At 43.5% G+C, this 228,589-nt stretch overlaps 1 protein-coding gene across 4 annotated transcripts; it reads left to right on the forward strand.

Moving 5' to 3' along the window:
• Positions 1–59,644: 59,644 nt before the first annotated feature.
• GREB1L (GREB1 like retinoic acid receptor coactivator) lies at positions 59,645–207,713 on the forward strand. Of its 4 annotated transcripts, none has more exons than XM_073679136.1 (34): positions 59,645–59,893; positions 138,055–138,127; positions 150,865–151,024; positions 152,520–152,729; positions 154,096–154,272; positions 154,706–154,882; positions 155,812–155,922; positions 158,011–158,145; positions 158,226–158,354; positions 158,456–158,575; positions 158,838–158,960; positions 159,164–159,349; positions 159,778–160,104; positions 170,669–170,797; positions 177,072–177,206; positions 178,120–178,317; positions 179,984–180,164; positions 181,299–181,491; positions 187,838–187,971; positions 188,094–188,433; positions 189,252–189,367; positions 189,459–189,703; positions 189,911–190,464; positions 190,712–190,814; positions 194,429–194,587; positions 197,794–197,930; positions 199,217–199,378; positions 199,529–199,736; positions 199,826–200,012; positions 202,717–202,944; positions 204,410–204,551; positions 204,844–205,044; positions 205,236–205,374; positions 205,513–207,713. In XM_073679136.1, the coding sequence occupies exons 3-34, from the start codon at positions 150,868–150,870 to the stop codon at positions 205,674–205,676; spliced, it is 5,907 nt and encodes a 1,968-aa protein (XP_073535237.1). In that variant the 5' UTR covers positions 59,645–59,893; positions 138,055–138,127; positions 150,865–150,867; the 3' UTR covers positions 205,677–207,713. The 4 variants fall into 4 exon arrangements, with proteins under 4 accessions (XP_073535237.1, XP_073535239.1, XP_073535238.1 ...); XM_073679138.1 differs by having other exon boundaries at positions 199,826–199,994; XM_073679137.1 differs by having other exon boundaries at positions 158,459–158,575.
• The last annotated feature ends 20,876 nt before the right edge of the window (positions 207,714–228,589 follow it).

Genomic DNA, 228,589 nt, shown 5'->3' on the forward strand with positions numbered 1-228,589 from the left:
GTGAACCTGCTTTCATCTGTGAAGAGCACAAGGCGCCTGTGGCGAATTTGCCAATCCTGGTGTTCTGTGGCAAATGCAAAGTGCCCTGCACAGTGTTGGACTGTGAGTACAACTCCCATCTGTGGACGTCGGGCCCTCATACCACCCTCATGGAGTCGATTTCTAACCGTTTGTGCAGCCACAAGCACATTTGTGGCCTGCTGGAGGTCATTTCGCAGGGCTCTGGCAGTGCTCCTCCTGTTCCTCCTTACACAAAGGCGGAGGTAGCGGTCCTGCTGCTGGGTTGTTGCCCTCCTACGGCCCCCTCCACGTCTCCTAGTGTACTGGCCTGTCTCCTGGTAGCGCCTCCAGCCTCTAGACAGTACGCTGACAGACACAGCAAACCTTCTTGCCACAGTTCGCATTTATGTGATATCCTGGATGAGCTGCACTACCTGAGCAACTTCTGTGGGTTGTAGAGTACGTCTGATGCTACCACGAGTGTGAAAGCACAACCAACATTCAAAAGTGACCAAAACATCAGCCAGAAAGCATTGGTACTGAGATGTGGTCTGTGGTCCCCACCTGCAGAACCACTCCTTTATTGAGGGTGTCTTGATAATTGCCAATAATTTCCATCTACTGTCTATTCCATTTGCACAACAGCATGTGAAATTGATTGTCAATCAGTGTTGCTTCCTAAGTGGACAGTTTAATTTCACAGAAGTTTGATTTACTTGGAGTTATATTCTGTTGTTTAAGTGTTCCCTTTATTTTTTTGAGCAGTGTATAATTGATCAAAAATATACCACCATTGTCGTTAAAATTACAATACTATTAATAAAAATCAAATCTCAGTATTAAAATTAACAAAGTTCCTATGTCCGTATCGTTCAAATGAGATTAGTATTAATGACCAAGTCCTGAACAGATTTTGGTCCAATCAAAGTTCCGAAGTGTAACCTTCAATTGAAACAATGCATGGGCAATCCTTCCAGATGGTATGTTAGTAATAAGATGACTTTATATCCTCTAAGACCATGTGGAACAACAGCGCAACCTTTTCCGGGGCAATTTCTCCCACGCTGTGGCGTTGATATATGGAAAATAAAATCATACAGAGAAGCGCCCTTGTGTGTACCTAGTGGTCTAATGGGTACACATAAGGGCACTTCTATTTTTTTTGGGGGGGGGTAGTGAAAACACTCACCTTTCATTTACGTACAACAAAATGGCCCCCGCCGCACGCGCATGCGTAGTAGCATCTTCCGAGAGATGCTACTGAGCACGCACAGCTGCCATTTTGCTAGAGGAAAAAGAAATTTGCCTGCAGCAATATGGCTCCCGCTGCCCGTGCTTGCGCAGTAGCATTTCTCGGCAACCGAAAGATGCTACTGCCCATGTGCGTGGGACCATCTTGTTCTATGTAAATTTTATGTTTGCCACAGAAATTACAAAGGCAGTATTTAATATAGTAGGAAGGTCACTGAAAGCACAGTGACCTGTCAAAAGCCAGAGATAGGCATACATAATGAGAGCACCAGCTAAAGCCCCTCCTCAAAGTCCTGCCCTGAAGCACAAGCATATCTTTATGGCAGAAATGAAAATAAAAATTATAAAAGCCACTGGACGGATTTCATCAACAAAGGTATCATTTTACTCAGTGTAATGGCGCCCACCTGACAGTGTATGTGGTTTAAAAAGCACAATCCTGCTGACAGGTGCACTTTAAGCCTCCGGCAGCTATGGCGGACCACTGGAGCTCTACAAACGCAGGGTTCGATGGGCTGACCAAGGAAGTGATCTTCCTCTTTAAAATTTCTTACATGTGTAGTCAGTGGAGACTGCTACTTGTAAAAGTTAAATGGTCGGGATTGTACATAGCAGTGATCCTAGCTGGTGCAGAGGAATCAGGCTCTCTTCCTCTACATCAGGGTGTTCTCAGATTACATATTAAACACCTGCTGACAAATTCCCTTGAATAAGATATCTACGTATAATATAAAACCTACATAAAGAAGGAGGATACAGCTGCTTCTAAAGGGTTGAATAACTAAAGGAGGACATATCTGCTTGTAAAATCTCTCACAACTTAACACTAACGTTTTTTCAGTCTATGTGCTATGTGGACAATGGACCAGTGTTAATCAATGTGTTAGTTCACATGAACATTTTTCAGCATGAACTGACATTTTGCTTGGTAATAATCACAGCAGTCACTAGTCTGATACATTTCAAAGGGTTGTGCAAACAATGGATGCTAATTGTATACCCTCCGTATGGCACATGTTTTAATGGATCCAATGCAATTATTAATATAGGAAACTTTATTTGGCCTTGTGTAATTTTGTATTTGTTGATGTATAAAAACCAGTGCCATAAGGATGTAAAAAATATACATACGGATGACAATACACATGATAATCATCTTTTTCTGGATGAAAAGCTGACAACACTTTAGACACTCGTGCTCTTAACCAACTGCTCTCCTATGAGAGGATACTGATGGACAGGTCTGGTCAATGCTTCTCCACCAGCAGCCATTGTATGGACAGTGCAGTCTGTGAGGAAACTGCACTAACAAGAACAGGAGGATAACCTGTCATGCCTATATAATAGTAAGTGCCATAAAATCATGTCCCCAACACGTCTGATAAAATGAAGATAATGTGGTAGCCAGCAATAGCCAGTGTAATGAAGTGACTATAGGCTGTGCTACATTTTTAATGATACCCAATTGCAAGAATAATTTTTAGCCTCAAATGTATGCATTTAAGTAAGAAAATAAATTATCCACAAATGGTGGACAACCCCTTTAACTCCTTCACCCCCGGGCAATTTTCCATTTTTCATTTTAGTTTTTTCCTTCCCCTTTTCCAAGAGCCATAACTTTTTTATTTTTCCATCAATATGGCCATATGAGGACTTGCTTTTTGTGGCATGATTTGTACTTTTGAATGACATCATTGATTTTACCATATTGTGTACTGGAAAACAGAAAAAAAATTCCAAGTGTGGTAAAAATGCAAAATAAGTGCAATTCCACAGTAGTTTTTTTTTTTATTTACCATATTCACTATATGGTAAAACTGACCTGGCAATATGATTCTCCAGGTCAGTATAAGTACGCAGATGCCAAACATGTATAGTTTATTTTTTATTTAAGTGGTGAAAAAAATTTTTGAAATTTGTATGAAAATTTTTTTTAGCGTTTGTAGCCATTTTCTGAGAACCGTAACGTTCTCATTTTGATCTGGGGCTGGGTGATGGCTTATTTTTTGCGTCCCGAGCTGACGTTGTTATTGATACAATTTGGGGTAGATATGATGTTTTGATTGCCTGTTATTCCATTTTATTGCAATGTTGCTGCGACCAAACTAACGTAACTCTATTGTTTTGATTCTTTTTCTTGTTATGCCGTTTACCAATCGGATTAATTTATTTTGTATTTTGCTGGACCGGACATTTCTGAACGCAGTGATACCAAATATGTGTATTTTTTTTCATTGTTTTATTTTTAATGGGGCATAAGGAGAGTGATTTGAAGTTTTGTGCGTTTTTTTTTTATATTTTTGAAACTCTTTTTTAACTTTTTACTTTATTTAATAGTCCCCTTAGAAGACTTAATGCAGGTATCGTCTGATCATCTGTGCCATACATAGCAGGGCTTCATCCCTGCTATGTGTAGCAAAAGTCACGATCTCCTATGAACGCCGGCCACGAGGCGGTGTTCACAGGGGTATTGTAATGTCAGGCACGGGGGTCTTCTGCAGACGCCAAGCAGTCATGACAACCCATCGGTGCCCCACGATCACGTGACAGGAGCGCTGATGGGCGGGACTTGTGACGCGCTTTCAGACGCTAAGTGTTAAATGCCGCTATCAAGCATTTAGCTTGTTAACATCTCAGATCCACCCGTAGCTGTTAGAGGCACGTGATGGCTGATTAAATCAGCCATTAAGTGCGGGGAAAGGTGTGGACTCAGCACCAGAACCCGCATGAAAGGCAGGGACACGGGTGATGATGTAAATATACGTCATCGGTCGTGAAGTGGTTAAGCTCAAAATTGTCGCCGTCACTAAGGGGGTAAGTCTTCATAGTAGCTGTTGTACTACGTTGTTGATCTCTAACCAGAATTGATGTAAAATGTGTATTCATATAGTCATGAAGATATAAGCTGATACAGCATCTTTTAGTAAACAAAATCAAGAAAATTAATCGAAAATGACTTTGAGAGGATGAGCAGGTAATTAATTTTAATGAATATATTATTTTACAATATCCAATATATGGAAACAGTTTTTCTTTCTTTAATCCAATAACTATGGCTACATGCATAATAAAAGAATATGAAGTGTATTATCACAAATACATAGGATTATGAAGAAATGGTCTTGTTAATGGAAACAAGGACATAGCTATTTGCGAGTAAGTGCTTGCCGCTGTCCCATAATTAGCTTTTTGTGACCTTAGACTGTATCTTTCTATATGTACTTAATGATGGAAACCAACATTATCTGTAAACATTATTGCAGGCACATTATCGAGCTATTAGAGGAAATGCATTTTGCTAAAGTGAAGGCTCGCACATAGCTGTAGAATAATGGAAAGATTTATAAAAGTGGTCACAGAGAATAGAGCATTTGCCTCGTAGTAAAGTGGATACAATCAGATGCGTCCATTACTGAGTGAAAAGGTAATAGGGCCACAACGGGGTCCTTGATAGAAAAGAAAAGCTTTCATTTTATGTTTTTATTGGGTCTTTTTCTTTCTAAGTTATACTGCCTTCTTTGTGTGCTGTCTTCGCTATTGTGTTAATTGCCCTTGACCTAACTTTACATCCCTTACTTTTCACCCTTGGTCAGCAATTAGTAATGCGCAGGAGTTGTAAACATTTCTAAAGCCTTTATTTATTTCTTAATAACATCATGTAACATTTCTATATTAATCCTCCCTTACTGATATTTCATATTATTACATTTAAGAGGAAAAAAGTTGTGTCCGTTTTCATTGTTAAACTATATAATGCTATTATCTGATGTGGGCTGAGCTAAATATTAAGGAAAACATACAAATAACAGTTACACAAGTAAAAATCTACAAAATAAATTTCTCTTAATATTCTATCATTAGTTAAAATTTCTAAATGCATAAAAAAAAAAAAGCAACAAATATATTCTTAGATATTGTATTATATGGTGGTTTGAGGGCAACATTTTTGGAGGATACCCTTGTAAACAAATTAATCAAGAAGTACATTAAAAAACGTAAATAAATTGTGAATTGATTATACAAAGACTACACTTTGTACAAAACCAGAAAAGCTACAGCCTTTGTCTATATCCTAATATGATCAATAGACTTATAGAAATTCGTTCTAGATCAAACTCCGTAACTAATAGAAAAAATGTCATAATTTAGAGAAACATTAAATCTAGAAATGAATAATAAAGAAGATAATATTGACCCTACTTTTTGTTAGTTTGTAGGATATTTTGTATGTTACCAAAACAAACTTTTTTGTAGAAACCTTGCAAAGAACACAGGGGTTAAGCCCCTCATACATAATAGATAGCTGTTGAGCAAACGATGGTTCGGCTGATTCTTTATCTGAGAGCTATCTCTCCTGGATCACTCAAGCGTTCCTGTCTCCTTTATAAGTGCGCTGGCCACGCTGGATCCTTCACTCACCAACTGTCGGTCGATGCCACCAATATCAGCAGGTTCAGACAACATTAGTCTAATGTGTATGGGGTCACTAGAGGGTTTGGCCTCTACTTTTCTTCTTGATGGCCTATCCTTAAGATAGGCCTTCAATATCTGATTGGTGAGGGTACGACACTCGGCTGTAAAGGATGCCCACCGGAAGTTCTAAAATGATGGCGTAACACAGCAGCTCCATCATATATATAGTAGTCACAGCGGGGTACTGCAGTACCAATGAATAGAGGGTGGATCTGCAGTAACCCGCTCACTATAGTTTAGAAGTGTTACAGGTCCGGGTGGTGGAACCTCTGTGCTTTGGTGCAAGGAGGGACCAGAGGGGCGTAACTAAGTGCCAACTTGGACCAACCCAGGTCACACAGAGGCTTAGCCGACTCCGTGAACCAGGGAGGGACCGGACAGGTGAACCAGATGCCACTCTGGGACCAACCTTGTGTGAGAGCTGACGGGATACAGCGGATGAGCACGGCAGGAAGGCTGGCGGGTGGTCCGGGTAGATAAGCAGGCGGGTGCGGCGGATAGCCAGACAGGTGCTCCGGGTAAGCTAGTTGGCGGATACGGCAGGTTACTTGGCAGGTGGTCCGGGTTGGCAGGCTGGCGGGCACGGCAGGTAACTGGCAGGTGCTCCAGGTAGGCAGGCTGACGGACACGGCTGGTTGCTTGGCAGGTGCTCCGGGTAGGCATGCTGGCGGGCATGGCAGGTAACTGGCAGGTGTTCCAGGTAGGCAGGCTAACAGGCACGGCAGGTAACTGGCAGGTGCTCCAGGTAAGCAGGCTGGCGGGCACGGCAGGTAACTGGCAGGTGCTCCAGGTAAGCAGGCTGGCGGACACGGCTGTAGACAGACTGGCGGGCTGTACTGACAGACAGACTGGCGGGCAGGACTGACAGGCAGCGGGATCTGAGGGCTGAGGAAAGTGTTAGCACACAAACAACAACCTTGCACAGGCACCTCCATTTTGGAGGAGGTGCCTTATATGCGAGAAGTCCTCCGGCCATCGGCCAGGGACTCTTTAGGACGGTGCGCTCGGCTCCTTTAGGAGGGAGCGCGCGCGTCCTAAGCACAGCAACCGGGAAGCTGCGTGCGGTGCGCGCCACAGCAGCAGCAGGGGCGCGGGAAGACGCAGGACCGGGACCGCGGCGGTGAGGGGAACGGCGTCTCTGCCCAGCAGGAGGCAGAGACGCCAATGCTACAAGAAGCTTCTGTGTTCCAGTATAATTTTAGAATGTCTGGCCGGCGCCTGTGACAGATGATCGGCAGGGTTGCCGAGTGAGATAGCAGAGGAGAAGATGTTATAAAAGAAGAAAAAGCTGGGATTGCTTTTTTTATTTATTGTGCATTTTCTATGTTTAGTGTTTAGGTAGCCTTTCAGATTATTCATGCTGCCTGTGAATCAGGATAAGGCTGTTTAATTGCAGATATACAGGTGCTTCTCACAAAATTAGAATATCATCAAAAAGTTAATTTATTTCAGTTCTTCAATCCAAAAAGTGAAACTCATATATTATATAGTCAGTACAAACAGAGTAATCTATTTCAAGTGTTTATTTATGTTAATGTTGATGATTATGGCTTACAGCCAATGAAAACGCAAAAGCCATTATCTCATTAAATTAGAATAATTAACAAAAAACACCTGCAAAGGCTTCCTACGCATTTAAAAAGGTCCCTTAGTCTGTTTCAATAGGCTCCACAATCATGGGGAAGACTGCTGACTTGACAGATGCCCAGAAGGCTATCATTGACACAAGAAGGGTAAGCCACAAAAGGTCATTGCTAAAGAAGATGGTTGTTCACAGAGTGCTGTATCCAAGCATATTAATAGACAGTTGAGTGGAAGGAAAAAGTGTGGTAGAAAAAGGTGCAAAAAGCAACCGGGATAATCGCAGCCTTCAAAGGATTGTTATGAAAAGGCAATTCAAAAATTTGGGGGAGATTCACAATGAGTGGACTGCTGCTGGAGTCACAGCTTCAAGAACCACCACACACAGATGTATCTGTAGCATCGGCGTCTCTGCCTCCTGCTAGGCAGAGACGCCGTGCATCTCACTTTCCTGTTCAGCGAGGGGCATCCTCCAGCGCTCCTTCCCTCGCTGCTGACGGCGCGCGCTCCTTCCCGGGCACTGTGCTTAGGGCGCGCGCTCGCGCTCCCCCTCTCTTAAAGGGGCCGCGCGCGTCGTCCTAAGGAGTCCGCGGCCAATTGCCGGAGGACTTCCCATATATAAGTCACCTCCTCCAAAATGGAGGTGCCCGAGCAAAGTTGTTTGCATTGTGTCTCACCTGCGCTTCAGCCCTCAGGTTCCGCTGCTAGCCTGACTTCTCGTCCTGCCTGCCAGCCTGTTATCTGTCCGTTACCTGCCGAGCCTGCCAGCCTGCTCACCTGGAGCGCTCACCTGTTACCTGCCTTGGCTATCTGCCCGCTCACCTGGGAGCATCCGCCTGCCTCGTCTGTCAGACCGCTCACCTGGGAGCGTCCACCAGTTACCTGCCTGTTACCTGTCTCGTCTGTCTGCCTGCTCACCTGGGAGCGTCCACCAGTTACCTGCCTGTTACCTGCTGTGTCGGTCAGCCCGCTCACCTGGGAGCGCCCGCCAGTTACCTGTCAGTTACCCGCCTCGTCTGTCTACCCGCTCACCTGGGAGCACCTGCCTGTTTTCTGCCAGCCTGCCTGGAGACCCTGCCGTCACTTGCTGTGACCACCTTCCTGGTAAACTTAAAGACTGCTACTTGCCCTGCTTTCTCGAACTGTGACCACCTGTCAGCTACCAGAGACTTCCGCCTGCTTGCCGTGTCCATCCACCATACCGGTCAGTCCCAGCCATCTGACCCGTGGGAGCCACCTGCTCTCTTACAAGGTCGTCCCCAGAAAACTCAGCAGGAAGTGGTACTGGCCTATCTACGGTCCATTAACTCTTGTCTAGGCGCATTGTGTGACTCATCTATGTCTACCTCTGGCCCAGCCGTGCCTATTCCTGCGGTACCGCAATCCAGTCCCTTCATGGCACCCGGCTATGGACCTCGGCTTCTGGCACCTCCACGCTTTGCCGGTGAACCTGCTTTAGATCGGGGTTTCATAAACCAGTGCACCCTGCACTTTGAGCTATTGGCATACCAGTTCATCTCCGACCGGGCCAAGGTGGCCTTCATCATGTCCCATCTCACTGGGGAGGCACTGGCATGGCTAAATCCCCTGTGGGAGAGAGGGGACCCCCTGGTGTCCGACCTGCCGTCTTTCCTCGCTGCTTTCCGGAAAGTCTTCGATGAACCTGGACGGAAAACCTCTTCTGCCTCCTCTCTGCTACGTCTCCGCCAAGAGAGTCTCACCGTGGGCCAATATGCCATACGGTTCCGCACCCTCGCTTCTGAGCTTGCCTGGGAAAATGAGGCCCTGGTGTCCGTCTTCTGGGAGGGTCTTTCCGGCCGGATTAAGGACGAGTTAGCTGGTCGGGACATTCCTACCACTCTGGATGACCTGGTGTCACTAGCTACCCGGATTGACATCCGGTTCCAAGAACGTGCCAAAGAGACTGCCTGGGAGAGAGACTTTTGTCGCTCTGCCCCTACTTTCCTGAGACCTGCCTCACAACCAGTCACTCCCCGGGCGCATTCGCCTGAACCTATGCTGATCGACCAGACCAAGATGGTCAAATCTCGCCAACAATCTCGCCGAGCCGAGGGAAGCTGTTTCTATTGTGGCAGTATGGAGCACTCCATCCGTTCCTGCCCGGAGAAGCCGGGAAACGCCAGTGTCTAGGACCGCTCGGAGAGGTCATCCTAGACAAAAGTAAGCCCTCTCCGTCTCTGACTTTGTCGGTCTCTATTGCTTGGGGAGAAAACCGTCACTTTGAACTTGCCCACCTGGATTCTGGAGCTGCTGGAAACCTCATCTTCCAGTCTTTGGTAGAGAGATACCGTATTCCCACCATGCCCCTGGCTGAACCATTGTCAGTCGCCTCCGTGGATGGAAGACTTCTCCCGGTGACCATCCTGCTCGTCACTGAACCCATAACCCTGCAGGTGGGAATGCTGCACTCTGAGGAAATCTCATTCCATGTGCTGTCCGGACTCTCTCACTCCCTGTTGCTAGGTCTACCTTGACTCCAGACACACGAACCCGTATTGACCTGGCGATCCGGTGAAGTACTCCGGTGGGGTCCAGACTGCCTTAAGACCTGCCTGGTTCCGGTCCGCCCAGCTCTCCCTCCGCCTACTCCAGCTAATCTAACAGGTCTCCCGGCTCCTTACTGGCCCTATGCGGACGTCTTCGGTAAAAAGGAAGCAGACACGTTGCCACCCCATAGGCCATATGACTGCCCGATCGACCTGGTACCTGGCGCCACTCCTCCCCGTGGGTGTATCTACCCGTTGTCTGCAGCCGAGACCCGGGCCATGTATGAATACATTGAAGAAAATCTGGCTAGGGGATTTATCCGAAAATCTACCTCCCCGGCTGGAGCCGGATTCTTCTTTGTTAAAAAGAAAGACGGCTCGCTACGTCCCTGTATTGACTACAGAGAACTCAATCTAATCACTGTAAAAAACAAATACCCCCTGCCGCTCATCTCCGAATTGTTTGACCGTCTTAAGGGCGCCCGGATTTTCTTCAAGCTGGATCTACGAGGAGCATATAACCTGGTCCGTATCCGTCAAGGAGATGAGTGGAAGACAGCATTCAATACCCGGGACGGTCACTATGAGTACCTTGTGATGCCCTTTGGTCTCTGTAACGCTCCCGCTGTCTTTCAAGAGCTGGTCAACGACATCTTCCGTGACCTCCTGTACTCCTGCGTAGTGGTATACCTGGACGATATCTTGGTCTTCTCTCCGGATCTCCCCACACATCGAAGGGATGTTCATCAGGTCCTGCTTAGGCTTCGGCAGAACCACCTCTATGCCAAATACGAGAAGTGCCTCTTCGACCAGACTTCCCTACCTTTCTTGGGCTATGTTATCTCCCAGACAGGTCTGCAAATGGATCCCGAGAAGCTCTCTACCGTTCTAAAATGGCCCCGTCCAGAAGGTTTGAAGGCGATACAGCGATTCCTGGGCTTTGCCAATTACTGTCGTCTTTTCATCCCACACTTCTCGTCCCAGACTGCTCCCATATCTGCGCTTACCCGTAAGGGGGCAAATCCCAAGGTATGGTCACCTGAAGCCGAGGAGGCCTTCCTTTCTTTAAAGAAAGCCTTCGCCTCTGCTCCCGTCCTGCACCGTCCGGACTGTAATAAACAATTCTACCTGGAGGTTGATGCCTCCTCCTACGGAGCCGGAGCGGTACTCACCCAAAAATCTTCTACCGGGAGAATGGTAACCTGCGGCTTCTTCTCCAAAATCTTCTCCTTGTCTGAGTGCAACAACTCCATAGGAGACCGTGAGCTGCTAGAGTCAAATTGGCACTGGGGGAGTGGCGCTATCTGCTTGAAGGGGCCCTATATCCGGTAATTATCTACACGGATCACAAAAACCTGGCATATCTCCAAAATGCCCAGAGACTCAATCCTCGCCAGGCCCGGTGGTTGTTGTTTTTTGCTCGCTTCGACTTCATTCTTCATTTCCGCCCGGCGGATAAGAACGTCAAAGCTGATGCCTTGTCCCGGTCCTTCCTGTCCTCTGATCAAGAGGAGGAGCCTACACACATCATTGACTCCTCCAAGGTGATGAATGTGGCCCCCTTGGATCTGACTCGTCTTCCACCCGGTAAGACGTTTGTAGCAGTACCAGATCGGGAGAGGGTTCTTCGCTGGGGACATTCTTCTAAACTAGCTGGCCATGCTGGCCAAAAGAAGACCTTCCAGCTCATTGCCCGGAATTACTGGTGGCCTACCCTGCGTAAGGACGTTGTAGACTTCGTCGCGGCCCGTTCATCCTGTGCCCGTAACAAAGTTCCTAGACATCTACCAGCTGGCCATCTCTTGCCCCTGCCCGTACCTGCTGCTCCATGGCAGCACATTGCTATGGACTTTATCACCGATCTTCCTGTTTCTGCCGGTTGTACAGTCATTTGGGTGGTCGTTGACCGCTTTTCTAAAATGGCCCACTTCATTCCCCTGCCTGGTCTCCCATCTGCACCCGAGCTGGCTAAAGACTTTATCCGCCACATCTTCCGTCTCCATGGCCTACCCCTCCACATCGTGTCGGATCGTGGGGTTCAGTTCACCTCACGCTTCTGGAGAGCCACATGTAAGCTGCTAGACGTCACCCTGGATTTCTCCTCCGCTTACCACCCACAGTCCAATGGTCAAGTGGAGCGGATCAATCAGATCCTGACCAGCTACCTCCGGCACTTCGTTAATGCCCACCATTCGGATTGGGTGGATCTCCTACCAGGCAGGGGCCGAGTTCTCTTATAATAACCATGAGAGCGAATCCTCTTCCAAATCCCCGTTCTTTATTGTCTATGGCCAGTACCCCCGGATTCCAGTTCCTGTCTCCGCTTCTGTGGACAACCCTGCCGCAGAGTCTCTTGTCAGCAAATTTTCTACTATTTGGGAGAGTACCAGGTCCGCTCTTCTTCTGTCCTCCGAGCGGATGAAGAGATATGCTGATAAGAGACGTCTGGATCCACCTCAATTAAGTCCGGGAGACAAGGTTTGGCTCTCTTCCATATATGTGCGGCTCAAAGTACACTCCTACAAGTTGGGCCCTCGGTTCATCGGACCCTTCGAAGTCCTCAGGCAAATTAACCCAGTGGCTTACAAATTAAAACTCCCGGCCACCCTACGCATTCCCAACTCCTTCCACGTATCCCTCCTCAAACCCGTTGTCCTTAACACTTTTTCCGACAATCCAGGTACTCCTCCTACTCCGGTTTCTGCTGAGGATGTCTTTGAAGTGGAGAGTATCCTGGCCACCAAGAGGGTAAGAGGGAGAACCTTTTTTCTGGTGGATTGGAAGGGGTTTGGTCCTGAGGAAAGAACTTGGGAACCCAGGGAGAACATCAACGCTCCGCTTCTCCTTGAGAAATTTCTCTCTGGCCTAAAAAAGGGGGGGCCTAAAGGGGGTGTACTGTAGCATCGGCGTCTCTGCCTCCTGCTAGGCGAGACGCCGTCCCTCTCACCTTCCTGTTCAGCGCGCGGCGTCCTCCAGCGCTCCTTCCCTCACTGCTGCCGGCGCGCGCTCCTTCCCGGGCACTGTGCTTAGGGCGCGCGCTCCCCCTCTCTTAAAGGGGCCACGCGCGTCGTCCTAAGGAGTCCCCGGCCAATTGCCGGAGGACTTCCCATATATAAGGCATCTCCTCCAAAATGGAGGTGCCCGAGCAAAGTTGTTTGCACTGTGTTTCACCTGTGCTTCAGCCCTCAGGTTCCGCTGCTAGCCTGACTTCTCGTCCTGCCTGCCAGCCTGTTATCTGTCCGTTACCTGCCGAGCCTGCCAGCCTGCTCACCTGGAGCGCTCACCTGTTACCTGCCTGTTACCTGCCTTGGCAATCTGCCCGCTCACCTGGGAGCATCCGCCTGCCTCGTCTGTCAGACCGCTCACCTGGGAGCGTCCACCAGTTACCTGCCTGTTACCTGTCTCGTCTGTCTGCCTGCTCACCTGGGAGCGTCCACCAGTTACCTGCCTGTTACCTGCTGTGTTCGTCAGCCCACTCACCTGGGAGCGCCCACAAGTTACCTGTCAGTTACCCGCCTCGTCTGTCTGCCCGCTCACCTGGGAGCACCTGCCTGTTTTCTTCCAGCCTGCCTGGAGACCCTGCCGTCACTTGCTGTGACCACCTTCCTGGTAAACCTAAAGACTGCTACTTGCCCTGCTTTCTCGAACTGTGACCACCTGTCAGCTACCAGAGACTTCCGCCTGCTTGCCGTGTCCATCCACCATACCGGTCAGTCCCAGCCATCTGACCCGTGGGAGCCACCTGCTCTCTTACAAGGTCGTCCCCAGAGTAGCACCTGGTCCCTCTGCCCGGATCCACCCTGGTCACGGTGTCGTTAGCTGCCGTACGACCAGGGTCGGTTCGGGTGGATACTTAGTCACGCCCCTCTGGGTCCCTCCTTGCACCTCGGCACAGAGGTTCCACCACCCGGACCCGTAACAGTATCCAGGACATGGGCTACAAGTGTCGCATTCCTTGTGTCAAGCCACTCATGACCAACAGCCAATGCCAGAAGCGTCTTACCTGGGCCAAGGAGAAAAAGACCTGGACTGTTGCTCAGTGGTCCAAGGTGTTGTTTTCAGATGAAAGTACATTTTGCATTTCATTTGGAAATCAAGGTCCCAGAGTCTGGAGGAAGAGTGGAGAGGCCACAATCCAAGCTGCTTGAGGTCTAGTATGAAGTTTCCACAATCAGTGATGGTTTGGGGAGCCATGTCATCTGCTGGTGTAGGTCCACTGTGCTTTATCAAGACCAAGGTCAGCGCAGCTGTCTACCAGGAAATTTTAGAGCACTTCATGCTTCCCTCTGCCAACAAGCTTTTTGGGATGGAAATTTCATTCTCCAGCAGGACTTGGCACCTGTCCACACTGCCAAAAGTACCAATATCTGGTTTTAAAAATAACAGTATCACTGTGCTTGATTGGCCAGCAAACTCGCCTGACCTTAACCCCATAGAGAATCTATTAGGTATTGTCAAGAGGAAAATGAGACACCAGACCCAACAATGCAGACGAGCTGAAGGCTGCTATCAAAGCAACCTGGGCTTCCATAACATCTCAGCAGTGCCACAGACTGATCACCTCCATGCCACGCCGCATTGATGCAGTAATTGATGCAAAAGGAGCCCTGACCAAGTATTGAGTGCATTTACTGAACATACATTTCAGTAGGCCAACATTTTGGATTTTAAAATCATTTTTCAAGCTGTTGTTATAAAGTATTCTAATTTACTGAGATAATGACTTTTGTGTTTTCATTGGCAGTAAGCCATAATCATCAACATTAACAGAAATAAACACTTGAAATAGATCACTCTGTTTGTAATGACTCTATATAATATATGAGTTTCACTTTTTGGATTGAAGAACTGAAATAAATAAACTTTTTGATAATATTCTAATTTAGTGAGAAGCACCTGTATATGTTTTATTGCTAAACACTGTGGTGTTTTAGAGAAAATATAGTTCAAACTGGAGCTGAAAACAAAGATACTAAATATTGTGGTTGTTACTTGCTGGTTTCCTCCTACCTGGCTCTGCTTGACTGACAGGTATTTCCTTATATGTGTATAAAGAGAGACCTGTCAATCTAGCAGAACTGCCCTGATTACTGGTCCCTTTGCATTTTGCAGCATTTTTTGATCCAGCTATGGATGCTGGAATCGTTGTATCGGTTGTGTCCCACCTTGGCAAAAGTGTTTTTTTTATTGTTTAATCTGCTCTAAAATCCAAAAGTGAATGGAACCTAAACTAAAATCAATGCAATTCAGTCATCTTGTAGTGTAAATAAGCTGAAGATCACCCATTGAACAAGTAAAATGCTCATTTATTGGGTGAAATTATTTTTTGGTTTACAGAAAAGATCATCATTCTCGGCAGCACATTGTCCTGTGTAACGGAGTGATCTATTACACATTGCTCAGTGCGCATCTAAAGCGCAGTCTGTCTGTACAACTGCCGACTGATGAATATTTACCGACCAGTCGTCGTTTTATCACCACACGGTCCTCCTATGTAAGAGAATGTTTAGTGAGATAAAGCTATAAGACAGAAATCTTTGTTAAATTTGTGAGTGATTTCAATTCCTTATCTGTTTATCCTTGTAAACAAAGTCTTCACATTTTTTCGAGTTCTGGGAAAACAGAGCTTCTGGTTTCTCTTGTTAGGTGCGGATTGCTGGAGATAAGAAAAACACATTCCAGGGCTGACAAAAGTCGTGATCAAAACATGGCCATAGATGACCCCTTTGTCCTGGTATACGAGCAAAAAGTTCAAGGGTGAAAGTTGTATTGTAACTGTTCTTAGGATTAGGGGTCATACACTCAGCTCACCCGGACTTTACATTTTACAGCATAGGCGTATTTTTCTCCTGTTTTAGCTTTGTTCTCACAATTCAGCCCTGTTGTGGAGGACTATAATAGAGACTAATTGTCCGCTATTAAGTTTCCTCATCTGTCTTTGATTAAAAATAAAGTTTTATTTCACTATTTTATGTGTAAATAAAAATGATTAGATTTTTTTCTACTAGCTTGAGAATATAAATCTTTGAACCAGAGGTGTGCTTGGCATCTGTATCCATTCAGCACTATACCATCTGTGCTACTGTATGTGTCTATATGTCACAGTATTATAGATATCTGCATAATATAACATCCAACATAATATACCAAACAGTTTTGGAAGCCTATGATGGTACCGTATTGCACATGGATAATATGCCATATTACAGTACAACAGAGCAAAACTGAACCCTAGTATTTCACATGCATGAGGCTTAAATGGCCTAACACATTACTTTTCCACAAATGAAGGCACTAAAGACCTATTTTTTTTTTTTATTACACATTACATACACACGTCATTGCAGTAACATTAAAATTTGGAAAAGCATGCTACCTTGTTGAAAAAGTAGAGCATAGAAATTTTATTTCAGATTTTTTTCTACCAACAGAAATAATGGAAAGTTAGAAAGGAAGATCTGCAGTTGCGTGCAGTTTTATTTCCCTAGGCTTTGGGTCTGTTGCCCCATGGCTGTCAGAATGAATTTATTTACCCTAGAGAAGAGAGACTGAGGGTGATATTGAGACGCTGAATCACTTCTCACGGACAAGCTGTGAGTCGGAAAAGTCGAGGAGTCCGAGGTCAATAGCCAGGAGGGTACGTCATAAACAGAGGCAAGACACAAAGTTGTAGTCAGGTAACGATCCAAGGTCAAAACATCAGGAGGATAGCGGATCAGAGCAAAGGGGTTAAACAGACGGATGGTCAGAATGAGGTCCAAGGTCAGGCAACGATACATCAACAAGCAAAATGCAAGGCACAGTGTAAACCAACCACATTAAGCTGAAGCTACGGCTGACATCTATCTGGGACTGTCAGCTCAGTTAAATTGCTGAACAATCAAGGGAATCAGGAGCACCTGACAAGAGCTCAGCACCTCCCAGTCTCAGATTGGACAGCTGAGCTGTCAATAAAAACACAGCTCAGCACGCCCCTACACCAGACTGGACAACTGAGCTGTCAATCACTGCACAGACAGCTCAGCACTGAGGGGCGGAATCATTACAGATATGTGATATAATATCTTTATAGTTATCCTATCACAGGTGGACACTGCTTGCAGTTAAATAATACGGCGAACTTTGAGCTTTTTTTTTACTTAAATGCATGTATTTTAATACTAAAGGCATTTTTATAATAAAGTTTGATAAAATGTGGGACTATCTTGTCTGGTAAAGCTGCCACGTATCTCAGTACATAGCAGACTGAAGAATGTTAAACAGTTAAATCCATCAGTAAGCTACTTCTGACAACAGAGTTTGTAATTCTTATCTCTCTTCAACTCAACCATCTTCTAAGAAGATTTATGACCAAATCATCTGTTAGAAGGACGACAGCCACACTCTGTACACCCCGCTCGGGCGAGCGCTCCTGTGTTCTCTATGAGAAAGCTGCCAACTGACATGTAAGCCAGTGGCTTATTGCAGTACAAAATCGGATATGCACAATCGACATTTCTCCAGACCATCAATTGGCCATCGCCCCCATAAATATTACACTTTTGGCCGAACCCATTGATATCGTGTTTTTAACCCCTTAGTGACAGAGCCAATTATGTCCTTTATGATCAAGCTAAATTTTACAATTCTACCACTTTATGAGATAATAACTCTGGAACACTTCAATGGATCCCCCTGATTCTGAGATTGTTTTTTTCATGAAATATTGTACTTCATTACAGTGGTAAAATTTCTTCGATATCACTTGCGTTTATTTGTGAAAAAAATGGAAATTTGGTGAAAATGTTAAAAATGTTGCAATTTTTAAACTTTGAATTCTTATGCCCTTAAATCAGAGAGATATGTCACACAAAATAGTTAATAAATAACATTTCCCACATGTCTACTTTACATCAGCACAATTTTTGAAACAAAATTTTTTTGCCAGGAAGTTATAAGGGTTAAAAGTTGACCAGCCATTTCTCATTTTTCCAACAAAATATTTGAAGTGACTTTGAGGGGTCTATAGGACAGAAAATACCCAAAAGTGACACCATTCTAAAAAACTGCACCCCTCAAGGTGCTCAAAACTACATTGAAGAAGTTTATTAATCCTTCACAAGTGCTTTACCGGAACTGAAGCAACGTGGAAGGAAAAAATGAACATTTAACTTTTTTTCACAAAAAATTTACTTCAGATCCAATTTTTTTATTTTCACAAAATTTGTTGTGCAATTTCTACTGAGTAAGCCGATACACCATATGTGGGAGAAAACCACTGTTTGGGCGCACGGCAGGGCTTGGAAGGGAAGGAGCACCATTTGAGTTTTTGAACACAAAATTGTCTGGAATCGAGAGTGGACTCCATGTTGCGTTTGGAGTGCTCCTGATGTGCCTAAAAAGTAGAAGCCCCCAACAAGTGACACCATTTTGGAAACTACACCCCTCAAGGATTTTATAATGAGGATTTAGAACCCAAAGGTACTACACATTTGATAACATTAGGTCGTCATATTGAATACATTGTCATTAGTGTTGAGCGCAAGTGCTTGCTGCTCGAGTTTGCATCGGGTGCTCGGGTATGCACCAAGTATCGCGGGTGCCGGGTGCTCGAGTGACATGCTCGCGTCCCCGTCCGCATGTTTTGTGGCTGTTAGATAGCCAGAAAAAACATGTGGGGATTGCATGCCATACACAGGCAATCGCCGCATGTTTTTTTGGGGGTCTAACAGCTGCAAAATATGCGTGGTGGGGACTCGAGCATGTCACTTGAGCATCCGCGATACTTGGTGCATACCCGAGCACCCGATGCAAACTAGCGAGCACTTGCGCTTAACACTAGGTGCCATATTGTCATAATTTTTTTTTTACTTTTGAAAAAAAAAACAACCCTAACCCCAACCCTAAGTGTAACCCTAACACAACCCTAACCCCAACCCTAACACAACCCTCACACAACCCTAACCTTAACACAACCCTAACCCTAACACAAACCTAATACAACCCTAACACTAATACAACCCTAACCCTAACACAACCCTAACCCTAGTACAACCCTAACCTTAATACAACCCTAACACAACCCTAACCCTAATTCAACCTTAACACGACCCTAACCCTAACACAACCCTAACCCCAACCCTAACTGCAAAGAATGAAAACAATTTTTTTTTTATTTTAGAATTTTTATTTGACTAAGGGGGTGACAAAGGGGGATTTGTTTAATTACTGGCTTTTGATCACTGTAATATCACAGTAGTCAGCAGGAACCAATAGAAAAAATGATCTGCTGTTGCCGGGTACCAGCCTGTAGATCTCGGCGAGCGCACTGCTCATACCATTTTTTTCTACAGGAAGATGACTCGAGGGCTGGGGGACGGAGGAGGAGGGACTGGGGTTGGCAGAGGTACTGGAGGGACTTGAGGGGGCATCATTTCTCTCTCCTCTGACATGTATATATTGTCAGAGGAGAGAGAAATGATTGTAACAGCGTCACTTTTTTTTTTACTGGATCGGCGGTCATGTGATTGGGGACGGAAGAGGAGGGTCTGGGGATGGCAAAGGTATCGGGTGGGCTTTGGGGCATCATTTCTCTCTCCTCTGATATGTATATCATGTCAGAAGAGAGAGAAATGATTGTAACAGCGGCACCTTTTTTTTTACTTGATCGCCACTATTCATTGAATAGCGGCGATCACGTGATCGGGGACCAGAGAAACCGGCCCTGATCATATTCTCCAGGGTCTCAGCTACCCCCGGTAGCTGAAACCCTGGGGGTTTTCCGATGCTGTGGGGTGCTACACTGTTATTCCTCAGTGCCATTAAACAGCGTCGCTGAGGAATAAGTACCCTTAAGTGCCGCCGTGAAAATGTGTTACGGCGGTTGTTAAAGGGGTATTCCCATCTACAAGATCCTATCCCAATATGTAGTAGGTGTAATAATAATAATAATAATAGCAACTACCTCCAATTAGAAATGTAGTATAGTTTTTCTGATTCACTATGACTTTTTCCTCATTTGCAGGCATTGCAGGACCTTAGGCCTTCATGGTTATGACCACTGATATAGTTATAGTTAGTCAGCTAATTGCTAGTGGTCATAACCATGGATACCTAAGGTCCTGCAATGCCTACACATGAGGAAAGAGACAAAGCGAATCAGAAAAACTATACTACATTTCAAATTGGAGTTTTTTTTTATAGTATTATTATTATTATTATTACACTTACTACATATTGGGATAGGATCTTGGAGATGGCATTATCCCTTTAAAGAGTTAAAGCTATGATTTTTGCCTCTTTTTTGTATGTCAGGTTTTAATTCTTCCTGGTATTTGACAAAACTTTATTGATATAGTCATCTGTGGCTTATATGCAGTTTTAGTGCATTTCCGCAGCAGAACAACATTAAAAAGCATATGCCCCAGGCTAGTCTTCATAGGAAACTGTTTTTTTACCCCCTAAAATATATAAATCTATTTAACCCTCAGAACGCTGTAGAAAAAATAAAATTAAAAAAAAAGAGAAACACTAAAATATAAATTTTTCATTCCCTGTACCTCCCGCAAAAAATTAAATAAAAAGCAATCAAAATATTGTAGAAATTTGCTCGCCATGCAGAAAACAAGCTCTCACACAGCTACACTGACGGAAGTATAGAAGAGTTCCTGGTCTCAGAATATGGCGACACAAACCAACATTTTTTTTACATACTTCTCAATTTCTTTTGTCATCACTAAAATAAAACAAAACTATACACATTTGTTATTGTCATAATCATACTGATCTGGAGAATCGTGATATCAGGTTAATTTTACCACACAATGAATGCCATGAACACAAAACCCGAAAAATTTCGGAATTGCATTTGTTTTTGTGTTTTTTCACTTTTTTTTTTTACACTTTCCAGTACATTATATGGTAAAGTAAATTGTACTATTCAAAATTACAACTGATCCCACAATAATCAAGCTCACATATAGCTATGTTGATGACAAATTTAAAAAAGTTATGACTTTTGGAAGAAGTAGAGGAAAAAACAAAAGTGCATGGTAGAATGGGATTTATATAATGGGTGGGAATTTGAACAGATTTAAAGGGGTTGTCCATTTCCCCAGAGAATAAAAATGAACACACTTTTGAATAAAGGAATGGAGTTGCCAATAAGATCTCCCTAACATTTTTCACTAACCAAATTATTTTTATTGATCTTTTACACACGACTCCTGTTTACATGCTGAAACTACGATTCCCAGCATGCCATATGCTCCATTGGTATTGGTGTGGCTCTGCTTCCCACATGTAGAGAATAATATATTACCTGATATTTCAACAATAAATAATACAGTAATTGTATCAAAAACGGTAATCAACGTTTTTTTTATGTAGGTCTAATAGGACTGGATCCAATAGTGAAAAATTTGCTACAATGCTAAAGATTATTTCTTTTCTAAACATATCTTAGATGGTCGCTGTCATTTCAACAAACTGCATAAATCAATTGGACATTTAAATGAGAAAAACTTTGTAATATATAAGTACATCTCACTAAATTAGAATATCATCATAAAGTTAATTTATTTCAGTTCTTCAATCCAAAAAGTGAAACTCATATATTATATAGAGTCATTATAAACAGAGTGATCTATTTCAAGTGTTTATTTCTGTTAATGTTGATGATTATGGCTTACAGCCAATGAAAACACAAAAGTCATTATCTCAGTAAATTAGAATACTTTATAGCAACAGCTTGAAAAATGATTTTAAAATCCGAAATGTTGGCCTACTGAAATGTATGTTCAGTAAATGCACTCAATACTTGGTCGGGTTCCTTTTGCATCAATTACTGCATCAATGCGGCGTGGCATGGAGGTGATCAGCCTGTGGCACTGCTGAGGTGTTATGGAAGCCCAGGTTGCTTTGATAGCAGCCTTCAGCTCGTCTGCATTGTTGGGTCTGGTGTCTCATCTTCCTCTTGACAATACCTAATAGATTCTCTATGGGGTTAAGGTCAGGCGAGTTTGCTGGCCAATCAAGCACAGTGATACTGTTTTTTGTAAACCAGGTATTGGTACTTTTGCCAGTGTGGACAGGTGCCAAGTCCTGCTGGAGAATGAAATTTCCATCCCAAAAAGCTTGTCAACAGAGAGAAGCATGAAGTGCTCTAAAATTTCCTGGTAGACAGCTGCGCTGACTTTGGTCTTGATAAAACACAGTGGACCTACACCAGCAGATGACATGGCTCCCCAAACCATCACTGATTGTGGAAACTTCACACTAGACCTCAAGCAGCTTGGATTGTGGCCTCTCCACTCTTCCTTCAGACTCTGGGACCTTGATTTCCAAATGATAATTGGAACTCTGGGACCTTGTGGAGTGTGTCAATGACTGCCTTCTGGACATCTGTCAAGTCAGCAGTCTTCCCCATGATTGTGGAGCTTACTGAAACAGACTAAGGGACCTTTTAATTATTTTAATTTACTGAGATAATGACTTTTGTGTTTTCATTGGCTGTAAGCCATAATCATCAACATTAACAGAAATAAACACTTGAAATAGATCACTCTGTTTGTAATGACTCTATATAATATATGAGTTTCACTTTTTGTATCGAAGAACTGAAATAAATGAACTTTTTGATGATATTCTAATTTAGTGAGATGCACCTGTATGTTATGAGAAAAATATGCGTTTACTACATAAAATCCACTTCTTAACCCCACCTCTCTGCCTCCTAAACTCATCATTCAGCCTGAAAAACTGCTAAACACAAGATGGACTGCCACCTCACTGAGGGATCAGTCTGCAAGTGCCTATTGAAGTCTAAGGAGAGAGGAGATGGTGAGAGAGGCAGACACACACATAGATGGTACTGCATCATTTTAGTAAGTGCACACAGATGATGGTGCTGCATTCTAGCAAGTGTTCATCTCACCACAAGTCTGGCTGGATTCATAGCTACACTGCTCAGTACTCAGTGCTCATGTCCTCAATGCTTCTGAACATATGTAAATAGAGATAACTTAAAAAAGTGAAACAATTCATTAGACTAGTCATATAATAGCCAGGAGTATTATTACTCTTTATGTATACACAAAACATCTTTTTCTACAAATTCACCTGAAGCAATAAGTACACTGTAAGCTCTCAATTCAATAGGATTAGTGATTTGCACGCCAGTGTTAACAAAGTGAGCGCTGAAGCAATATTTGCCAAACCCATTAAGAGGTGAGCACCCCTTAAAGGGGTTGTCCAGGTTAATCACAAAATTATGCAGTCTCTCTGTGTGCCTGCAGACTTGTGAACCCTCACATAAATCACGCAAAGCACGCGCTGTGAGGCTTCTCTGGTGCCGGTGAAGAGACCTATCGGTCATGTGACCGCAAGTATGGGATATGCATACTTCCTGCCACATTCCGATTAGATGTGTCCGGTCTCTCTCAATACAAATGAATTGAGCAAGGCTGTGCATGTGACTCGCCCCCTGGCCCGTGGGGCACTCGGATCCGGGCAATAGGGGAACGATGGGGGTAGTAGTGGCAACCCGGTTCCGTGGTTCAGGGTGGTCAGACCATTGGTAGTCTGCCATGCGCTGTTGGTGTGTCCGACTACGCCACCCGTGGATTGCGGTCAGTGCGGACCGCCGCTGCCAGGTAGACCGCTGGGGCTAATGATGTATGCAGCTGGGATAGTGTGACTCCCCACGGGAAGAGTGCGGCCCCAGGGCAGTATAATGGAAGATTGGGGTGATGGTGAAGGGCGTCCCAGTACCGTTAGTGCTGGAGGAGCAAGGAGCACACAGACAACAGGTTGCAGTCCAGGGTCTTTACTAGAACAGGTGAACTGACCCACAAACAGTCCCGGCTAGGAGGGGACCTGGATGTCTGAGAGCAATTGGGAAATTGGCCCTGGTCAGGGTGAGGGTGTAGGCCTACCGTGCTCTCTGCGCTCCTTCTGGCTATCTCCTCCTGGTAGGGTAACAGCCCACGGTCCCGAGCTCACCGTGTCCTCTCGCTCGTATGGTTTGCAACGTGGGTTCCTTTCTACTCCCGGCCTGGTACGGCTCTGCTGGTCCCTTCTGCTGTGGCGGAGCCTCCGGGCTTCTTAGGCCAAGGAACGTACAGTCCCCTGCGGACTGGTTATCTGCTGTAGGACGTGGAATCCTCACAGCCTCAGACACCAAAGTCTGGTAAATTTGGTTCTTTATCTGCCAGGACAGGCATACTTCACCTCTTGTCCCTGGCTTGTGGCTCTCCTACTGCCACACGTCCTCTTAGGGTGCAATACAACTGTCCCTCACTGCTCTGGGACACCTCTCAATCCAGAGACAGGTCGTCCAGTTCTCCCTAACCCTGCCCCCAGTTCCAGCTTTTATAGGGGCAGCCTGCTCCCCCTACTGGCCTGAGACAGGAGGTATTGCATGCTAATGTTCCCCTGACCAGAGAACCTCCCCCCTGCTCTCAGACACAGCTTTATTATATTTGTGGCATCCAGGCCAGGGTGACACACATGTCTAGTCTGAATGTGACTAGGAGTATGCATATTGCATACTTGCATACATGATCGTTTAGTCTCTTCGCTAACATCGGAGAATCCTCACAGCGCGCATTGCACAAGTTGTGAATGAATATCACATAAACACAGCCGGGAAGCATACACCCAGCTTCAGAAGCGCAATGACATTTAAGCTATGTGCCCACGATGCAGAAATGCTGCATATTTTTTCTGCTTCTCCCTGGCAGGAAAAACGCATGCGGATTTTATATGTGTTTTTCCCGCCAGGTAGAAGCGTTTGTCAAGCGTTTTTGCATGCATTTCTGCATGCGGGTTATCAAGCGCTTTTCCAAGCGATTTTAGCATCACTTGAAAACTTGAAAAGTGCTTGACAACTTGGTTACACTATGCAACAGGCATGGATTTATATAGTGTGACCAAGTAATAAGTAAAAAAAAAGAATAAAAATGGTAAAAAAATATATATATATATTATACTTACCTTCCAATGTCCCCCGGTCTCCTCAGCGATGCGTCCAGGCTGTTGTATGGGTCGCGGTGGTGTAAGAACATGCCATGACGTCATTGAGTCATGTGACAGGTCACGCGACCGCTGACGTCGCGTGACCTGTCATATGACTAAATTACGTCATGGCAGGTCTTCACACCACCGCGACCCATACAACAGCCTGGACGCATCGCTGAGGAGACCGGGGGACATCGGAAGGTAAGTATATTCTTTGTTTTTTATTTTAAATTCTTTTTTTAACAGGTACTATGGTACCCGGGTCCGGAGGAGAGTCTCCTCTTCTCCAAACCCGGGTACCATCCGCACATAGAATCGCTTAACCCCTTAAGCCCCGAGGGTGGTTTGCACGTTAATGACCAGGCCAATTTTTACAATTCTGACCACTGTCACTTTATGAGGTAATTACTCTGGAACGCTTCAACGGATCCCCCTGATTCTGAGATTGTTTTTTCGTGACATATTGTACTTCATGATTGTGGAAACATTTCTTCGATATCACTTGCGTTTATTTGTGAAAAAAACGGAAATTTGGTGAAAATTTTGAAAACTTTGCAATTTTCAAAATTTGAATTTTTAAGCCCTGAAATCAGAGAGATATGTCACACAAAAGAGTTAATAAATAACATTTCCCACATGTCTACTTTACATCAGCACAATTTTGGAACCAAAATTTTTTTTTGTTAGGGAGCTATAAGGGTTAAAAGTTGACCAGCGATTTCTCATTTTTCCAACAAAATTTACAAAACCATTTTTTTAGGGACCACATCACATTTGAAGTCACTTTGAGAGGTCTTTATGACAGAAAATACCCAAAAGTGACACCATTCTAAAAACTGCACCCCTCAAGGTGCTCAAAACCACATTCAAGAACTTTATTAACCCTTCAGGTGCTTCACAGGAATTTTTTGAATGTGGAAGAAAAAAATGAACATTTAACTTTTTTCACAAAAATGTTACTTTAGACCCAATTTTTTTTATTTTCACAGGGGTAACAAGAAAAAATGGACCCCAAAATTTGTTGTGCAATTTCCCCTGGGCACACAGATACCCAATATTTGGGGAAAAAACACTGTTTGGGCGCACGGCAGGGCTCGGAAGGGAAGGAGCGCCATTTGACTTTTTGATTGTAAAATTTGCTTGAATAATTAGCGGACGCCATGTTGTGTTTAGAGAGCCCCTGTGTGCCCAAACTTTGGAGCTCCCCCACAAGTGACCCCATTTTGGAAACTAGACCCCCCAAGGCACCTTTCTAGATGCATAGTGAGCACTTGGAACCCCCAGGTGCTTCACAAATTGATTCGTAAAAATGAAAAAGTGAAAAAAAACACACTTTTTCATTTTTACGAATCAAGTTGTGAAGCACCTGGGGGTTCCAAGTGCTCACTATGCATCTAGATAGGTGCCTTGGGGGGTCTAGTTTCCAAAATGGGGTCACTTGTGGGGGAGCTCCAATGTTTGGGCACACAGGGACTCTCCAAATGCAACATGGTATCGCTAACAAATTGAATGGAAAATCGGCTCAAATTGTTAGCGGACACCACGTTGCGTTTGGAGAGCCCCTCTGTGCCCAAACTTTGGAGCTCCCCCACAAGTGACCCCATTTTGGAAACTAGACCCCCCAAGGCACCTTTTTAGATGCATAGTGAGCACTTGGAACCCCCAGGTGCTTCACAAATTGATTCATAAAAATGAAAAAGTGAAAAAAAAGCACTTTTTCATTTTTACGAATCAATTTGTGAAGCACCTGGGGGTTCCAAGTGCTCACTATGCATATAGATAGGTGCCTTGGGGGGTTTAGTTTCCAAAATGGGGTCACTTGTGGGGGAGCTCCAATGTTTGGGCACACAGGGACTCTCCAAATGCAACATGATATCCGCTAACAAATTGTCGGCTCAAATTGTTAGCGGACACCATGTTGCGTTTGGAGAGCCCCTGTGTGCCCAAACTTTGGAACTCCCCCACAATTGACCCCATTTTGGAAACTAGACCCCCCAAGGCACCTATCTAGATGCATAGTGAGCACTTGGAACCCCCAGGTGCTTCACAAATTGATTCGTAAAAATGAAAAAGTGAAAAAAAAAACACATTTTCATTTTTATGAATCAATTTGTGAAGCACCTGGGGTTCCAAGTGCTCACTATGAATCTAGATAGGTGCCTTGGGGGGTCTAGTTTCCAAAATGGGGTCACTTGTGGGGGAGCTCCAAAGTTTGGGCACACAGGGGCTCTCCAAACGCAACATGGTGTCCGCTAACAATTTGAGGGACAATTTGTTAGCGGATATCATGTTGCATTTGGAGAGTCCCTGTGTGCCCAAACATTGGAGCTCCCCCACAAGTGACCACATTTTGGAAACTAGACCCCCCAAGGCACCTATCTAGATTCATAGTGAGCACTTGGAACCCCAGGTGCTTCACAAATTGATCCATAAAAATGAAAAAGTGTTTTTTTTTTTCACTTTTTCATTTTTACGAATCAATTTGTGAAGCACCTGGGGGATCCAAGTGCTCACTATGCATCTAGATAGGTGCCTTGGGGGGTCTAGTTTCCAAAATGGGGTCACTTGTGGGGGAGCTCCAATGTTTGGGCACACAGGGGCTCTCCAAACACAACATGGCGTCCGCTAACAATTTGAGCCGATTTTCCATTCAATTCGTTAGCGGACACCATGTCGCGTTTGGAGAGCCCGTGATGTGCCTAAACAGTGGAGCTCCCCCACAAGTGTCCCCATTTTGGAAACTATACCCCTCAAGGATTTTATTAAGGTGTATAGTGAACATTTTGAACCCAGAGGTACGGCACAGAATTTGTTTACATTAGGTCATCATATTGAATAAGTTGTCATTATTCTTGAGCGCAAGTGCTCGCTACTTGAGTTTGCATCGGGTACTCAGGTATGCACCATGTACAGCGTGTGCTCGAGTGACATGCTCGAGTCCCTGCTCCGCATGTTTCACGGTTATTAGACACCCAAAAAAAAACATGCGGGGATCGCTCGTGCATGGCAGGCAATCCCCGTAAAGTTTTTTTGGCCGCGAAGCATATGGGGCAGAGACTCGAGCATGTCACTCAAATACCCACGATACTCAATGCATACCAGAGCACCCGATGCAAACTCAAGTAGCGAGCACTTGGGCTCAACACTAGTCGCCATATCGTCATCTTTTTTTCTTACTTTTGAAAAAAATCCCAACCCCAGCCCTAACCCTAGCACAACCCTAACCATAGCACAACCCTAGCACAACCCTAGCCCCAGCACAACCCTAGCCCCAAACCCAGCCCTAACCCTAGCCCAATCCTAACTCAAGAGTTTATTTTTGACGCTGTTCCTTGTGCGGTATAAGTGATTAGACGACTTTATTCTTCAGGTCGGTGTGATTACAGCAATGCCAGAATCATATGGGGTTTTTATGACTGACAGCTGTCACACACTAAAAGACGCATTTTTTGTAAAATCTAGTTTTTGCATCGCCATATTTTGAGAGCTATAATTTTTCCAGATTTTGGCAGACAGTCATGTGACGGCTCGTTTTTTGCGGGATGACTTGACGTTGTTATTGGTGCCATTTTCAGGCACATGACATTTTTTGATCGCTTTCTATTCCGATTTTTGGGAGGCAGAATAAACAAAAACCAACAATTCAGGAATTGTTTTTTTTTTTTTTTTTTATTCTGTTCCGCGTGTGGTAAAATTGATGAGGTAGCTTTATTCTTCGGGTCACTACGTTTACAGCGGTACCACATTTGTATCATTTTTCTATGTTTTGGCGCTTATACACAATAAAAGCTATTTTATAGAAAAAAATATTTTTTAGCATCGCTTTATTCTGAGAGCTATAACTTTTTTATTTTTCGGCTGATGGAGCTGTATGGCAGCTTTTTTTTTGCAGGACGAGATGACGTTTTCAGCGGTACCATTTTTATTTATATGCGTCTTTTTGATCGCGTGTTATTCCACTTTTTGTTTGGCGGTATGGTGATAAAGCATTGTTTTTTGCTTCGTTTTTTTTTTTTTTTTTTACAGTGTTCACTGAAGGGGTTAACTAGTGGGACAGTTTTATAGGTCAGGTTTTTCCGGACGCGGCGATACCAAATATGTGTACTTTTATTGTTTTTTTTTTTTGTTTTTTTTATAACAATATTTATTGATGGGTACATTATATTTTTATTTTTGGTGTATTATTTTTTTTATTTTTTTTATATATTTTTGCAATTTTTTTTTTTCTTTTTTTTCACTTTCAGACAGTTTATATACTTTATTACTTTGTCCCACTATGGGACTTTCACTTTTTTTTCTCTGATCGCCTGCATGGCATAGGAATGGAGCACCATCCCTATGCCATGCAGGCTGTCAGCGGTGCACAGTGTGAAGATTGTTTGGAGATGCACTGCGCATGTCCAAACAATCTTCCTGCTGTCTGTTGACCCGGATGTTGTCATGACGACATCGGGTCGTCATGGCAACACCCGGGAAGCCTTTGCAGACTGCGCTGGAAGCCGGAAGAGGAGGTGAGTATCGTCGATCACCTCCCCTTGCCCCCGCAATGCCGCGATCGACTTCGATCGCAGCATCGCAGGGGTTAATGTGCTGGGAGCGGTGCAGGACCGCTCCCTGCCCATAGTACTGGGTGTCAGCTGTGACAATCAGCTGACACCCGGCGGCGATCGCGCCCACACAGCCTGTGTGCGCGCGCGATCGCGATGACGTACTAATACGGGTCTGGCTCTTAAGTCCCAGGGCACAGACGCGTATTAGTACGTCAGATGTTGTTAAGGGGTTAATATCCGTGTGTGCAAATGTGCTGACACGGATATTAAGCGTTTCAATGCAAGACAATGGCGGCAATTACGCTGCTTGTGTCCGCAAAATTAATGGACATGCGTATTTTTCCGCAATGAATCTCCGCAGCATGTGCACAGCACATACGGATTATCATTGGGGACCATGGGGCACGTATTACCAAGCGTTTTTTAAGCATTTTTTGCTGCGGAAATTCCGCGGCAAAAACGCTTGATAATATAGCATAGTGGGCACACAGCCTTAGCGAGGAAAGCTGCACAAATGCGTGAGATTTGCAGAGAGCTGACGATGACGCCGGCTCTTGCAAATCATAATATCACTCCCACAAGGAATTGATAATATGCTTTGAGGGCTGACTAATCTGAGGAAAACAACGCTCCATCAACTAGTCAAACGGTTAATTAGCATAGGAATAGCAAATTTTATAAAATCTTTTTTTTTAAACGTGTGTATGTGATAATCACTAATAAAGAGCTGGTACGGCAGGGTTTTTAACAATAAATACACAGATGCTGGTGGGTTGGTGGGCATGGGGAACCTTTCAAGTTAAATTACCTATAATTCGACGTCCTTCAAAAACTATTGAAAAGAGAAGAAGGAAATTGGTTCAGGAGATTGCTAAGAAGCCTACAGCAACATCAAATGAACAGCAAGCATTTCTGGCATTTACTGGTTGTATACCTGCATTTGCCAACAATCTCCCCCATTTTTCATATGTCTGGCCTGTGGGAAAGGGTGACAAGAAGGAAGCCTTTTTTTTTACAAAGAAAAATATCTAAGCCTAGTTATATATTTTCAAAACCTACATCAAGTCTACCAAAAACATATCGGAATATGTGCTTATGGTCTGATGAGACAAGGTTGAACTTTTTTGGCCATAATTCCATAAGGTATGTTTGGTGTAAAGCCAACACTGTGTATCACCACAAATACAGCATACCCACAGTGAAGCATGGTGGAGGTAGCATTATGCTGTGGGGCTGTTTTTTGCAGCTAGAACTGGAGCTTTAATCAAGGTGGAAGGGATTATGGACAGTTCCAAATATCAGTCAAATTTGCATCAAAACCATCAGACATCTGCTAAAAAATTGACTATGAAGAGTAATTTCAGCACAACAAGGACCCTAAGTATATCTCTAAATCAACAAAAGAAGGTCTTCCCTAGAAGAAGATGAAAGTTTTTTAATGACCCATTGAGAACTCAGACATGAATCCAATTGAATAATCTGTGAGTTGCCTTAAAGACGGCGAGTTACACAGGAAATGCCATCGCAATCTTGCAGATTTCTAACGCTACTGCAAGGAAGAGTGGGCTAAGATTGAAAATTCTAGATGTGCCATGCTGATGCTACCCTAAAAGACTGAATGCTTTCATGAATTAAAAGGGTACTTAAACATAGTATTATTTTAAGGTTGTGCATATTTATACAACCACATTATTTTAGAGCTTTATCTTACTTTTTCCACTCGAAAAGATGTCAGTTTGTTTTTCAATGAAATTTTACAAATTATAGGGGACATTAAACAGAGGCGAATTTAGGTTTTCCGGCACTGGGGGCAAAAATTCAATTTTGCTCGCACCTCCTATACTGGGCTTAAGTGTTAGAACCCTCCTGTTTGTTTTTTTCCATCTTGTGTTTTGCGGTCACGGGTCCATCTGCCTTTATATTTTAGCTCCGCCCTTTTGGCTGTGCTGGACTTCAGTGTTTGACTGTCTCTCTAGCCAGGTGCTTCGGTGCCTTTCTCTGTCAGTTCGCTTGGTCCTTCTGGGACCTCTAGTATCTTTTTGTCAGTTTGTCTTTTTGTGTTCTGCAACAACTTCTCTATTTAGGAGGTGTCCCATTTTTGTCCCAGTCCTTAGTTCTTTTAGGGACCCCTCCCCTTATGCTATAGGTCTTCGTTCAGACTAGCCGAGGACTAAGGCGGGTCTGTTCGCTAGCAACAGGCAGCCTGCTACATCGTAGGGATTCAGCTTAGTCTTACTGTAGGGACAGCTTTCCCCTATCTTTCCTTAGTACATGTTGCAGATCATAACAGTAAGTCCAGCCCAAAAAACTAAAAGGAAAGAAATTTGGGGATCAGTATGGTTTCCGTCCAGGATTTGGCTCAACGCTTTCAGGGATTGTCTCTGGAGGTGGCCGAGCTACAGCAACACATGAGTAGCTGTTCTGGAGCGCATTTTGTGGAACCCAAGGTAGGACTGCCTGATGTTTTTATGGTAAACAGCAAGAATTTTTTTCCTTTAAAAATGCTTGTTTGTTATATTTTCGTTTGAGACCAAGGTCCTCTGGGAATGCATCACAGTGCATTGGTTTTATTATGTCACTTTTGCGCAATTAACCACAGGGGTGGGCCTTTTCTCTCTAACCTAATGATCCATGCTTAAGGTCTGTAGAAGAATTTTTTTCTGCTATGGGTCTATTATATGACAATCCTGATAGAACCTCACCTGCTGAGGCAGAACTCAGGCGTTTGAATCAGGGGTCAGGTGATGTTGAAAATTATTGCACACACTTCAGAAGATGGGCTTCAGATGTCAAATGGAATGATCCTGCGCTCAAATGTTTATTTCTTGCTGGTCTGAGTGAAAGGGTTAAGAATCTGCTAATTGCATTCCCTGCACCTGAGACTCTGCAGGATGCCATGCAATTAGCTGTGTGGTCAGCAGGCTGAGGTTCAGGCTGAATGAGGTAAAGAGTCCTGTAATGTCAGGTCCTAGTCCCCAGAAAATCTGCTCAGATGGCGGAGAACCGATGGACTCCGCTCTCAGGAAAAAGACGGGAGGTTCGCTGAGGGATTGTGTCTTTATTGTGGTAAAGCTGACAATTTGATTAAGTATTGTGAGCTTCGTTTAAGTAAAGATAAAAAAAAGGTCAGTTACGCCCGTATAGCTTGTTTACCCTCTGCAGGAGTATTTCTTTCTGGGAGTACTACTTTGCAGGGAGATTTGATTGAATTTCAGGTATTTGTGGATTGTGGTTCAACACTTAATGTGATTGATAAAGGGTTTTTGGAAAAATTTAACTTGAAATCCAAACCTTTGTCATCACCTATTTCTGTGATTGCAATTGATAACACTCCTTTGAAATGTATTACTCACAAGACTGCTGCATTTCCTCTCACTATCAATGGAGTTCACCAAGAAATTTTGGACTTGGTTGTATTGGATAATTTACCCTCTCCAGTCGTTCTAGGTTTGCCTTGGTTAAAACTGCACAATCCTTTAAACTGCACAATCCTTTACTGGACTGGTCTACTAATGTGATTAAGTCTTGGAGTCCGAAGTGCTATGATAAATGTTGTAATGGTCGCATTGTGGCTGTGGAAAAAAGGGAATTACCGGTACCTATTCAAGATTTTTGGAGGTTTTTTTCGGCGGAGGAGTCACAAGTTTTACCTCCTCATAGGCAGGGGTGGATTAAGAGTAGCAAGGGCCCCGGGCAGTTTAGAAGGCGCGGGCCCCCCCCCCACACACACACACCTGATGTATCACATGATCCCCTGTGATAGATCATGTGATAGTTCACGTGAAATTTGGCACAATATTAATTATAATAATTTTTTTTAGGCTGTGTGCCCACTATGCGTTTTTTAAGCAATTCCGCAGCAGAAACGCTTAAAAACGCTTGGTAGAAGGTCTGCCATGTTCCCCAATGATAATCCGCATGTGCTGTGCACATGCTACGGAAATTTCCGCTGCAGATCATCATTGCGGAAAAATCCGCAGCATTACCAATTATTTTGCGTAAACGCGGTGTTTTGGCCGCCATTGACTTGCATTGAAACGCATGTAATCCGTATCACTGCATCTGTACATGCAGAATCCATGCGTTTCAATGTGCAGATGGTACCCGGGTTTGGAGAAGAGGAGACTCTCCTCCGGACCCGGGTACCATAGTACCTGTAAAAAAAAGAATAAAATAAAAAATAAATATCATACTTACCTTCTGATGGCCCCCGGTGTCTTTATCCGATGCGTCCTGGCTTGCCGGCAGCTCACAATGGTCTGAAAAGGACCTGCCGTGACATCATTTAGTCATGTGACGGGTCACGCGACCGCTGACGTTGGCAGGCCATCAGAAGGTAAGTATATATTTATTTTTTACCATTCTTTTACGGTCACACTATATATGCCGGTTGCATGGATTTATATAGTGTGACCAAGTTGTCATGCACTTTCCAAGTGATGCTAAAATCGCTTGGAAAAGCGCTTGATAACCCGCATGCGGAAATGCATGTGAAGAACGCTTCACATCCGCATGTCCCTGGCAGGAAAAAGGCATGTAAAATCCGCATGCGTTTTTTCTGCCAGGGAGATGCTGAAACGCTCAAAAAAAATCCGGAGCATTTCTGCATCGTGGGCACATAGCCTTACATTAATTGTATAACTCAATATTGAGCACACGTAGCCATCTAAACACGGCGGGAGGCCGCACGTAGCCATCTAAACACGGCGGGAGGCCGCACGACGCCATCTATACACAGCGGGAGGCCGCACGTAGCCATCTATACACAGCGGGAGGCCGAACGTAGCCATCTATACACAGCGGGAGGCCGCACGTAGCCATCTATACACAGCGGGAGGCCGGACGTAGCCATGTATACACAGCGGGAGGCCGCACGTAGCCATCTATACACAGTGGGAGGCCGCACGGCGCCATCTATACACAGCGGGAGGCCGCACGGCGCCATCTATACACAGCGGGAGGCCGCACGGCGCTATCTATACACAGCGGGAGGCCGCACGGCGCCATCTATACACAGCGGGAGGCCACATGTAGCCATCTATACACAGCAGGAGGCCGCACAGCGCCATCTATACACAGCAGGAGGCCGCACAGCGCCATCTATACACAGCAGGAGGCCGCACAGCGCCATCTATACACAGCAGGAGGCCGCTCGGCGCCCCCCCCAGAGACAGCGGGAGGCCACACAGCGCCATCTATACACAGCGGGAGGCCGCATGTAGCCATCTATACACAGCAGGAGGCCGCACAGCGCCATCTATACACAGCAGGAGGCCGCACAGTGCCATCTATACACAGCAGGAGGCCGCACAGCGCCATCTATACACAGCAGGAGGCCGCACGGCCCCCCCCAGAGACAGCGGGAGGCCACACAGCGCCATCTATACACAGCGGGAGGCCGCATGTAGCCATCTATACACAGCAGGAGGCCGCACAGCACCATCTATACACAGCAGGAGGCCGCACAGCGCCATCTATACACAGCAGGAGGCCGCACAGCGCCATCTATACACAGCAGGAAGCCGCACGGCGCCCCCCCAGAGACAGCGGGAGGCCACACGGCGCCATCTATACACAGCGGGAGGCCGCATGCAGCCATCTATACACAGCAGGAGGCCGCACAGCGCCATCTATACACAGCGGGAGGCTGCATGTCGCCATCCATGCACAGCAGGAGGCCGCACAGCGCCATCTATACACAGCAGGAGGCCGCACGGCGCCCCCCCCAGAGACAGCGGGAGGCCACACAGCGCCATCTATACACAGTGGGAGGCCGCATGTAGCCATCTATACACAGCAGGAGGCCGCACAGCGCCATCTATACACAGCAGGAGGCCGCAAAGCGCCATCTATACACAGCAGGAGGCCGCACAGCGCCATCTATACACAGCAGGAGGCTGCACGGCGCCCCCCCCAGAGACAGCGGGAGGCCACACGGCGCCATCTATACACAGCAGGAGGCCGCATGTAGCCATCTATACACAGCAGGAGGCCGCACAGCGACATCTATACACAGCGGGAGGCTGCATGTCGCCATCTATACACAGCAGGAGGCCGCACAGCGCAATCTATACACAGCAGGAGGCCGCACAGCGCCATCTATACACAGCAGGAGGCCGCACAGCGCCATCTATACACAGCAGGGGGGCGCACAGCGCCATCTATACACAGCGGGAGTCCGCACAGCGCCATCTATACACAGCGGGAGGCCGCACAGCGCCATCTATACACAGCGGGAGGCCGCATGGCGCCCCCCCAGAGACAGCAGGAGGCCGCACGCAGTCACGCACACACAAACATATACAGACATATACATACACGCATAAACACATTTGAAACACAAAAATACATATAAACAGACATCACACAATGATATCTGCCTGCACACACACACACACTCAATCACACATACACACACTCACTCTCACACATACACACTCTCTCTCTCACACACACACTCACACACAGACACACACACACAGACTCACCATCCCCCGGCTCGGCTCCAGTCTTGCTCCTCTCCGGTGGTAAGTAGCAGTGCAGGGCGCGCACTGCGTGACGTCACAGCTAGGAGACACGGCCGCGCACAGGGCCGTGTCTCCTAGCAGTGACGCGGCCGGGCCAGCACAGGGAAGTTAACTGCTGCAGTGCTGGCCCAGCCGGAGAAGAAGCAGCGTCAGTGCGCCGCTGCTGGGGGAGCGGTCCGGGGGCCCCTCCGCCACTGTCTGACAGTATGTGCCGCGGCGCCGCACATATAATGAGCGCAATCTGGCCATAGACACCCTGGAGCCTCGGGCCCCCTGGAGCCCCGAGGCCCCGGGCGGTAGCCCGGATTACCCTCATTATAATCCGCCTATGCTCATAGGGATTATGATTGCGCCATTGAGTTTGTTCCAGGAGTTACTCTTCCCAAGAGTCACTTGTTTAATCTGACTATCCCTGAAAGAAAGGCCTTGGAGGAGTACATACAGACTAGCCGGGCTGCTGGACACATTAGACCTTCTAAGTCGCCTGTGGCAGTTGGATTTTTCTTTGTTAAAAAAAGGACGGGGGTTTACGTACATGTCTGGATTTTCGTGAAATTAATAAGATTACTGTACGCAATTCCTACCCATTGCCATTAATTCCTGACCTGTTTAACCAGTTAGTGGGGGCCAAGTGGTTCTCTAAAATTGATCTCCGGGGGGCATACAATTTGTTACGAGTGAAGGAGGATGATGAATGGAAAACTGCTTTTAACACTCCGGTAGGTCATTTTGAGAATCTGGTGATGCCTTTTGGTCTTACCAATGCACCTGCATTTTTTCAGAACCTTATTAATGACATCCTGAGACCTTTGATTGGTAAGAATGTGGTTGTGTATTTGGATGACATTTTGATTTATTCACCAGATCTAGAGTCCCATTGGCAGTGTACGTGAAGTTTTGCAGTTATTGAGTGATAATTCACTCTTTGCTAAGCTGGAGAAATGTGAGTTCGCTGTGCAGAAAATTAGTTTTTTGGGCTACATTGTCTCCAGCGAGGGCTTTGAGATGGACCCTGTGAAGGTTTAGGCTGTGCAGGAATGGCCTAGGCCTATTGGTTTGAAATCTATACAGAGATATTTGGGTTTTGCCAATTATTACAGGAAATTCATTAAGAATTTTTCTGTAATTGTTAAACCTCTAACCGATCTCACCAGGAAAGGTGCGAATACGGTCCAGTGGACTACTGAGGCCATTGAAGCGTTTAAGTATCTAAAAGAGAGGTTCAGTTCTGCCCCTATCCTTATGCAGCCTGATGAGACCAAGCCTTTTTTGGTCGAGGTCGATGCTTCATCAGTGGGGGTCGGAGCAGTTTTGTCTCAGGAGAACAGGGATGCACGCGGAAAAAAAAATTATTTGGGGGGCAGCATTCTTTGCAGGACAAAGTGACATTTTTAGTGATACCATTTTTTTTTCTATACACCTTTTGAACATTTTTGCTGTTTTATTTTTTATAGCTTGGGTCGTTATGGATGTGGCGATAATAAAACATGCACTTTTTTTTGTTTACTTTAGTTTAGATATAATGCAGCATTTTTAGTGGCAAAATATTTTTTCATGCTTTATTTTGAAGTTTTTCTGCCAAAATCTTGTAGTAATGTGCCCCACCCTGGTCTGCATCTTGTAATGTCCCCCATCTTTGTCCCCATCTTGTCGTAATGTCACATACCGGTACCCATCTTTTAGGACTGTCCCCAGCCTGGTCCCCATTTTTTAGGACTGTTCCCAGCCTGGTCCCCATCTTTTAGGACTGTCCCCAGCCTGGTCCCCATCTTGGAGGACTGTCCCCAGCCTGGTCCCCATCTTGGAGGACTGTCCCCAGCCTGGTCCCCATCTTGGAGGACTGTCCCCAGCCTGGTCCCCATCTTGGAGAACTGTCCCCAGCCTGGTCCCCATCTTGGAGGACTATCTCCAGCCTGGTCCCCATCTTGGAGGACTGTCCCCAGCCTGGTCCCCATCTTGGAGGACTGTCCCTTGTGCCGTTTTACACATACAAGAGAAAAAAAAAGATTCTTCTCACCTGTCCTCCGTTCCCTCTGCATCCTTTCTGCACCTGTGGCCCGCATGGCACCATAGACCCCGATCGCGGCCCGGTCCAAGAACTGCCGGCAGCTGCGCTTCAGTTCAGTGTATTGCTGCGCAGAGACCGGCTCTCTGCACAGCAATACTAGTGGCAGCCGCCGGCCTATCAGAGGCCAGCAGCTGACATCTGCGCGTGTCAGTGACGTCATACGCCGCTGCGCTGGGGCGCAGATGTCAGCTGTTGGCCTCTGATAGGCCGGCGGCTGCCACTGGTATTGCTGTGCAGAGAGCCGGTCTCTGCGCGGCAATACACTGAACTGAAGCGCAGCTGCTGGCAGCTCCTGGACCGGGCCGCGATCGGTGTCTATGATGCCTGCAGGCCGCATGAAGCATCCTGAAGGGCCGCGTGTTTGAGAACCCTGTTTTATAGGGACCAATAAATCTGGGTCTCAGCTTCCAGGAAGGAACCTTCAACTTGATATTCCTGGTAGACAACCACACAAAGTCATTCACACTTAGATCCAGACCTGGCAAGCGTTTTCTTGTCAGCCATACATTTGTACCTGTCTCCCATGATCTTCAAATTACTCAGAACCCCCGCCACATAGAGGAAAGTGACGAAACAAAACGTTCCTCCTCAGGAACTCCCAAAGCCCCTCCCCCACTAAAAGTACCAAACTGTGGATGGAAACCGTATGCACCAAAGAACGGTGACCTGCCGTTAGGTACTTGGCGATGATTATTAATAGCAAATTCTGCCAACTGTAAGTGAGATGCCCAATCCTCCTGGTTTTCGGAGACAAAACACCTCAGGTAAGTCTCTAAATTCTGATTAATGCACTCTGTCTGTCAATTCGACTGAGGATGGAAAGCAGAGGAAAAGGACAGCTGCACCCCCAGTTAAGTACAGAAAGCTTTCCAGAACTTAGAAACAAACTGGGTCCCCCATCTGAAACCACATCGATGGGAACCCCGTGAAGCTTCACAATCTCATTTATAAATATCTGAGCGAGTCTTGGCATTCGGAAGTGCCGGTAATGCGACGTAGTGAACCATTTTACTGAACCTATCTACAGCCACCAAAACCACAGTCTTGCCTGCAGACACCGGTAGGTTAGTAATAATATCCATGGACAAGTGTGTCCATGGCCTGCTAGGAATAGGTAGTGGAAGAAGAGGACCAGATGGACGGGTATGCGATACTTTAGAACTCGCGCAAATACTACAAGCAGACACATGTTCAACCACATCCCAAAGCAACACCGGCCACTAAAACAACAAGAAAGGAGGTCTACAGTTGCCTTACCTCCTGGATGACAAGCAAGCACAGAGTTGTGATGTTCCCTAATTACTTTGGGCTCAAATTAGATGGTACAAATAACCTCCCCGAAGGGCAGAAGGCAGGAGCGTCCCCCTGAGCCTCCATCACCTCATCCTCCAGTTCAGGGTACAATGCCGAAATAACTACCCCCTTCTGCAAAATCGGGGCAGGGTTCTCATGGTCACCACCACCAGGGAAGCTCCAGGACAAAGCATCAGCCTTGACGTTTTTGACCCCTGGATGCAAAGTGACAACAAAATTAAACCTAGTAAAAAACAGGGACCATCTAGCTTGCCTAGGGTTGAGACATTTAGCCGATTGGAGATATAACAGGTTCTTGTGGTCCGTAATAACAGTAATAGGATGGACTGCCCCCTCCAACCAATATCGCCATCCTTCGAATGCCAATTTAATCGCCAAAAGCTTCCTATTACCCACGTCATAATTTCTCTCTGCAGAAGATAATTTCTTGGAAAAGAAAGTGCATGGACGCCATTTACCAGGGGATGGACCCTAAGACAACACAGCCCCAACCCCCACCTCCGACGCATCAACTTCCATGATAAAAGATTGAGAAACATCGGGTTGACTGAGTATAGGTGCAGTGGCAAAACAACTCTTTAGGGAGGAAAAAGCCTGCAGGGCGGCATCAAACCGTTTAGAAAAATCAGACCCCTTCCTTGTCATGTCAGTGAGGAGTTTCAAGATTACTTAATAATTTTGGATAAATTTCCGGTAAAAATTAGCAAAGCCCAGAAAATGCTGTAAAGCCTTCAGGTTCTGGGGACGGTCACAATCAAGAACAGCAGGGATCTTCTCCGGATCTGTAGCACCCCGAGGACTCGGCTGCTGCAGGGGTATTGCACCTCGATCTAGAGGTGTGGTATTCCACTCCCGGGTAAGGATGGAGTGTGGGACTGAGCTCAGCTAGATGCATGCACTACACTCATCCCATTTCCGGGGGACAGAACAACGGTACTCCCACCAGATAGATGTGCAGGTACGACAGCGTCTGTCCCTGGCTGGAGTGGGAGGGGGGGAGGAACATCCCAGTAGTGTAGGGGCAGATAGGGGAGGGACTCTGGGCATAGAGGTAGGAGCCCATTGGGTGCTAGTCACCTGGGCTCACACATAGAGGGAGTATATATGGTGGGCACCATCTAGAGACAGAGAGAGCAGAGCTGAGAGAGTCAGAGGGAGAGTTCAGCCAGGAGGGCTGACAGGGAGCTGTGGCTCCGGCTGGGCCCAGCTCCAGGGCCAGGCCTGCAGTGGAGAGGAGGAGGAAGAGAGGCCCAGAGACGCAGGACAAGAGGGAACCCTGAGATCCCAGAAGTAAACTAAAACGGGTGAAGGGTTGGCAGAAAAGGGTACCGGAACCCAAACTGGTGGAGGCTAATGATCCTCAGCCAGGAACCGGAGGTCGTGGTCAAGTTTTGGCGTGACCCTCACCACATCCACCAGGAAGGCACACCACGAGTAGGGTCAGGAAAGCCAGAGAAGGTTTTGCCACCAAGAGGCCCGAGGGAGCCGGACAAAGGTGGATCCCTGGTGGGAACGGCCAGTAGGAAGGAAGAGAGGGGAGCTCAGGACCACGCTCTGGACTGCCTGGGAGTTGGCCGAGTCCCACACCTGGTGGACGCAGCACGGCTCGGGTGGTCACTCAAGGCCGGAGTGACCGGAACAACACCTGTGAGTAAAAACCCTGAAACTGCATCGCATGTCTCTGAGCTTCCTTGCTGCACCATCACAACCACCATCTTCCACATCTGCTGTCCTGAGGCCATACCCCTCCCGTTGGGGGTTATACCATCCTTGCTGCACAATCCTACCACCGGCCTCAGCGGTCTGCTCTGCAGCGGCGGCCTCCTAGCCGCAATCAACGGGTGGCGTAGTCGACACTTAAACAACATCTACAAAAGACTGCCACACACTTAGTTTGACCACCCTGGGCACGGACCGGGTCACCGCCACACGGACTACTACCCCTATCCAGATCCGGCTCCGGGTGTCCCTTGAACATGGCCCAGGGGGCGCGTCAGATCCATCTGAAAAGCCGAAGATGACAACGAGGACCCCAAAAACTGCACCTCCAGGACTGCAAAAACACATTTTTCTAGTTTGGAATATGGTTTGTTATCCCTTAAAATCTGAAGCACCTGCTTAATATGCCCCCGATGTGTCTCAAAGTCAAGTGAGTAAACCAAAATATCATCCAGATAGGCCTCCACAAACCTGCCCACCAAATGATGGAAAATATCATTTATGAAATGCTGGAACACCGTAGGTGCATTGGTCAGACCGAAAGGCATAACCAGACTCTCGAAATGCCCCTCAGGGGTATTGGACGCTGTTTTCTATTCAGTTCCTTCTCTGATTCTAACCAGATTGTAGGCTCCCCTTAAATCCAACTTGGAGAACATCTTAGCTCCCACAACCTGGCTGAACAAATCAGAGAAAGAGGGTATGGATCTCGGATGGTAATTTGATTCAATTCCCAGAAATCTAAACAGGGACGTAGACCGCCATCTTTCTTCTTTATGAAGAACCCTGCTGCCACGAGCAAAGATGATGATCTGATATGTCCCTTCTCCAGACTTTCCGCAATGAAATCCTTCATGGCTTGTCTCTCAGGTCCAGAAATTTTATACAGTCTGGACTTTGGTTGTTTAGCTCTGGGGGTCACCCCTTCTCAAAAAAAACATCCTCAAAACCAGACAAAAACGCATGTAAGTTCTCTGCAGAGACTGCAGAAAGGGAAATGTTTAAACAGTTCTCATGACAGTAATCGCCACATTCAATGATCTCTCTGGATTGTCAATCCACTATCAGATTATGTTTCACCAACCAGGGTAGACCCAGTACAATTGGAGTGGGAAGGCCGTCCAGGACATTACAAGGAATTATCTCATAATGAACAGACCCCACCCTTAGTATTACATTATGTACAATCTGAGTCAGAGCTTTCTGTGCAATTGGCGCTGAGTCGATGGCAAAAACAGGAATGGGCTTAGCTAAAGTACAGCAGGCAAGCCCATGAGTTCTCACAAACTCAGCATCTACCAAGCTGACTCCAGCTCCACTGTCTACAAACACAGAAATTTTCTCAGTCCTGCTCTCTAGCACCACCTCTGCTGTCAGGACAAACCGAGAACTGCATGTTGATGACAAACACACCCCTAGATTATCCAACTCCAGACCACCAAGGGTTAATCAAGTTTTATTTTGCTTAGGAATTGAGGGACAGGCCCCAATGAAATGTCCCTTTTTTTCCCACAAAAAACACACACTTTTTTGAGGCTCTTAGGGGAAACGTATGATGCAGAGGCACCCCCTAACTGCATGGGTTCTTCCACCTCCACCATTACTGGTTCACCCCCAGACCGCTCCCCCGGCAAAGGGGCATTACCCTGAAAAGAGGGCTCTGGAGAAGGTGGTCTCACTCACCTCGAAGGCGTCTATCAATACTTATAGCCAATGACATGGCAGCCTCCAAGGACTCCGAGGTTTCATTCACTGCCAAGGCATCTTTCAACCTTTCAGTAAGGCCCTGACAAAATTGGCTTCTAAGAGCCGGGTCATTCCATTTGGTATCAGTTGCTCATCTGCGGAATTCGGAGCTATAAGTCTCCACTGACCAATTCCCCTGCTGAAGGAGACGTAGCCTGAGCTTAGCCAAGGAGATTCAGTCAGGATCATCATAGATGAGGGCTTCAGCCCCGAAAAACCCCTCCATTGACTGGAGAAAAACAGAACCCTGTGGCAAAGAGCAAACCCAGGATTGAGGATCTCCTTGCAACAGTGAGATCACAACCCCCACTCACTGCACCTCTTCTCCAGAGGAGTAAGGACGAAGTTTAAAATATAACTAGCAAGCTTCGTTGAACACAAACAATTTGTCCCTACCTCCTGAAAACCTGTCCGGGAGGGCAATTTTAGATTCAGGCTGGACCTCTCTACCCGGAGAGACCCCGACATTAGGAGTCTGTAGCCACTGCCGTTGCTGCTGAACCTTAGAGCGAAGGTCAGTTACCTCCAGAGACAGCTTGTGCAGCTGCTCTGCTAGCATTGCAACGGGATCCATGAACCAAGGGACAAGGAAAAAAAAAAAAAACGCACACACAAAAAAAACATGCACAAAAAAACCACGTGTCAGTTTTTTTTTCTTTTTTATGCACGGCTGGTAATAATGTCATGCAAAGTGAGACTAAGTGCACAACTGCACAACAACGGGAAGAGGGGAAGGGAGCCCAATAACGAGGCAAAGGGGAAGTGGAGACCCCTAGGCAGATATAATATCACCCTGCCGTCCCTATATAGGTTCCACGCCTATCGCCGAGCAGGAACCTAATCTCTGAATGTCCTTAGAGCTAGGCCCTAAATATCGAGGGGACGAGGTGAGCTCTAGTCAGGCCCCTGACGAAGCCATCTTCTATGGCGATACGCGTGGGGTCACCATCCTCCATCCACCCATGAATTCCGCTAAGGACATAGGTTTTAGTATGATTGCTTAAACTCTGTTCATTTTGTGCTTGCGTTACTCTGGCAGCTCTTGCTGTGCATATGAGTATACCATTTGTATGCATGTTTTCAGCATTCTTTCTGGCAGGCATATTATATTAACTTGCAATTGCCATTTATCTTCATAGTGCTTGCAGGGCCTCTGAATTAGTTGGCAACAGCATTGTGCTTGTTACAAAACCTTTGCATGCGCAACTCCCTCATTAGAGGACTTGTCACCTTTCTTCATTGGCAGCTTACCAGTATGTTTACATACACGCATTAGCACTTTAGAGGTCTTCTTGGAACCACATGGGGTACTTATATATATTTATTAATTATCATATACCTAAGTGATTGTTCACTCTCCTATGTCCTTTTTGGCAGGGTGGTTTAGAGGTGTCTTAGCCTGATCTTGGGCTACTTGACATGTTGTTTGTGGGTTTTATTAGTTTTTAATTGTTTGTGTTGTGGCTCGCTTGTATAAATAAAAATAAAATTATATATTTTTTTGTATTGAGATCCTGTTATGTTGCATCCTTTCTCTCTTTTTTGTACTTGCTCTAGTCAGGCCCCACTACAAACTTAAGATAACAAGGTAAACAAACAAAGACAATACACTAGCTTGAGCAGACACCAGAGAGATAACGTCAACTGTCTTCAAAGACACCAAAGAAGAAACTAGCCGACTGCTAGTGCTCAAAGACTGCACAGAGATACATAGAACTATCACTGGCGACTCTCAGGAGAAACTGAGAGTTTATAACTACCAAGCAAGGGTGTGTCAATCAGCAGCAGAAGGTGGAGGTTGCTGCTGGGTCCTGAAGGAAGAAGGATATAACTACACCACAGAGACGAAAGGATCATCAACAATGCCAAGCGCCGTGACCTTCTACAGCCGGATCCAGAGTGACTGTCTGTCACACCTGACACACCCGTGACAGTACCCCTCCTTCTATGAGTGGACTCCGGACACTCAGGACCAGGTTTCTCAGGATAAGAGGTGTGGAACGAACGAACCAGCCTGGGGGCATTCACCTCTGATGCCGAAACCCACATCCTTTCCTCTGGGCCATAACCCATCCAGTGCACAAAGTACTGTAGGGAACGACGCTGGAGGCGAGAATCTACAATCCTCAAAATCTGAAACTAAAAATGACCATCAACCATGATTGGGGGCGGCGGCATGGGAGAGGACTCAAGAGTTTCTACATATTTCTTGAGCAGAGACCTGTGAAACACATTATGGATCTTAAGGTCCTGAGGTAGCTCAAGACAAAATGCTGCTGAGTTAATGATGGCGGTTAATTAATAGGGACCAATAAATCTAGGTCTCAGCTTCCAGGAAGGAACCTTCAACTTGATATTCCTGGTAGACAACCACACAAAGTCATTCACACTTAGGTCCCGACCTGGCGAGCATTTCCTGTCAGCCATACGTTTGTACCTGTCTCCTATGATCTTCAAATTACTCAGAACACAAACAAAGTGACCTTCTACAGCTGGATCCAGAGCGACTATCTGTCACACCTGACACACCCGTGACAGACTGCAGACGTTCATCTCAAACCTGGACAATAGCTTTAATGCTCGTAACATAAAAACAGATGTAGTAATCTTTAACTTGTCAGACAGCAAAATACGTTATCATAGCCATGTATCACGTTATCTGACAAGTTTTGAATTTTTACATGTGTACAGGATCAGAACAGAATAACAGCATAAGAATACATCACCAGAACCACCAACAGTACAGAAATACATAATCAGAGCCACCAACAGCACAGAAATACATTACCAGAACAACCATGAGTACATGAATACATCACCAGAACCACCATCAGTATATGAATACATCACCAAGATTAGTACAGCGATCAACTGTAATGTCAGTCATCATATACAATTGTATTGCATGAATCTATACCTCCCAGTATATCCTTAACAATGGTAAAGAGTTGCTGGGGGTTGTTGTTATCAGACATTATTAGACTGTGGACCATACAGAAACACAGTATTGATGAGATGCAGGCAGTATCACAAATAAACATTTACATCCAGGTAAAGTGACATCTTCTATGATTGGAGTCTATCGCTTTCTTTTCTTCTCCATCTTATCCAAACATGGTAACTTTTCACATCCACAGTTCATCTCTGCAGAGTTCCATCTTCTCCGGTCCTCTGCAGTACATCCCGACATGATACTCTTAAAAATAACAATTTTCACGAATCAGCATACAGCTCAGTCTCTATACTGTGCCCCCTCCTTATACTCCCCCCCACGGTGTATATTGTCCCCTTCATACTATGCCCTCACACTGTCTCCCCATACTGCCCCCACACTGTCCCCTCTCTATACTGCCCCCACACTAGTTTCTATAATGTGCCCCTTAACACTTTTCTCCCCTCATACTGTTGCCCCCTCCCTCCCTATACTCTCTCTATACACATACCCCCTCTCCATACTGTTACTGTCTCCAAACACATTTTCCTCTCCCCATTCTATCTTCTTAAACTCCTTCTCCCAACCGCCCACCCACCATACTCTCCCCTCACAAGAGTCTCCATAGTAATAAAACTTTATTTTTTCTCTCGCTACATTGAAGTGCTTACTTTACAGACATTAAACACCTATGTGGCACAGGAGAATGATGTCAGAAGAAGACGGCGAACCAACCCCTAGCTGCTCTTACATCACTGGGTATTCCTCCCCCCTCCCCACTCCAGCCAGGGACATGGTCTGTCGTACCTGCATTTCTGTCTAATGCGAGTACCGTTGAGCTGTCCCTCGGAAATGGGGTGAGTGTGCTGTATGCAGCTAACTGAGCCCTGGTCCATACTCCATCCTTACCTGGGAGTGGAATACCACACCTCTGGCAGAGGTGCAATACCCCTGTAGCGGCCGAACCCTCGGGGCGCTACACACGTCACTGACAGCGTGGGAGAATTCTCCTGCGCATGCGGTGCCGGAAAATGACGTCACCGCTTGAGCAGGAGAATTCTCCCACGCTGGGATGGCATTGAGATGACAGGCTGGATCGCAGCAGAGCGCTACCATCCAGCTTGTCATCCTTCAGAGACACTGCAGAGCGCAGGCATGCTTGCGCTCTGCAGTGTCTCTGAAGCGCTACCTGCAGTGTCTCTGAAGTGCTGGATCGCAGCAGAGCGCTACCATCCAGCTTGTCATCCTTCAGAGACACTACAGAGCGCAAGCATGGAAGGGTCAGTAATAGCCGTTAAATCAGCAAGCGCTCTGCAGTGTCTCTGAAGGATGACAAGCTGGATGGTAGCGCTCTGCTGCGTCCAGCCTGTCATCTCAATGCCATCCCAGCGTGGGAGAATTCTCCTGCTCAAGCGGTGAGCGCAGGAGAATTCTCCCATGCTGTCAGTGACGTGCATGAGGTGAGCTGAGTTCATTGGACATGAACTGGGCTCATCTGGATGCCGTCACAGCCAGACACTGAGGAGGTTCACTGAGGAGCTTCTCAGTGTCTGTGATATGGCAAGCTGGATGGCTGCGCTCCAGCCTGTCATGTCAATGTAGCAGAGCTGAAGCTGTCCTGGGAACCATGGAAAGGTAAGGATGAGGTTGGTTTATTATTTTATTTTTATTGCAGGAGATCGTTGGTTTCAGCTGGAATGGGCGATACCATGGGCGTACCTAGGATCAAAACTAGGGGGGGCAAGCCATGGTCGTTCAGGTTGTAAAATTTTAAAACGAAAAAGGTGCATCGCTGGAAACAGATAAGACACCGGAGGGTGAGTATAAGATGGAGCAGGAGAATTACATTTAGAGCACCAATCCAGGTAATCACATATAGAGGCCTCCCCGTAGTGTAATTACATATAGCCTAGAATAAAGACGCTGGCACTCGGGGTACAGGATAATGACACTGACATTGGGGGTACAGGATGACACCGACACTGGGGGTACAGGATAATGACACCAACACTCGGGGTACGGATTAATGGCGCTGACACTCGGGGTATGGATTAATGGCGCTGACACTCGGGGTACAGGATAATGGCACTGACACTCGGGGTACAGATTAATGGCGCTGACACTCGGGGTACAGGATAATGACACCGACACTGGGGGAACAGGATGACACCGACACTTGGGGTACAGGATAATGACACCAACACTCGGGGCACTGATTAATGGCGCTGACACTCGGGGTACAGGATAATGGCGCTGACACTTGGGGTATGGATTAATGGTGCTGACACTCGGGGTACAGGATAATGACACCAACACTGGGGGTACAGGATAATGGCGCTGACACTCGGAATACGGGATAATGGTGCTGACACTTGGGGTGCGGGATAATGACGCTGACACTCGGGGTGCAGGATAATGGCGCTGACACTTGGGGTGCGGAATTTTATTTATAGTTTATTTATTTATATATGATAGTGCTATTGCTATAATAATTAACGTCCCCTCAGCTGGCCCAGCATTAACCACCTGTCCTTTCTCCAGGTCCGGTTCCTACTTCCAAGGCCTAGGCCCCAGGCCCTTCCAAATTTCAATAATTACACAGTGAGTGAGTGTATTGTGTAATTTACACTGGCTGGCTGCCACAGTCACTGGCAGCCGGCCGACAGTAACAGGACAAGCACTCCGCTCCGGCGGGATTCTCAGAGACAGGAAACAGGGGAGGCAGGCAGCGTGCTACGTCAGCACGCCTCAGGAGTCAGGACCCTGATCAGGTGACATGCGGCATTGCGGCGTGCTGTGTCACTCAGCGTGTGTTAAAGGTAATCCCGGCCGGACCCCATGCAGTGACACTGCGCAGTTCCGGCCGCCGGGTGCAGAGCAGAGCAGTCACCTGCGGCCGGCCGGTCGCAGAGGGAACTTTCGCTGGCCGCGACCGCCGGTGATCTAAGTGTGTGTGCGGCGTGCAGGAGTGGATTAAGAGTAGCAAGGACCCCGGGCAGTTTAGAAGGCGCGCCCCCCCCCCACACACACACCTGATGTATCACATGTCACATGATCCCCTGTGATAGATCATGTGATAGTTCACGTGAAATTAATTTGGCACAATATTAATTATAATAATTTTTTTTAGGCTGTGTGCCCACTATGCGTTTTTTAAGCGTTTCCGCAGCGGCAATTCCGCTGCAGAAACACTTAAAAAACGCATGGTAGAAGGCCTGCCATGTTCCCCAATGATAATCCGCATGTGCTGTGCACATGCTGCGGAAATTTCCGCTGCGGATTATCATTGCGGACAAAATCCGCAGCATTACCAATTATTTTGCGGAAGCGCTACGTTTTCGCCGCCATTGACTTGCATTGGAACGCATGGAATCCGCATCACTGCATCTGTACATGCGGATTCCATGCGTTTCAATGTGCGGATGGTACCCGGATTTGGAGAAGAGGAGACTCTCCTCTGGACCCGCGTACCATAGAACCTGTAAAAAAAGAATAAAATAAAAAAAGAAATATTATACTTACCTTCTGATGGCCCCCGGCATGGGCGTACCCACCGTGGGGCAGGGGGGGGGCAGCTGCCCCCCCTAGAAGCAGGACTGCAAGCCGCACACCAGGGCCGGCGTCAGCACCCAGCGCACCCGGGCAAATGCCGGGGCCCTGAGCAGGCTGGGGGGGGGGCCTCACCGTCAGTGCCCGCTCCCACCCGCTTGCTCAGGGCCCCGGCACCCGGCGCAATACCCCTCCCCATGCCTCCTCAGCAGCTCCTGCATCCTCCGCGGCTGCTGCACTGTGACGTCTCAGGTCAGAGGGCACAGTGACGTCTTTACACCGCGCTCTTTCCTGAGCAGTCACAGCGCAGAGCGGGATGAGGCCGGCGACGCCTTTTTTTTCATTTTATTATATGGAGGCCTGTGGCAATATAGGGGAGGGGGGTGAGATGGGGGTGTGTGACATCCTGCATGGCGCATTATAAGCGGGGGGGGGGGGGGGGGTGTGACATCCTGCATGGGGCATTATAAGGGGGGGTGTGACATCCTGCATGGCGCATTATATGGGGGGTGTGTGTGACATCCTGCATGGGGCATTATAAGGGGGGGGGTGTGACATCCTGCATGAGGCATTATAAGGGGGGGTGACATCCTGCATGGGGCATTATAAGGGGGGGGGTGACATCCTGCATGGGGCATTATAAGGGGGGGGTGACATCCTGCATGTGGCATTATAAGGGGGGGGGTGACGCCCTGCATGGGGCATTATAAGGGAGGGGGGGTGACATCCTGCATGGGGCATTATAAGGGAGGGGGTGTGTGACATCCTGCATGGGGCATTATAAGGGAGGGGGGTGTGACATCCTGCATGGGGGCATTATAAGGGAGGGGGGGTGACATCCTGCATGGAGCATTATAAGGGAGGGGGGTGTGACATCCTGCATGAGGCATTATAAGGGGGGTGTGTGACATCCTGCATGGGGCATTATAAGGGAGGGGGGGTGACATCCTGCATGGGGCATTATAAGGGAGGGGGGGTGTGACATCTTGCATGGGGCATTATAAGGGAGGGGGGTGTGTGACATCCTGCATGGGTTATTATAAGGGAGGGGGGTGTGACATCCCATCCTGCATGGGGCATTATAAGGGAGGGACATCCTGCATGGGGCATTATATGGGGGGAACAGCCTGCATGGGGCATTATGTGGGGGGAACAGCCTGCGTGGGGCATTATGTGGGGGGGAACAGCCTGCATGAGGCATTATGTGTGGGGAACAGCCTGCATGGAGCGTTATATTTGGGGCCAGTATCCTGCATGGAGCGTTATATGGGGGCCAGTATCCTGCCTGGAGCGTTATATGAGGGCCAGTATTCTGTATGGAGAGTTATATGGGGCCAGTATCCTGTATGGAGCATTATATGGAAGCCAGTATTCTGTATGGAGCGTTATATGGGGGCCAGTATTCTGTATGGAGCGTTATATGGGGGCCAGTATCCTGCCTGGAGCATTATATGGGGGCCAGTATTCTGTATGGAGCGTTATATGGGGGCCAGTATAATGTATGGAGCATTATATGGGAGTCAGTATTCTGTATGGAGCGTTATATGGGGGCCAGTATTCTGTATGGAGCGTTATATGGGGGCCAGTATCCTGTATGGAGCGTTATATGGGGACCAGTATCCTGTATGGGGCATTTTATGGCGGCCAGTATACTGTGTGGAGCGATTCGCTGGTTTCTGAGCTATTGTGGAATTTACAATAGATATCACTCATGTAATGTAAGAAGTGAAATCTTTGCATTGTACTATATATATATTTCTCTTCGGTATCTGTGACCATGGCTTGCCCCCCCTAGTTTTGATCCTGGGTACGCCCATGGCCCCCGGTGTCTTTATCCGATGCGTCCTGGCTTGCCGGCAGCTCGCGATGGTCTGAAAAGGACCTGCCGTGACATCATTTAGTCATGTGACGGGTCACGCGACCGCTGACGTCGGCAGGCCATCAGAAGGTAAGTATATATTTATTTTTTACCATTCTTTTACGGTCACACTATATAAATCCATGCTGGTTGCATGGATTTATATAGTGTGACCAAGTTGTCAAGCACTTTCCAAGTGATGCTAAAATCGCTTGGAAAGCGCTTGTCAACCCGCATGCAGAAATACATGTGAAGAAAACTTCACTTCCGCATGTACCTGGCAGGAAAAACGCATGTAAAATCAGCATGCGTTTTTTCTGCCAGGGAGATGCAGAAACGCTCAGGAAAAATCCTAAGCATTTCCGCATCGTGGACACAGCCTTACATTAATTGTATGACTCAATATTGAGCACACGTAGCCATCTATACACAGCAGGAGGGTGCACGTAGCCATCTATACACAGCAGGAGGCCACACGGTGCCATCTATACACAGCGGGAGGCCACACAGTGCCATCTATACACAGTGGGAGGCCGCACGTAGCCATCCATACACAGCGGGAGGCCGCTCGGTGCCATCAATACACAGCAGGAGACTGCACGTAGCCATCTATAGACAGCTGGAGGCCGCACGTAGCCATCTATACACAGCAGGAGGCCACACGTAGCCATCAGTACACAGCAGGAGGCCGCACGTAGCCATCTATACACAGCGGAAGGCCGCACGTCGCCATCTATACATGGCAGGAGGCAAAACGTAGCCATCAATACACAGCGGCAGGCTGCGCGTAGCCATCTATACACAGCAGGAGGCCGCATGTAGCCATCTATTCACAGCGGGAGGCCGCACGTAGCCATCTATACACAGCAGGAGGCCGCACGAAGCCATCTATACACAGTGGGAGGTCGCGTGTAGCCATCTATACACAGCGGGAGGCCGCATGGCGCCCCCCCCAGAGACAGCGGGAGGCTGCACGCAGTCACGCACAGACAAACATATACAGACATATACAGTACAGACCAAAAGTTTGGACACATCTTCTCATTTAAAGATTTTTCTGTATTTTCGTGACTACTTTGAAGAACCTAGAATATAAGACATATTTTCAGTTGTTTCACACTTTTTTGTTAAGTATATAATTCCACATGTGTTAATTCATAGTTTTGATGCTTTCAGTGTGAATGTACAATTTTCATAGTCATGAAAATACAGAAAAATCTTTAAATGAGAAGGTGTGTCCAAACTTTTGGTCTGTACTGTACATACATACATAAACACATTTGAAACACAAAAATACATATAAACAGACATCACACAATGATATCTGCCTGCACATACACACACACTCAATCACACACACACTCACACTCACACTCACACACACACTCTCACACACTCACACACACTCACACACACTCACCATCCCCCGGCTCCAGTCCTCCTGCTTCTCTCCTCTCCGTGGAATCAGTGCAGGCCGAGCTCACACTGCTTGACGTCACAGCTAGGAGACATGGCCGCGCACAGGGCCGTGTCTCCTAGCTGTGATGCGGCCGGGCTAGCACAGGGAAGTTAACAGTTGCAGTGCTGGCCCAGCCGAAGAAGTAGCGGCCGTGCGCCGCTGCTGGGGGAGCGGTCCGGGGGCCCCCCGCCACTGTCTGCCGGTATGTGCCGCGGAGCCACACATATAATGAAGGCAATCTGGCCATAGACACCCCAGAGCCCCGGGAGGTAGCCCAGATTGCCCTCATTATAATCCGCCTATGGCGGCGTGCGTCCCTGCTTCTGGGGGGGGGGGGGCAGCTGCCCCCCAATGCCCCACGGTGGGTACGCCCATGGGCGATACGGTAAGTAGGGTTTAATTTAGAACATTAAAGGAATGTGTCTTTATTTCAATTAAAGGACTGGGTGTTTGTGTTTTTTTTAACTTTGACTTTGGGGTTAGTAATGGGGGTGTCTTATAGACGCCTCTTCATTACTAACCTGGGCTTGATGTCAGCTGGCATTATAAGCTGACATCAACCCCAACCCTATTACCCCACTGCCACCGCTACAGGGCAGTGGGAAAAGAGAGGCTAAGTTCCAGAATTGGCACATCCTATGGATGCGCCATTTCTGGGGCGGCTGACGACTGGTGTTTCTAACCTGGGAGGGGGCCAATATTCATGGCACCCTTCCTGGGCTATTAATACCAGCCCCCAGCTGTCTGCCTAGCCTTTGCTAGATATTAAAATAGGGGGGACCCCACATTATTTTTTTTTGGGTCCGCCATTTTAATAGCTAGTAAAGGCTAGGTATTCAGCTGGGGGTTGATATTAGTAGCCTGGGAAGCTCCGTGGGTATTACCCCCTTCCCAGGCTTCAAACATCTGCCCCAGCTGTCTGCTTAACCTCCGCTAGAGACTAAAATTACGGGGAACCCCACGCCAATTTTTTTTCTAATAAATCCTTTATTTTAACACTAAATGACAAGTACAGTAATCAACACTGTCACTCTACTTATTATATATGTGACTGACATGTTTCTATCTATCTAATCTATGTGTGATGCTCTATTCTTTCTGTTCTAAATTGTCGGTACTTGTGTATGCCGCTGCTGAATTGCCGGCTTTTCATGTTTCACTGTGAGCACTGTTCCCATCGATTTGGGCAACCACTGTAATGCCACAACCACCATGGCTGTGGCATTATAGTGAGTGGCAGACTATCCCTCCATGATTGGTGCTCTAAATAGCGCCAAACATGCAGGACGGGGACCCGAGCTCCTGCCCGAGCATCTCGAAAGTACTCGGCGAGCTCCGAGCATCTCGAGTACTGAGATGCTCGGGCGAGTACCGAGCAGTGGCGAGCATGCTCGCTCATCACTAATTAACAGTATTACTGTGAAAAAATCCAGTTACGCTTTTGGTGCACGAACAGTTATCGAACATAACCTCGAACAGCCGAATTTTTTGCAAATCGTTCGAGTTCGTCGAACGACTCGAACACTGCCCAAGACAGCTCGAATTTGAGATTGGCGAACAGTTCGAGTCGAACACCGCTCATCTCTACTTAATACCAACATATTTATTCTAATCAGAAGGGTTGGAATAGCGTGAACCCGTAAACAAGCTCATCACCCCGCCACTGGCAGACACAGACAGAAAAGGGCCTCTGTGCAAGAGCAATATATGGGCCCTTTGCAGCCCAAGAGCTCCTAAAAAGGCAACATTGCCCCTGCTTTATATGTATAAACGGGCCCCCTTACCTCTTGGGCCCCTGTGCGGTCCCACAGGTTGCACCAATGAAATGTCCACCTCTGCCCCCACCCTTAGGTCCTCCAGCATTATATTGTTTTTTAATGTTTTGCCGCTCTTACAAAATAAAAACTATTTCATAGAAAAAAATGTTTTTGCATCGCTTTATTCTGACAGCTATAATTTTTTTATTTTTCTGCTGATTGAGCTGTATGGCAGCTTTTTTTTTGCGGGACAAGATTGAGTTTTCAGAGATACCATTTTCATTTAGATTCGTCTTTTTGATCGCGTTTTATTCCACTTTTTGTTTGGCAGATGAAGTTTTCAGAGATACAATTTTCATTTACATTCGTCTTTTTAATCGAGTTTTTTCATTCGGCAGTATGATGGAAAAGCATCGTTTTTTGCCTCATTTTTTATTTTTGCGGTATTCACTGAAGGGGTTAACTAGTGTGACAGTTTTATAGATCAGGTCGTTCCAGACATGGCGATACCAAATATGTGTACTATTTTAGTTTATTTTTGTTTTTACATAAAAAAATACATATTTCTGGGTATAATATATATTTTCTTATTATTTTGTGATTTATTTTTTATTTATTTTTTTTTTTATATTTTTGTAACTTTTTTTTACATTTTTGCTTAGTCCCTTTATGGGCTGATCGCTGGCATAATGCATTGCCTTAGGCTATATGCACACTGTACGTTTTTGATGCGTTTTCACAGTGTTTTTTCCACTCGGAATGCACTGAAAACGCTAGGTAATCCGTCTGCCAGCTAACGCAATGACAATCCTGATGTGCTGTGAACATGATCCGGAATTTTCCGCTCAGGATTGTAATTGCGTTAAAATCTGCAGCATGTCCATTCTTTGCAGCGTTTTTGCAGCACAAAAACGCACAAAGAATGGTACCCGGGCTGGGGAAGAAGACTACTTCTCCCATCATCTGACCACCGCTCCCGCTGATAACAAGAAGTAGTCTCCTCAGCCAAGCCGGCGTCTGTGTGCGTGGTGTAAAATAAAAAATAAAGTAAAAATCTCTATTAAAATAACAAATACCTTTCTCACCAGTCCGGCGTCCTCCCAATGTCCCCTGACGACCCGTTCACTCGGTGGCTGGCGGTACACTGATGGGAGTGCGCTCGCTCCCGGCAGTGTACATTGCTGCGCTGCTGGATGAGGTCACGTGAATGCGGATTTACCGCATTCAATACATTCTAGTGGTCACATTTCTTTTGTGGAGACTAGCGACTCCCAAGAGAAATTGATATGCTGCGGTCCTGAAAGACGCACCGCATGTCAGTGTTCCCGGGTGATCCGCAGCCTCAAATGCACGCATAGTGGACATGGGATTTCTATAAATCCCATCCACTATGCTGTAACATCTGGATGCTGCGGGTTTGACGCTGTATAAATACGCAGCTTCAAACCTACAGTGGCTCCTGATCGTGGGCACGTACCCAAACTCACCCACAGCATGTTAATCTCTGTAGTGGAGACACCAGTCTCCGTTGCAGATTTTGACCGATTGAAGTATCATTACATCTGGTGGATCTGTATGTATTGACAACAAAAGTGCGGCATTAGAACACAGCGTTTTGGACGCAGCTAAAATACGCTGCGTCCAAAGCGCTGCTTGTTGCTGTTCGTGAGGACGTAGCAGCTAAACAAACAGCTGTAAGCTGTTATTAATAGCCAGGGAACATGTTTGCCCATACGGCACCTTTGTAGGCTAAAAATAGCATCTCTCAGCTGCCCCAGAAATTACATGAATGGGAATGCTAATGAGATTAGTTTAGCTGACACCTAGCCCTTTTGTTTAGTGATGACAAGGTGTCAATCAGACCCTCTCATTACAAACCTAATTAAAGTAAAGAGTTAAATAAACACACAAACAAAGAATAAAACACTTTATTTGAATACAACAGACACATTATTTAATAATTTAAATTAACCAATATAGTCACCCCAGGTCTGACTGTAATCCAAGGGTTAAAGCGATGTCACACGTTTCTTTTTTCACATATCTTTATTTAGCTCCAAAAAGCATTCATTGACAAAAACGCATAAAAAAACGCATCAAAAACATGTCGAAAACGCGTCAAAATTGCGGCAAAACGTGCATTTTTTCTGCAGTGTTTTTCCTGCCAAGAGATGAAGAAATGCTGCAGAAATTTCTGCAATCAAATCCTGAACGTGCGCACATAGCCTTAGAGTGTGTGCACACGATCAGTAATCGTTGCGGATTGGACGCAGCGTACTTGCCCTGTGTGCAAACTGCAGCAGCCATGTGTTAAAGCATAGTGGATGGGATTTCAAGAAACCCAATGCCCACTATGCGTCTCCGTGCTCCTGCGGATCACCCGCGGACATGGACATGCGGCGCGTCTTTCCAGACTGCAGCATGTCAATTTCTCTTGCGGAGTCGCTAGTCTCCGCAAGAGAAATTAGATCAGTACAATGTATTGATTGCAGTGAATCCGCATGGTTCAATGAACACATGCGGATTCACCTGCGTGCAGCGCTTTGGACGCAGCATAGAGTATGCTGCATTCAAAGCGCCGACAGTACTGACCGTGTGCACATACCCTTACTGTGGCCTGGCAAGCACTTTGCCCCTAATAAACAATGAACCATTATATTATATGGTCAAATTTGATAGTCCGAAAGTCACTATTTTCACATATCCTAAGCCTAGCGCAGGCTGTCAGTTGTGTACAGAGAGCACTAGGAGGCAGCAGTAAACCTGGGTCTGCTATTAAGACATTCACAAGCCTCTGTGGCTGGAATGGAAGAGCCTGTGCACACAACATCTGTTATTCTGCTGCTTCGCCAGTCATTGAACTTCATGGACAAGGATGTTGTTAAAATAAACTAAACTCATATCACAGCTCCAATAATCACCATGACATTTAAATCCACTTTTATTATATGTTACATAATAAATCAGGTCCAAGGTGATGAAGACGTGTATGCACAAAAGCAATGGGAAATATAGTGGAATCACATAAATACAATAATCTGACCACTAGGTGGCACACTTTCTTTGCTATCTAATCATTACCTAGGCGCTGCAGGCAGAGCTGTGGCACAAGCTTTACAGCAGATCTCACCAATTATTAAATTGGCAATACGATGAAAATCCATTATGTAATAAAAAAGCATTTCCAGACAAAGGGCAAAATAAAATGTATATTATGTATTTTCCAGCCTAGATTCTACAAGTATGGGCTAAAGCAATGGTCTCTACACTGTGAGTTGGCTTCTGATGTGAAACTTCAGTTCCTAGTATGAAGACCATTAGGCCACGTGCACACGTTGAGTATTTAGTGAGTTTTTTTTACCTCAGGTATAAAGCCTGAGGTAAAAACCTGAGGTATAAAACTCACAAAATACGTGGCCTTTTAGGCTAGTCTCGTGATTATAGTCACTGGGGTTCATTTGTTATTTTCATGGTTCTGCGCCTACGACTGAGTACAATAATTAACACTGGTGGTCACACGTCTGCTAGAGAAGCTGAGATAAACCTTAGTCTTACTCAGCTTAACATATTAAATGGAAAAAGGCATAAAAATGCCAAATTAATATGAATAAAAAACAACAATAAAATGAAATATTTGCCAAATAATCCTCTAAGACCGGATTCAAGCTGTTTGGCACAGTGTATGTTGCTAGCACCTAGGGCAGAGCTGCGCCCCCTAACCTGTGGGCCATTACACCTATTTTAAAAACAAATGCATACATTGTTATTTTTTTATTGCTTGGTTTCTTTTTTTTTAGCCCATTGTTTAATGTAATTATTTTAAAGCAGCACTCCAGCATTTTTTTTTCAGCGCTGGAGCGGTGCTACTAATCTAAGATCCCCGACTGTAGTCTTACACTGATCAGCCGCCGACTTCAGCTCTTCCAGGTGCTGCGCCACCATCTTGTGACGGCTACTTCGGACTAGTCAGAAGTCAAAGGTAATGGTCACAAGCTCTTAATGTAAGTCTGTGAGAACCAGAATGAGACTCTCATAGACTTACGAGTTGTGACCTCCAACTTCCTCCAGGAAACACTGGAGCGATCCGGCAGGACACAACATGCTGGAGACCAATGGGAAGAATGGGAAGATGGCAGCTGGAAAGTATAAGACTGGATGCTAGGAACTTAGATAAGAAGCACCACTCCCTACCTAACCCTAACACTATTCCTAAACCTATCCCTATTCCTAACCCTTGTCCTAATCCTCATCCTAGTTAGGGTTAGAAAAAGTATGTAAAACTTTAAATGGAACCTGCAATTTTATTAATGCCCTCCAAACAATGGGCAGCATGAATCAGGTCTGTGCAATTGCAGTAAGGTGCTTTACTATATGGTGTTTCAGAGAAAACATGGTTTGAAAATCCGACTCTAATCTGGGGACTACGGGGGGACACCTGTCTAGTCTGGTAAGGTCCCTGGCCATCTTCTTCCTGTGCTGCTCCAGTTGATGGACAGGTCTCTCCCTATCTGCACACTGCTGACTTTACTAGGAGCAGAGTGGACAGTGGAATATTGATGATCTGCAGTCAATCACTGGTTGTTGATTGGCTGCTTTGGTCATATGACCCATGGGGAATAGTAGTGCCAACATTGCAGGAATGGCACTGCTGCGGGAGGTGAGGAAAGATTGTTTTTATTTTCCATTGGGTCATGATGTGATCAGGAAGGGGTCAACCCCTTTAATGGGTGCCCAGCTAATCTGCATGTGGGTATTTACCTGAGGGTAAATGTTAGGCCATGGTCCCACTTTCAGTATTTGGTCAGTATTCAGTCAGTATTTTTAATCTGGAGTGGGAGCCAAAACCAGGTGAGGAACAATCAGAGAAAAGGTATAATAGAAACAAGTCACCAATTCTGCATTTATCACCCACTCCTGGTTTTGGCTCCCACTCCTGAGAAAAAATACTGACCCAATACTGACCAAATACTGATAGTGGGGCCGTGGCCTTAGAGGAAAGAAGGATCAGGCTGATGAGTTTCAACATGTCTGATCATTGAGCTGGAAGGGGAGACCAATCGCAGCCAGAGCCGTCCCCAGGCCATAATAGCGCCTTTCATCCAGCAGCAGAGACCCCCTGATTGGAGTTAGACTTTGCTGGGGGTCTTCTCCAAGCCACAGATTGTTTATTAGGAAAGTTGTCCCATGTGAAGTTCTGGGACCCCACAATGTGGCCCCGTGCTGCTCTCTGCCATCAATGGCTGGGGCTAAGCCTGCACATCGCTGGTGCTTGTGTTACATTTCACAGGATAGCAGCCATGTTTATGTTGATTGATTACAGTGGCTGTGACAGCCGCGCACCCTGGGACAGATGCTGGAGAAGTAGCCTCCTCCCCAGAGTCCCGCCCCCACCTGGACAGCGCAGGCAGCAGCCGGCAGTGTGTGTGTGCAGTACTGCGGGAGAGCCGGGGACAGCAGCACATCGTGCCCAGCAGCCGGGTCACCCGCTCCGGGGAGCAAGCAGACGGCGCCGGCCACCCGCGCTCCGTGCAACACGGTGTGCCGGACTATCAGGCATATCGGGGCACAGAGGAGCCCCCGCTGTGGTCACCTGCGGCCGCCCGAGGTAAAGATGCTGAGGCGAGTCCGGCTGAGCGCTCGTGTGTGCGGCGGAGTGAGCGGCTGCGGCCATCACTAGTGTGGGGTATAGTACGGGGTGCGGGTGTGGTATAAAGGGGGTATATAGCACGGTGCGGTGCTATTGGGGTATATAGCACGGTGCGGTGCTATTGGGGTATATAGCACGGTGTGGCGCTGTTGGGGTATATAGCACGGTGCGGTGCTATTGGGGTATATAGCACGGTGCGGCGCTGTTGGGGTATATAGCACGGTGTGGCGCTGTTGGGGTATATAGCACGGTGCGGTGCTATTGGGGTATATAGCACGGTGCGGCGCTGTTGGGGTATATAGCACGGTGTGGCGCTGTTGGGGTATATAGCACGGTGTGGCGCTATTGGGGTATATAGCACGGTGTGGCGCTATTGGGGTATATAGCACGGTGTGGCGCTATTGGGGTATATAGCACGGTGCGGCGCTATTGGGGTATATAGCACGGTGCGGCGCTATTGGGGTATATAGCACGGTGCGGCGCTGTTGGGGTATATAGCACGGTGCGGCGCTGTTGGGGTATATAGCAGGGTGTGGCGCTGTTGAGGTATATAGCACGGTGCGGCGCTGTTGAGGTATATAGCACGGTGCGGCGCTGTTGGGATATATAGCAGGGTGTGGCGCTATTGGGGTATATAGCACGGTGTGGCGCTATTGGGGTATATAGCACGGTGTGGCGCTATTGGGGTATATAGCACGGTGTGGCGCTATTGGGGTATATAGCACGGTGTGGCGCTATTGGGGTATATAGCACGGTGTGGCGCTATTGGGGTATATAGCACGGTGTGGCGCTATTGGGGTATATAGCACGGTGTGGCGCTATTGGGGTATATAGCACGGTGTGGCGCTATTGGGGTATATAGCACGGTGCGGCGCTATTGGGGTATATAGCACGGTGCGGCGCTGTTGGGGTATATAGCACGGTGCGGCGCTGTTGGGGTATATAGCACGGTGCGGCGCTGTTGGGGTATATAGCACGGTGCGGCGCTGTTGGGGTATATAGCACGGTGCGGCGCTGTTGGGGTATATAGCACGGTGCGGCGCTGTTGGGGTATATAGCACGGTGCGGCGCTGTTGGGGTATATAGCACGGTGCGGCGCTGTTGGGGTATATAGCACGGTGCGGCGCTGTTGGGGTATATAGCACGGTGCGGCGCTGTTGGGGTATATAGCACGGTGCGGCGCTGTTGGGGTATATAGCACGGTGCGGCGCTGTTGGGGTATATAGCACGGTGCGGCGCTGTTGGGGTATATAGCACGGTGCGGCGCTGTTGGGGTATATAGCACGGTGCGGCGCTGTTGGGGTATATAGCACGGTGCGGCGCTGTTGGGGTATATAGCACGGTGCGGCGCTGTTGGGGTATATAGCACGGTGCGGCGCTGTTGAGGTATATAGCACGGTGCGGCGCTGTTGGGGTATGTAGCACGGTGCGGCGCTGTTGGGGTATGTAGCACGGCGCTGTTGGCGTATATAGCACGGTGCGGCGCTGTTGGCGTATATAGCACGGTGCGGCGCTGTTGGGGTATATAGCACGGTGCGGCGCTGTTGGGGTATATAGCACGGTGCGGCGCTGTTGGGGTATATAGCACGGTGCGGCGCTGTTGGGGTATATAGCACGGTGCGGCGCTGTTGGGGTATATAGCACGGTGCGGCGCTGTTGGGGTATGTAGCACGGTGCGGCGCTGTTGGGGTATGTAGCACGGTGCGGCGCTGTTGGGGTATGTAGCACGGTGCGGCGCTGTTGGGGTATGTAGCACGGTGCGGCGCTGTTGGGGTATGTAGCACGGTGCGGCGCTGTTGGGGTATGTAGCACGGCGCTGTTGGCGTATATAGCACGGTGCGGCGCTGTTGGCGTATATAGCACAGTGCGGCGCTGTTGGCGTATGGAGGGGGGACTATGTATCATTGTATGCTTATAGAGGAGTAGTGTATGGCTGGATGCTATATAATAGTGTATGGTGCCATTGGGGGGATGGAGGAGGGGCAGCCTATAATAGTGTATGGTGCCATTGGTGATCTGTATTTCCCAAAGGTGTATAAAGGTAGGATTTATTGTATTAGTTATACTGGCATATATAATTGTGTGGTAAAATATGGCAGCACGTACAAGCAGATAATTTGTTCTGCCCACAGCACAGTACCATGTGGCGCAATGTGATGTTGCGCTGCCGTAGCCACTGCTTCTGAGATTGCATCCGTGGCACAGTGTGAGGCACAATGTGATAAATGCCGGTAGCCAGATAGACCATAACTGACTGAGCCGTGCTCTTTACGTCTATGGGTGATTTTATTTTTTTTTTGGTTGGTACTTCAGTAATTTGTCCATTTCTGCGGACCTGTTTGTATAAAAGTACCAGAGAAAAATTGCTAAACATTGAGTAATTCCACAATTACAAAGTAAGTTTGATTTTTGCCAATTAGGAGAGTGAAGTTATCCGGGTAGGACTAATATTAGGGAACTGTCAGGGCAGTTACAAATGTCCTGCTGGCAACTAACTTTATAGGATTGCACTTGATGTTCAGTAATGATCCAATTGAGGATCTGATAACCAATTTATTTATTTAAATTCAATGTGAACCGACTAAAGGCCTAAAATTTGACCCATGTCTTGAGTGAAAGGATGGTTCAGACTGTAGCACAAATGAATGTATAGAAAAGACAAGGAATTGTAGTACACAAATGGTCCCGCATGCAGCAAAGTAAATAACTGGTCAGGCTATCACAGACAGCCAGTCCATGAAATAAATGCTCTCAAGTTCATGGACTTAGCAACGGTTTCTACTCCGGAGAGATAGAAATAAATGTTGGAATCTGGCCACACTCCCTACCGAGTGCCAGTACCGTGAGGCAGTTTCACCTCAGAAGAGATTTTGTTATACTCACCAAGTTTTATATTTTTGTAATGTCATATTATAAAATCTCAAAACTTCTGTATCATCCTTCAGACTTGGCCTCACCTAATCTGCTACTTCTGGGACATGACCTCTAGACCTCAATTAGTCGTTGAAGACCTTTCACCAAATTTTTCATGCTGAACTGGACACACGATGTAATAGTGGCTGTAGAGCAGAATAAAACATTTTGTTTTTTATTCCACCACTTCATTGCGGAAATATTGGCAATCAAATTATTTGGCACCCAATGAGTTAACATTTAACTTTTTTTTTTTTTTTTTTTAAGGCCAAGTGGGTGTTTTCAGATAGTTTTCACTGAGGCATATGCTTCTCTCTTTTGTGTTAGTTGACCAATCATACGCAGTCAGCAACAGGCACAGAAAGAACATTCCTCTACAATACCTTGGGTTTCTCAGGGTGTGAGATGTAAGGATACAGCTCTGATCTCCTAGTCTAACCTCCTGCATGATTATAAAGTGCTGGGAGATTAGAGCACAGATAACTCCTTTCAGATAAGATTCCTGTGAGGGAAGGGGCAGCACTGCTGAGTTTAATGGTGTCGCATTACAAACCCTTCTATTAGCTTTTTGCCTCTGTTTTCACTGTTGGCTCTATTATACTGCCTGTCCTGACATGTCAGTACACTTGAGTCTGTGTAACACATCTCTGGATATGCGGTGGGCGGGGAGGGTCAATACAGGAGAGCCGATAGATGGGTTTGTAGCACAGCTAAACTCAGTTGTGCTGCCCCTTCCCTCCCTCGTGAAAGGTGTGAGTCATTTGTGTTCTAATTTCCCAGCACTTTCTAATCATGCAGAAGGTCACATCTGCATCTCACACACTGAGAACCCTGCTGTAAGCTATGGCGGTGGTTGTGGGGGGTTCTTTTCTTTTTTTCTGCTATGTTGCTGCCTGCTTATGATTGGTCATACACTGAGAAGAAGTACATACCCTCAGTGAAAACTCTGATAGCACTATCTTGAACTTAAAGGAGATATCCAGGACTTTGAAAAAAAGGCATGTAGTTGCTAAGAGAGGCAACTACCTGTCTGTACCCGGCGCCGGTCATTGACCGCTCCTGACAGAGATTCTGCTACTCCCTGTCAACTGAGCAGAAGTTTCTCTTCCTGTTGACAGGGCGGGACTACTGGTGTCATGCTGATTGACAGCTGGCTTCCAACCAATTAGGCAGTGAAGAGCCAGCAGTCATTGGTTGGAAGCCAGCTTGTGTTATGATCTATCTGGAGTAGTAGACTTTGGGAAAGCCACAAATTTGCACACATTTGTTTGTGAAAATGATTCACGTTGAAATGGTTAGTGACTTGACATTTTGGACATCAGAGATGTTTCCGAATGGGGATGGCTTCCTTAAATGGTTTGATCAAGTTGGCTTTTTTCACACTGTTGTTTGCTAACAGGAACAGTCAGGCTGAGGTAGAGAAACAGATGATGAGTCTTACCCATTACTGTTGGCAAAGTTTAATTGCACGTCAATGGCAACGTTTCCAAACCAGAGTTTTATGTTCAAAGGTACTCCACCAGAAATGAGTAAGTGTTCCCCAGCTGGGATATGTATTTGCAGGGGTCCTCCTTTGGGGAGCAATCTCCGACTCTCGCTCTGCATTGGGGCCGGCAGTCAGTCCGGGCCGGGGGCATGGTTACAGCCTCGGCTGTGAATTCTGAGTGGTGACTGAACTTGCGCCGCCCCGCATATTCTCCCCGCAGCGTATTGCTAAGTGCGGGCGTCGGGCAGGTTAGTAACTCTATTAACCTGCAGATTAAGCCCATATCTGCAGGGAAATAATGTTTTTGCTGGTGACAGGTTCCCTTTAAGCTGCAACTCAAGATGTGGCAGGTATGGAGACACACTTTAAGGTTGTTCACACTAGGTCTATTAGGAGTGGAAACCAAACAAACTCTCCAAATCACCCCAGTCTTTTTACTAAGTTTTTGGAGCAGAAACTGTGCAGAAACTTCATGTACATGCACTTATGCAAGTTTCACTCACACATTTTTAGGTAAAACCTCTTATTGCAAAAATCGTGCAGTTAGAGTCTAACCTAGTAATTTACCCTAAAAGTTAAAGGTGTGTTTCCATCTCCAATATCCTATCCCAATATGTAGTAGGTGTAGTAATAATATTAGCAAATGCCTCCAATTAGAAATGTAGTATAGTTTTTCAGATTTGTGAAGTTGCGTACCCTATTTGCAGGGCATTGCAGTAGCTTAGGTACTCATGGTTGCGGCCACTAACAGCTGTCAATATATGAGTGGTTGTAACCACAGATACCTTGGCTACTGCAATGCCCTGCACATGGGGTAAGCTACATAGCGAATAAGAAAAACTACACTACATTTCTAATGGGAGGTATTTGCTAATATTATTATTTAATGGGATAGCATCTTGTAGATGAGAATACCCCTTTAAGTGTGTGGTTGTGGTGTAAGTGTAGTAAAATACTTACCATTTGATTTCTTCTCCTTTTTTTAGTGTCTGTTCTCCTCTGGGCCATGTGGCAACTCTTCATCTTTGCTGGCACTGTGTCTACTGTGTGAGGTTCGCTGCATTCTTCATTTTAGGGCTCGTGCACATGGCTGTATTTTCGGTTCAGGTGCTGTCAGTTGAAAAAAAAAAATGGATCACGAACGAACCAATGTTAATCCATGGGGCAGTGCAGATGAACTATTTTTTTACTGACCGAATCTGTGTGTGAACAAATTTGCAGCATGCGCTAGTTTCTTCCCTAACCCCGATGAGGCTCGGCCATTCAAATCTATGGGTGCACGAAAAAGTCTAATGCCACAGTACAGCATCAATTTTTATATGGTTGTGTGACCTGGAGAATCTTAATTTCAGGTGTTTAACCGTAAAATGAATACTGTAAAATCAAAACCCAGAAAACTCTTGTGGAATTGCATTTTTCACTTTTTTTTTAAATCACAATTTGAATATTTTTCACATGTTTTCAGTGCGTTTTATGGTAAAATGGATGGTGTGATTCAAAACTGCAACTGATCTTACATGAAACAAGCCCTCATATAGCTGCGGCAATGGGGGAAAAAAAAAAAAGAAACAAGCTACGGCTCTTGGGAGAAGGGGAGGATAAAACAAAGTACAAGGGTGCAAATTAGTATATAAGAAATAATGTAAAAGTGAACCTGAAAGCTGATGTATGCTGAATGTATCAGGCGCTGGCTGTATGATCCCAGCCAGGTATGTTTGTCTGTGAAACACTGCTGCGTTTCGGAGAAAAACATACTTCAAAAGCCTCCGAGCACCAAGCTGCGCTGTATACTAATCGGACAGGCCGATCTGTGGCGGCTTCTCCTTGCCCACTGCGCTTGATTGACAGATTTCTGCCTTCATGTGCGTATAGAGAGAGACCTGTCAATCTAGTGCAGCGATTGGGGAGGGGAGAAGTTGCCGGGAACTTGACTAGTCTCCGCTATTAAAGTATGTTTTTCTCTGAAATGTTCCAGTGTTTTCAGAGTCAAACATACCTGGCTGAGTTCATAGAGCAAGCGCCTGATACATGCGGCCCGTGGACGGCGAATTACATGCATTTTGAGTGCATTTCTACAATGGAAAAATGCATTTACATTTTCGTTGCCTGTGGACTTTCGGCAGCGAATGCAATTCCTGCAAGATAAATCATCAAGTTGTGGTTTTAAAAAACAAACTGCAGATCCATTTTTAATGTAGCAAGTTTTGGGTTTGGCTTTTTTTTTTTTTTTGGCTTCCCTATATAGTTCTTGGAAAAATTGTCAGAAAAGTGCATTTACTAAATGAAGCCAAATATGAAAAAGCAGCCAGGAACTTAGTACATATAATAAAAGTTGGCATTTTAAGGTTAGTTTTCCCCCCCCCTTATTCTAAAACCCCCAGAAAAGAATACTGTGTGAAGGAAACCATAAGATATTTTCTCTGTTTTCCTATGCACTAACTGCATGTTGGGTCTGGATCAATATAACCCACTTCTACTAATGAATATTCAAGTTGTCCAAATTGGTTAGGTTAGAGGTCATCATTGATTAAGATGATGTATGTAATCTTGTTACTTCACGTAATATTTAGGTTTTGTAGAGATTTAGTGGAGGAAAATAGCAATGTTCACCTTTTAGATAATTCTTAAATTATGCTGTGTCCACACCTGGCAGATTTTCCATTTTCCACAATATCTTAATGTATGTATATATATAATATCTGTAGATATTGGCAAATTTGACTAGGATCAAAAATAGTCTCCCCTTTTTCTTGCGAAACCACTGTATCCGCAAAAAAAGCCTTAGTTCTATGAAAAACAACATGTATTATAATATGTATGAATACTAGAACTCGTGTATGAAACACAAATCCTTACGGCTATGTTCACACGCAACATTTTTTTTGCTGATTGGTGAAGCTGTGTTTTACTGTACCAGCAAAAGCAGAGATTTCAGAAATCTCATGCACACAGTTGAATGTTTTTTTTTTATAAAGAGGTGGTCCTTTCCAAATCAAGAAGTCTCCAGTTATTCTGCAACTGCAGACTTATGAATGTCCCCAGCTTCTGATCCGGAACCAGAGGGCATACAGTACAGACCAAAAGTTGGACACACCTTCTCATTTAAAGATTTTTCTGCATTTTCATGACTATGAAAATTGTACATTCACACTGAAGGCATCAAAACTATGAATTAACACATGTGGAATTATATACTTAACAAAAAAGTGTGAAACAACTGAAAATATGTCTTCTATTCTAGGTTCTTCAAAGTAGCCACCTTTTGCTTTGATGACTGCTTTGCACACTCTTGGCATTCTCTTGATGAGCTTCAAGAGGTAGTCACCGGAAATGGTTTTCACTTCACAGGTGTGCCCTGTCAGGTTTAATAAGTGGGATTTCTTGCCTTATAAATGGGGTTGGGACCATCAGTTGTGTTGTGCAGAAGTCTGGTGGATACACAGCTGATAGTCCTACTGAATAGACTGTTAGAATTTGTATTATGGCAAGAAAAAAGCAGCTAAGTAAAGAAAAACGAGTGGCCATCATTACTTTAAGAAATGAAGGTCAGTCAGTGTGAAAAATTGGGAAAACTTTGAATGTGCCCCCAAGTGCAGTTGCAAAAACCATCAAGCGCGACAAAGAAACTGGCTCACATGAGGACCGCCCCGGGAAAGGAAGACCAAGAGTCACCTCTGCTTCTGAGGATAAGTTTATCCGAGTCACCAGCCTCAGAAATCGCAGGTTAACAGCAGCTCAGATTAGAGACCAGGTCAATGCCACACAGAGTTCTAGCAGCAGACACATCTCTTCAACAACTGTTAAGAGGAGACTTTGTGCAGCAGGCCTTAATGGTAAAATAGCTGCTAGGAAACCACTGCTAAGGACAGGCAACAAGCAGAAGAGACTTGTTTGTGCTAAAGAACACAAGGAATGGACATTAGACCAGTGGAAATCTGCTTTGGTCTGAGTCCAAATTTGAGATCTTTGGTTCCAACCATCGTGTCCTTGTGCGACTCAGAAAAGGTGAACGGATGTACTCTACATGCCTGGTTCCCACCGTGAAGCATGGAGGAGGAGGTGTGATGGTGTGGGTGTTTTGCTGGTGACCCTGTTGGGGATTTATTCAAAATTGAAGGCATACAGAACCAGCATGGCTACCACAGCATCTTGCAGCGGCATGCTATTCCATCCGGTTTGCGTTTAGTTGGACCATCATTTATTTTTCAACAGGACAATGACCCCAAACACACCTCCAGGCTGTGTAAGGGCTATTTGACCAAGGAGGAGAGTGATGGGGTGCTACGCCAGATGACCTGGCCTCCACAGTCACCAGACCTGAACCCAATCGAGATGGTTTGGGGTGAGCTGGACCGCAGAGTGAAGGCAAAAGGGCCAACAAGTGCTAAGCATCTCTGGGAACTCCTTCAAGATTGTTGGAAGACCATTTCCGCTGACTACCTCTTGAAGCTCATCAAGAGAATGCCAAGAGTGTGCAAAGCAGTCATCAAAGCAAAAGGTGGCTACTTTGAAGAACCTAGAATATAAGACATATTTTCAGTTGTTTCACACTTTTTTGTTAAGTATATAATTCCACATGTGTTAATTCATAGTTTTGATGCCTTCAGTGTGAATGTACAATTTTCATAGTCATGAAAATACAGAAAAAAATCTTTAAATGAGAAGGTGTGTCCAAACTTTTGGTCTGTACTGTATATGCGTTATACATACTCCCGGCCAGGGCCAGTCTTGTGGGCGTGGCCTTTCTCCATACACTTGTATGACACTGGCTTTGCGCTGGAGCCGGCTGTTAGTCAGGGTCAGAGGCGCGGTTACAGCCGTTGCTCTGTATTCTCAGAGCGGTGACTGAATTGGAGCCTGCTCCGCCACCATGACTGTTACAGTAATGCTTCTGGGGAGAATAAAGTGAATTTTCTCCCCGCAGTGTTTGGGCTACATGCAGGTGACAGGTTCCCTTTAAAAGCAATTTGTCACCAGGTATTTCCCATCGGAGAGCAGCATTATGTAGAGACAGAGACCATAATTCCAGCGATCTGCCACTTGCTGGGATCCTTGCTGTAGTTTTGATCTCCTACAGATAAAACACTGATTTTTATCACTAGAAGGCTAGTAAACCTGCTGCCATGTAGTCCTCCATATTCATTAGCTCTGTATATCCCCTTTAACAACAATGATTGGCAGCCTTCTGCCTATGCACAGTGTACCCAGATAGAGGCCAATCGATGAAGGGGATAGAATATTATAGGGCAGTATTCAGAGAACTGCTAGATCTGAAGCATATAAAACAGTGATTTTTATCTAAACTGCAGAAAACAGCCCAGTAAGTGACACATTGCTGGAATCCAATTCCATGCCAGTAGATTATGTTGCTCCCAGATGGGCAGCAAAAACCTGGTGTCAGATTCCCTTTAATATGAGATGGTAATGATGTAATAAAACTAATACTAATAGTGGTAAAAAGCCGAGGGTGAGCCTGTGCTTTAATAATATTATTTATTATTATTATTATTGCAATAGCCAGGTATGTGACATTGATGAATTTATTTTACTTTTAGTGCAAAAATATAAAAACTTTAGTCCTCTTTTCTCCTGACTTGGTGATTGCAATTGTCTGAGAGCTTCTATCCTTAGCTCTGTAATGTAGGCAATGTGTCCATCATGGGATTTCCTTTGCCATTTCAGTTTGTTCTGTGCATTTAACAAGAACTGTAAATGCTGTAAATGGGTTTTGAGTTGCAGCTACTGACTTTCTATGAGATGCTAATTAACAGGAGATGTAAGGCATTACAGAGCTCTCAAACTATCACAAAAGGTTGTTCTAGACAACCTGGAACTGTAAATTTGCTGGAAGTGGTATTAAAAGTTTATTCACAAAATCACAAGTTATCCACCATCCATTGGATAGGAAATAACACTTTCTGATTGCTGTGGGTCTGACCACTGGGACCCCCAGCGATCCCGGGAACTGGCTCTGCAGAGCCCTGTCCTCAATAGAGAGGGGGTAAACATGGACGGCCTCCTCTCCGTTCACTGCCGATATAAGAATAGCAGACTACATTGCTTGCCTTTCTCATAGACAACTAATGGAGAGGAGGTCGAGCATACGCACCCCCGCTACATTCTTGGCATCACAAGTTTTAATTTGGGTTTCTCCCCTATTAATAGATTTGCATTTATCTTTACGAAAAGATCTCAAGTTGTGGACATTGTTATAACAAGGAAAACACTCTGGTGGCTATTGTGTCATTGTATTATGTGCACCGTTATGTTAGTATAATTTTGTTTTCATGTTTGTACTAGGCTGGGAAAACTGCTTAAACTGGTCATATATTGTGGATTTCAGACACCCACTTTCCTGAGTTGATTATGACTGGTCTTTGATGGTTGTCATCTTGGAAACCATTTCATAAGTTAAATGGGCTGTGTACTTAAAGAAGCACTCCTCCCATCAAAGTTTTAATCCTTTAATATATTGCAATCATCATATTATATAGCACTGTGTACTTACTATTACTCATTTTACCTTTCTACTCGGATAATTCTCCTGTTTCCCATTAGGTCTGTGACATCACGGGATTAAAAACTGACTAGCTGAATCCTTCTAAGCTCTATGTAGAAACAGGAGGTCAATTTTCTCTGCATAAGTCCCTGGCAAGTGGGTAGAGGTGGAGCAGTTGGGTCAGGAGCTGAAGAGGGGAATGATAAATGCAGGGACAAGACACTTCCTGTATCTACATAGAGCAGAGAAAAGAGGCAAAATGAGCAATTGTAAGAACACAGTGCTATATAGTGATTGTAATATGTTAAGAGGATAAAAACTTTAATGGGAGGAGGGCATCTTTAAGGAGGTTTTCCAGTTTCTAAAACCCCTGTCCACTGGTTGCAATTTGTTGAAAAAAAAACCCCACTGAAACTGTGTTTTAGACTATGTGCCCACGATGCAGAAATGCTCCGGATTTTTCCTGAGCGTTTCTGCAGCTCCCTGCCAGAAAAAACACATGCGGATTGTACATGCGGTTTTTCTGCCATGTAGAAGTGTAAGTGAAGCGTTCTTCACATGCAATTTCGCATGCGGGTTGTCAAGCGCTTTTCCAAGCGATTTTAACATCACTTGGAAAAGTGCTTGACAGCTTGGTCACACTATATAAATCCATGCAACCGGCATGGATTTATATAGTGTGACCAAGTTACGATGCTGCAAATGCAGCTTCAATAGTAAAGAAAATAAAGAAAAAACATTATACTCACCTTCAGATGGCCCCTGGTCTCCTTAGCGATGCGTCCGGTATCTTTGGCGGCTCCCGGTGCTCTAAAAAGGACTTTCCATGAAGTCATTTAGTCATGTGATGGTCACACGACCTTCACCTGATCGCGGACGTCAGCCGTCGCGTGACCGTCACGTGAATAAATGACGTCACAGAACGTCCTTGCAGACCACCGCCGGAAGCCGAGGAGACCAAAGGGCACCGGAAAGGTGAGTATAAGGTTTTTTTTATTCTAATTCTTTAACTACAGGTACTATGGTACCCGGGTCTGGAGGAGAGTCTGGCGACTGAAACTGTGATTCCGCAAAATAATTGGTATTGCTGCGGATTTTTCCGCAATGATAATCCGCAGGGGAAATTTCCGCAGCATCTGCACAGCACATGCGGATTATCATTGGGGAACATTGCAGACCTTCTACCAAGCGTTTTTTAAGCGTTTCCGCGGCGGAATTGCCGCTGCGGAAACGCTTATACGCATAGTGGGCACACAGCCTTACTCTCCTTTCTTGGGTCCAGCGCTGAGTCCCCAATGCTGCTTCTGGCTGTTACTGCTGTCGACGTGATGTTGATGCTGCAGACATTAACTGAGCTTAGCGGCTGTACTTAAGTTTACGGCACGGTTCTCACTGTTGCTGAGTTCACTGATTGGCGGCAGTGCTGTTTTTGTGACATTGCTGGATCAAGGGAGGCTGGGGTAAAACAATCTGTATTTTTTGTGTGTGTATGTCTATCTATCTATTTGTATGTGAAAAAGTGTTTGCCCCTCCCTGATTTCTTATTCTTTTGCATATATGTCACACTTAAATGTTTCACATCACAAGACAAATTTAAATATTAGACAAAGCGAACACAGGTAAACATAAAATGCAGTTTTTAATTTAAGGTCTTTATTGATGAAAAAAGAAATCCAAAACTACAGGGATTTTGTTTTTTTTTCTCCCCCTAAACCTAATAACTGATTGGGCCACCCTTAATAGCAACAACTGCAATCAAGAGTTTGCGATAACTGGCAATGAGTCTTTTACAACGCTCTGAAGGCATTTTGGCCCACTCATCATTGCAAAATTGTTGTAATTCTGCCACATTGGAGGGTTTCCGAGCATGAACTGCCACCTTAAGGTCACGCCACAGCATCTCAATCGGATTAAGGTCACGACTTTGACTAGGCCACTCCAAAGTCGTATTTTTTCTTTTTCTTAAGCCAATCAGAGGTGGACTTGCTGGTGCTTTTTGGATAATTGTCCTGCTGCATAAACCAAGTGTGCTTAAGCTTGAGGTCACGAACAGATGGCCGGACATTCTCCTTCAGGATTTTTTGTTATACAGCAAAATTCATGGTTCCATTTACCACAGCAAGTCTTCCAGGTCCTGAAGCTGCAAAACAGCCCCAGACCATCACACTACCACCACCATATTTTACTGTTGGTATGATGTTACTTTTTTGAAATGCTGTGATACTTCTTTGCCAGATGGAATTGGACACACACCTTCCAAAAAGTTCAACTTTTGTCTCGTCAGTCCACAGAGTCATTTTCCAAAAGTCTTGGCGATCATCAAGATGTTTTCTGGCAAAACTGAGATGAGTCTTTGTTCTTTTTGCTCAGCAGTGGTTTTCGTCTTGGAACTCTCCCCTGCATGCCATTTTTGCACAGTCTCTTTCTTATGGAGGAGTCATGAACTCTGACCTTAACTGAGGCAAGTGAGGCCTGCAGTTTTTTGGATGTTGTAGGTTTTTTGTGACCTCTTAAATGGTTTTATAACCTTTTCCAATCTCAATTACTTTTTCTCATTTGTTCCTGAATTTCTTTGGATCGCAGCGTGATATCTACCATTTGAGGATCTTTTGCTGTAGTTCACTTTGTCAGGCAGGTCCTGACAGTTATGTGATTTCTTGATTTCGAACAGGTATGGCTGTAATCAGGCCTGTGAGTGGCTAGAGAAATTGAACTCCGCTTCCCAAAGATGTGAAAAACATTTAATTTATGTTTTAAGGAGTGGGGGTAATCACTTTTTCACACAGGGCCCTGTAGGTTTGGATTTCTTTTTCCCCTAATAAAGACTTTCATATAAAAACTGTATGTTGTGTTTACTTGTGTTCTAATGTTGTGTCTAACATTTAAATTTGTTTTGTAATCTGAAACATTTAAGTGTGACAAACATGCAAAAGAATAAGAAATTAGGAAGGGGCAAACACTTTTTCACACCGCTGTATAAAAAATAAATAAAATGTGTTTAATAAATATATATACAGTACAGACCAAAAGTTGGGACACACCTTCTCATTTAAAGATTTTTCTGTATTTTCATGACTATGAAAATTGTACATTCACACTTAAGGCATCAAAACTATGAATTAACACATGTGGAATTATATACTTAACAAAAAAGTGTGAAACAACTGAAAATATGTCTTATATTCTAGGTTCTTCAAAGTAGCCACCTTTTGCTTTGATGACTGCTTTGCACACTCTTGGCATTCTCTTGATGCGCTTCAAGAGGTAGTCACCGGAAATAGTCTTCCAACAATCTTGAAGGAGTTCCCAGAGATGCTTAGCACTTGTTGGCCCTTTTTGCCTTCACTCTGCAGTCCAGCTCACCCCAAACCATCTCGATTGGGTTCAGGTCTGGTGACTGTGGAGGCCAGGTAATCTGGCGTAGCACCCCATCACTCTCATTCTTGGTCAAATAGCCCTTACACAGCCTGGAGGTGTGTTTGGGGTCATTGTCCTGTTGAAAAATAAATGATGGTCCAACTAAACGCAAACCGGATGGGATAGCATGCCGCTGCGAGTTGCTGTGGTAGCCATGCTGGTTCAGTATGCCTTCAATTTTGAATAAATCCCCAACAGTGTCACCATCACACTTCCTCCTCCATGCTTCACGGCATCGCACAAAGACACGGTGGTTGGAACCAAAGATCTCAGATTTGGACTCATCAGACCAAAGCACAGATTTCTCAATACACCTTCCACGACAACATTGGAGGATGTTGTCCACGCCCTATTGGGGGACAGGAACATAGAGAGATTAAAAGCCCCTCCCCACTGTCAATCCCCAGTGTTTTCCTGTCCCCCTTGGGGCATGGAGAGATCCTGCAGTGCTGTCAGGCCTGCAGGGCAGCACTGTATTTCCTTTACCTGTGTGCCGGGCAGTGATCGGTCAAGGTACTCCCTCCTCCCTCCTTGCTGCTCCCCTTTGGGGGACCACCCTGGCTTCCTGCGCCCCACTGAGGGTAAAGCAAGCCAGGGGATCATTCATGCCGGAGGCCGCCCCTGCCCTCCGGTATCTCCTCTTTCCTGGAGCGCGGACGCATGCGCACCGGAAGTGGCGTCGCCGTGGGCCCTGTCGCTCCAGACTGAGTGTTCCACGCTGCATGTGGATTCCACGCTCCTGAACAGACGGGCTGGTTTGGACGCGCGCGCTTCGGTTGACGTCACTGCGGTCCCATCGCTCCGGTCGGGGCATTCCACGTGGGACGCTGAATGACAGGACCAAAGGCCCACACCAAACCTGGATTGGCCCTTAAAGTGACCGGAAAGGGGAGGGGACTGAGGTTCCTTGCTGGGAGGCACGGTTTTATTTAAAACCCGCCTGAAGACACCAAAAGGTAAGGCTATTCCCACCATATTCCCACTATGGAAGGTGATAGGTCCTGTACCCCTGCATCTGCAGAGCCCAGCATGCCCTCGGCTACAGTGAGTAGTACCTTGGTGGTCACTATGGGGTTATCTCGGCCTCCTTTTAGATGACACTAGATCTCTCCTCCTATTTCACATGGGTCCCCTTCTCTTCCCCTTTCTTAGGAAGACAAGGCCCCCGCTTCTAAGAAGGATAAAGACCAGCCCCGTAGATGTGGCATCTGTACAAAAAAGCTGTCCTCATCCTATAAGAAGTTGTCAGCCCTGTACGGATAAAATAATTAGAGAAGAAAACCCCTCACTGATCGAGGAGCTTAGATCACTTGTTAAACAGGAGGTCCAGGTGGTTAGACAGGAGCTCCAGGCCTCCTTTGCTGCCCTGCCTGTCTATTCCTCCTCCAGGCCCTCTCCCCTAAGAAGATCCAAGAGTTAGACTCAGATGTGGTCTCTATGGACGCTAGTAGCTCAATCTCTGATTTTGAGGAAGTGGCATCCGTAGGGCCTGCCAAAGCAGTAGAAACCGGTAGATATTTCTCCTCGGATAACTTAGAGGGACTACTGGACGCTGTTAGAGGCACTATGGGGCTGGAAGAAGTGGAGGTTCCCTGTTCTGTTCAGGACTAGATGTTTTGGGGTCTTAAAACCAAGAATCAGACTGGGTTTACAGTCAATGAGGTAATTAGGGATCTCATCCGACTGGAATGGGAGTCCCCGGAAAATCGCCTCACCACTCCTTCGGAATTAAAACATAGGTTTCCGTTAGAGGGTGAAGGTTTTAAATGGGAAGTCCCTAATGTAGACATCCAGGTGGCTAGGGTAGTGAGGAAAACCTCACTTCCCTTTGAGGATTCGTCCCAATTAAAGGATCCTTTGGACCGCAAAATGGAAAGCTTCCTTAAAAAATCATGGGAAACCTCCTCTGCCTCTGAGTCAATATTTCCTCGACCTGTGTGGCCAGATCCCTCTTCAAATGGCTGACCCAACTGGAGGAACATCTGTCTCAGGGCACGTCCAGGGCAGATCTGCTTGACTCCATCCTTCTCCTTCAAAAAGCAACAGGTTTCTTAGCGGACGCCTCGGCTGAGTCAGTCCATATTGCGGCCAGGGCAGCTGTCCTGTCCAATACTGCTCGCCGTGCACTATGGCTCAAAACATGGAGTGGGGACGTCACCTCTAAAATCAAGCTCTGTTCCATTCCATTCCAAGGAAAATATGTATTTCGCCCGCCCTGGATGAAATCCTGGAAAAGGCCTCGGACAGGAAGAAAACCCTTCCTGAACAGAAACAGGCTAAGAAACGTTCCTTTCGGCCTTCCCAAAGTCACCCCTCACAGTATAGAGGAAAGGGAAAATCTGGGCACTGGAACTATCCCAAAGGCGGCAAGGGTCGCAACATCCTTGTACCCCAGCAACAACACCAGCAGCAGGGCAGGCAATGACTTGGTCCGTGTAGGGGGGGGGGGCGGCTTTCGAATTTTTTCCCCAGTGGCAGGCAATATCTTCCTGCCAGTGGATCCTCAATACCATTGAGGAGGGTCTTCTATTGGAATTCGAGAGTCTCCCCCCCCACCCCCCTCAGATCCTGAGGGTCACATCCCTTCCCTCTCGGGGGGCTCAGGATCTCCTATCGGTCGCCCTAAAATACCTTCTGGATTCGGGAGTGGTGTCTCTAGTTCCCCCTGGCCAGGAGGGGACGGGTCACTACTCAAAAATATTCCTAATGCGGAAACCGTCAGGGACCCCACGCATCATAATCTACCTGAAGTCCCTAAACTATCACATCAAATACAGACGTTTCAAGATGGAGTCTATAAAATCAACTATTCCCCTAGTAGGGAAAGACTTCGTCATGGCAACCATAGATTTAAAGGATGCGTACTACCATGTGCCGATTCATCAGTCCCACAGAAAGTTCCTGCAGTTTGCAGTCCTCAGGGACAATATAACAGTTCACTACCAGTACAACGTACTGCCCTTCGGCATCTCTTCAGCACCCCGGGTGTTTATGAAGATCATGGCAGAAGTCATCGCACTCATCCACAAACAGGGCGTGTGCATAATTCCATACTTGAACGACATGTTGATTGTCGCTCCCTCAGTAGCAACTCTCAATCTTCACGTCTCTATAACCTTAAGAACCCTTCGGTCTTTAGGTTGGGTCCCAAACCTAAAAAAATTGGAACTCCTCCCTTCATCAAGGAGGAAATTCCTTGGTGTATTGCTGGACTCCAACAAACAGATGTCCTTTCTACCATTGGAGCATCAGACCACTCTCAATTCCAAAATCTCAAATTTCAGACGCCAAGAGAATCCAACGTTGAGAGCGACAATGTCTGTATTGGGGTCTATGACAGCCTGTATCCAGTCGGTGTTGTGGGCCCAGGCCCACTCAAGGCCTCTCCAGGATCATATCCTAATATCCTGGAACAGACAAAGGGACTAAACAAACGGTCCAGGACCCCCGGTCGGATAAAAGCTTCTCTTTCTTGGTGGCTAAGCTCCCGAAATCTTCAGAGGGGGATTTCTTGGACCCTGGACCCTCTGATTACAGTGACTACCGACGCCAGTCTACGAGGCTGGGGAGTTATGGTGGCCCAGATTACCTTTCAAGGCAGATGGAGTCACGATATCAGTGCTAGATCTTCCAACTTCAGGGAGCTAATGGCGGTAGAAAAAACGCTCAGAGCGGCAGTCGGCTTAATCCAGGGTTCTCACATCAAGATTCTCTCGGACAACGTGACTACAGTTGCTTTCCTTCGTCATCAAGGAGGTACGAAGGTACACAGCCTTAAACAGATTGCAGGCCGAATATTTTTTTGGGCAGAACAACATCTCCTATCACTTTCAGCAATCCACCTGAAAGGCTCAAACAACGTCCAAGCAGACTTTCTAAGCAGGGAAGATATCCAGCCAGGAGAATGGAGCCTGAATCCTCAGATTTTTCCAGTCGCTGGTAGCCAAATGGGGTCTCCCCGAGGTATATCTCTTTGCCAGTTAGTCAAACACAAAACTTCCCCTCTTCATTTCTTTGGACAGACGAGACAAGGCCTTGAATTTGGACGCATTAGCCCATCCCTGGCATTTCAGGCTGGTCTATGCGTTCCCTCCGATACCGTTGATAGCAAGAACCATCCAGAAAGTCAGGATAGAGAGAGTAGCAACAATTCTGGTGGGCCCCCTTGTGGCCAAAAATGCCTTTGTTCGGAGCCATCACAGAACTCTGCCTAGAGGGTCCGGTAATACTACCACAGGTCAGCAACCTTCTCTCTCAAGGGCCCCTGTTCTATCCCTATCCTCAGTGGCTAAACCTAGCAGCCTGGTTACTGAAGCCGAGATCTTAAGATCCAAAGGTCTCTCGGAAGAAGTTATAAAAACTCTTCAACAGAGTAGGAAGCCAGTAACCAACGCGATATACGGCAAAATATGGAAAAAAATTCCTATCATGGTACTCTCCGGATACTCCTGATACCTCACATCCCAACATTGCTCGGATCCTTGATTTTCTACAGAGTGGATTGGAGTTGAGTCTCAAACCCAGCACTCTTGAGGTGCAGATTTCAGCCCTCATGTGAGCCAGTTTCTTTGTAGCGCTTGATGGTTTTTGCAACTGCACTTGGGGACACTTTCAAAGTTTGCCCAATTTTTCGCACTGACTGACCTTCATTTCTTAAAGTAATGATGGCCACTCGTTTTTCTTTACTTAGCTGCTTTTTTCTTGCCATAATACAAATTCTAACAGTCTATTCAGTAGGACTATCAGCTGTGTATCCACCAGACTTCTGCACAACACAACTGATGGTCCCAACCCCATTTATAAGGTAAGAAATCCCACTTATTAAACCTGACAGGTCACACCTGTGAAGTGAAAACCATTTCCGGTGACTACCTCTTGACGCTCATCAAGAGAATGCCAAGAGTGTGCAAAGCAGTCATCAAAGCTAAAGGTGGCTACTTTGAAGAACCTAGAATATAAGACATATTTTCAGTTGTTTCACACTTTTTTGTTAAGTATATAATTCCACATGTGTTAATTCATAGTTTTGATGCACATATATATATATATATATATATATATATATATATATACATACATACATACATACATACATACATACATACATACATACATACATACATACATACATACATACATACATACATACATACATACACACATACATACATACATACATACACACGTGGCCAGAAGTATTGGCAATCACAAATTCTTTGGTATTATCTTCATTTGATTTGTCTTCAATGAAAAAACACAAAAAGAATTGCCCTAAAGCCAAATTGGATACAATTCCACACTAAACCTAAAAAAGGGGGTGGACAAAAGTATTGGCACTGTTTGAAAAATCATGTGATGCTTCTCTAATTCGTGTAATTAACAGCACCTGTAACTTACCTGTGGCACCTAACAGGTGTTGGCAATAACTAAATCACACTTGCAGCCAGTTAACATGGATTAAAGTTGACTCAACCTCTGTCCTGTGTCCTTGTGTGTACCACATTGAGCATGGAGAAAAGAAAGAAGACCAAAGAACTGTCTGAGGACTTGAGAAACCAAATTGTGAGGAAGCATGAGCAATCTCAAGGCTACAAGTCCATCTCCAAAGACCTGAATGTTCCTGTGTCTTCCGTGCGCAGTGTGATCAAGAAGTTTAAAGCCCATGGCACTGTGCTAACCTCCCTAGATGTGGACGGAAAAGAAAAATTGACGAGAGATTTCAACGCAAGATTGTGCGGATGGTGGATAAAGAACCTCGACTAACATCCAAACAAGTTCAAGCTGCCCTGCAGTCCGAGGGTGCAACAGTGTCAACCCGTACTATCCGTCGGCGTCTGAATGAAAAGGGACTGTATGGTAGGATACCCAGGAAGACCCCACTTCTTACCCTGAGACATAAAAAAGCCAGGCTGGAGTTTGCCAAAACTTACCTGAGAAAGCCTAAAATGTTTTGGAAGAATGTTCTCTGGTCAGATGAGACAAAAGTAGAGCTTTTTGGGAAAAGGCATCAACATAGAGTGTACAGGAAAAAAAAAGAGGCATTCAAAGAAAAGAACACTGTCCCTACAGTCAAACATGGCGGAGGTTCCCTGATGTTTTGGGGTTGCTTTGCTGCCTCTGGCACTGGACTGCTTGACCGTGTGCGTGGCATTATCAAGTCTGAAGACTACCAACAAATTTTGCAGCATAATGTAGGGCCCAGTGTGAGAAAGCTGGGTCTCCCTCAGAGGTCATGGGTCTTCCAGCAGGACAATGACCCAAAACACACTTCCAAAAGCACTATAAAATGGTTTGAGAGAAGGCACTGGAGACTTCTAAGGTGGCCAGCAATGAGTCCAGACCTGAATCCCATAGAACACCTGTGGAGAGATCTCAAAATGGCAGTTTGGAGAAGGCACCTTTCAAATATCGGGGACCTGCAGCAGTTTGCCAAAGAAGAATGGTCTACAATTCCAGCAGAGCATTGTAAGAAACTCATTGATGGTTACCGGAAGCGGTTGTTCGCAGTTATTTTGGCTAAAGGTTGTACAACCAAGTATTAGGCTGAGGGTGCCAATACTTTTTGTCTGGCCCATTTTTGGAGTTGTGTGAAATGATCAATGATTTGATTTTTGCTTCGTTCTCTTTTGTGTTTTTTCCTTGCAAGCAAATTAAATGAAGATAATAATACCAAAGAATTTGTGATTGCAATCATTTTCAGGAAGAAACTGAGTATTATCTGACAGAATTGCAGGGGTGCCAATACTTCTGGCCACCACTGTGTATATGTATGTATACGCGCGCATACGCACACACGCGCGCATACGCACACACGTGTATATATATATATAATAAATATATATATTTTAGAGGCAGCACTCCAAAAGGATCAAGTATAAGGTGCTTTATTGACCCATGTCAAAAATGGTGATGTTTCGTCCCTAGTAAAGGACTTTCTCAAGCCCCCTCAGTAGGGATGAAACGTCGCCATTTTTGACATGGGTCAATAAAGCACCTAATATATGTATGTGTGTATATGTATGTATATATATCCTGGTATGTATGGTACCCCTCACCCTGGTATTCATGGTACCCCTCATCCTGGTGTGTTGCTCCCCCTCGTCCACCAATCCTGGTATGTGTGGCCCCCCTCTTCCCTTTCACGCTGCACACATACAAAAAACCCCACTTATACTCACCTTTCTTCCCTGTGCTCCAGCGCTGCTGTGTCCTGTTCTGCCGGAGGCCGGGGAGGAGTGTGGCACCAGAGTACGTGCGTGCCCATACCGCACTGTCCGGCGCCATTTTGCTGAAGATACTGCAAATGTGTCTTCAGTAAAATGGCGCCGGATAGCGCTATGCGCATGTGCCGATTCCGACGGCGCATTCATCTCCTGGCTACCGGCCCGAAAACACAGCACGGTCTCTCTGATAGGTGAGTAGCTAGGGGTCCGAAGATCGCGGTATGTGTTCAGTGCTTACGCATACTGCTTTCTCCGGGGCCACAATCCTCATCCTAAACTCCTCGTTTAGGATGTGGTTGTGTTCCTCTGGGGTCCAGACTGCGCAGGCGCGTCTCGCTTGCTTAGTCTATAGAGGCTTCAGACAGAGGAACGCTTGTATGATTATACTATGTTATATTTTCCAGTAAACTGGAAAGCTTTTTTTTTTTTGGCTGCGTTTCCATGATGAATGTTTGCGTTTTTGATGTTGCAAAATTTCTGCACTTTTTTAGAATATTTGCATTTTTTTTTTTTTTTTTTTTAAATCCTTTTTTGATCCTGCTATTTTGTCTTATTTTGTTATGTCATGCTTTACATAAAGCTGCTTGCTTTTTGATTGTCAAAACTTTATTGATAGTCATATGTGAATTACATGCTGTAGCTGAAACGCACTAAAAATGTGTGTTTACGTTTTTTATTTTCCACATCTAGTGCAATTCTATGGGGAAAATCTGTACACAATTTCTCTTGCAAATAAGCAAAGTTTTAACATTACGGATTTGAAAAATGCCCAGCAGACCAGTTTACGCATCATAAGAAAACAAGAAAAAAGCACCCGCAGTGGGAATGAGATCTCTATAAATCCCATCTTCTTTGCTGGAGCTGTATATTTTCGCTGTGCAAAAAGCAGTGTCAAAAACTCGCCAAAACCCCACCGTGGGAACTTAACCTTGGACAACTTGATCTCATTTGGTAGATAATGCGCTAAGTAAGCAAACTGCATATCATTGTTTAACCCCTTCTCGACATGGATAATTTCTGTTGTTTTTTTTCCCCTCCTTGCTTGACCTATAACGTTTATATTTTTCTGTCCACACAGACGTATGAGAATCTGTTTTTTGCAGGACAAGTTGACAACAATCATTTACCACATAATGTACTGGAGAACTGGAAACAAAATCCAAGTGAGGTGACCTTGTGAAAAAAAAAACCTCAATTCTGACACTTTTGGGAATTGGTTTTACAACATAAATTCTCTGGTAAAAACGACCTGCCAATATGGTTCTCTTCCTTAGTACAATTACGTTGATAATAAACATCCAATTTGTTTAATATAGTGGTGAAAAAAAATGAATCGATTGTGTCGCTGTTATCTTTGACCTGTAAGGCTGTGTGCCCACGATGCGTTTTTAAGCGTTTCCACAGCGGCAGAAACACTTAAAAAACGCATGGTAGAAGGCCTGCCATGTTCCCCAATGATAATCTGCATGTGCTGTGCACACGCTGCAGAAATTTCCACTGCGGATTATCATTGCTTAAAAAAACGCAGCACTACCAATTATTTTGCGGAAGTGCTGTGTTTTCGCCGCCATTGACTTGCATTAGATCGCATGGATTACGCATCACTGTATATGTAGATGCGCATTCCATGCATTCCAATGTGCGGATGGTACCCGGGTCTAGAGGAGAGGAGACTCTCCTCCGGACCCGGGTACCATAGAAACTGTGAAAAAAATAACTAATATAAAAAATAAATATGATATTTACCTTCTGGCGGTGCGCTCCTCCTCCCTTGCCAGCAAATCGCAATGGACTGAAGGACCTGCGCTGATGTCAGTCATGTGACGGGTCACGCGACGCTGACGTCGGCAGGTCCTTCAGTGCAGTGTACCGCGATCTGCCGGCAGTCAGCACCCAGCGAAGTAAAATACCGGGGGCCATCGGAAGGTAAGTATAGATTTATTTTTTATTTTTTTACATTCTCTCGGGTCACACTATATAAATCCATGCCGTTTGCATGGATTTATATAGTGTGACCAAGTTGACAAGCACTTTCCAAGTGATGCTATCGCCTGGAAAGCGCTTGTCAATCTGCATGCGGAAATGCATGTGAAGAACACTTCACTTCCACTTGTCCCTGGCAGGAAAACGCATGTACAATCCGCATGCAGAAATGCATGTGAAGAACGCTTCACTTTCGCAAGTCCCTGGCAGGAAAAACGCATGTACAATCCGCATGCGTTTTTTCTGCCAGGGGAGATGCAGAAACGCTCAGGAAAAATCTGGAGCATTTCTGCATCGTGGGCACATAGCCTAACACTTTTTTTTTGGACAATAGAGCTGTGAGAGAGCTTATTTTTTGGGAATCAAGGCAACGTTTTTAATGATAAAAATGGGATTGATATGTGTGTTTTTTTATTTTTTTTTATACAGACTATTGGGCCCCACATAGTCCTCCATGCAGAATAATGGGCCCCACATAGAGGTGGTGGTTTTTGTGTTGCGGGCCAAATAAAACCACCCTGCAGGCCAGATTTGGCCCTCGGCCAGAGTTTGACATGTATGCTTTGGGGGACTTGAACCTGTGATCGTCTGATACACTACCGTTCAAAAGTTTGGGGTCATTTAGAAATTTCATTATTTTTGAAAGAAAAGCACTTTTTTTTTTTCAATGAAGCTAACATTAAATGAATCAGAAATACACTCTATACATTGTTAATGTGGTAAATGACTATTCTAGCTGCAAACGTCGTTTTTATTGCAGTATCTGCATAGGTGTATAGAGGCCCATTTTCAACAACCACCACTCCAGTGTTTTAATGGTACATTGTGTATGCTAACTGTGTAAGAAGGCTAATGGATGTTTAGAAAACCCTTGCACAAGTGTGTTAGCCCAGCTGAAAACGGTTTGGCTGATTTGAGAAGCTATAAAATTGACCTTCCTTTTGAGCTAGTTGAGAATCTGGAGCATTACATTTGTTTGTTCTATGAAACTCTCAAAATGGCCAGAAAAAGAGAACTTTCATGTGAAACTCGACAGTCTATTTTTGTTCTTAGAAATGAAGGCTATTCCATGCGAGGAATTGCCAAGAAACTGAAGATTTCCTACAACTGTGTGTTCTACTCCCTTCAGAGGAGAGCACAAACAGGCTCTAACCAGAGTAGAAAGAGAAGTGGGAGGCCCCGCTGCACAACTGAGCAACAAGACAAGTACATTAGAGTCTCTAGTTTGAGAAATCGACGCCTCACAGCTCCTCAACTGGCAGCTTCATTAAATATTACACGCAAAACGCCAGTGTCAATGTCTACAGTGAAGAGGCGACTCCGGGATGCTGGCCTTCAGGGCAAAGTGGCAAAGAAAAAGCCATATATGAGACTGGCTAATAAAAGGAAAAGATTAATATGGGCAAAAGAACACAGACATTGGACAGTGGAAGATTGGAAAAGTTATGGACAGACGAATCAAAGTTTGAGGTGTTTGGATCACACAGAAGAACATTTGTGAGATGCAGAACAACTGAAAAGATGCTGGAAGAGTGCCTGATGCCATCTGTCAAGCATGGTGGAGGTAATGTGATGGTCTGGGGCTGGTTTTGTGCTGGTGAAGTGGGAGATTTGTACAAGGTAAATGGGAGTTTGAATAAGGAAGGCTATCACTCCATTTTGCAACGGCATGCCATACCCTGTGGACAGCACTTGATTGGAGCCAATTTCATCCTACAACAGGACAATGACCCAAAGCACACCTCCAAATTATGTATGAACTATTTAGGGAAGAAGCAGGCAGCTGGTATTCTATCTGTAATGGAGTGGCCAGCCCAGTCACCAGATCTCAACCCCATTGAGCTGTTGTGGGAGCAGCTTGACCGTATGGTACGCAAAAAGTGCCCATCAAGCCAGTCCAACTTGTGGGAGGGGCTTCAGGAAGCATGGGGTGAAATTTCTCAAAATTACCTCAGCAAATTAACAGCTAGAATGCCAAAGGTCTGCAATGCTGTAATTGCTGCAAAGGAGCATTCTGTGACGAAAGCAAAGTTTGAAGGAGAAAATTATTCTTTCTAATAAAAATCATTATTTCTAACCTTGTCAATGTCTGGACTATATTTTCTAATCATTTTGCAACTCATTAGATAAAAGTGAGTTTTCATGGACAACACAAAATTGTCTGGGTGACCCCAAACTTTTGAACGGTAGTGTATGTACTGTGTAAATTGCTACTATATAAAGCAATTCCACAGCTCTGCTCCACCCATGGCTGTTAGAGGCTCGTCCTGACTGGAACATACAGCCATTACCTGCCAGATACGGGGTGAGCTCACCCTATGGGCCCACTCCATACACCTGCTACCGTCTTGCACTGTGGATGTTGGTAATGAGTTAAAAATGATTTTGCTACCCTAGAAAAATCACTCAGAAGTTCCATCCACTGGATGTCTCCCTTCTGTATATCTTACTGCTTGTTGTCACATGTAATCTACCTGGCATCAGACACACCAAAATGTATTACATTAAGTGGAGAGGATGATTGTATTTCTGCTCCTGTTCATCCTCCTGTTAAACTGTATGCAGATATAATGGAGAGGCCAGCTTTCAGTTTATGCTCCATGCATGCTGAGCAGTTAAAGAAAGTTCCTGCAACTATAGTGCTGGCAGAAATACAGATGAAGAGGAACCGCCAACTCTAATAGTGGATGACAAATTCCAGAATATGAGAATCAGGACCGTTCTTATACATATTAAACTATATGCATCAGAAACCATTTTAACTTGTGGAGGATGAGTAAACAAGGCCATGTTCTTCTACAGGTTTTGTGTGCAGGGTTAATCTAGCCAAATTGTCATTTTAGGCTGCATTCACAAGTTCCTGCCGTGTTGTGTGGCTATTTATTTATTAGCAGTGATCACTGTAGAACTGCAAAGTTTTTGCCATGTTTTGGTAAAATTGATGTAAAACAATTTAGTTTTTGTTTTATTTTTTTTTCCTGCAACCATGGCAAAAAACAATTGGGGCTGCAATGTGAGAAAAGTCTCTGGCTGCATTGCCACAGAACATAATCACTGCAAAACTCCCACAGTGATGCCCACGGCAGTATTAATCAAATTTATACCATAAATTGATACTGAAAAAAAAACAACCACCCTTACCGTATGTACATGACATTTCTTAATATCATGCACCATGCTGGCACTTTAAAAACCCAGCAGATTTTCCACAAGGGAATACACAGTCCTTTGTTTTGTTTTTTTCCATGGGAACTTGGCTTCGTCAGTGCAGTGATAGGCGGCCTAGTGTAGGTTTCTGTTGAGATGTAGAATTGGTTATTAAAGCACTTTCATCAGAACTTTTATCCTCTTAATATATTACAGTCATCATATTATATAGCCCTGTGTACTTTAAAATTGCTAATTTTGCCTTTCTACCCATCTAATTCATCTCTTTTCTATTAGGTCTATGACATCATGTGATTAAAAACTGACCAGGTGAATCCTTCTAATCTCTATGTACAAACAGGAGGTCAATTTTCCCTGTATGACTCATAAGTCACTGCAAAAGTCAATAGCAGGGGGGAGGAGGGAGCACCAGGGTCAGGAGTTGAAGAAGGGGGTGACTCCTGCAGGGACAAGATCATTCCTGTTTCTACATAGAGCAGAGAAAAGAGAAATATTAACTGGGTAGAAGGGCAAATGAGCAATTGTAATTACACAGTGCCATATAATATGATGACTGTAATATATTAAGAGGATAAAAACTTTGATGGGAGGAGTGCTCCTTTAAAAACCTTTTTAAAGGGTGCTTGTCAGGTGATTCATGGTGCTTGAACTATGGGCCGCATTAATCTGCAACCAACTCCTACATTCTAAACGTGTGTGTTTTACATTAAAACGCTGCAGCATTTCAGATAAAAACATAATGAAAAAACAGGTATGGGGTGACTAGTCACAGAGGCAGGTTCCTTCCAGGATTGCTTGGTGCACAGCTGTGATCGGACTCTGCCCACGTGTGCATAGACTGTCAATCTAGCAGAATGAGCTGGGAGCTGCTGGCAGACACTTAATTCTTGGACTACTCACCACCTCCCGGGCTTTTCTTTCAACGTCCAGCTTCTAACTCTGCAATATTTTGAGAAGCATATGGTCGTATAGAACACAGGAGCCAATTGCTAAGTCAGGCTGCCCAGTCTCTGAGCTATACAAACAACCACAGAAGAAATCCAACTCTGGAGATCAGGTTTTCAATCGGTAATTTGATTCTGTCAAAATCTGTCATACTTGTGAACAAAATAGCACAAAGTTGGTTTAAATGGGTTATCCGGTCCAAGTCGATAAGTCTGCAGTAACTCTGGAATATGGAGCGAGGCTGTGCCCACTGGCCGGGAGTATGTATAAAGCATACATACCCTCCTGTCCCCTGTCTGAAACCGGTGAATGCCCGCAGAGCACAGTGCTTGCGCTGGGGGGGATTCATAAGTCTGCAGTGACTGCAGACTTATCAATTTGGACCGGACAACCCCTTTAAATCTACCATTTCTGGTGTCAAAATCTGTAATGTGTAACCAAGTTATGCTGAAAAGTTAAATAAAACAGTGATTCATAGCTTCAAGAGGATTATTGGGAGCTTTCACTTATTGGATCAATTTAAGTGCATAAAGAACTTGGCAGCGCCTTTATGCTGAAATGTCTCCTATCCTCAGGTGACAGTGGACAGGTGCACACGTAGTGCTACCATTTGAGGCAAGTACAGTAAACAGAACCCCTAATTTTCCCTATCAGAAAGTGAGAGGATTAGTAAGACTCCTCATACCCTATACTTAAGCAGGGCAATGTCTGTGTAAAAATTAACCATTTAATGAGAAAAGAATCTACCATATATACTCGAGTATAAGCCCAGGCACCTAATTTTACCACTAAAAGCTGGGAAAACTTATTGACTAGAGTTTAAGCCTAGTGTGGGAATTGGAGCTGCTACTGGAAAAACTTCCCCACACTAGTATACATGGCCCCCTAATCCCCTATCCTGGTAAGCATGCACCCCCCCCCCCATCACTGCACACATGAAAAAAAAACACTTATACTCCCCTTCCTTCCCTCTGCTCCAGCGCTGCGTCCTGTTCTGCTAGCAGCTGATCTCCGCATCTGAGCAGCACATGATGTCACTGCCATGCTCCCTCACACTGATATCAGCTGACGGAATATTCTCTCCTATCCATGCTGGGACTATGGGCGTGGAGAGTAGTGACTATTCATTCTCCTTAATAGCGCACACTGTCAGTCGCAACCGCTGGCTCCTGCTGCTGCTCAGCGATCACGTGTGCCTGCTACTAAAGATAATGAATATTCACTCCTCCCCACGCCCATAGTCCCAGCGTGGAGAAGAGTGAATATTCATTAGTAGCGGGCACATGTGATTGCTGCTGTTACTGGCTACTGCCTGTGCCCCGATGTAACGCCGTTGCTCACCCCAACCCCACCATCCACAGCCAGAATGTAAGTGGGACCCTCACTTGAGTATAAGCCGAAGGGGGGGGTTTCAGCATAAAAAATGTGCAGAAAGTCTGCTTATGCATGAGTGTGTATACTGTACTTTCATTTCTCCTGAGGTCATACAGAGGGCTTTGTTCAGACTCCGTGATAAGAGTATTTTTGAATGAGAAGCAATGACCAGTGTGAGATAAGAAATGATAATTGTATTTATTATTTCTAATCTATGGGTAATTGCATATGTGAAAAGTGAAACGGACGCAATCACTCATGCAACATATTTTTAATAAATTGTGAGACATTTTTGTTCATGTGTAGCTGGGACAAATTTGTCACTTAAACATTCGGCTGACTGCTATCTGAAGTATATTGCTTTTTTTTTTTTTTTGTTCTCCCCCCTCCTCTCCAAGGCAATGTATTTTTCCCTCCTGGCTTTTACACCCCTTACCCACTACAAACAATGGCATCTGTCCTTGACCTGATAAGGAAATCTTTTGAGCCACTATTAACCTTTTATTATGTTATCTCTTAGATATTTTCAATTTGCATAGCCTCATCCCTGTTTTTTCACTGTGCTGCAGTTTCTGAACCATTTCTCCCTTTTGACTTTATTTTTATCTAGTCTCTGCTTTTGTTTGCTTTATGTTAATGGAAAACACATTTTCATGGTGAGTTCCAACTTTTAGAAGCTCATGAAATTGAGTTGGAAACTACTATTTAAAGCTAAATTGAGCTTTTTCACATTAGGTCTGTCGGCTATGTAGCGTATTCTTCTGTTTATGCCATTGGTTGTAATTTATCTTCCTTGGTATGAATTTTCTTTGGGAGAAGGAAAGTGGTCTGTTTTTACTTTTAATTTAGATTTTTTTACCAGTTTTTCAAATACAACGGAGTACAAATACATAAAGAAACTCCCTCATCCCCGTCCTCCCTCTTTCATCCCAACACTTTTTGCACAACATTTGCAGCATTAAGAGGTCAGATTTACTGAAATCCTAACTTTTACAATCAAGCACATCTTAACAGGCCAAATTAAATGTTAATATATGACCCCTTGTTTGATATCACCTTCACAATTCTTGCATCCATTTAACTTGTGAGTTTTGGATAGTTTCTGCTAGAATTACTTTTTAGGATGTCCGAATTGCCTCCCAGGGCTGCTGCTTTGTTGAGAACTACCTCCCATCCTCATAGATCTTTTGCTTGAGGATACTCGATACTACAAAGGTTCGCAATGGGGTTGAGGTCAGGGGAGGATGGTGGCTACACCATGAGTCTTCTCTTTTTTTTTTTTTTTTTTTCTTTTCAGCCACTGACTCCGAGGTATTCTCTGCATGAGATGGTGCACTGTCATGCATAAGGATGATTTTGCTACGGGAGGCACAATTCTTTTTGTATTATGGTCTATCCAAAAATATTTACTTTGACATGGTCATTTTCATACCTTTAGGGACCCAAAAGGGGCCTACTGGCTTTCTACCAATGATTCTGGCCCAAAACCTCACTTTGCCACCTCCTTGTTGGAGATGGTGGCTATCCACTACTCCATCCATCTGGACCATCCAGTGTTGTGCGGCATGCATCAGTAAACAAGACTGATTTAAAATTAGTCTTCATGTATGTCTGGGCCCACTGCAACTATTTTTGCTTGTGAGCACTGTTTAGGGGTGGCCGGATAGAAGGCTTGTGCACAACTGCAAGCCTGCACCAGCAGATTCAAATACCGTATATACTCAAGTATAAACCGACCTGAATATAAGCCGAGGCACCTAATTTTACCACAAAAAAACTGGGAAAACTTATTGACTCTCTAGTATAAGCCTAGGGTGGGAAATGCAGCAGCTACTGGTAAATTTCCTCATCCTGGTATGCATGCCGCCCTCATCCTGGTATGCATGCCGCCCTCATCCTGGTATGCATGCCGCCCTCATCCTGGTATGCATGCCGCCCTCATCCTGGTATGCATGCCGCCCTCATCCCCAGTCCTGGTATGCATGGCGCCCTCATCCCCAGTCCTGGTATGCATGGCGCCCTCATCCCCAGTCCTGGTATGCATGGCGCCCTCATCCCCAGTCCTGGTATGCATGGCGCCCTCATCGCCAGTCCTGGTATGCATGGCGCCCCCATCACTGCACACATGAAAAAAATAAACACTTCTACTCGCCTTCGTTCCCTCTGCTCCAGCGCTGCGTCCTGTTCTGCTAGCGGCTGACCTCAGCGGCTGACCTCAGCGGCTGACCTCAGCGGCTGACCTCAGCATGACATCACTGCCATGAGCCCTCAGATGCTGAGGTGAGCTGCGGGGGGTATTCCCTCCTCTCCATGCTGGGACTATGGGCATGGAGAGGATTGAATATTAATTTTCTTTAATAGCGTACACTATCAGCAGCGGTTGCGGCTCAGCGATCCTGTGTGTCCACTACTAAAGAGAATGAATATTCACTCTTCTCCATGCCCATGGGAGTGGGGAGGAGTGTATATTCATACACTCTAATAGCGGGCACACATCGCTATTAAGGATAATGAATGGTGTGGAGAAGAGTCAATATTCATTTTCTTTAGCAGCGGGCACATGTGGTAGCTCGAGCAGCTGGCTACCACTGCTGCCTGTGACTGCTCGTCCGCCACCGCAACACCAACCTCCACAGCCGGAATATACTATAATATAAGTATATTCTTGAGTATAAGCTGAGGGGGGGCTTTTTCAGCATAAAAATGTGCTGAAAAAATCTGCTTATACACGAGTATATACGGTACATCTTTGCTGCTTTGTAATGGTATTTTAGCAGCTGCTCTCTTAATCTGATGAATTTGTCTTGCAGAAACCTTCCTCAATATGCTTTTATCTGCATGAATCCATCTGTGCTCTATCGCAAACATCTTCATCAGTATGATGGGCATGCTTAAGTTTTTGTGAAGTATATAATGTTTTCATATCTTGTCCAAGGCATTGCCCAAATTTGATGCTTTTTGGCAGCAGAAATCCCCCCCCCCCATATTGCTTGAATCCTGTGGCCTGCTTTATGTGGAATATCCGTCTTAAAGAGAACCTGTTAGCAGGCTTTTGCTAAGTAAAGTGCAGACATGGCCATGTTGGACGTTGTTAAACTGATTAAAATTATACCTGCAGTGAAGAAATCAGTTTTGTGTAATGAGTGATTTAAGTTTTCTTGTAACCATAGCTTCTTGTATCGGGGAGGGCGGGATATGTGGGTAGAGTCTTCCTCTGCTCCGGACCCTCCTCTACCTCTAGTGTGTCTTTTATATAAATGTTTTAAATTTTGCGTCGGTGCAGTCCCAGCCGTTTAAGCACATTGATCTCCTGGCAATCTTCAGGAAATTGGTGGTGCATGCCCAGATTGAGATCTCTGCTCAATGACTAGCAAAGATCTCAATCTGTGTATGCCCTTCCATGGCACCATTTTCCTTATGACTGCCACGAGATCCATTTGCGCCGGCGCCGCCCACGGCTAGGACTGGACTCCTGGGGTCCTGGGTTCAAATCCCACCAAGGACAACATCTGCAAGGAGTTTATAAACAATTGAACCGAACAATATGATAGGCTATTCTAACCATAATTGGTATGTAGTAAATATGGGCACTCCCAATACATATGAAACCTAGAAAAGAGTGGAGTAAGGTACCCAGGAAGAATTTTCGAAAAAGAACAATGGAGATAGAGCTAAAACCCAATTTTATTTAATATTTATAGTAAAAAACACAATTTTAAAAAATAGCATGTCGGATGGAGGAGAATACAGAAGATCAGAGTGGTAACCCTTCAGGTACACATGGGATTATCTGTAGAGTTTCTAAACATGATTCAAGATGTAGGGATAACAAGCATATACATAATTCAATCATAATAAATTTTACAATCTGTAGTTCTCAAACAAATAGAAAAATTGAGAATAAGAAAAGTGCCTATCCTCAAACGTTAGTTAATCAACCTTGAGGGACAGATATATACAGGTTGGGAGCAGTAAGGGGAAGTTAGAATAAGTACCCATCTCCCAACCTGTGTGACTCACCCATGATTAAAGTAGATACCTTGTACCACACTGGAGCCCCGACGCGTGTTTCGCGTATGCTTCCTCGGGGGGCTGTTTTCTTCACGCAGGTGTCATTTTAATCAGTGTAAAAACGCCAATATAGCAGCAGCAGTTGTCTCAAATTAGAAATGCAGTATAGTTTTTCTGATTTTTGTCTCCTTCCTCCTTTGAAGGACATTAGCTATCATGGTTACAACCACTAGCTAACTGTTAATATCAGTGGTTGTAACCATGGATACTTGAGGTCCTGCAGTGACTGCACATGAGGAAAGAGACATAGCTAATCAGAAAAACTACGCTACATTTCTAACTGGAGGTATTTGCTAATCTTAATATTACACCTACTACATATTGAGATAGGACCTTGGAGATGGGCATACTCATTAAATTAGCAAAATCCTGCTTACAGGTTCCCTTTTTAAGTAGTTTTCCTTTAATTGGGCTTACCTGGCAAAATAATTATCACAGATGTTTAAGATTGATTTCTGTGAGCCATAGAACCCTGAGACACAATACCATCCATAAGTTTATTTAAAAAACAAAAAGATTGCATCTTTATGACACTTAAATCCAATTTGCATAATAATTGGGAAGGTGGTATACAGCAGTTAAAACTGAGCAGTGTTGCTGTGAATCCACTTCTGGTGGAAGCTAAATCACTTGCTAGAAAAATGCAACACACTGTGTGTGAATCGCTCTTTTCTTTCCTCCCCATAGAATTTAATCTGCTATGTAACTTGACCCTGCATTGTTCTGGCGGTCCATCTTTGCTTTAATCAAGATGCATTTAAGTTGTTTTTCAGAGTGGATGGTGAGTTCAAGAAGCAGGGATGAGAGAATGATCTGGCTCATAAATAGAGAATGAAGCCGATTTCTCTAATTGGATATGTTGGCGTTCCTTATAAACACCTGTATTATTGATTTGATTTAGTTGATTTTCAAGTTTCTTGAAATAATAGTGACCATTAAAATGTTGCAATTAACTTGTGACCTTTGTTAAATATGCAAATGTACATGTGACATCCAGATTCTAGATTTCATTGACCATGAGATATGTGACTGTTCCAAGAGCTGTCCTCAAGAATGTGTAACATGTGAGAAAATAATTTAAGAATTTTGTCTTCCAATTTCAGTGTGATAGATAGTCTTAATGAGTGACAAATGGATTATGTTGACATGAACTGAATAGTTGTGCAAAGCAATACATTTTGAAAATATCTGGGGCACAATGACCTTACAAGACATCTGTTGCATTTATGCATGTGCTCAGAAAAACACATAATGGAAAGTGATTGTCGCTATTCCACAGCACCAACTATAGTTTACCATATACTGGACCTAAATGCTGAACAAGTTGTCCTACCTGCACAAAACATGTGGAAAAAAACACTAATGCATTGCCATGAAATGTATATCCAGGAAATGTAGGTCTGCTTTTATTTATGGTCCAGATATATAGATGGGTTCAAAATTATGTTAATGCAGCTGTACACATTTTAGTCTGATTGTTTAGCTTGCTTCCTTCTGAAGGTGCCCATACACCTTAGCGTTTTCAGACAGAGGTTATCTATCTCCATCGGCTCCCCCATGCGCGTTCACACACTTCTCTGCCGAGCATTATATGTATTTTTAATGTGCAGAGTGGATCAAGCCGCTGCCAGACAGGTTAGAAATAATAATTTATCACATTCCACAGATGGGTAATAACTTTGATCCATACAGATTCAGAGAACAGGGTTCTGAAATGCCTTGAGTGTTCATTCCCACCACAACTCCATTAATTCTTTATGGGACTGCCAAAGATACCCAAAAGCCATACTTGGGGGTGGGATTCAAATTTTTATCATGTTCCCAGTTTGTGTGGAGTAAACCATGGCCTCTTCAACCGACCACAGCCAGCTTGGGGAAACCCAGCAATGCTACGCGATGTGGCAACATTTTGGGAACAAGACATGCCCCATTTACAGGCCACACCACTTTTTACAGACCTCATTCATTTATACACCACTTCCTTAAAAAAAAACGGAGTAACTGTAACCTAAACTAAAGATACTCTACCTTGTCATCTGCAGTCCTATGTATTACTACCAATGTATTATCTGGGATAATGTAGTAGTTACCTGCAGTCCTATGATAACACTTATATTACCACCGTACAAAGACCATATAGTGGTAGATACCAGTTATACACAGGCAATTTGTAGACCTTGATGTGTATTTTCTCTTGATAAATACAGTGACTCACCGATGACTCCGTCTGTGATCATATTGATCACTTTCTCTTCTCTTTCTTGTCCCATCCGCACAGACCACTATAACCACTTCTTCCACCCATGACTCCTCTATGCAGGATGTAAATCAGACATCATATGTGATCGCTTTTCCAGCCCCCTGCTCACTTCCCCCACCTCTACACAAGCCACATAGTGCTTTACCCACCCAAAGGGGCGTCTTGCTTCTGCTGCTTAGCCACTATATTATCAGCTGTTAAATGCAAACTGCTGAGAGCCAACCTAGTCCCATTTCTGTCCCTGCACAATCTCCCCCTTTTACATTGGCCACAACAAAATGGTACGTTGCACTGTTCTTGGTATCTGTGAGGGTCTCTGTGATCGGACCCCTACAGGTCTGCAAGTTATCACCTTAGTGTAGATTGGTGTTAATATTAAAATGTTAGAAGGTAAACCTCCTAATGAGCACTTTAAATCCTGTCACTGGGGCTTTTTTTAAAAAAAAAAGAAAAAATGTGGTAATTTATTCAAATACAAACTTTAACCAGTAGTTGGAATGTTGCTCTCTAGCATGTATCTTCAATGGTATTTGAGTCTAACCCCTTAGTGACCACAACACAACTTAAAACAAACCTGAGATATAAGTGACTAGCATCCCCCAATGGGTATAAATGCAGCAGCTGTCGGCTGTACACTACAGCTGACACCCAGGCATCAGTCGGGATGGATGTTGGCACCGACCATGGCAGTTTAACTCTTTAGATGCTGCGATCAATAGTGTCTACGGCACCTAGATAATCAACGGAGTGTGGAGGCTCCATCTTGACTCTCATCGGCGCCCTGAGATCATGATCGTGCGGTCCTGATGGATGCCATGGCAATTCACTGCCAAATAATGGCCTCACAGTCTGTCAGCTATAGGGGCTTGTTCAGGAGTTAGCAAGATTTAGGTGACAGAAATATATATTTTTTCCTGTCATGCCACTTTGCATTAATTCCTGAAGCACCTGAAGGATTGGCATGTTTTTTTCCAATATATCCAATATATAGGTCCCCCAGTCACTTCAAACCTGAATAGGTCCCTGATTATTTTTTTGTTGTTGTTTAAATTTTCCTTGAAATAATGAAAAATTACTGCTACAATTTTAAAGCTTCTACATCCTAACAAAATTAACATTTAACGGGTGGTGCTGATGTAAAGCAGACAGGAGGAAAATGTTCACTATTTTGTGTGGTCTGACTATCTGGATTAAAGGGATAGTCATTCAAAGTTTGAACATTTCTGTTATTTTAAATAAATGCAAAACATATCGACTTAAAGCTACGATTATCATAAAATATAATGTGTCACGAAAAAACAATCTCCTAATCGCTTGGATATGTTGAAATATTCCAGAGTTAATGCCACATAAAGTGACACTGATCAGATTTGAAAAATGTAGCCTGATCACTGAGGGGTGAAGAGAATTTCCTCATCAGCAATACCTTTTTTTTTTAATTAAAGCCCCCAATAACATGACATAGGTGTCGGCTAGCAACTATCTCCCAGACATCCCCATACACAGGAAAGCTTGATCCTGTGTTCTGAGAGCCACTGGCAGCAGATCTCCCTGATGAACAAAAGGACATCTGTCAGGGTGAGTTTGAATGTCCCAATTACACAATCGGATAGGAAAACATTACGTTTGTGCCTAAAGTCGGGGGAATACTCTCAGAAGGTTGCAACTGTCAGGATGGAAATCTGCAAGGTGTATGTTTATTTTTTTAACCCTCTGCATAGGGAAGCACCATTTTCTGTGCTTTCTTACGTGGTTAAACAAAAGGTATGCATACACATCTGCCAGATGAAAGCCGACAAGACACGTTTGGCTCCATCTGGCTAATGGGTGGCCTATGGCAACTTTGGTGTACATCAGGAAAAGCTCCCATCTTATACTATAGGCAAAGCGCAGTGTGTGCACCTATACTAAAGCCCCCATACTCGCTAGACTGTCAGACAAACGTGCCAATAATGACTGGTACATCCAACAATCTGTGTATAGGAGCCCTGGACAATTGATTGTCAGGGACGTTAAAGGGGCTTTCCTGTCCAAATCGATCATTCTGCAGTCAGTGTGTGTGACTGCAGACCTATGAATCCCTCCAGCGCCCGGCGGGGATTCACCGGTTTCAGACCTGGGTACAGAGGGTATGTATGAGTTGTACATACTGACAGCCAGAGCCAGTCTAGTGGGTATGGCCGGACAGTGGACGTGGCCGACTAGAGGGCGCAGCCTCACTCCATTCAAATGTATGGATGTATGGTAGCGAGGTCGCGGCCACTGGCCGGGGGTATGTATAACTCATATTTATATCTTTCGGTCCCGGGTCTGAAACTGGCAACTCTGTAGCACACACGATATGGGGGGGATTAGTAAGTCTGCAGTCACACATGTCTGGCATGTCCAACTTAAGACTTTCGATCCTTATTGTCCTACCTGAGATAAGCCACCGCCAGACATGTGGCAGCGGCTTTATCATGGAAAACAAAGGTGTTCTCGTCCAGCTGACAGCTTTTGCGTATGGGAGGGACAGCCGAGATAGCTGCCAACCAAACCGGCCGTCAGCGCGCTTCGGCACTAGCCTTGTTAGGGGGCTGACCCCTTGTCGAAGACTAGTGCAGAAAAGCGCTTCGGGGTCTGGCGTCATTCCGACAGGAGGAGGACCACATGGGTAATATGGATTCCTTCTTATCTTATTTACGTCACTTTGCCTCCTTGATCTTATTACGTGGTGAGGTATTATAAATGTACTTTACTGTACTGATGCACGGTTTGGCTAATTAAATCATATACTTGTATGTAATACTTGCATGTATGAATTTTACTTGCCTCCCTTCTATGATTTGCACTTTTTTAATCTTATTATTTTGTTAAAATATATTCTAATTCTTACCATTTTGTGGTTATGTCCTGTGTGACTCTGTTTCTTCAGTGTACTTGGGCTAATGCCCATTACTGCTTGCACATATACTGTGGTGCTACCGTACTTACCATGCACTTCTTCTATGCATATGTTTACACTATAACCAATTAGTATAGCACCTTTTTATTATATGGGAGACAGTCTGCTTCCAGGTCCATTGTGCGCTGCTTTTCTAGTAAGTAGGATTTTTACCTTTTTGTGATCCTCAATTAACCGGGTGAGATGATGGAAATGTGATGGCAATGGCCAGCTTTTCTTGCTCATATTGAATTTGGGGAAAATAAATGAGAATGCATACTAAGATACTAGACGCTAAATAAGTATTCGGTAGCACCCTACTTTAGAAAACTCCATCTAGTATGCAGAGTACAGCGTTTTATAGCAAACTTCACGTATTAAGAAAGAGCAGCTGTCTGTTTTGGCTGATCGCATTACAACCCTCTAAAATAGGTGACAGTCTGTTTGCCTTTGAGAATTACAGATTATCTGCTGGGAGGAGGGTGGGGTGTTATTAAAGGTTCAAGCTTCCATTATTTTGTAGGAAAGTAAAATGCAACATGCTTCACAGCAAAACAATCTCTATATACCAAATATTGATATATTTTGTGAGTTGTACAGTGCAACGGAGTCAGTGCTGCTAAGAAACATTAAAGTTAATGGGGTCTTGTCACCCCCAAAACTTGATTTAAATTGCCATACCATGACTGGACAACCCCTGTAAAGATCGCTGTCTAAACTGGCCATGCATGTAGAAGTATCTAATCACCATGTAAATGTTTAAAATTAGTATAAAGTATTATATAATGACTAGACAATTTTGAATTATTTTATCACCCATTCCTGGTTTTGGCTCCCACTCCTGAGAAAAAAATACTGACCGAAAACTGATAGTGGAGCCCTGGCCTTACACTGAAGATGGTTCTTGAAGGGATCCTGTCACCTTATTCATGCTGCCTAAACTTCAGTCAGCATAAATCCTGGCTGAATGATATAAGGCAGTTACAATATTCTGCAGCTCACTTTTTGTGCATAGTTAAATAATTTGGACTTGTTTCCATGTTCAAGTTACAGTTGTCTGCAATTCTTCCTGAAACATATAACTTATATCCTTAAGAACTATCTTGAGTGTTGATTGGGCGCCAGGCACACGTGTCATAACCGCATGATAACCCAGGGAACGCGCCAGCACGGGAGGGGGGTATAAGCTTTATTTTATTTAATCGTGGCCAAGCGTGGGGTATGAGAAGGGATTGTCAAAGTAGTGCACAACTTCTTTAATGTTTTTCTGTCTGATCATCTGATCAAAAAAGGCAGTTCATGTGTTTTTTGTGAACTTGACAAACAGTATCATGTCACAATTTATCTTTTTGGCGATACAGTAATTACCGTCACTCAGCTTCATTTAAATGGAAATGCTCTTATAGATTTGTCTGTCTCTTGGGGAAGCTCAAAGCCTTGACTGTTTCGATGGTATAATTTACTCCTCTGTTCCTGAGAGAAGAAAAAAAGTTAGTCTAATTTTTGCACCCTTTCTCTATACATGTAATTTACCTTCATATTACTTTTTCAGACAACTGCTTGTAAAACTTGGGGAGCAAATATTCTAAAGTTTCTACATTTGAGAGAGGAAAACAAGTAGTATAAGGTATATGGATTTGTGGAATATGACTGTGTTAAAAACTAAACAAAAACAACTCCCTTACAGGATGCCCACCACCATGTGCTACTTACAATTTTGGTGTCTTATGTGTCCGAGGCCTTCGGTCCCATAAGACACCAGGAGACATGTGCAACTGCTACCTTTGCAGTCTTGACCTTTTTTAATGGGATGTCACTATGCATGTGTTTATTTTATTTGCTATTTAAGGAGTATTGTAAAAATGATGAAACATAAAGGGTTACCGAGCGGTTTCTAGTTGCTAGGCAACAGACGATGCTTTAAGGTAGGAGAATTAGAAGGGCAACTGCGCTGCTGTGCTACTTCAGTTACATTGGATAGTTCCGCATCACCTTCCCACATAAGGGCTTGTATTTCTCATTTTCTTGATAGTCGTCAGGCAAGTATTATATTAAGGCACAGATATTAGACGTAGTAATGGTATACAGTTGGGTCCATAAATATTTGGACAGTGACACAAGCTTTGGCATTTTAGCTGTTTACCAAAACATTTTCATTACATAATTAACATGGGCTTAAAGTGTAGACTATCAGCTTTAATTTGAAAGTATTCACATCCTAATTGGAGTAAGGGTTTAGGAATTACAGCTCTTTAATATGTAGCTGCCTCTTTAAAAATGGACCAGAAGTCATTCTACAATTATCTCGAAAGCTATTTAATGGGCTGCGTGGACTATTCCCTTGTTTATCCATCATCAATTAAGCAGGTAAAAGGTCTGTAGCTGATTCTAGGAGTGGCATTTGGAAGCTGTTGCTGTGAACCCACAACATTCACTCAAAGTCTGTTTCTCTTCCATTTAGAGTGTCTATCATTAGGCTGAAAAAGAAAGAAATCCATCAGAAATAGCTGAAATGTTAGGAGTGGCCAAATCAGCAGTTTACTACATTCTTCAAGAAAAAGAGAGCACTGGTAAACTTGGGAACTCAAAAAGGCCACGTTAGACAACAGTGGTAGATGATTGCAGAATCCTTTCCATGGTGAAGAAAACCCCCTTCACAACATCTGCCCAATTGAAGAACACTCTCCAGGAAGTAGCGGTTTCACTATCTAAAGGTACCGTCTCACATAACGGCGCACCAGCGATCCCGACAACGATGTGACCTGGCCGGTATCGCTGGTGTCGCTAAGTGATCGCTGGTGAGCTGTCAAACAGGCAGGCTCACCAGCGATCAGGGGAGCCGCGACATCGTGGAAAGAATCTTTCCACGATGTCCTGCTCCTGGTTACCAGCCTGCTGCTGAAGCAGGAGCAGGCTGGTAACCATGATAAACAGCGTGTTACTAGGGGCACACGCGCACTTAGTAACCCACTGTTTATCATGGTTACCACTCTGCTACGGTGAGCTGGAGGTTACCACTCACCGTAGCAGAGTGGTAACCATGATAAACAGCGGGTTACTAAGTGCGCTTGTGCACCTAGTAACCCGCTGTTTATCATGGTTACCAGCCTGATCGCTGGTCCCGGTGGTCACACACAGTGATGTGTGCTGACCAGCGGGAGGGCAAGGACCAAAAAATGGTCCAGGACACTTTGCAGCGATCAGCGACCTCACAACAGGGGCCTGATCGCTGCAAAGTGTCACACATAGCGACATCGCTGGTGAGGTCGCTGTTGCGTCACCAAAACCGTGACTCAGAAGCGATCTCGCTAACGATCTCACTATGTGAGACGGGGGCTTAAGTCTACCATAAAAAGAAGACTTAATGAGAACAAATACAAAGGGTTCACCACAAGGTGCAAATCCTTAATCAACCTTTAAAATAGTAAGGCCTTATTGGAGTTTACAAAAAAAAAAAATCTAAAGAAGCCAGCCCATTCTGGAAAAGCATTCTTCGGACAGATAAACCAAGATCAACTTGTACCAAACTGATGGGAAGAAGGAAGTATGAAGAAGGCTTTGAACGGCTCATGAGCCAAAGCACACCACATCCTCTGTAAAACATGGAGACAGAGTAATGGTCTGAGCATGCATGGCTTTCAATGGCACTGGGTCACTAGTGTTTATTAATGTTGTGACTGAAGACTGAAGCAGCCCAATGAATTCTGAAGTGTACAGGGCGATACTTTCTGCTCAGATTCAACCAAAGGCAGCAAGGTTGATTGGACAGCGTCTAACAGTACAAATGGGCAATGACCCAAAACAAACTTCAAAAGCAACCCAGGAGTTTTTCATGGCAAAAAAATGGAATATTCTGCAATGGCAGAGTCACTCACCATGGTGATGTCCATGGTGTCCAGACTTAAAGGGGTTGTGCCACGAACAAAAGTATAACACAATTGGATGTGTTTTTAAAAAAAAAAAAAAAAATTCCTGTACTGTGTAATGGCTGTGTCTGACTGTACAGGAACATGGTCTGATCATACCACATCTCCTGAGCAGGGGAGGAAACAAAACAGTATACAGACATTACAGCATGGGATTCTTTCTTTTGAGGTAAAATATTGTTTAAAAACAGGAAGTGAAATGTTATACTCACAAAAAGAATCAGCTGTGATCCCGTGCTGTAATGTCTGTATACTCTTTTGTGTTCTCCCCTGCCCAGGAGATGTGGTTTGATCAGACCATGTTCCTGTCCTTTCAGACACCGTTCTTAGACAAGGGAACATTTATAAGATTCTCTGCACAGGAACATATTTTTATTTTTTTAAAACACATCCAATTGTGGAACTTTATTAGTAATCTAATTTAAAATACACTTTTGTTCGTCTCACAACCCCTTTAAGGCAGTTATTGCCTGCAAAGGATTCTCTACAAAATATAAAAAAATGTACATTTTATTTATGGTAAAGAGTTAAATTTGTCCAATTATTTTTGAGCACCTGAAATGAGGCTTTGTAGAAAAAAGGTTTCAATTCCTTAGCGTTTCATTACATATTTTTATTCAACCCCTTTTAATTAATCCAGAAAGTCCACACTTAAATTTCATCTCAGTTCTTTCATTTTAAATAAAAAATAGTGATATGCAGAGCCCAAATCATGAAGATTCTGCCACTGACCAAGTATTTCTGGACCTAATTGTAGTATGTTATATTCCATGTAACATATCCTTCATGGTCAGTGGAAAGTCACATTCTTTGGAATTTGATGTGCTAATTGGATTCTAATCCTTGATACAGAGGTGACCTCTCCTCTTCCTCTGGCCTTTGTTTAGCCCTCCTGGTTAGTGCTAGTTCAGCCTGCTCTGGTGGTTTGCATTTAATTAGGATTAAGTTTAGGTTGCTTAGTTGTCATTTGAGTTTCTTTTTTGTTTCATCGCCTAAATACCTGCTGAGATGAACACAATCGTCTATGGACTGTTTTGTAGACAGAACTATGGTAACATCCCCCACCGTTGTCGTCTTGGTTTCTAAGCAACAGGGTCTTAAGAACCTGATATCTTCATTGCAATTGTTTTGGCTGTACATGTAGCATGCTTCTAGGCTTCATCAACTCCCTTTTTATTTTAATATTGTCAGCTACTCAAAATAATGTGAAATAGGAGAACATCTGGCCTTGGTCTTGCAGGTCAAAGCAGATTACTGTTGACAATTGATGCAGGGCCTTATCCTATAATTAGTTTTTATTAAAGGTAGGCACATCTAGCAATCTTTCTGCCAGCTAGTAATGTCTAGAGTGCTATACATTGCCATCCAGACATTTTCTGTTGCCCTTTTTAAGATCTTGAACATGAAATTGGAATCTGATTTGGAAGAAAGAATTTTGTTTAAAAAAATAAATAAAAAAAAATGGCCATGCATGTTTAAGTTGAACTAGACCATTATCACATGTGTATATGCGAGTGCCCTAACTTTTCCCTAGTGCCATTTGTCAGGGTGAGGGGACATCCTCTGTTTTCTGATCTTACAGAGGATAACCCACCTTTTTTTATTTTCAATGGCCAATTTTCCAATGCAATATAAAAAGTTGGCATATTTTTCCACCTCCGCAGAGATCAAAAGAATGTGATGTGATGAAAATGACATCTACTGTATGGGAGGAATAGAACTAAGCAATAGCACGTGTGAAAAAGACTTGGGTGTACTAATAGATCACTGACTGCACATGAGTCGGCTGTGTGATGCAGCAGCAAAATTGACAAACAGTTCGGGGTTGCATTAACAGAAGCATAGTCTAGGTCACGTGAAGTAATTATCCCCTCTACTCCTAATTGGTCAGACTTCATCTGGAATACTGTGTTCAGTTCTGGGCACCACATTTTAAAAACGACATCGAAAAACTGCAGCAAGTTCAGAGAAGAGCTACCAGGATGGTGAGTGGCCTGCAAGCTATGTACTACGAAGAAGAGTTAAAGGATCTGGGATTGTTTAGCTTGCAAAAAAGAAGGCTAAGAGGAGACTTAGGCTATGTGCCCACGATGCAGAAATGAAGCAGAAAATTTCTGCAGCATTTCTGCATCTCCCTGGCAAAAAAAACTCATGCAGATTGTGCATGCAGATTGTGCATGCGTTTTTCCTGCAGAATACATGCGGATCCACATGCGGATTCGCATGCGTTTCCGCATGCAGATTGACAAGCGCTTTCCAGGCGATAGCATCACTTGGAAAGTGCTCGACAACTAGGTCACACTGTATAAATCCATGCAAACAGCATGGATTTATACAGTGTGAACCGTAAAAATTAAAACAAATAAAGCTATACTCACCCCCGAGGCCCCGGTGTGTGCTGCAGCGCTCGTTCCTGTCTGGGTCCCGGCTGCCGGCATATCGTGAGACAGAGCGGTGAAGGGCCTGCGGTCACATGACTGTGACGTCACCGCAGGTCCTCAAGCGATGCCGGCATTCAGAGAAAAGCCTTCGGACAGGTGAGTATAAACTTTATTTGTTATTTTATTCTTTTTTTACAGGTACAATGGTACCCAGGTCTGGATGAGAGTCTCCTCTCCTCCAGAACTGGGTACCATCCGCACATAGAGACGCATAGAAGCCGCTTGTACAAATGTACAGTCGCGGTTTCTATGCGTTTCAATGCAAGTCAATGGCGGGAGTTGCGCTGCGCTTCCGCAAAATTAAATGACATGCTGCGGATTTTTGTACGCAGCATAAACGCTGTGGAAAAATCCGCAGCATGTGCATAGAACATGCGGAATCCCCTTGGGGACCATGGGGTGCGGATTACCTAGCGTTTCACAAGCGTTTCCGCTGCGGAAATTCCGCAGCATAAACGCTTGAAAAACGCTACGTGGGCACCCAGCCTTAATGGCTGTCTCCAAATATCTGAAGTGATGTCAGTGTAGAGGGATCATCCTTATTCTCATTTGCACATGGATACACTTGAAGCAATGGGATGAAACTGAAAGGGAGAAGATACAGATTAGATATTAGAAAAAACTTTGACAGTTAGGGTGATCAATGAGTGGAGCAGGCAGCCACGAGAGGTGGTGAGTTCTCCTTCAATGGAAGTCTTCAAACACAGGCTGGACAGACATCTGTCTGAGATGGTTTAGTGAATTCTGCATTGAGCAGGGGGTTGGACCCTGGTTTCTTCACTCTTAACATTCTATGATGTGCGCAAAACCTAAAGGCATCCATGCACATTAGATGAAAATGGGTTGGTGATCGATTGATCATCGGTTCAACAAACAATAATTAGGGCTTATTCAGAAGCGAGTAATTTTTTTTTTCATGTGCAAAACGAAAAAACTGTTCCAAATTTCAGTAGTGGTTCTTATCAGAGTGTCATCAGTTGGGTCAGTGTGTCAGTTTCTACTGTCAGTTTGGTTAAAGTTTAATCAGACTTTCTGCGATGGAAAAAAAGAGGAGTTTCGCAAGCCTCTCATGTCAAACAGACCTTGAAAAATGGACAGCACATGGATGGCAACCAGGTAATGTGTTTGTGTGTTTTTTTTTTTTTTTTTTCTTTTTCAACATTGTGAAGGGTCTTGCTAAGAATCCCAGTAGGACAATTATTTGCTTATATAACCCCATTAATTCCAGCGAAATCATTCTCATCACTGCTCCCATTGTCCCCAAACACAGCCAGTCTAGCAAACTGCACGTTCAACATCAAAATCAACTTCACATGTTGGATATAGTGGATGTCAAGTTGCTGTTTCCATCTGTCCCTTCCATGATCTCATGTCTCTGGGACACGTGAGTGATAATTGCTTAGTTGTCCTTTTAACGTTTGTTTGCTGCCTGTGGATTTTTGTTCTACATAACTTTTGTTTCCTTCTGTAAAATTTCACACTGCTGAACTGAAATCTGTTCAATCTTCACCTATTTGTGTTTTGTAGGTGTCAGCCAGAGAGCTGATTAATAGTGATACATGAGGACTCTGTTATGGCAGAGCTTTTATCCAGTACAAAGTGTAGTTGGAAATCATGGCTGTTATCAGGAGACATTGGTGCTCTTTGAAGCCTGGGCCAGTGATCGTTCCGAGCTCACCTGGCAAACCGTGCAGTAGTACACTGTGCTCAGATTTGTTCTTTGTGGTTCATATAGTACGTACTACATACCCCTAATTAAGTATTTTAATATATTCCTCTGTGCAATTCTGAGTGTGAGAACCAGGGAAACTTCTTTTTTTTGGCAGCTTTTTACTATAGTTCTTTTATGCTGTGATTTTGTTTACCTTACGCAGAATAAAACACACATTGGGCTTACTTTGTCAAAACTGCCTGACTAGTTTATACCTGTTATCCATAGCAACCGGAGTGTGGCTTTGATGTTTTTCTAACCCTTTGGTTGATTAAGTTGGTACGTATGTCTGAATGATACTTTAGACATCTTTAATATAAAAAATCCAAGGGTTCTTCTCATCATCATCATCATAATCATCATCAATGGTTAAAACTGTAAAGTGCTTGTTAAAACAATCAATTTAGCAATTTTCTTAAAAATCCTCTGCATTCTCAAGAACAAAGAAACTTTTAATTCTCTTGTTTATTGCTCGTTGCCTAGGCACTCCTTGTCTAGCAGGCTGGCCACCGCTGACAGACGGAAGCAGTGGCTGATCTCCAAGACAACGAGCGCAGTGATTACAAGTTTTTTCATAGTGCTGACAGCAGGGCTGTGCAGTCGGTGTCCATTTTGGTGGAGTCTGTATATAATGGACCGACTCACTCTTAAAATATATAATACATTGCGTACAGTAGTACAATGCAGGATGTGCTGTAAATGTTTTCATGAGAATTTGGGAAAGTTATGAGGTGTCCTATAAATGTCTTACACTTTATGTACATGCTCTGTAGTGAGGCCGGGCTGTGGAGTCTGAGTCAGGGAAATTGAGGAGTCAGTCGGTGGTTTGGCTTACCAACTCTTCAGCCCTGGTTGACAGTTCCTTTAAGCACAGAATGACTGTTCAAACAAAGAACAGGCGCTCGGTGCTTCACGGAGGGGCCAATCACTTTAAATATACCTTCCCACCTGCTTGGTTTCTATCTATCTGTACCTTCCTCTGGCTCTGTGAAGTCAGAACTGTCAATCAAAGAGGAGGAAGGGTGGAGATGGATGGAAAACAAGCAGGTGGGAAGGTGTATATAAATGATTGACCTTGCCATGGTGCATTGGGGCGCCTGGTTCTTGGTTTGAACAGTCCCTTTTAAGTGCTGAAGCGTGGATGCTTTCAGTGCCACTACGCTCCTCTGATGGTACAGAGTCACAGCTGCCTCTGCTTGCAGCATCAGAGCGCACCGTTCTGGCCCGCTATGCAATGATGCTGCTGGTCTGAACTGTCAAACAGGAGTGCTCCTCTCCTGGCAAGCTGGGAGCCAGGAGGCTGCAAAGTGATGAACTCCTGAAGATTATTGTTCAGGCAACTTTTTTTTAACTTCAGTTTTGCAAAGATGTTGCTCTTCAGGTGTCCAGATTTAAGAGGTTGTTGCTTGCAGCTTGAAATAAAACAATGCTGCACAGCACCTTTTCTGACAAATGGTCGCCCATGTCCTACATGGTGGTTCTAAGAATGGGAGCTGCTTTTTCTAATGGCTTTGTAATTTAGAGGGTTTCAAAGTTGACCCCCCTATGCAGACCCAGGAGGTAGCCAGTATTTATCTACAATAAAAAATGATTTGCATTTTTTTTTCACTCTTAATGTAATTTTATATTTGCCAATCTGTGGTAAGGGCTGCTACCAACACTGTAAATTGCCTTTGGAGTAATAAGTACGGGCTGTTCAATGCTGTAAAAGGTAAAAAGGTCACGTACAAGTTGATTTTTTTGGCCTGACGTATCAGAGAATAATTCATCCTGGCATTTTGTTTCTGGTAAATTGTGGCAGACAGTGAAAATATGAAGTTCATTGTACAAAATGTACTGCTCTCTGCAGATAAGGGCTGAGTTTTCTTTCTAAGCCTGTATTGTAGAAGAACAGCGTAAGCTGAAGTACAAATGAATCATTTTTAACATCCCTTGGCTGTGGATGGATGCTTCCTTTTATATATTATTTTTTATTCCCATGGAGAGTAAACAAATCCACGATATGGAAGATTTTATGTGGGATGTCTAAACTAGTATTTTTGATGAATTCATAATGAACTGTTAGCTTTGTCCAATATCAATTCCTCCCGCAAAAAAAATTGACCTGGGAAGTGACCTTATTGTACGATGCGTACTTGCGCTGTTCGGGTTCCATACACATAGAGGAGCCCATATGGTGGCAGAACTGTACAGTACAGCATTGATGTATTACAGAGGTATCAAGCCATTTGGAAGTCTCTTAGGAGCGACTATGTTAAGAATAGAACATCAAAACAAATGTGCCGTATTTTTTTTTGAATGGAGATGAAATGACATGCCATACACAGCTGTTCTTAAAGAGAAAATTCCTTGCACCATATTTTTCCTATCTTCAAAATATTTTAAAGATTATTCTTTAACATCTTACACGCCAGTCATGGCCTTCAGTTATCATATGTATATAATTCATTATGTGCATTGCGCCACTTAATGAATTAGGCACATTGTACTCCAGCAAGCTCCTTCACTAAGACTGGTGTGCGCGATGCCAATCTTAAGGCTTTTATCCAGTACTAATTATAATTTTTTTTATTATGGGCCTAAGAACTAACAAGCATGTAGTTGTTAACTACCTGTTCTGCCCGCCGCCGATCTCTACCTATTCAGAACGATCACAGACCACGCCTGCTGACGCTTCCACTGATGTCATGTCCATAGAGCAGCAGCTTTTCTACCACTCTTTTCTGACTGGGCACAACTGCCGATGTCATACTGGTTGATAGCTGGCTCCCCGCTGCCTAACTGTGGGAAGCCAATTGTCAATCAGCATGATGTCGGCAGTCACACCCTCCCGACAAAGCAGCCCAGAAGAGCTGCTCTGTTGATGTGGTGCTGTAGAATCGCCGGTAGGAGTGGTCCTTGTCCGCTCTAAACTGGCGCCAGGTAGAACAGGCAGGTAGTTGATATCTACCTTCCTGTTTAGTTCTTATGCCCATAGTAAAAAAAAATAAGTCACAGAAAACCCCTTTAACGAATCTGATTCACCCCTTACTTATTTACTTAGTTTTATTAATCAACTTTTGAAAAGGAGTATATCTGATTTAAAAAATATTAGAAGAGAATAAAAAAAATCAGCACAATCAACTATAAGGTAAACATGCCATCCCTCCCTTCCCAACATTTGGATCCCAAAGGAGCACCCCAAAGCTTAACAATAGTCTATAAATAAAAAAAAATAGAATCCTCAAATAAGCAAGGTATCATCGATCATGTAAAGTTCAGCCGCCAAGATATTATTCTCATGTATATGGAGACCACTTCAGAAAATGTATAAACTTTACATTAGTATTCCAGTAATTTAGGTACAGCCATAAATCTATTGGTCACTGTAATCAGATGTTGACATTACCTACTTGTCGAAGTTTATGGAGCAAGGCCAGGGAAGTCAAACCAGTGGGCCCATAAAGCCTCAAATTTTAAGTACATCTCTTTTGAATAACATATCTTTCAAGACAAAGTGTATAATTTAGTGAATGTATTCATTCACTGGAGGCGTTTCATATTTCCAGTGTAAAGCTAAGGTTCTAGCTTGATGGAGCAATTGTAGAATACAGTCAATGGTTTTCCTCAACTGGTAGATCCCCCAGTTTAACCTAATAAGTAAGTAGACTGGTTAGCAGAAACACCAAGGCGATTTGGATCAATACTCACCCAATTTGGGACAATCTGACCTAACCTTTGTATAAATCAGCATCAGGGAATTTACAGCTTGTAAGGCGGCGGTGTTCACACCGTGCAGTAACTGAGGCAGTGACCCAAGCAAATCCAACATAAACAGCTTTTATTCAGCAACTCACGGGTAAACAGAAAAGTCCTCCGGTTCGCAGCCAGGTTAACATGAGTCCTTAAACAAAGGTTGCCGTGGGAAACGGCCGCACCAGGCTGCTCAGAGCTTGACTGGTGCAGAGCCTTCCCAGGCGTGGGTTCAGCTACTCACAGGCCCCCCAAACTTTCCTGATATGCTTTTATCAGGTCCCAACACTGAACACTGCCTTCCTGTAGCCTCCCCCAAGAAATGAAGGCCCTGCCGGGTTTTACTAATTTGCCTTAGCCAGATAGCCTGACCAGGTCAATGCTCACCTTCATTCCTGCATTGCAGCCACAGCTGAGTTGGTGACTGCAATGCACGCCAATGGATTTAATAGGTCTCTACAAATTCTGAGGGATATAGAACGTCCCTCGTATACGATCCCGGTCACTGCCTCACAAGCTGTAGAAGTGAATTTTTGCTTTCAGCCCATTTTGCACAATCGGAGATGTACTCTGTAGAGCTATTACTGAGAGTCTTTCCAATCTTTGAAACTTTAGGGACTGCTTTCAGGATATTTTAAAATGTATTATTTTTTTCAAAACCTCCAGGAGCACTTTCTAATGAAGTGATATGATTCCCCATGTGCAGCCCTCATTAACTATATGATCCAGAAAAGAGGCCCTATTAGCCTGACTAGCGTTTGTCTTGTACAATGTGAAAAGGCAAGAAAATGGTGTACAAAAAGGCACTAGTGACCCCAAAATAAATGAGACTGCATGCAAAAATCAGTAATAAAATTTATTACATAATCGTGGTGGACAACAAGACATTAAACATTTAAAAGGCAAAGGGGTGGGGGTAATTTCTTTTGCACAATATTGTATAGTTATAGTGGTTCAAGGACCATTAGCAGAGAAAACACTATTCTGCCACTGACTCCCAGCTGCCTATTTCCCTGTGCCGCTCCAGGTGATTCACAGATCACTTCCATGTCTGTACTTAGTCAGATACTTGTCAATAGCCTGCAGCGGCCCGGGGAAGTGATGGCTGGGATTGGCACCGGACTAGTGTAGTCTGTCTCCACAGCCACTTCTCTGCTCCAGACCATAGGCAAACGAAGCCAATAGGGTATAATCCAAATGACAGCATTAACGGTATAGCGGTACTGCTCACCTGATGCGGTTTGGTGAAATAAAACACTGGTAAGGGTTTCATAGTAGGTTTTTCCAGCTGCTGCAGCTCCACAGAATAGCATATGCAATGTAATCTTTGAGTGTAAGGAGATGCGGGTAACCTGTGCTACTGGTTGTGTCTCCGCAATAGAATCCAATAAAGGGGTAGCGGTGCGGTTTATTCTCGATGCGTTTCAAAGTACTTGGACTTCTTCATCAGGAGAACCACAAAGATCTTTAAGGTCAACAGCTCGCTGTTAAAACTATATTTTCTCTAAAACACAAGACCATGTCACAGAATACTATACCTGGCTGTGATAAATACTGCCTGTGGTTTGGACAGTGTGACTTGAGTGACAGATTCCCTTTAAGTATGAGTCACTACCAGAGTTGTCTGGCAGTGGCTTGCACATCTTGGAGAATACATGCACACGCCATTGAGGATAGCGTGCTGTCTCTAAGGGTGGATTCACTTGGCCTTACTAAAATTTGGGCTAGTCGTGTCCTCAAATTGTAGACATGACTGGCGCTGTTCAGATCCTTGTGCTCCTCCACGTTGGCCAGCATTTCCCAAACTACAGTCCTCACGGCCCCCAATACGTAAGGGTCTTCAGGATTTCCTTAGTATTGCACAGGTTATGGAATTATTATTAAAGCGTCAAGCATTGCCACAAGTTCTCTCACCTGTGCAATGCTAAGGAAATCCTGAAAACATGATGTGTTGGGGGCTGTGAGGACGGGGTTTGGAAAACACTGACCTAAGCGAGTGACATGAACAAGTCTGGTCCATAAAAACAGACCAGACTAGGGCATGCTGCCATCTTTTTATCAAAACTCCTTCCACGACAGCATTGGAGGATGTCGTCCACACCCTATTGGGGGACAGGAACACAGAGAGGTTAAAAGCCCCTCCCCACCATCAATCAACAATGTTTTCCTGTCCCCCTTGAGGCATGGAGAGGTCCTGCAGTGTAGTCTAGTCGGCAGGACAGCATTGTGTATAAAGATTATACTTGTCGGGCAGTGGTCGGTCGGGGTGCTCCCTCCTCCCTCCATGCTGCTCCCGATGGGGACCGTCCCAATCTTCCTGCGCCCCATAGAGGGTAAAGCAGGCCGGGCAATATTCATGCCGGAGGCCTGTTTCAGCTCTCCAGCATCTCCTCCTTTCTCCGGTGGTCTAGGCGCGCGCCAGAATGACGTCATCAAAGGTCCTAGTCACTTCCGGGATATGCGTTCCACGCTGGAATGCACAATGTTTGCACGCTTTCCAGAACCAGCATACAGGGGATGACACGCCCGTTTGACCCGCAGGTGACCTTAAGGGGTAGGGAAAAGGTGTTCCTTGCTGGGAGCACCGTTTTTTTCCTATAAAAACCCACCAGAAGACGTCACCAGGTAAGGCTATCTCCATCATGGAGGGTGACCGAGCCAATATCCCTGCATCTGCAGAGCTCAGCATGCCCCCGGCTACATTGAGTAGTACTGAGGGGTGGATCACTAAGGGGTTAGCTCAGCCTCTGTTTTTGAGATGACACTAGTTTCCCCTCCTAGTTACATGGGTTCCCTTCTCTTCCCCTCTCTTAGGAAGAAAAGACCCCCGCTACTAAGAAGGATAAGAACTAGTCCCGTAGATGTGGTATCTGCGCTAAAAAACTGCCCTCATCCCATAAGAAGAAATTGTGCCAACACTGCACGGATAATATAGTTAAAGAAGAAAACCCCTCGTTAATAGAGGAGCTTAGATCGTTGGTTAGAAAGGAAGTCCAGGTCATCAAGCAGGAGGTCCAGGCATCCATTGCCGCCCTGCCCAACTACACCTCCAATAGACCCTCTTCCCCTAAGAAGAGAAGGATTCAAGAGGTAGATTCAGACGTGTTTTCCATTAAGGCCAGTAGTTCTGCCTCATTTGATTTTGAAGAGAGAGCATCCTTAGGCCCCATCAAAAAATGGAGACTGGTAGATATTATTTCTCATCAGACAAATTGAAGGAGTAAATTGATGCCGTCAGGGGCTCTATGGGGCTAGAAGAGGTTGAGATTCCCTGTTCTGTTGAGGATGAAATGTTTAGGGGCCTTAAATCAAAAAAGCAAACTGGATTTCCAGTTCATGAGGTCATTAGAGATCTCATTCGCCAGGAATGGGAAGCCCCGGAAAACCATCTCACTATCCCTTCGGAATTAAAACATAGATTTCCGCTGGAGGGTGAAGAATTTTGAGTGGGACATTCCTAAGGTAGATATTAGTGTTGATCGAGTATGTTCTATTAACCCTTTCGCCGAGTATGCTCGGGCCAAGCTCCGAGTATTTACAGCTGCTTGGTGATATGTTTGAATCGCTCCCGTGTGCATGATTTGCGACTGTTTGACAGTTTTACTACATGTGAGAAATGTCTATTTCTTATGCATTCCTCACATGTAATAAATCTGTCAAACAGTTGCAAATCATGCACACGGGAGCGATTCCGAGCAGCTGTAAATACTCGGATCTCGCCCGAGCATACTCTGAACAGAACATACTATCTCAACACTAGTAGATATCCAGGTGGCAAGGGTATTGAGGAAAACCTTGCTCCCCTTTTGAAGATTCATCCCAATTAAAGGACCCCTTGGACCGTAAAATGGAATGCGTCCTTAAAAAATCATGGGAAACCTCTAATGCCTCTCAAGGTCAATATTTCTTCAACTTGTGTGGCCAGATCCCTCTTCACGTGGCTAGTCCAACTGGAGGAACATCTGTCTCAGGGCACATCTAGAGAAGACCTGCTAGGTTCCATTCCCCTCCCTCAAAAAGCCATGGGCTTCTTGGCGGACGCCTCGGCTGAGTCAGTGCGAATCGCAGCCAGAGCAGCTGTTTTATCCAATACCGCTCGCCACGCACTGTGGCTTAAAATGTGGAGTGGAGATGTCACCTCTAAAGTAAAACCAGGAAAACACAACCTTGAGAACGGCCATGTCATTATTGGGGTCGATGACAGCTGGTATCCAGTTGATATCATGGGCTCAGGCCCTTTCAAGGCTCTTTCAGGATCATATCCTGAAATCCTGGAACACAGGGGGGCTCACTAAACAAACGGACCAGGACCCCCGGTTGGGTAAAGGCTTCTCTTTCTTGGTGGCTTAGCTCCCAGAATCTTCAGAGAGGGATCTCTTGGACCCAAGACCCTCTAATTACAATTACTACCGATGCCAGCATACGAGGTTGGGGGGACATGGTGGCTCACACTCCTTTTCTGGGCAATAGAGTCACGAGAGGAGTATCAAATCCTCCAACTTCAGGGAGCTAAAAGCAGTAGAAGAAGCACTCAGAGCAGCAGTCAACCTCGTCTAGGGGGCTCACATCAAAATACTCTTGGACAATATGACTACAGTCGCCTTCCTTCGACCTGCGACTTGTTTCAGACTGTCTACCTTCGTACCTCCTTGATGACGAATATTCTCCTGGGCAGAACATAATCTTCTATCACTTTCGGCAGTTCACCTGAAGGGCTCAGACAACACATAAGCGGACTTTCTAAGCAGGAAAGACATCCATCCAGGAGAATGGAGCATGAATCTTCAGGTGTTAGTCACTAATATCAAAATGGGGTCTCCCCGAGGTGGATCTCTTTGCCAGTCGCCTAAACGCAAAAGTTCCTTTCTTCTTCTCACTGGACCGAAGAGACAGTGCCATATAGTTGGACGCATTAGCTCAAACTGGCACTTCAAACTGGTTTATGCATTTCCTCCAATTTCCCTACTGTCAAAAACTATCTAGAATATCTGGTTAGAGAAAGTTGCCACAATTCTGGTGGCCCCTCTGTGACCCAAGAGGCCCTGGTTTGGAGCCATCACAGAACTTTGCCTGGATGGTTCAGTGATACTTCCACAGGTCAACAACCTTCTCTCACAGGGCCCACTATTCCAGTCAAATCCTCAGTGGCTAAACCTTGCAGCCTGGTTACTGAAGCCGAGATCCTAAGATCCAAAGGTCTCTCTGAGAAAGTCATAAGAACTCTTCAGCAAAGTAGGAAACCAGTAAACCATGCCATATATGGCAAGATATGGAAAAAAAATTCTATCTTGGTGTGCTCCGGACACTCCTGATCCCCTGCACCCTAACATAGCTCGGATCCTTGATTTTTTACAGAGTGGATTGGAGTTGGTACTTAAACCTAGTACTCTTAAAGTGCAGATTTCAACCCTAAGTTCTGTGTTCGGTCAAGATCTGGGCTCTCACAGATGATAAAGATATTCATGACTTCGGCACTCCGACTTCATCTGAGAATTCAGATTCATGTCCCAACTTGGGATCTTAACGTGCTCAAGGGTCTAACTCTCTCTCCCTTCGAGCCACTATCCTCCAGCACTATACAATCTCTCTCTCATAAGTCTGCCTTTTTAATAGCCATCACTTCAGCTCGAAGAGTGGGAGAACTGCAGGCTCTCTATCAAAGAACCCTGCATGAATGTGACTGAGGACAGAATTAAACTTCGCCTGGATCCTTCATTTCTCCCAAAGGTGGTCTCAGATTTTTATTGCTCAAAGGAGGTCTTCCTTCCCTCCTTCTGCCAGAACCCTACTAATTCAAAGGAGACTGAGTTTCATCTCCTAGATGTCCGCAGAGTTGTTCTTGACTATCTTCAACAAACTGAGTCTTGGAGACTGGACCGGAATCTTTTTATCCAACACTCGGGGCATAACCGAGGAAGGAAGGCAGTTAAATCCACTATAGCAAACTGGATTAAGAAGGCGATCAGCGAAGCCTACATCAACCAACACCTAGCTCCTCCGATTGTTCTAAAGGCACATTCTACCTGATCTACATCCGCTTCCTGGGCCGAAAGAGCGGGCGCATCTTCAGAGCAGATCTAAAGGGTAGCTACATGGTCTTCTCCCAGCATTATAGATTAGATCTGTCATCTAGTAGGGATTTAGCCTTTGGTAGGAAAGTCCTCCAAGCTATTGCCCCTCCATAATGAAATATCGTTGGTATTCCTCCAATGCTGTCGTGCAAGGCGTTTTGAGAAAATAGAATTAGTCCTTACTGGTAATTCGTTTTCTAGGAGCCTTCCATGACTGCACGAATTTCCCTCCCTACGTGGTTCTTGGATTTCCATATAACAGTCAGGTAACCATTTCCAGGTGATCTTGGTAAACACTGGGGATTGACGGCAGGGGCTTTTAACCTCTCTGCGTTCCTGTCCCCCAATAGGCTGTGGACGACATCCTCCAATGCTGTCGTGGAAGGCTCCTAGAAAACTAATTGCCATTAAGGATGAATTCTGTTTTTCCATAGCCCATCGGTCCATGTGAAAAATTGCTGGTGTGAACAGGCATGTCAGTTGTTAGTGGATGAGTGTACTGGCAGCACGATGACCAAAAATACATATGTCTGAACTGAAAGTGTATAAGCTCCTCTATAACCTGAGCATTGTACATCCGTCTCCAAGTCTTTTCTTGTGCTGCACTAGTTATCTGTGCTATCCTGCACAGTTAAAAAATGAAAGCAATGTGTTATCTGCCCTTGACACCATTACTTGTGGTATATTTTAGCATAGATTGTGAACATCAATTTAGTAAGTCGCCAAGTTTAGGAATCGGACCGGTCTAGTAGCATACGTCGGAGGATTAAATTGATTTGACTAATTTATGGAAAAAAAACAAAACAAAATGGTTTACTGCATAGCATTTTGGAAGTTTGGCCTTTTAGTGCATTCACTTCCGTTGTATGAACACTTTCAACTAAGCGTTTAGAAACCAAAATGCTGAGCAAATATTTTTGTGTGGGAGTGTGACAGTAACTGGTCAGGGTCAGAGCAGGACTGATAAAATACGCTAGGTCACAGAGTCCCAGTGTCTAGGATTAAATGGAACTTGCATTTAATGGAAAGCTGCACAAAATGGGTTTCCTTAAAAGGGGCAAACTTGAAGTGTATAACTTTTTTTACTTAATATATTCATTAAATAATATAAAACCACAATTACGGCGTCTGTCCTGTTAAGTGGACGTACTGGATCCACAATCAAGATGATCCTAAAGTAATGAAACATGCCAGACTAGTTTTAGTAATGGCCACTTGGCATAGTCTAGGAATGCTACTCTAACACGGGGAATTCCGGGACTCTCAAAGCACTTAGGGCAATTTGGGGAACAAAGTTACCCAAGGTAGAAGTTTCAAGAGTATTTGTTGAAGAGCAAGTTCTGGTAAAATATATTTGCATGTGTCCTTTTCATGTAAGTTTATCTGAAAAAAAAAAAAAAAAAAAAAAAAAGTATTTTAAAATTAGACTGATACTGATGACCTATCCTATGGATAAGTAAAAAATGTAGACATAGTGGACTACCTCTTTAATAAGGCTTTCTGTTTACAGCATTTTTCCCTCTGGTGACCCGTGCTGGGTTTAAATAATAAAATTAAGAAGTGCAACCTATATGCATTTATTGACAGCGCTATGTGTTGCATAAATGACATCTTGAGAATTTCAATTAATAAATTGTTTCTTGCAACTCTGAGAATTATTATATTTGGAAAAGGTTTTTGTGGTAACTGCTTGTTTGCATGACCAAACAATACCAGCACTTTTTACCATTCACCTATCCTTCTCCCCTATTTCCTCATGGATTGTAAGCTTGTGAGCACGGCCCTCACTCCTCTCGGTATCTGTTGAATGTAATTCTGTAATGTCTTTATCTGTACCAGTCCCCTCTGAAATGTTGTGATGCAGAATATGGTGGTGCCATAGAAATATATTAAGTTTTACAGCGTTTGGCATCACAGTTAAAAATACAAAATAAGACTTTGATTTTGTTTGATAAGAATAGACTTGGGGAAAGCATATATTTCCTATAGTCAGTGCACTCCTGGCCACTATATTACAACTTGACTGCAACACAGAGGCCAGAACCTGTTTGTTGTGTAATATAGGTAGAAATGTATGAATGTTTTTGATTTTATTAAATTGAGGGCTGTATTAGTAAATTCCCCAACTGGGATAGACTTGGTGTGTTTTAGGTGACACTGTTGCTTTATCCTTTCCCTTGACAGTTTCTCTGTGAGTTCTATGGCATGTTAACATTGCCTGAATAAATTAAATACATTTTTATCGAAGAAGCTGGAACAAACCTCCCTCCACCCCCTTTCTATGTTTCTTCACACGTCTGATCAAGACTGCTTTCTGTGCATCTGTAGAATTTGGACATCTTATGGTGAGGTGACTTTACAGTTACCATGATTTCAACATCTGATTTTCATCAGATTTTATCATTTTAACCCAGCCCTGGCCATAGGGGCCAGAATGCTTAATCCAGAGTCCCCCTCCTACCTTGGCTAACTGTGAAGTATTTCTTTTTGTTGACTTTTTAACGTTGGCCTTTTTTTCTCAACTAATATTTGTGGTCAGCTTAAAAGATTTTTCCCAGTGTCAGTCATTGCATAGATGGAGCAGCAGTTAAGTATAGTGGGAACATCCCTTTTAAAGGGAACCTGTAAGCTGCTGTACGCCTCCTACACTGCCATCATAACTTTAAATAAACAACTTTCACGTCTAATTTGTCTTATGCAAATGAGGCAGTTTAGCCTGGCCTTGGATCCTGGATTGGATGATTGACACTGACCTTATCGTCAGGCCATCTCAAATAATCTCATGCATGCGCACAACGTTCTGCCAGTTTGACCAAGCACAATGAATCCAGGTGTATGGCAGAATTCCACATGCGTATGTGAGATTTGTGATGGCAGGTGTCAGTCATGCTCAATTAGGCGTGATTACTAGATCTGAGGTTGGATTAGTCTGGAGGAATCCACGCCTTTCTGGAATAGTGCAGCTCATTCTCATGGGAAGTAAAATGTAAAAGTTTAGGTTTTTTTTTTTTTTTTTTGCAAAATTGTTAAATGGCACTTGAATGACTTTTAATACATGACTAGGCTTCCTTAAAGGGGTTTTCTCATGAACGAAAGTTCATTTTAATCAATAGATCTTGGAATAATAATAAGTTCCACAATTGGACGTGTTTAAATAAAATGTTCCTGTGCTGAGATAATCTTATAAATGTGTCCCTGCTGTGTACTGTGTAATGGCCGTGTCTGACCGTACAGGGACATGGTCTGATCATACCACATCTCCTGGGCAGGGGAGGAAGGAAAAGTGTATACAGACATTACAGCAGGGGATCACAGCTGATTCTTTTTGTGATGGAAAACATTTCCCTGCCTGTTTTTAAACAATGTTTTACTTCAGAGAGGGCAGCAGGGGATTGCAGGGATTCTCTATCTGTATACGGTTTTGCTCCCTCCCCTGCCCAGGAGATGTGGTATGATCAGACCATGTTCCTGCACGGTCAGACACAGCCATTACACAGTACACAGCAGGGGCACATTTATAAGATTATCTCGGCACAGGAACATTTTATTTAAATGCATCGAATTGTGGAAATTATCATTTCAAGATCTATTGATTAAAATGATCCATTTTAAGCCAGAATACTCTTCCAATGAAAGCCTGAGAGCCTCATTCTGACACTCCATAGGCTTTCATTGTAAAATTGACTTCCGAGTCACGCAGAGCACAGCGTTACCTGGCCAGTCTGCAGAACGGTTATTGAGCTAGCTATCTCTAGTGTCTCTATGTATATATAGGTTTTTGTTGTTGATTAAAATTAATTTTTGTTTGTGGGAAAACGCTTTTAAAGTTGATTTTTAAGGAGGCTGGTGGGTTCCCTCTTAATACCTGTTAATGACTTGCTGAATCCTGGTGACCTAGTTGACTGGTAATGTAGTAGAGTGTGCTTGCATTCATTAAACCGTATGGAAAGAGCTTTTTATATTCCATAATAAACAATAATATTGACCACTGTAATACTCTGCATCATTGCTGCTGAACAGTTTTAATAGTATCAAAAATTTGTAACAATAGAAAACCTGATAAGGGTTAGGGTGCCCATGCCCACGTAAAGAACTAAATGAGCAGACAAGTTTGGGGTAAGACTCCCCCCTCATACACAGTAAATAAATAGCTGTTGGCTGAACAATTGTGCAGCTGATGGCTATATTTACCAGGCCCAGCATATATCGGAGCCTATGTAGTCTGAGAACTGCTGGCAGACTCAGGTGGAGGCTTATCTACTGGAGAACAAAAGAAACTAAACTTCTCTCCTGCAACCTCTCCCCCCCGTTCCCCATATGCATTATAGACCATTGGCTACTAACCCCCAATATTGGTGTATGGGGGGCCTTTACCTGTTTGTTTTTTCCTCATTCACCATAATAATAATTTAATAATCTTTATATAGCGCCAACATATTCTGCAGCGCTTTACAATTCAGTGATAAATATACAACAGTCATACAGCAGTTAAAGATAATACAATAATTAAAGCAAAAATAATGATGACCCTGCTTGTAAGAGCTCACAATCTATAAATTAAAAAAAAAAATTAGGGAACGTCATGGACGGCCCTAAAAAGATCTGTTTTTAGGGAGCGCCTAAAACTGTAAACTGTGGTTGGTCCTAATTTCTTGTGGTAGAGCATTTCAGAGAATAGGTGCAGCTCGGGAGAAGACTTGGAGCCGGGAGTGGGAGGTACGGATTAGTGCGGATGTCAGTCGAAAGTCGCCCTTGTTCTTAAGCCACATATGGCAGCAGCATACCGAACTTGGCTGTCTCAAAAACTTGCATCTTTAATCTGCTTAAAAGGGGTTGTAATGTTGTAATGGCTGCTGTCTGAGATTGCTGCGGAATAGGCAATTTTTTTTTTTTTTTAAGATGTTCACACTAGATTAGCTCATAATGAAAATAGTTGCTTGTAGTTTATCAGCACATGGATCTCTAGAGCATGCATCTCAATAGCCATAATTTAAATACAGATGAAGTGGGTGTACAAGTCCTTGCATTTCTATAGGAGATCCCTGGTGGTAAAACAGGCAGTGCATGACCTCTAAGGCTATACTGTAATCTCAATGGCAGCCTACAGCAGGCGCAGGTATTTTTAGTGTGATAAACAAATTACTTGGTCACTCTGATTTCTTCATGGTCATTTTCTTGTTTTAAGTGCATGTTCACACCTAGTTGTTTTTTTTTTTATGCAAGTTTTGATTGAAAATTCACAAAAGAGTATTGAAAGAATATTTGCAGCATTTTTATGTGGTGTCTGAAGCGGATCAAAAACCTCCACAAGCACCTAGTCTGTTTTGCTTGTTTTAGTTAATGGATGTCTTGATTTAGCACCTTTTAGCATTATAAAAGTCTTCTACGATGTATCACAGATTAGTTTGCGCTTATAAATCTTCTGATCCCTATGAACTTGGTGACCAACCCTGACTTTACAGTCTCGGAGCATTTCAGAAACTTACCCTAAATAATCGAGATACAAATATTTCTCATACTTGCTTCAAACTGGTTCTTTGTAATTACAGACTTACAAGGTTTGCCTTAATTACTTTTTCTGAGCAGGCTGACTGCACTTTGTTCTAGGGCTGAGACCATTTCTAAATGTAAATTTTTGTTTACCAACCTTAAAAGCTTTAGCATTTGCTGTAATTGCATTAAGAATGCATACCATCCTCCTTTTGATATGCTGATTGCCTATCTCCAAGAACAAAACCCTGCGGTTTTACTATTGTGATGAATGACTTGACCTACAGTGATGGATGAGATAGGCAGGATGACTCTGCACTGTAAAATCTTTGAAGGCTGGACACCATTTGTGATGCTGGAAGCACTTGGAATCATTACCACTGATTTAAGTAGAAATTGCTTCTATATGCAAAGATTTTTCGTTTCTTAAAAATAACCTTTTTCTTGAAAAAGGGACTAAGGTTATTAGGTACGATTTCATTAAAAAAAAGCCATCCAGTGTTCCTTCTCCTAAATTTACTTTTTTTTACAGGATTGCATTCCAAACCTTTAACTTGAAATTTTTGTCCTCCAATGGTTAGGCTCTGTTCAGACTAGTATCTTGGGCATTCACTCAAGACTATTGGCAGAGTTGTCATGTCTCAGCCATAAGGTGAATTTACACTGGCCGGTAATCCAATAAATAGGATTGCCAGGTATGCTTGCTCTGAATAATATTGTGTTAACAGGTAAAGAACGAGCAAAGCGGTGGTTCGTCCGGTGAAATGATTTTTAAGCTTGCTTCCAGAGTAACTAGGACATGTGCTGCCTAGAGCAATGATGTTATGTGCGCAAGGTGCAGTCGGCCTGCCAGATTAAGCTATTAACTGCAAATCAGAGTTGTTAGATTTTCTTTCAATCTTTTTTATGGTATATTTCAGTCACCAACTATGAAAATTATTTTTTTTTGTTGTCCTTTGCCCATTTTTATTTCTCTTTGCTGTTATGATATTATATTCTCTTCATGAGAAGGTTGCAGTAGCTGGTTTTGTTCTGAATATGTGACACTCCTGGCCGCCGCTTGACCTTTTTGTAGGTGTGTACGCCTATAATGTGCAATTGCTCTATTTTAAGACCTCACTTTCATTACTAAATGACTTTCAGTGAAGAATAGGCTATTTAGATTAGCCTAACTTGGTCACAGGCCCATCAATGCTTTGAGTGTTGCTAATTTAGTGCAGGTTTTATAGTAGGCCCGTAACTTAATGATTATGGCTTTTTCATATGACAGAATAAGTGTTCCCCCCCCCCCCCTCCTTTCAGCCTAGGGCCGGACAGTTATTTAGGCTCCGGAGCTTAGAGAATTTTATGGGCTCCTTCTAGCAATGGCATTCAGATGGAATGTCCCAGGCTTTTGTCTACTGGGAATGAACTCTGAATCTTCACATACAGGAGCACTCTGCAGGTAGCCACCATGGTTAGGGATTTAGGCCATGACCTCATACCCTGGTGCCTAATTAACTTTGAGATACTATTTGGAAAGAAAAGTAAATGTTTGGAAATTGGTAATGTTGCATTCCTAATTTAGTACACAGTAAGAATTTGGCTATCTGTTCACGGTTTTTACCCTGGATGTCTCTAACTTTTCCTTACTTCATAAATTGTAAATCACTATACGCTATAATTTTGGTTTTATAATTTTCTATATAAATTTTTTTTCTTATTTCTCCTTCCTTTCTATTTGCAACTAATAGTATTAAATTGAACGTGGCAGCTAATACATGTTGCCCAAACCATGGGCAGAATGCATCCCACACTGATGCCATCATTTCGGCCAGCTACAGTTTACTCTGAAACGCTGCAGCTTTTCCGAGAAACCTTACCTTGAAGGCTGTGTTCACATTGGTTCTTTGCTACACATAAGTGGCTCCCAAAAAAATTGTTTTATCACTGACGTGTCCATTAAGTTTAATGAAGCAGTCCCTTTCTTGCCGGTTGTCTGTCTTGCATGAGCCCCAGGAGAGCCAGTGCCAACGGCATGGGAGGTGAGCATGTGTTATTTTACTGGAGCAAACATGCTGGGTTGTCCGAGTAGTGGACAACCCCTTTAACTGAAATACAAGAATGTATAAAAGCCAGGTGGCTAAAACTGAACCCAACTAATTTCTTTGGTTTGAAGTCAGCGCCCTGTAGCAAAATGGAAACTTCAACTCTTATACCTCCTATTCCTGGGAAACTCAGTCCTTCAAAGAGTAGACAAGGTACACAGTCTATCAACAAACATGCCCAGATCAATATGCATATATGGCACTTCCCAATATAATACATAAACCTTTTTCATGATATGCATATCTTTCCTCGGAATGCAAACATTCCTCCATATGTATATAGAATATTGTATCATAGCCACTGGGCATAATTGATGGCATGTTTTGTATTTGTGCTTGAAAAGATATCCTGGAATCTTTTGATTGTGTATAAGATAGTCAGCCAGAGTGTTCTTTAGAGGCATCTGTTTGTGTTTTTTCTTTTTTTAGTGTTTTCATTGTTGTTTTAATTAATTTGAATAAAGATTACGTACTCTTAATTTTATTTTTATGGTTCTCTTCGTTTTTTGTGGGGAGGGGGGGGGGGGGATTCCTTACCCTGAAAAAAAAATTTGTGATGTACAGTTTGGTGTTAATCAAATGTCCAAGGAAGTATGAAAATGACAGCACTCACCAATGGATGCCAATAAAGAATCCTTTTATTTCAGATCCAACATACAGATGTTGCGGCTGGTTCAGGGGTGCAGGGGTGAAAGAAGGATGACGGCCGTTTCGCGCACGAATAGCGCTTCCATGGGTCCAGTATTCCATGGGTTTCTTCTGGGTGCTCTGGAGTGTGGGAGGAAACTTAAGATCTACTGATAAGGAATTAGGATTATGAGCCAGGATGATTATGTCTGTAAAGCACTGTGGAGTTAAAGACAAACTCCTCCCATCAAAATTTTTATCCTCTTATTATGTTGTAATCATATGTAGCCCTGTGTACTTACAATTGCTCATTTTGCCGCCCTTCCAAGTTAATTCTTCAGAGGTCTGTGACAACATGTGATTAAAAACATGCTTCTAAGCTCTATGTAGAAACAGGAAGGGTTTTCCCTGCGCGTCATCCTACAAAAGTCCCTGGCTGGGGGAGTAGTGAAGCAGCAGCAGGGTCAGCAGTTGAAGAGGAGGATGATTCATGCAGGGGAAGAAGACTTCCTGTTTCTACATGGAGAGGAGAAAAGAGAATTAACTGGGTCCAAAGGCAAAATAAGCAATTGTTGGTACACCGTGCATGTGATGATGATTGCAATATATTAAAGGATAAAAGCTCGGGTGGGCCATGTCTATTTTCTATACCCTTTGTGCTCCTAGTAACTTGGAACCACCAATATTTCCATTATCTGATGACTGTCGTGAGTGCGGGCTTGCTCTTTGTGGTTTGAGTTAAAGGATTCATTGGTACCATTTATCCTGTTCTCTACAAAGATTGCGTCAGGGTTGTCATCTAAATATCTTAAATATCTGTTTTAGATGGAGCCCCCCAACAACACCATTTATTGTAATGAGGCAGACTAATGTGGTTTCATCTTCTTGGAGTTGTACAAAATCTATCTTTTTGTGCATGCCTAAAAAGATGGAACTCTTCTGGATCAGAGTCCAAAATGTCTCCTTGTGCCTCACTAAAGTGAATGGTTTTGTATGAAATTTTTCTATTTAGAGATTAGACAGAAACCTCTGAGGCGAGTTCTTGGCATAAAGCATCGGATAAATGTGGACCAAGCATTGTGTGGTATATGTCCTAGCTGGAAAGCTTAGAACCTTTTAGATTTTTTGCCTAGAGATGTGAGAGGTGTTGTTTTTTTGCAGACTGACTTGCCGTCTTTTATCTGTACCATTTTGAGTTACTTAACTTTTTTTTATCACTTTTTCTATTCTGCTTTTTCAGATGCAAAATAAAAAAAAATAGCAGTTCACAAATGTTTATAGTTTAACACATATTACAGTGTGGTAAAAGTGAGAAGACACCGATCTTTTTCAGGTCAATACGATTAAAGCGATACCAGATTTTTTTTTCTCTCTTATTCTTCTGCACCTTAAGGCCCTATTCAGACTTCTAAGTTTTTTATGTACGCGCAAAAAAAATAGTATTTCTGTCATCAGTGGTTTTGGATTTGTGTTTAACGTATGGATAAATATAAATTACAAAGAATCTCCTATCCTTTGCAATATTAAACATTGGACAGTACATGGATGCCATCCGTGTGCTGTATGTTTTTCACGGACCCATAGACTTTTATTGGTGCTTGCCATCCGTGCTGCTGGAATATTATATATAATAATGTAATAAACATATATATATTTATATTTATTATATATAATATTCCAGCAGCATGGATGCCAAGTACCAATAAAAGTCTATGGGTCTGTGAAAAACATACTAATATATACAGAGAGATATATAGTTATAGATTCTCTCTCTCTCTCTCTCTCTCTCTCTCTCTCTCTCTCTCTCTCTCTCTCTCTCTCTCTCTCTCTCTCTCTCTCTCTCTCTCTCTCTATCTATATGATGAAAAAGTTTGGGCACCCCTGTTAATCTTGAACTTAATGTTTTATAAAAATTGGTGTTTTTGCAACAGCTATTTCTGTTTGATATATGTAATAACTTATTGTACTAACAGAAAATGTGCAATCTGCATTCAAACAAAATTTGACAGGTGCATAAGTATGGGCACCTCACCAGAAAAGTGACATTAATATTTAGTAGATCCTCCTTTTGCAAAAATAACAGCCTCTAGTTTCTTCATGTAGCTTTTAATGATTTCCTGGATCCTGGATGAAGGTATTTTTGACCATTCCTCTTTACAAAACAATTCCAGCTCAGTTAAGTTTGATGGTCGCCGAGCATGGACAGCCCTCTTCAAATGATCCCACAGATGTTCAATGATATTCAGGTCTGGGGACTGGGATGGCCATTCCAGAACATTGTAATTGTTCCTCTGCATGAATGCCTGAGTAGATTTGGAGCGGTGTTTTGGATCATTGTCTTGCTGAAAGATCCATCTCCTGCGTAACTTCAACTTTGTCACTGATTCTTGAACATTATTGTCAAGAATCTGCTGATACTGAGTGGAATCCATGCGTCCCTCAACTTTAACAAGATTCCCGGTGCCAGCATTGGCCACACAGCCCCAAAGCATGATGGAACCTCCACCAAATTTTACTGTGGGTAGCAAGTGTTTTTCTTGGAATGCTGTGTTTTTTTGCCGCCATGCATAACGCCTTTTTGTATGACCAAACAACTCAATCTTGGTTTCATCAGTCCACAGGACCTTCTTCCAAAAAGAAATTGGCTTCTCCAAATGTGCTTTTGCATACCTCAGCCGACTCTGTTTGTGGCGTGCTTGCAGAAACGGCTTCTTTCGCATCACTCTCCCATACAGCTTCTCCTTGTGCAAAGTGCGTTGTATAATTGACCGATGCACAGTGATACCATCTGCAGCAAGTTGATGCTGCAGCTCTCTGGAGGTGGTCTGAGGATAGTCCTTGACTGATCTCACCATTCTTCTTCTCTGCCTTCCTGATGTTTTTCTTGGCCTGCCACTTCTGGCCTTAACAAGAACTGTCCCTGTGTTCTTCCATTTCCTTACTATGTTCCTCACAGTGGAAACGGACAGGTTAAATGTCTGAGACAGCTTTTTGTATCCTTCCCCTGAACAACTATGTTGAATAATCTTTGTTTTCAGATCATTTGACAGTTGTTTTGCGGAGCCCATGATGCCACTCTTCAGAGGAGATTCAAACAGGAGAACAACTTGCAAGTGGCCACTTTTAGTAGCTTTTCTCATGATTGCATACACCTGGCTATGAAGTTCAAAGCTCAATGAGGTTACAAAACCAAAAAAAGTGCTTTAGTAAGTCAGTAAAAAGTAAGTAGAAGTATTTAAAACAAGAAAATGATAAGGGTGCCCATACTTATGCACCTGTCAAATTTTGTTTGAATGCAGATTGCACATTTTCTGTTAGTACAATAAACCTCATTTCAAGGCAGAAACATTACTGTGTCCAACAGTTATTACATATATCAAACTGAAATAGCTGTTGAAAAAACACCAATTTTTATAAAACATTAAGCTTAAGATTAATAGGGGTGCCCAAACTTTTTCATATAACTGTATATAATAAACATGTCTCAATGAGTTTTGCATAAACAAACGGCCCATGAGAAGACACGGAATGTGAATAGCCTCATAGAACACACACCCATTATAGCCTATCTGTGAAAAACACAGCTAGAACAGATATCAGAATGAGGCTGAAAAATTTTTTAGAAATAAAAGTGAATGTCTTGCCATATTTTGAGAACCATCTATCTTTATCTTTAATTTTTCCACCGACAGTGCTGTGGAAGGATTTAAGGTTTTGCAGGAGGCAATGACTCTCTGTGATACCGTTTTTCTTTGCATAGGACTTTATGATCACTTTTTTCCCCCCATTTTTTCATCTTGGCATTTAGAGAAACAGCCAGGGAGTGCGCTGCCACCGACCCTGGCCATTTCTGTTACTACAGGAGCTCAGCAGTCAGTTAAGCTGTGCTCCCGCGGTGATCACGCTGGATACATGCTACTATACCTGTAAATCCAATGTTAGTAGGCTTATATATTTACTTCTAAATAACATTGCTAAAAGTAAACCTCTAATTCCACCAGAACACCTCTCAACACTGATAAATGCCCTCACAACCTCTGAGCTGGGCTGCTGTAATGCCCACATAGGCCTCCTAATCAAAGCATTAGACTGCCTTCTATTAGGGTAACCTAACTGTGCCATTTTTGACTGTCACCCTCCTTTTGCCCCAATAACACCAATCCAGGTCACTGGCTGCACGAAAATGGAGAACTTAAAAAATTTGCTTGAACTATTTAGCCCCAGCTACTTCAAGGATCTTCTGAAGTCCCACACTCTTTGCCAAAACCCTCAGATCAGCAGGTAGGATGTACTGTCAGCACCCAAGGTTCAGCATAAAAAAAATATTTGGAGGCCGAGCATTTTTTTTGTGCAGCTCCCACTCTCTGGAATTATCTGGATCAATCCGAGAAATATCATTCCTGAACATACACAAATCACAACTCCAGTCGCACTTGTTCACTTCGACTTTTAGAGACAAATAACACCCTCTCCCTCTGCATCTGACACAACATCAAACTGATTATTTTACTGTCCAAATGCGCTTTGTCCTTTTGTAAGGAAAGTGCTTTTTAAATGTTTTAATTTGTTGAGTTCTCGTTCTTGGCATCGATCAATACAGCCTGATTTACCATGGTTTTACTTTTTCCTTCGAAGTTCAGATTTACATTGCATTTGTTACTCTTCAGTAGGAGAATGTGAACTTCTATAAAACGTTTTGTTTTTGTTTTTTTGCTGCCTTTTTACTTCTAGACTAATGTTAGAAAAGTTCTGCTGCTTTAGTGACCAGCTGAGTATGAAGATATACAGGCAATATTCCATGACAGAAAAATGTGCAAATTAGTTTTTTTCGATGGCAAGAGCTAGCTCAGTTTTTTGTGTAGAAGTAGCTACCGATAAGTCAATGTTTCACCTTTTAACAAGCCATAGGGGCAGCACAGTGGCTCAGTGGTTAGCACTGCTGCCTTGCAGCGTTTGGGGCCTGGGTTCATATCCCACCAAGGACATCTGCAAGAAGTCTGTATGTTCTTTCCATGTTTATGTGGGTTTCCTCCCACACTCCAAAGACATACTGATAGGGAATCCAGATTGTGAGCCCCCATTGGGGACAGCAATAATGTATGTAAAGCACTGGGGAATATGATGGCGCTGTAAAAGCAATGCATAATAAATAAGATGACCAGGGATAAATGCCAAGCCAGAATGTCATGTGCAGACTGTTTCAGGACGTTTGTCCAGCCCTGGTCTATTTTGATAAGGGAAAAAGTGCGGCCCATGGTCCATATGAAGTACTTTGTCTATTCCTGTCTGGCCCCCGGACCGGGACATCAGAAGGGGTTAGATACAGTGGTCTGCACAATGTGGCTGTCCTCTGCTCAGCATCTCAATTTCACCAGTATCTGTATCCTCAGGGCACAGGTCACTGTCGGACACAGACTTAAAAGGGCCCCTGTGCAACAACAATATCTGGACCCTTTGCAGTCCAATAGCTCATCATATCGCACAATTCCACATTTTTTTTGGAGATGGTAATAGCAACCCCTTTCCTCTTGGGCCCCACCACCTTTTTTTTTTTTTTGTACTTTTATGGGGAAAATGTGGGTACAGCATACTTTTTTGTGGGTTGACTTTGATGGTTATTATTCTGTGTTGGGGGCCATTCTAGTAAGTAGGGAACTATGTGGTGGTCATTGTAGCCTGTGGGGAGGATGAGTGGGTGGTAATTGGAACTGTGTGTTTGTCATGGACTTAGGAGACATCATGCTGTGAGGTCAATCACACTGCGAGTTGGAAGCCTTGGGGTCCATCATTCCATTTATGTGGAGGTGCTGTGAGGTCCATCTTACTGTCTTGAGGGTAGTAGTGGTTGTAGGGTCCATCATACTGTGTGTGGGAGAGCTGTTGAAGGTGCATTTATACTGATTTAATATACTTAAGGTTGACTAACAATATTAGTATGAATTTAAACTTTATAAAAAGTAGTGATTTTTGTATGTTAATTTACTGTTACAGGTAAAAATACATGCCTGTAACATCAGTAGCAGTCAACATCTTAATTCTGCTCAAGTAGTAGCAGCAGCAGCACCTTTAATTATTATTTAGAGTTAAGTTTGGTCTGTTGGTTTTGCCCTCCACAACAGTCTTATGTGGTCCCTTGGGAAAATTGATTGCCCACCCATGATCTAGAACTTGGTATACAAGGATAAAAGGAGCCAACCCATGGACGAATGTGACAAATGATCGGAATATCCTGAATGGTGAAATAAAGGATCAGTTTGTTGCTACTGTGGACAATGCATTTCAAAAGTTTACTGTTTTCTTAATCCGGTCACATTCATCCTAGAAATATTCACTGATGGGCTTACCAAGGAGGAGAATCACCAGTCCACCGTTTTGAAGTGCTCGCTAGGGTTATGACTATTGTGAGCACAACCACACCACGTGTGCCTCTAAAATTTGGAATTTAATTTTGCTGATGTCGAAGATTGATCTACTCTACCTTAATGGAGCACTGCTATCTTTTTTTTTTTTTTTTTTTTTTCCCAGTGTAAGACATGTAATGACTGACAGTCTGCAGTCTTGTTGTCACCGCAGAGCTGTGTGTAGCTTTGTCATTACAAACACATCTGCTGCTCTCCTCTTTGTGCTGTCAACTCATCTGTTCTCCCCTCTCTCCAGACTGGGTGCCAGTGAGAAGCTGAAGAAATGGTAATCGGGCCGAGCACTGCAGCAGACCTGAGAGCAATGAGAGGAGAGCTACCACTGCAGATGTTTGTACAAAGTTCAGCTCTGTTGTGCAGTTAATCTGCTTTCCTAGTCTCACTGTGTGTGATTATAATGTTCAGTCATTACAAGTCTCAAACTGCTAATGCCCCTTTTCATTAAAATAAGCTCTGGAGGCAGATTCTCATACAGATCTGTGTTTGGCTCATAAATCTTAACATCTTATTCACATATTAAGAAAAAAACGTGTTTTTTTTTTTTTTGAATAAGACATCGTATTAATCAATTCAACTTTCTATGAGCTGCATATGCATGTAGACTGTTTAGGAGGGTTGATCCTACTGACAGATTCCCTTTAAGAAAATAGATGTCTGAAATCACTAATGTTATTAGCTTAAACTTTAGTTTTGTACAATAATCTAATATTTTCATAGCTTTTTAGAAATAAAAAATGTAATTGCTTTGTAAAGTAGAATTAGTAAATGTAAAGTTAGAGGAAATGTTTAATTGGCATTAAATGTTTTTGACTTTTTTTTTTACCCCAACATACAGTACACACCAAAAGTTTGGACACACCTTCTCATTTAAAGATTTTTCTGTATTTTCATGACTCTGAAAATTGGACATTCACACTGAAGGCATCAAAATTATGAATTAACCCATGTGGAATTAAATACTTAACAAAAAAGTGTGAAACAACTGAAAATGTCTTATATTCTAGGTTCTTCAAAGTAGCCACCTTTTGCTTTGATGACTGCTTTGCACACTCTTGGCATTCTCTTGATGAGCTTCAAGAGGTAGTCACCGGAAATGGTTTTCACTTCACAGGTGTGCCCTGTCAGGTTTAATAAGTGGGATTTCTTGCCTTATAAATGGGGTTGGGACCATCAGTTGTGTTGTGCAGAAGTCAGGTGGATACACAGCTGATAGTCATACTGAATAGACTGTTAGCTGCTTTTTTCTTGCCATAATACAAATTCTAAGTAAAGAAAAACGAGTGGCCATCATTACTTTAAGAAATGAAGGTCAGTTAGTCCGAAAAATTAGGCAAACTTTGAAAGTGTCCCCAAGTGCAGTTGCAAAAACCATCAAGCGCTACAAAGAAACAGGCTCACATGAGGACCGCCCCAGGAAAGGAAGACCTAGAGTCACCTCTGCTTCTGAGGATCAGTTAATCCGAGTCACCAGCCTCAGAAATCGCAGGTTAACAGCAGCTCAGATTAGAGACCAGGTCTATGCCACACAGAGTTCTAGCAGCAGACACATCTCTACAACAACTGTTAAGAGGAGACTTTGTGCAGCAGGCCTTCATGGTAAAATAGCTGCTAGGAAACCACTGCTAAGGACAGGCAACAAGCAGAAGAGACTTGTTTGGGCTAAAGAACACAAGGAATGGACATTAGACCAGTGGAAATCTGTGCTTTGGTCTGATGAGTCCAAATTTGAGATCTTTGGTTCCAACCACAATGTCTTTGTGCGACGCAGAAAAGGTGAATGGATGGACTCTACATGCCTGGTTCCCACCGTGAAGCATGGAGGAGGAGGAGTGATGGTGTGAGGGTGCTTTGTTGGTGACACTGTTGGGGATTTATTCAAAATTGAAGGCATACTGAACCAGCATGGATACCACAGCATCTTGCAGCGGCATGCTATTCCATCCGGTTTGCGTTTAGTTGGACCATCATTTATTTTTCAACAGGACAGTGACCTCAAACACACCTCCAGGCTGTGTAAGGGCTATTTGACCAAGAAGGAGAGTAATGGGGTGCTACGCCAGATGACCTGGCCTCCACAGTCACCAGACCTGAACCCAATCGAGATGGTTTGGGGTGAGCTGGACCGCAGAGTGAAGGCAAAAGGGCCAACAAGTGCTAAGCATCTCTGGGAACTCCTTCAAGATTGTTGGAAGACCATTTCCGGTGACTACCTCTTGAAGCTTATCAAGAGAATGCCTAGTGTGTGCAAAGCGGTCATCAAAGCAAAAGGTGGCTACTCTGAAGAACCTAGAATATAAGACATATTCTCAGTGGTTTCACACTTTTTTGTTAAGTATATAATTCCACATGTGTTAATTCATAGTTTTGATGCCTTCAGTGTGAATGTACAATTTTCATAGTCATGAAAATACAGAAGAACCTTTAAATGAGAAGGAGTGTCCAAACTTTTAGTCTGTACTGTATAGGTAGTGGAGAAGAGTAAGAGTTCTTTCATTGTGTAGTAATGATTGATGTGTGTTCCTGTCTAAATTTCTCCTCATGTGATCTGGACATAATGCTGCCTTTTTGTTTTTGTTCATTCGGGCAATAAGGAACTTGATGTATTTTGATATGTATATTGTTTCTCTGTTGGTGTGAATCTGTACTCTATTTAGTAGGGGCTAATTTTATCCTAGTATATATGTAAATCTGAGTTAAAATGGTTCAGAAAAAAGACAAACCTTTCATCGTTGGGTAATTTGTTTGGTGGGTGCACTGTTAAAAGCAAACAAAATAGCTAGCACATGTCTTGGGCTGAGTGTATTGTAATTGGTCTGTCAGGTCATATAGTGACTAGTCCATATAGATTTTATATTCACTGTACATTAATCTCCCAGGTAAAGTGGACCTGTCACTTGCTAAAAAAATGTGAAATACCTTGTAAATATCCCTGAGCTTCGCAGATTCTGCTTCTTTTTTTCCATGGCGTTGCATCATTCCTTTGCAGAGATGATCACAAGTATTGCTTTTTGGAGCGGAATATGTGAAATTTCTGCTTGCAATCCAATGGGTTTTTCTCCATAGTTGTGTTTGGTGGCATGCGCTCTCGCCCCTCCATACCAGATGCTGGCAATAACAGTTTGGCAGCAGGTCTTGCAGCTTCAGACACTGCCAAGCTGTGATATGCAGCATTCTGTTGGGAGGGGTGAAAGTGCATGCCCCCAAAGAAGATGTTGAATAAAACACCTGGTTACACTATAAGCAGAGATTTCACATGCTGCACTTCAAAATCAACAAATGTGCATTGGAGCGACATGGTGCAAAATGAGGAAAAAGAGGCAGAATCTAGGGAAGCTAAGGAATTTTTGGAAGAAAAGATTCAAAATGGTTTCTCTCCTCAGATCGCCATTTGCCTATTTAGACTCCATTAACCTCTTTTCTTTTAACTACCTTCATATATTAGGTCTTATTTCTTGTGTATTGTTACAAGTTTCCAGTAAAAGAATACCTGCTAAAGTAGCAGTTCTACATTTAAATCATAATAAAAGAGGTATACGGCACTCCTGGTAGGAGAATGAGGTGCCCAAGTAGGGTTCCAACCAGTAAGTCAATAGTAGTAGAATAACTTGGCACTCAAATAGGATACTAAGTAACAAAGATTTATTGGCAATCCATATAGTGTAACGTTTCAGTCTAGTTTAGACCGTAATCAGAGCGGATTGGCAGTAGCCTTCCTAGCGCTGTAGAATGGTGCCATTCTACAGCTTTTGGAGCGCTACTGCCACTTAGCGCTGCCTTCATATGGTTCCTCCTTCCACACGGTAATCCGCTCTGATGAAGATCTAAACTAGACTGAAACGTTACACTATATGGATTGCCAATAAAGCTTTGTTACTTTTTATCCTATTTGAGTGCCAAGTTATTCTACTACTATTCACTCACTACCAGTCTCCAATGCCATCATATAAGCCAAATGTCTGTCAAAGTATGTAGGATCCCTTCAACAAATAACCTAAAAATTGCTTGTTGGCCAACTTGAAATGTTCTTTAATGATCAGAAAAACATTGCGTTACCATGCACATTTCATTATAATTAAAAAAAAATAAAATAAAAGTTGGGTAACATGTATTTTTAATACTTGCAAATTCTTCTGGTTTCCACTTGGCCAATGAGCAATGTCACAATGTCAATTTAATTATTTTTACTGCAGATGATCCTTAGTGAGGAGAGGAAGTTGCACACACCCCTTAGTGTCTTAGATTTATACTCTAATATTTTCCAAAACCAGCTAGATCAATGCCAGGTCCTTCATTCATTGAGATGATCCCCGCATTTCATTCTGTAAACACACCTCCTCCGTGTGTGATTGACGTCCACCCCTCTGACTGGCCGAACAGCAGTGACGTGTGTCCTGTGCCATTGAAGCCAGGGAGGGTACATTCAGCTTCACCATGCATACCCAAGGAGACTTCCACTCAGCCAACCAGTGAGGAGGGCGTCAATCATACAAACATGACTAAAGTCTCTGCTGCAGGGACTAGTCCTAGCTAACTTTCATATTGTGACAATGATATATTTGAATATGTGCCAAAACTTCTTAGAAGTTTGGGACAGGACACCTAGGACATTTTAAGACTGAGTGAAAAAAAAAATGCAATTTGGGAGGCTTGGGTGGACCTGACGGGTTTCCTTTTAATAACAAAAATATTGTAAATTACGATGTTGCATGTTATGTGACACTTCTATAAATGTTTTTTGGGCAGTGGTCGTCCGGTAGAATTTTAGTTCTGAGGTTTTAGTTGATCGTAACAGATGAATTCAGCATAAATGATCTTTTAGCAGGGGCAGTTAAACAGATGATCATTTTAGCTGACTGGTGAGAGCATCTTGGCAGAAGTCATTTGAAATTTTCGTCCGAAAAGTTTGAACAACTGTATTGGTCATAGTGGGCTGCAGTGTGTGTGTGTGACCGTTTTGGCAGAGCACTTGTTTAACCGATAACTGTTTGCTCAATCATCACCTTTTATTGTTAATTTATACAAGTTGATAATCGGTGAACAATTATCTAACTTTGTGACCTAGCTGGCGTTTAGTTGATGAATAAGGAAAACTATGGCAAACAAAAAAAGAAAAAATCCTCGTCTGCAGCGCATTGCCCCGTGAAAATGGAGGCTATATTACCGATAACCTGATACTGGGTCATAATAGGCATCACTTTGTCCCTATCATTGTTCACTGGCCTGTGTAAACGGGTTAGTAAGGGCCTAATGACTTGTGTCTAGTCGATCAGTGCTAGTTGTTATTATTTATATAGCACCATCGATTCCATGGTGCTGTACATGAAAAGGGGTTACATACAAAATACATATATCACTTACAGTAACAAACAATGATAGACTGGTACAGAGGGAGGAGGACACTGCCCTTGCGGGCTTACATTCTACAGTTAATGGTTGACAAGTCAAAATCTTCCCATACACATTAGATAAAAATTGTCTGATCCTCCAGATTTCAATCATATTAAGTGCATGGTGGCCTCCATTCTGCTCCAGCAAGTAATTTCAGGGGAGGGCTAGATCTTTTGCCTGCAGAATGAAGGGCCAGAGTAAAAAAAAATTCAGTTAACTGCTGCCAGATTCCACTTTCCCCATAGAGAACACAAGCTCTTGTCTTTGCTGAGCATTCATGTGTAATGGGGGAGTTCATGAGAGATGGCTTTCTAAGTTGTGTGGATTACCTTCTTGTGCCCATACACACTAAAATAAAAGTTGATGAAAATGGCCCATATTGGCTGGATAATGGATTGACTTGCTGAATTGATGACAGGAACAATCGCTTGGACTTGTTAGATTTCATCTTCTGATGTTTGGTGCAGCCAATGAAGTGCCTCTGTCGATGTGATCCGAAATGTGCATAGGGCCATCACTGATCGTTTTTCGGGACAATGTGTATTTGCAAATTAACAAGTTGACGTTCAGTAGAAAAGTGATCTTGGTCACCAGATTATCTGGCTTCGATTTGTTTAATGTCTTCCCTTTGAAAGGGCTATAGTGCCCATGTCATTCAGGACAACCACAGGCTGCAGTTCCTGGAGATGTTATCTGGTCCTCACTCACCAGGGTATGCTCTGTACTAGGAGCATCTGTCACTCCAGGCTTTGTAAGATGGATGGCTCTCAAGTGAACTGCTTCCAGCAAATGGTGCAGCAAGAAAGGTTTTGGTGATGGGGAAGCGCAGAGAACAGACAAGGCAATCCTGTAAGAAATCAAGACTAAGCAGTTTACTTAAGAAAAGAACAAAGATGGATCGCATGTCCTGTTCTAAAGCTCCTGGAAAGTGAGACCATCACGTTTCCTAATCCAAGGTGGTCCTTTCCTATTGATATCGGTTTCCTTTTTATGTGTCAGACTTATCGTGGGCTTTAATGGTTTTACTAGTTTTCATGCAGTAGTATATCCCTTTATATTTTCTACTACATATAACAGTTTTTTTTATTTATCTCAAGGTTGCTAACCTTTTATGTGAAAAATGAAGAAAACATTTTATTTATTTTTTTATTTTTCTTTTACGCATCTGTCCTTTTTAATGAAATCAGAAATGTATTTTAATACTTATGTGGGTGTCAAATATTAGTGCTAGGTCTCATTGAGACTTAAGAAGTTCACAAAAACAAATCAAACAAATGATCAGCCGCCAGTCTGTGTAAATAATGGTGACAATGTCAGGAACAACAAAGAAAGTCTCTGCATTTAGGAGGATGTGTATTTCTAAATGAAGGGCTGTGGCTCACGGTTTAAGGTCTTTGTGTATTTCTTCTGCTTTTACTAAACACAAGTAACTCCACTTTTAGATAAAGTGTGGAGGGGGAAAATGCTTATTTGGGTCCATGAATGGCAAGATTAGGTTACATTTGTCGCTGATTTGCAATCATTAGTGTGCCTATTTAAGTCTACAGTTTTCTCAAAAGCAATATACTTTGACCTTGTTGGCCATCTGTGACGGTGTTCATATTGGTGGTGAGGCTGGGCCCCCCCACACCATGGCAGCATGCAAGTCTACAGAGAATTGTACAAATGGATTCTCTTGTCTTTTATTTGTGGAATTGATTTAAGTGGTGAATGGGTGCAGCTGAATCTAGCTTCTACTTGTGTAATTAGTCCTATTTGTAGCCTGTATAGACATACTGTATATATACAGTAGATTTTTAAAGTTTTGATTATATGAGTCTTGGCGTGGGCTGCTAAGTATTCTAATTACTTGGCTTGTGTTATTTGCGTATGTGTTTTCCTTAGCAAATAAAAAAATGCAAAAAATTTGTTTTTTTTACTTGCATATACCTGTGCTCATTTTAATATATTTCTTTTATTTATTAGGTTTGGTAAAGTGCTCTTCAGCTTTGTGAACTGGTGACAATGGCTTTCATCTAGTTCAACTGAAATTACAAAGGTAGGTAAAATAGGTGAGCTTTCTGTCTGTTGCGTACTTTTTAGGATTGGATTTACACATTCAGTTTTAATGTTGTTTAAGCCAAAGCTAGAATTGAACAAATGGTAGAGAAGAGACGGCCCTCCCATTAAAAAAAAAACAACCAAAAAAAACCGCAACCAGTATTTTCTACAAACATGTCAGACTGCTGTCTAAAGTCAATGTATAAGCAATGACTTTAGACTGCAGTCAAAAACGCATTTGCTAGGTTATACCAGTATAGGAGTTGCAACCTTTTTTAATACTTGCCTTAATAAATTTGTTATTTTAATAGAAGATCTTAGTTAGAAGTGGGAACAAAGTTAAGGATATACATTTCCTTTGTTTCATTTGTGTCCACTGCTGGCTTTTATACTAAGCATAACGGCGCACTTTTTATACAAATTCAGACATAAAATGGTGATGATACATAAGATGGTCATGATTGTGATTACCATCTTTAATGCTACACCAAATAGTTAGATCATATTTCTGTTATCATTCAGGATAGTTCAACATTTTTTCTTCCTAAAGGATCTGTAAAAGTGCTTAGAATTTGTGTATCTAAAATTGGACAAGTGATTTCCTACCATCACCACCTTTGTACATAGATTTGCTTATCTAAAAGAGGTTATCCACTTTAAAATTGGTGGCCTAACTTTAGGATTGGACATCAATATTCTATTGGTTGGGGTCTGACTCTAGACGCAACTGCCAAGCACTTGTGGTGCTGATGCAAGGGCTATGCTGTCTTTATTTACACTTGCACATGATGCAAGTGCTATTTAAGGAAAATAATGGACCAATGTACTCTGAGGGTTAAAGAGCGGATTAATGATGGTGCTGAGAATTTTACCCTTGACAAACCCTCACTGGACGGCCGCGTCACTAGTCAGGGCGCGGCTCAATACAAGTGTATGGAGCGAGGCTAGACAGCCCCGGCTCAGAAGTTGGTGAATCCCCGCAGCGCACAGTAATTTGGACCGGACAACCCCTTTAAGGTCTCCATACAAATTAGACTAGAGTAGGCTAAACTTGACCATTTATTTTGATCATCTAATGTATATAGTAGGCTTCCTCATGCAAACAACTGTTCCATTTGCTCTCCTGGAAAATATGCTACCACCGGAGATGTCTGGCAACGGCTTTTTCCCTTCTCATTGAACAAGCGTAAATACTTGGCCAAGTGTTCATGTCAATGAGCGAGTTAGGAGTGTGTGTTGGCCAAACTAGCTGCTGTCTAAAATGTATAGGCACTTTAAAAGGAACCTGTCGAGTCCCCTAATAATTTCAAACAGCCACCATAATGTTATATTGGACTATATTGGGATACAGCCCTATTCATATATAAGTTTTCTATCTTGTAAAAATGAATTTTGCATGTCCTGCAATGAGACAGGGCTAGTTTCTTCTCCTTAGTTCTGCTTCGGATCCTCTAATCGCTATTCTCCAGGCTTGACTGACATCCTCCTTGCCATGATAAAGCTGTGGTATACCTTGCCTGCCTGTGAACACAGAATAATGCTGGGTGTATTCTCCCCAGCAGACTGCAATGCATAGAAAGGTAGTAGTGGCCCTAGTAACCTAACAAGGAGGTCCTCAACAGCTGCCTGCAAAGCGGTTACCCCCCCAACTTCAATACTTATTCAGACAGGTGAGGTTTTTTTCTGGTAGTCCTACCATGGCATGGGTTACATATAGGCACGATCAAATGAGCGCTGCTGTCACCAAAGTTAATTTTTACAACTGAGAAACATTTGTGTGCATTATGAAAAACTATAGGAACACAGCCCTGGTCCTATATAACATGGAACTCTTAAAAGACCTGACTGGTTCCCTTTAAAGGGGTAAGGTCCTGCAATACCTGCACATGAGGAAAGAGACACAGCAAATCAGAAAAACTATACTACATTTCTAATTGGTGGTATTTGCTAATATTATCATACCCACTACATATTATCTTGGAGATGGGAATTCCCCTTTAAGTGTGTACTATTTAACGAGCTAAATTCTTAAAAAAAAAAAAAAAAAAGACTGCGGATTTGATAAAATGAAAAGATAGATCATAAAAGCAATATTAAAAGTTCAACGAAATGAAAATCTAAAGCTCGGAAATCACCGCTCCTTTTTAATAGTTTTGTTTACTGGCAGCAGCTCTCCTTGTATAACCTTCTGAGCATGATCGCTCCATCCTTGGGTCACATTCATCCTTGGACTGCACATTTACAAGTGGATGTTTGGTTGTGGACAAGGCATCTGTAAAATACAATCAACAAACAAAGCTGTGCATGTCTTAATGTCAGTATGTAGCATCTGTCTCTGGTATTAGTCACGCTGCATCTATCTATATTCCCTGATTATGGAAAAATCAGGATCACAAGGTTAAAAACAAAAAATATATATAGTTTAGTCTTTTGCTTTTCTGGATAGACAAAGCTATGTTTCCCTTGTTACTCTGCTTGACACAAGGGGGGGCAGTTTCAATTTGGAAATGAATGTTGAACATATTGAACCTTGAGAGTTTTGGCTTGTCCATGTATGCTTTAATTAGTACAATAGTCCCAAATCTGCATTCATCTAGTTTTATTAGGCTTAGGAGTGTAAAAGTAAGTATAGGTGGCCATTCACCTTGGCTCATTTGACCAGTTGCTATTCTTCCCAAACCCAGAAATGTATTTTTTCTTGGAATAGTAGTGAGTAAACTCCTGCCAGCCTCTGAGATTATTTCCATAATAAAGGGTAACTAGCTTTTCCAATGACTTTTTTGAATAGGTTGTCATGTGTTTGCATAATGAACAAATCTATTTCTGGGAATTATGACTTGTTTTCTTCATTAGTTAGCGGGTTCGTCCTCCGCAGAGTCTCTTCACTAGAAGCTACTCTGCTTTTCTCCGCCCTCACCTCTTGATAGACTTGTTTAGGCAGCGGCTGTAATATGATCCCAAACTGAAGACAAATTTGAGCAGTTTTGGAGAGTAAATAATCATTGCAGTAGATAGGGAAAAGCAGAGCAAAAGGCATTTTTTTCCAATTTTTGTAATAAATGTCTTATCTTTGTTTTTACTACTGATTTATGAAACATGAAATGCTGCTTTGTGATGGTGACTTATATGGAGACCAAACGAGGCAACTTTTTAATTTTTTTTTCTTCAGTGATCCCTTTTTTAGATGGGCAACCTCTTTAATGGCTTGGGTTGACCTACTACTTTTTGATTGACCTATCCTCTGGTCAGGATAGGTCATAAATGTCTGATCAGCCGGGGCCCGACACCAGCACCCCCACCGATCAGCAGTTATCTGTGGCGACAATTACTGGCCGGAAGTACTCACCATCTTCTTGTAGTCGCCGAGGCTTGGCACTGCACATCTCCCTCCTATTCCAATCAATAGGAGAGAGATAAATGCAGTACCCTGCAGCGGCCACTATTAGAAGACTGAGCAGCTCTGCAAGTGAGGACTTCTGGCCGGCGGCAGCTGACACTGATGACAGCTGATCGGCAGCGGTGCCGCGTGTCACACCCTGGCCGATCAGACATTGATGACCTATCCTAAGGATAAGCAATCAATCAGAAAGTAATGGACAAACTCTTTAAGCAACCGCCTATGTACAAGCCGATCAGTCAATTTTTAGTCTTATTTGGACCAGACTGATGGACTTTTTATGCACCATTACGATCGATCTGTGTATCGCATTTAGCACCTATTTACACAGGACCGTGTACTGTTGATGATTTTATGCTTTCATATATTTCATCACATCCTATGAATAAGCTTATTGTCCATTCATCTGACGATTGCCAAGACTGTTTAGATGAGCCAACAATCGAACACTCGTTTGTTCTACCACTTGATTGTGGAATTTGACCACGCTGATTATTTGGAAAGGCTATGAACTGTTTTTTTTTGTGTGGTTTTTTTACTTTTTTTTTTTTTTAGATACATGGTAATAAAATGTAAACTGTTGGGCAGTCTCTTCAACGTATAACTCTCATTCTACAAATGAATTATACCAATGGTTTGCGTTAATTTTGTCCGAAAATATTTGGTAGACTGCTTTACAGCCCCATGAAAGTTTAACATTCAACTGGACACCTTTAGAAAATGAAGGGGTATAGACCCTACCTTTTTAGAATAAGCTCACTGTCTAATTTACTGTTGCCTCTTTCTGTAGCCAGCTCTATAAGAAAGGCGCTAGGGAAGCTGAAAATGTTAAGAAAGCCCAGCTGCAAAGATTATTATTAGACAACAAACTAAATACAATTAAGTTAAAAAAATAAATAAAATAAAAATAAAATACCCCAGAAAAATGCCCATATGCTTTAATGTAATGTACAATTCAAGTGAATGGGAGTTCGTGGTAAACTGTCTACCCAGCAGACACCTCATACAGTTGCTTCAACAGTGCTACCAGCGGCCTATTACTAGCCTATCCTTACGCTCTGAAAAATAATATAATTGTGTTCTTAATGCATTTTACCAGGGGTGGGGAATCTTTTTTCCTGCCAAGGGCCATTTGGATATTGATACCATCCTTCACGGGCATGCTATCTCCGCCTACAAAGTACGTCCTGACGCTGGCACTAGTGTTGGGATGTAATCTTTCATTGCACGCGCCTCAGAGCTCGGTAGTGAACACTGCGTGCGTGTGCTCATAGAGCAAGAAGAAATGAATGGGCCGGTGGCCATCAAAATACTGCTGCCAGTCTAAGCCATGCAGTCCCCAGGAATCTGCCCAGGGGCCAGATAAAAGGTCATCGAGGGCCGTTAACATCCCGCAGGCCTGAGGTTCCCCTCCCCTGCATTATACAAATCCTGTAAAAGTGCGTCAGTGGAATAAGAACGATGTTTGAACAAAAAAAACCTGAAGAAGCACTCCCAGAAAAATCTTCATCCCTTAATCACTTCTAAATATGTCTGTAGTGATCGCAGTCTTCCCTGGTTTACAGCGCCGTTCTGTTCACTTCTAGATCATGTGACCTGAAGTCAGGCTAGCCAGATAAGAGGTTTGTGTGTGGAACAAATCAATTTCACAATGTAAAGTCCCCGTCTCACATAGCGAGATCGCTGCTGTGTCACGGTTTTGGTGACGGAACAGCGACCTCACCAGCGATGTCGCTATGTGTGACACTTTGCAGCGATCAGGCCCCTGCTGTGAGGTTGCTGATCGCTGCAAAGTGTCCTGGACCATTTTTTGGTCGTTGCCCTCCCGCTGGTCAGCACACATCGCTGTGTGTGACCAGCGGGAGCAGCGATCAGGCTGGTAACCATGATAAACATCGGGTTACTAGGGGCACACGCGCACCTAGTAATCCGCTGTTTATCATGGTTACGAGCCTGCTAAAGTGAGCGGTAACCTCCCGCTCACCGTAGCAGAGTGGTAACCATGATAAACAGCGGGTTACTAGGTGCGCGTGTGCCCCTAGTAACCCGATGTTTATCATGGTTACCAGCCTGCTCCTGCTTCAGCAGGCTGGTAACCGGAGCAGGACATCGTGGAAAGATTCTTTCCACGATGTCGCTGCTCCCCTTAATCGTTGGTGAGCCTGCCTGTTTGACAGCTCGCCAGCTCGTCGCCGTCGTATCGTCGGGATCGTTGCAGCGTCGCTAAATTAGTGTGACGGGGCCTTAAGGCTGACCATACACATGTGATACTTATCTGCAATCCAGTGGCAGATCCTGCTTTTTGTTGATCTTCATTTCCTGTATAATGATGACCTGACATTAGATTCTCATCAAATTTATAAGATCTGCAAATATATGGTCAGCTCAAGTATTTGCTGCCTCAAAGAATTACCGTACATTGGGTTAGTAGCACTGCCCCATACAGCAGTTCATGTGTGAGCTGGCAAAGAAGAGGAGCATTCACATGGTCCAGAAGAGAAACTAAGCAGTGCTAGAAACTGGAGAAGACCCAAATCTGTAAGTATTTTAATGCCCCTACATTAGAGGCACATTTAGAATAAATTGGGGGATATACGGTAAATGTTGCTAGGAGTGCATCTTTAATTGAAAGTCATTTGCTTTAATATTGTCATCATATACAGATTTAATGATACACTTACTACTTTAGATTTTCTTTATTTATAGAAGTAAAGTCTTACGGTTTTATTCTGCATATCATACGAGTATCAATGTTAATGTCTGGGGCCTTTGGATGTATGACAATAGTCATGGGTCACTCAGTTACTAGGTTATGAAGAAAAGTGCATGTTGTGCAGATGAATCTTAAACATTATGCACAGCCCTGAGGTCTCTGCCACGGTGACCCATGTCCTTATCTAGGCAATCCCTGGCACATTAGCAAAGTAGTGAATGAATAACATAACTGAAACTAATAGTCTTCTGTGATGGCAGCTCCAATGCACATGTTTCCAAACTATTGCAGTAAGACTTTTGTATATATGTTGACTAGTCAGTGAAATTTCCACCGGTTTTCTGTACAGGATATTTCGTCTAGCAGATTTAAAGATGATTACTAAAGCAAACCAAAATAATTAGCAAAACCATATTTTTCATTTCATTTACCCAGCATTATACCTAGTTTTAAAGTGTTATTTTAGATAAAAAAAAGTGTAACAGTTGTTTTGGACTTTCAAGGGTAACCTTTGTGACATGTTAAATATTAGCAGATTTCCATGTTGAAGTGCATTGACTTGCACAATAGGTATTCTTTCTGGGCCCCACCCCCTATGTACATATACGCTTTGAGGCCACGTTCACACATTCAGTATTTGGTCAATATTTTAAATCATTATTTGTAAGCCAAAAGTATAATAGAAACACGTCTCCACTCCTTCATTTTACACACACTCTTGGTTTTGGCTTACAAATTGATGTAAAATACTGAACATGTGAACGTGGCCTTAGTATGCATGTTTTCTCAATGGTGTTAAAGGGTCACTATTGACTTTTAAGATTGCTACTTCCTGTAGGTGGCACTAGAGTTCTGGTCCTCTTCCTCTCTGGAGAGACCATTCTCAATGGTGAGAACAAAACTAGGCTGGTTTCACACAACTGTATTTTATGGTCTGCGTATCGCATAGGCATATCTGAAGCTGGGATTGGGTCAGGAAACCCACGGCCAAGTCCGTACATCATGGTATGTGCTCTTAACTGTAAAACACAATGTGTGAAACGAGTCTAAACAAATACAATAGACCCCTAGCAATGTCTTTTCTGAGATGAGAGCAAAAAAAATCTGGCATGTGTGAAATTCAACAATCCTGAGCCTGGGAGAATTCAGAGATTCTCAGAGTGGTGCTTGAAAGTTTGAGCCCTTCCAGAATTCTCTATATTTCTGCTAAAACGATGCCAAATTTTTAAACAAGTAGTAAAAGTAGATGAAAGAGAACCAAATAAAAGAAATGATTAAAAAATATTACTAAAAAACAAATATCCAATATCACATGTCTAAGTGGCAAATTTATTTAAAACTTTAGGAAGGATTACAAGATAATTTGAAGGTGAAATTACTGTCTGGTGTTTCCAGTCAATGGGATGACAATCAGATTTGAGTGGACCACCTTTTTTTTTTTTTTTTTTTTTTTTGTTTGTTTATTTTGTACGTTTGTTTTTAAAGACATGAGATCTTGCAAAGGATGATCTACGTATAATAGTCTACAACATCACAAGATAACCTCTAGTTGCTTAGGGTGCTTTGACATTAAAGTCCTTTCTCACATTAGCAAATGTTAATGTTCATGAGTCTACCATCAGGTGGAAACTGAATGATTTAAGGTTGGGGATGAGCACACTTGAACTGGAAAGTTCAGGGTTCTTACCGGACTTCGTATCTGTAGTGCAGCCAATCAACAAGCTTTAACGCTGTGGGGGCTTCCGGCTCCATCACAGCCATGTCAAGTAATGACAGGAGCAACACATGACCCAATCTGACAGTAAAAAGAATAACTAAACTAAATTAAATTAAAAAAGACCAGGTCCCCTTCATTTTTAAAACCAGCCAAGGGAAAACAGACAGCTGTGACCTAGTATTAGCCCTTCCTAGTCTAAAAATATCCTTGTAGCCTTCCAGCTTATAAATATCAACCCGCAGTTGTCTGCTTTGCTTTAGCTGGTTATTTAAAAATAAGGGGGACCCTAAAAAGAAAATGAAATGGGGTCCCCCCTATTTTTAATAACCAGCTTAAGGCAAAGCAGACAGCGGCGGGCTGATATTAATAGGGAAGGGATGAATATTGTCCCTCTCCCACCCTAAAAATAGTAGCTCTCAAACACCCCAGAAATGGCGCTTAGCCTTGGCTCTTCCTGATTGCCCTGGTAAATGGGTAAACTGAGGAATGTGTGGGGGGAGTCTTTATTCAACTAAAATGATTTTTTTTACTGTGCTTTTTTTTTTTTCTTTTAACTTACTGGGTTAATAATGGGGGTGTCTGATAGACGCCTCTCCATTACTGACCTATAGGCTTGATGTCAGCTGACATTACAAAGCTGACATCAACCCCATAAACTGTTACCCTGATTGCCACCCCACTAGGGCAGTCTGTAAGAGCCGAGGCTAAGCATCAGAATTGGTGCATCTAATGGATGTGCCGCCATTTTTGGGACGGCTGAGGGCTGGTGGTGTTAGTCTGGGAAGGGGCCAATATCCATAGCCCCTTACCAGCCTATTAATATCAGCCCGCGGCTGTGTGCTTTAGCCTTTGCTGGTTATTAAAAATAGGGTGGACCCCACAACGTTTCTTTTTTTGTGGGCGGTCCCCCCCCTTTTTTTTTTTTCTTTAATAACCAGTAAAGGCTACGCAGACAGCTGTAAGCTGTTATTAATAGACTGGGGACCTTTTATATGGATCTTGCCCACTTTCCAGAATAATACCAGCTTACAGCTGTCTGCTTTCCCTTGGCTAGTTCTTAATAATAGGGGGGACCTCACATCGTTATTTTATTAACAAGTACAGTAAATACCCACTCAAGGTAACCTTAGTTCACAGCCTCTAGGTGTTCCAGCAGATGAAAAATTCAGTAACCTTAAAGGCTTCCTTAAGGGTTCCGTGCCTCACAGCTGCCGGGAGACCCGGTGGCTGTGAACTCTTAATAACCTTTTAAGGTTACCGGAGTTCACAGCTACCTGGTCTCGCAACAGCTGGCGTGCTGTACTGATGAGTGCCGGACTCCACGGGCGATGACATTATGCCTGTGAAAAATGACATAGAAGTAACCTCTGCAGTCTCACTCTCGTGGTTCTGGCTCACAGCGATGATGTCACTGCAAAAATGAGACTGCAGAGTTCAATTGCGGTCATTTCTCATAGGCATAATGTCATCGCCCATGAGAAATTACCTCAAATAACCTCCGCTGTCTTTAGTCTTTGCTGGTTATTCAAAATAGGGGAGACCTTTCGTCATTTTTTTTTTTTCATTTGGGGTCCCCAAATTTTAAAAACCATAAAAGGCTATGCAGATAGCTGCGGGCTGATATTAACAACCTGGGAAGCTGAATTGATACTTGCCTCTTCCCAGAAGAATAACACCAGCCCCCAGCTGTCTGGTTTCCCTCACCTGGGTATTAAAAATGAAGTGGATCCCACCCCATTTTTTCCTTTTATTTCTTTATTAGCTAAATACATGTACAGTAAGCTACAAACGCACTGCACTAATTGTAGATCTCCTTGACATCTTTTTTACTATGCACGGGCGCCGGCTGGTGATTACTCTCATCAGCTTCGCCTGCTATCTGCTAGACGAGGCATGTGATGATGATAGTAGTAGTCATCAGCCGACTCCTGACCGGCGGTAACATTTTCACTGCCGGTCACAGCTGATTGCTCACACGATGTCCTCTGTGTGACAGCGTCGGAATCTGCAGCTGTCCGTGATACCCAGCGGCTGTGTCCGGTAGTGATTTCAGTAAAGTTACCGCCGGTCAGAGACAGTGTTTCCCACGCTGTCATACAGATGACAACGTGGAAACAGCTGGATGTTCGGGCCACCCATTCTCCGTTCTGGTAGCCGAATAAAACTTTTTTTATTAAGCTCGGCCGAACCCGATGGACCTGAACAGCAAAAGGGTCCGCTCATTTCTAATTAAGGTGTATATTGCAAGATTTCAAGGAGAGAGCTATTGCATTCCATATACATGCAGTGCTGGCCAAAAGTATTGGCACCCCTGCAATTCTGTCAGATAATACTCAGTTTCTTCCTGAAAATGATTGCAATCCCAAATTCTTGGGTATTATTCTCTTCATTTAATTTGTCTTCAATGAAAAAAACACAAAACGAATTGTCCTAAAGCCAAATTGGATATAATTCCACACCAAACCTAAAAAAGGGGGTGGACAAAAGTATTGGCGCCCTTTGAAAAATCATGTGATGCTTCTCTAATTCGTGTAATTAACAGCACCTGTAACTTACCTGTGGCACCTAACAGGTGTTGGCAATAACTAAATCACACTTGCAGCCAGTTAACATGGATTAAAGTTGACTCAACCTCTGTCCTGTGTCCTTGTGTGTACCACATTGAGCATGGAGAAAAGAAAGAAGACCAAAGAACTGTCTGAGGACTTGAGAAACCAAATTGTGAGGAAGCATGAGCTATCTGAAGGCTACAAGTCCATCTCCAAAGACCTGAATGTTCCTGTGTCTTCCGTGCGCAGTGTGATCAAGAAGTTTAAAGCCCATGGCACTGTGGCTAACCTCCCTAGATGTGGACGGAAAAGAAAAATTGACGAGAGATTTCAACGCAAGATTGTGCAGATGGTGGATAAAGAACCTCGACTAGCATCCAAACAAGTTCAAGCTGCCCTGCAGTCCGAGGGTACAACAGTGTCAACCCGTACTATCCGTCGGCTGGACTCCAGGCTGGAGTTTGCCAAAACTTACCTGAGAAAGCCTAAAACGTTTTGGAAGAATGTTCTCTGGTCAGATGAGACAAAAGTAGAGCTTTTTGGGAAAAGGCATCAACATAGAGTGTACAGGAATAAAAAAGAGGCATTCAAAGAAAAGAACACTGTCCCTACAGTCAAACATGGCGGAGGTTCCCTGATGTTTTGGGGTTGCTTTGCTGCCTCTGGCACTGGACTGCTTGACCGTGTGCGTGGCATTATCAAGTCTGAAGACTACCAACAAATTTTGCAGCATAATGTAGGGCCCAGTGTGAGAAAGCTGGGTCTACCTCAGAGGTCATGGGTCTTCCAGCAGGACAATGACCCAAAACACACTTCCAAAAGCACTATAAAATGGTTTTAGAAAAAGCACTGGAGACTTCTAAGGTGGCCAGACCTGAATCCCATAGAACACCTGTGGAGAGATCTCAAAATGGCAGTTTGGAGAAGGCACCCTTCAAATATCAGGGACCTGGAGCAGTTTGCCAAAGAATGGTCTACAATTCCAGCAGAGCATTGTAAGAAACTCATTGATGGTTACCGGAAGCGGTTGTTCGCAGTTATTTTGGCTAAAGGTTGTGCAACCAAGTATTAGGCTGAGGGTGCCAATACTTTTGTCCGGCCCTTTTTTTTGAGTTTTGTGTGAAATGATCAATGATTTGATTTTTGCTTCATTCTCTTTTGTGTTTTTTCCTTGCAAGCAAATTAAATGAAGAGAATAATACCAAAGAATTTGTGCTTGCAATCATTTTCAGGAAGAAACTGAGTATTATCTGACAGAATTGCAGGGGTGCCAATACTTTTGGCCAGCACTGTATGTATATGTATATAATATATATATATATATATATATATATATATATATATATATATATATATATATATATATATATATATATATATATATATATATATATATATATATATATAGTTAGTAAAGGTATACTCTTGCACCATATACCAATTTAATGTAAAAACTCAAACCTCAAATGGATCCTAAAATAAATGTTTATACACCTGTACAACATTTAATCAGTTATAGGCACATTATAGTGGTCTTGTACCACATAAAAGTATAACTTCTACTTTCTTCCAGAAAAATATGCTTTTTGTATTAGACTAGAATTGTGAATTGTGACATTTGTAAACTTTGTTGTTTTTTTTTTGTTTGTTTTTTTACAATTTTTAATTTTGTAAATTTACTCATAATAAAATTTGCATTAATAAATTGACTTTAACAATTAAATGTGTAGTAGAAAGGGAATAGTCTTTGTAAGTGGCTTTCTGCTGGAGATGTTAGAAAATCATTAGTAGTCATGCAGTTTATGGAAATGCGGGAACAGCTGTGCAACAAATAGATTTTAAGACTAAGCTTCCATGTCCCCCGCGATGTTCTTGACCAGATCACACGTGCCACCCCCACACGTTCCAAATCTCTGTTTGTCCTGTTTAGCTCGAATTCATTGTCTTGCCGGGTGTTGCTCATTATTTTGACATGTCCCCTGGCTTTTTTGCTGACCACCTGCCCTGCATTAAAGGGCACAAACTCCCCTCCTCCACCTACATTTGACAGATGGGACTCCATAAGGAAAGTAGGGTATTATTGTAAAGTGCTGACCACTACTAGGATAAACCATGCAATCAAAATTATTTTCTAAATGCTATAAAGTTAATTATTAGATTTTAATCTCAATTATCTTGTATGGAGTTGTTTTTTTTTAATGTGAATTTTGATAATTGTGCCATGTTTATCGATGGTATTTGTTATTGCTGGTGGTAATTGTGTGTTGAGCTGATGGGCTGGTTTGTTGGATCTATAAATATAGTATCTATGTATGTTAACAGTAATTTAGTTGCCCAACTCCTTTCTCTTTTCTTACAGGACATGGGTAACTCTTACGCGGGGCAGCTAAAATCTGCCCGGTTTGAGGAAGCTCTTCATAATTCCATAGAAGCCTCTCTAAGATGTAACAGTGTGGTGCCTCGTCCAGTATTTTCCCAGCTCTATCTAAATTCGGAAAACTCTCCTTTCCCTTCAGATGGTAAGTGTTAAAAAAAAAAAAAAAAAAAAAATGTCTGAATCTACTCTCCTGTCTGATCTGATACTGGGCTCAGAGACGGTAATGCATGCTGGGTGGTACAGTTGACAAGACATCTTTGATGTCCGTATCATAGAGGAGTCCTAGTCTCTTATTGTTAGGACCTGGGCGCAATCACTTGGCATGCACTAACATCTTTGTACATCGAATGCCTGACCAGGTAGGAGAGTATTTCTGGTCAACCCTTTATAAGTTTATCTGTAATGATTCAGTACATTGACTACATAACCTTGCAAACAGTAAAGCCTATGTATAGATCAGTGGAAGTCCAACTCCCGGCATACCCAATCAGCCATACATTATATTATAGTGTGGTGCAGTACTTTTAATAACGATTATGTTGGGTATAAAAACTTTTATTCACTTGAATGATACAAACCAGCAATTCCCAGCACAGCCATTACTTAATGTATGGTATGGAGGTATATCGAACAACTAAGTTGGAGTAGGACCTTGTCCTTTTGAAAAGGGAAACTGTCATGTCCCCAAATGCGGTTAACCTGCAGGTTAATGGCGTTCTAAAGCTGTGCGCCCACCATACTGAAAGCCTGGATACTGGGAGAAAATTAAAGAGATTGTCCACTGCTTTTTCATGATGACCTATCCTTAGGATAGGTCTTCAATGTCTGATCGGTTGGAGTCCGGCACCTGGCACCCCCACCAATCAGCTGTTATTGGTGTCAGTGGCAGACGCCGGCCAGAAGTATTCACTTGCAGATATGGCCATCTTCTGATAGTGGCTGCCGGTGGGTACTATACATCCGCCTCCTATTGATTTGAATACGAGATGGATGTGTAGTATCTTGCGGCGGCCACTACCAGAAGATGGCCAGCTCCGCAAGTGAATGCTTCTGGCCGGTGGACGCCACCGACACAAAAACAGCTGATCGGCGGGGATGCCAGGTGTTGGACTCCAGCCATCAAACATTGAGGACTTATCCTGAGGGACGATAGGTCATCAATGCTGAAGTAGTGGACAGCCTCTTTAACTTTATTCCTCCTGCTTTGTCATACAGGTGCTGCTTCAGTCACTGCTCCGTATAAAGGCACATAATGAAGAAATGGCATCAATGCGCCACAGAGTGCTTGCAGGCGCTGCTAAATGTATACGGAGCGGTGACTGAAGCTGTGCCTCCATGGTTGAAAGCCGGAGGCTGCCAGGAGGAATAAAATTAACTTCCTCCCGGTAGCCTGGCTTTCAGTACGGCCGCCGCACAACTTTACAAAGTTATTAACCTGAGATTTACCCCACATCTGCAGGTAACAGCTTTTGAGGACATTAAAAGTTCCCTTTTAAATAGCTGATTGGCTTTAGCCAGTGGATCAGCAGTTTTATACAACTGGACCACCCCTTCACAATGACTTTTTATAAGTGATCTTCTAAGTAATATTTTTGCCGTCTGCTTTTAGTTGTCTTAAAACCACTGTTTTTGATAAGGTGTTGATGTGAAACCAAAAGTTGAAGAACTTGAGAAGGATTTTGCTCAGAGGTACACCCAGAATGGCAGCCTGGACTTCTCAAACAGTCAGTCCATATGTGAAATGGAGGATGATGATGATGATGAGGAAGATGAATTGTCTGATTCAAGTAGTCCATCTCTGCCGTATGCACAGAAACCAGCCCCAGAAGGTTCTTGTACTGTAGATGGTAAGCGTGAAATGTTTCACACAGATTAATCTTAAAGTATATCTCCAGTTCTGTTTTTTGTTACAAAGCGCCGAATCTTCTGCTTCAGATTGCCACCGCAAGGGAGAGCACCCTGCGTGCTGTACGTAGTATGTGGTGTTTTAATGTGGTGAAAAGTGCCGCATCAGAAAACCCTGTATGTTTTCAGTCATATAATATACAATTAATGTAGTTTTACCAAAATGGTGTTTTAAGAAAAAACTTTTCTTTTTTTTTTTACTTGTACTTCAGTAATGATATACTAAAAGGCAATCTGCCACTGTTTTTGCATCACTTTCTGGGCTGCTTGCTGTAGTTTAGATAAGATCACTGTTTGATCATTAACAGACAATCGCTAGAAGACTAGAAAACCTGATGAGATGAAGGCTTCCATATTGAGGAGTTTTGTATATCCCTGCCCCCACTACTGATTGGTAGCTTTCTGCCTATGCACAGTGTACACAAAAAGCTGTCTCCTAGCACTCCTGAACAATTGTTTGCAGGGGTCTCTTCTCTCTGCAAACTTAGCACTTTCCATTGCTCCCTACTGCACAGTGCCTTACTTTAGTAGTGGATGTGCTGGGTATTGCAGCTCTGTTGAGCATGCATGATAGGTGCAATTGCCACGCACAGTCATTACTAAAAGTATGGTGGTGTAAGGTGTGGAGTAATGTAAGCAAAAAAGGGGACAAAAGTTTCAGGAGAGCTGAAGCCAGCCGTTCAGTGTGGGTGACAGAAGTCTAACCCTCACCTATCTAAGTGTCTATTTACACTGCAAGATTTTCGAGAACAAACGTTTTAGGAATGCTTGTTTAACGGTGCTCTTGCATTGTAAACAGGCTGCTTGTTCACCTGATGAACAAGCAAAACGTTTGCTGGTTGAATTTAGGTTTAATGCACAAACTATCATGGTTCTCGGCAGCTCATTGTCCTGTGTAAACCGGACCTGTGCTGCCTAGAACAGTGGCAGCCTATGATCACATAACAAGATATTACAGATAGTTCATAGAACATTTTAATAGTCTTCCTTCGTAAACTGGCTATTAAACGATCGTTAATCTGCGCCCAAGTAGCTTATCAGTGGTCATTTGCCGCTGGTCGGTTTGTGTAAATGGGGTATTCTCAAGTTCTTAAATTGCTGTAGACAGCACAATAAGAAGTAAATTTGCAGTTGACTTGCTTTTTTGATCTGCTGTGATTCTCCTGCAATGAGGACTTGTAACTTAGGTAGTGTACAGCTGGTTTCAGTGGAGGTCTGTTGCTATTGCCTCCCCAGACCCTGGCCGGTAGTGCACCGTACGTACGTTCCAGTAGAGGGATTAATTTAATGTCATTTCATCTATTACAGGATTCTGCCAAGCAGGGAAGGATGTACGGTTAGTGTCACTGAGTAAAGAGCAAATTGAGGTTCCTCCTGGCTTTCTTTTGGTTGGAGTAAAGACTCAGAGTTCTCCTGAACATATTCTTGTCTGTGCAGTTGATAAAAGGTTTCTTCCTGACGATGATGGGAAAAATGCACTTTTAGGTAAGTGACTTTTGGAAACTTCACTGCTGCACTATCGCTGCTTTTTCTCCATGAAATGCTACTATGAAAAAAGTCATTTTCAAAACTGCCTTAAATACATGTTCCAGCTTATCAATATAGTTCAGCACCTGCCACCTAAGGGTGCTTTGACATTGCATTTAGTTACTCATTTGTGGCTGAAAATGATGCATGGCAGAGAACACGTTCGCTCTGCCGGGACCATTATATTTTATGGCCTCGTTGGCGCATACGTCAGAATCCCGTGTTGCTGGGGGTTTTGGATGCAAGTCCCAACAGGACCCACAAACTTGTAACTAAACGCAATGTGAAAGCTCCTTAATACATTGTAGATATATCTGTACAAAAGAAAATCCTCTGTATTTGAACTTTCATTAGTTCCGCAAAATATATTTGTTCAATATTATTTTTTAAGGTTTCTCTGGAAATTGCATTGGATGCGGAGAGCGTGGTTTTAGGTATTTCACAGAGTTTTCCAATCATATTAACCTAAAACTTACAACTCAGCCAAAGAAGCAAAAGCACTTAAGGTATTACATTGTCAAGAACTCCCAAGGAGCACTCTGCAGAGGACCACTTATCTGCTGGAGAGGTAAGTCACTTTACTTTTACTTGAACCTTATTGGCATTAAATTCAGTGATTCCTTTTCAGTGGCTGCTGACATTTATTCTTTGCTACTACAAATAATCTCTGGTTACGGAGGGAATGGATTTAAAGACAACCTTTGTCCTTAATCCATATTGGGGTCTATAGACCTCATAGAATGTGTTCCCTGCTTGGGCTTCCTCAGACTGAAGGGCAGAGTTGCTCAATATCGGTGGCTCCTATTCTGGCAGACTCAGATCAACAAAGTATTACGTAGGTGGTCATTCACGTCAATGGCTGCAAAGCAATGCTAAACTATCTCTGTCACTGCAGAGTGAATGAGTGGCCGGATGAGGCCTCCACAGGTCTCTTATATACAGAGACAACCCCTGCAATGAAATTCAATACAATCTCTGAATAACAAGCACCATTCTATTTCTTCCAACCAATTCTGTTAATAGAATTTTAAGAAAACCTGAAACTTTTTTACTTTTTGTTTCTGACGCACTGCTGTTATGTTGTCATTCAAGCAAACATATACAAGTGCAGCAACGTGGAAAATCATTGCCATCACTGCTGAAATGCCAATTTTACAGTTATTAGTTGCCCAATATTTGTAAAAAAAAAAAAAAAAAAAATCACAGCAATGTTTAACCTAGGGCCACTTTAGTGTTACATACATTTTTTTTTTCTGCTACTCAATATACTTATGATGCAGCGACTTAACATGTTTGTTTTTTGGTTCTTTGTGCCATACATGCAACTTGCCACTTATCGCATTCTAGTATGTTTTATGCACTACAGGTTATACCAATCAGAGGTGCGGTTGGGATCCTAGCTTTATCACTAGCGTATGATGTAAATCTGATGCAATTTTAATATTTCTCACAACATACATGTGTTTTTTTTTTTTTTTTCTTTTTTTTTTTTTTAAGAGCCCCGAAGTCGACCATTCGCAAATCCCACTGCAAAGCCGGCCATTTCTGTCCCACTGACTTCTGAGAATGGAAGCATCAATGGGTACAAGTCTGGATTTTTGCATTCAGGTAATCGTCCATTATTATTTATTCCCCTCCCTTATGCTATTACATGTACAATAATCAAGTATATGAATGGACAACAATATCTGGATTAATAAAATAAAAAATATATATATGTATGTACAGTACAGACCAAAAGTTTGAACACACTTCTCGTTTTAAAGATTTTTCTGTATTTTCATGACTATGAAAATTGTACATTCACACTGAAGGCATCAAAACTATGAATTAACACATGTGGAATTATATACTTAAGAAAAAAAGTGTGAAACAACTGAAAATATGTCTTATATTCTAGATTCTTCAAAGTAGCCACCTTTTGCTTTGTTGACTGCTTTGCACACTCTTGGCATTCTCTTGATGAGCTTCAAGAGGTAGTCACCGGAAATGGTTTTCACTTCACAGGTGTGCCCTGTCAGGATTAATAAGTGGGATTTCTTGCCTTGTAAATGGGGTTGGGACCATCAGTTGTGTTGTGCAGAAGTCTGGTGGATACACAGCTGATAGTCCTACTGAATACACTGTTAGCTGTTTTTTTCTTGCCATAATACAAATTCTAAGTAAAGAAAAATGAGTGGCCATTATTACTTTAAGAAATGAAGGTCAGTCAGTACGAAAAATTGGGAAAACTTTGAATGTGTCCCCAAGTGCAGTTGCAAAAACCATCAAGCGCTACAAAGAAACTGGCTCGCATGAGGACTGCCCCAGGAAAGAAAGACCAAGAGTCACCTCTGCTTCTGAGGATAAGTTTATCCGAGTCACCAGCCTCAGAAATCGCAGGTTAACAGCAGCTCAGATTAGAGACCAGGTCAATGCCACACAGAGTTCTAGCAGCAGACACATCTCTTCAACAACTGTTAAGAGGAGACTTTGTGCAGCAGGCCTTCATGGTAAAATAGCTGTTAGGAAACCACTGCTAAGGACAGGCAACAAGCAGAAGAGACTTGTTTGGGCTAAAGAACACAAGGAATGGACATTAGACCAGTGGAAATCTGTGCTTTGGTCTGATGAGTCCAAATTTGAGATCTTTGGTTCCAACCACCGTGTCTTTGTGCGACGCCGAAAAGGTGAACGGATGTACTCTACATGCCTGGTTCCCACCTTGAAGCATGGAGGAGGAGGTTTGATGGTGTGGGGGTGCTTTGCTGGTGACACTGTTGGGGATTTATTCAAAATTGAAGGCATACTGAACCAGCATGGCTACCACAGCATCTTGCAGCGGCATGCTGTTCCATCCGGTTTGCGTTTAGTTGGACCATCATTTATTTTTCAACAGGACAATGACCCCAAACACACCTCCAGGCTGTGTAAGGGCTATTTGACCAAGAATGAGAGTGATGGGGTGCTACGCCAGATGACCTGGCCTCCACAGTCACCAGACCTGAACCCAATTGAGATGGTTTGGGGTGAGCTGGACCGCAGAGTGAAGGCAAAGGGGCCAACAAGTGCTAAGCATCTCTGGGAACTCCTTCAAGATTGTTGGAAGACCATTTCCAGTGACTACCTCTTGAAGCTCATCAAGAGAATGCCTAGAGTGTGCAAAGCAGTCATCAAAGCAAAAGGTGGCTACTTTGAAGAACCTAGAATATAAGACATATTTTCAGTTGTTTCACACTTTTCTGTTAAGTATATAATTCCACATGTGTTAATTCATAGTTTTGATGCCTTCAGTGTGAATGTACAATTTTCATAGACATGAAAATTCAGAAAAATCTTTAAATGAGAAGGTGTGTCCAAACTTTGGTCTGTACTGTGTGTATGTATATATGTATGTGTGTGTGTGTGTATATATATGTGTATATATATATATATATATATATATATATATATATATATATATATATATATATATATATATATATATATATATATATATATATATATATATATATATATATATATATATAATGTATTTGTTACAATGAAATGATTTTTTTTGTTTGTCTGACAGGGAAATGTAATGTTTGACTGTACTTTTTTTGTTTGTGCTTTCTACATATACTAACGTAATGTAAAGTATAGGAAAGACCCCCAACCTAACGCCTCAACACACACTCATATTTTCGTTCTTTTTTTTTTTTTCCTTCATTTCAGAGATGCAATCTTATGCCTCAGTCAAAGCACCTGCTGGTATTAATTCAAGTATTCCTCAGGATCTGTCCCGAAATAAGGGTATCGTGAAGCCATTACCACTACCTGTCCATGCAGTAGGAAAGACCTTTGCTGCAGGTGAGTTGTCATTGATTTAGAAGCTGCCATTACATAAATTGTTGCTTTTTGTTCACTGGTTATTGATTTATTCCTGCCAGCAATCCAAGCACCAGATCTCACCAATGGTACCATGAATGGAGCACGAGTGTCCATACTAAATCCAGCACCACCTCCGCCACTCTCTCACTTAATATCTCCAAGTCCTGGATGCATTGCCGGTGATGGCGGTAAGGATATTGTTTTACATTACTGGCCTGTGTGAATAAAATATTGGTGTTTATTGATGTGTGTACATTAATATCCAGTTACGAATGTTCATCTTAACCAGCAGTGATGACTTTTTCTGGTCCACCAAAGAAGAGACACAGAGGATGGCCACCTAGCTCCCTCGCTCAAGCACCAGTATTGTCTTTTCCTCTACCTCCTGTTCGTCCCATTATAAGACCAGGTCAGAAGATAGAACTTTTTTACATTAGTAAAAGGGAAGCTTATGGAAAAAAATCATCCATTGCTGTTTTTCTTTAAAGTCTGACATATTAATCCTCAACCAGAAAGGGAGGAATGGAAGACTAGTCAACAACTTAGAAACTCCTATGCTCCACTAACATGTTACCTTTATTTTTGAGCTGTAGTGCACAGATAAATGATGGTAGCAATAGACCTGCAATTAGATGTACTAAGACCTGATGTTTTTTCTTTCTCCTCCCTAGCTGCTGTGCCACAACCTAATTTAAGTGGGGTTTTCCAGCCACAACCAATTGCAGCTGAAGAAACTGTAATTGTGCCTGAAAATCTGCTGAATACCTCAGGTGTGCGGCCTGTGATACTGATAGGTGAGTCTTCAAGAAAGACATTTGAGCCAGTGAAATGTGTCGGAAGAACTGTGTAAATGATTTAAAATTAATATTACTATTGCTACTAATACCAATATCAATGCCAATAATATTATTTTTGTATTAATATTAGTGATGCCATTTATTAGTATAACTTGTATAATCCTAATAATTTGTATTCTTTATTGCACACATTGTTGCAGGTTATGGGAAACTGCCGTATTTCTATGGAAATGTTAGCGATATTGTAGTTAGTCCACTGTTAGTGAATTGCTACAAGTTACAGGAGTTGGAGAAAAAGGAGCTGGATCAGAGGGGAGTGTCTGGCAGTCAATTTCTCAGTGTGGAAAATCTAATTCTTCTCACTATCCAGTACCTTGTGCGACTAGGTGAGATTGTCTTTCTCTGCTTTCCTTTTGTAATGCAAGAAGGATTTATTAAGGACTGTATTTTCCACTTTCACTAGTTTACAAATTTTCCAAACTCTCAAAGCAAGGAACACCTTGTAAAGGTAAAACCAGCATGTCCCAATAGCGCCCATTCTTTTCTAAGATGTTAATTATATAATGGGTTACTCCTTTATCAACAATAAAAGTTAAGAAAAAAAATGACTGCCTTTTTGAAAACACATTTTTCTCTTAGGACAAGGTCTTCATTGTTTTGGAACCTTGAAGATCAGAGAATTTTATTGTGACGTTCCACATCTGAACACTCTTGTGCTGTTTGACTTCTTCCACCGAGCTGATTTGAGTGTTGACTTTCTTTTAGCTTTGTACATATGTCTTTTATCTGCATTGTTTACATTCTTGTCTCTTAGGTCCCGATCAGATACCAATTCGTGAAGTTTTTGAACAAATTGTACTGAAAGCATTGCAGGAATTTACCTATAAAGATCGCTCCATGCAGATGAACTCTCCTGGAATGTCTGTGTCCCAAGCTCAGCTTCCATGGCTGGCCCGCCTGTCAGCCAGTGTTTCTCAAGATTTGGTTCATGTTCTTGTAACACAGAACTCACTGGCAGAGGGCATTTCTGAGACCCTTCGATCCCTGAGTGATATGAAACGTCAGCAGAAGCTTCCTGACTATGTAGTATCAATCTGTTGCTCAAAGGTGCGAGGAAATGAATTTTGTGTGATTGCTCTTGGTAAGTAGTTGCTTAGTAGTTGCCACATCTTCAGTTTTCTTGGACTACCTGTGTAACATCATAGCAAGGTTATAGTAAACTCCTCAAATAACACAAATTAAATTTTTTTTTTTTACTCCTCTACATCAATGTCAAATTGATATTAACAAACTTTTGAACTCCTCTACCTCTTATGCCACTACTTGTACTGCTCAGATTTTAGTTAGAATCACTTTTAGCAGAGGTCAAAGGAGAACCTGTTCGCAGGAATTTCTAATTGCACGTAAGAGGATTTCCATCTAAACATTAAAAAAACGAATAAAACCTGCCTGTGATTTATGCTGCCCAGACCATCGCATCATAGCTCTCCTGACTGGAGTGTGACAACTGCATAGAAATACATGCAGTCATGCTCAAGTCAGGAGAACCGCCGGCCAGTCCGACAAGTGTGATGCAATCCTCGCGCGAGTAATGTGGCCGTCTGACTGCATCCTTATAGTGATTGGGGTTTACTGCTTCCTGTTCTAAGAGCAAGCTTTTCCAAACTGCTTTGGTTCTTAGAGCAGCCTCATGCCTTATAGCCAGAATTGGAGAAACCTTGGATCCCAGTGTTAATCCTTTGATTGGCATGATCTGTACTCGCAGCATGGTCAGACAACTTCCTCCTTCGGTTAGGGCTATGGTTTTCAGATCTAATCTCCGGCTGCAGGATCACTCTGTATTTGGCTTTTAAAATGTTGTCTTAACAGCCGCCTGCGTCTCGGTTTCAGAGTAATGTTGTAGGATACAAGAGTACTATTAGTTTAAAAAAAAAAAAAGTAACATAAAACAATATTAAAGAATTTGCAAAAAAAAGTTAATTGTTCATACATTACATAATAAAGAGGTTATTCAGGTTTGATACCAAAGTCTGCAGGCACTGTGTCCGCAGGCTTCAAAATCATGAGAGCTTGTGGCGCGCGCACTATCACGATTCCTCTGTACTACTGGTGCGAGCTAGCTGTCACAAGACCGCATGTCTGAGATTTGCATACTTGCAGTCACATGCCGACTAGACTCGTTCAGTTTATCTCAATTAAGTTAAGTTGAAAGAAGCCGGATGAGACTTATCAGCAAATAACTGCATGAATGCAAATCTCTCGTGTGGTCTTGTGACTGCTTGCACTGCCAGTCAATTGTGGCTGTAAGCTTACTGCAGACTTAGTTCTCAAGTCTCCACAACCTTTTTTTATTGAAAAGTGTAAAACCGCTAACAGTTGTACAAAGATCAATTATACGCTGCAACATTAATAGTCTCATGTTATTGTACAGAATCGTAGTATGAATTAGTTACCTATTCATATTTTCCTTGTTTTTATATGTTCTGATAAAACTAAGCACTCCACCCCCCACCCCCTCCCCACTCCTTCCATTAAGGTACCAGAGGAACCTGTATCTATCCTATTTCCTAGACATGCAGGCTGCATGGAGAAAGTGCTAATTAGTCTTCGGACAGGATAAATATATCTCCCAATAAAAGATGATCAATGCGCTAATAGACTAGGTCTAGTGCTCAGACCCCAATACCAGGCAATAATAATTGCAGCAGCCTGTATCTCAATAGAATTTCAGATGGCAAACCTGGGACATCTAGCCAGGGTCCCCAGATGTTTTCGAATGTCTTCATTGCATTTATCTCTCTGTACACTTCCTTTTCTAGCCAGATAATGCTATTCAGTTTTTCTTAATTCCCCTAGTGACGATGACTGGGCGTCCAACCAGTGTAATGCGATGAGTTTGTGCGCTTGATGTAGAACCTGTGATATGTCAATAACAATCGGTGATTCAGAATCCGCCAACCCTCCCAAATACTCCAATACACAGGTTTAAGGATCTGCTTGTATTCACACCTTGAACACTCTTTAAATCAAGGGGAAAACATCATTGCAATACGGGCCCAACAGAGTACACTCCCAGAACATATGCATTTAATGTGCATCATTTGTCTTACACCTAATGCAAACTGCATTTGATTGAACCCCTATTTTGCAGAGGAAATTCTGTTTTCTCTCTACCCTATGAAGAAGGTAAATTTGTGATGGCCTCTGTGATTCACATGGGGATAACCTGGGAATAAGTTCCAGCAAGTCCTTCCCATTGATTTTCAGAGATCAGACCCACATATCTTTCCCATTTAGATTTAACTAATAAAGGGTATTCTTTTGTGCGAGAATGTAAAGGCTATTGATAAACTTTGGAAATGAAACCTCTTGTAGTTTTGGCTGAAGCTATTAAATCTAGGATGTAGTCCTTCTGTATAACTCTATCTGGTACAGTGAATTGAGTCAGGAACGCATGCCTGAATTTTCAATATTGGAAAAAGAGATTGTAGGAAATTAAATTCCTATTGAAATCTGTCAAAACTTTTGAACACCAACAAATGGTGTAATGTTTGTATTCCTCTCTCTTCCCAACCTCACAAGCCAGATAATTTAACAAATTCTGCCATATTAGGGTAAATTTGGTCAGGAATTCCCAGTAATTATTTCTGTTCCAGACCTTATACATCAGTGCTAAGGTTGTCTTATCTGGTCTACCTGCAAACCCATTGTTCGCTTCCAATTCATATAAGGGTGAGGTCCATTTTTTGTGTTGTAAAACGAATGCCCATGCTCTTTCTCCTTTCCCAACCATGAAACTTCATCTGAGATGCTATGAAATCCACGGGTCCAGTATTGCTAATTCCCCTTCCGATTTATGCCTCTGAAGTGTTAATTTGATTCTTATTTACGCTTGTGCCATATGAGTTCTTTGAACATGGTCTGTATTTTGCAAAAATGGGTGGTGGAATCCAGCACCACAAATTATGCAAGAGGTAGAGCTATTGGGACATTTAAATAATTTTAATGAGATTCCCTCTACCTATTACCGACAGAGGCAATCTACATCATGTATTTATTTTGGATCTAAATTTTTCTAATGGGGGGTTTACATTAAGCGTAATACAGTCTTTTGGGGTTAAATTGACAACTACACTGAGATATTGGAATTTATCCACCACCTATATCCAGGATCGATCGCTCAATTATTTAAAGGGAGAGGATCTAGTGGCAATAATCATTTTTTCCCAGTTAATTTTGAGACCTGACCATTGACTGAATTTTGCCCACTTTGTCATAATTGGTCCAAAAGATGATTCTACATCCTTCACGTAAAGTAGCCTATCGTTGGCATACAGACTCCCATTTTCAAAAATTTTGCTGTTAAATACTATAAATTTATGCTGTTTACTAACTGAATTATTTAAAACTAAGAGATTAACATTAAACTGCAACTAAGCCACTCTGTCTATGGACTTTGTACACAGAGAGCCTGGTGTGGGCGGGGTTAGCTTTCTCAGCTCTGCTTCATTCTAAATATAAAAGCTCTGACTGTGTCAGAACAGCTGCACCCAGTAATCTAAGTGATACATCGTTGGATTCAGCTTCTTTTTGCCTACATCAGACTGCTCTCAGATGAGTTAGCTAAAACCTACTGACAGATTCCCTTTTAAATTTTGGCTGTAGACTTATTAGGCATAAACCCTGATTTGATCTTTGTGGATTACTTCAGTTATCATTTTATTCAATCTGTTAGCCAATTCTTTAGCCAACAATTTGACATCAATCGGGAGCAAAAATATTTGCCATGCGAACCCAGATGTTTTGACATTTTCCCTGGTTTCAGTCTAGTTATATATGTTGAACCTTCTTGTGCCTAGACTATTTATGCCAGTAGGTGTCTCGCACTTTTTCCCTAAATAAAATATTTTTGTTTTAATAAATATACATTTCTAAGATGTTAAGACTAGAACATGATCCTCCAGGGCTTTCTGTGCAAACTCCCGTTTTTAATGTAACCTCTTGCTGCAACTCTAAAGATTGTTCCCAGGTCTTAGATTTGATTTTCACTGATTTCTCTCATACAAATTCCCCATATACATGTCGTCTTGGCATCCAACACCACATAACTCCCAGCTGATCCCTCATTTATATGAAAGTATTCCATGATTTGGAGTGCAAGGGAATCTTTAATAACTTGCAACCAGTAGGTATGTAAGCGCCACAGAGTTTTCCCACAGTAGAGGTGCAAGGTTTGAGATGTTTCTGGTTTAGAACTTCATAGATTTGATATAGCCCAAAATATATGTTTACCAATGGCCAAATCTATTCTTGAAAGTGAATGATATGAAGAATTATATATTATAATGTTAGTGTTATGTAATTTACAGGAAAAACAAATCTTCCTTCTGCATCGATTAGGCTGATTAAAGGGATTGATTTGTGTATTAATATTAACACACTAACCCCTCTCGCATGAGTGGAGTATCCAGAGTGAAATTCTTTGCTCACCCATGCTCTTTTCATCAAATACAACTTGTCATTGGTCATGTGTATGTCTGATAGGTATACTGTTCCAGGCTTTTGTTGACATATCCAGGAAAATAGCGCACACCTTTTATTTTTACAGACTCTCCCAGACCTCTGACATTCCAGGCTAGAATGTTAATCATGTATGTCTTACCTAAGGAAATATGCATCTAATACTGTATATATCTTGTACTTTAAACAAGTTTGCCCTTTCTCCTCCAACTTCCCCAGCAATTTCCTGACTATATGTAGTTTATCTGGTAGTTAACCCCAGTTTCAAACACCTAGCGAGTATGATACAACAAATAGCTGAACTGGAACCCCCCAACCAGTGAAGGGTAGGGCTATTAGCCGGAAATAGACAAGTGACCAAACTACCTTTTTCCATTTTAAAGTAGATAGTGTTAAACACAATATGAAGGCTATGTGCCCACGATGCAGAAATGAAGCAGAAAATTTCTGCAGCATTTCTGCATCTCCCTGGCAGAAAAAACGCATGCAGATTGTGCATGCGTTTTTCCTGCAGAATACATGCGGATCCACATGCGGATTCACATGCGGATTCACATGCATTTCCACATGCAGATTGACAAGCGCTTTCCAGGCGATAGCATCACTTGGAAAGTGCTTGACAACTAGGTCACACTGTATAAATCCATGCAAAAGGCATGGATTTATATAGTGTGAACCGTAAAAATTAAAACAAATAAAGCTATACTCACCCCCGAGGCCCCGGCGTGGCTGCAGCGCTCGTTCCTGTCTGGTTCCTGGATGCCGGCATATCGCGAGACAGAGCGGTGAAGGGCCTGCAGTCACATGACTGTGACGTCACCGCAGGTCCTCAAGCGATGCCGGCATTCAGAGAGAAGCCGCCGGACAGGTGAATATAAACTTTATTTGTTGTTTTATTCTTTTTTTACAGGTACAATGGTACCCAGGTCTGGATGAGAGTCTCCTCTCCTCCAGAACTGGGTACCATCCGCACATAGAGACGCATAGAAGCCGCTTGTAAAAATGTACAGTCGCGGTTTCTATGCGTCTCAATGCAAGTCAATGGCGGGAGTTCCGCTGCGCTTCCGCAAAATTAAATGACATGCTGCGGATTTTTGTACACAGCATAAACGCTGCGAAAAATCCGCAGCATGTGCATAGAACATGCGGAATCCCCTTGGGGACCATGGGGTGCGGATTACCTAGCGTTTAACAAGCGTTTCCGCTGCGGAAATTCCTGCGGAAACTCCTAAGGCTGGGTGCCCACGTAGCGTTTTTCAAGCGTTTATGCTGTCGAATTTCCGCAGCATAAACGTTTGTGAAACGCTAGGTAATCTGCACCCCATGGTCCCCAAGGGGATTCCGCATGTTCTATGCACATGCTGCGGATTTTTCCGCAGCGTTTATGCTGCGTACAAAAATCCGCAGCATGTCATTTAATTTTGTGGAAGTGCAGCGGAACTCCCGCCATTGACTTGCATTGAGACGCATAGAAACCGCGACTGTACATTTTTACAAGCGGCTTCTATGCGTCTCTATGTGCGGATGGTACCCAGTTCTGGAGGAGAGGAGACTCTCATCCAGACCTGAGTACCATTGTACCTGTAAAAAAAGAATAAAATAACAAATAAAGTTATATTCACCTGTCCGGCGGCTTCTCTCTGAATGCCGGCATCGCTTGAGGACCTGCGGTGACGTCACAGTCATGTGACCGCAGGCCCTTCACCGCTCTGTCTCGCGATATGCCGGCAGCCGGGAACCAGACAGGAACGAGCGCTGCAGCCACGCCGGGCATCGGGGGTGAGTATAGCTTTATTTGTTTTCATTTTTACGGTCACACTATATAAATCCATGCTGTTTGCATGGATTTATACAGTGTGACCTAGTTGTCAAGCACTTTCCAAGTGATGCTAAAATCGCCTGGAAAGCGCTTGTCAATCTGCATGCGGAAACGCATGTGGATCCGCATGTATTCTGCAGGAAAAATGCATGCACAATCTGCATGCGTTTTTTCTGCCAGGGAGATGCAGAAATGCTGCAGAAATTTTCTGCTTCATTTCTGCATCGTGGGCACATAGCCTAAAACTCTTCTCGCTAAACGTTCTATTCATTAAAAGGAGAAGTGTAATCATCAGTCCTGCACATGTAGTGTAGGCCACTTGTCTTAAAGAGAAAGGAATGCTGTTACCGGTGTCCTTTTGCCCAGAAACTGTCCCTGCCTCCGTTTAAGGAGTATATAGACCTTTAGTTAGTGTCCAACCAGGTCATGGCCTCCTTTTTGGAGTATCAAACAGCTGTACTTTTCCCAGTGCTACCAGTCTCTGAGGCGTGCCGGATACATCGTGGAGTATGTTACTTGTTTTGCGCACAGTCTCCTTTTTAGGTCTATTCTCCTTCTCTGTACTTCTGCTGAGAAATCAGGATCTATGGATACATTAGCTTGTTGATCCAGGTGCTGTGTGTCTGTATCTGCGCTGCTGATGGTAATTTCTGGACAATGAAACATTAGGTTTTGTCCTGATGAAGTCCTGTGTGACTTTGAAACGCATTGACTTTAAAACCTGGACAAATAAAATTCTCCTAAGAATTTTTTCGATGTCCTGAAATTTCCATCAGCAGCACAGATACAGACACACCACACCTGGATCAACAAGATCTTTGGTCTCTTCAACCCGTGCCCTGCAAATGTGCAACTTTATCAGGTGAGCATAATAGCACAAAAGAAGAAAAGGGGAGTGATCAGTTAAGACCCTATTTTGCTCTTGTTTTGCTCCCCAGTATTTTCGACTACTCTGGATACATTAGGACACTTTATGGAAAAAGATAAGTGTTCCTGTACCCAAAGAGTAGCATCTTCATGATAATAGCACGTAGCTGAGCACCCGGTGGTCCCGGATGAGTGGACACGTTATATAGCAAAGAAGGTGGATAAATCGTCTTTGCCGAATTTTTCCAGCAGCCAGGGTTTAAAATATACACTTCTCAAAAAAATAAAGGGAACACTTAAACAACACAATGTAACTCCAAGTCAAGAACACTTCTGTGAAATCAACCTGTCCAGTTATGAAGCAACACTGATTGTGAATCAATTTCTCCTGCTGCTGTGCAAATGGAACAGACAGCTGGTAGAAATGATAGGCAATTAGCAAGATACCCCCTGTAAAGGAGTGCTTCTGCAGGTGGTGACCACAGACCATTTCTCTGTTCTCATCCTTTTTAGCTTTTGTTTTGGTCACTTTTCCATTTTGCCATTGCTCTCACCCCTAGAGGTACAGTAGCATGAGGCGGTGTCTACAGTACAACCCACAGAAGTTGCTCAGGTAGTGCAATTCATCCAGGATGGCACCTCAGTGCGAGCTGTGGCAAGAAGGGTAGCGTTGTATGTCAGCACAGTGTCCAGAGCATGGAGCCGATACCAGGAGATGTGGAGGGAGCCATAGGAAGGCAACAACTCAGCAGCAGGACCGTTACCTCCTCCTTTGTGCAAGGAGGAACAGGAAGAGAATTGCCAGAGCCTTGCAAAATGACCTCCAGCAGGCCACAGATGTGCATGTGTCTGCATAAACGGTTAGAAACAGACTCCATGAGGGTGGTATGAGGGCCCGACGTCCACAGATGGGGGTTGTGCTCACAGCCCAACACCGTGCAGGACGCTTGGCATTTGCCACAGAACACAAAGATTTGCAAAGTCGCCACGTGCTCTTCATAGATGAAAGCCGGTTCACACTGAGCACATGTGACAGTCTGGAGACTCCGTGGAGAGCGATCTGCTGCCTGCAACATCCTTCAACATGACTGGTTTGGCAGTGGGTCAGTAATGGTGTGGGGTGGTATTTCTTTGGAGGGCCGTACAGCCCTCCATGTGCTTGCCAAAGGTAGCCTGACTGCCATTAGATACCGAGATGAGATCCTCAGACCCCTTGTGAGACCATATGCTTATGCGGTTGGCCCTGGGTTCCTCCTAATGCAGGACAATGCCAGACCTCATGTGGCTGGAGTGTGTCAACAGTTCCTGCAAGATGACTGCATTGAAGCTATGGACTGGCCCGCCCGTTCCCCAGACCTGAATCCGATTGAGCACATCTGGGACATCATGTCTCGCTCCATCCACCAGCGTCATGTTTCACCACAGACTGTCCAGGAGTTGGCGGATGCTTTAGTCCAGGTCTTGGAGGAGATCCCACAGGAGACCATCCACAACCTCATCAGGAGCATGCCCAGGCGTTGTAGGGAGGTCATACAGGCACGTGGAGGCGATACACAATACTGAGCCTCATTTTGACTTGTTTTAAGGACATTACATCAAAGTTGGATCAGCCTGTAGTGTGTTTTTCCACTTTAATTTTGGGGGTGACTCCAAATCCAGGCCTCCATTGGTTAATAAATGTAATTTCCATTGATGATTTTTGTGTGATTTTGTTGTCAGCACATTCAACTTTGTACAGAACAAAGTATTCAATGAGAATATTTCATTCATTCAGATCTAGGATGTGTTATTTGAGTGTTCCCTTTTTTTTTTTGAGCAGTGTATAACCGAGTCCTGAGCTTCCATCTTCTCCAGTACCCTTACTATGTGTAGGTTATTTCATCTTAGCCTGTTTTTCTGTTTGTCCGCTTTGTTAGTAAGCATATTGATAGTTTGCTTATTTATTTTAAGATCTTTAAGCATGCATGGTACTTGGTCATCCACAGCACCCACTGTCCTCTCCTCTTCTCCCATTGTTTCATTAGTTTTTTACACATCATGCCTAATAAGGCTAATATCTTCCTTAAGTCCTCCAACTTGTATGCGAAGGACATTCAGGACTGAGCTGCAGCCATTAATGGTTGAGTATACATCTCTAAGTGTTTCTTTCTCCTCTGCGAGAACATAGTTTGGGCCCGTTGTTGTTTGTCCTCTCGAGAGGCCGTGAAAGAACCCCTGACTGCCACTGGGGGAGGGGCACCATTAAGTTGTGTGATGTTCCCCCGTTACCCTTCCCTCCGGTAACTTGCAGGGAGAATATCCCTCTGAGCGTGCGAAGAAATCCTCCTCACCTTCTCAAATCACTCCAGTTTAGCTGCAGCTGTCTGTCGCCCCTTCTCTGGCACGCGTGCTGTGAGAGGAGGTGCCATCTTCGATGCCTCAGTCGTGATCCATCTCCTTTTGATGCTTACTGTGAGTCATCTCCGGTTCTGAATTTCACTGGCGACTGCTCCCTCGGTTCCAGGCCTCTTTCCACAGAACTGGAACCAATTAGAGGGTAAGACACGGGACAGATAAAGGTAATATACCTGGATACTGAGCGGGAGAGTAGCTCCGTATGTCTGCTCTACATGGCCGTCAGAACACGCCCCCCCCCCCCCCTTGACATCCCCTTTTAAATATCCACATGACTGTAATAACCTGAATAATTAGGGAAGCAGGTTATCTAGTCTGAATTGGGCACAATATCAAAAATAAGTCTTTCCCCTCTATATTGTGTTTTTTTTTCTTTTTCTTTTGCATGTTATTTACACAAACGCCAAAAAAAGGTTTTCACATTCTCCTACATTAGGCACATGTAGATCCATCATGTAAAGAATATATATTATATAATTTTGATAAAACGCAGAGAGGCAAAAATATTTAGCTGGTCCATATCGGCTTAGATATTTCAAGGGCTAAGCTACCTGGTATATCTGAAGATAAAACCTAAATGTTTTGTACTTCCAACACAGTGGAAATGGCAAGTCGTTCAGTTTTAATTTAAACTTGGAAAGTTGTATTTATAGTTTTGAGTTATCAAATGAAATTACTAGCTAATTCCACTGTTTTGGCACACACGACATTTGTTTTTATCTTTGGCTAGGTAAGTTTCATTTCATATGTGTAGCCATTTCATCATGTTTTACATACAGTATATAGCATGGTGTTGGGAGGCAGTACTTGAAAAGTTGATGGTCATTTCTTATTGCTATGTTGACCTCATCAGATTGGTACAACTAGTTGAGACCACAAGTTGGCACAAGATCTTTGCGGCCAGAGGTTTGTTCAGTACATGACCTCTCCTTTTGTGTTTACTTGTCATGGCACCATGACTTATAATAAAAAGGATTGTACTGGTTTAGTGTTCTCTTTTGTTTGTTCATGCTGTAATATCGTTGATAGTCACCAAGTCAGCTGGCACTGAAAATTCTTGCTTTATGGTTTATTTACAGTATTTTCAAAAAAATTACTTTTTCAGGAAAATACCAGTCCCGGGTTCTTGCCGAGAGTATGCTGACGACAAGCGAATTCTTGAAGGAGATTAGCTATGAGCTAATCACAGGGAAGGTCAGCTTCTTGGCCTCACACTTTAAAAACACATCTATGGGTAAGTCATGTTCTAGGTTTCAGTAGTAATGACTGTTCGGCTCCATCCACACCGTGAGTTTCCCAGTTGAGTGTAATATTAAACCCTTCTGTAAAGAAGAAAGTACTCACTATGCCTATTTAATTCTTTTACAATGTACCTTATAAGACTACAAATTAGAAAGCCCTCGTGTTTGGCTTGCCTAAATGTTCATTTATTGATACTAGTTTAAAATTTTTAAAAATGATGCCTGAACCTAGAAAGAGACTTGTTGTATGTCGATTATAAGACCCTTCTGGTCCATGAGTGCCCCAGTAGGGTTCCACTCCATAGTAATGAAGAACTCTACTCTCCAATAGAAGTGGGTGATGTCATTGTGCAATCTCAAACAGAATATACGTGAAGTGAAGTTTCGGTCCACAACCTTGGACCTTCGTCTGACCAAACCTATTGCGAGACTAACAAAATAAAGACATCGGGTGGAACAATAGAAAAAAGTGCTATGGTTAGAGCGACCTCTGGCGCTAGGTAGTAAACCGGGAGTACCGTATAACCAACGTATCTCAACCTAGGAAGAAGCAGAGGAGGAGCTCTACTTGCATTTTACTAGTTTTTCTTGTCTAGTAGTAATTAAATGTCATTTTTCCCCTTCTCCCATGACAGCACCACCTGAGAGAGGGTATCCGCCCACCAAGGACAGGAACCTACTAAATAAAAAGGCGGTACCTCTCTTCCGGATCAGTTTTGGTTCCTGTCCTTGATGGGAGCCGCTCTAGGTGGTACCTCGTACCTGTCGTGGGGTCTGGAGTGGATCCCGGGATCGATGCGGCCTGGAGGCCGTGAAGAGACAGCAGATGGCCTTCTGTTCCCAGCCCCATCTTGCTGTACCTGGGTCTGCGTGCGGGGGAAGTGGGGGGGGGGGGCGCCTTCCGGGGTCCTCTCCCGCGTGCGCCGGGTCTGCGCACGCACTATGGTCGTGGCTGGGCGCGCCGGCAGGCAGGCCTTCCGGGTTGCGCACATGCGCGGGGTCACGCCGGAAGTCCGGGCTGCGCAGAGTCGTGTCGTGCCCTGGCGCGAGTGCGCCGGAAGCCCGGGTCTGCGCTTGCGCGGGCTACGATTTCCGGGTCATCCCCGTGCAAGTGCGCCGGGAGCTGCTGGGCTGCGCAGGAGGGATCCTGCGGCATAGCGCGCCAGTCGGCAAAAGGAAAAAAAAATAAAATAATTAGTTAACGGAAGAGAGAGCACACTGCTGCCAGAAGGGGTGGAGCCCCTTATGCTTTTAAGGAATGGGAAGCTGTCAAGATGGCAGTGTCTGCATCCCCGTCGTCATGAGTGAGGAGCCGCAGTCACCTGGGCAGCAGCTGTCACCGCCGCAGGAGGAACAGCAGCAGCCACAAGCGCCTAAACAGCGTGAACAGGTCAAGCAAAATGTGAGACAACGGGAGTCTTCCCATCATCAGAGCCACAGTAGTGGGGGTCGTACGAGTGCCGGCAGAAACGGTCAGAAGAAATCTCGTGAATCCACCTCCGCCAGATGGGAGCGTTCATGTGAACGGCAACCACAGTCTCCGGTACCCTAGTCTGAACGGCAGTGTGGTGAGTGATCTTCGTGAAAGTTCACCTTAGTAACGTGCTCTTCTCTGTCTTTTCTCTTTTCTCTTCTTTCATTTCCTTCTGGTTGTTAGGAACCAAAAAAGAGTAGTTCCAAAAATTAGAATGAGTGTGCATTATGTAAAGATAGCCTTCCCAGCTCCTACGCTAAGAACCTTTGCTCTGATTGTATACAGAAAACTATAGCGGAGGAGTCCCCTAGTTTTTCTATGGACTTAAAAACTTTAATCCAGACAGAGGTCAGGGATTCCTTAAAGAACTTAACCTCTCGTAAGAGGAAGAAGCAGAAGCGGGTTTCCTCGGACTCTGAGGAATCAGTAGAGTCCCATTTCACGAGGGGATATCCTTCCCCCTATGACCTCTCCATCGTCTTCATCAGAATCTTCGGATGATGATAGGGGGGGTAGGCCTTGTTTTTCGGTGGACAATACTGAGAAATTGGTCAAGGCTATCAGAGTGACTATGGGTATTGCCGATGCCAAAACTCCCAGAACAGTTCAGGACGTCATGTTCGGGGGCTTAGATCAGAAGAGGAGACGCACATTCCCCAGTTAACGAGAGGATCAAGACTCTTATAGATAGGGAATGGAAAAAAACAGAGAGGAAAGGCCAGCTGCCGCCTTCTTCTAAGCGGAGATACCCCTTTGAAGAGGAGGATGCGGCTACGTGGGACAAAACCCCTAAAATTGATGTGGCCATCGCAAAGTCCTCAAAAAGAGCCACACTACCCTTTGAGGATTTGGGGGCCCTAAAAGATCCGCTTGATAAAAGGGCGGAGTCTTTTTTTTAAAGCAGGCCTGGGAGTCCTCAGCAGGGGCTCTGAAACTGGCAGTGGCAGCCACCTGCACCGCCAGGTCTATTATGATCTGGCTTCAACAGTTAGAGGACCAGATCAAAGGGAATGTCCCTAGAGAGAAAATTCTGTCTACCTCTTTTGCAGGGGGCAGCTGTATTCCTTGCAGATGAATCGGCAGATTCAGTTAGGCTGGCTGCCAGGTCAGCAAATCTTTCTAGTGCAGCCCGCAGGGCATTATGGCTCAAGAGCTGGCCAGGGGATGTGCAGTCAAAATCTAAACTCTGCTCAATCCCTTGCGAAGGGGACTTTCTTTTTGGGAAGGCCTTAGATGACATCCTGGTTAAGGCAGCGGACAAGAAACATGGGTTTCCTTCTGTGTTTGCTCCCCGATATAAGAGCTCCTTTCGGAAAAGGAAATACAATCGGAGCAAGTTTCCTAGAGACCAAGGTGGTTGGAGAGACAGGAAGCCGAATAACAGAGGCTTCATGTTCGGGGGTCCATCCTCCGAGAGTATGAAAACCCCTAAGTGACAGATCTCCCCAGGTGGGAGGAAGGTTGTCCCACTTCCTTCCCGCCTGGGAAAAAATATCGTCCAGTGCTTGGATTTTATGGTTAATCAGGAGGGGGCTGAAGTTGGAGTTCAAAAACATTCCCAGGAACACACAGATTTCAGCCCCCAGAGGCCTAAGGGAGCAGATGGCCCTGCAACAGGAAGTACTCTGGTTGTGAAGGGGGTTCTGGTAGAAACACCTGTACCCGAGCAAGGGAGAGGGTTTTACGCAACTCTCTTCCTAATAAAGAAGCCTGATGACTACTTCAGAACCATTGTCAACTTGAAGAAGCTGAACGACTATCTGATTTACAGGCCATTCAAAATGGAATCAGTAAAATCGGCCATAAAAATGTTTCCAGAATGCTATATGTGCGTCCTCGATTTGAAGGACGCCTACTACCACGTCCCAATCTTTCCTGCACACCAACAGTTTTTGAGGGTAGCTGTACGGTTCGGCAAGCACATAAGGCATTTTCAGTTTGCAGCTCTTCCCTTTGGCATCTCTGGCTCCAAGGGTTTTCACAAAGATTATCCTGGAGGTCACAGCGCATCTAAGGGAGAAAGATATCCTAGTTATCCCTTACCTGGACGATTTTTTAGTGGTGAGCAGATCAAAACAGCTCTGCGCACTGGCTCTGGCAGAAGTCATGGCCAGTCTACATGGCCTGGGGTGGATGTTAAACTTAGAAAAATCGAGACTAGAACCAAAAAAGGTTGTCATTCCTGGGTCTCATTTTGGACTCTGAAAACCAGACCTGTTTTCTGCCAGAGGACAAGAAACTGAAGATCAGCTCCCTCATATCATGCGTAATCAACAATCCATCCATGACATTGAGGAATGCAATGTCTCTATTGGGTACAATGACATCTTGTATCCCAGCAGTTCAGTGGGCCCAGTTCCATACCAGACGTCTTCAGCAGGAGATCCTGACAGCCGGCTCAGAGGTCGCCTGGATGTAAGAAAATCCCTTTCGAGTTTAGTAGTCAACTCGCTGGAGTGGTGGATAAATCCGGAAAATCTATCTCTGGGGGCTCCTTGGTCTTTCCAAGTGTCGGATACGATTACGACAGACGCAAGCGCAGAAGGCTGGGGAGAGATCATTCAATACAAGGCCTCTGGTCGGACAGCGAGACTGGTCTCTCCTCTAACATGAGGGAGCTGTTGGCAGTCAGAAATGCGCTAGTAGAGTTCATTTATCTTCTTCAGGGTCATCACATCCGGATAGTGTCGGGCAACCGAACGACAGTCTCCTACATCAATCGTCAGGGGGCTACCAGATCCCTCCCTCTGATGTTAGTATTGAACCAGATCCTTCGCTTTGCGGAGAGTCATTTATTTACGCTCTCTGCGCTGCGTATAAGAGGAGAGGAGAACGTAAAAGCCGATTTTCTAAGTCGACACCTCTTGAGACAAGGAGAATGGGAATTGAATCCAGCAGTATTTCAGCAGATTGTCGGCAGATGGGGGCAACCTCAGATAAATCTGTTTGCGAACAAACACAATAGGAAGACCAAAATCTTTTGCTCCCTGAATCCAAAGGAGAAGCCGTTTGCGGTAGACGCGCTGCAAATTCCTTGGGACTTTACCCTGGCCTATGCCTTTCCCCCTCTAATGCTGATCCCTCTTATCCTGAGAAAGATCCGAGAAGAACAGGCGAGAGTTATATTGATCTCCCCGTTTGGGCCCAAGAGACCATGGTTCACTTGGATGAAGAGAATGTCCCAGGCGGATCTATGGGTTCTTCCGGACACCCCAGATCTCCTCAGACAGGGCCCAGTCTTCCATCCCCAAAGATCGGGCCTGCATTTGACGGTCTGGATTTTGAAAGGTCACTACTAACGCAGGAAGGGTTCTCTCCAGGTCTAGTTACTACGCAACTGATGAGTAGTAAGCCGGTGACTTCTAGAATCTATGGCAGAACCTGGGCTTAGTTTCTATCTACCTCGGGTCAGTCCGCCAAACGGAGGGTTCCTATTGGGGCCATCCTGGAATTCCTTCAGAAAGGCTTAAGCATGGGGTTAGCCACCAGTACCCTTAAGGTACAAGTATCGGCTCTGGGGGCACTATATAATTACCACCTAGCAGCGAATAGGTGGATCATCAGATTCATTAAAGCTTGCAGTAGATCTAGACCTATTCCTACTCCAAGGATGCCTCCTTGGGACCTTAATCTGGTTCTAGAAGCACTAACCAAGCCCCCCTTTGAGCCCTTAGAGGAAGCTTCGGAGAAAATTCTCACCTTAAAAACAGCCATGCTGGTAGCTCTAACTCCAGCTCGTAGGGTTAGTGATCTGCATGCGCTGTCAGTCAACCATCCGTTCACGCAAGTGTGTATGGATAGAGTAATCTTAAGACCTGACCCGGCCTATCTTCCAAAAGTGGCCTCTAAATTTCATAGGACACAAGTAATTACTCTCCCTTCCTTCTATCCTGACCCTAGGGATTTGGAGGAACAAAAACTTCACATTCTAGATGTTAAGAGGGTATTAGTCCAGTATTTGGAGGTAACGAAGGCCTGGAGAAAAAGTGACTCCTTATTAATTTCATTTCAGGGGGCTAGGAAAGGGCTTAAGGTTACAAGGGGGACCATAGCTAGGTGGGTCGGGGACACCATTGGCTTAGCATACTCTTCTAGCAATCTGCCAGTTCCAGAGAACCTGAAGGCCCACTCCACCAGAGCTGTAGCTGCTTCTTGGGCGGAGAAAGCGGATATGCCCATCGACATCATATGTAAGGTGGCAACTTGGTCATCCCCCGCTACATTTTACAAGCATTACCGTCTTGACCTTTCCTCTTCTACTGATCTGTCCTTTGGGAGGAAGGTGTTGCAAGCCGTGATCCCTCCCTCTGGTGTCTGATTTCTCTAAATCTCAGGTGGTGCGGTCATGGGAGAAGGGGAAAAGATCCTAGTTACTTACCGGTAACGGTTTTTACAGAGCCCATGACGGCACCCTATTAATTCCCTCCCCTTTATCACTTATGGTGTGCACTTCTTAGGGTGTTTTATTAAGAAATGTTTAGTGGCAGTTATGTAGTAACCTATTTTTCGGAGGCCCTCTCCTGCTCAAACAAAAACTGATGCGGAGGAGAGGTACCGCCTTTTTATTCAGTAGGTTCCTGTCCTGGATACCCTCTCTCAGGTGGTGCTGTCATGGGCTCTGTAAAATCCCGTTACCGGTAAGTAACTAGGATCTTTCCTTAAAATGTTTTGGCTATGAGCTCACAATAAGGAGCATGGGGTATCACAAAGTGGTTTCAGAAAGTCCAATATTTAGATCTGACCACAGTATTTAAAATTGCTCTTGTATATTATTTAATTTTTTTTTTAACTAGGTGATGATTTGGACAAGCTGTTGGAGAAGATTCAGAAGAAAAGAGGGGATAATGTCGTTATTCCTTTTAATGGAGACGTAAAAGAATGCATCTCGTCGCTCGAGGCGGCCAGCATGATCCCTACACAGGGCAGAGGTACTATTCTGCTAGTATTTTTATTATATTTTTTCCCCAAGTTATCTATTAATTTTAAAAATATTAATGAAATATCTTCTAACCAATAAAGTATGTCATTTTTTTTTATTTGTGAGGACTTTAAAAAAAAAAGAAAAAAAAAAGTGTGTGCACTTTTTATTTCAGAATGAGATTATCAGGCATTTATAAAGGGAATCTCTAGTTCTGTCTCTTTTAATAGTTGCAGCAGAGGGAGCCATCAACATCTCACACGCTCTTAGCCTTTATGGCTAGTACAAAAGATTTCTCCTAGTACTCATTAAAGTTTATACTGTGTGAATGTGTAAATATATAGCATCTCTCATGATATATAAAATAATGTATAATATAATAATTTGGGGGTGTATCTTGCATTTTGACTCACGGAAAACAAATAATTATAAAATTAATTATTTTTATTTATTTATTTTTTATAGAATAACCTATATTTTTACTTCAAAATTTTTCATTTTCACAAGTAAGGAGCCCTCACAACTTTACTCTTCGCCCTCCTCCCTCAAAGTATGGCAAACAATTGTTTGGACATATAGCAGGATTCTGAAAAGTGTCAATAGGCTTTTAGAGATCCGCAAATGAGATTTGGCACTTGAAAACCGTTCCATCATTTCAACCCACAAGTATTTCCTAAAATGTAAATCTGACCTTAAATTTTGATAGGTGCTTGAAGACCTTTAAACTTGACCAAGCTCCAATACAAAAAAAAACATTGAAACAATATACCTATTGTATGAAAACTTCCATAAAAAATGTAGTTCTCTTTTGTAGCTGTCCAGTTTCAAAAATAAAACCTAAAACGGACATTTCATGCACAATGTAAGAGCTGAAAAATGTATTTAGAAAAAAAAAAAGTGAAGATGGATTCATTATGTTACAGGCTGCAGTACAGAAAGCTTCCAGATATACCAGTCTCAGCTGATGGTTGCTCGGAAGCTTCTGTCCCAGGTGTGCGTCATCGCAGATAGTGGAAATCAGTGTCTTGATCTAGGCCGTTTCAGCAAAGTGGACTTTCTAATCGTTGTCCCTCGCTCAGAAGTTCTGGTTCAGCAGACCCTTAACAATATCAGACTTTCAGGTAAGACTTTGATATTACAGAAAACAAAATATCATCCACTACATTTTGTTATAGGAACTATGACTAAAGCCTAATTAAAAAAGCACTCCCACTAGCTTTTTATTCATTAAATGTGTATGTATATGCATGTAATGTAGTGTATTAATGTACTCGCCTACCACTGTTCTCTCCGGTGTCCAGCGCCTTTCTTCTGCTTCTTAGTGACGTCACTGCAATAGCGACTAGTCAGCTTGTCCTGTGATCTCTGCTTAAAGGGGTTTTCCTACAAGCAGAAATTCATTATAATTAATAGAACTTGTAGTTATAATTTCCACAATTGGATGTGTTAAAAAAAAAAAAAAAAATGTTCCTGTGCTGAGATAATCTTATAAATGTGCCCCTGCTGTGTACTGTGTAATGGCTGTGTCTGACCGTGTATGGAACATGGTCTGATCATACCACATCTCCTGGGCTGGGGAGGAAGAGAAAGAGTATACAGACATTACAGCACGGGATCACAGAGGATTCATTTTGTGAGGTAAAACCTTTCCCTGCCTGTTATTAAGCAATGTTTTACTTCCCCGCCCAGGAGATGTGGTATGATCAGACCATTTTCCTGTACTGTCACACAGCCATTACACAGTACACAGCAGGGACACATGTATAAGATTATCTCAGCACAGGAACATTTTATTTAACACATCCAATTGTGGAAATTATTATTATTCCAAGATATATTGATTAAAATGAACTTTTATTTGTGGGAAAACCCCTTTAAGCCGGAAGACTCTTTTCCAATGAAAGCCCATAGAGCCTCATCCTGACACTCCATAGGCTTTCATTGTAAAATTGACTTCCAAGTCACACACAGCACAGCGTTACCTGGCCAGTCTGCAGAAAGGTTATCTAGCTAGCTTTGTAAGTAAAGCTTACTGATTAATAACACCGTTTATATCAAATGTTTTTATTGTCTTTATGTATCTTGGCCATAATGGAGTGCTGCTGCGCTTTATTTTTACATCTATTGTGCAGTTTCTGCAGCTAGCACCTGTTCACACTTAGGATGTGCTGGTCAGTTTTCTTATTATAGGTTACTATAGGAGGTTGTAACTGCCTCCTGTTTGACCTTGCACTCCCCCCATTTAATCAGCAGGTGATGTATATTCTACTCTACCAGCCCATTTAAATTGTAGGTGTTTTAGCTCTGAAGTGACGTGTTCTGTCCAGAGTTATAGGCTTATAGTCCCAGGAGAGGCATGTAGGCAGAGTAGTACCCATCAGACGGGAGGTCACCTTGCAGCGGTTGATGGGCACACATGAATTGGCCAATTTATGCGCTAAGAACCTCCATTTTTTGTAAGTAAAGCTTACTGAGTAAAAACAGTTTAGATCAAATGTTTTTATTGTCTTTATGTATCTTGGCCATAATGGAGTGCTGCTGCGCTTTCTTTTTACATATATTGTGCAGTTTCTGCAGCTAGCAACTGTTAACACTTAGGCTGTGCTGGTCAGTTTTCTTATTACATAGCTAGCTATCTCTGTCATGTGTATGTATATATAGGTTTGTATGTAATTTTAAATAGCAAAAATGTAATTTTTTTTTCTAATTACCTGCTTTTCTAAGCCTGTAAAGTGATGCGTATGTGACATATTTTCAATATAGATCTTTATTTTTTCATTTTGACAGGCGTGTTGACAGATTTGGGACTAGAGGAGTCGGCATGTGTAAATCAGCAAGCTGAAAAATATGTGTTACGATTTGATGGGGATGTCGTGGCCAAATTTGATGCTTTTATGAGAAAAGTGAAGCAAAATCCTTACACACTGTTTGTACTTATACATGACAATAGCCATGTGGACCTAACAAGGTAACTGTTCTGAAAAACAAAAAGGAATCTGTCTACGGCAATTTTGTACTTCATAGATGTAGTGCTAGTAGCAATCAACTGAATTGAGATTGAGACTGGAGTTGCCAAGTGGTCCGTGCACTTAAATCTTTTTCTTTTCAACATAAAAACTACTCTGCATCAACATAGACTTTGGGTTATTTTCAGTTGATGCTGTCTCTTTGCTCTTGTAGAAGTCTGACTGCTAAAGTATACTGTACTATGTTCTTACCTAATCAGAAAGGATCATTTTATTGAATATAATCAACCCTCACTAATTGGGAGATAACAATTTGTTACCCGTTAAATTTCAGATTGCTGTAAAAGTAACTGTTGAAATTTTTATTTCAGAAGTCAGTAGTATACATAAAAATAAGAAACTTTTGTCATGTACCTTATAAGAGAAATCTGCTGTTTTTTGTCATACGGGACTTATCGATCATTTACAAAATTCTCAATTTCCTGGTCAAATCTGTATTCCGTGAAGACAGTCATGTTACTGACATAAGAGATGACAGTTGGTGCTGATAATATTCTATGTATACGGGAAGTGGTAGGAGGAGCTCTGCCTCTAGCTCCTCCTTCCTTTTCTTATTCCTCTAGAATCTGATCAGTAGCACCTGCCATCTCCTGCCTTCACTGAATACAGATTTTACCCGGGAATTGAGCATTTTGAGAATGAACAATCAGTTTTGTCCAAGCAAGAAGCAGATTTCTCTGATAAGATATGTTACAAAGTTTCTTATTTTTATGTGTATTATCGATTAATGAAATAAAAATGAAAACAGTGATTTTTCTTGGAGCACTTTCAGCTGAAATTGAGAGCGCATCAACCATGACAGCGACCTCATTCAGATGGGTCCCAGCTCTAACATTCTTCTACAATAGGAGAATTGCTGCTCTATGGGACAAACCTTCAAAATAGGTGGAAACCAGCTGGAATCTGCACTGATCACTCCTAAACAGATGTTCCAGGAATTTGTTACAAGTTATCACATCCATACAGATATATTAATTCTATTTTTTACAGTTGATTTGTCACTGTATAGGCAGAACTGTTTATAACATGTCAGATCATTTTAACTGTATCAGCTGACCTAATGTATTTCTCTTCAGTGCATTATCGGGGGCATTGCCTCATGGAGATCCCAGCCAGGGGCTTTGTGACCGGATTATTAATAGTTGTGAAGTGCAAGAAGCGCTGAATCTCATTATGCTGCAAGTTAGTGCCTTCCCTTACGCCTTACAGACGCAGCAGTCTAAAATCCTCTCCAGCAATGAGGTGCATTGGATTCAGCCAGAGTTGGTGGTAAGGAAACTTTGATATTATTTGTTCCCTGCTTTGACATGTTCTTTACTCAGGATGAATTTGGCCACCATCCTAAAATTCACGCTGGTCTATTGCGTGTTCCAGGAAACCTGGAATTTCCTGTCTATTAGAAGTCCAAAACCTGTTCTCAACTGTCAGGTTAATATTTTGGTTAGTTTCAAAATTAATGTCACTAAGGAAATCTTGGCCCCTCAAGTCCTAGAAAGACAATGATCATATTGTTAGATGATGGCATATTATATCTAAGCTAATGTTTTGGAATATGCACATATGCCAGTAAGTATAAAAGACAGGAAACCTAAAAAATAAGTCTGAATACGTGAAAATGAAAAGCTTTTGAAATTTAGTTTTATTTTCAAATTTACACACCTGTCCCGACACTACATTTTAATATGTTCTGCAAAATATAAATGCCAAGCAATTGAACTTGTGTCTCACAAATGTTGCTCTTTGCTGTTAGGAAAGAAAATTAAAATCTTAAAAGCTATATAGAAAACAATCAGTAACACAACACAAAGTTCACTCTTCAGTTTTAGGCTAAAGTCTTGTTAAAATGGTTGTTTCACCATTATATTCATTGTGTAGATCAGGAAAATTAAGTCCCCGATTCTTCATTGCCTCTGCGCCTATATTTTTACCCAATTCATTTTATTAGTGCTTGTTTTTTTTTTTTTTTTTAAGTTCATCCTATATGCACTCATCTGTGTTTTTGTTTTTTTTCCCGTTTCCGCTCTATGGGCAGAGTCTAGCAATTTCAGATGCATTCGCCTGACTCCTCAACTACAACTTTTTCAAGTCCTATAATTTGATGCAGTTTCACTCCAATCAAACACACACTCCCTATGTGTGTGTGTGTGTGTGTGTGTGTGTGTGTGTGTGTATATGTATATATATATATATATATATATATATATATATATATATATATATATATATATATATATATATATATATATATATATATATATATATATATATATATATATAATATTTTAATTATACTAGATGGTGGCCCGATTCTAACGCATCGGGTATTCTAGCATATGTCTCCCGACCCTCCTTTATAATGCCCCATGCAGGAAGTCACATCCCCCCTATATAATACCCCATGCAGGATGTCACATCTCTCCATAGTGCCCCATGCAGGCTGTCACATCCCCCGTATATAATACCCCATGCAGGATGTCACATCCCACCATAGTGCCCCATGCAGGAAGTCACATTCCCCCTATATAATACCCCATGCAGGATGTCACATCCTCCCATTGTGCCCCATGCAGGTCCCCTATGGCCCCATACAAAAAAAAAAAATCCAATACTCACCTCACTGCTTCTCTGGACTCCAGCGTAGCCGGCATATTCCCGCTGTGCGCTGTGACCGCTCAGGAGAGAGCGCGGTGTAAAGACGTTATCGCGCCCTCTGACCTGAGACGTCACAGAGCTGCTGCGGAAGACAGAGGAGCTGCTGCGCAGGCACGGGGAGGGGTAAGTATGACGCCGGGTGCCGGGGTCCTGATCGAGCGGGGGGAGGGACGGGAGGAGAGGGGAAAGGAGGGGAGGGGCGTCACACTTGTCCTCGGGAGATAAGCGGCCGTAGCCACTGATCTTCCGACGATAGCAGCATGTAGGTAAGCGGCGCCTGCTTTCGGGGGACTTGTGCTGCGAGCAGCCGGCTGCATCGCCGCTGACCTCCGTGCCACACATGAGCCGCTAATGGCCGCCATGTTTTTCTGAAATGCCGCGTCGCTGATTGGTCCGGCCGCGGCCAATCAGCGACCCGGGATTTCCATGACTGACTGACTGACTGACTGACAATTATATATATATTTTAGTACGTCAAAATTTTCAAAATTTTGGGTGCAATTTATGGGGACAAAATGCCAAGTCACAAAAACTGTTCAAGACCAGAAAAAGCCCAGTTTTTATTTTATTACAAATTCATGAATCGTGTTCGCTGTTTTGATGAAAAACAGCAACTAATACCCAAGACAAAGAAAGAAAGTGACTTTAAAGCCCCTAATCATCTTTTGTGGTGTTTTGTGTTTTGCATGTTGAAGAGTAACATTTGTTTGAAAATGGTCTGACCTTTAGGCAGCAATATTATAAAGCAGGAAGAGCTCATCAGGTTCATTAAACATTATTGTAGGTAAAGTTTCAGTAAAATTTGTGTTCATTGAAATCTGTGTTTTGTATGCAGGAGTCTAAAAAGCGGTCCTATTGAGTGATGTAGGACTGTGCATGCAATGATAGCTGTCAGTCAAGTAGGAATGCCTACTGGACTCGCATGCGTACAAACACTGAGGATTTCAATCAATAAAATAGTTTCTCAAGCCACTGTAGGTAAACTTGCATGCAGTTTTTGAAGGCTCTCAGTAGGGAAGTTGTTCCAGATATCTTGGAGAACTAACCACAGATCTTATGTGGATTTAAGCCCCCGTCTCACATAGCGAGATCGCTGCTGTGTCACGGTTTTGGTGACGCAACAGCGACCTCACCAGCGATGTCGCTATGTGTGACACTTTGCAGCTATCAGGCCCCTGCTGTGAGGTCGCTGATCGCTGCAAAGTGTCCTGGACCATTTTTTGGTCGTTGCCCTCCCGCTGGTCAGCACACATCGCTGTGTGTGACCAGCGGGAGCAGCGATCAGGCTGGTAACCATGATAAACATCGGGTTACTAGGGGCACACGCGCACTTAGTAACCCGCTGTTTATCATGGTTACGAGCCTGCTAAAGTGAGCGGTAACCTCCCGCTCACCGTAGCAGAGTGGTAACCATGATAAACAACGGGTTACTAGGTGCGCGTGTGCCCCTAGTAACCCGATGTTTACCATGGTTACCAGCCTGCTCCTGCTTCAGCAGGCTCGTAACCAGGAGCAGGACATCGTGGAAAGATTCTTTCCACGATGTCGCTGCTCCCCTGTCCGTTGGTGAGCCTGCCTGTTTGACAGCTCACCAGCGACCACATAGCAACGATCCCTGACAGGTCGTATCGTTGTCGGGATCTTTGCAGCGTCGCTAAGTGTGACGGGGCCTTTAGTCTTGTGCAAATCTTTCTTAATGTAATCCCAGACGGATTCTTTGTTGTTCAGGGCTCTGTGGGTGACATAATCACTTCCAGGATAACCTGTTGTTCTTTATGCTGAATATAGTTCTTAATGAAAATTGCTGTATATTTGGGACCTTTGTCCCACTACAGAATAAATTTGGATAATCTATCAAGGAGAAACATGAATATGACTACGAAATAAGAAAAATCATTCACTTCTTTGGACAATTAACAAAAAAAAATTTTGAAAAACAGTATGGATGATCCAAACAATGTAAAGAAACAAAAAAATGATAGTCAAGGGGTGAAGAACCCGAAGATCCCAAGGTATGGTTCAGTGCAAGTGAAAGTATAAAGAAATATCAACTAAAAATAAACTAATGGTGATCCTCAGTGAGTGGCACCAGCCAGACGTTTTGCACAGCGTGTTTCATCAGGGGTCAATAAATTTGAGCCAATCAGGCTCTTCTGTGATGGTATTGTATGATGGATAAGCATCTGCCTGTATTTCTCATTATTGAGGACACCATTCATTTTTGACCAAATTCCAACTTGTTTTGCTGAAATGCAGCCCCAAATTAGCAAGGAACCTCCGCCATGCTTCACTTTTGCCTGCAGGCACTTATTGTACGTTCCACAACCCTTCTATAAACAAACTTCCTTATGTTACAGCCAAATATTTCAAATTTTGACTCCTCAGTTCAGAGCACCTGCTGCTATATCTGTGCACTCCAGTTGTTATGTTTTCATGCATAGTTGAGTCACTTACCTTTGACATGGAGACTAGGCCTTTCTTTTTTTGGCTACGATTTTTCCATGAAGAGTAATTTTGGCCAGACTTCACTGAACAGTAGATGGGTGTAGATAGGGATCATTGGTTGCTGCCAGTTTTGAGTTGATGGCACTGCTGGACATTTCCTGATTTCAAAGGGAAGGAAGCATGATGGGTCTTTCAGCTGCTCCACTAAGTTTTCTTGGTCATCCACTGCAAGTATAATCCTTAATGGTGCCCATTTCTTCGTGGAGCTTCAAATGCTTGAACGGCACATTTTAAAACTCCAGTCTACTTTTGAAATTTTTGCCTGGGAGAGATCTTGCTTATGTAGTAGAACTAATGTATCTTGTTGCTGTGATCAGTCTTGCCATGGCGTATCATCTTTGACATTAAATGATTTTTCACAACCTCGCCTTTTGTAGCAGAGTTTGGCTGCTCCCCATCCAATGTAAAGCCTTGAGCACAGCGGTTTCTGTTAATGACTGTGTATCACCTAGTATATGATAATGGTGATCATTATCAACTACTTAGTATATTTGATTACTCATACACATGACTATAATCCTACAAAATCCTTGACTTTGTGCGTTGTACCTAGAAGAATTGATGCTGTTTTGAATGTGAAGGGTGGTTACACTATTTGATTTAGTTTTCTCTAGTGTTCATTCCCTTTGCTTTATTAATTGATAAAAATCCTAAATGTCGACCTTTTTATAAGTATTCCTACTTTGCAGTGTTTTCTTCCTCACTTGCCTAAAGGCTTTGCACAATACACTCTACTGAACTTCTCTATACCATGCTGTCCACAAATTGGACTACATGTATGAGATGTGTTCCCTTTTTAAAGGGTTATTACTAGTGTTGAGCGAGTATGTTCTATTAACCCTTTCGCCGAGTATGCTCGGGCCGAGCTCCGAGTATTTACAGCTGCTCGGTGATGTTTAAATCGCTCCCGTGTGCATGATTTGCAACTGTTTGACAGCTTTATTACATGTGAGGAATGTCTATTTCTTACACATTCCTCACATGTAATAAAGCTGTCAAACAGTTGCAAATCATGCACATGGGAGAGATTTCAACCATATCACCGAGCAGCTGTAAATACCCGGAGCTCGGCCGAGCATACTCGGAACAGAACATACTCGCTCAACACTAGTTATTACCAAGATAGGGGATAATGTAATATTGGGGGTACAACTGCTCGGACCCCCAGAAATTCTGAGAACAGGACTTTAGAACTCAGGAACTAGGCTCTGCAGAATACCATATTAGGTGGATCATCTGTTCATATTTTTGACCTCTGCTCCATTCATTGTCTATGGGACATCCATAAAAAAACAACAGTGTTTCTGGGAGTCCCATAGACAATGGAGTGGAGGTCTAGCATGTGCACCTCCAGCTGGGATAGAGAGCCCTCTTTCTCGGGATCTTTACAGGTCCCATCAGTGGAACCATCAGTAATCAGAAAGTTCCCTTTACCTAGAGTAAGACTATGGTTTTATGGTCTTGGAACAAAGCTTTAACATGAGATGTCGCCTCCTGGTGTTTAACGCTTATACCATTAGGCCTGGGCTGCTCGGTGACTTTTTGTAGTACTACTGATTTGATTTTAACTATTCAGCTTCAGCTGGTGGTGACACATGTCAAGTGCCTCTCCGCACAGGCAGCACCTTGCATAGAGATCCTCAGATGATAGAAATTTCTTTCTGTCTTGGTGGCAAGGGCCAGAGCATCTGCTGACGCATGGCAATATGTAGCCAAAGCAAGGATGTCAAACTTAAACACACAGAGGGCCAAAATGAAAAACTTGGAAAAAGTTGCAGGCCAACCAGTATACAGTATAATAGGCCCCACATAGTCCTCCATACAGTATAATGGCCCCACATAGTCCTCCATACAGTATAATGGCCCCACATAGTCCTCCATACAGTATAATGGCCCCACATAGTCCTCCATACAGTATAATGGCCCCACATAGTCCTCCATACAGTATAATGGCCCCACATAGTCCTCCATACAGAATAATGGCCCCACATAGTCCTCCATACAGAATAATGGGCCTCACATAGTCCCCCATACAGAATAATGCACCCCCCCATAGTTCTTCGTACCGAATAATGGGCCTCACATAGTCGTCCATACAGAATAATGGGACCACATAGGAGTGGCGGTTATGGTGTCGCACGCCAAATCTAACCGCCCTGTGAGCCAGATTTGGCCCACGGGCTGGAGTTTTACATGTGTGCGCTAAAGTAAAAGAAAGTAAGAAGCTTCTATATTGACAGCTACCAGAAGGGGAAGAAAACTGAATCTTACTAGCGCCTGCCCCCAGCAGCACAGATAAGCAGATGGAGGATACAAGAACTTGTGTATTGTCTGATAGAAATACTGTAAATTTTCTATGGCTTTTACCAGCTGATCAAGATTTTTTTGTATAGAAATTAATGAGAACTCTTAAAACTCCATTTAAGAGTCTAAATCTCCTCTTCGTTCTGTCTTTTAGGAGGAAGAAGCAAATGAAGATAAACTTTACTTTGGCATCAATGAATACAGTAAATCTCTTCAGTGGGGCATAACAAGTCCGCTTCTTAGATGTGACGAAACATTTGAGAAGATGGTGAACGCATTACTGGAAAGGTGATGCAATAACTTGATAAATTTGTTACATAGATCTAAAAGATACAGTTGGAACCAATTTTTTTTATTACCTGCATTCCTGAGACGGCCAATCAAATTATAATACTTATCGTTTGTTGTAGGCACCCAAGGTTGCACAGCATGGTGATACGATGTTACCTCCTCATTCAGCAGTATTGTGAAGCTCTTATGGCTCTAACTACCATGGCTTCACTGAGAGATCACACTACACCAGAGACCCTGAGCATCGTGGATGACCTCCTCAGCTCCCCTGGAAAGGACAAAAGTGGGCACGGTCACATGCTCCTCATCCGGGTTCCTTCAGTACAGCTGGCAATCTTGGCAAAGGAAAGACTGCAGGATGTGAGAGACAAACTAGGACTGCAGTATCGTTTTGAAGTGCTGCTTGGGAATCCTTCTTCCGAACTCTGTGTTGCGAAGCACTTTATTACCAGATTAAAGGTGAGGGAATTTTTAAGGAAAATCAAGTCACCTAGTAAACTTGTAGATTTAGTAATCCTGCACAAATGACAAATTTTGTGCAACTTTAGCCAATTTTGCATCACTTTGCACGCACTGTTTTATTTTGGCACACATTGGAACATTTTACACGATGACTTTTAGCTAAGAAACATTCGGGGGAAGAGAGGGAGGATGATGAGTTATGCGTGACAACTGCCTGAAACACATTGTTTAAATCAAGTTTTCGTTTTGTTAATTTTATTTTCATTTGCATATTATAATGTATAAATGTTTATTTAAAAAATCTTGCAACTTTCACATTTGGCCACTGGGGCTTTTTCTTTTTTTTAACTTCAATACATGTATTTGAGGCTAAAAATCTGTTTCACAATTGGGTTACATTAAAAATTTAGCAGCTTGTTTTTTTTACAGGCCTTTTGTTTCCCTGCACATTCAACATTGATGTGGTCCATGGTACTAAATCTGAGAGGCGCTCAATAAGACAGGAAGTTAGTAACTTATCTGTCAGACCATTATAGCGGGCTCACTTACTGATTCTCAATTTTCTCTCATTTTGCAGTCAGTAATAGCGAATGCAACACAGAGGCTATAGAAAGCAAATTGTTCAAAATATTTAATAAAACCCAATTACTAATATTAATATTTAGCCCGAATTACATGCATTTAAATGCAACAAAAAATGTCTCCAAAAGGTAGAGAACCACTAAAATGAAGCCATAGTAATTTATTTTTTTATGCTGCTGTTTTACATTTTATGGTTTGATTTGTTTATTAACCCTATCAATGCTTTGTTGTAGGTATGGAGGGGATGCGATGAGGAAGACTGGGTCCCTAAAACCTTTAAGGATCTTGAAGGCCTACCTTGTATTTTATTTCTCACTGGCAAGGATCCCCTTGGAGAAACTTTCCCAAGGTAGATGAATTAGTTTATTTATAGTTCTCATGTACAAATGGAAATGATTTTTCTACTTTGTGATAAATGTGCTATTCATTTTGTGCTTCAGATCTCTGAAATACTGTGATCTCCGGCTGATTGACTCCAGCTTTTTATCCCGAACGGCACTTGAACAGGAAATTGGCCTGGCTTGTTGCTATGTTTCAAAAGAAGTCATCAGAGAGCCCACAACTGTTCTGGATTTAAGTGATAAAGACATTGATAAGGTTAACGCCGTTGAGAATGACTCCGAGGAGCTGTTTATAGATCTAGACAGACCTCCGAGTACTGGCAGTGAGGTCACTGGAACTTCAGGTTAGGATATTTCAGTACTGAATTGCCTTTGTGGGTATGAAATGTTTATTAACGAGGGTTTTTCACCACCACAAAAATAAAGTTGTATAGTAACTTATGGTCGAAGTATCTTTAGAAAATACTTTGCTGTCTAGAAGGTGGAACACTTTATCAGAGTATTTTGAACCTTTTTGACCTTGACCTTTTAATGCCTTTTATTTGCTATAGGTTCAATCGCAGAAAATGGAGTTAGTTCCTCCAGTGCAGCTGACAGAACACAGAAGCAGCCATCAAACCTTGACTTCCACAATGTTGCAAACAGCTCAGTGGATGAAGGCACATACCCCAATTCCACAGCCAATGATTGTAAACCAGAATGTGATTCTCATGGACCACAAATAGCCAGCAGCACAACATCTAAACTGTCCTCTTCGTCATCACAAGCCTACCAATGGGGTCACCAATCTGAGAACAAGAATAGGACGTTTAACTTGGCCTTACCCCGTATTGTGGTTCTGTCAAGAGCTTCTTATCAGCTCTTGGCTTGCCATAAAAATGGACAAACTCCCACTACAATTTCTCTTTTGCCCCATACTGATGTGAGCTGGTCAAGATCATTAAGACCTGTAATATCTAAAGACTTGAGCAGTGAAGAACAGTCACTTTACTACAGAAAGTGGACAACAGCCAGGCAGCACCATGCTGATTTTGTGAACTCAAGCGAGCCCATGGGAACAAGGACTATCTATCCACGTCGTCTACTCCTGACTGGACCCCCCCAGGTTATTGCTCGCACAGTATTGTTTGTTTGCACATATCCGATTTTAACGCTTTTCGGTGATTCTAAAATTGCCACAGGTCTGTACCTTCCAACATCTCCAGGGAGTATTTACAGCATGTATATGGAGCCCTTTTTTTTTACTGTTATGATAAATATTTGTGCCAAACAGGTTTGTAGAGTGGATTGTATCGTTCCTATAGATAAAAGCTTTGTCATGTCATTTTTATTTATTTATATTTTTTTTAAAGGTTGGTAAGACTGGTGCCTACTTACAGTTCCTTAGGATCCTCTATCGCATGTTGATTCGACTTCTGGAAGTAGATGTCTACGATGAAGCAGAAATAAATGCAGGTAGGTAGTTTTGTGTTCAGGAGTGACTGTTTCAAGTCCAAATACATTTATAACTGTGAAAACAGAGTTACTCATAAGCAGGTTTGTCACACAAATTTAAAATATAAAATTTACACTTCATTAAATAGATCTTTGACCTGATGGTTTTGATGAAAAATTCACATCAGATTGGCTGTGTAAGGTCATGGCCCCACGATCAGTATTTGGTCAGTATTCGGTCAGTAATTTTTCTCAGAAGTGGGAGCTAAAACCAGGTGAGGAACAATCCGAGAAAAGGTATAATACAAACAAGTCACCAATTCTGCATTTATCACCCACTCCTGGTTTTGGCTCCCACTCCTGAGAAAAAATACTGACCAAATACGGACAAAATACTCCTGGTGGGGCTGCGGCCTAAATCTGATATTAAAAGGAGTTCAGCAATAGAATGAAATAGCCCATAAGTCCTTGTATTCAGTCTCCTCCCACCCACCCACCCAGCCTGACTGACAGCTGCGGCTTGTACTGGGCAGTGAGAGATCTCAGCAGCAGGGAGGAGAGACGGTGAACTGTTAGTAATGCTAAATTGGCAGAGAATGCGTTAATGATTCATATGGTATTATAAAGCCATTTCTTACTTGGATTTTTATAGTAAATACACCATCCTTATCAGGGCTAAGATATTTTTTTAGTATAATGCTGACAAATCTGCTTTAAATCAGACATCAAATATAATTGATGACGTTTATAAGGCACTATTGGTGGTCTAGATGTCAGTCAGAAAATCCTTTGTCGTTTCTTGATGTGTCTATTAAGACACCAAATTTGTTGTGTTATGTTACAATGCAGCAGGCTAAACGTTTTTTTTTCTTAAACTGAAATAGCTAAAATGTGCTAGTAAACTAGTGATTACCTTATTATCATATGCTATGTATGTTAGAGATTGTCTGATTGCCATCATTTTAGTGATCATACTAAAAGTGCAACGTGTGGAAACCTTCCCTTTGTGGTGTCCTACAGAAAACAACTTGGATACCTTATTGTGCTATAGCCATCTGTTCTGTTAAGTAGGACTGCAGGTAGGGTGTCATGGTTGTAATACACCCAATAATAAGCCTTATTATAATACACAATTGCATTATTTGCCTTCTGAACCATGGAGGTAAGGTCACCCATTAACTTTCAAAATTCTTTTTATTAGGGGATTTTTATAGTATAGGGGACAAGGGTCAGGAAATGGATGCAGGGAAAGGAAAGGAAACCAAATAAAGGAAAGGAGAAAATGGGGTAGGGAGGAAGAGGAGAGGAAAAAAAAAGGGAAATGAAGACCATCTTAACATAGTTGCACCACAACGTTAACATACAAAGTTCAAACACAACTTAGAATGAAGTATAGATAAAAGAATTCTGGTAAAGTGATTAAACATCATATAAAGAGGCTTCTCTTGCTTGGAGGAAAAATTGAGTTCCAAGAGGACCTTTTGGAATTATATTTAGGTAGAAAGTTATTCCTTAACCCCTTTACAGCCTGTGACGTATTAGTACGCAGAGGCTGTAATCCCCCGGTTCATTGAGGGCTCCAGCGCTGAGCGCTCACTGAACCGAGCACATGTCAGCTGATAATTGCAGCTGACATGTGCCCGCAACAGCCGCGTGTGGAATCGCGATCCACCCGCGGCTGTTAACATGTTAAATGCCGCTGTCAATCTCCGACAGCGGCATTTAACGCGCACTTCCGGGAAGCGCGTCCTAAGCCCTGCCCATCGGCGACCCAGTCACGTGATCGCGGGTCACCTATGGGTGGTGCTCATAGCACAGGACCATTTCTGCTGCATACAGGGGATCTGCTGATCCCCTGTATCAGAGGCGATCGGACAGTTGCTGCTTCTAGTCTCCTATGGAGACTATAGAAGCATGCAAAAAGTGAAAAAAAAAAGTTTTTAAAAATATAAAAGTTTAAATCACCCCCCTTTCGCCCCATTCAAATTAAAATAATAAAAAAAAAAAAACCCCTACATAGACATATTTGGTATCGCCGCGTTCAGAATCACCCGATCTATCAATATAAAAAAAGAATTAATCCGATCGGTAAACGGCGTAACGAGAAAAAAATTCTAAACGCCAGAATTACGTGTTTTGGTCGCCATAAAATGCAATAACGGGCGATCAAAACATCGGATCTACCCCAAAATGTTATCAATAAAAACGTCAGCCCGGCGCGCAAAAAATAGGTCCTCACCCAGCCCCAGATCCCGAAAAATGGAGACGCTACGGGTCTTAGAAAATGGCGCTATTTTTTAAATTTTTTTTACCAAATTTTGGAGTTTTTTTTCACCACCTAAATAAAAAATAGCCTGTACATGTTTGGTGTCTACGAACTCATAATGACCTGGAGAATAAGAATGACAGGTCAATTTTAGCATTCAGTGAACGTGGTAAAATAAATAAAAAACAACTGTGGTATTGCACTTTTTTTGCAATTTCACCGCACTTGGAATTTTTTTCCCGTTTCCCCGTACACGATATGGTAAAACTAGTAATGGCGTTGAAAAGTACAACTCGTCCCGTAAAAAATAAGCCCTCACATGGCCATATTGACCAAAAAATAAAAACGCTATGGCTCTGGGAACAAGGGGAGCAAAAAACGAAAATGCAAAAACGAAAAATCCCAAGGTTGCGAACGAAAGGGTTAAAGCTATGGAGGTTTCTGAAGTCACTCATTATCTAGACCCCGTTCACATTTGTCTAGGCAATCTTCAAGTATAATGGTGCATTTAGATGTGGCAATATTGCCTCGCCAATGCTCCTTATAGGGGTTGTCCAGGACTTTTTTTATATTTATGGTCTATTCTCAGGACCGGTCATCAATATCTGATCAGTGGGGGTACGACACCAGCCGATCAGCAGTTCCCAATGCCGGCGGTGGATTGAGGTGATCAGTTGTAGAGCAGCACAGCTGTCAGCTATGTAGTCCCTGCAGTGGGTACTGCACATCTGCCCTCTATTTGAATCCATATAAAAGTCCCAAACAACCCCATTAACGAGCACTAGGCGACTATGTAGCAAGTTGTTCAGCACGGTTATTGGCCTGTTTACACAGGTTAATTAACAATGATGAGGGCAGAGCTATAGCTGTAGATATCTGCATGGTACGTTTGAGAAAATTCACTGCAGACTTTGATATTTTTTACTGACCATTTAGTAGAAATGACGGACTCCATAGGGGATCCCAATAGACCATAAGTCAATGGGGTCATGTCACGTGCCACTAGTTTTCCTTATGCTAAAGAATATTCCTGAGCATCAATGATTTCTGACATGTCATTGTGTCGTCTGGCTTAAGTGTATAATGGAAATGTGAACGGAGCCTACATAAAACTTTTTTTGATCTTAATCTTTTGTGGCAGTACAGCATTTTTTAGACTGTTCATATATCTGTTGCAGATTCTGTAGTTTTTGCTGAAAGAAATTGCTCTTCATTCATTGTAGGTCAGTAGGGTCCATCAGGCTCAGACGGTGTCTGACCTGCAATGAATTGGACAATGTCATGGCTTCTGTTATAAATGGAAACCATAACTCTGAAAAATAAAATATCCCTGTAAACTAGAAAATGTTTCATTTGTTTCCTTCCGTAGATGTGGAAAAGGGTCAGAACCAAGACCCCGGAACAGAAAAGGAGCTTTGGCCAGATATTGAAGTCTTCAGTAAAATGGCTTTTGACATCACTGTGCATGATCCAAAATACCGGAACATCAGTCCACTTCACACAGAGAGGAATATCCTAATTAAACAAGGTGCATGAAGTAGGGAATACATTTTCACAAAGCTTCAAGGAAAAATGCCACTCTTAATAATTATGTACAGTCTTCAGTTAAAATCTTGAAAAATGGGAGGTAATATAGCAAAATCCTGTACATGTCTTGAAATATTTCTTCATTCATTTAGGCCATCAGTTGAACCAGCTGATATTATTTGTGACTGTGGCAGGATTGCTTTCTAATTTCTGATAGATTTTGGCTGGTGTCATGACTTTCTGCATCTCTCTTCCTTCATGCGTTAAATACTTTTTCCCTGTGTCATTTCTCATTATTGCACATAACTTAATTTATGGACATCTATGGTGTGATTTCTTTGCCTGTTTGGATTGGATGGGTTGTTACCGACATCTGGAGAGAATTTCATGTCAATAGCAGCCAAGAAATTATATTTACTTAGAAAATTTGTGACATACTCAATACTTATTTCACCTTTTGTTTTATATACATACATACACTGACACATATATTATAATCAAGTGGGTAGATCCAATGCTGTTTGCATGATTTTTTTTTTTCTCAAACAAAATGATCTCTGAAGACTTTTAAATGGCAGGCGTATACATTTTATTTATCATTAAATTGGATCATGTAGACCATGGAAGGACAGATAAGCTCAGCACTGTAGACTTTCTCGCCAGCAAACAAATTGAATTTGTTTTCTATCTTTCCTTTTTAAATCCCGGTCTGCTCCTATTTTTAGCTGTTCCATAATTCACAGCTCGGTTTATGGTGACTGTTCAGCAAGTCGTATAAACGCAGAGCATGGTGACACGGGCTGCTAGGCTCTCTTGTACAGAATATATCCTGGTCTGTCTGGAAATGGATCAGCTTTTGCAGGTTGAACAAAAGGCATTAGCAAACTGACGTGTTTCCCAAATTGCAGGGCATAATTTCTGCCAGCTTCTGATGTGTGCAAACGTACTGTTCTGTACCTTGTTTAAGAGTTCTTGCTATTTGAACAGCGTTTATTTTTTTTACCTGTGATGTCACCTGTTTACACCGCGCTCTGGTGCACATTGGGTCATACGGACTACCTCTTTCTATGTGTAAAGTCAGAGCAGTCTGCCATTAGAGACCCTCTCTAGAACTGTCATCAGTAAGAATGCTTATTCAGTCAATTAGTGGGGATCTCACCATTGCCTATAGAATAAGGGGTCCCAAATAATGGCTCTGGCATATACCAGGACTAGCATACACTTTTCCAATTTTCCCATTCATCTCAAGGAGGAAAAGGCCAAATGAGCCGCCGTGGCTCTTACTGTCAATGAAGGCAGAAATTGTGGATTTACTGGATCTGTTTGATTTATGAAGTTAAGTTGAAAAGAAACAATCTACATAGTAAAAAAAAAATAGTGACTACTTTTAATTTATGAGCTAGGGCTATGTACAGTTGAAACCAGAAGTTTACATACACTATATAAAAAGACACATATGCATGTTTTTCTCAATATCTGACTTGAAACTTTTCCCTTTTTATGTCAATTAAGATTACCATAATTTTTAATATTTGCCAAATGCCAGAATAATGAGAGGGAGAGAATGTATTAAGGCATATTTAGTACTTACTGCAAAGTCAAAAGTTTACATACATTTCATTAGTATTTGGTACCATTGCCCTTAAACTGAATGACTTGGGTCAAACGTTTGGGATATCCTTCCATAAGCTTCTCACAATAGTTTGCTGGAATTTGGGCCCATTCCTCCTGACAGAACTGGTGTAACTGATCCAGGTTTGTAGGTCGCCTTGCTTGCACCTACCTTTTCAGCTTTACCCCTAAATTTTCAATAGGATTGAGATCAGGGCTTTGTGATGGCCACTCCAAAACATTGACGTTGTTATCCTTAAGCCACTTTACCATTTTGGCAGTATGCTTCGGGTAATTGTCCATTAGGAAGACCCATTTCTGACCAAGCTTTAACTTCCTGGCTGATGTCTTGAAATGTTGCTTTAGTATTGCCACATAATCTTCTTTTCTCATGATGCCATCTATTTTGTGAAGTGCATCAGTCCCTCCTGCAGCAAAACAACCCCACAACATGATGCTGCCACCCCCGTGTTTCACTGTTGGGATGGTGTTCTTAGGCTTCCTAACTTCTCCCTTTTTCTTCCAAACGTAACTATGGTCAGTATGCCCAAAAAGTTCAATTTTAGTTTCATCAGACCACAGGACATGTCTCCAAAAATTAAGGTCTTTGTTCCTGTGTGCATTTGCAAACCTTAATCTGGCTTTTGGAGTAATAGCTTCTTCCTGGCAAGAGTGGCCTTTCAGCCCATGCTGATACAGTACTCGTTTCACTGTGGATGTTGACACAATTTTACCAGCTTCCGCCATCATCTTCACAAGGTCTTTTGCTTTTGTCCTTGGGTTGATATGCACATGTCAGACCAAAGCACGTTCATCTTTGGGACACGGAACCATTCTCCTTCCTGAGCAGTATGATGGCTGGACATTCCCATCTTGTTTGTACTTGCGTATAATTGTTTGTACAGATGAACGAGGCACCTTCAGGTATCTTGAAATTGTACCCAAGGTTGAGCCAGGCTTGTGCACGTCCACAATTCTCTTCCTGATATCTTGATTGATTTCTTTAGACTTTCCGATGATGCTACACAAAGAAGCAGTGTGTTTCAAGTGTGCTTTAAAATACATCCACAGGTGTGTCTAATTAACTCAGATGTTGCCAAGAAGCCTATCAGAAGCTTCCAAACACAAGACATCATCATATGGGCAGTCCAGAATTGTTTAAAGGCACAGTAATCTTAGTGTATGTAAACTTTTGACTTTGCAGTAAGTAATAAATATACCTTAAAACATTCTCTCTCTCTCATTATTCTGGCATTTGGCAAATATTAAAAATTATGGTAATCCTAATTGGCCTAAAACAGGAAAGGTTTATTCTGATTTCATGTCAGGTATTGAGAAAAACATGCATATGTCTTTTTATATAGTGTATGTAAACTTCTGGATTCAACTGTAAATGTACTCTTAAAATGTATATTGTCTATTTTGACCCTTTTTCTTCCCACTTATCTGTAGGCAGAGAAGTACAGGATAAAAGTGTACATTATCACAATAAAAAATTATCTCGATGTAGTATCTCACTTAATGTGGATAAAGCAAGAAAAAAAAAATCATCATTTATTAAATACATTAATTTTCTCTCATTGTTTTCCTGTTCAGACTCTTTAAGATTGCGTCCTGATGATCTCTGGAAGCGTGAAACCGTTTCAATGATGCTGACAAAATATGCCTCATACAACACTTTCCATCACTGTGAGCAATGTCACCAGTATATGGATATCAGCGCCAGCTCCCAGGTAAAAGGGAACCCAAATGGGTGATATTTGCTGGACACAGTCTCGTGACCCGAGAGCACAAACACAGGAGGAAACCTTTACTTGCATGTGAATCTGCACCCCTTGTGTTGTGTTGCACATCATTATCGCTCTGCTTTCCTGTCCTTCATTTCTCCTGCATTGCCTGAGCACCAGGAGCAGAGTCCTAACCTGGTCTGTACCATGCTCAGAAATGAGGCAGTTCAGCTAATATTAATCAGAAAGCGAACAATATAAGGAGAGTGCACCATAATTTACTGTATCATCTTAAAGCACCACTCCAGCAGTAAAATAAAAAAAACTTAAACGCTGGAGTGGTATCACCAATATACCAAAAGTTCCCTGTCCCTAGTATTCTACTTGCCATCCGCCATCGTCTGTTATAGGCACTGCTCTGGTCATAGTCTGCAGTTTGTGACCTGCCGAATCGCTGCAGTGTTTCTGCTGGGCAAGCCAGAGGCTATTATAGACTTAGTGACAGCGTATGACAGTTGGCTGCGACTTCCGACTAGTCAGAAGTTGTGGTCCCAAGATGGCGGATCGGAACCGGAGCAGTGGCGGAAACTACTAAAGACGGCATCTGGTAAGTAAATTACTAGGGGCAGAGAACATAATTAGTGATACCCCTCCAGCACTGAAATTAAAAGAAAAAAAATGCTGGAATAAAGCTTTTAGAATGGTAAACGCACTGTTTTTGCCGCAGAAAATGCTGTAAATAAGTCAATTGGGAACTTTGACACACTCTATAAACAGTACGTTTTTAGGAATTTTTTAACCTTTTATTCACACTTTTTTGGTAAATTTTCTGGGTACATGTATCTTTTTTTCATTAGTTACTTTTGCATTATGGAAAAAAAAAATCATATAATAAAAAAAATTGCATGAAAATTCATTACAGTAAACTGAGGAGTCAAGCCCTTTATGGCTGTAACACAAACAACCCCTTCGAACAGGCTGCCACGAGAGGTGGTGATTTCCCCTTCAATGGACGTCTTCAAACAGAGGCTGGACAGACATCTGTCTGAGATGGTTTACTGAATCCTGCTTTGAGCAGGGGGTTGGATCAGATGACCCAGGAGGTCCCCTTCAACTCTACCATTCTATGATATGAAAACCAATGCTGAAAATTCAGATTTTTACTAGGAAGGTTAACCATTTTCCTCTGCAGCAGTTTTTCGTCCTGTATTAAGTGGGGCTCTCGCGCAAATAGTTAATTTTATACTCCTCAGATTATAAATCAGAATACCCTTCATTTTCTTCCTTTATAGACACCTGAATCTACCATACATGCCTTCACATTCGCATCTTCAATGCTAGGAGAGGAGGTTCAGCTTCACTTCATTATTCCAAAATCTAAAGAGCATCACTTTATATTCAGCAATGAGGGCAAGCGCCTGGAGAGCATGCGGCTCCCGCTGGTGTCAGATGCAGTAAGTTTTGCACTTTGGGAAAGAGTTGTATAATTGAGTCCTGGCTGCTGTTTGTACGTATGTGTGCTTTGTCATGATATATTGGAATGGTTGGATAAATCAAAACTTGTGCAAACCCCACCCAAAAAAAACCTTTCTTTTTCTTTGTAGCTAAACCCAAACATGGTTAAGAGCCCAATTTTCACCCCATCCAGTGGACGTCATGAGCATGGGCTATTAAACCTTTACCATGCAATGGAAGGCATCAATCACCTACATATTATGGTAGTAAAAGAATATGAAATGCCGCTCTACAGAAAGTACTGGTCCAACCACATCATGCTTGTGCTTCCTAGCACATTTAACAATGCCGGAGCCGGTAAGTAAGAGTAGTGATTAATCTGATGTTGTTTATTTGATTTTTACTTCTCATCTGTTTTTTCAATATTAAAATCTCTTAAAATGTAGGAGCTTCCAGATTCCTTATTAAAGAATTGTCTTACCACAACCTGGAGTTGGAAAGAAGTCGTCTGGAAGAACTGGGGGTGAAACGTCAGTGTCTGTGGCCACTCGTTGTAGTAATGGACGACTCTTGTGTTTTGTGGAACGTCCATAGTAAATTACCAGAGCAGTCAAGGTTAGCAGCTATATGTGTGTGAGTAAAACTATGTAATTTTACATTCTGTTTTTTTTCCATGTACCTTTTGTGTTAGGTTATGTTCACACATTTTGTTTTTGCAGCGTTTTTATGCAAATTTTCAGCTGCGCCTTACAGTATCAAAAAAGTCTGAGATTTCAGAAATCTCATGCACACACCTTTTTTTTTTCCTGACTGTTTTGTGAAAGAGCTGTGTTTTTGCAAAATGCAGCATGTCACTTCTTTCAGCGTTTTTGCGGCGTTTTTCAGCCATAGAAAGCAATGGGTAGAACCAAAACACACAAAAAACACAGGTATCAGGTTTTGCATGGTTTTTGGTGCCAAAACCTGATGAAATTGAATCCGTTTTTTTTATGCACTTAACTTTTATCAGCGTGCGCATGAGACAAATGTACCTGACAAACAAAACCTCATGTTTTAAATAAAGTTTCTATGTATCTGCACACACACACACACATATATACGCACACACACATATATATATATATATATATATATATATATATATATATATATATATATATATATACATACATACATACATACATACATACATACATACATACATACATACACACACACACACACACACACACACACACACACACACACACACACACACACACACACATACACACATACACACACACACACACACACACACAAAACTTTGAGTCATGTGCGGATTACGTACTGTTTTTTTTTTTTTACACATGGATTTTCTGCATCTAATGCAATTCTATGGGGAAAATCCACTCCTAAAACTCAAATCCTGTAACATGTCAATTTCTCTTGCAGGAGCACAAACGAGCACCGCAGTTCACACTGTATAACCACTTGGGTTGAGTTCCCACTATATCGAATAGATGAGGGATAACTTGCTGATCACAGATATTCTGACCACTAAGGGGCGCACTGCTCTGCTTTCTCTTGTGCTCCCATTGTTAATGAATGGAGAGGAGGTGCTTACTCGACCTCCCTTCAAGCAGGCAGGGCCGGTTTTAGACACAGTGGGGCCCTGGGCAAAAGTGTAAAGTGGGGCCACAAATGCTAATGTATTGCACCATCAGAAACATTTCGGTTGTATTTACATTCGCTGAGTTCAGGCCGCTAAACGAGCGCGATCTACAATATTGAAGTCGTTCGACGATTGTTTCCTGGCCTCTTTACACCGACTGAGGAAGAATGATGGGGACAGAACAATCGCTTCCACATACATCAATCTGTCCACATACAGTAACATGTTATCAGCAGCATATCTGCAGTTTTCACAGAGCGATGTGCTGCTGAGAACAATCGTTTGTTCCTGCATGAACAATCACTTAATGAAAAGGCAGCATTTTTGCTTGTTTAGTATAATACACCCCATAGCCATCCACATACTATAATGTGCCCCATAGGCCTCCATATTGTAGAATACACTCCCCATAGTCATCCATATAGTATAATGTGCCCCATAGTCATCCATATAGTATAATACACTCCCCATAGTCCTCCATATAGTATAATGCATAGCACCATGTCCTTCCTATAGTATAATGCACTCCCCATAGTCCTCAATATAGTATAATGCACTCCCCATAGTGCTCCATGTTGTATAATGCACCCCCCATAATCCTCCATATAGTACAATGTACTCCTCATAGTATAATGCATCCCATAGTCTTTCATATACTATAATGCATTCCCCATAATCCTTGATGCAGTATAATGCAGGTCCCATATATTAAAATGGTATCATGCACTCCTCATAGTCCTTGATAGAGGATAATGCAGCCCCCATATAGTACATATAGTATAAGGCACCCTTAGTGCTCAATAGAGTATAATGCTGCACCCCTCCCTCATAAAGTATAATGCAGCCCCACAGTCCTGCACGGTTATGGCCACCATGTACTCACTAATATATATATTACCATACTTACCTCTCCTCCTCATTCCTCCACAGTCCTGGACTCTGCAGCGCGTCTCAGCAGCTCCACTGGCCGGCACAGCGTGGCACTAAATGATATATTCACGCAACCTGCGTCAGAGGCAGAGGGGGAATGATTGGAGAGGGAAGGTCACATGACACTCCCTCCTCCATAATTGCTTTCAACTGTATCGGCATCTATGATGACTCATGGGCCCTATAGCGGTCGTGTGGTGTGACGCTATTAGCACCACGCCACTGGCTGTGGGGCCCTGGGGGAGTGGGAGCCCTATGCAGATGCCTAGTCTTGCTTCCCTGCAAGCCATTTATCCTATGGACCCTCTTTCAAAATTCTTTTTATTAGGGGATTTTTACAGTATAGGGGACAAGGGGTCAGGAAAGGGATGCAGGGAAAGGAAAGGCAACCAAATAAAGGAAAGGAGAAAATGGGGTAGGGAGAAAGAGGAGAAAAAAAGAAGGAAATGAAGATCACCTTAACATAGTTGCACCGCAAAGTTAACATGCCAAGTGCAAAAACAACTTAGAATGAAGTATAGATTAAAAAAATTCTGGCAAAGTAATAAAACATCATATAAAGAGGCTTCTCTTGCTTGGACTTAAAATTGTGTTCCAAGAGGACTATGGACCCTGTTGATCTAAGAGAACTTGTAGTAACTAGATTGCCACTTGTAAGGAGGTAGTTCCCTATTGCATATGTTGTAGATATTGTCAGATTACGCACTGTCTCTGAGGATTTAATCTATGCTCATATGTAAATTGTGTTTGCAGCCAATCAATGGAGACTAATTATGGTACAAGGAATGTATCCCTGAGATATGTTATACAACACCTTGAAGCTACACCAAAAATAACCAGCTATGCAATGCTTGGGATTCAGAAATGGAACAGCAATTTAAATTCAACCTTCCCTAAACGTCCGTTCTCCAGGTGCCATATTCATGACTTCATACTGCTGAACGTCGACCTTACCCAGAATGTGCAATATGACCTGAACAGGTGAGTAGTAGCGTAACTTTATCATTTGCTGCAAAGCCAATGGGTGGTCTTATACTTTTCACTGTTAAGCCCCCGTCTCACATAGCGAGATCACTAGCGAGATCGCTGCTGTGTCACGGTTTTGGTGACGCAACAGCGACCTCACCAGCGATGTCGCTATGTATGACACTTTGCAGCGATCAGGCCCCTGCTGTGAGGTCGCTGATCGCTGCAAAGTGTCCTGAACCTTTTTTTGGTCGTTGCCCTCCCGCTGGTCAGCACACATCGCTGTGTGTGACCAGCGGGAGCAGCGATCAGGCTGGTAACCATGATAAACATCGAGTTACTAGGGGCACACGAGCACTTAGTAACCCGCTGTTTATCATGGTTACGAGCCTGCTAAAGTGAGCAGTAACCTCCCGCTCACAGTAGCAGAGTGGTAACCATGATAAACAGCGGGTTACTAGGTGCGCGTGTGCCCTTAGTAACCCGATGTTTACCATGGTTACTAGCCTGCTCCTGCTTCAGCAGGCTGGTAACCAGGAGCTGGACATCGTGGAAAGATTCTTTCCACGATGTCGCTGCTCCCCTGATCGTTGGTGAGCCTGCCTGTTTGACAACTCACCAGCGACCACATAGCGACGCAGCAACGATCCCTGACAGGTCGTATCGTTGTCGGGATCTTTGCAGCGTCGCGAAGTGTGACGGGGCCTTTAGACTTTTGCATTTCAAAATATCCACAATGCTCTGAATAAATTTTCCAATAAATCATTGTTCCCACTGTATCTTGATTGTTCAGGATTAGATTAGAAAAGCATGCAGCTTTCTTCCACACCAATGACCAGGACATAGTTTTGTTTTTTTTCAGCTATATTCGGTTATACCATTTTTTTTACCTTGTTCAGTTAAACATTGGTTTGGCTCCCAGAATTTCTTCTTAAATTAAAAAAAAGCATTGTATTTTATTACACTGAGTGCTGTGCTGCCAATAACCATTATTTTCCTTTTTTGCCAACATAAAGGATCCAATCGCCCAATAAATGAGCAGTTTGGTTATTCGTTAGGTGATTGCTGGCATTTACACAAGCAGATAATCTGGGACGAGCCTTCCTACAGAAGCTTGTTTGCTTATTATCTACCCGTCTAAATGCACCGTTAGACACACAAGTGAATGAAGACCCCTGTACACATTAGAATGTCGGCCCCACCTGCCGGTATCTACTGTTTCGGGTGCCACTCTAATTTGTATGGGGGCTGGGGGAGATGTTGATTGGGTGATTGGACATGCCCGGTTTGGTTCTGCTGGTCGCTTTGTTCTGGAAATTACGCTTTCTTTCAGCAGTTATCTCATAGAGAACAGGGCTGTGTATGGGATAAATGGCCAATATGGCTGTTGGCTGAAGCATCGTTCAGCCAATGGTCATCTAATGTGTATGGGGACCTTTTAGTCTTACTATCTGCGTCAGTGAACATCTATTTATTTCAGATACTTTTGTGAGGATATAGACTTTAACCTCCGAGCCAATAGTGGGGGGCTGCTGATCTGCCGCTTCAACAACTTCAGCCTCATGAAAAAGCACATTCACGTAGGAGGGCACAAGGACTTCATCGTTAAGCCGAAGATTATGGTATGAATGAGGTCGAATAACTTTTATAATAGATATCACCTGATTTGTTTAATATTGGCTCTTTTCATGTGGTCAGTAACCACATCTATTGGTAACTCTGCTCTGTGCTGATGACCATAAACTGCATTTCTGTTATGTCGCAGCATCATCACTTCTGAGAAGTCTTCTCAGCTATGTACATTGCTATCCTAAAATTAGATTTTTTTTTCTTTTGCCTTATTTTGTTTTATCTAGGCATTAGTATCCTTGTATAAATCCCATGATTAATAGCTGGCATTTCTATTGTGTCTAGGTCACAGAAAGCACTGCTCCCATTTCTCCTATGCAGTTTGTGTGCGCCCCAGACAGCGAGCAGACTCTCTTGGCTGCACCAGCTCAATTCCTCCTTGAGAAGTTTCTGCAGCACAGTTCTTGCAAGCTGTTCCCAAAGGCTGTTAATAATCCGAGGAACCCATTACTGGCCATAGACTGCTACTTAAATCTGGGACCAGAGGTGAAAACAATAATAATGACAAAAATGGTGCACAATTTGTTTCCATACCCCTTCCCCAATCTTTATTTAGATATTATTTTAGATTTGAAGTTCTGTCTTGTAATAGATTGATCCTCTTAAAAACGACTGTATAGCAGGTCTTTGCCTTCCATGCACCCAGGATGTGTAGTAATGTCCTGCTTTCTTTGCAGGTGTCGCTGTGCTATGTGAGCTCTAGACCACACTCTGTCAATGTCAGCACTGAAGGAGTAGACTTCAGTGGTCTCCTCCTCTATTTGTGTGACTCCTTTGTGTGTTCAGCAATGCTTAAGAAGTTCAAGTTTCTGAAGGGTATGTGATTATTTAAATCTTTTAAGCATGGCCACTTTTAGGAATTGGTCCTTGTTCAATGTCCTAAACATTCATTATATCGGTTTCCTCCATTGGCAAAATAGAGTAATGCTAACTGTTTCTTCATTACTTTTAAAGGTGCCACTCTTTGCGTGATCTGCCAGGACAGGAGCTCCCTCAGGCAAACAATTGGGAGGTTGGAGCTTGAAGATGAATGGCAATTCAGACTACGGGACGAATTTCAGACTGCCAATAGTATTGATGATAAACCACTCTATTTCCTTACTGGGCGCCACATATAAGCTTAGAGGGAAATCCTTTTTAGAACATGCCGAGATAAAGCCTTGACACAATTGACATGGAACATGTGCAAATGGATTTTGGATTCTATACAAAGACTTTGACTTTTTAAAAGGAGACTTTTCACTTCACCCAGATATTTATGGACCAATGAAGTCCACAGGGCGGTTACCCCAACTGGCTTTGATTATCTTCATCAATCTTATATTGTAGACTTTTTTGAATGTGCTGGATCAATGGATCTCTTGCAGACATTATCTCAGGGGTTCATTCTTGCCAAAAGATGGACAGCAGCACAATCTCTTCCTATGTCAGTGTTCATATTTTTTATATTGAGAACAATGTTTTTAATCAAAAAAGGCAAAATTAATGCGAGGTCATCACCATTACTACTTTACTAGGAAGCACATGTGATTTGTGCACCATTTGTCCCTTATTTTGCGCTCAAGTACAATATGAATCGCAAAAGGAAATGACATTATATGTAGCAAACCTTGTTTAAATACTTGCCTCATCATCCCTTAGTGTTGGCAAGATCAAAAATGAATGCCATCCAATGTAGGCAATAAGTGTGACGTCCTTACATGGCTTTCAGACGACGTGCCCTGTTGTGTTTCCTCATATTTCATGTTTGATATCTACAAGTGCCATAAATATGGGCAGCTATCAAAAACATAAGAAATTTGATTGAAATGCCCAATTTTTTCTGATTTTATAGATCAGTTGGTCAAAGTCTGGCATATCAGTGTGGCATATTGAATAGTGGATGCATTTATAAGAATTAAAAGGGATGCAAATGAAATGTATGTGTTGCTTAGAGTAGCTTTCATATTATTTATCACCGAACTCTGTTATGTTTTAGTTCACCTTTCATCATGAAATTATTTGTGCACAGACAGAATCTCGCTCACATGAGTTAAAACCTGTGTGGATTGTGTTTTTTTTTTTTTTTTGTGCCATTTCCCTTTTTTTGTAAAACATCTAGCCGCTTATTGCCCTAAAAATTCGTGTTCACGTCTATAAAAAAAAAAAAAAAAAAAGTTTACAAACTTAGAACAAAATATTTAATATATTAGAAAAAAAAAAAAACGTTTGCAAATTTGTATCATACCCTAAACTGATTTTTGTTGCACATTTTTTGAATGAATGTCTTCTTTCATGAGTCATTTTTGTTTTACTCTGCACGGTGATCTTTGGGTGTGCTCCTTAATGCCCTTTTCTTGGACTTTTGAAGAACAAAGTGATCACCGTGTGGTTTAGTTTCATAAAGGAATCTGTTTTTAGCGCTGGATATTTCCAAAGGAAATTCAGCGCTAAATACAGCAGAGTTTTGCATAGACTTACAAGATTTCTAGTCTGTATTTCCGTATTGTGACCATGACTGTGTTGTGTGATGATTGCAACGTTATTTTATTATTTTGTTGTCCTTCCTTTGGGTTCACGTACTACAGCTTCATCAGCTTAGTCGCAAGAGGAGTAAACTTTTTTTTGGTTCCAGTCTCTACACATAAATGCCAATTGCAAAATACACTGCAGCAAATATTTTAAAGCTATCCTTACTGCTGGCCATTCCTGAACATTTGTATGTTTTTCCTTCAACCTGTTGTCATTTTCTGATTTGCACTAAATTTACTTCCAGGTTGGTAAATTCATCTGTTCTGTAGGGTACATTGTATTGTGTTAAAATGGCATTCATGCAGTGTTTTTAATACTCCCACAAACTGATAGACATTGTATTTCCTCCACCAAAGAGAATGAAAATGTAATTGTTTGTTTGTCATTATGGCAAAAATGATGCCAACATTGCCTAAGAAAAATATCCGTAATGAATGTAAGCTGAAGATCTACTGCTTTATTATCATGCCTATTTTGCTGTAGCTTCTACCATTGGTTCTTTTAACTAATGGAAATCTTAAATGCTGCTTAAAAGATAGTTTATTGACCAAACAGATGGTGAATTTGGCTTCACTAGTCAGTCTACCTCATGCTTTTTTTTTTTTTTTTTTTTTAATGTGTGCAGATTTGTTAATTTGTCATTTAATTGAACCGTTTTTGACTGTATTAAAGTTGTTTACAGGAGTGGTCTTTGGTATTGCTTTGTTCTAGTATGCTATTAAAATTTAAACCTAAGCAAAAGTGGCTTTCCAACCTGATTGCTGGAAGTCCCACCATTCCTTTAGTGTTGGGCATACATTAGGGATTCCAGATTGATGTTTTTGGGACCACTTGACAAAAATGTTTTTTTGCCTTTTCAGCTGATATCTCAAATGTATAGTCATTAGAGATGGATGAGTGTGCTCGGATATTGTTACCCGAGTAGCTCATGCGTGCTTGAATAATATACTTGAGTCCCTGCTGTTAGGCAATTCCCTTATGTTTTGTGGCTGTCTAACAAACCTGTAATCCCTGCATGTGTTGCGGCTCTCTAACAGTCACATGCAGCCACGGGGACTCGCGCACATTACTCGAGCACGCCCGAGCTACTCGGATAATACGATATCTGAGCACGCTTGCTAATCTCGAATAGTCCTTTTAATTCTGTGGCTCCTTTTAAGGCTATATGTGCACGTTGAGTATTTGGTTGCAGAAATTTCCACAAGGTTTCTGCATCTCTTGGCAGCAAAAACGCTGCGCAAAAAAACATGCATTTTTGCCGCAATTTGGTGCATTTTTGCATGCGTTTTTTTTTGTTAAGCAATGAATGCTTTTTGGAGCTAAATAAAGATATTTGAAAAAAGAAACTTGGGACATTGCTTTAACCCTTGGATTATCGTTGGACCTGGGGTGAGTATATTGGTTAATGTAAATGATTAAAGAATGTGTATTTCAAATAGTGTTTTATTTTGTGTGCATGTTTATTTAACTCTTTACTTACAGGTTTAATGATGAGGGTGTCTGGTTGACACCTCTTCATCACTAAACCAAGGGCTTGGTGTCAGCAACACCTAACCCCATTCAAATATGACTTGTAATTTCTGGGGCAGCTGAGGGCTGCTTTTTTAGCCTAGGAAGGGGCCATTAGGCCAACATGTTCCCTGGCTATTAACCACTCACAGCTGTTTGGTTAGCTGCTACGACCCCACGATCAGCAACCTGCAGTGCTTTGGACACAGCGTATTTCCGCTGCCACCAAAATGCTGCGTTCTAATGCCACAATTGTTTTGACAGTACACGTGGATCCACCGCATGTAATGACATTTCAATCGGTCAAAATCGCTGTAAAGTGCTGTGGAATTAATGGCGCTATATAAGTGAGTAAAATGAAGAATTTAATTAAAAAAATGGCGTTGGCTCCTGCGTCATTTTCATAACCAGCAGAGGGAAAGCTAACCACTGGGGGCTATTGCTAGCCAGGAAAGATGCCATTAGCCAAAGATGTCCCTTGGCTTTAATAACAGTTCACAGCTGTTTGCTTAGCGTTTACTGGCTAGATTACAGGGGGACCACAGAAAAAATTGCTGGTTAGATTTTATAGCGGGTCCCTACTTCAAATGCTAAACAGACAGCTGTGAGCTAATATTAATAGCCAGAGAAGGGGCCATGGATCCTGGCCCCCTCTGAGGCTAATGGCCGTCAGCGCCCCCAGAAATGGTGCATCCATAAGCTGCGCAAATTCTGGCGCTTACCCTCGCTCTTCCCACTTGCCCTGGTGCAGTGGCAAGTGGGGTAATAGAATTGGGGTTTATGTCAGCATTGTATTGGCAGCTGACATGAAGCCCAGGTTAGTAATGGAGGGTGTCAATAAGACTCCCCCATTACTAACCCCATAGTCAAGGTTTTGAAATAAAGGATTTTTTTTCAGGGCGTGTTTATTTTAAATAACAATCCACACGGTTTTAATAATTTATTTAACAATAAAAAACCCTGTATACTCACCTAACACCTAATCTGCTGAAGCCATTGTCACCTGTAAAAAACAAACAAAAAAAAAACCAGCCATATCCCTCACCTGTCCGCCATGATGACATAATCCACAGTGTCCCATACAGATCTAGGTCACACCAGCAATCACTGATGTGACTGTTCTAGAGGAGAGCTCTCTATACACTGACAAGGGGAGTGTAATCGCTCCTGTCAGTGTATAGCGCTGAGCTGCATGGACAGAGTTCACATGGAGTTCATCAGCTGATGAGCTCCGGTGACCTCATTTACTGCACCGATGCTGCATGAGAAAATTCTCACGCAGCATCGGTGCCGTAAGTGAGGTCAAAGGAGCTCATCAGCTGATGAACTCCATGTGAACTCTGTCCATGCAGCTCAGCGCTATACACTGTCAGGAGCGATTGCGCTCTTGACAGTGTATAGAGTGCTGCCAGGTGATCAATCACCGTGGGGCACTCGGGATTATGGTGGATAGGTGAGTATAATGTGTTTTTATTTTAACATTCATTTATTTTACTTTTTTTTTTTTTTTTTCACTGCGACCATAGACACTGGCTGATGACAGCTCCCATCAGCCACACCTGCTCTTGCTATTGTCAGCTGCAGCAGCCGTAGTCTCTCATCAGCCAACACCTGTCACCCGCGGTCATTTCTTTGTGTGTTTTTGACCGATTGACTTCAATTGATTCAGTCAAATTGGCAAATATTTTTATACTTTCATTTTTGCTGCAGATTTGACTGACTTTAGAAGTCAATGGGTCAAACACGCATTAAGAATTGACATGCTGCAGATTTAAACGCACTTCAAATCCTGACAGGAAAATTCCTGATCATGATCTGCTCCTACATACACATGGTATGTGACCCAACTTTCCCATGCAGATTTCTTTCTTCCTCTGCTCCTATATACACATGGTACGTGACCCAACTTTCCCATGCTGACTTCTTCCTTCCTCTACTCCTACTAACACTTTCTCTGCTCCTCCTCACTGCTGGCGATATCTCCCTAAATTCTGGTCCTCCTCACCACATCCCCACCGTCACTTCCACATTCTATCCACGGTCTATTACAAACTCTCATAATCCTTCTAACCTCATACCCATCTGCTCAACCCCTACTTCCCCAGTCCCACTAACAGGAGCTGTATGGAACACTCGCTTCGTCTGCAACAAACTTGACTACATTCATGATCTTTTCATCACTAACAAACTTTCCTTCCTCGGCATCACCGAAACCTGGCCTCTGACACTGCCTCACCAGCTGCACTTTCATACGGTGGATTCCACCTTTACCCCACCCCCGCCCCATTGACAAGCATGGTGGAGGAGTAGGAGTTCTCCTGCCAGATAACTGCTCCTTCACCCAAATCCCACTGTCACTCTTTCCTCTTTTGAAGTGCACTGTGTGCGCATCTACTCGCCCTCCAACTAGCTGTTATTTACCGCCCCCCAGCACCAGCCACCACCTTCCTAGACCTTTTCACTATCTGGCTACTTCATTTCCATTCTGCTGACATCCCCACGATCATCATGGGCGACGTCAACATCCCCATTGACACTTCTCTTTCAGCTGCTTCTATCCCTCACGTCCTCCTTCGGCCTTTCCCAATGGTCTTCCGCAGCCACTCATAACGATAACCATACTCGGGACCTCATCTTCACCCGCCTTTGTTTCCTGTCTAACCTCTCTAACTCACCCCTTCCTCTTTCTGACCACAGCCTATTTACATTCTCTACCCTCTCCTCTCCAAGGCAACAATCGCCACTCCACAAACTTGCATACCCTCGCAGAAATCTTAAACACCTTGACGTACTCTCTGAATCCCTCCTCTCTCTTACAGACATCAATTCCTTACGTGACGCAGATGTTGCTGCTGCTCTCAATTCAGTCGCCCCCCTCACACATACCAAAGCTCGCACAATCAACAGGCAACCCTGGCACACCAGCCCAACCAAAGAACTGTGATGGGGTTGCTGAGCGTAGATGGAAAAGGTCCCACTCCAGTGAGCACTTCATCGCATTCAAACAATCCCTAACTACCTACAAGTCCACACTCACTGCAGCAAAATAAACATACTTCTCATCTCTCATATCCTCCCTGTCTCACAACCCTAAACAGCTATTCAACACATTCAATTCTCTCCTCCGTCTCCCAGCACCATTCCCTCTTACTACAGACTCTCATCTCTCGGCATCACAGCCTTGGCCCTATCTTGGATCTCTTCATACTCAACAGACAGACCATTCAGTGTCTCCCACTCACACACCTTCACATCTCCTATCTGTTGGTGTCTCCCAAGGTTCATTTCTAGGACCCCTGCTCTTCTCCATCTACACCTTTGGCCTGGGACAGCTCATAGTCTCACGGCTTTCACTATCACCTCTGTGCTGATGACACACAGATCTACCTCTGTAGACCCGATATCGCCTCCCTACTAACCAAAATCCCACAATGTCTGTCCGCTATTTCATCCTTCTCTGCTAGATTTCTAAAGCTTAACATGGATAAAACTTAATTCGTCTTTTCACCATCTCATTCACCCCCCCCCTCCTCCTTCCCCCCCCTGAACTATCTATCAACGTCAAAAGGCTGTTTACTCTCCCCAGTCCCGCAAGCTCGCTGCCTTGTGGTAACCCTGGACTCTGATCTCTCCTTCAAATCACATATCTATGCCCTTTCCACTTCCTGCCAACTCCAACTCAAAAATATCTCCTGGATCCGCTCATTCCTCAACCATGAATCTGCAAAAACACTAGTGCACGCCGTCATCGTCTCCCGTTTCGTCTACTGCCACCTCCTGCTCTGTGGCCTCCTAACCCTCTCACCCCTCCAATCTATCCTAAACTCTGTTGCCCGACTAATCCACCTGTCCCCTCGCTGCCTCTTGTCTGTCAATCTCTTCACTGGTTCCCCATTGCCCAGAGACTCCAGTTCAAAACCCTAACTGCTGCATATAAAGCCATCCACAACCTGTGTCCTCCATATATCTGTGACCTATTCTCCCAATACATACCTGCACACAACCTCCGATCCTCATAATATCTCCTGCTCTACTCCCCTCTTCTCTTCCCACAATCGCATACAAGTTTTCTCCCATCCATCACCCCTACTCTGGAACTCTCTACCCCAACACATCAGACTCTCGCCGACTGTGGAAACCTTCAAAAGGAACTTGAAGACCCACCTTTTCCGACAAGCCTACAACCTGCAGTAACCCTCGCCCCACCACACCACTGCACGACTAGGTCTACCCCCACCTATTGTATCCTCACCCATCCCTTGTTGACTGTGAGCCCTCGTGGGCTTCAAGGAAGTGACCTGCACTTTTTCCTCCCTCCAGGCATTATTCAAAACTTTATGCTGGGGAAAAAAAATGCTCAAAAAACATGTGAACAGTAAAGTGATTGTACAATAGAAGTGAAGTGAAAACCATTTCCGGTGACTACCTCTTGAAGCTCATCAAGAGAATGCCAAGAGTGTGCAAAGCAGTCATCAAAGCAAAAGGTGGCTACTTTGAAGAAGCTAGAATATAAGACATATTTTCAGTTGTTTCACACTTTTTTGTTAAGTATATAATTCCACATGTGTTAATTCATAGTTTTGATGCCTTCAGTGTGAATGTACAATTTTCATAGTCCTGAAAATACAGAAAAATCTTTAAATGAGAATGTGTGTGTCCAAACTTTTGATCTGTAGTGTAGATAACAAGGCTACATTCCTGTATCCGTGTGCAGGGTCGGTATGCTGGCCGCTTTTACAGACGCATTGAGCATGTCCTATTCTGATCCTTTAAATCTGATCAGAACAGGTCATTCTCTGACCCTCATGGATTTCATTCTCAGATCCGTGATTTTCACGGATGTGGGAATGGACCTAGAAAACTCTACAAGTCCATGTGCTGTCCGATTAAAAAAAAAAAAAAAAAAATCTAGCCCCACACAGACATTTCACACAAATGTGAGAATGCAGCCTAAGGGATTTTCCAGATAACATTATCACTCCAAGTCCTACAGTGCAGATACAGAATAATATTTACATCCAGGCACTTACCGCTGACATCTCATCTGATTAGAGTTAGTTTCTGCTGCTTCTCCATCTGGTCAGACCTTCATGTCGACATCTCCCAGCCATGACTCGTCACAATGATCACCGCAGCCCTGAAAATAATAAGGTCACATATATTGCCTACATACATGTCTCACCCGCACTGCGCTCCTGAATACAGATATGTACCCCACCATTAATATATTATTAGCCACGCACCTATTAAAATATATCAATCGTTGTCCTCTCCCCATCCCTATCATTGTCATCTCTCCCACCTCCATCATTGTCCTTTCTCCCACATCCATCATTGTAATCTCCCCTACCTCCATCATTGCTCTCCCCCTGCCTCTATCAGTCATTTTCCCCACCATCATTGCGCTCCTCCATCACTGTCATCTCCCCCACCTCCATCATTGCTCTCCTCCATCCCTATCATTGTCATCTCCCCCGCCTCCATCATTGCTCTTCTCCATCACTGTCATCTCCCCCCGCCCCCCATCACTGCTCTCCTCCATCACTCTCAGTTTGGGGGAACGATTGTCAGTGCAGCACTGACAGTTTATAAGACATTGGAATGCTCCTACATCCCTATGCTTTATAAGCAGTCAGGCTTAAAAAAGTGAAAGTCCCATAGTGAGACAAAGTAACAAAAAAAGAAAACTATTTGTAAAAATATTTAAAAAAAAATCACAAGATAATAAAAATATATACATTGTACCCATAAATAAATATTTTTGAGCAAAATAAAAAAAGTGCAAACATTTGGTATCGGCAGGTCCGGAACAACCCGACCTATAAAATTGTCCCACTAGTTAACCCCTTCAGTGAACACCGTAAAAAAAAAAGGCAAAAAACGATGCTTTATCATCATACCACCAAACAAAAAGTGGAATAAAATGCAATCAAAAAGACTAATGTAAATAAATATGGTATCTCTGAAAACCTCATCTTGTCCCATAAAAAACGAACAACCATACAGCTCCATCACTTGAAAAATAAAAAGGTTATAGCTCTCAGAATAAAGAGATCAAAAAATAATAATTTTTTTCTATAAAATTGTTTTATTATGTAAAAATGCCAAAACACAAAAAAACTGTAAATCTGGTATCTCTGTAATGGTACTGAGTTGAAGAGTAAAGCTGCCTTATCAATTTTACCACATGCGGAACAGCATAAAAAGACAAAAAAAAAAAAAAACTGAATTGCTGGTTTTTCTTCATCCTGCCTCCCAAAAATCGGAATAGAAAGCGATCAAAAAAAGGTCACGTGCCCTAAAATGGTACCAATAAAAACGTCAATTTGTCCTGCAAAAAACAAGCACTCACATGACTGTCGGAATAAATCTGGAAAAATTATAGCTCTCAAACTATAGCGATGCGCAATAAAAAGCTTCTTTTAGTGTTTGACATCAGCCAAACATAAAAACCTGGTATAAATCTGGTATTGTACCGACCCGAAGAATAAAGTCGTCTAATCACTTATAAAGCACAAGGAACAGCGTAAAACATAAAACCAATTCTTCACCTGCTGTTGATTTGTTCATTCTGCCTCCCAAAGATTGCAGTAAGGCTCAGCTCACATTTATCCTGCTCTCTGTGCTGAGCGCTTACATCGGAGTTTCCTTGTAAACCTCTGAAATACGTGATTCGGACGGACCCTCTGTGGCTGTGGAAGAGTCCCTGTAATGAGGCACATGGAGGTACTGTGGACACAGTCTGACCTGTGATCTGGCGGTGTCGGTCTTTTTTAGGCGTGCATGAAAGCACGGTCCGCCACAGTTTTTTGCACTTCTGAAAAGGACACCACATAACAAAAAATTAACATTGGGCTGTTCTAAAAAAAAAAAATAGCAGTGAGCATTTGTCATTACAAACTCACAATATGTACACTTTTTTTTTTTTTTTTGAGGGTTTAGCATTCCTATGAATCACTAACCTAATATTTAGTTGTATACCCTCAGGTTTTTTTTTTTTTTTTTAACTGCTTCACATCTATGTTGCATAGAGTCAACCAACTTCTGGCACCTGTCAACTGTTATTCCAGCCCAAGAAGCTTTGACTACATCCCACAATTTTTTGCCATTTGTCTACTTTGCCTCTGAAACGGCATTTTTGATGTCACCCCACAAGTGTTCTATCGGATAAAGGTCCAGGGATTGGGCTGGCCACTCCATAACCTCAAGTTTGTTGGACTGGAACCAATAGTTTGCTCATTTACTGGTGTGTTTAGGGTCGTTATCTTGTCGAAGCACCCATTTCAGGGGCATATCCTCTTCAGCGTATTTAAGTATTTTAACATATGCAAAGTGGTCCATGGTCCCTGGTATGCGCTAATTGGGTCCGGCACCATAGTAAGAGAAACATGACCATATCATGATGTTTGCACCTCCATGCTTCAAAATGTACGGTGGCTTGAATACAGAGTTTGGGGGTTGTCTGACGAACTGTCTGCGGCCCTTGGACCACAATTTTACTTTCATCAGTCCATAAAATGTTTCTCCATTTCTCTTTAAGCCAGTTGATATGTTCTTTTGCAAATTGTATCCAATTCAGTACGTCTTTTTTTTTTTCTCTTTTAACAGTGGGACTTTGCGGGGACTTCTTGCTAAGAGATTAGCTTCACACAGGAGTCTTCTAACTGTTACAATACTGACGGCTAACTTGAGACTGTCTTTGATCATCCTGGAGCTGATCATTGGCTGAGCCTTTGCCATTCTGGCTATTCTTCAATCCATTTGAATGGTAGTCTTCTGTTTTCTTCCTCGTCTCTCTGCTTTTGCTTTCCATTTTAAAGCATTTTAGATCATTTTAGCTCAACAGCGTATCATTGTCTGCACTTCTTTATAAGTTTTACCCTCTCCAATCAACTTTTTAATCAAAGTACGCTGTTCTTCTGAACAATGTCTCGAACGACCCACATTTCTCAGGCTTTCGAGGAGAAATGCATGTACAATATGTGCTGGCTTCATCCTTAAATAAGGGCCTCCTGATTCACACCTGTTTCTTCACAGAATGATTGACCTCACTAATTGAACGCCACACTGTAATTATTTTGGACACACCCCTTTCAATTAATTATTCAAATACACAGACTCAAAAAACATGCAGATCATGAATGAATACTGAGTCTGTTGATTTTCTTAAAATCTACTGCACCAACTGGTAAATTGTTTGACATGTGGTAATGTAATTTATACCAAAAACTGTTAATCTGGTCAGTCATATTGGACTGCTATTATTTTGAACACTGCTAAATAACATTTCCCATAAGTCTACTTCACACCAGCTCAATTTTTGAAATATAACTTTGTAACAAAAAATGTTAAGGGTTAAAAGTTGACCAGCGATTTCTCATATTTCCAACAAAATTTACAGAACCATTTTTTTAGGGACCACATTTGAAGTGACTTTCATGGGCCTATATGACAGAAAATACCCAAAAGTGACACCATTCTAAAAACTGCACCCCTCAATGTGCTCAAAACTACATTCCCTAAAAATTGTTGTGCAATTTCTCCCGAGTATGCCGATACCCTATATGTGGGGGAAAACCACTGTTTGGACACACGGCAGGCTCAGAAGAGGAAAGGAGCGCCATTTGACTTTTTGAATGCAAAATTGTAATCAAGAGCGGACACCATGTCACGTTTGGAGAGCCCCTGATGTGCCTAAACAGTGGAAACCACCCCCACAAGAGACCTCATTTTGGAAACTAGACCCCTCAAGGAACTTATCTAGATGCGTGGTAAGTACCTTCAACCCTCAGGTGCTTCACAGAAGTTTATAACGTAAAGCCGTGAAAATAAACAAAAACATTTTTTCCACAAAAATTATCTTTAGCCCCAATTTTTTTATTTTCACAAGGGTATCAGGAGAAAATGGACCCCAAAAATAGTTGTACAATTTCTCCTGAGTATGTCAATACCTCATATGTGGAGGAAAACCAATGTTTGGATGCATGGCAGGGCTTGGAAGGGAAAGAGCACCGTTTGACTTTTTGAACGCAAAATTGGCTGGAATTGCGAGAGGATGCCATGTCGCCTTTAGAGAGCCCCTGATGTGATTGAAAAGTGGAAGTCCCCCACAAGTGACCCCATTTTGTAAACTAGACCCTCCCCAATGAATTTATCTAGATGTGTGGTGAGCACCTTGAACTCCCAGGGGCTTCACAGAAAGTCATAACGTTGAGTTGTGACTTTGATGGAATGGTCTTCAAGCGTCATGTCATGTTTGGAGAGCCCCTGATGTGCCAAAACAGTCGAAATCCCCGCACAAGTGACCCTATATTGGAATTGATCTTGTGTGTCCTGGTATGTGAATTTTATAATGTGGTGGCATAAGTAAATTGTGTAGAGTGTATCAGGTTGGAATACGTGAGTTGTGTAAGTCAGAAAGTAATTTAGTAGTCCATGGATGTGTGGTACAGCTTGAAGCATTCTTTTATACACAGGCCAGGTTTGGCATGGCAGGTGTCGCATTGATATGTGGTGTCCTTGCGTATCCCCCTTCTCTAACACACTCGGTACCTCTTTTGTGACTTACCTTTCTTTGTGCTTGGAGGGACCTCACCAGGAAAATGTTGGCCTGGTACGATACAAGCACCTTCAGTTTTGGAAATACTGGGGCCTGCTCCTTCCTGATCACCAAAGATTAAGGCCTTGATTACTACCTACTGGAACTGAAGGTACGTACGGGTCTGGCCTACACATCGTGATACCGCGAAAGCATTGTACATTGCCATCTGTACGATGTTCACAGCCAGGTTCTTGTACCACACCTTGGCAATGTACGGCTGGAGGACTTGATCAGATAGATCAACTCCCTCCATGTTCTTCTTGTTCCTCAGTACACAGTCTGGTTTGGTGCCCTGTGTCACCTCATACAGCGGTGGGGTGCTGCCATCACCATGTATAGTGGTCAAGAAAAGGACGTCCCTCTTGTATTTGAGCACCAGCATGTTGCTGCTGCATTGGACGATGCTCTCACCCTTTCTGAGCAGCTGCTCAATTAGCGTCTTAGGAAGGCTTCTCTGATTTTTGTGGACAGTACAGCTGGCTGCGGTAGCTCGTGCAGAGAGGGACTTGAAAAGTGGGACGCTGGTATAAAAGTTATCTACATAGAGATATGGGCAGCACGGTGGCTCAGTGGTTAGCACTGCAGCGCTGGGGTCCTGGGTTCAAATCCCACCAAGAACAACTGCAAGGAGTTTATGTTCTCTCTGTGTTTGCGTGGGTTTCCTCCCACACTCCAAAGACATACTGATAGGGAATTTGGATTGTGTGCTCCAATGGGGACAGTGCCCATAATATCTGTAAAGAGCTGTGGAATTAATGGCGCTATATAAGTGAGTAAAATAAATAAATAGAGATAACCTTGATCCAGCAGTGGATGCACCAAATCCCACACAATTTTCCCACTCACTCCCAGAACAGGGGGGCTCAGGGGCTTCAAACCAGGTGTCCTTCCCTTCATAAACTCTAAACCTGTGGGTGTACTCTGAGACACTCTCACACAGTTTGTAGAGCTTAGTTCTGCACCTGGTCCTCTTACTGGGCAGGTATTACCAGAATTTGAGCCTCCCCTTGAATTGGATTAGGGACTCATCCACACAGATGTCCCTTTGTGGCATGTACACCTCAGCAAACTTGTTGCTCAAGTGATCAATGACCGGTCGAACTTTGAAAAGTCGGTTAAAGTTGGGGCCATCTCATTGTAATGCAAAAAATTGAGGATTTCCTCAAATCGTTTACGTGTCATAGCAATGCGGAACAGTGGAGTGTTATACAAAACGTCAACACTACAATATTGCCAAAGCTCTGGCTTCTTCACTAACCATGTGAATGATAAAGAACGGTTTTGTACCAAAAATTGCTGGGCATACAATTTTGTCTGAACCACTATGAAATTTACAAAATCCTCAAAAAAGACCTAAGTCTGTGAGGCCGGTGGTGTCAAATTGGATTCCTGATTGCGCCACAAGATCAGTAATCAGTGACTCAATCTTCGGGGTTGAGGTCCATACGAGGTCAGTAACGGTAGGTGCTGGTTCATTTTCTGTCCTGAGGCATCAGCGTGGCGGTGGGGCATCATTTGTAGAGAAGGAGGATGAAAAATAATCCTTTATTTTTCATCCTCCTCCTCTTGGCATCCTCTCTCACATTATCAGTGTAAGAGGCAAGGAAAGCGTATGACTCCTTTGCTGAAGACCATGTTTGGGACGACTTTTTTTTTTTTAACTTATGCTGTGTTTGGTATAAACTTTTATTTAGAATAAAATAAAATTTGGTAAAATAAACTTAATATCTGACACTAATCCTGCCTATATTCAGTAAAAATACTGTAGTAGTCGCCGATTACTACAGTATAGTTTTACTGTCCCTAATATAGTCCTATCAACTAATCTAAATTATTCTTTTTTTATTATTTTCACAAAAACAAACAAAAAAAAAACAACCGGAGGCCGATCACGGATGTGCGTCCGAGATTAGCGGCTGTAGTATGCAGCCACAGATGTGATTGTTTTTCTTCTGTGCGGACACTAACCCCAACTAAATTCAGTAAAGAATGCGGTATTAAATGCTGATTACTGTAACGGGTCTGGGAGGCGGAACCTCTGGGCTACTATACAAGGGAGCGGTCCTTGTAAGGGAGCGGGTGGCGACCAGGCAGGCAGTCACAGCAGGTGACCGGGACAGTCTCTGGGTGTACGGGCAGGAGGTCACGGCAAGTGATCAGGGCAGTCTCTGGAAGAACGGGCTGGAGGTCACGGCAAGTGACCGGGGCAGTCTCTGGAAGAACGGGCTGGAGGTCACGGCAAGTGACCGGGGCAGTCTCTAGGTAAAGGGTAGGTACGACCTGTGATGGCTGAACCTCCAGGTAGGCTAGCAAGGCAGATGGAGGATGTGTGCTCCCAGGTGAGCAAGCAAGAGTCTCTGGAATAGCAGGTGGTCACAGCACGTGACGGCGGAGCCTCCAGGTAGGCAAGCAGGCAGGTAGCGGAGAAGCGCTCCCAGGTGAGCAGGCAAGAGTCTCTGGAATAGCTGGTGGTCCCAGCACGTGACAGCGGAACCCCCGGGCAGGCAAGCAGGCAGGTAGTGGAGAAGCGCTCCCAGGTGAGCGGGCAAGAGTCTGGAATAGCTGGTGGTCACAGCACGTGACAGCGGAGCCTCCGGGCAGGCAAGCAGGCAGGTAGCGGAGAAGCGCTCCCAGGTGAGCGGGCAAGCTGGTCCATAGACAGACTGACCGGAGTTGTAAGGCAGACCGTCGGACCTCAGGCAAGCAGGCAGGTAGCTGATGTGCGCTCCCAGGTGAGCGGGCAAGTTGGTCCTTAGACAGACTGACCGGAGTTGTAAGGCAGACCGTCGGACCTCAGGCAGGCAGGCAGGTAACAGGAAATCAGGCAGGATTAGGACAGCAAGCTGGCAGGAATCTGGCAGGTAACTGGCAACGGGACCTGAGGGCTGAAGCAGAGTAGAACGGTGCAACAACATTGCTCGGGCACCTCCATTTTGGAGGAGGTGCCTTATATATGGTAAAGTCCTCCGGCCATTGGCCGGGGACTCCTTAGGACGGCGCGCGCGGCCCCTTTAAGAGGGAGGGAGGGCGCGCGCGCGCGCGCCCCCTAAGCACAGTGGCCGGGAAGGAGCGCGCGCTGCCAGCAGAGCGGGAGAGGGACGCCGGGCACGGAGCAGAGCGGTGAGGGGAACAGCGTCCCTGCCTAGCAGAGGGCAGGGACGCCGGCACTACAGTACCCCCCCCTTTAGGCCCCCCCTTTTTTAGGCCAGATAGAAATTTAGCTAGGATGAGAGGGGCATGGATGTTCTCCCGGGGCTCCCACGTTCTCTCCTCAGGACCAAACCCCTTCCAATCTACCAGAAAAAAGGTCTTTCCTCTTACCCTTTTGGTGGCAAGAATGTTCTCTACCTCAAACTCGTCCTCAGCAGAAACCGGAGCAGGAGGCGTACCTGTAGACTTGGAAAAAGAGTTAAGCACCACGGGTTTGAGGAGAGATACATGGAAGGAGTTAGGGATCCGTAAGTTGGCCGGGAGTTTCAATTTATAGGCCACCGGGTTGATCTGACTGATGACCTCCAGAGGACCGATGAACCGAGGCCCTAACTTGTAAGAAGGTATCTTGAGTCGAACATATTTAGATGAGAGCCAGACTTTATCTCCTGGACGAAATTGTGGAGGATCCAGGCGTTTTTTTGTCAGCGTGTCTTTTCATACGCTCGGATGACAGAAGGAGTGCGGACCGGATACTCTCCCATATGGAGGAAAATTTGCTAACGAGAGATTCCGCAGCCGGGTTGTCCACAGAGGTGGAGACAGGAAAAGGAATCCGAGGATGCTGACCAAAGACTACAAAAAACGGGGATTTGGAGGAGGATTCGCTCTCGTGATTATTATAAGAGAACTCGGCCCATGGTAGGAGATCCACCCAGTCAGAATGGTGGGCATTAACGAAGTGCCGGAGGTAACTGGTCACGTTCTGATTGATCCGCTCCACTTGACCATTGGACTGTGGGTGGTAAGCGGAAGAGAAGTCCAGGGTGACGTCTAGTAGTTTACAAGTGGCTCTCCAGAAACGTGAGGTGAACTGTACCCCACGATCCGACACGATGTGGAGGGGCAGGCCATGAAGACGGAAGATGTGGCGGATTAAGTCTTTAGCCAGCTCGGGTGCAGACGGAAGGCCTGGCAGGGGAATAAAGTGAGCCATCTTGGAAAAGCGGTCAGCGACCACCCAAATGACCGTACAACCGGCAGAGACGGGGAGATCAGTTATAAAGTCCATTGCTATATGCTGCCAGGGGGCAGCAGGTACAGGAAGCGGAAGGAGGCGTCCGGCTGGCAGATGTCTCGGGACTTTGTTGCGGGCGCAGGACACACAGGCAGAAACAAAGTCTATTATGTCCTTGTGCAGGGTAGGCCACCAATAGTGCCGGGCAATAAGCTGGAGGGTCTTTTTCTGACCGGCGTGGCCAGCTAGTTTAGACGAATGGCCCCAGTGTAGGATCTTCTCCCGATCAGGTACTGAAACAAACGTCTTACCGGGAGGGAGACGATTTAGACTCACGGGAGCCACCTGCATTACTCTGGCGGGATCGATGATATGTTTAGGTTCTTCCTCGAGATCGGACACCAGAAAGGATCGGGACAAGGCGTCTGCTTTGACGTTTTTGTCAGCCGGGCGAAAATGAAGAACAAAATCAAAGCGAGCAAAAAACAAGGACCACTGGGCTTGGCGCGGGTTAAGTCTCTGGGCATGCTGGAGGTAAGCCAAGTTCTTGTGGTCAGTGTAAATTATTACCGGATGAAGAGCCCCCTCGAGTAGGTAACGCCACTCCTCCAACGCCAGCTTGATGGCCAATAACTCTCGGTCTCCTATGGAATAGTTGCGCTCAGAAGAGGAGAAGAGTTTGGAGAAGAAGCCACAAGTTACCATTCTCCCGGAAGATGATTTTTGAGTAAGTACCGCTCCGGCTCCAGAGGAGGAGGCGTCAACTTCCAGGAAGAACTGCTTGTTGCCGTCCGGGCGATGCAGCACCGGGGCGGAAGAGAAGGCCTGTTTTAGGGAAAGAAAGGCCTCCTCTGCTTCGGGCGGCCACTCTTTGGGATTAGTACCCTTACGGGTGAGCGCGGAAATTGGGGCAGTCCGGGAAGAGAAGTGCGGGATGAAGAGGCGGTAATAGTTGGCGAAGCCCAGGAACCGTTGAATAGCCTTCAACCCCTCTGGTCGGGGCCATTTCTCGATGGCAGACAGTTTCTCAGGATCCATTTGTAGGCCGGTCTGAGAGATAATGTAGCCCAGAAACGGAAGCGAGGTCTGCTCAAAGAGGCACTTCTCATATTTAGCGCAGAGATGGTTCTGCCTGAGCCTGAGCAGGACCTGACGAACATCCCTCCGGTGAGTCTGGAGATCCGGAGAGAAGACCAAGATGTCGTCCAGGTACACCACTACGCAGGAGTAGAGAAGGTCCCGGAAGATGTCATTGACCAACTCTTGAAAGACGGCAGGAGCGTTACAGAGGCCAAAGGGCATTACCAGATATTCATAGTGGCCGTCCCGGGTGTTGAATGCCGTCTTCCATTCATCCCCCTGACGGATACGAACCAGGTTGTACGCCCCACGGAGGTCCAGTTTGGTGAAGATTCTAGCCCCCCTCAGACGATCAAATAACTCCGGAATGAGCGGAAGGGGGTACTTATTCTTCACCGTGATCTGGTTAAGGCCTCTATAGTCTATACAGGGACGGAGAGAGCCGTCCTTCTTTTTGACGAAAAAGAAGCCTGCTCCCGCCGGGGAGGTAGATTTCCGGATGAATCCCCTGGCCAGATTCTCCTCAATATATTCGGACATCGACCGGGTCTCAGCAGCGGATAATGGATAAATACGCCCACGGGGAGGAGAAGTACCAGGTAACAGGTCGATAGGGCAGTCGTATGGTCTATGAGGGGGTAGTGTCTCTGCCTCCTTTTTATTAAAGACATCAGCATAAGACCAATAAGGAATCGGAAGTCCAGGTAGATTAGCTGGGGTAGGAGAAGGACGGACGGGATGAACGGGAACCAGACAGGTCTTATGGCAGCCCTGTCCCCAGCGAAGGACTTCTCCGGTCTGCCAGTCAAGAACGGGTGCATGTTTCTGGAGCCAAGGTAGGCCTAGCAAGAGGGCGTGAGAGAGTCCAGGCAGAACATGGAAGGAGATACTTTCAGAATGCAGCATTCCCACCTGCAGAGTAATGGATTCGGTGATGAGTTGGATGGGGCGTGGTAAGAGCCCCCCATCCACGGCAGCAACAGACAAGGGTACAGCCAGAGATTTGGTGGGGATGCGGTATTTCTCTACCAGGGACTGTGAAATAAGATTCCCGGCTGCTCCAGAGTCCAGTTGGGCTAGTTCGAAATAACGGTTCTCCCCGTAGACGATTGAAACTGACAACAGCAGGGATGGAGAGGATTTATTCTTGTCTAGGTGGACCTCTCTGAGCGAACCTAGACACAGGCATTTAGGCATTTCCCGACCTCTCCGGGCAGGCACGGATCCGGTGCTCCTTACTGCCACAGTAGAAGCAGGTCCCCTCGGCACGGCGTAAGTCCTGACGGGTCTTGACCATCTTGGTCTGGTCGACCTGCATAGGCTCAGGAGGGTGTACCTGGTTAGAGACAGAAGGAGTGACAGGTTTCTGAAAAGTAGGAGCTAGACGTGGTAACCTCCTCTCACGGGTGACCTCTCTGGCACGTTCCTGGAACCGTAGGTCAATCCGGGTGGCAAGAGTTATTAAGTCATCGAGAGTGGTAGGAATGTCCCGACCGGCAAGTTCATCTTTAATACGGCCGGACAGACCCTCCCAGAAGACGGAAACCAGAGCGTCGTTAACCCAGGCCAGCTCCGAGGCAAGGGTACGGAACCGTATGGCATATTGGCCCACGGTGAGACTTTCCTGACGGAGGTGTAGCAACGATGATGCGGATGAGGTCTTCCGTCCGGGTTCGTCGAAGACTTTCCGGAAGGCCGTGAGAAAAGCAGGCAAGTTGGACACCAGGGGGTCTCCTCTCTCCCATAGAGGATTTAGCCAGGCCAGGGCCTCCCCGGTGAGATGGGACATGATGAATGCAATTTTGGCTCGGTCGGAGTTAAACTGGTGGGACAATAGTTCAAAGTGCAGGGTGCACTGATTTATGAAGCCCCGAGCCTGGGCTGAGTCGCCTCCGAAGCGAGGAGGTGCAGAAAGCCGAGGTCCGGGGTAGGATATCATGGTGTTAGTGGACAGCGGAGCTGCCGGATTGCGAGACATGGCACTGGCGGAGGTTGTTGGTGGAACAGTCAGAGTGTCCAGGCGAGTATTGACATTCCGCAGGTGACCCAGGATGGACTCCTGTTGGGACCTTTGACGGGACAGTTCATGACACAGGTCCGAGAGCGAGGGAGCTTGGGTGCCACCGGGTTCCATGGCTCGAGCAAACTGTAACGGGTCTGGGAGGCGGAACCTCTGGGCTACTATACAAGGGAGCGGTCCTTGTAAGGGAGCGGGTGGCGACCAGGCAGGCAGTCACAGCAGGTGACCGGGACAGTCTCTGGGTGTACGGGCAGGAGGTCACGGCAAGTGATCAGGGCAGTCTCTGGAAGAACGGGCTGGAGGTCACGGCAAGTGACCGGGGCAGTCTCTGGAAGAACGGGCTGGAGGTCACGGCAAGTGACCGGGGCAGTCTCTAGGTAAAGGGTAGGTACGACCTGTGATGGCTGAACCTCCAGGTAGGCTAGCAAGGCAGATGGAGGATGTGTGCTCCCAGGTGAGCAAGCGAGAGTCTCTGGAATAGCAGGTGGTCACAGCACGTGACGGCGGAGCCTCCAGGTAGGCAAGCAGGCAGGTAGCGGAGAAGCGCTCCCAGGTGAGCGGGCAAGAGTCTCTGGAATAGCTGGTGGTCCCAGCACGTGACAGCGGAACCCCCGGGCAGGCAAGCAGGCAGGTAGTGGAGAAGCGCTCCCACGTGAGCGGGCAAGAGTCTGGAATAGCTGGTGGTCACAGCACGTGACAGCGGAGCCTCCGGGCAGGCAAGCAGGCAGGTAGCGGAGAAGCGCTCCCAGGTGAGCGGGCAAGCTGGTCCATAGACAGACTGACCGGAGTTGTAAGGCAGACCGTCGGACCTCAGGCAAGCAGGCAGGTAGCTGATGTGCGCTCCCAGGTGAGCGGGCAAGTTGGTCCTTAGACAGACTGACCGGAGTTGTAAGGCAGACCGTCGGACCTCAGGCAGGCAGGCAGGTAACAGGAAATCAGGCAGGATTAGGACAGCAAGCTGGCAGGAATCTGGCAGGTAACTGGCAACGGGACCTGAGGGCTGAAGCAGAGTAGAACGGTGCAACAACATTGCTCGGGCACCTCCATTTTGGAGGAGGTGCCTTATATATGGTAAAGTCCTCCGGCCATTGGCCGGGGACTCCTTAGGACGGCGCGCGCGGCCCCTTTAAGAGGGAGGGAGGGCACTCGCGCGCGCCCTAAGCACAGTGGCCTGGAAGGAGCGCGCGCTGCCAGCAGAGCGGGAGAGGGACGCCGGGCACGGAGCAGAGCGTTGAGGGGAACAGCGTCCCTGCCTAGCAGAGGGCAGGGACGCCGGCACTACAATTACTACGGTATATTTTTACTGTCCCTAATCTACTTTTATCAACTAATCTAAAATTATTTTTCTTTTTTCACAAAAAAAAAAAAAACAACAACCGGAGGCAGATCACTGATGTGTCAGTGATCAGCGCTTGACGACTGTAGGATGCATGCCCGGATATGGTGCAAAAAGGGGAGGAAAAAAATCCTTGCCAAAAGTGAGATAATCAGTGGTGTGCGTCTGATCAACGGCTCCTCGGGTGCTGTAGTACGCACACAGAGTAATGCAAAGAGGGTAGAAAAAAAAAAAATAAGACTGGCAAAAAAAAGTCCTGGAAAACAGTGAGTGCTAGTGCAGATCAGTGATTTGCAGCATTGATCAGCCCTCTGTGGCTGCAGGACATATGAAAAAGAAAAAGCTGCCAAAAATCGAGCGATCAAGTACTGATTAACACTTGACGGCAGAAGGGGGTGGGGGGAGAAGGAAAGATCAGGAACGGAACAGGGAGGGATAGGAATGTCTTCTTTCTTCAGCAGCAGCAGGAACACCAGCAGTGAAGGCACAGTCTTGAAAAAGCTTGTGTCACCACAAGGCCCAGCACAGTGCGACAGAAGTCTCAGTGAGTTCAGATCAAGTCTCTGCACTCTGATTGGTGCGATCGACGTCATTGTCCGATCGTACCAATCAGAGCTGGCTCAGGTGAGGCTGGCGCTGCCAGGCACCGGCCTATGATTGGTGCTCTTACAGCACCGATCATAGCTGGGCACCAGTGTTTCAGGCAATCTGATTGCCTCAAATACTGAGAAACACTGTGATTGGCCGTTCAGAATTGAACAGCCAAGCATAGCGATCGTAGTTGCTGGGGGGCGTATTAAACATATGACGCATCCATATGTCCAAGGTCGGTAAGTACCTACCGACCTGGACGTATGGATGCGTCCAAGGTCGGGAAGCGGTTAAGAAAAACATGGATTTCTCGAAAATGAGACATCAGATCACAGATAACATAATTTTATGCAGCTTCCTATGACCTGCATGCCAAAATAAGCAGCTTAGGAGGGTTGATCCTACGGACATTCCTTTGAAGTTCCGCTGTGTACAACTTTCCCTGTATCTGTGCAGGTGGACTTATTTTTTAAGTGAGCCGTTACTCATGTCACTATACTCTGAAAACATATGCACTTTTATACTGTATAGAAAAGACTTTTTGCACTGGACTGAAGGTCTCCACAAAGCACATGTCTTTGTTAATGTATATTGCCAATAAATGTGAAAAAACCTGAGGAACAAGGCAAACCATTTAAGATGTTGATCGATTAGTAAGATGTCAGAGTAATTTAAAGGTCAAGTCATCTGTGGGATGAGCAGGAAATAAAATCTAAACCATGGAAGCACCTCCTGCCAACAGATGAGGATACATTTAGGAAAAAAAAAAGTTCACATCTACTAAATCCCATTGTGAAGGTTGTTATTGTGTGCAGTGAGTGGGCGCTGCTGAAAGAAGGATGAGAACGCAACCACATTGTATGCGCCTATTCAGCTCATGCAGTGTTGGTGCAGAGATGCAGGGCTGCGGACTCAATTCAGGCACTGCGCACTCTGGGCAAGAGAGCGCTGTCAATCAAGCCAAGGGGAGGTGCGCAGTATATTAATTGAGAAAGCAGAACGTTGCACTGAGCCTTTGGACATGCCGAGGGGGGGAAAGAGAAACCCTCATTTGCATATGTAATAAACGTTTCTGTACAATTAAAGGCAATTTATACAGCAGGTATGAATTTTATAGGGGCCCAGTTCCACTATAGGAATGTATAAGTAGTTTAAATAGCGTTTTGGAGTGACAGGCTCCCTTAAAGGGAATCTGTCAGCAGGTTTTTGCTATTT

This window comes from Phyllobates terribilis, unplaced genomic scaffold, assembly GCF_046119375.1.
Source record: "Phyllobates terribilis strain yellow unplaced genomic scaffold, ASM4611937v1 Scaffold_4__5_contigs__length_816908805, whole genome shotgun sequence".
Classification (NCBI taxonomy): Eukaryota; Metazoa; Chordata; class Amphibia; order Anura; family Dendrobatidae; genus Phyllobates; species Phyllobates terribilis.

Excerpts from the sequence above, each read along its gene's own strand:
- GREB1L (XM_073679136.1), top strand. The coding sequence starts at position 150,868 with ATGGGTAACTCTTACGCGGGGCAGCTAAAATCTGCCCGGTTTGAGGAA. Across the intron at positions 177,207-178,119 it reads GATCCCTACACAGGGCAGAG|GCTGCAGTACAGAAAGCTTC; the intron begins GTACTATTCTGC and ends ATTATGTTACAG. Across the intron at positions 190,465-190,711 it reads TCCTGACTGGACCCCCCCAG|GTTGGTAAGACTGGTGCCTA; the intron begins GTTATTGCTCGC and ends TTTTTTTTAAAG.